General features: G+C 45.2%; 7 protein-coding genes and 9 pseudogenes across 10 annotated transcripts; 2 read left to right on the forward strand and 14 right to left on the reverse strand.

Annotated features, from left to right (window-relative positions):
• The first annotated feature begins 2,677 nt into the window (after positions 1 to 2,677).
• On the forward strand, positions 2,678 to 3,814 carry LOC125510348 (chlorophyll a-b binding protein 2, chloroplastic). Its single transcript, XM_048675501.2, has one exon. The coding sequence runs from the start codon at positions 2,779 to 2,781 to the stop codon at positions 3,574 to 3,576; it is 798 nt and encodes a 265-aa protein (XP_048531458.1). The 5' UTR covers positions 2,678 to 2,778; the 3' UTR covers positions 3,577 to 3,814.
• Positions 3,590 to 8,297, reverse strand: LOC125510349 (G-type lectin S-receptor-like serine/threonine-protein kinase B120). Its single transcript, XM_087521547.1, has 7 exons — positions 6,871 to 8,297; positions 6,656 to 6,784; positions 6,369 to 6,547; positions 6,027 to 6,237; positions 5,690 to 5,927; positions 5,305 to 5,455; positions 3,590 to 5,163 (listed from the first exon to the last, which is right to left on the reverse strand). Exons 1-7 carry the CDS (start codon positions 8,162 to 8,164, stop codon positions 4,849 to 4,851), a joined length of 2,517 nt encoding a protein of 838 aa, XP_087377673.1. The 5' UTR covers positions 8,165 to 8,297; the 3' UTR covers positions 3,590 to 4,848.
• Positions 8,298 to 11,764: 3,467 nt separating this feature from the next.
• LOC147972599 (uncharacterized) lies at positions 11,765 to 30,092 on the forward strand (annotated as a pseudogene).
• A 12,622-nt stretch (positions 30,093 to 42,714) lies between these two features.
• LOC125530169 (G-type lectin S-receptor-like serine/threonine-protein kinase B120) lies at positions 42,715 to 49,952 on the reverse strand. The gene is made up of 7 exons (XM_048694574.2): positions 48,525 to 49,952; positions 48,287 to 48,388; positions 47,996 to 48,201; positions 47,404 to 47,614; positions 47,089 to 47,326; positions 46,824 to 46,974; positions 42,715 to 43,248 (listed from the first exon to the last, which is right to left on the reverse strand). Exons 1-7 carry the CDS (start codon positions 49,843 to 49,845, stop codon positions 42,943 to 42,945), a joined length of 2,535 nt encoding a protein of 844 aa, XP_048550531.2. The 5' UTR covers positions 49,846 to 49,952; the 3' UTR covers positions 42,715 to 42,942.
• Positions 49,953 to 65,145: 15,193 nt separating this feature from the next.
• Positions 65,146 to 68,956, reverse strand: LOC125530166 (G-type lectin S-receptor-like serine/threonine-protein kinase At1g11300). The gene is made up of 7 exons (XM_048694572.2): positions 67,534 to 68,956; positions 67,334 to 67,435; positions 66,609 to 66,802; positions 66,305 to 66,512; positions 65,990 to 66,227; positions 65,755 to 65,905; positions 65,146 to 65,669 (listed from the first exon to the last, which is right to left on the reverse strand). Exons 1-7 carry the CDS (start codon positions 68,876 to 68,878, stop codon positions 65,367 to 65,369), a joined length of 2,541 nt encoding a protein of 846 aa, XP_048550529.1. The 5' UTR covers positions 68,879 to 68,956; the 3' UTR covers positions 65,146 to 65,366.
• Positions 68,957 to 71,288: 2,332 nt separating this feature from the next.
• LOC125530168 (G-type lectin S-receptor-like serine/threonine-protein kinase At1g11300) lies at positions 71,289 to 76,018 on the reverse strand (annotated as a pseudogene). The gene is made up of 7 exons (XR_015602608.1): positions 74,549 to 76,018; positions 74,366 to 74,467; positions 72,665 to 72,858; positions 72,359 to 72,566; positions 72,042 to 72,279; positions 71,804 to 71,954; positions 71,289 to 71,684 (listed from the first exon to the last, which is right to left on the reverse strand). The product of XR_015602608.1 is annotated as a G-type lectin S-receptor-like serine/threonine-protein kinase At1g11300 (transcript).
• Positions 76,019 to 97,066: 21,048 nt separating this feature from the next.
• On the reverse strand, positions 97,067 to 105,808 carry LOC125528854 (uncharacterized; annotated as a pseudogene).
• A 1,092-nt stretch (positions 105,809 to 106,900) lies between these two features.
• LOC125528855 (G-type lectin S-receptor-like serine/threonine-protein kinase At1g11300) lies at positions 106,901 to 113,555 on the reverse strand (annotated as a pseudogene).
• A 4,573-nt stretch (positions 113,556 to 118,128) lies between these two features.
• LOC125556565 (putative G-type lectin S-receptor-like serine/threonine-protein kinase At1g61610) lies at positions 118,129 to 134,825 on the reverse strand (annotated as a pseudogene).
• A 1,339-nt stretch (positions 134,826 to 136,164) lies between these two features.
• LOC125556564 (putative G-type lectin S-receptor-like serine/threonine-protein kinase At1g61610) lies at positions 136,165 to 141,369 on the reverse strand. Of its 2 annotated transcripts, none has more exons than XM_048719271.2 (7): positions 139,964 to 141,369; positions 139,713 to 139,808; positions 137,602 to 137,789; positions 137,290 to 137,497; positions 136,974 to 137,211; positions 136,732 to 136,882; positions 136,165 to 136,618 (listed from the first exon to the last, which is right to left on the reverse strand). In XM_048719271.2, the coding sequence occupies exons 1-7, from the start codon at positions 141,297 to 141,299 to the stop codon at positions 136,316 to 136,318; spliced, it is 2,520 nt and encodes an 839-aa protein (XP_048575228.2). In that variant the 5' UTR covers positions 141,300 to 141,369; the 3' UTR covers positions 136,165 to 136,315. The 2 variants fall into 2 exon arrangements, with proteins under 2 accessions (XP_048575228.2, XP_087377674.1); XM_087521548.1 differs by having other exon boundaries at positions 137,602 to 137,818; positions 139,709 to 139,808.
• A 366-nt stretch (positions 141,370 to 141,735) lies between these two features.
• Positions 141,736 to 148,241, reverse strand: LOC125507291 (G-type lectin S-receptor-like serine/threonine-protein kinase SRK; annotated as a pseudogene). The gene is made up of 9 exons (XR_015603555.1): positions 148,209 to 148,241; positions 147,506 to 148,042; positions 147,429 to 147,468; positions 147,245 to 147,346; positions 143,175 to 143,368; positions 142,873 to 143,084; positions 142,556 to 142,793; positions 142,317 to 142,467; positions 141,736 to 142,227 (listed from the first exon to the last, which is right to left on the reverse strand). The product of XR_015603555.1 is annotated as a G-type lectin S-receptor-like serine/threonine-protein kinase SRK (transcript).
• Positions 148,242 to 160,276: 12,035 nt separating this feature from the next.
• On the reverse strand, positions 160,277 to 170,944 carry LOC125510350 (G-type lectin S-receptor-like serine/threonine-protein kinase B120; annotated as a pseudogene).
• Positions 170,945 to 173,277: 2,333 nt separating this feature from the next.
• On the reverse strand, positions 173,278 to 177,458 carry LOC125510352 (G-type lectin S-receptor-like serine/threonine-protein kinase At1g11300). The gene is made up of 7 exons (XM_048675504.2): positions 176,131 to 177,458; positions 175,881 to 175,982; positions 174,624 to 174,817; positions 174,325 to 174,532; positions 174,008 to 174,245; positions 173,775 to 173,925; positions 173,278 to 173,658 (listed from the first exon to the last, which is right to left on the reverse strand). Exons 1-7 carry the CDS (start codon positions 177,449 to 177,451, stop codon positions 173,359 to 173,361), a joined length of 2,514 nt encoding a protein of 837 aa, XP_048531461.1. The 5' UTR covers positions 177,452 to 177,458; the 3' UTR covers positions 173,278 to 173,358.
• A 16,407-nt stretch (positions 177,459 to 193,865) lies between these two features.
• Positions 193,866 to 194,821, reverse strand: LOC147972600 (1-aminocyclopropane-1-carboxylate oxidase homolog 1-like; annotated as a pseudogene).
• A 263-nt stretch (positions 194,822 to 195,084) lies between these two features.
• On the reverse strand, positions 195,085 to 198,694 carry LOC125510351 (receptor-like serine/threonine-protein kinase SD1-8; annotated as a pseudogene).
• A 3,098-nt stretch (positions 198,695 to 201,792) lies between these two features.
• Positions 201,793 to 216,535, reverse strand: LOC125507292 (putative G-type lectin S-receptor-like serine/threonine-protein kinase At1g61610). The gene is made up of 11 exons (XM_087524404.1): positions 216,213 to 216,535; positions 214,923 to 215,236; positions 213,594 to 213,606; positions 209,358 to 210,064; positions 209,140 to 209,226; positions 203,778 to 203,806; positions 203,005 to 203,169; positions 202,707 to 202,914; positions 202,391 to 202,628; positions 202,158 to 202,308; positions 201,793 to 202,041 (listed from the first exon to the last, which is right to left on the reverse strand). The coding sequence occupies exons 1-11, from the start codon at positions 216,533 to 216,535 to the stop codon at positions 201,793 to 201,795; spliced, it is 2,484 nt and encodes an 827-aa protein (XP_087380530.1).
• Between the last annotated feature and the right edge of the window lie 35,412 nt (positions 216,536 to 251,947).

Below are 251,947 nucleotides of genomic sequence, written 5' to 3' on the forward strand. Positions count from 1 at the left end.
GCTTCGAAAGAATCGACGGATTGCTAGAGATCAACTGAGGTATTCTTGGCTCGCTTATGTATTTGGCGAGTGCCACGAGGCCTGACATCTCTTTTGCTGTGAGCAAGCTGAGTCGGTTTGTGTCAAAACCGGGAGATGATCATTGGCATGCGCTTGAGAGAGTTATGCGCTATTTGAAAGGCACCACGAGCTATGAGATTCACTACACCGGGTATCCAATGGTACTGGAGGGTTATAGTGACTCAAACTGGATATCTGATGCTGATGAGATTAAGGCCACAAGTGGTTATTTTTTTTCACTTGGTAGTGGCGCTGTTTCCTGGAAGTCTTGCAAGCAGACCATCTTAACGAGGTCAACTATGGAAGCAGAACTCACACCACTAGACACTGCCACTGTTGAAGCAGAGTGGCTTCGTGAACTCTTGATGGACTTACCTATGGTTGAAAAACCAATACCCCCTATCCTGATGAACTGTGATAATCAAACTGTGATCGTCAAGATAAACAGTTCTAAGGACAATATGAAGTCCTGAAGGCATGTGAAGAGGAGACTAAAATCTGTCAGAAAATTGAGGAACTCCGGAGTTATTACGTTGGATTATATCCAAACGTCGAAAAACTTGGCAGATCCCTTCACAAAGGGTCTATCACGTAATGTGATAGATAATGCATCGATGGAGATGGGTTTGAGACCCACCGCATGAGTTGTCCATAGTGGTAAACCACTCTATGTGATCGGAGATCCCGTGAAGTAGAAGTGGGAGACAAGATGTTGGTCAGCTGGAAGGAGAGTATCCCTATATTAATTATCCCACTCCGTGAAGATGCAATACTCTCCTGATCTGCATGGCAGGTTGATACTTATCTTAATGTGTCCCAAGTGGCTTATTCGGGTAAGCAGAGATGTTGTCCTGCAGAACATCTTCTGAGGAACACATCTATATGAATTTGACTGTTAACGTCGCAGTCTGTGAGAATTGGGTGTTCTCTAATAAATTCATGAAAGGCCCTGGAGTATGACGTATACGCTCAACCCGCGGGGATGCCTTGCGGCAGCCCAGTATCGGTCAAGAATTTGTGTGAAACTAGTTTCACAGAAAACTTGTAGTTCAAGGCATAGTCCACTATTCAAGTTGTGATCTAGTGTAGCATAAATTTCTAAGTGGAAGTTGAACTTCACAGTCTCCACTAAGCACCGATATATAAAACAATGTTTTGGAACTAAATGATGAGATGTGCCAATGAGACTTTGTGGGGGATTGTTGGAATTTTGCTAGTAGGCCTTTGGCCCAAAGCCCAACTAAAATTCTGAAATTCTCTTGGCCCATTCATGCACACATGTGAGCGGAGTGAGTGAGGCTAAAGTTTAGTCCCACCCCGGAAGTTGAGAGAGAGTTGCACCTCTTTATAAGGTGAGCTCTTCTACCACTTGTATGAGCATGAGAAGAGGAGACCTACACGCGCGCTCCTCCTCCTCGCTCGCCTCGCCACGCCACGCCACGCCACGCCTCGACGCGACGCGGGTTGCGGGATTGAGCCGAGCCGAGGACAGAGCTATGCACGTTGTCTATAATTTTGCTGCATGGGAAAATTAATGAGTCATTAATTAATAATTAACGGACGCGTTAATTACTGAACCGTTTCCGATTCTTTTGGATCGTGACGACTCGAACGTGGGGTTTACTCCCACGACCTACCCGGCCCGCACTATATAGTCAGGCAGAAGCGATGACTTCTTCCCCGACCTCGGCAACCTCGTCCTCGACGACATGGGCGACAACGTCAACGTCGGCGGTGCTGCACCCGCTGCACCGTATGTGATTCTATCCTTCCTGTTCGAGATTGTGGTAGAATTCATGCTTCTAGTATGCGCCCTAGATGTGATATGTTCATCTGTTATGCTAGTTCGCATGATTAGTTTAATCTCTGCTGTTGTGGTCATGATTTATCTTCTGTTTATTCGGATTAAATCTCGTAGTAATTTGCTCATATTTCCAACAGGATAAGGAAGGGATAGATTTAATTGTCTAGATATGCTGTCTATGTTGATCAATTTTTGCTAACTAAACAAGAAAATTTCCTAATATAATCAGTGATGATTTGCCATTCAAACCTATGTAAAGGCAAACTAAAAGACAACCATTTGCTAATACAAGATTATTCTAGCTAGTTCGTAGATCTCAAATTTTCATGTGACAATATTTTCTAGCATTGGCATTTCATATCGTATTTCAAATTGGTTGATTGTTAACTTCGTTTTCTTGGCGTGTATGTGGAATTGTTGACCAATGTTAGCCATGCTCCAGCTGCAAGAATTTCTTTTTTTGTGTGTCTAGGCAAAGCTAAATGCGAATGATACTTCAATATAAAACTATAAGGTATACTCTGGAGCAGAAGATACCACCAGTAGCAATTGGCCACATTACCCCGTCGCCCTCGTCGCCCTCGCGGCTCATCTCCACCGCGCGAAATCCACCCCGTCGCCCTCGCGGCTCATCTCCACCGCGCGAAATCCACCCGAACACTGCAAAAATCCCAAGCTCCCCCAGCCCCGTGGCCAGCGCGCGGCCACCTCAGCCACCCCATCCGCCCGCCTCGCGCCCCGCGCGCCAATGGCGACTCGGCATAAGATTCCCCGGGATAAGGACCCGATCGCGCCCTCCCCCTACTTAAACGCCGCGAGCTCCCGCTTCACTCCACAGCACCAACGACCACCAGCGCCTCCCACTGCCAGCCTCAGCTCACCCGAAGCAAAAGCCAGCTAGCACGCAGCGCGCGATGGCGGCCGCGACCATGGCGCTCTCCTCCCCGGCGATGGCCGGCACCCCGGTGAAGGCCTCCAGGGCGGCGCCCTTCGGCGAGGGCCGCATCACCATGCGCAAGACGGCGGGCAAGCCCAAGGTGGCGGCGTCCAGCAGCCCGTGGTACGGCTCCGACCGCGTGCTCTACCTCGGCCCGCTCTCCGGCGACCCCCCGAGCTACCTCACCGGCGAGTTCCCCGGTGACTACGGCTGGGACACCGCGGGGCTGTCCGCCGACCCCGAGACCTTCGCCAAGAACCGGGAGCTGGAGGTCATCCACTGCCGCTGGGCCATGCTCGGCGCGCTCGGCTGCGTCTTCCCCGAGCTGCTCGCCCGCAACGGCGTCAAGTTCGGCGAGGCCGTCTGGTTCAAGGCCGGCTCCCAGATCTTCAGCGAGGGCGGCCTCGACTACCTCGGCAACCCCAGCCTGGTGCACGCGCAGAGCATCCTCGCCATCTGGGCCTGCCAGGTGGTGCTCATGGGCGCCGTGGAGGGCTACCGCGTCGCCGGCGGCCCGCTCGGCGAGATCGTGGACCCGCTCTACCCCGGCGGCAGCTTCGACCCCCTGGGCCTCGCCGAGGACCCCGAGGCCTTCGCGGAGCTCAAGGTGAAGGAGATCAAGAACGGCCGCCTCGCCATGTTCTCCATGTTCGGCTTCTTCGTGCAGGCCATCGTCACCGGCAAGGGCCCCCTGGAGAACCTCGCCGACCACCTCGCCGACCCCGTCAACAACAACGCCTGGGCCTTCGCCACCAACTTCGTCCCCGGCAAGTGAGCGCAGTCAGCTCAAGCTCTAGGCCGACAACTTCATGGCTGATGGATGCTGCTGCATGTGTGTCGTCGTCGATCTCTGCTTCTTCCCGTTCTGAGATTGAGTAGTCCGGACTGATAGATGTTGCATGTGAGGGCGAGTCGAGATGAGGAGTTGGTGTGTGTACACTACAAGATGGTGTTTGTGTAATGTATCTGGTTATTTTTCAGATCAATCAAGGCATCTCTGTTCTTCTGCTTAACTACTTGTCTCTCTGAAACTCTGAATGTCAAACACTGAAGTTGTCTGAATAATTTTCTGAAAGTCCTAGCAGCCAAAGTATTCAAATTCAGAAAGACATCTCATACTATCCATTTCAAGACTGATCAGCTCAGCAATCCTGTAAATACAATTCCATTTGTATATGTAACAAATACTCTACAGATCTGGGGTTTCCTGCGGTAAAAAAAAAGTAAAACGGAAAGCTAGGACTAGTGCAACTTCCTTCTGAAGAAGAAAGTTACTGTTACTACGTACTGTGCTACCGGCCTTGCAGAACAGTCATGGCAATGGTGTTCCTGCTGTTCGTTCTCGCGATCTTCTCTTCCATCTTTCCGAGGTACCCTGGTTGGTTAGGCGCCGGGAGAGACGCTGATGCCACCACTGACGCGCTTCCGTTCTCCAAGATGGACGCGGTGGGTCTTTTTGATACCCAAACTCTTCTTCGGCGCCGGCGCCAGCGCGTGGGTGATTTCCCGCGGTAAAAGCCTGCGCCTGTCGGTCATCGGTGAGGTGAGGGAAGGGGCCGGGCTATCCATTCCGGCCGGCCGGTCGGTCATCGGTGGCAGCGGCGGGGCGTGGTGGCTGCGTCAGCGAGACACAGTGCGGCGCGGGAAGTGCGAGAGGGAGAGGCGCCAGACTTACTCGGCCGCGTCGGGAGGGAGTAAATTTAGGGAGATTTAAGGAGAAATAGGGAGGTGGCGTAAGATTTTTACTCCACTAAGACTTTTAAGGATTTGTACTCTCTTATGGCCTCTTAGGGGATCGATTAGAAATGCCCTAACATGGTAAAGATTTCAATTCAGCAAGACATTCTTATGGTCCATTTCAAGGCTGATCAACTCAGCACTCCTGTAAATACGTCTTTCATTTCTCTCTGTGATAAATGCTCTACAAATCTGGGGTTTTCCCCAGTAAAAATAAATAAATGGAACACTAGGACGAGTGCTGCTTCCTTCTGAAGAAACGCCGATGCCACCACTGGCGCGCTTCCGTTCCCTGAAAAGGACTGCTGTACTACCGTCCCTGAAGAGCGGTCATGGTCATGGCGTTGCTGGTGTTCTCGAGATCGCTACTCTGGCTCTTGTCTCCCATCATTTTAAGGTACCCTGGCTGGTTCGGCGCCGGAAGAGACGCCGATGCCACCACCGGCACGCTTCCATTCTCCAAGATGGACACGACGGAGGACATGAGCGGCCTCCTGCTCGGGTCGTCCTCGACGCAGAGGAGCCCGACGTGGATGCAGAGCATGGCCTCGTCCTGTGAACAGCTCTCTGCCATGGATGGATCCACCAGCTTGCCTGCCTTCCCTTCCCTCCACAGGCTCCATGCCTACATGAAGCAATCAAATCAACCATCTGTGTATGCCTTTTGTAAAGATGAATATGGATTTGACCATGACAGTGTGCTGCAAAAGGAAAGTTAACTGCAAGTATATGGTTTGGCACTGTCAGTTTTTGTTCAGGTGCTTACATAGACTGTCAGGCTAGGACACTCCATGATGCCGTCGATTGCGCGTATCCTGATGCCGCTCACGATCTCAAGCAGCAGCACGCCGAAGCTGTACACGTCGGACTTGACCGAGAAGATGCCCTCCATCGAGTACTCGGGAGCAATGTAGCCACTGTCCACACATTACTTTTTTGTCAGAAGAGGTTCCACATTTTTCTTAAAACAAAAATGTACTACTCCCTCCGTTCCGAATTACTTGTCACAGGTATGGATGTATCTAGATGTATTTTAATTCTAGATACATCCATTTCTGCGACGAATAATTTGGAACGGAGGGAGTATTTGTTAAAAAAAACCTCAAAACAAAAATAATTTCTTTTTCTTTCCGGGTGTTGAGATAACTCACTATGTTCCGACGACTTTCCGGGTGTTGGCTTTCACCTGGTTGTCGCCGAAGATCTTGGCCATGCCGAAGTCGGCGATCTTGGGGCGCATCTCGGCGTCCAGCAATACATTGCTGGCCTTGAGGTCCCTGTGTATCACCGTTAGCCTCGAGTCCTGGTGCAGGTAGAGCAGCCCCCTCGCCACCCCCTTGATGATCCCCAGCCGCGTCGGCCAGTCCAGCACCGCTTTCTTCGCACTGTCTGCAGCAAACATGCCATATGAAACTTGAGCAAAAACAATGCAGTAACCTCAGTTGTGATGAGATGATTTGAGCCCTGAAGACTGAACATTATATGTACCAAAGAGGATGGCATTGAGGCCCTTGTTAGGGAGGTACTCGTAGATGAGCAACTTCTCGGCCCCCTCAGTGCAGCAGCCGAGGAGGCGCACCAGGTTCCGGTGCTGCAGCTTGGCGATTAGAATGGCCTCGTTCTTGAACTCCTCTGCTCCCTGATCCGAGTCCTTGCTCAGCCTCTTGACCGCGACGACCTCACCGCCATCTAATGTTCCCTTCCCAATGGTAAAAGACACAAGTGAGATTTTGAACTGCTTTTTAGCTGTTGAAATTGTTTGACTGTATTTTTGTAGCTAAAAAGGATGAAAAGAAACTTAGCAAAAGTGGATAAAACGTGTAGTACTACCTTGTAGACCATGCCGAACCCTCCGCGTCCGACCATGAGTGTTTTGGAGAAGTTGTCCGTGGCGGCAACAATGTCGGCGAACCGTATGGACGGGAACTCAAGGTCTCCGTTGTGATCTGCTCTGATTTTGCTCGACGTGTTCGTGTTCTCATATTGGCTCTCGGCTTTTCTTCCCTTGACTGTGAAATTGGTGTTGTGAGCATTTTTTTGGTGAAAGTATGATCGAGCATCACATGTTCAGAGTTAAGACTGAAAAAAAAAAACGGAAGAAAACACAACTGTACTACCTCTGAATCTCCAGAACCATACAAAGAAAATGCATGTGAGCAGCAGGACGGATGCTGACACCGGCACTGCTATCATCACCGTATTTCTGCCGGATGGATGCCCAGTGTTGGGCAGGGCTAACACCGGCACTGGCAAAGTTGTTTGGTTTGAGTTCGGTAAAGATTCATCAGATAGAAGTTCGGCAAAAGAACTGAAACATATGTTTCTGCTGTACCTGTGGAGGCAGCAGCAACGGGCATGCGGAGGTAGAGCGTCTCGCCGCCCCACCGCGCGTCCATCATCTGTGCGTCGACGAGCTCCTCTGCCCACACCACACACTTGATCAGTTGGTCATCTGTGCTGCTGCTCTGCACGTTGGCATACGCGTACGCCACGCAGGAGCAGGTTGCGGCGCACCTGGCCGCGCACTCCCCCGCGCTCCGGTTGGTGGAGTCGATCGAGAACTTGTCCGGCACCTTCATGTCCGGCATCGCCACGAAACCTACCCCGATGCCGCCGCATGGCGGCAGCGCCTGCTTTCGCCGGCACCCCTGCTCGAACCTGCCGGCGCTCCACTCCGCCGCGCTCGCCGGCTCGAAGCCGTCCAGGCACCTGCACGCCGCCGTGACGTCGCAGTACCCGTAGGCGCCGCAGCCACTGTATGCGCTGCACCCGCTCGACGGCCACGACTGGAGCGTGGCCCACGCCGACACGGTGCCGTTCCAGCTGAGGAGTTGGAACCTGCCGGAGCTTGTCACCACACACCTTGTTGGCGCCGCGCCGTCGGAGATGGTGATGGCCATGGAGATCTCCTCGTCCGTGCGGACGATCGCCGTGTAGATTACTGTGCCGGTGCTGACGTACATGCTGATCACGGCGTAACTCCTCCAGATGGGAGTTCGCCAGTAGGGGCGCGTCCCGTTCCACATGAGCAGCTGCTGTGACGTGCTGGGGTCCAGGCCGTAGGAAAAGCGCCCCGGCGCCGGGTCGCCGGGGGATCTCCAGGACACGATGCGGTCGCCCTTGCCCGTCCGGTAGCTCAGCCGCATCTTCATCCCCGGCACGAACGTGTCCGTCGGGTGATCGAAGCTCTGCCACACAACCGTGCCGTCCAAGAGCTGGATGAGCAGGTTGCCGTCGTTCGCGAGCTCGGCTGGCGCCGTCTGCGAGGACGAGCTGCCCACGCCGGTCGTGTTCCAGAGCACGAGGCCGTCGGCGTCGGACAGGACGAGGCGGGAGTCGCTGGCCAGCGCGAGCGTCGGGGCGCCGGCCGCCGGGGCGTCCCGGTTGGCAACCCAGATGACGGTGCGAGGCCCGGGAATGCCGTTGTACCATATCCCGAGATACCGTCTCGCCGGACCGGCTGCGTCGTCTGGGGAGAAGTAGCCGAGAGCGAAGGCGCCACCGTCGGACACGAGGGACTGCCCGGCCAGGAGCTTCTCCCCCACGGCAAGCTGGTCCTTGGCCGACGCGCACAGCCGGAAGACGGCGACGACGAGGACGAGGACGGCAGAACGTGACAGGTCCATGGAGGATCAACTTCAAGGTGCCCTGCTCGAACCTTCGGCGACGGGGGGTAACGAGATCATCACTTCAGCAGGAGACTTGATTTTCTACTCCCGGCCGAGGGCACCTAAACAAAGAGAGCTAGCTAGCTACCGCCTTGACGTTTCTCTGGGCGGCACGTACGTACGAGATCATTCTTGTCCGCAAGGCGATGTCGCCGTTGTACGTAGCTAACCTGTCGCCATTGTAGCTAACCACACGGTGACGCTACTTTGCGAGTTCATATTGACTAGTTTCAGCATGCTAGTCTTATAGTCTTATTCTGATATTCTTTGTGCGCGCGTTTTACCTGCGCTAGTGCATAACTCGACCTACCTTGCCCAGCAACGACAGTTTTATTTTTAACACATTAGAGCATCTCCAACGGCTGCGTAAGGCGAGGCGCTCTAAAAAGGCGTTTACAATGTCAGAATCGTGAGTTTTTGCGCCGACGAGCGCTTGCTCCAGCGGTCATTGCAAAGTATAGCGCGCTCGAGCTGCTCCAGCAGCAGCCGTAAAAAAACTGCACGCACGCTTATCACAAACAATATATGCACTCCAAACACAACCAAGAAGATCAAACACAAACAAAGTAAATCAACAATAATAGTTTAATTTTATTATTACAACTCAAACAAATAGTTTATCTTGCAATACAACAAATAGTTCAACAATACAACATCAATTTTCGGAAAAAAAAAACAATACAACATCAAACATACAAATCATGATGCTCTTTGTCGGTCATTCCATGCCCAGGGGCGGATCTGGGCCCCAGGCCCCCAGGGCCCAGGCCCGGGGCGTGGCAATTTTTTTTAGTTATTATATAGCCATTTTTTCGAACGGGCCCGGGGCTTAGCCCAACACACAGCCAAGGCCCAGGCCAGCTTCTCCATCTCCACATTCGGACAGCCCAGGAGCGACCGAGCAAGAACGGCAGGAGCCACAGCACACCCCGACGCTCTACACACACGCCCTATGGAGCGAGGTAGCGAGCCAGCCGCCGCCGCTGGCCCTCCGGTCCGGCGCTCCCCTGCTTCGTCACCCGGCCGCGCCCCCCGGCCTCCGCCGCTCGCCGCCTCAGCCGTCCCCGCGCTCCGTCGCTCGCCCAGCCTGGCCCCGGTCCCCTTCTGCTCCGGTGCTCGCCACCTCGCGCCCTCGCCCGCTCTGCTTCTTCCAGGCTCCGGCCTCTCCTGCTCTCCGCCACGCATCCCCGGATTCAGGGGGGAAATTGGTAATGGCTGCTGCTGAGCCTGAGTGCTGACCTGCTGTAGATAGAAACTTTAAAGATTCAACATTTTTTATCTACTATAATGTTTGCATTTGCTACTTATGCTTATGGTTGCTGCTGGTGTCAAACATTCAATTTCACGTATGTACTGTTCCTAGTTTTTGTCATCTTTTTTATCTATTTTGCTGTATCTCTAAGTATGGAGTAAATTCTAAATTTTTGGTCAAATTGAGTCATATCTGAGGTATTCTTTTGAGGTACCTATAGCTTGATGGACATTAAGTTTTTTTCTCACGACGAAAAAAAATTTAGGCCCGGGGCTTGCTCCAATCCTGGATCTGCCACTGTCCATGCCCACCATTCCTCGATGAAATCCTTATGAAGATCATCATGCATTTCAACATATCGAATGGCATGATAGGAGGCAACAAATCGGGCCACCCTCTGCCGCACTCGCACGAGATGTCCCAAGAGCTCATACTAAGAGTACTCTAAATTTTGGCCACGCTCATTCTCGATGATCATAGTGTGCATGATCACACAAGCATGGATGATGTACCAAAGCATCTTTTGATCCCAAAATCTAGCCGGTCCTCTCACAACGACAAATCGGGCTTCCAAAATCCCAAAAGCTCTCTCCACATCTTTCCTAGCCGCTGCCTGAGCACTGTGAAAATCAAGATTTTTCTTACCATCCGGTTTTTTCAACGGCTTCACAAATGTTTGTCACTCTGGGTAGATGCCATCCGCAAGATAGTAGTCATAGTTGTATGTATGGCCATTTTCTACAAACTGCACTGGTGGCAGTTCACCATTTGCAATCTTATTCATGAGTGGTGACCGATTAACAATTTTGATGTCATTCAAAGATCCAGGCAGTCCAAAAAAGCATGCCAAATCCAAGTCTCTTGATCGGCCACCACTTCAAGGATTATAATGGAACCCTTTTTTTGGCCGTGTAATTGCCCATGCCATGCCTTAGGACAATTCTTCCAACTCCAATGCATGCAATCTATTGAGCCAAGCATACCTGGGAATCCGCAAGCTTTGTTCATCTCCAAAAGCCTTGCGGCGTCTTCAGCATTGGGAGATCTCAAATACTCCTGGCCAAACACTTGCACAATTCCGACTGCGAAGCGCTTGACACACATGATGGCTTGACTCTCACCCATGGCCAAGTGGTCATCAACTAGATCAATCGAAATACCGTATGCCAACATACGCAAAGCGGCTGTCACCTTCTGAAAGGTGCTATGCCCGAGCTCTCCGGTGGCATTCCTCCTTTGTTGAAAAGACCGATCATGGCTCGTCAGTTTCTCTGCAGTGCGCCTGAACAACTCGGTGCTCATCCTAAACAGTCGCCGGAAGTACGACTCAGGGTACACGGGATTATCCACAAAATAGTTCCCCATCAATCTGTTGTCGGCATCGATTTAATCCCTCCAAATTTTCTTCCGACCCATAACCGAACCACCGTGCTTCGATTTTTTTATTGATGTGCATAGCTAGGATCATTGCAAGATGGGTTAATTATCTTTTTGCCCTCAGTGGTGTCCATGTGCTCAGTTTTGCCCTCAGATGCGAATTATGCTCAGTTTTGCCCCTAGTCCATGCACAGCTACTATGACGAGGCCAAACGGCCATATTTGAGTCCATTCCGTCCACCGCCTTTAGTGGTTGTGGGTCCGGAGCTTACACGTGGGACCGTGTGGACGTAGGTCCGGAGTTGACATGTAGGCCCATGCAACTAAATCCCCAAATCATTCGTAGGATTCTAGCTCACTCTGCCCATCCGTCGGCCGGCTGTCCTGCGCCGCCGCCACCGCCACCTGCGTCGCGGCCAGCACCTGCCCCGCCACCAGCTGCACGGCCTGCTCCGCCGCTACCGTCCTACGCCTACGCTCCATGGCTACCTGCGACGCCCTCCACCTTCCTGTGACGCCACGGGTGGGGCGCCCGCCACCTGCTGGACCCGCAGCGCGGCCTCCTTCCGTGCGCCCGGCCGGAGCGCTCAAAGGTGGGGGGCTGCTGGAGCTGTTTGAACTAGGAGGAAGAACCCTAGGGCGAAATGGCGAGCAGCGGCGACCCCGGAGCATTTGGCGAGGCATGCATCGGGCTGGAGATCCGCCGCGTCCACGACTGGGTTCCCGAGGGGTAAGTCTCGCCTCCTGTTTAGATTGAGCTTAGTTGTGCATTTGAACACTTGATTCGAGTAGGTTTGCCCAATTAGTGTGCTGGTTGCGTCTCTGTTTTTCGTCGGTTAGGATGGAGTTGCGGTTTGCTTTCTTGGTGCACATTAGAAGGGACCGGTACATATTCAATGCAAAGGATAAGAAGAAATTATCGGTTGCCAATGGCTAGTAATTGGAGTTTCAGACAATTTGGGGAGGTAATTTGTAGCCAATATCCTTGGGGTTTGCTTGATGAAGTGGTATACAAATACTATGATGGGGAAAATAAATGGGTGACAGTTAGTAATGATGAAAAGCTGGCTACCATGTTTGTTAGGCATAAAGAGAAAGATAATTTTCATGTGAGGCTGCAAGTTGATGTGCTTGAGCAGGAATTTGGACCTAGGATGACGGTGAAGGAAATATGCCCTAGAGGCAATAATAAAGTTATTATTTATTTTCTTATATCATGATAAATGTTTATTATTCATGCTAGAATTGTATTATCCAGAAACATAATACTTGTGTGAATACATAGACAAACTAAACGTCACTAGTGTGCCTCTACTTGACTAGCTCGTTAATCAAAGATGGATATGTTTCCTAACCATAGACATGTGTTGTCATTTGATTAACGGGATCACATCATTAGGAGAATGATGTGATTGACATGACCCATTCCATTAGCTTAGCACCCGATCGTTTAGTATGTTGCTATTTCTTTCTTCATGACTTATACATGTTCCTATGACTATGAGATTATGCAACTCCCGTTTGCCGGAGGAACACTTTGTGTGCTACCAAACGTCACAACATAACTGGGTGATTATAAAGGAGCTCTACAGGTGTCTCCAAAGGTACATGTTGGGTTGGCGTATTTCAAGATTAGGATTTGTCACTCCGATTGTCGGAGAGGTATCTCTGGGCCCTCTCGGTAATGCACATCACATAAGCCTTGCAAGCATTGCAACTAATGAGTTAGTTGCAAGATGATGTATTACGAAACGAGTAAAGAGACTTGCCGGTAACGAGATTGAACTAGGTATTGAGATACCTGTTGGGTTTCGTAGTAATTTCAAAAAATTTCCTACGCACACGCAAGATCATGTGATGCATAGCAACGAGGGGGAGAGTGTTGTCTACGTACCCAACGCAGACCGACTGCGGAAGCGATGACACGACGTAGAGGAAGTAGTCGTACGTCTTCACGATCCAACCGATCAAGTACCGAAACTACGGCACCTCCGAGTTCGAGCACACGTTCAGCTCGATGACGATCCCCGGACTCCGATCCAGCAAAGTGTCGGGGAAGAGTTCCGTCAGCACGACGGCGTGGTGACGATCTTGATGTACTACAGCAGCAGGGCTTCGCCTAAACTCCGCTACAGTATTATCGAGGTATATGGTGGCAGGGGGCACCGCACACGGCTAAGGAATAGATCACGTGGATCAACTTGTGTGTCTAGAGGTGCCCCCTGCCTCCGTATATAAAGGAGTAGAGGGGGGAGGCTGGCCGGCCAAGGAGGAGGGCGCAGGAGAGTCCTACTCCCTCTAGGAGTAGGATTCCCCCCCCCCCCCAATCCTAGTCGGAATAGGATTCGCGGAGGGGGAAAAGAGGAGGAGGGGGCCGGCCACCTCTCCTAGTCCTAATAGGACTAGGAGAAGGGGGAGGCGCACAGCCCATCTAGGGCAGCCTCTTCTCTTTTCCACCAAGGCCCACTATGGCCCATATAGCTCCCGGGGGGTTCCGGTAACCCTCCCGGTATTCCGGTAAAATCCCGATTTCACCCGGAACACATCCGATATCCAAACATAGGCTTCCAATATATCAATCTTTACATCTCAACCATTTCGAGACTCCTCTTCATGTCCATGATCTCATCCGGGACTCCAAACAACCTTCGGTACATCAAAATGCATAAACTCATAATATAACTGTCATCGTAACCTTAAGCGTGCGGACCCTACGGGTTCGAGAACAATGTAGACATGACCAAGACACGTCTCCGGTCAATAACCAATAGCGGGACCTGGATGCCCATATTGGCTCCTACATATTCTACGAAGATCTTTATCGGTCAGACCGCATAACAACATCTCACAACTAACATATTAGTTGTAATGCTTGCAAGGCTTATGTGATGTGTATTACCGAGAGGGCCCAGAGATACCTCTCCGACAATCGGAGTGACAAATCCTAATCTCTATATACGCCAACCCAACATCTACCTTCGGAGACACCTGTAATGCTCCTTTATAATCACCCAGTTACGTTGTGACGTTTGGTAGCACCCAAAGTGTTCCTCCGGCAAACGGGAGTTGCATAATCTCATAGTCATAGGAACATGTATAAGTCATGAAGAAAGCAATAGCAACATACTAAACGATCGTGTGCTAAGCTAATGGAATGGGTCATTTCAATCAGATCATTCAACTAATGATGTGACCTCGTTAATCAAATAACAACTCATTGTTCATGGTTAGGAAACATAACCATCTTTGATTGACGAGCTAGTCAAGTAGAGGCATACTAGTGACACTTTGTTTGTCTATGTATTCACACATGTATTATGTTTCCGGTTAATACAATTCTAGCATGAATAATAAACATTTATCATGATTATAAGGAAATAAATAATAACTTTATTATTTCCTCTAGGGCATATTTCCTTCAGTCTCCCACTTGCACTAGAGTCAATAATCTAGATTACACTGTAATGATTCTAACACCCATGGAGCTTTGGTGCTGATCATGTTTTGCTCGTGGAAGAGGCTTAGTCAACGGGTCTGCAACATTCAGATCCGTATGTATCTTGCAAATCTCTATGTCTCCCACCTGGACTAGATCCCGGATGGAGTTGAAGCGTCTCTTGATGTGTTTGGTCCTTTTGTGAAATCTGGATTCCTTTGCCAAGGCAATTGCACCAGTATTGTCACAAAAGATTTTCATTGGACCCGATGCATTAGGTATGACACCTAGATCGGATATGAACTCCTTCATCCAGACTCCTTCGTTCGCTGCTTCCGAAGCAGCTATGTACTCCGCTTCACATGTAGATCCCGCTACGACGCTTTGTTTAGAACTGCACCAACTGACAGCTCCACCGTTTAATGAAAACACGTATCCGGTTTGCGATTTAGAATCGTCCGGATCAGTGTCAAAGCTTGCATCAACGTAACCTTTTACGGTGAGCTCTTTGTCACCTCCATATACGATAAACATATCCTTAGTCCTTTTCAGGTATTTCAGGATGTTCTTGACCGCTGTCCAGTGATCCATTCCTGGATTACTTTGGTACCTCCCTGCTAAACTTATAGCAAGGCACACATCAGGTCTGGTACACAGCATTGCATACATGATAGATCCTATGGCTGATGCATAGGGAACATCTTTCATATTCTCTCTACCTTCTGCAGTGGTCGGGCATTGAGTCTTACTCAATTTCACACCTTGTAACACAGGCAAGAACCCTTTCTTTGCTTGATCCATTTTGAACTTCTTCAAAATTTTGTCAAGGTATGTGCTTTGTGAAAGTCCAATTAAGCGTCTTAATCTATCTCTATAGATCTTAATGCCTAATATGTAAGCAGCTTCACCGAGGTCTTTCATTGAAAAACTTTTATTCAAGTATCCCTTTATGCTATCCAGAAATTCTATATCATTTCCAATTAGCAATATGTCATCCACATATAATATCAGAAATTCTACAGAGCTCCCACTCACTTTCTTGTAAATACAGGCTTCTCCGAAAGTCTGTATAAAACCAAATGCTTTGATCACACTATCAAAACATTTATTCCAACTCCGAGAGGCTTGCACCAGTCCATAAATGGATCGCTGGAGCTTGCACACTTTGTTAGCTCCCTTTGGATCGACAAAACCTTCCGGTTGCATCATATACAACTCTTCTTCCAGAAATCCATTCATGAATGCAGTTTTGACATCCATCTGCCAAATTTCATAATCATAAAATGCGGCAATCGCTAACATGATTCGGACGGACTTAAGCATCGCTATGGGTGAGAAGGTCTCATCGTAGTCAATCCCTTGAACTTGTCAAAAACCTTTCGCGACAAGTCGAGCTTTGTAGACAGTAACATTACCATCAGCGTCAGTCTTCTTCTTGAAGATCCATTTATTCTCAATTGCTTGCCGATCATCGGGCAAGTCAACCAAAGTCCATACTTTGTTCTCATACATGGATCCCATCTCAGATTTCATGGCTTCAAGCCACTTTGCGGAATCTGGGTTCACCATCACTTCTTCATAGTTCGTAGGTTCATCATGATCTAGTAGCATGACTTCCAGAACTGGATTACCGTACCACTCTGGTGCGGATCTTACTCTGGTTGATCTACGAGGTTCAGTAGTATCTTGTTCTGAAGTTTCATGATCATTATCATTAATTTCCTCACTTATTGGTGTAGGTGTCGCAGAAACAATTTTCTGTGATGTACTACTTTCCAACAAGGGAGTAGGTACAGTTACCTCGTCAAGTTCTACTTTCCTCCCACTCACTTCTTTCGAGAGAAACTCCTTCTCAAGAAAGTTTCCGAATTTAGCAACAAAAGTCTTGCCTTCGGATCTGTGATAGAAGGTGTATCCAATAGTTTCCTTTGGATATCCTATGAAGACACATTTCTCCGATTTGGGTTCGAGCTTATCAGGTTGAAGCTTTTTCACATAAGCATCGCAGCCCCAAACTTTAAGAAACGACAACTTTGGTTTCTTGCCAAACCACAGTTCATAAGGCGTCGTCTCAACGGATTTTGATGGTGCCCTATTTAACGTGAATGCGGCCGTCTCTAGAGCATAACCCCAAAATGATAGCGGTAAATCAGTAAGAGACATCATAGATCGCACCATATCCAGTAAAGTACGATTACGACGTTCGGACACACCATTACGCTGTGGTGTTCCGGGTGGCGTGAGTTGCGAAACTATTCCACAGTTTTTCAAATGTACACCAAACTCGTAACTCAAATATTCTCCTCCACGATCAGATCGTAGAAACTTTATTTTCTTGTTACGATGATTTTCAACTTCACTCTGAAATTCTTTGAACTTTTCAAATGTTTCAGACTTATGTTTCATTAAGTAGATATACCCATATCTGCTTAAATCATCTGTGAAGGTGAGAAAATAACGATATCCGCCACGAGCCTCAATATTCATCGGACCACATACATCGGTATGTATGATTTCCAACAAATCTGTTGCTCTCTCCATAGTACCGGAGAACGGTGTTTTAGTCATCTTGCCCATGAGGCACGGTTCGCAAGTACCAAGTGATTCATAATCAAGTGGTTCCAAAAGTCCATCAGTATGGAGTTTCTTCATGCGCTTTATACCGATATGACCTAAACGACAGTGCCACAAATAAGTTGCACTTTCATTATCAACTCTGCATCTTTTGGTTTCAACATTATGAATATGTGTATTACTACTATCGAGATTTAATAAGAATAGACCACTCTTCAAGGGTGCATGACCATAAAAGATATTACTCATATAAATAGAACAACCATTATTCTCTGATTTAAATGAATAACCGTCTCGCATTAAACAAGATCCAGATATAATGTTCATGCTCAACGCTGGCACCAAATAACAATTATTTAGGTCTAATATTAATCCCGAAGGTAGATGTAGAGGTAGCGTGCCGACCGCGATCACATCGACTTTGGAATCGTTTCCCACGCGCATCATCACCTCGTCCTTAGCCAATCTTCTCTTAATCCGTAGCCCCTGTTTCGAGTTGCAAATATTAGCAACAGAACCAGTATCAAATACCCAGGTGCTACTGCGAGCATTAGTAAGGTACACATCAATAACATGTATATCACATATACCTTTGTTCACTTTGCCATCCTTCTTATCCGGCAAATACTTGGGGCAGTTCCGCTTCCAGTGACCAGTCTGCTTGCAGTAGAAGCAATCATTTTCAGGCTTAGGTCCAGACTTGGGTTTCTTCTCTTGAGCAGCAACTGGCTTGCTGTTCTTCTTGAAGTTCCCCTTCTTCTTTCCTTTGCCCTTTTTCTTGAAACTAGTGGTCTTGTTGACCATCAACACTTGATGCTCTTTCTTGATTTCTACCTCCGCACCTTTCAGCATCGCGAAGAGCTCGGGAATAGTCTTGTTCATCCCTTGCATATTATAGTTCATCACGAAGCTCTTGTAGCTTGGTGGCAGTGATTGGAGAATTCTGTCAATGACGCAATCATCTGGAAGATTAACTCCCAATTGAATCAAGTGATTATTATACCCAGACATTTTGAGTATATGCTCACTGACAGAACTGTTCTCCTCCATCTTGCAGCTATAGAACTTATTGGAGACTTCATATCTCTCAATCCGGGCATTTGCTTGAAATATCAACTTCAACTCCTGGAACATCTCATATGCTCCATGACGTTCAAAACGTCGTTGAAGTCCCGATTCTAAGCCGTAAAGCATGGCACACTGAACTATCGAGTAGTCATCAGCTTTGCTCTGCCAGACGTTCATAACATCTGGCGTTGCTCCAGCAGCAGGCCTGGCACCCAGCGGTGCTTCCAGGACGTAATTCTTCTGTGCAGCAATGAGGATAATCCTCAAGTTACGGACCCAGTCCGTGTAATTGCTACCATCATCTTTCAACTTTGCTTTCTCAAGGAACGCATTAAAATTCAACGGAACAACAGCACGAGCCATCTATCTACAATCAACATAAACAAGCAAGATACTATCAGGTACTAAGTTCATGATAAATTTAAGTTCAATTAATCATATTACTTAAGAACTCCCACTTAGATAGACATCCCTCTAATCCTCTAAGTGATCACGTGATCCAAATCAACTAAACCATGTCCGATCATCACGTGAGATGGAGTAGTTTCATCGGTGAACATCATTATGTTGATCATATCTACTATATGATTCACGCTCGACCTTTCGGTCTCCGTGTTCCGAGGCCATATCTGTATATGCTTGGCTCGTCAAGTATAACCTGAGTATTCTCCGTGCGCAACTGTTTTGCACCCGTTGTATTTGAACGTAGAGCCTATCACACCCGATCATCACGTGGTGTCTCAGCACGAAGAACTTTCGCAACGGTGCATACTCAGGGAGAACACTTCTTGATAATTTAGTGAGAGATCATCTTATAATGCTACCGTCAATCAAAGCAAGATAAGATGCATAAAAGATAAACATCACATGCAATCAATATAAGTGATATGATATGGCCATCATCATTTTGTGCCTGTGATCTCCATCTCCGAAGCACCGTCATGATCACCATCGTCACCGGTGCGACACCTTGATCTCCATCGTAGCATCGTTGTCGTCTCGCCAATCTTATGCTTCCACGACTATTACTACCGTTTAGTAATAAAGTAAAGCATTACATCGCGATTGCATTGCATACAATAAAGCGACAACCATATGGCTCCTGCCAGTTGCCGATAACTCGGTTACAAAACATGATCATCTCATACAATAAAATTCAGCATCATGCCTTGACCATATCACATCACAACATGCCCTGCAAAAACAAGTTAGACGTCCTCTACTTTGTTGTTGCATGTTTTACGTGGCTGCTACGGGCTTAAGTAAGAACCAATCTCACCTACGCATCAAAACCACAACGATAGTTTGTCAAATAGACTCCGTTTTAACCTTCGCAAGGACCGGGCGTAGCCATACTTGGTTCAACTAAAGTTGGAGAGACAGTCGCCCGCAAGCCATCTCTGTGCAAAGCACGTCGAGGGAACCGGTCTCGCGTAAGCGTACGCGTAAGGTTGGTCCGGGTCGTCTCGTCCAACAATACCACCGAACCAAAGTATGACATGCTGGTAGGCAATATGACTTGTATCGTCCACAACTCACTTGTGTTCTACTCGTGCATATAACATCAACATAAATAACCTAGGCTCGGATGCCACTGTTGGGTTTCGTAGTAATTTCAAAAAATTTCCTACGCACACGCAAGATCATGTGATGCATAGCAACGAGGGGGAGAGTGTTGTCTACGTACCCAACGCAGACCGACTGCGGAAGCGATGACACGACGTAGAGGAAGTAGTCATACGTCTTCACGATCCAACCGATCAAGTACCGAAACTACGGCACCTCCGAGTTCGAGCACACGTTCAGCTCGATGACGATCCCCGGACTCCGATCCAGCAAAGTGTCGGGGAAGAGTTCCGTCAGCACGTCGGCGTGGTGACGATCTTGATGTACTACAGCAGCAGGGCTTCGCCTAAACTCTGCTACAGTATTATCGAGGTATATGGTGGCAGGGGGCACCGCACATGGCTAAGGAATAGATCACGTGGATCAACTTGTGTGTCTAGAGGTTCCCCCTGCCTCCGTATATAAAGGAGTAGAGGGGGGAGGCTGGTCGGCCAAGGAGGAGGGCGCAGGAGAGTCCTACTCCCTCTAGGAGTAGGATTCCCCCCCCCCCAATCCTAGTCGGAATAGGATTCGCGGAGGGGGAAAAGAGGAGGAGGGGGCCGGCCACCTCTCCTAATCCTAATAGGACTAGGAGAAGGGGGAGGCGCACAGCCCATCTAGGGCAGCCTCTTCTCTTTTCCACCAAGGCCCACTATGGCCCATATAGCTCCCGGGGGGTTCCGGTAACCCTCCCGGTATTCCGGTAAAATCCCGATTTCACCCGGAACACATCCGATATCCAAACATAGGCTTCCAATATATCAATCTTTACGTCTCAACCATTTCGAGACTCCTCGTCATGTCCATGATCTCATCCGGGACTCCAAACAACCTTCGGTACATCAAAATGCATAAACTCATAATATAACTGTCATCGTAACCTTAAGCGTGCGGACCCTACGGGTTCGAGAACAATGTAGACATGACCAAGACACGTCTCCGGTCAATAACCAATAGCGGGACCTGGATGCCCATATTGGCTCCTACATATTCTACGAAGATCTTTATCGGTCAGACCGCATAACAACATACGTTGTTCCCTTTGTCATCGGTATGTTACTTGCCCGAGATTCGATCGTCGGTATCCAATACCTAGTTCAATCTCGTTACCGGCAAGTCTCTTTACTCGTTCCATAATACATCATCTCACAACTAACATATTAGTTGTAATGCTTGCAAGGCTTATGTGATGTGTATTACCGAGAGGGCCCAGAGATACCTCTCCGACAATCGGAGTGACAAATCCTAATCTCTATATACGCCAACCCAACATCTACCTTCGGAGACACCTGTAATGCTCCTTTATAATCACCCAGTTACGTTGTGACGTTTGGTAGCACCCAAAGTGTTCCTCCGGCAAACGGGAGTTGCATAATCTCATAGTCATAGGAACATGTATAAGTCATGAAGAAAGCAATAGCAACATACTAAACGATCGTGTGCTAAGCTAATGGAATGGGTCATTTCAATCAGATCATTCAACTAATGATGTGACCTCGTTAATCAAATAACAACTCATTGTTCATGGTTAGGAAACATAACCATCTTTGATTAACGAGCTAGTCAAGTAGAGGCATACTAGTGACACTTTGTTTGTCTATGTATTCACACATGTATTATGTTTCCGGTTAATACAATTCTAGCATGAATAATAAACATTTATCATGATTATAAGGAAATAAATAATAACTTTATTATTGCCTCTAGGGCATATTTCCTTCAATACCGACGATCGAATCTCGGGCAAGTAACATAAAGATGACAAAGGGAACAACGTATGTTGTTATGCGGTCTGACCGATAAAGATCTTCATAGAATATGTAGGAGCCAATATGAGCATCCAGGTTCCGCTATTGGTTATTGACCGGAGACATGTCTCGGTCATGTCTACATTGTTCTCGAACCCGTAGGGTCCGCACGCTTAACGTTACGATGACAGTTTCATTATGAGTTTATATATTTTGATGTACCGAAGTTTGTTCGGAGTCCCGGATGTGATCATGGACATGACGAGGAGTCTCGAAATGGTCGAGACATAAAGATTGATATATTGGAAGCCTATGTTTGGACATCGGAAGTGTTCCGGGTGAAATCGGCATTTTACCGGAGTACCGGGAGGTTACCGGAACCCCCCGGTAACCTAATGGGCCTAGTGGAGGAAGAGGAGAGGAGGCCTAGGGGCTGCCGCGCGCCCCTTCCCCCCCCCCCAAGTCCGAATTGGACAAGGAGGGGGCGGCGCCCCCCCCCCTTTTCCTTTCTTCCCTCTCCTCCTTCCCCCCAAGTCCTAATCCAACTAGGGAAAGGGGGGAGTCCTACTCCCGGTAGGAGTAGGACTCCTCCTGCGCGCCTCCTCCTAGGGCCGGCCGCACCCCCCCCCCCCTTGCTCCTTTATATACGGGGGCAGGAGGGCACCTCTAGACACACAAGTTGATCTTCAAGATCGTTCTCTTAGCCGTGTGCGGTGCCCCCCTCCACCATAGTCCTCGATAATATTGTAGTGCTGCTTAGGCGAAGCCCTGCAACAGTAGAACATCAAGATCGTCACCACGCCGTCGTGCTGACGGAACTCTAACCCGACACTTTGCTGGATCGGAGTCCGGGGATCGTCATCGAGCTGAACGTGTGCTAGAACTCGGAGGTTTCGTAGTTTCGGTGCTTGATCGGTCGGGCCATGAAGACATACGACTACATCAACCGCGCTGTCATAACGCTTCCGCTGTCGGTCTACGAGGGTACGTAGACAACACTGTCCCCTCTCGTTGCTATACATCACCATGATCTTGCGTGTGCGTAGGAAAATTTTGAAATTACTACGTTCCCCAACAGTGGCATCGGAGCCAGGTTTTATATGTTGATGTTGTATGCACGAGTAGAACACAAGTGAGTTGTGGGCGATATAAGTCATACTGCTTACCAGCATGTCATACTTTGGTTCGGCGGTATTGTTGGATGAAGCGGCCCGGACCGACATTACGCGTACGCTTACGCGAGACTGGTTCTACCGACGTGCTTTGCACACAGGTGGCTGGCGGGTGTCAGTTTCTCCAACTTTAGTTGAACCAAGTGTGGCTATGCCCGGTCCTTGCGAAGGTTAAAACAGCACCAACTTGACAAACTATCGTTGTGGTTTTGATGCGTAGGTAAGATTGGTTTTTGCTTAAGCCCGTAGCAGCCACGTAAAACTTGCAACAACAAACTAGAGGACGTCTAACTTGTTTTTGCAGGGCATGTTGTGATGTGATATGGTCAAGACATGATGCTAAATTTTATTGTATGAGATGATCATGTTTTGTAACCGAGTTATCGGCATTTGGCAGGAGCCATATGGTTGTCTCTTTATTGTATGCAATGCAATTTCGCTGTAATGCTTTACTTTATCACTAAGCGGTAGCGATAGTCGTGGAAGCATAAGATTGGCGAGACGACAACGATGCTACGATGGTGATCAAGGTGTCGCGCCGGTGACGATGGTGATCATGACGATACTTCGAAGATGGAGATCACAAGCACAAGATGATGATGGCCATATCATAACACTTATATTGATTGCATGTGATGTTTATCTTTTATGCATCTTATCTTGCTTTGATTGACGTTAGCATTTTAAGATGATCTCTCACTAATTATCAAGAAGTGTTCTCCCTGAGTATGCACCGTTGCAAAAGTTCTTCGTGCTGAGACACCACGTGATGATCGGGTGTGATAGGCTCTACGTTCAAATACAACGGGTGCAAAACAGTTGCACACGCGGAATACTCAGGTTATACTTGACGAGCCAAGCATATACAGATATGGCCTCGGAACACGGAGACCGAAAGGTCGAGCGTGAATCATATAGTAGATATGATCAACATAGTGATGTTCACCAATGAAACTACTCCATCTCATGTGATGATCGGACATGGTTTAGTTGATTTGGATCACGTGATCACTTAGAGGATTAGAGGGATGTCTATCTAAGTGGGAGTTCTTTAGTAATATGATTAATTGAACTAAATTTATCATGAACTTAGTACCTGATAGTATCTTGCTTGTTTATGTTTGATTGTAGATAGATGGCCCGTGCTGTTGTTCCGTTGAATTTTAATGCGTTCCTTAACTTGAGGATTATCCTCATTGCTGCACAGAAGAATTACGTCCTGGAAGCACCGCTGGGTGCCAGGCCTGCTGCTGGAGCAACCCCAGAAGTTATGAACGTCTGGCAGAGCAAAGCTGATGACTAATCGATAGTTCAGTGTGCTATGCTTTACGGCTTAGAATCGGGACTTCAACGATGTTTTGAACGTCATGGAGCATATGAGATGTTCCAAGAGTTGAAGTTAATATTTCAAGCAAATGCCCGGATTGAGAGATATGAAGTCTCCAATAAGTTCTATAGCTGCAAGATGGATGAGAACAGTTTTGTCAGTGAGCATATACTCAAAATGTCTGGGTATAATAATCACTTCATTCAATTGGGAGTTAATCTTCCAGATGATTGCGTCATTGACAGAATTCTCCAATCACTTACACCTAGCTACAAGAGCTTCGTGATGAACTATAATATGCAAGGGATGAATAAGACAATTCCCGAGCTCTTCGCAATGCTGAAAGCTGCGGAGGTAGAAATCAAAAAGGAGCATTAAGTGTTGATGGTCAACAAGATCACTAGTTTCAAGAAAAAGGGCAAAGGGAAGAAGAAGGGGAACTTCAAAAAGAACAGCAAGCAAGTTGCTGCTCAGGAGAAGAAACCCAAATCTGGACCTAAGCCTGAAACTGAGTGCTTCTACTTCAAGCAGACTGGTCACTGGAAGCGGAACTGTCCCAAGTATTTGGCGGATAAGAAGGATGGCAAGGTGAACAAAGGTATATGTGATATACATGTTATTGATGTGTACCTTACTAATGCTCGCAGTAGCACCTGGGTATTTGATACTGGTTCTGTTGCTAATATTTGCAACTCGAGACAGGGACTATAGATTAAGCGAAGATTGGCTAAGGACGAGGTGACGATGCGCGTGGGAAATGGTTCTAAAGTCGATGTGATCGCGGTCCGCACGCTACCTCTACATCTACCTTCGGGATTAGTATTAGACCTAAATAATTGTTATTTGGTGCCAGCGTTAAGCATGAACATTATATCTGGATCTTGTTTGATGCGAGACGGTTATTCATTTAAATCAGAGAATAATGGTTGTTCTATTTATATGAGTAATATCTTTTATAGTCATGCACCCTTGAAGAGTGGTCTATTCTTATTAAATCTCGATAGTAGTGACACACATATTCATAATGTTGAAGGCAAAAGATGCAGAGTTGATAATGATAGTGCAACTTATTTGTGGCACTGCCGTTTAGGTCATATCGGTGTAAAGCGCATGAAGAAACTCCATACTGATGGACTTTTGGAACCACTTGATTATGAATCACTTGATACTTGTGAACCGTGCCTTATGGGCAAGATGACCAAAACACCGTTCTCCGGTACTATGGAGAGAGCAACAGATTTGATGGAAATCATACATACAGATGTATGTGGCCCAATGAATGTTGAGGCTCGTGGCGGATATCGTTATTTTCTCACCTTCACAGATGACTTAAGCAGATATGGGTATATCTACTTAATGAAACATAAATCTGAAACATTTGAAAAGTTCAAAGAATTTCAAAGTGAAGTTGAAAATCATCGTAACAAGAAAATAAAATTCCTACAATCTGATCGTGGATGAGAATATTTGAGTTACAAGTTTGGTGTACATTTGAAACAATGCGGAATAGTTTCACAACTCACGCCACCCGGAACACCACAGCGTAATGGTGTGTCCGAACGTCGTAATCGTACTTTACTAGATATGGTGCGATCTATGATGTCTCTTACTGATTTACCGCTATCATTTTGGGGTTATGCTTTAGAGACGACCGCATTCACATTAAATAGGGCACCATCAAAATCCGTTGAGACGACGCCTTATGAACTGTGGTTTGGCAAGAAACCAAAGTTGTCGTTTCTGAAAGTTTGGGGCTGTGATGCTTATGTGAAAAAGCTTCAACCTGATAAGCTCGAACCCAAATCGGAGAAATGTGTCTTCATAGGATATCCAAAAAAACTATTGGATACACCTTCTATCACAGATCCGAAGGCAAGACTTTTGTTGCTAAATTCGGAAACTTTCTAGAGAAGGAGTTTCTCTCAAAAGAAGTGAGTGGGAGGAAAGTAGAACTTGATGAGGTAACTGTACCTGCTCCCTTATTGGAAAGTAGTACATCACAGAAACCAGTTTCTGTGACACCTACACCAATTAGTGAGGAAGCTAATGATGATGATTATGAAACTTCAGAACAAGATACTACTGAACCTCGTAGATCAACCAGAGTAAGATCCGCACCAAAGTGGTATGGTAATCCTGTTCTGGAAGTCATGCTACTAGATCATGATGAACCTACGAACTATGGAGAAGCGATGGTGAGCCCAGATTCCGCAAAATGGCTTGAAGCCATGAAATCTGAGATGGGATCCATGTATGAGAACAAAGTGTGGATGTTGGTTGACTTGCCCAATGATCGGCAAGCAATTGAGAATAAATGGATCTTCAAGAAGAAAACTGACGCTGACGGTAATGTTACTGTCTACAAAGCTCGACTGGTCGCAAAAGGTTTTCGACAAGTTCAAGGGATTGACTACGATGAGACCTTCTCACCCGTAGCGATGCTTAAGTCTGTCCGAATCATGTTAGCAATTGCCGCATTTTATGATTATGAAATTTGGCGGATGGATGTCAAAACTGCATTCCTGAATGGATTTCTGGAAGAAGAGTTGTATATGATGCAACCAGAAGGTTTTGTCGATCCAAAGGGAGCTAACAAAGTGTGCAAGCTCCAGCGATCCATTTATGGACTGGTGCAAGCCTCTCGGAGTTGGAATAAACGCTTTGATAATGTGATCAAAGCATTTGGTTTTGTATAGACTTTTGGAGAAGCCTGTATTTACAAGAAAGTGAGTGGGAGCTCTGTAGCATTTCTGATATTATATGTAGATGACATATTACTAATCAGAAATGATATATAATTTCTGGATAGCATAAAGGGATACTTGAATAAGAGTTTTTCAATGAAAGACCTCGGTGAAGCTGCTTACATATTGGGCAGTAAGATCTACAGAGATAGATCAAGACGCTTAATTGGACTTTCACAAAGCACATACCTTGACAAAGTTTTGAAGAAGTTCAAAATGGATCAAGCAAAGAAAGGATTCTTGCCTGTGTTACAAGGTGTGAAATTGAGTAAGACTCAATGCCCGACCACCGCAGAAGATAGAGAGAAAATGAAAGATATTCCCTATGCTTCAGCCATAGGCTCTATCATGTATGCAATGCTGTGTACCAGACCTGATGTGTGTCTTGCTATAAGTCTAGCAGGGAGGTACCAAAGTAATCCAGGAGTGGATCACTGGACAGCGGTCAAGAACATCCTGAAATACCTGAAAAGGACTAAGGATATGTTTCTCGTATATAGAGGTGACAAAGAGCTCATCGTAAATGGTTAGTTGATGCAAGCTTTGACACTGATCCGGACGATTCTAAATCGCAAACCGAATACGTGTTTACATTAAATGGTGGAGCTGTCAGTTGGTGCAGTTCTAAACAAAGCGTTGTGGCGGGATCTACATGTGAAGCGGAGTACATAGCTGCTTCAGAAGCAGCAAACGAAGGAGTCTGGATGAAGGAGTTCATATCCGATCTAGGTGTCATACCTAGTGCATCGGGTCCAATGAAAATCTTTTGTGACAATACTGGTGCAATTGCCTTGGCAAAGGAATCCAGATTTCACAAGAGAACCAAGCACATCAAGAGACACTTCAATTCCATCTGGGATCTAGTCTAGGTGGGAGACATAGAGATTTACAAGATACATACGGATCTGAATGTAGCAGACCCGTTGACTAAGCCTCTTCCATGAGCAAAACATGATCAGCACCAAAGCTCCATGGGTGTTAGAATCATTACTGTGTAATCTAGATTATCGACTCTAGTGCAAGTGGGAGACTGAAGGAAATATGCCCTAGAGGCAATAATAAAGTTATTATTTATTTCCTTATATCATGATAAATGTTTATTATTCATGCTAGAATTGTATTATCTGGAAACATAATACTTGTGTGAATACATAGACAAACTAAACGTCACTAGTGTGCCTCTACTTGACTAGCTCATTAATCAAAGATGGATATGTTTCCTAACCATAGACATGTGTTGTCATTTGATTAATGGGATCACATCATTAGGAGAATGATGTGATTGACATGACCCATTCCATTAGCTTAGCACCCGATCGTTTAGTATGTTGCTATTGCTTTCTTCATGACTTATACATGTTCCTATGACTATGAGATTATGCAACTCCCGTTTGCCGGAGGAACACTTTGTGTGCTACCAAACGTCACAACGTAACTGGGTGATTATAAAGGAGCTCTACAGGTGTCTCCAAAGGTACATGTTGGGTTGGCGTATTTCGAGATTAGGATTTGTCACTCCGATTGTCGGAGAGGTATCTCTGGGCCCTCTCGATAATGCAAATCACATAAGCCTTGCAAGCATTGCAACTAATGAGTTAGTTGCAAGATGGTGTATTATGAAACGAGTAAATAGACTTGCCGGTAACGAGATTGAACTAGGTATTGAGATACCGACGATCGAATCTCGGGCAAGTAACATAAAGATGACAAAGGGAACAACGTATGTTGTTATGCGGTCTGACTGATAAAGATCTTCGTAGAATATGTAGGAGCCAATATGAGCATCCAGGTTCCGCTATTGGTTATTGACCGGAGACATGTCTCGGTCATGTCTACATTGTTCTCGAACCCGTAGGGTCCGCACGCTTAACGTTACGATGACAGTTTCATTATGAGTTTATATATTTTGATGTACCGAAGTTTGTTCGGAGTCCCGGATGTGATCATGGACATGACGAGGAGTCTCGAAATGGTCGAGACATAAAGATTGATATATTGGAAGCCTATGTTTGGACATCGGAAGTGTTCCGGGTGAAATCGGCATTTTACCGGAGTACCGGGAGGTTACCGGAACCCCCCGGTAACCTAATGGGCCTAGTGGAGGAAGAGGAGAGGAGGCCTAGGGGCTGCCGCGCGCCCCTTCCCCCCCCCCCCCAAGTTCGAATTGGACAAGGAGGGGGCGGCGCCCCCCCCCCCCTTTTCCTTTCTTCCCTCTCCTCCTTCCCCCCAAGTCCTAATCCAACTAGGGAAAGGGGGGAGTCCTACTCCCGGTAGGAGTAGGACTCCTCCTGCGCGCCTCCTCCTAGGGCCGGCCGCACCCCCCCCCTTGCTCCTTTATATATGGGGGCAGGAGGGCACCTCTAGACACACAAGTTGATCTTCAAGATCGATCTCTTAGCCGTGTGCGGTGCCCCCCTCCACCATAGTCCTCGATAATATTGTAGTGCTGCTTAGGCGAAGCCCTGCGACAGGAGAACATCAAGATCGTCACCACGCCGTCGTGCTGACGGAACTCTTCCCCGACACTTTGCTGGATCGGAGTCCGGGGATCGTCATCGAGCTGAACGTGTGCTAGAACTCGGAGGTTTCGTAGTTTCGGTGCTTGATCGGTCGGGCCGTGAAGACATACGACTACATCAACCGCGCTGTCATAACGCTTTCGCTGTCGGTCTACGAGGGTACGTAGACAACACTCTCCCCTCTCGTTGCTATACATCACCATGATCTTGCGTGTGCGTAGGAAGATTTTGAAATTACTATGTTCCCCAACAGACGGGTGCAGCATCTCGTGGAGAACCAAGTCGTCGTAATGGCGTCTCTAGCCAGAACAGTTCAGTTGGTGCACGACGACGTGGTGGCTCGACAAGTGTGGGCAACGGCAGTAGGGTCCCCCGTGAAGTGGAGCCTGATGACTACAATTCTGGGGTTGATGAAGAGAAGCTATATTCTGATGTTATTCAGAATTTACGACGGGCACCTCGGGCTGAAAACCAAGATGAGGCTCACAATGCAGTCCATGTGGATGATGACGCGGTGGGTGAGGACGAAGACCTTGCAGTTATTGAATGGGACCCTTTGAACCCTCATATGGAAGAAGGTACAATTTTTGCATCCATGAATGAGTGTAGAAATGCACTTGTGGCATACTGCATCAAGGTAGAACGTACTTTCAAAGTTGACAAGAGCGATCAAGTATGTTACAAAGTGCACTGTCCGACTGAGGGTTGTCCATGGAGGCTGATCGCATCTAAAATGCGAAATAGCACTAATGTTCAGGTCAAAGTGAACCCTTTTAAGCACACATGCCAGGAATCAACACTTAGGAAGGATATAATCAGTAGAGCCAAGTCAAGATGGGTGGCAGAAGAAGTAAAGAAGTGGGTGAAAGAAAACCAGCAAGTGGGTCAAAAGGAATTGCAGAAGAACATCAAAGATAAGTTCAAGATAGATTTACCATACATGAGGTTGTTCAATGGTAAACAACATGCTATGGATTCTATTTATGGTAAATGGCAGGAAAGTTTTCAATTGTTGTATTCATTCAAAGGTGAAGTGGAGAGGACAAGCCCAGGTAGTATTGTAGATATTGATCACCACACCATGGAGTACACATTCAGGGGAGTGACAAAGACCAAGGAATGCTTTAGGAGGGTTTTGTCTGCTTTGAGGCTTGTCGTCGGGGTTTTTTTGGCAGGCTGCATGCCTTACTTGGCTATTGATGCCACTTTTCTCACAGGGAGGTTTAAAGGACAGTTAGTAGCAGCTTGTGCAGTTGATGCACACAGTTTTGTATTTCCAGTTGCCTACGGCGTGCTGGAGACAGAGTCTGAGAAGAGCTGGACTTGGTTTTTGTATAATCTGCGCCGGGCTATTGTTGGTCATTCATACAGATGCATGCAAAGGTTTAGAAGTGGTCGTGGACAATGTGTTCCCTGGAGTAGAGCATAGGGAATGCATGTGTCACCTTGTTGCAAATTTCATGAAGAAATTCAAAGGAAAGGTGTATACCGGCAATTTATGGCTAGCATCTTTGACTTGTAGTGTGAAGAAGCACAACTACCACTTGAGGCAGTTATGCATGAATCCCAAAGTGAAAGAATAATTGGAAACACACCACTCCAAGTTATGGGCCAGAAGCCAATTCAGTGAACTGAGCAAAGTTGACTATGTGCACAATAATCTAGCAGAGTCTTTCTACTCAATGATCAGGAAACTAAAGGGTCATTATGTGGTGGATTTGCTTGACAGGATAAGGGTGGAATACATGCAGAAATTTCATTATCGTGCAGGAATAGCCGAGACAAAATTCATGGGCCACATTATCATCCCTGCTGTGATGAATGAACTGAAGCAGAAAACAACGGGCTTGGAAATGAACATGACTCTTTGCTCGGGTACCACAACAGAGATATCATATTTGGATAAAGAGAAGAGGGAATGGAGATATCCAGTGGATTGAGAAGCTAGAACTTGCAGTTGTAGGCAATGGCAGATAGGTTGCCATGCATTCATGCCTTGTTTTTCATCACTTCTCTCCCAGGTCCAGTAGGGAACATACATCAGTATGTGCATGATTACTACTCTGTTGCAAGGTTCAAAGCCACATATGCTTATGCCTTGCCTGATATGGAGGGAAAACAACAATGGGACATGGTGGACCCTGGATTCAAGCTTTGCGCTCCAGTTCTGAAGAGAGTAGCAGGTAGACCAAGGAAGAGTCGAATCAGACCTCGCAGCGAAGGAGCTGGACTTGGAGCGAGGAAGCGTAAGTGCACAAGGTGTGGTGGGTCTGGTCATTTCGGTAAGTATTGTGATAACACAGTAGATCCAGCGTTCGGAGAGAGTTTCGATGAAGGCTTCGATGAAAATGTTGGTCAGCAGCCGGTTGCCTCAATAGATGATGAAAATGATGGTCAACAGCCGGTTGCATCAAATAAGGATTTTGACGAGGTTCCAAATGATGATGGTCAACAACCGCATGATTTTGACGATGATCCAAAATATCCTCCAAATAATGATTCAAGTGAGGCTCAAAATGGGGATCCAAGTGAGGCTCCAAATGGTGATCATGGTGATCCAAGTGAGGCTCCAAATGATGATCCAAGTGAGGCTCCAAATGGTGGCCAACCTTCTATTGTTGTGAGTTCTTCTAGGTATGTAAATCTTGCAAGGGTCAAATACTACTGTACATTTATCACTTGACATGATCTCATTACCCTTTATGTTTTGCACAGCTCTATGATAGGTTTGAAGAAGACGCGCAAGGTACCGACAACCAAGAGGAGAAGAGAAGAAGCAATGAGCATAAGGTGCGCGAGGAGCAAAGTGATGGCAAGAAGCTCAAGGAACAGACAGAAGCCCCAACGCTATTTATGAATAATTATGAAACATTATGAATAATGTTGTATTTCTGTTGGATGATGTTGGACCTATGTTAGAACTATGTTTGACGTGATGTTTAAATCTGTTGGATGACGTTTAAATGAGCACATGGTTTTTCCTTTTTTTGATTTTTTTGAATTTTGTTTTGCTCATTTGAATTCTGGTCAAACCTAACTTTTGACCAAGATTTAAACAAGTCTAAAACATCAAAATGAAAAGCTAAGCCTGGATCCTTCTTAGTCAATCCAAAATGAAGCTGTGGTGAGGTTTTTGAAATTTTCATGAAAAATGTGCTAAAAAGAGGGGTCCAAAGGTAGGGTAAACGGCCTCATTTCTAAGCAAGGTTTTTTTTTGACCTTGTCTAAATCAGCCAAATAACTTTCCTACACATATATTCTATATATACAAACTATGTGCGCTGGTTTTTCCATTTTTTGATTTTTTTTAATTTGTGTTGCTCATTTGAATTCTAGTCAAACTTAACTTTGACCAAGATTTAAACAAGTGTAAAACATCAAATAAAAAACTGAGCCTGTATCCTTCTTAGTCACTCCAAAATGAAGTTGTGGTGACTTTTTTGAAATTTTCATGTTCATTTCCCCAAAACACTTCTCTTCACTTCATATAAGAGAGTTTGAGATACTCGAGATATCACACAATACATATGAACTTATCGTTTAAATGTATGTAAACCTTGTTTATTGCTACCTCTTGAGCACTGCGTTGGTTTTCCCCGAAGAGGAAGGGATGATGCAGCAAAGTAGCGTAAGTATTTCCCTCAGTTTTTGAGAACTAAGGTATCAATCCAGTAGGAGGCTACGCGCGAGTCCCTCGTACCTTCACAAAACAAATAAATCCTCGCAACCAACGCGAATAGGGGTTGTCAATCCCTACACGGCCACTTACGAGAGTGAGATCTGATAGATATGATAAGATAATATTTTTGGTATTTTTGTGATAAAGATGCAAAGTAAAATAAAGACAAAGTAAAAAGCAAAGGAAATAACTAAGTAGTAGGAGATTAATATGATGAAGATAGACCCGGGGGCCATAGGTTTCACTAGTGGCTTCTCTCGAGAGCATAAGTATTCTACGGTGGGTGAACAAATTACTATTGAGCAATTGAAAGAATTGAGCATAGTTATGAGAATATCTAGGTATGATCATGTATATAGGCATCACGTCCGAGAAAAGTAGACCGACTCCTGCCTGCATCTGCTACTATTACTCCACTCATCGACCGCTATCCAGCATGCATCTAGAGTATTAAGTTAAAAACAGAGTAACGCCTTAAGCAAGATGACATGATGTAGAGGGATAGACTCATGCAATATGATTAAAACCCCATCTTGTTATCCTCGATGGCAACAATACAATACGTGCCTTGCTGCCCCTACTGTCACTGGGAAAGGACACCGCAAGACTGAACCCAAAGCTAAGCACTTCTCCCATTGCAAGAAAGATCAATCTAGTAGGCCAAACCAAACTGATAATTCGAAGAGACTTGCAAAGATAACCAATCATACATAAAAGAATTCAGAGAAGATTCAAATATTGTTCATAGATAGACTTGATCATAAACCCACAATTCATCGTTCTCAACAAAACACACCGCAAAAAGAAGATTACATTGAATAGTTCTCCACAAGAGAGGGGGAGAACATTGTATTGAGATCCAAAAAGATATAAGAAGCCATCTAGCTAATAACTATGGACCCGTAGGTCTGAGGTGAACTACTCACACTTCATCGGAGAGGCTATGGTGTTGATGTAGAGGCCCTCCGTGATCGATGCCCCCTCCGACGGAGCTTCGGAACAGGCCCCAAGATGGGATCTCATGGATACAGAAAGTTGCGGCGGTGGAATTAGGTTTTTGGCTCTGTATCTAAACGTTTGGGGGTACGTAGGTATATATAGGAGGAAGGAGTACGTCGGTGGAGCAACATGGAGCCCACGAGGGTGGAGGGCGCGCCTGGGGGGGGGGGTAGGCGCGCCCCCTACCTCATGGCCTCCTCTTTTGTGTCTTGACGTAGGGTCCAAGTCTCCTAGGTCTTGTTCGTTGAGAAAATCACGTTCCCGAAGATTTCATTCCGTTTGGACTCCGTTTGATATTTCTTTTCTTCGAAACCCTAAAACAGGCAAAAAATAGCAATTCTGGGCTGGGCCTCTGGTTAATAGGTTAGTCCCAAAAATAATATAAAAGTGGATAATAAAGCACAATAATGTCCAAAATAGTAGATAATATAGCATGGAGCAATCAAAAATTATAGATACGTTGGAGACGTATCATTTATCAACTTAAATCGTTGGTATATGACATAAGAAGATTATGTGCGCAGGTTTTTTATTTTTCCGATTTTTATTTAATTTATTATGCTCATTTGAAATCTGGTCAAACATAGCTTTGACCGCTCCAAACCCCGCTAACCCTAGCGCTGAACAAGGACCGTCCATCTAACCCTAGCGGCGATCAAGGGTCATCGATCTAACCCTTCTAGAAGGAATCTGCGGGGAGGAGGGGGGCGATCCGCGAGATGCAATCTGATTGGCTGGGAGATTGTTTTTTTAACAAATACCGGGTGCGCTGGATGGACCGTTGGGCCCTCTCGTTGTCTGGGCCTGAGACCGCAGTAAATAGCCTGTCTTAGCCTTTCCAGGCCTTGCATGCATGTGAGGCGGCGACGTGGGTTTGCATGCGTGGGAGGCGGACGTGCATTCATGCGAGCGAGGCCAGCGAGGCGCGCTAGGCGAGCTAGGCTAGTGAGGCGAGCTAGGTGGCCATGCACGTATTGATTCAGAGTTAGGCATTACGGCAATGGTTCAGGGCAGCGAGTCAGATGCACCGCCCGGTCAAAGAGCTATGCAGTGATTCAGATGCACGCATGCACCTTATGCATCGTTTTCTTGCAAAAATTAAAGAGTGCAAAAGGTAACGGATACACACACGCGTCCGGATTCACACATGCACCGTTCTCATCCTTTCTCTCTTCCTCTCCCACCCACAGGCCTATAAATGGGGTGCCTCTCTTCCTCTCCCACCCACAAGACAGATCCGATCCATTCTCTCCAACTTCAAACACCCAAGCAACCGAGTCCTCCCCAAGCGAGACCAAGTAAAGATGCAGTTCAACGGGCCGACCTTCAACCGTCCGCCTGTCATGCCGGAGCGGCGCTACCCACCGGGCGTGCTTGTGGAGAGGGAGCTCCGTGTGTGGGCTATTTCAAGGTGGAGGGGTTCCGTCGAACTCACTCGCGCCTTCCTCAGAGCCGGCTATGCCCACCTCCCACGGGGCTCGCCTAGGATGTTCACCCTCAACGAGGTACGTGACTGCGGCGGCATCCTCCTATTGCTCACGGTCACCTTCACCAACCCGTTTGACGCGCGCAAGCTCCTCAGCCAAGTCTTTTGGTGAAGCTGCGAGGCCATCTTCTTCACCGTGTACAACATCTACACCAACTACGAGAGCATCTTCCCCACTTCAGGCCAGATGCACTCCCTTCCCTACGACGAGGAGGAGGTGTGAAGATGAAGACGGTGTTGAAGGGGCACGCGGCCAAGGTGGAAGAAGGAGGTCAAGATGAAGATGTTCAAGCCCGGAGTTAAGCTCGTCATGTTTCGTTTTTATTTTGTTGCTTTTCTATGTCGTATCGTGCCATGTTTCGTCATGTGTCCGTGAACTTATTATTATTCCTTAATGTAAGGGTACGGTGTGTTGCATCTTATCTAAGTTATTAGGGTTTATTATGTGTGTTAAAAAAATGTCCGTGCACAAACATATCATTTCTTTCCTAAACTAAGTCATGAAGTTCGAGAACTTGTGGTTTTCATTAATGAAAATCGGAGGGGGTGAGAAGCCCTCTCTTCCATTCAGGAAAAAACAAGTCATGAACTAACATGCAAATTTATTCCCTTTAAATCCTAAACCAGGTGCCACTCTAACCCTAAACCAAGTGCCACTCTAACCAAAATCATGTGGCAGTGCAAACATACGTTTTCAACCTTCCAACCCTCCAAAATTTCAGTGCAAAACAAAGGAAAACCACTCTCACGCGTGTCCAAACATTCACGACCTCACTATGTATACTGCAAACATTCACGGTCTCACTATGTATACCTTCATTCCCTACCCATGTCAAAGTCTTTCCATCTGTCCTAGCGGTTACCAGCGCAGCCCTAAACGCCACAAACCCATGCGGTCCTGGGTCCGAGTCCCCAGCTGCACCAATTTTTTGTGCATTTTCCACCCTTTATTTTTTAGACAAATTATTTTTTCTCAATGTAATGCCTTTAAAAAATGTTCATTTATTTTGGCACCAGCACTACTAGAAAAAGGGCTGCTAGTGGCGCACCTGTTTTCGCTACTAATGGCGCACTACAGGTGCGCCACTAGCATCACGCCATTAGATTTTTTACTAATGGCGCACCACGCAGGAGTGCGCCATTAGTAGCAATTTTTTTCAAATCTTTTTTTATTTTTTCTTAATCTCAAGTCACTATGGCTTAATCTCGGGTCAAACCACACTCTGTGGTCAAACTTCCCGGAAGGTCACCCATCCTCACACTACTCCAGCCCAAGCACGCTTAACTTCATAGTTCTATCCAACCCCGGCACCACCTCACTTCACAGGCACTTGTTGATATATCTATCATATCAATCCTATTAAACATTGCTGATGTCTAGGACTTAGTTCATGACTATGATGAAATTTTGAAAAAATATTTCAAACTTACCGGTCATATTACGTATCATATTTTGAAAAATAATTCAATTTCTTTTAAACCAATTTTTTTCTGTTACTAGTGGCGCACCTAGCATACGGTGCGCCACTAGTAAGTTTGAAATTTTTTAAAAAAATTTGCCTCCGGATCTTAAAAGCCCCGTAACTTTTTTTTTCTGTTAGGTTTTTGGGGATTTTGAAAATGTTTAACGGGATTCCCCGAGTTAAATTTGGATGTAACTTTTCGAGTAGATGATTTTTCATATAGAAAAACTTTTTAATCCGAGTTCGTATGCAAAAGTTATGCCCATTTTATAAATTCCAGAGAGATTTTGCAAATAAATTCACAATTCATATCTGTAAATTTTCCCAACAACTAGACCACATATCACATGGGAAACTTATTTTCTTTTATTTTTTTGACATTTCCATCAATTTCTTTTATTTTTTTAAACTGAAAAGGCGGTCCGGGGGGGTGCATTCGGTGGAAGTTTTGGGCCAAGTTAGTAATGGCGCACCGTGGGATAGTAATGGCGCACCACACCCACGGTGCGCCATTACTAGTTTTGAAAAAAAACAAATTCTGAAGTTTTTTTGAAAAAAACTTAGTAATGACGCACCAGTTGACAGTGCGCCACGCACCAATTGACAGTGCGTCATTACTAGTTTTAACTAGTAATGGCGCACTGTCCACTGGTGAGCCATTACTAGTTTTAAAAAAAAAAAAATTGAAAACTTTTTTACTAGTGGCGCACCGGGGATGTGGTGCACCATTATTAGTTTAACTAGCAATGGCGCACTATTTACTGGTGCGCCATTACTAATTTTGAAAAAAATGAAAAAAAAATTGTTACTAATGGCGCACCGTGGATGTGGTGCGCCATTAGTATTTGGACACTAATGGCGCACCTACACATGGTGCGCCATTAGTATATACTAATGGCGCACCACATGTCTGGTGCGCCATTAGTGGCCATATCATCTATAGCCCTTTTCCTAATAGTGCAGGTGTAAACCTCTACCAGAGCTGAGGCACATTTTCCATGACATTTTGGTCTTTGATTTAAATCAGGGTGTATTTGAATTGGAGTAATTAAATTGCTATTAAATATTTAACAGCTCCAAAAAAATTATAACCTTAATTGTTAGGCTCTGGAATAACTCAATTAGCTTTCACAAAAAGTTTTAGCATTATGATTTACTGCCTAAATTAAATCAGAACAGAAAACAGAAAACACGCAAGAGAAACCCTGAATGGGCCTAATTGGATAAAGTTGGCCCATTAGTCTAGCATGCACTTGGCTCTACGCTCTGATTTTGGCCCAAGAGCAACCTTTTTTTTATAGAAAGGCAGAGCAGAGAGCTGCATTTCATTGATCAAAAGTTTCTGAATTCCTCATTTCTTCTCTTTTTTTCAACATATTTAAATGTTGGTCACTTCTTCTCTTTTTTTCAACATTTAAACAACTTTGACCAACATTTAAACTAGGTGAATTTCTCATACAATTTCAAGATTACAAATTCCTCCACAATTCATGCCTTTCCATACATTTTTAACATTACAACCAGTGCGATTACCATACCTACAAATGCCCAAAAGTATTTGCAAATGGGTATTGGTAGTGCTTGATCTTCAAGCTTCCTAACCTTCGTCTTCAACATCCTAAGCTCAACAGCTAGCTCTCTGTTAGTGCGTGCTTCGCCCTCCATCTCTTTTTCCGGAGCTCGTGCTGCGGCCACTGCCGTTCGTGGCAGCATGCACAACCATTCTTCATGCTCTTCTTGCAGTTCATTCATCAGAGTCTTGGCCAGAACATCGACCCAAAGAAAGAAGCATGTCACATGCATGAACACAAAACAGATCAACCCATTGCTCAAAGATCTCGACCACGAAAATGGTGCAATTGCCCTGATTCTTACCCCATTCTCGCTGCACACGTAGAATGAACGAAAATGGTGCGTGAGAAACCCTCCGAACAACGCCCGCCCGGCACCGCGGATAGACGAAGACAGGCATGTCCACACGCGCCTGGCTCTACATCCGTGAGGTGGCGCGGGAGCTTGAGGAAGACATGGAGCTCGGAGCCGAAGGGGATCTCAACGCCGCCGCGCCCTCCACAACTAGCTTCCCACCGCCGTGCTCTCTCTCTCTCTCTCTCGCCGTGGTCACCGCCGTGCTCTCTGTCACCATGGTCACCGCCTCCGTGTGTCGCCCGCTTATATAGCACACCCGCAACGGCTCTCTGCTGGGTCCCACAAGCCACGCGTGCAACGGTCTGAATAGAATTGGCCGTCTCTGCCGCCTGGTCCCACCTGTAAGGACTGAGTCAAAACGTTGACCTAACGGAGACGGCAGAGTTTACGGAACGAGTCGGTGCGCACGGACTATGGGCAAAACTGAGCACAACTCGCATCTGAGGGTAAAACTGAGCACACAGACACCATTGAGGGCAAAAGGATAATTAACCCTTGCAAGATCCTCCTCCTTTTCAATCAAATTCTTCTTCGAAAGAATCATATGACGAACTCATCTACAGTGTTCAATTTAACCTAGGCTATAAAACTACAAACAACATGCAACAAATTCATGTAAAAAATGTTCAATTTAACGCAAATTTTCCAGCGCGGCGCCTATATAGCACGGTTGTTGAAGATGTTCTTATAATCGCAAGTGCTGACAAATATGCACATTACACCCTTTTTGCAGTGGGATTAGAAAGATCTATTTGACGAAACGTATTATCTCGACAGTCGGCCAAGAAGCCACTAAACAGAAATCTAGGAGGTTCGATCTCTCGGTCACATTCAATGTGCAAGAAACTTGGCACGATGATGAGGTGAAACTTGACCGCGGAAAATTTGCACTCACATTCTAATTAAACTAGGGAACACCCCGCGCATTGATGTGGGAATTGGTTGATAACATTAGAACCAAAATGTTCGACGAGATTTTGTCGCGCGAAGTATCTATGAGCGTGGAAAGTTTTTTTATAATGTTTTGAGAAAAGTATACTTTTCGTCCCTCAACTCTTGGTGAAGTCTAGATTTGGTTTCTCAACTTCAAAACCGGACAACTTGCACCCCCAACTACCGAAACCGGACAAGGTTCGTCCCTGGACTCGGTTTTGACCGGTTTTTGGTGTTGACTCACCCCGGTTTTGACCGGTGCTCATTCATATTCCTGTAATTTTTTTTATATCCGTGAACTTTTTGAAATTCACATACACTTTTCAACTCCGCGTAGTTTTTTCAAGGTCGCGTATTTTAAAAAAAATAAACATACCTTTTTTCAAATCAGCGAACTATTCTGAAATTCGCGTACTTTTTACAAATCCATGATTTTTTAACATTTACGTACTTTTTCCAAATCCCCGTATTTTCCCAAGTTTGTGTAATTTTATCAAATCCAAGTATTTTTTCAAAGCCATGAATTGTTTCTGAAATTCGCATACTTATTTCAAATCCACATGCTTTCCGAAGTCTGCATTTTTTTTAAATCCGTGTTGCTTTTATAATCCATGAACTTTGTATGAAATTCACGTACTTGTTTCAAGTTGAAATAATTTTTGAAATCCACATATTTTTGCGCAAAAGAAGTGCATATCCGCGTACTCTTTTCAAGTTCGCATAAAATTTTCAAATTCATGAACTCTTTCAGAAAAAATGTACTCGAATATGAAAGGTGCATCAATTTTAAAAAATTAGATGAACTTAAAAAATAAATGAACTTTAAAAAATATGCATATTTGAAAAAGTACATGAACTTGGAAAAAATTACACCGATTTAAAAAAAGTACACACATTTTAAAAAGGTTCACGTATTTAAAAAAAGTAACCGAATTTGAAAACAGTACGTGGACTTGGAAAAGGTAGGCAAATTTGAGTCGGAACGGTCAAAACCAGGGTGGGACAGCACCAAAACCGGTCAAAACCGTGACCACGGATGAATCTTGTCCGGTTTGAGAAGTTAAGGGTGCAAATTGTCTGATTTTGGAATTGAGGGACCAAATCTAGACTCCGCCAAAAATTGAGGAATGAAAAGTATACTTTTCTCTAATGTTTTTCCTAACTTTTCTCTTAGAATCACAGGAGGAACAAATACGATAGTGTTTTGCATATGCACGTGAATGGGAAAGCTTCTCCATACCTACGTGTATCTAGCTAAAGCTCACAAGATGGCCATTACTGATTCACTAACTTTTTTTTTCTAGTGTGGACTAAAGATTCAGAAACGGATGCATGCATACATTGCATGTTAACTAGCAGGCTTAATCATGGATATATAATTAAATATTCCGGCAAGCTCTAACCGCAGGATATTTAAGTGTATTAGAGGATCGGTTGCGGATATTTAAGTGTGTCAGTTTATTTTACACTGATGCCGGTCTTCCCAAACCGTTACTCCCGCAAGGCGTAGCCCCTTGAACACCCCGATGAAGCAACATGTCATCAAGATGTCTGAGCCGACCGCGACCCATGCTAGCCCAACACCAACTACTCCAACGCCGCAAAAACCGACGAGGCACGACGGCAAGGGAGGGCGTGGCCACCGCAAAGGCCACACTACCTGCGGCGCGTGTACCGACGAGGACACGGGCTCTGCCGCCGCCGCCCACACACGCATCATCATCATCATGCATGGAGAACGCGAAGCGAAGACGACAAAGATGACCACACAGCTTAATCAGAGGTATCCCGCGGAGCAACCCGCGGGAGTAATTAACCGGGAGCCTCCCGAGGCCTCGGGAACCAGGAGACCGCAATCGCCACAGTCAGGCTGGCCGCGCTAGTAGGCCACGGAGCGCATTTGTTTTCTTTACGGGATCTTGTAATTTTGTTTCTCCGATGAGATTAATGAAGTACTCGTTTCCCGTATCTTTTTCTTGGTGTACTACGGTACACTGGCACGTCCGCATATTTACATTTCCCTTTCCCGGCGCAAGAGAGAAATACACTCCCCTTCCTTTCCCAACGGAGTCTGTAGATATTTTTCTCGTGTCAAACACAAAATTAAACATACATATGACTTAATATATTTTATTATGCATAGTTGTAATTTTTTTATTGAATATAAAGTAGAATAATACAACGGAAAACATTTCCCCATGGTTGAATGTTGTGTTGTGGTGGATCTTTTCCCATGCATTTTTAAAACATAGCAAACATTTTTCTGAATGTACGAAACAATTTATTTAAATTACGCAATGTTTTTTAACATTGTATAAACAGTTTTTTTAGATGTCACACATATTATTTTTAAATGCGTGACCTTTTTTAAATGTCAAGAACATACTAATTCATACAGAGGAGTAACATTATTTATACATGTTAAACATTTTCAAAATTATGATTAACATTTTTATAATTTTACATGAAATGTTTTTGTAATATATATTTAGAATGTTTCAAAATATGAACAATGGTTAAAATATGAAGAGAAAACAAGAATATAGTTTTTGAGTGAAACGAAAATATAAATGTGAAGGAAAAACATGGATGGCGCCAACATGAAGTGACCACGTGGTTACTGGGCCAACAACGGAACCCAGCATGCGACCCTGTACTAGAGTTGCTGCGGGCGGCACATAGACGCGCCTGTACCTCTGAGTCTTAATTTGGTCCGAGACACCTGTCAGTTTGGACCGTTCAGATGACTCTAACCACATACCCTCGCTGGTAAGTACGCTCTGCTGGTGGATACTCTCGTCCAGAGATTCCGACTCTCCAATGTCTTCGTAGAAGGTTGGAGGTGAGCGGAATCAACATCCAGTATGCCGGGACCTTAGAGGCGATGAAAGTCCCTTGATCCTGACCCACACTTACGACCTACCTCTAGCTACCTCGACCTCCGGGACAGATCTCTCTCGAAGTGACTATCGGCGACACCCAAAATCTACTGGACTGAAACCGTCACATTTGAGGTCGTCGACTTCGAACGCATCTATATTCTTCTGCTTTTTTTTAAAGGGTGGATTTTATTAACTCAAAATGAAGCTTCAAGAGGATACAAACACGATGAGCACACACCCGGTCTCTGTATAGTTAGGATGCACACAATCACTATGTTCTTGTGCTTATCTACTCGTTTGACTGAACCTTTGAATGTCTAATGCACAACTTTTCTGAATAATTTTTCAGTCTAACATGATAAATATCTCAATTTCAGCAAGACATTCTTACCATCTATTTCAAGGCTGATCAACTGAACACTCCTCTAAATACATCTTTCATTTATATCTGTAACAAATGCTCTACAAATCTGGAGTTTCCACCAATAAAAATACTAGTACTAGTGCAGCTTCCTTCTGAAGAAAGTTGCGGTTACTACTGTGCTACCGGCCTTGCAGAACTGTCATGGCCATGGTGTTCCTGGTGTTCTCGAGATCGCTTCTCTGGCTCTTGTCTCCCATCATTTCGATAAAAGCAGGCTGCACCGGCGTCGGGAGGGACAGCGACGACGCGCTTCCATTTTCCAAAATGGACACGACGGACGACATGAGCGGCCTCCGGCTTGGGTCGTCCTCGACGCACAGGAGCCCCACGTGGACGCAGAGCAATGCCTCATCCTGTGAACAGCTCCCTGCCATGGATGGATCCACCAGCTTACCTGCCTTCCCTTCTCTCCACAGGCTCCATGCCTACATAAAAATAATAATAAAAGAATTTGTTAATACCTGTCGAGACAATCCCCACCCCATGTTAATCGGGGGATTTTAATATCCTTCGATATCAGTAGGAAAAAACAATGTCCGGTTTGATACAAGGTGGCCTTTCCTCTTTAATGCTGTTATCGACAGTCTGGATCTGAGGGAGATCACGATGTCTGATCGTCAGTATACCTGGGCCAATAACCGATCGATGCCAACCTTTGAAAAACTTGACCGGGTGCTAGTTACCACCGACTGGGAATATAAATATCCCCTAGCCTCGGTTCGGGCATTAGAAAGAATTGAGACCTTATCGGATCACGCTCCATTGCTCATCGATTTTCGACAACCAATCCTAAGTTCTAACCGTCACCAATTTAAATTTGAATTGGGATGGCTCACTAGAGAGGGATTTCATGACCTGGTTAAGAAAGTGTGGGCGCGTCTGCCTCGCGGTAACACACCCATTCAACGATGGAATAATCGAATTCGCGCATTGCGTCGATTCCTTTGTTGATGAGCCAAGCATACTGCTGGCATCTACAAAAAAGAAAAACTGCGACTATCTACCTTAATTGATTCCCTTGATAAAATAGCGGAGGTGAGGCCTCTGTCCGCAGTTGAGATTGAGCAAAAAAGCAATCTAAAAGAGCAGATAGCCCGCCTACTACGCGAGGAATAGATGAAATGGTACCAACGTTGCAAGGCGGATTCGCTTGTGCAAGGTGATGATAATACGAAATACTTTCAAATGCTTGCCAATGGCAGACATAGAAAAGAAACGCATATTCACCCTTGACCAGGAGGAAGGCCAAATTGAGGAGGACGTACCACTTAGAACTTTTAGTACTAAGTATTACAAAGAGCTTTTTGGACCTTCGGCTTAATCAAATTTTCAGCTGGATGAATACATTACTCATGACATTCCTCAAGTTACGGAAGCGGAAAATGAATTCCTAACCTCCCCCTTCTCTGAGGAGGAAATTCGAACCGCGGTGTTTCAAATGGAACACAACAAGGCTTTGGGTCCGGATGGCTTTCCCGCAGAGTTCTATCAATATTTTTGGGACGTCATTAAGGCAGTCTTGGTTCAGTTGTTTAACCAACTGCATGCTGAAGACCTTGACATTTCTCGTTTAAACTTTGGGGAAATTATCCTATTGCCTAAGATTAAGGAGGCTAGTATCGACCGATTTTCCTTCTAAATGTAAGTTTTAAAATCTTTACGAAGGTCTAATCGGTTGAACGGGGTGGCTGACCATGTCGTAAAACCCACTCAGACAACATTTATGCAAGGTCGCAACATATTAGATGGAGTGGTCGTCTTGCACGAAACTGTACATGAGCTTCACAAAAAAATTTAAATGATGTCATTCTTAAAATAGATTTTGAAAAGGCCTACGATAAGGTTAAGTGGCCCTTTCTGTTCCAAACTTTGCGCATGAAGGGGTTTTCACAAAAATAATGTCGTTGGATAGAGAGCTTTGTCTCTGGAGGCAGTGTGGCCATAAAAGTTAATGATGACGTTGGCAACTATTTTCAGACAAGGAAGGGGCTTCACCAAGGGGACCCCGCTTCTCCTATTTTGTTTAACATTGTGGCCGACATGCTAGCTACCCTTGTTGAGCGGACTAAGATGTACGGTCAAATTAGTGGTGTCATTCCACACTTGGTAGAAGATGGTCTATCTATTCTACAACATGCGGATGACACTATTCTATTCATGGATCATGATCTAGATAAGGCAAGAAATCTCAAGTTGCTCTTATGTGCTTTTGAGGAACTTTCTGGTCTCAAAATTAATTTTCATAAGAGCGAACTTTTTTGCTTTGGCGATGCTGCAGAATTAGCACCTGAGTACGCTGACATTTTTGGATGCCGGCTCCGGCAGTTTCCGATTCGATATCTGGGTATTCCCATACACCATCGGCGCTTAACTGTCGCTGAGTGGAAGCATGTGGAAGAGAGACTTGAGAAACACTTAGCTAGTTGGAAGGCCAAGCTCTTATCTTACGGGGGACGATTGATCTTGATCAATTCAGTTCTAAGCAACATGGTTTTATATATGTTGTCATTCTTCCACTTACCGAAAGGGGTTCTCCAGCGACTAGACTACTTTAGATCCAGATTTCTTTGGCAATGCGATAACGAATCCAAGAAATATCGACTGACTAGGTGGAGCGTATTATGCAGACCTAAAAGTCAAGGGGGGCTGGGAATCCAAGACCTTGAGATTAAAAACATTGCTCTTCTCAGCGAGTGGGTTTACAAACTACTCACTGAGAATGGAGTATGGAAGGAAATCATTCGCAACAAATATGCGGGATCCAATGCCATTTCTCAAGTTCATTGGAAACCTGGGGATTCGCATTTCTGAAGTGGTGTGATGAAGGCCAAGGAATTCTTTTTCCAATTTGAGACCTTCTCAGTTAGGGATGGTTCTCAGGTTCGATTCAGGGAAGATATCTGGCTAGGGAATAACCCACTAATGGTGCAATATCCGAGCTTGTACAGGATTGTTAGACATAAATTCGTCACAATCAAACAAGTCAATGACAAGAAAACCCTGATATTTCTTTCCGTATGGATCTTTTTGGCCCTTGCCTGGCAGCATGGAATGAATTACTCACTCGCCTGGAGGACATTCAACTGTCAGGTGAGCCGGACATTTTTCGATCGAACTTGCATTAGAATGGTAAATTTTCAGTCAAATCCATGTATAATGCAATGGTTCATTGTGATGTTTCAGTTGATAACAGGAAATTGTGGAAGCTCAAAATCCCTCTAAGAGTGAAGATTTTCCTCTGGTTTCTTAACAGAGGAGTCATCCTAACTAGAGATAAGCTGGCACGACGAAACTGACATGGTTTAAAGACATGTGTCTTTCCCCAACATGATGAGTCTATTAAACACTTATTTTTTGAGTGCAAGTTCGCTCGGGAAGTTTGGGCCATAGTTCAAGTAGCTTCGAATCTATACAAACCACGTAGTGCACGGAACATGTTCGGCAACTGGTTGCGCGGTATTGATTAACATTTTTCTACACATATTCTTGTGGAAGCGGCGGCCTTATGCTGGGCACCGTGGCTTACCAGGAATGATGTAATTTTTAATAACAAATGTGTCTCATCTCCTATGCTGGTTATTCATGTGTGTACATGATGACTCCGTACTTGGTCTATCCTGCAGAGGCCGGAGGACAGAGACCTTTTTATAATGGCGTCTACACGGCTGGAGCGTACGGTCAGGGAGGTTTTCTATCCCATGGATGGCGGTGTGACCTACGGATAGGATCTGCCACTCCTTAGGCTAGACATGTTTTTTATTGGCATTGTATCGAATTATTTTTTACTTTTAGGGTACTCTGAACTTTTTTTGGCTGTGTGCATCTAGCTATGCAGAGGCCGGGCTTTCTTTCGATGTGATTATATCATCTCGATATATCTATTCAATAAAATATCCTTTATCAAAAAAAATTGTGTGTATGTTTTAAAGATGAATATGCATTTAGACATGACATGGACTGAAATGAAAAAGGCATTAGCAGTTTTAGTTCAGGTACTTACATAGACTATGAGGCTGGGGAACTCCATGATGCCCTCGGTTGCGCTTACCCTGATGCCGCTCACGATCTCCAGCAGCAGCACACCGAAGCTGTACACGTCGGACTTGACCGAGAAGACGCCCTCCGTCGAGTACTCTGGAGCAATGTAGCCACTGTCCACACATAGTATTTGTTTCGTCAGAAGAGGTGCCACATTTATCTGTTAATGCCCACTGTATTTTTCTTATCATTTTCTGTAAATTCAGTCAAGTGTTGAGATAACTCACTATGTTCCCACGATTTTCCGGGTGTTGGCTTTCACCTGGTTGTCACCAAAGATCTTTGCCATGCCAAAGTCGGCGATCTTGGGTCTCATCTCTGCATCCAGCAGCACGTTGCTGGCCTTGAGGTCCCTGTGTATCACCGTCAGCCTGGAGTCCTGGTGAAGGTAGAGCAACCCCCTCGCCACGCCCTTGATGATCCCCAACCGTGTCGGCCAGTCCAGCACCAGTTTTCTCTCACTGTCTGCAACATCTAAACTTCAGCAACCATGGCAAGAAACCTTCATTTATATACTTGAGTTCTCTGAACATTGTATGTACCGAAGAGGATGGCGTCGAGGCCCTTGTTGGGCAAATACTCGTAGATGAGCAGCTTCTCTGCCCCCTCGGTGCAGCAGCCAAGGAGACGGACCAGGTTCCGGTGCTGCAGCTTGGCGATAAGAATCGCCTCGTTCTTGAACTCCTCTGCTCCCTGCTCTGAATCCTTGCCTAGCCTCTTCACAGCGACCACCTGACCGCCGTCTAGTTTTGCCTTCCCAATGGTAAACAGAAACAAGCAGTGGAGTGAGACCATGATTTTATTTATTTACTTGGCCACTGAATGGACCCCGATAAATTCCCGAACGTTCGGAATTTAAGCATTTCATCCCAAACATTTTTTTCATGACAACTTTAGTTGACGCGAGGTGGCAACTTTAGTTATTAAGACATGACAACTGTGTCCCAGTTTGTTTTTTCTCAGAAAACTGCCATGTTTGCCAACCTCGCGTGAACTAAAGTTGCCATGAAAAACGTTCGAATTGCCATGCTTAAAGTCTGAATATTCGGCATTTATCATTTCCGCTGAATTTTGTGCTAAACTGACAGAACATCGAAGTTCGTGTGACTGAAAGACAGGTGAAAGGTAGTATACCTTGTAAACCTTGCCGAAGCCTCCGCGCCCGATCATGAGGGTCTTGGAGAAGTTGCCCGTGGCGGCGACAATGTCGGCGAACCGTATGGACGGGAACTCGAGGTCTCCGGTGTGATCTCCTTCCCCGATTTCGCTCGATGTGTTTGTGGTCCCGGTTCTGATCCCGGGCATTAGCGTCTTCTGGCTCTCGGTTTTTCTTTTCTTTTCTGTAAAATTGTTGCGATGAGCATCTTTTCTAAGAATGAAATGGTTGGGCCTGGCATGTTTAGAGGTAAGGAAATGTAACTGTACCTCTGAATCTGCAGAACCATACAAAGAAAATGCATGTCAGCAGCAGGACAGCTGCTGACACCGGCACTGCTATTTTCACGGCATTTCTGTTGGCCTTTCCACCTGCACATGCAAATACACGGCAAAAGTTTGATGAAACAACAGTAAACTTTTTGTTTGAATTCAGTAAAATCCAGCGGAACTCTGGAAAAGTTTTTTTGAAAAAGCTCTGAAAAGTTTGGTTAACTTGTTTCTATACCTGGGGAAGTGGAAGCAGCAGCGACGGGGACGCGGAGGTAGAGCGTCTCGCCGCCCCAGCGCGGGCCGATCATCTGCGCGTCGACAAGCTCCCCTGCCCACACGATGCACCGGCTCAGTTCGCCCTTGGCGCTGCTGCTCTGCAGGTTGGCGTACGCGTACGCCTCGCACGAGCAGTTGGCGGCGCACCTGGCCGCGCACTCCTCCGCGCTCCGGTTGCCGGCGTCGAGCGAGAACTTGTCCGGCACCTTCATGGTCGGCATCGGCACGAAACCCACCCTCATGCCGCCGCCGCCGCACGGCGGCAGAGCCTCCTTCCGCCGGCACCCCTGCTCGAACACGCCCGCGCTCCACTCCGACGCGCTCGCCGGCTCGAACCCGTCGAGGCACCTGCACGCGGCCGGCGCCGCCGTGACGTCGCAGTACCCGTACGCGCCGCAACGCTTGTATGTGCTGCACCCGCTCGACGGCCAGGACTGGATCGTGGCCCACGCCGACACGGTGCCGTTCCAGCTGAGGAGCTGAAACCTGCCGGAGCTGGTCACCACGTACCGCGTGGGCGCCGCGCCGCCGGAGAGGGTGAAGGCGATGGAGATCTCCTCCTCGGTGTCGACGATCGCCGTGTAGAGCACCGTGCCGGCGCTGAGGTACATGCTGGCGACGGCGTACCCCTTCCAGACGGGCGTGCGCCAGTAGGGCCGCGTGCCGTTCCACATGAGCAGCTGCAGCGACGTGCCGGGGTCCAGGCCGTAGGAGAAGCTCCCCGCCGCCGGGTCGCCGGGGGATTTCCAGGACACGATCCGGTTGCCCTCTCCCGTTAGGTGGCTCAGCCGCACCTTCATCCCCGGGACGAACGTGTCCGTCGGGTGGTCGAAGCTCTGCCACACCACCGTGCCGTTCGGCGACCGGACGACCAGGTTGCCCTCGTTCGTCAGCAGGGCCGGCGGCGAGGAAGACGAGGAGGACGTGCTGCCCGCGCCGGGAGTACTCCAGAGCACGCGGCCATCGGCGTCGGACACGACGAGGCTGGAGTCGTTGGCCAGCGCGAGCGTCGGGGAGCCGGCGGCCGGGGCCTCCCGGTTGGCCACCCAGACAACGGTGCGGGGGGCAGGGATGCCGTTGTACCATATGCCAAGATACCGTCTCGCCGGACCGGCGGCGTCGTCCGGAGAGAAGAAGCCGAGAGCGAAGGCGCCGCCGTCCGACACGAGGGTTTGCTCCACAAGGAGCCTCTCGCCGACGGCCAGCTGATCCTCAGCCGACGCGCACAGGAGGCAGACGGCGACGGCGAGGACGAGGACGACAGAACGTGACAGGTCCATCGATCAAGTTCAAGCTAGCTACCGCCTTGACATTTCGTCTGGGCATGCAGTACATGATCCTTCTTGTTCTTGGCCTGCAAGGCCCGCGATGTAGCCTAGCTAGCCACACGGTGACGCGAGCTTGTGAGTTCATATTGACTAGTTTGAGCATGCACCAGGGTCCAGGGAAGTGCAGTGCACATGGGCGCAGGTGAAGTGGTCTGGTCTCCTGTGTGTGCGCGTGACGCGCAAGTGCATAATGCGACCTACCATGTCCAACAACGACAGTTGATTCTGTGGTGTTTTGGCACGAGGGCGCGACCGATCAGGTTGACACAGTGGATTGTTGACAATGTGGGCGAATCTCGAGGTTCTCGCCGGGGGCCGGATCTCGCTGTTCTCGCCGCCGGCAGGGTGGCAGGGTTTCACCGACCATGATGGGCTCCTCGTGTCGTTCCCGTTCCTGGTCCAGATCTGTTGTAGCCGGGTGGGGACCTTTCCCACATTTGGTTCATCGGCGGAACCGACAGGCGTGCCGGATTATGTGGCAGCCGCAAGGCTGTCTAGGGTGCTAGGGTTTCAACCTTCCCATTTAGCGTCATCAGGGATGGATGACGGAGTCGATCAGTGGCGGATCCAGGATTTGAACTTACCCGGGACGGACTTATAAAGAAAACGAAAAATCAAACACGATGCAATCAAAGAAGAAAATAAAGAAAATTAAATGGCCTAGTAGTATGATTCAAGCAGGATGATCCACATAATTAATTGTTCAAATTAGTTTCATTCTAAGAACTAGGAGAAAAATATATGACTCACCACAAAATTTATATAAATTCTAACTCTGACTTCTACTTTATCCAAAAATCTCTAATCATGCAATTGGTAACTAAAACATGTAAAAGAAGTATTAATATTAAGATAAATATTTTAGCATACTCTTGAATTTATTTTTGAAGGCCCGGGGTAGGTTCAATGTTCAATGTATGCTTGATTAAATATTCAAGGAACATTAGCTCGCAAATTGTACGTATCAGTTTATTAACTTAATAATTCAGGAATATTATCTAACTCTTGAAGGGTTATTCGTAGTTCTGACTCTAGAATTTTTTTTGAGTTGATTTGCCCTTAGATGGGGGAACATGGGAGCATGGGAGAGGGCTCCCGATCAATAGCGTGATGGGGAACGAAGAAGGCTGCGTACAGAAAATAAATGGGCTCTTCTTGTTTTCTATTGGGCCTTACTTATTGCCCATCTCCTTAGGACCTTAGCGAATCGTTTTCTTTCCACAATTCCTCTTCTTATCTTCCTCTCGACCTCGCCATCAACGGAACACACAGGCAGAGCTTCTCTCGCCTCCCATGGTGGTCACTGGCCTGCCCAAAGCAGCAGGGTACACTAGGTGTAAAAAATTTACCCGGGGCGGCCGCCCCTACATGACCCCACACTGGCGCCGCCCCTGGAGTCGATTGCAGCAGATCTCACGTAGGGGGTTCAGAGCTCATAGTTTAGACGCGATGGTAACAGAGTAAGAGATTTTGCCCAGGTTCAGGCTCTCCGAGGAGATAAAATCATATGTGATATGTCATGCTTTGAATTGATTTCGGATGGAGTACAAAGTATAGGTTGATTTGCCACGAGATCGTTGATCTGTCTAGATCTGATGATTTAAGTTGTCATATCTACCGACTAGCCCGACCTAGGATTACAAGAGTCCTAGTCGATTACGTCAGTGCACAGGAGTCCTCCACGAATAGGACTCCTTGTCTTGAACGGGAAGCCTTCTTGATTCTTCTAGTAGATTCCGCCCAAAGTGGCCTGCGACGGAACCAAGAAGAAAGCCCTCAGTCTGGCTCGCCTGACTGAGAGTTGACATGGTGAGAGGTTCCATATCTTAGAAACCGTTAAAAGCCCCTGAACTGGTCTTCAAGTTTGGCCACACCTTGAGCTGCTCGTCGTCTTCAGCCGCCTACCTTAAAACTGGTTCAACGAAAATTTTCCCCGATCAATGTCTTCTTGCAGACGAGTTTCAATGCCGGACATCATCCGATGTGTAGTAGACCACCTCGGTCTTGAAAAGTTAAAGTTTAGACGAGTTGCACTCTGAAAAAGTTTCCTGCGCAGCCAGCTGCTCGCAGCCGACATCCATGTCGGACTGCTTCCGAAGTGGTGTGTACCACCTCCGTCTTGAGTTGTCTATGTAGATGGCCAGCCTCCGTAGAAAAAAGTTTTCCGCCAAGCCGGTATCCGCCAGCCGATTTTATTCAGATTTTTTTTCGATTAGTGTAATTTATTCACTTCTGAGATATGTAGGAGTAGCCCAAAAGATGTGTGCCGGCCTAAAGCCCATGATGCACCCGATGTATAAAATAAAACCACTAATCCCAATAGACCCCGGGACTGAGGTCAATTCACTAAATCGCCGCGAGGATCTTATTCTTGCTTGGTAGCATACTTTTAGGAAAACTGTCGTGCGCGCCCATGCGGCCATGACGGAAGCCGCCCAATGACGATGGCCCCTGACTGGCACACATTCGATCTGTCATAGACATTCCAGCCGGGTCGTACAGTTCAGAGCCGTCTGGGAAGATCATCCTCATCCTCGTGGGACGAACACATCGATAGGTGGCAGTGACTGGACTATCATGCGCGGGCCAGCGTGAGCAAGATGAGTGCGGGCGCACCTGACACCGCGCAATGACAGTCGCCCCGAGCTAACCCCACGGTCCACCCGTCATGGACCTTCCACCCAGGTCACCCTGGTCTGAGCCGTCCAGGCAGATCGGACGGCTCGGAGCCGTCCTGAGAGGCTCTCATCGCAAGCCAACCAAGAACAATAGCCAGGAGCCTCTCTTCGCCCTCGACGAGCCCAGAAAGGCGGGTACTCCTACATCCTTTATAGGAGTAATTAGAAGGGAGATTGAAGTGCAAAGAGATTTTCAACATTGCGGTGAGGTTCTCCGTGAGGAACGAAGAAGACAAGGAATACTGGCTAGTGAAATGGCTTAATAAAACTCCACTCTATGCCAAGTACCCAGACCTACACTTGATTGCTTCTGAATATGAAATTTTGCTAAATATGTCTTCCAAGGAAACCTCATCAATTGTTGCCTTCCTCGGGAACCTCTCTAGGGTAGAGAATGCCTCATACGAAGCTCTCCTAATTGACCTCACCCCGATCCGTTCTCTTTGTGGAGCGAGATGTCATCGGCTAGGACCTTGAAGCGCCAGGTAGCTTCACAGTTTTTTTTTGAGTTGAAGGTATCTTCACAGTGAAGTCTGTGTAAATGAAACTGGTCCATGGGCCTCCAATCAGGTATTCCAAGGCCCTTTGCTCCTCTTTGGTCCAACTAAGAATCAAAATCTTTCTAGCAAGCGGCCAGAGATATATTCCCCTTGGCTACCAACCTCCAAAAACAACACGAGCAGGGAATGGTCTCTGTGTCCTTTGCGCCGATCCTGAAGACCCCAACCACATTGTTTTTCTTTGCTTGCTGGCGAAATTTCTTTGGTGTTGTATCTGACAAAGTTTTTGGTGGTCTTGGGACCCTTCTTCTTTTCCAGACATGTTCTCACTTCTTTTGGTCATTCACAGCCAATAACATAGGCTTGCGTGGAAGGCCTCCGCCGCCTTAGCTTGGGTGCTTTGGACGTGTCGTGACAACCTAGCCATCTAGGCTACCATCCCTAACCGTCACGTTGACTACATTTTTAAACAACATATCTTTTTTCAATAGTGAAGCCCTCTGGGAAAGAGGAACAACTGCGAGGAGGCCAGAGTGGTGCTTATAGTAAGATCAAAGCGATCCACACCATCAATAGACAAACCTCCTAATCGGAGGGCCTAGCTAGTTTAGTTGATTTCATGTTATAGTCCTTTTATTTGGCTGCTCCATGTTGAGTCCAACATGTAACCATATACTATGTTTGTTTAGGTGAACCATATACTATGTTTTGTTGTTGTTCCTGTCGTGGTGTGACCTTGATCTTTTGGCTTTATTTTTTACAATTTATAAACCGGGCGCTACTAGCGCCTCCGTTTTAAAAGAACAGCTAGCAAACCACTCCTTGACATTTCGTCTGGGCCGGCCGTTTTAAAAGAAGAGCTAGCAAGCCACACGTACTTTTTGAAGCCATATTGACCGGCTTCAGCATGCATCCAGACTCCAGAGTCGCGGAGAAGGACGGATCGATCGACATTTGTTTGGCCTGCATGCGATCGATGCGTGCGTGAGTGCTGACGTGGTGTAGTGCATGGCGCCAGGTGGACGATCGAGCTAGCATGGTGAGTTGGTGACCTGTTTCACATTTCGTCTGGGCAGTACGTACGTGAGTGACCCTTCTTGTTCTTGGTCTGCAAGGTGATGTGCTCACGCAGTGACGCGACTTCCTTCTTGTGAAACCATCAGTCGATTTTCATTAGGCCTTGTTCAGTTTGGCAGGGTTTAAAGAGGTTTGAAAGGGATTGAAGGGCCCCTTCAATCCCTGTGGCAAAGGGATTAACCAAACATAACCTTAAGGAAATCGCCAAAGGTCTTACAATAAAGAGAGCAAAGGGCAACCTGTAAAAAAAAAAGAGCGCAAAAGGCAAAAAATCAGGAAGACTAAAAATCTGATGTTAGATTTTTAGACATGGTAAATCAAACGTTTTTCATGACAATTTCTATTGACGTGATAGTTTTTTTGATTAAAAAAATGGACAGAGACAAATATGCTATGTTGGCTAACTAAATTTGCCATCCTCAACGAATACAATTATATATAAAAAAATCCGATTTGCCATCTCTAAAATTCTGACATTCCTGTAATATCCGACTCCAAAAGAATCTAATAAAAAAACATTCCTGGAATTTCTGTCGGCCACGCAGGGCTCCTCATGTCGTTCACGTTCCCGATCCGGATCTGCTGTAGCCGGGTGGGGACCTTTCCTGCATTCGGTTCATCGGCGGAACCGACATGCTCATCAAATTTGGTGGCAGCCGTGAGGCAGTCTGGGGTGCTAGGGTTTCACCATTCCCATTTAGAGTCATCAGCGATGGATGACGAAGTCTTTTCTGGCAGATCTCGCGTAGGGGGTTCCGAGCTAGTAGTTTAGACGTGATGGTAACATAGACGAGAGATTTTACCCAGGTTCAAGCTCTCTGAGGAGATAAAACCATGTCATGCTTGTTGTGGATTGCTTTGGATGAAGTACAAAGTAGTGGTTTATTTGCCACGAGATCATTGATCTGTCTAGATTTGATGATCTAAGTTGTCATATCTATCGACTAGCCCGACCTACGATTACAAGAAGCCTAGTTGATTACATCAGCGCGGAGGAGTTGTCCATGAATTGGAGTCCTTGACTTGAACGGTAATACTTCCTGATTCTTCTAGTAGATTGCCATGGGCCGCCCCAGGTGACCTAGGATGGAACCGACAAGGAGCTCCTCAGCCCGGCTCGCCTGGGAGGGAGTTGACATGGTGAGAGGTTCTATATCCGAGACACTCTCAGTGGCTTCTGAATCGGTCTTCAAGTCTGGCCACACCTCGTCTTTTCCGAGCTACTCGTCATCTTCGGCAACCTGTCTTGAAACTGGTTCAACATAAACTTTCCCCAGTCAGTGTCTTCTTGCAGCCGAGTTTCGATGCCGGCCAACATCCGAAGTAATGTAGACCACCTCAATCTTGAAAAGTTGAAGGAGATTAGCCGAGTTGCATGTCGGAAAAGTTTCCTACGTAACCAGTTGCGTGCAGCCGAACTCCATGTTGGTCCGCTTCCGAAGTGGTGTGCACTCGGTCTTGAGTTGTCTATATGTAAATAAATGTCTGGCTTCCCTGGATTTTTTTCCGCCAAGCCGCTATCCGCAAGCCAATTTTTTGCAGATTTTTTTTCGATTCGTACAATTTATTCTTTGCCCAGATATGTAGCCAGTAACCCAAAAGGCGTGTGCCGGCCTAAAACCGAGGATGCTCTTGAAGTATAAAATAAAACAGCTAATCCCAATAGACCCTGAGACTCAAGTCAATTCACAAAATTGTCCCGAGGATTGTACTCTTGCTTGGTAGCATACATTTAGGAAAAGCACAGTGTGCGCGCGTGTGGGCGTGACGGACACCGCCCAATGATGGTGGCCCTAGGCTGGCACACGGTCCATCCGTCATAGACCTTCCAGCCGGGTCGTCCAGGTCCGAGCAGTCCGGGCGAAGACGCTGATAGTTGGGCCCAATTGGACTGTCACACGCGGGCCAGTGCGAGCAAGGCGCCCCACAGGCCTACCTGACGCCGCCCAATGATGGTGGCCACCGGGCGAGTCCTACGGCTTGCCCGTCATGGACCTTCCAAGCAGGTCACACGGGCCCGAGCCATCCAGGCAGATCGGACATCTCGGAGCCATCCTAAGAGGCTCCCACCGCAAGCCAACCGACAACAGATCACCAGGAGCCTCTCTTCACCTTCGACGATCCCTAAAAGGCCGGTACTCTAGCATCCTTTATATGAGTAATAAGAAGGGATCTCAGATTTTGAATGGGATCCTAGAGTGCAAAGAGAATTGTAACATTGGGGTGAGGTTCTCCGTGGGCAACGAAGAAGATACGAAATTATGGCTAGTCAAATGGCTTAATCAAACTCCACCCTATGCCAAGTACGCAGACTTGTTCATGATTGCTTTTGAATATGATTTTTTGTCAAAGATGTCTTCCAAGCCAAGACAACCTCATCAATCATTTCTTTCCTCAGGAACCTTCCCGGGGTAGAGAATGCCTCCTAAGAAGCTCTCTTAATCGACCTTGCCCCGATCAGTCTCTCTGTGAGAGAGATGTCATGGACTGGGACCTTGAAGCGCCAGGTAGCTTCACAGTTAACTCTTATGTACGCGAAACTGCTCCATGGGCCTCCAATCAGGTATTCCAAGGCCCTTTTGTCCTCTTTGGTCCAACTAACAATCAAAATCTTTCTAGCAAGTGGCCAGAGATATATTCCCCTCGGCTATCAACCCCCAAAGACAACACGTGCCAGGGAATGCTCTTCGTGCTCTTTGCGCCGTTCTTGAAGACCCCAACCACATTGTTTTTCTTTGCTTGCTGGCCAAATTTGGTGTTGTGTCTGCCAAAGTTTTGGGTGCTCTTGGGACCCTTCTTCTTTTCCAGACATGTTCTCACTTTTTTTGGGCATTCAGGCCAATAACATAGGCTTGTGTGGAGGTCCTCCGCGGCCTTAGCTTGGGTGCTTTGGACGTGTCGTGACAACTTAGCCATCAAGGCTTCCATCCCTAATCGTCACGTTGACTACATTTTTAGACAACATATCTTTTTTGAACAATGAAGCCCTTTGGGAAAGAGGAAGAACTGCTAGGAAGCCAGAGTGGTGCTTATAGTAAGGTAAAGGAGATCCATGCAATCAACACACGAACCTCCTAATCGCAGGGCCGGCCTGGGTTTGGTTGCTTTCATGTTGTAGTCATTTTATTAGGCTGCTCCCTGTTGAGTCCAACATGTAACTATATACTATGTTTTGTTAGGCCAACCATACTATGTTTCTTTTTTGTCATGGCATGATCTTGTGGCTTTACTATTTAAACCGGTAGTTGCTTACGCCTTTGTTTGAAAAGAACAGCCAGCAAACCACTCCTTGACATTTCGTCTGGGCCGGCCGTGTGATCCTTCTTGGTCTCCAAGGCGGCCGGTCTAGCCACAGGTATGAGTTTCTGAAATCATATTGACCAGCTTCAGCATGCATCCAGACTCCAGGGTCGCGGAGAACGACGGATTGATTGACATTTTATGGCCTGCATGCGATGCGTGCGTGGGTGCTGGCGGCAGGTGGACGATCGAGGTAACCTGGTGACCTCCTTGGCATTTCGTACGTCTGGGCAGTACGTACGTGATCCTTCTTGTTCCTGGCCTGCAAGGCGACGTGGCCACAGTGACGCGACTTTTTTCTTTTCTTTCTGAAACAACCAGTCGATTTTCATTAAAGAAACTGCCAAATGTCAATGCAAAGGAAGCAGAAGGCAAATAAAACTTAATAAAAAAACTTGAACAGCGTAGTTTTGGCGAGGCTGGGAGAATATGCAATTTCCCATTAAGTTTTTCATTCCATACTAATGTTTAGCTTCATCCAGGGCATCAAGCAAGTCTAGTTACGTGCCAGGAGCAAAGCAGGAATAGCCTCACAAAAGCACGGCATGCATGCGCTTGGTGACTAGGAGAAGATCATCGAGCAGAAGCGTCGGCGACAGCACGTACGCAACCAGGGGAGTGCAGCCTGCAGCGCACCCCTGCCCCTGGCCACTGGCGAACTGGTCCGGTCACTCACGCGCAAACGGCGACGAGGACTATCGTGACGGCGACGGCGCACACAGCAGAGCGCGACATGTCCGTCCATGAAGGTCGTGCACGTATGCACGCGTTTCTTGAGCGACAGCTGACAAGCGAAACGACGATAGGAGTTGAGCTAGCTGCTGGAATTTAGTCTATTTTGGGCAGCTCAATAACTATTTCAGAAATTCTTAATAAATTCTAAAGGCCCACTTAACCCATTTGTGCAAGTCAAAGGATACTACTAAAGTTTAGTCCCACATTGCTAGTTTAGTGGGAGTTGGATCTCCTTATAAAGGAGGTTATTTCTCCACTTGTACGAGCATTAGTACAAGAAGGATATCCACACGCGCTCCTCCACCGCCGCCCGCCCCGCCACGCCTCGACGCGCCGCGCCGCGCCACGCCGTGGGTTGCGGAGTGGACACTGAATTCGAACAACGCGCCTCTTCGGCCGCTGCCTGTTCGCTTCGTCTCCCTTCGTTACTTCACCTCCTGCCGCAGCCTCTTCGCGTCCTTCTCCTGTGCCTATATAAGAGAGGTCGTGTCCTTCTCCTCTTCCTGTCAGAACGCATGACTTGTTTTATCTTTACTATATTAGTCATGTTTTATCTAGTATTTCTGTTAATAAAATTATTTGGTAAATTGCTCATATTTCCAACAATCCAAAAACCTTATTATAGGCAATTTACCCCAAGTGGTTTTGCTGCTTCCATGAGACCTCCTATGTTTGAGGGTATTCACTATAAGAGGTGGCGCGTGAGAGCAGTCTTATGGTTTCAAACCATGAGTTGCTATGACGCCACTCTCGAAAAACCTGAAGGAGAGCTTGATGCTCAACAGGCACAAGCTTTTCAGAAAATGGATATTCTGTTTAAGCCTGCTCTCTTGAGTGTTCTTGGTGAGAACATAGTTGATGCTTATGCGTCAATTGATAATGGAAAAGATATGTGGGATGCACTCGAGGCCAAGTTTGGGGTCTCGGATGCTGGCACTGAGCTGTACATTATGGAGCAATTCTATGATTACAGGATGACTGAAGAGCGCTCCGTGGTTGAACAAGCTCATGAGATACAGTCATTTGCTAGAAAACTTGAGCACTTCAGTTGTATGCTACCGGACAAGTTTGTTGCCGGAGGTATCATCACTAAGCTTCCTCCTTCATGGAGGAACTTTGCTACCTTGCTGAAGCATAAGAGGCAGGAGTTTTCCGTCCCGGATCTCATTGGCACTCTTGATGTGGAAGAAAAGGCGAGAGCAAAGGACACACGTGCTCGAGGTATTGAGGGAGGATCTAGTGCCAATATGGTACAGAAGCAGAACTTTCAGCCCCACAAGTTCAAGAACAAGGACAAGTTTGATGGAAAAGCAAAGTTTGATGGGAAGAACAAGGCTGTGCAACACACGAATTTCAAGAAGAAGAATGGCAAGAAGAAAGGTGATTGTCATGTGTGTGGGGATCCTGATCATTGGGCTCCTAGTTGCCCTAATCGCTATGACAAGCGTCATCCTAGGAAAGGCGGCAAGACCGCTAATGTTATCATTGGAGACACTGACATGAAGGATGTTGGGTATGGTATATTTCCCACTATTCTTTCAGTATATCATTCTCCTGACTGGTTGATTGACACGGTTGCTAATATGCATGTATGCGATGATATTTCCATGTTTTCGTCTTATCAGACCGCAGGGACTTCAACCGTGCTGATGGGCAACGGTTCAAGTGCTTCTGTTCGTGGTGTTGGCACGGTCGATCTGAAGTTTACTTCGGGAAAGATCATGCGGCTGAAGAACGTGCATTATGTCCCCTCCGTTAATAAAAATCTTGTTAGCGGATCTCTTCCGTGTAGAGATGGCTACAAGCTTGTCTTTGAGTCGAATAGATTTGTAATATCCAAGTATGGAGCCTTTGTTGGTAAAGGCTATGAGTCAGGAGGCTTGTTTCGTTTATCCTTATCAGACGTTTGCAATAAAGTTGTTAATCATATTTGCAACAATAGTGAATCCAATGTGTGGCATTCACGTCTTTGTCATGTTAATTTTGGTTGCATGTCGCGACTAGCAAAGTTGAACTTAATCCCTAATTTCACCACCGTCAAGGGATCTAAGTGTCAAGTGTGTGTGCAAGCTAAGCAACCTCGTAAGTCTCACACGACTGCGGAAATAAGAAATCTTGCACCACTAGAGCTCATACATTCAGATCTATATGAAATGAATGGTGTGTTGACAAAAGGTGGAAAGAAATATTTCATGACGTTAATTGATGACTCCACTAGATACTGCCGTGTTTATCTTCTGAAATCTAAGGATGAGGCTTTGAACTTTTTCAAGATCTATAAAGCTGAAGTGGAAAATCAACTTGATCGGAAAATCAAGAGGCTTAGGTCCGACCGTGGTGGAGAGTATTTTTCCAATGAGTTTGATGGTTTTTGTGCGGAACATGGTATAATCCATGAGAGGACGCCTCCCTACTCACCTTAGTCAAATAGGGTGGCCGAAAGAAAGAACCGTACTCTAACTGATTTGGTTAACGCCATGTTAGACACATCGGGTCTCTCCAAGGCATGGTGGGGGGAGGCGATATTGACAGCATGTCATGTCCTGAACCGAGTCCCCACAAAGAACAAAGAGATAACTCCATTCAAGGAATGGGAGAAGAAAAGGTTAAAAATCTCTTATCTGCGTACATGGGGTTGTTTGGCGAAAGTCAATGCTCCAATTTCAAAGAAGCGGAAGCTTGGACCAAAGACTGTGGATTGTGTTTTCCTGGGATATGCTTTTCATAGCATTGGCTATAGATTCTTGGTTGTAAAATCTGAGGTACCTGACATGCATGTCGATACGATCATGGAGTCGAATGATGCGACTTTCTTTGAAGATATCTTTCCCATGAAGAATATGGCTACCTCATCTAATCAGGAGATGCCTAGTTCATCGAATCAGTAACCAGTTACAATTACCGAACCTACAATTTCGATGGAACACTTTGAAAGTCCCGTGGAGGAAAACAATGAAGTTCCTATTAGGAGCAAGAGACAGAGGACTGCAAAGTCCTTTGGTGATGATTTTCTTGTGTACCTCATAGATGACACTCCTAGTTCTATTTCAGAGGTCTATGCATCTGAAGATGCTGACTACTGGAAGGAAGCGGTTCGTAGCGAGATGGATTCCATCTTGGCGAATGAAACTTGGGAGATAACTGATCGTCCTTATGGGTGCAAACCTATAGGATGCAAATGGGTATTCAAGAAGAAGCTTAGGCCTGATGGTACTATTGAAAAGTATAAGGCTCGGCTCGTGGCTAAGGGTTATACCCAAAAGAAAGGTGAAGACTTCTTTGATACTTACTCACATGTGGCTCGACTGACCACTATTCGAGTTCTACTTTCACTAACTGCCTCGCATGGTCTTCTCGTTCATCAAATGGATGTTAAGACTGCTTTCCTAAATGGAGAGTTGGACGAGGAAATTTATATGGAACAACCAGATGGGTTTGTACTAGATGGTCAGGAAGGAAAAATGTGCAAATTGCTGAAGTCTTTGTACGGACTTAAGCAAGCACCCAAACAGTGGCATGAGAAGTTTGAAAGAACTTTAACAGCTGCAGGCTTTGTTGTGAATGAAGCTGACAAATGTGTGTACTATCGCCATGGTGGGGGCGAGGGAGTTATCCTGTGCTTGTATGTTGATGACATACTGATTTTCGGAACCAATCTGAATGTTATTAAGGAGGTCAAGGATTTCCTATCTCGTTGTTTTGAGATGATGGATTTAGGAATGGCTGATGTCATTCTGAACATCAAGTTATTGAGAGACGATGATGGTGGGATTACATTGCTTCAATCTCACTATGTGGAAAAGATCTTGAGTCGCTTTGGCTATAGTGACTGCAAGTCCTCTCCAACACCATATAATGCTAGTGTGTTTCTTTGAAAGAATCGAAGAATTGCTAGAGACCAATTGAAGTATTCTCAGATTATTGGCTCGCTTATGTACTTAGCCAGTGCTACAAGACCTGACATCTCTTTTGCTGTTAGCAAATTGAGTCGGTTTGTTTCAAAACCAGAAGATGTGCATTGGAAAGCTTTAGAAAGAGTTTTGCGTTATTTGAAAGGCACTGTAAATTATGGAATTCACTACACCGGACATCCAAAGGTGCTTGAAGGGTATAGTGACTCAAACTGGATCTCAGATGCTGATGAGATAAAGGCCATGAGCGGTTATGTATTCACTCATGGAGGTGGCACTGTTTCTTGGAAGTCTTGCAAGCAGACCATCTTAGCGAGGTCAACAATGGAAGCAGAACTCACAACACTAGATACAACTACGGTTGAAGTAGATTGGCTTCGCCGGCTCTTGAATGACTTGCCGGTTGTTGAGAAACCTGTACCGAGTGTCCTTATGAACTGCGACAATCAAACTGTGATCACGAAAGTGAGCAACTCAAAGGATAACATGAAGTCATCAAGACACGTTCAGAGAAGGTTAAAGTCTGTCAGGAAAATGAAAAACTCCGGAGTTATTGTGTTGGATTATATCCAAATGGCTAAAAATGTGGCAGATCCTTTTACCAAGGGTCTATCACGTAATGTGATAGATAATTCATCGAGTGAGATGGGTATGAGACCCACAATATGAGTTGTTCACAGTGGTAACCTATTCTTTGTGATCGGAGATCCCGTGAATTAGATGTGGAAGACAAGCTATTGGTCAACTGAGAGGAGAGTATCCTTACTATTCACAATACCACTCCATGAAAATGCAATACTCTCCTAATCTGCATGGCATGTTGATGTATATCTTAATGTGTTCTAAGTGGCTTATTTAAGCAGAGATGTTATCCTGCAGAACATCTTTTGAAGAACACACCTATATGAGTCTGATTGTCAAACGTCGCAATCTATGAGAGTAGGGTTCTCTCTAGTAAACTCATGAAAGGTCACGGAGTATGACGCATAAGCTCCACCCGCGAGGAAGATCCACGGTAGCCACGTATCGGTCAAGGCTTTATGTGAAGCTAGATTCGCAGAAAACTTGCAGTTCAAGGCCTAATCCACTGTTCAAGTTGCTTACTAGTGTAGCATAGAGTTCTAGGTGGAAGTTCAACTTAACAGTCTCCACTGCAGTACTGGTATATAAAATAGTGTTTTGTAATCAAAGGCAAATTTCTGTGTGCCTCTAGGATCTAATGGGGGATGGCTGGAATTTAGTCTATTTTGGGCAGCCCAATAACTATTTCAGAAATTCCTAATAAATCCTACAGGTCCACTTAGCCCATTTGTGCAAGGCAAGGGATACTACTAAAGTTTAGTCTCACATTGCTAGTTTAGTGGGAGTTGGACCTCCTTATAAGGGAGGTTCTTTCCCCACTTGTACGAGCATGAGTACAAGAGGGATATCCACGCGCGCTCCGCCGCCCGCTTCGCCACGCCACGCCTTGTCACGACGCGCCGCGGGTTGCGTGAATGAGCCGAGCCGATATCTAAATTTTTACCATGCACGACGGGTATACGAAAAGTCATGTGGGAGTTGAAACATTTTCTGTAGTGGACACTGAATTCGAATGATGCGCCTCTTCGGTCGCTGCCTGTTCGCTTCGTCTCCCTTCGTTGCTTCACCTCCTGCCGCAGCCTCTTCGCGTCCTTCTCCTGTGCCTATATAAGATAGGTCGCTCCTCTCCAAAGAGACACAACAGAAACTCCTCTTCCTCTCGCCACAAAGTTCCGACCACTGCGCTGCTGCTACGTTCTTCCTGATCCCGTCTTGCGGCGTGCACCGCAAGTCGGGATAGTAGACCTCCGAAACCGCACCTTTTGAGTCCTGTGCGGGAGAAGGGTGATAAGATTTTTGGGGAGCGCTCAGCGCGATTACTGGCTGCTTCATCACGGACGATCCGGTCGCCGACGACTACTTCCCTGACGACGACTTCTTCCCCGACGTCCACGACCTCCTCGACGACATGCAGGCGAGGACACCGACCCCAAGTCCAGCGCTTCTCCTGCTACTGTCCCGTACGTGTTCTTGTCTTTCGTACTAAAGGTTCTGCTGCAGTTCCTTATTCTAATCCTTGTCTCTACACATGATAGGTTCTACTTCATATATGCTACTTGCTATACTGTCTGCTTTAGATATAATAGGCTACGGTTCATATATGCAGAAACTATTTACCTTCTCTCTGTCAGAACGCATGACTTGTTTTATCTCTACTATATTAGTCATGTATTATCTAGTATTTCTATTAATAAAATCATTTGATAAATTGCTCATATTTCCAACACTAGCTGGCTAGCCAACACCCTGACATTTCTTCTCAAGTCCTTGTCGAGCTCCACACGAGTGCCCTATTGGCTAGTTTCAGCACATCCACGGTCGCCGAGAGCGACGGTCCGGTCCGACATTTTTTGGGGTGCTGGCGTAGTGCGGGCGCACATGTCCGCTGACGCGCTGAGTGAACAACTGCAGTTGATTTCTGGCTTTTGGCACGAGCTTGCGACACACGAGGGTGGCAGGTGATTGAAAAGCCCCCGCTTGGAACGACGCTGAATATATATTCTCTTGCTCACAATGTTCCCACGAGAAACAACACTCCCTTTGATTAAAGTTTGCCTCAATTAATATGGACTGCAGTCTGCAGGGAGTATCTTCTTCGCAAAAGGAGGGTGCGTATACTCCCGGCCTTTGCACGAGTTGATGCACACAACAAAGTATAGGTTATATATATAGCTTGTATATCCCGGCGTAAATCTGGTGATTCATCATTTTTTTACGTTCTCTTTCAGAAACCATTCATAGATCTGACCAGATTAAATCACCTTGTAGTCACAGAGAGTCGCCCACAATGCTTGGATGAAAATTCACCAGATGGCGATGCCGATGCCGATGCTGATGCCAATGACTTGCGGTTTAGACTTCAGAGCTTCCTATGAATGCATGCACTCCACGACAGTCAACATACTCATCTTACGTACACGGGGTGGATCGATGTCGCAGAAAACCCATTGCAACAACGGGTGACAAGTACACCACCACCTGCTCCATCACTTGTGTCTATTGTGATTTCACTTTCATCGACTTGTTTTTTCAAGAAATTTTTGTGTGCACCTTGATATCTTCCTTTCTTTTCCAAACCGAGGCTGTCATGAAGAAAAAAGAAGGAACATAAAACAAAAGACAACCAGAGATAGCGGCTTTCAAACAACACATGAAGTCTTCCCGCAAAAAAAAAACATGAAGTCGGAATATCATCTCCCCTCTATCTCGGTAAGAGTAACACTGTTCACGGAAGTCTGAATATCATCTCCAATTTGCACCGCTTCAACGCTCCGTCGCACAAAGTATGCAGGGCGATCTGGGGCTGGAAGTGTGGTGCTTCCGTTCTCTAGGACGAAGACAACTGATGACATGAGGGGCCTATCATCCAGGTTGTCTTGGACACACAATAGCGCTACATGGATGCAAAGCAAAACTTCGTCTAGTGAACAAGTGTCCTTGATCGACGAGTCTGGCAGTTTCTCTGTCTCCCCTTCCTTCCACATATTCCAAGACTGAAATAACCAAGAACACCGTATTATTTTTGTTTCGTTTGTTGATGAAAATAGAACTTGAGAGAACTCTTGTGTAGATACTCACATAGAGTATGAGGCTGGGGAAGCCCATCGTTTGACTGTTGGAGTTCCTCCTAATGCCGGTTACAACCTCCAATAGCACCACACCGAAGCTATAGACATCAGTCTTGGTAGAGAAGACACCTTCCATTGCGTACTCAGGAGCCATGTAACCACTGCTTGATTATTTTGATTTCAAAAATTAATGTATTAGAGCACAATTGATTCAAAATTTAAATGATGTTTCAAAGGATACTCACTATGTTCCCACAATATGTTGGGTATTTGCATTTTGTTGGTTATCTCCAAAGATCCTTGTCATTCCAAAATCTGCTATCTTTGGTTTCATCTCTGCATCTAGCAAAACATTTCCAACTTTAAGATCTCTATGAATTATGGTTAATCTTGAATCTCGGTGTAGGTAAAGAAGTCCCCTTGCAACTCCTTTGATTATACTAAACCGTGTTTCCCAATCTAGCAACATTTTTCTTGAATCATCTGTATACAGAAGGAAAGGTGAGCATGATTTTTTGAGTAGTTTTTAGGGAATCATGGTGTGTTTTTATAATATGTACCGAAAAGGGTGGCATCTAAGCTCTTGTTTGGTAGATACTCATAAATTAGAAGTTTTTCATCTCCCTCCGCACAACACCCGAGCAGTTGAACCAAGTTCCTATGCTGCAATTTGGCAATTAGAATTACTTCATTCTTGAACTCCTTTGTTCCTTGTTTAGAATCCCTACTCAGCCTCTTGACGGCAACTTCTTGATCTCCTAACAATCCCTGTAGAATTTAAAGGTAAAACCTAGCTGTCGATTAGATTAGCTTTCAAATCTCTTGATTATAGAACGAATGATCGATTATTACCAAGTGTGTTACCTTGAAAACTTTGCCAAAGCCTCCTTGTCCTATCACACATGTTTCAGAGAAATTGTGTGTTGCTAGTGCAATTTCCTCAAATGTTACAAATGGGAATTCATGATTGTGTTCAGGGTGTACTTCACCAAGTTCATGTGAGGTACTCATTGGATCCAGCAATACATTCTTGTGGTTTCTCCCAGTTTTTTTCTTGCCTGCATTCAGAATGTATAACAATTTCACCTCAAAAATGTTTATGATAGACATAGAAAAAACAAGTTGCTTTACCCCTAAATTCAGTTGTGTCAGTCTATTATATCTGTTATGAACTAAGAAAATTTAGAGAAAATAATCTATGGTCTACTTCTCTCCTTGTGGAAACCATCGAGTTAACAATATGCTCATCGCTTGACATATAAGATAAATTACACATGTTAGAAGAAACATAAATGCTCCCTTGATTAAACACGTCAATTTTCAAGTCCATAATATTGTGGCCACCATCACACTTGTTTTCTGAACCATCTCCATGTTGAGTAGGTTTCTCTAGCATACACTTGTACTTTTTCAATCTTACACTTGAGTCCAAGGTTAAAAACAGCGCTAGGCTTAGAGGAGGACGTTATTCGCTCTAGTTTTATGCGTGGATGTCAATATTTGTATGCCAAACGTACATTACAATAGTAAGCGCGAAACTTAGGAAGCAAACGTGAACTACCTTTGTAGTGGAAAAACACTAAGCGTACCTTTGAATTTGAACCATGCCAACGAAATGCATATGAGCACTATAACACTGCTTCCTAAAACTGGTAGCACAATCTTCACTGCATTACTCTTTCTTCTTTTACCTGTGCAAGACATGAGTCGATACATGTCATATAAAAACAATAGTGACAGTTTTCTAGTGTAAGAGAAATAAATTTCCAGAGGTGGAGGGGTTTGGCACCAGATGTTGCATTCAGTCCTGCAAGTCGGAGATAGAGCGTGTCACTCCCCAACTCTTCACCTATTTTCCCTGTGTCAAGCAACTCCCCGGACCAGACCAAGCACCTCGTCATGTTTCTCTTGGACCCGCTGCTGCTTAAGTTGGCATGTGAGTATGCAACACAGGAGCAGTTGCGGTTGCATTCTGTTGCACACTCCTCAAATGTACTCCTACCGCCACCGACAAGCGAATACTTGTCGGGCGACTTCATCCCTGGCAAGGCCAAGAAGCCATCATTGCACCCTCGTAGTGGCTCCATTCGTTGGCACCCTGCTGAAAATTTTCCACCTGTCCACTCCACCGTGTTTGCTGGCTCGAAGCCGTGGAGGCACTTGCATGTCGCGACGGGCACTGATGTCTCATCGCAGTACCCGTACATGCCGCAATAGCCGTAGTGGTTGCATTCGAGGGACAACCATTTCCCAAGAACTACCCATGCCGATGTATTACTACTCCAGCTCTGGATTTGGAACTCGCCAAAGTAGGTCAGCACGTACCTAGTGTGTGGGGCACCATCAGGGACGCTGTAGGTAGTATAGATCTCATCGTCGCCATCGACTACCGCCAAGTAGATGATAACATCTGCACTGCCATTTGCCTGCTGGTATCGAAGCTCGCTCTTCACCAGGTACCCCGTCCATGGAGCGCTACGGGACACCGGACGCTCCCCGTCCCATAAGAATATTTGAGGGAATGTGCTTGTGTCGCCACCATAGGAGAAGCGCCCCGGCGAAGGGTCACTAGGACCCTTCCAGGATACCAGGCGGTCGCTAGTTCCATTTTGCATGTACTTGAACCGGAGCTTCATGCCAGGAAGGAATGTGTCGGTGTGGTGCTCGAAGCTCTGCCACAACGTGGTGCCGTTTAGCGAGCGGATGACGAGGTCGCCGGTGTTTAGAAGCACTGCCACAGGGGTAGACGAGCCCATGGCGGCACCCATGTTGGTCGTTGTCCAAATGACACGGCCACCGCCATCACCATCTGATAGAACAAGATTTGAGGAGTTGGTGAGGGAGAGCATCGGTGAAGTCGTGTTGCTGGCCGGGTTTTCTCGGTTGGCAACCCACACCACGGTGAGCTCAGGGATGTTGTTGTACCAGATGCCGAGGTACATCTGTGTCGGGATGCTGGATTTGGACAGAGAGAAAAAGCCTAATGCAAAGGTACCTCCGTCGGAGATGATGGTGGCGCCAGGGGACAGTGTTTTGCCGGGTACAAGCCGGTCTTCGGACGTTCTCAATGGCAGGAAGATCAGAAGTATCAACAGTCCTGTCCTAGTGAAGCATGGGAAAGCCGGCCAATCCATCGGTAGTTGAGGCCAGAATTGATACTGCTAAGTGGGTGTCTTGTATTGAGGTTTGATCACAAGCAAGAAAATGGTTCGAAGAAGGAGAACGACAAGTTCCAGCATCTATTATCTATCTATACATGTTCGATTCCGGAAGCAGATGCTTCAATAATTCAAAGTCTTTTGGACAGGAGCAGTTGAGAGTGTGTTGGATGGAGTTGACATCTCAGCTGTCCACGTCGGAGTTGGGATGCCACTGTCACTGCTGACTAGTCAGGCTAGTGACTGAAATAGTAAGCAATACCGGCCTGGCTGCTCCGGCTAGTAGACCTTGTTAGAAAATAAAACAACACGGTTAAATTATAAAGCATGATTATTATGCCATAGTAAATCTTGAAATTTATCATTTGTTATTTTTATTTCTGAGATCGTTCGCGGGTGAACCATAGTAAATCACCTTGAAGACCTGTTCCTGATAATTGGCGGGAAATCCACCACGTTTCCAATATTGAATCGACCTGATGCTGAAGGCATGTCTTGGTCCCTGTGTGATGTTGTACGCCTTGCGCTTAGTCAGGTTTTTTTAAACTTTTTTGTTCACGGAATGCTGTAGCACTAGGATCGACTATTAATTTGTATTGATTCCGGTCAGATACCGAGAAAAGGATCAAACTGTACAATGATGGCGGCAGCGCCCTCTTTCAGTTCATCGTTTGTTTGTTCGCCATGGCTTTTGCTGTCAGTTGTCTATTTTCGTTGAGGACAACCACACACATTACATTAACCAAATAACAGAGTACATACATGTCAGATTTCGAAATCGATACATATTTGAAAGATCAAAATGCCGTTAAGAATCAAAGTCTTCATGTTGTTTGTTCATAAAGAGGTGATTTTGACTAAGGATAGCTTGGCAAAGCGTAATTGGGAGGGGAGTCAACGATGTTGCTTTTGTGATCAAGATGAAACTATTAAATAACTCTTTCTCGATTGTCCGCTGGCAAAACTATTATGGCGTTCAATTCATATAGCCTTTAATATCACCCCTCGAAATAGTATTCACACGTTATTTGGGACGTGGCTAAATGGAGTAGAGCTAAATACTATGAGACATATTCGGATAGGAGTATGCACATTACTTTAGAATATATGGAACTGCAAAAATGATATGGTTTTTAACAGACAAACTTGTATATTTTTTTTTGCAAATTATCTACAGGGCCACTGCTCGGATCCGTATGTGATCATTAGTCAATCCTGCGGAAGCCAGGGAGCCTTTGATTACTGGGTCTACCCGATGAGAGATGGTAGCACGAGATATCTACAACCGGTTTAGATGACGGTCCAGTAGGCTAGTTATTTGAGAGCAGTGTTTCGGTGCCTAGACTCATCTACAACTTGTCAGAAAAAAGTCAAAAAATACTAGAAAATTCAAAAAATTCCATTTATTTTGCATGATAGAAAATTTCTTGCATGAGTTGTTCCGCTCCAATTTTTAGATCATTTGGACATCTTAATAGCTCTCAGCAAAAAAGATAAATCGGGTCAGAATAGCGCATGAACAGTAAACTTTTTACATTTTCCAAATTTGTCTTTTTTGCTGAGAGCTTCTCAGATATCCAAATGATTTGAAAATTGGAGCGAACCTCACGCATCAAATTATCTACCATGCAAAAAAATGATTTTTTTTAATTTTTTTAGTATTTGTTTTGATTTTTTTTCCTCAGCGTGGGTGCAGATGAGTCTGGGCTCAGAAGTGGATTATTGTACATGTTTAGTCATCTCATCCTATTTTCGCCGGTACCTTTTTTATTACTTTTTCAGCTCTGAGCGAGCTTGTACTGGACCGCAGACCTTTCGGATACTTTGCTTAATAAAGGGGCTGCATGTATCACTCTGACGTAGAAGCCGGGGGTAATCCTCCTTTTCTAAAGAAAAAACAGAGTACGGACACCAGGATAGAACATGTGTCCTGGATACTATGCAGAAAGAACCCCATTTGTATCAGCTGGTGAGACTCGTGTAGCTTATGCTTAGAGCTGTTTTGGGAACTGATGGTGGTTACTAGCTGGAAGCCTACGGTCCTGTACTCCTGTTATTTATTTCCGGGACCTGTCTTGGTTGTAGTTTTCTTGAGAGATGAAATTAGGAGCAGGAAGTGTTAAAGACACAAATTAGCAAGAGGATGCTCTCTCGCTGAAAACAGAATCAAATTGTACGAATAAAAGCCAAAGCAAATCAACCAAAGGGACAAGAGAAATGACAGCACGTTCAACCAAATAGTCACTGAATCTATCACTTGTATCGGTGTGAAATCACTTTCATCAATATGCTTTTGCTGAAATTTTGTATGCACCTTGATAACATGTTTTTTGGTCTTCCAAACTGAGGCTGCGATTTATCAAGGCCAAAAGTGGAAAGTAATGACTACTAAACAACAGATGTGTTATATAGCCATTTTGTTTAGCCTGACATCTTTTGATAATATATTCAATACATATAGGACAGAAGAACCATCATTTCATCGCGCCTCTATCTCAGTCAGAGTAAAACCATTCACAGAGTTCTGAATATCATCTCCAATTTGCAGCGTTTCAATGCTTCGCCGCTCAAAGTAGGCAGGGCGACTGGGGGCTGGAAGTGTGGTGCTTCCATTCTCTAGGATAAACACGACTAATGACATGAGGGGTCTGTCATCTGGGTTCTCTTGGACACATAACAGTGCTATGTGGATACAAAGCAAAACTTCATCTAGTGAACAAGTATGCATGATAGATGAGTCTGGCAGTTCCTCTGTCTTCCCTTCCTTCCACATATTCCATGACTGAAACAACCAAGAACATCATATTATTTTTCATTTTGTATGTCAAACTAAAAATTGTTTCAGAAACTCATGCACCTACAAAATGGAACTCGAGGGAAGTCTTATATATATGTACTTACATAGACTATGAGGCTAGGGAAGCCCATGGTTTGATTACTGGAATTTCTCCTTATACCGGTTACGACCTCCAATACTAACACTCCAAAGCTATAGACGTCGGACTTCGTAGAGAAGACACCCTCCATTGCATACTCAGGAGCCATGTAACCACTGCTTGTCATTTCAATTGCAGCAGTTACCGAGTGGGAGTTGAATTGATTGAAAACTCAGTATGAGTGTTTCACAATGCATACTTACTAGGTTCCGACAACACGTTGGGTATTCGCATTTTGTTGGTTATCTCCGAAGATCCTTGCCATACCAAAATCCGCTATCTTGGGTTTCATCTCTGCATCTAGCAAAACATTTCCAGCTTTAAGATCCCTATGAATTATGGTCAGTCTTGAATCTTGGTGTCGGTAAAGAAGACCCCTTGCGACCCCTTTGATTATATTAAATCGTGTCACCCAATCTAGCAACATTTTTCTCGAACCATCTGTAAACATAGCTATAAAAATGTGAGCAAACTTGTTTTTGAGTTGTTTTATGAAATAGTGTGTTGTTAGAATTTGTACCAAAAAGTGTAGCATCTAAGCTTTTGTTAGGGAGGTACTCATAAATCAACAACATTTCATCTCCTTCTGCACAACACCCGAGAAGTTGAACCAAGTTTCTGTGTTGTAGTTTGGCAATTAGAATTACTTCATTCTTGAACTCCTTTGTTCCTTGTTGAGAATCCCTACTTAGCCTCTTGACAGCAACTTCTTTCCCGCCTAACAATCCCTGGAAAATTTTAAGTTAAGATCATGATTTATGTTTGTTATGTGAACCACTCAATTTTGTTGATTTATAAGAATATTAGAAAACTACTAAAGATTTACCTTGTAAACTTTTCAAAAGCCTCCTTGTCCAATCACACATGCTTCAGAGAAATTGTGTGTTGCGAAGGCAATTTCCTCAAATCTTACAAATGGGAAATCATGGTCATGAGAAAAGTTTCCTTCACTAAGTTCGTAAGAGGTACTCATACCATCCAATGATACATTCCTCCGTTTTCTCCATTTTTCTCTCTTGCCTGCTTCCACAATGTTATAACCCCTAATAAGTATCTTAGATGCAAAAATAATACTCATAAATAGTTGTTTTGACCCCTCAAATTGCTGATGTTTGTCTACTATTCACTTTACAGACTCACAAAATTAGATCAAACAACCCATGGGGCACTTCTATCAATGTGGAAAACTATAGACTTAATATGACCATGACTTGACATTTTAGATAATGTACGCACGGTAGAAGAAACACAATTTCTCTCTGGTTGTTGCCCTTACCCCCATTTTTGCCTGATATGCTTGTGTACGCACACAATAAAATACATTAATTTTTTAATCCATAATATAGTGACCAATCATTCCTCTTGTTTCCTGAACCATGTCCATGTTGAGTATGATTTCTGGCATGTGGACTCCCATCTTATGGCATGTTCTTGTTTAATACAGTAAAAGAACCGATTCTTAGAATATCACTACCCCTTACCCTGAAAGTTAACTCCATATACCATACCTCCAAACTTAACTCCTCAAAAGTTGAGGGGTTCAATTTTTGTGCACAGTCCTTCCCTGAATATAACTCACTTTTTGGTGGGATAGGGCTAGGATTGGGAGGGAGCAACTTTTTCTCAAATATAGGCGGAATTTGCTCCTCCCTAAACTTATCTCGTCATATTTGAAGGAGTTACACATTTTATAGGAAGTTTTAGATAGTGTAACTCTCTAAAAATATTTGTTTTTAGGGAGTAACAGTTGTATATAGATATTTGAGGCCTGGATATGCTCCAAGGGCAGCCTTTTTATGGTGGAGGTGAGCCTAACCATTGGAAGGTAGGAGTCTTATAGCTTTTATCCTAGAACCAGTTCAAGTTGAAGACTCAAGTCCCATGCTGAGTAAAATAATCTAACGGGCCAATATGTCAGTTATGAGAAGTCGTAGCAGTCCAGAGAAACTGAGGAAATTGCAGGCGGAAAGAAATCGATGGCCACTTTATATTCTGTACAAGGTGGAAGGAGCCAAACCTTTAGAGGCAACCAGGAAACTTAGTCGCCATTTGCTTAGAAAACTTAGCTCATAACATGCCCCTAGTTGCTACTTCCTCTATTCCATATTTATTGAAGTTATATTTTTGTCCTTAGTCCAAATTTGAAGTTTGATCAAATCTATAGAAAATATATTAACATGAAAGTGCCATTTAGTTTCATAATAAAATTTATTTTTATACTATGCATATTTAATGTTGCAGATGTTAGCATATTTTCATACAGACTTGATCATATTTAAAGGCTTGACTGAGCACAAAAGTTGAACTTCATTTAATCTGGAATGGAGGAAATAGCTTGAATATTGTCCATTGCCATCACATCGTTTGCAATGGATGTCGGTTAAACCAATCATTAACTCACCTAAGTGTTTTTTCGCTCTACTTTGTGTGGGTTCAATGATTTTTAGTTGAAGGACACAATATAGAAGTAGACACCAAATTGTGGTAAGTAAATATGGATTATCACATAGCGGAATAGCAAGTTTACCTTTGAGTTTTAACCATGCCAATGAAGTGCATACAAATAGCAGAAAACTGCTTCCTAAAACTGGCAGCACAATCTTCAGAACATTCCTCTTTGTTCCTTTACCTGCAAAATACATAAATTCATACATAGCATAAAAAATAACAATCATAGCTAGTATAGAGGGAGGGATTTGGCAGGTGGCACCAGATGATGTTGCGTCCAAGCCTGCAAGTCGGAGATAGAGTGTGTCGCTATGCTCTTCGCCTATTTTCCCAGTGTCAACCAATTCCCCAGACCACACCAAGCACCTCGTCACGTTTCCCCTGGACCTGCCGCTGCCAAGGTTGGCATACGCGTATGCCACACACGAGCAGTTGCGCTTGCACTCAGCCGCACACTCCTCGAACGTACTCGTGCCCCCGCCGACAATTGAAAATCTGTCAGGCGACTTCATCCTTGACAGGGCCAAGAAGCCGTCGGTGCACCCTTGCAGTGGCTCTTTTCGCCGGCACCCTGCTGAAAAACTACCATTGGTCCAGTCCACCATGTTTGCCGGCTCGAAGCCATCAAAGCACTTGCACGTCGGGATTGGCGCTGCTGTCTCATCGCAGTAGCCATATGTGCCACAATAACCATACCGGTTGCATTCGGGGGATGGCCACTTCCCGAGGACTAACCACGTCAATGTTTTGCTATTCCAACTCTGGACTAGGTACTCTCCGGAGTAGGTCAACACGTACCTGGTGTGTGGGGCGCCGTCGGAGAGGCTGTAGGTGATGTAGATCTCCTCGTCGCTGTCCACGACGGCTAGGTAGATGATGATGTCCGCGCTGGTGTTCGCCTGCTGGTATCGACGCTCGCTCTTCACCAGGTACGCTGTCCATGGCCCGCTGCGTGAAATCGGGCGATCCCCATCCCAAAGAATTACTTGGAGGAACGTGATTGGATCGCCGCCGTAGGAGAAGCGCCCCGACGAAGGGTCGCCAGGGCCCTTCCAAGAAACCAGACGGTCACTAGTGCCAGGCTTGTTGTACCGGATCCGGAGCTTCATGCCAGGGAGGAACGTGTCGGTTGGATGGTCAAAGCTCTGCCATAACGTGGTGCCGTTCGATGACCGGATGACGAGGTTGCCGTTGTTCAGAAGCACTGCCACAGGGGGAGACGATCCCATGGGAGTAGTCACGTTAGTCGTCATCCAAACGGCACGGCCACTGCCATCACCGTCGGATAGAACAAGATTGGAGGTGTTGGTGAGGGAGAGCATCAGTGTAGTCGTGTTGGTGGCCGGAGTTTCTCGGTTGGCGACCCACACGGTGGTGAGCTCAGGAACATCGTTGTACCATATGCCGAGGTACAGTCGGGCTGGAGTGCTGGAGTTGGAAGGCGAGAAGAAACCTAAGGCGAAAGCACCGCCGTCGGAGACGATGGTGGAGTTTGGGGAGAGCGGCTTACCGGGGACAAGCCGGTCGTCGGAAGCACTCAACGGCAAGAGGATGAGAAGGATCAGAACTGTAGTGCTGGTGCAGCATGGGGGAGCCGGCCAATTCATCGGTAGCTAGTAGGCCATTCTATTGGTGGTGCTAAGATGGTTGGCTTGCATCGAGCCTTGCTCACAAAGTCACAAGCAAAAAACAAAAAAATAACGAGAGAACGACTTGTCATAACAGACATCTCGGCTGAGGATTGAATAATGCAAAGCTTGTGGAATTTTGGTAGATTGGCTTGGGGTAGTTGAATGTGCGTTGGATGGAGTTGACATCTGAGCTGTTCACGTCCGAGTTGGGATGCCATCGTCACTTGCTTACCAGTCAGACTAGCGACTGAAATATAAGTTATACCGGCCCGGCTGCTATATCCTGGATGCAGTTTGGAGCCTGCTTTTTATTCTCATCCCTAATTGTCTTAAAGTATCTTAATATGTACTCCCTCTGTAAACTAAATATAAGATCTTTTAGATCACTACTTTACAGAGGGGTATCTTGTTTCTGCTACAGATTATGTTGCCGATGTCAGAAACAGAATAGAGAACACATTCAAAGATAACAACTTCTAAACAACACAAGATGCCTGGAAATTATGGTGAGCCCGGCATTGTTTCTTTTTTTATACTATTTGTGATACATTTTGTTGCAAAATAAGAAATGATGTGTTATACATACAGTTTCCAAGAGCATTTCGATATATTATCTAAAAATGAAAATAAAATCATCTCCCCTCCATCTCGGTAATAGTAACACCATTCATGGAAGTTTGAATATCATTTTTTATTTGCTCCATCTGGGCAGCTTGTCGCGCAAAATAGGCCGGGCTATTTGGGGGCAGGAAGTGTAGTGCTTCCTGTTGGGGAACGTCGCGGAATTTTAAAATTTTCTACGCATCACCAAGATCAATCTATGGAGTCATCTAGCAACGAGGGAGAGGGGAGTGCATCTACATACCCTTGTAGATCGCGAGCGGAAGCGTTCAAGAGAACAGGGTTGATGGAGTCGTACTCGTCGTGATCCAAATCACCGATGACTTAGCGCCGAACGGACGGCACCTCCGCGTTCAACACACGTACGGTTGGGAAGACGTCTCCTCCTTCTTGATCCAGCAAGGGGAAGGAGAGGTTGATGGAGATCCAGCAGCACGACGGCGTGATGGTGGAAGCAACGGTGGCCCTTCGCCAAGCTCAGCGAGAGGGAGAGGTGTCACGGGAGGGAGAGGGAGGCGCCAGGGGCTAGGGTGCGGCTGCCCTCCCTCCCCCCACTATATATATGGCTCCTAGGGGGGGCGCCGGCCCTAGAGATTGAATCTCAAGGGGGAGGCGGCGGCCAAGGGGGGTGGCTTGCCCCCCAAGCCAAGTGGGGCGCCCCCCACCCCTAGGGTTTCCAACCCTAGGCGCAGGGGGAGGCCCAAGGTGGGCGCACCAGCCCACCAGGGGCAGGTTCCCTTCCCCACTTCAGCCCATGGGCCCCTCCGGGATAGGTGGCCCCACCCGGTGGACCTCCGGGACCCTTCCGGTGGTCCCGGTACAATACTGGTGACCTCCGAAACTTTCTCGATGGCCGAAACTTGACTTCCTATATATAATTCTTCACCTCCGGACCAGTCCGGAACTCCTCGTGACGTCCAGGATCTCATCCGGGACTCCGAACAACTTTCGGGTTACCGCATACTAATATCTTTACAACCCTAGCGTCACCGAACCTTAAGTGTGTAGACCCTACGGGTTCGGGAGACACGCAGACATGACCGAGACGACTCTCCGGTCAATAACCAACAGCTGGATCTGGATACCCATGTTGGCTCCCACATGCTCCTCGATGATCTCATCGGATGAACCACGATGTCGAGGATTCAATCAATCCCGTATACAATTCCCGTTGTCAATCGGTACGTTACTCGCCCGAGACTCGATCGTCGGTATCCCAATACCTCGTTCAATCTCGTTACCGGCAAGTCACTTTACTCATACCGTAATGCATGATCCCGAGATCAACCACTTGGTCACATTGAGCTCATTATGATGATGCATTACCGAGTGGGCCCAGAGATACCTCTTCGTCATACGGAGTGACAAATCCGAGTCTCGATTCGTGCCAACCCAACAGACACTTTTGGAGATACCCGTAGTGCACCTTTATAGTCGCCCAGTTACATTGTGACGTTTGGCACACTCAAAGCACTCCTACGGTATCCGGGAGTTGCACAATCTCATGGTCTAAGGAAATGATACTTGGCATTCGGAAAAGCTCTAGCAAACGAACTACACGATCTTTGAGCTATGCTTAGGATTGGGTCTTGTCCATCACATCATTCTCCTAATGATGTGATCCCGTTATTAATGACATATAATGTCCATAGTCAGGAAACCATGACTATCTTTTGATCAACAAGCTAGTCAATTAGAGGCTCACTAAGGACGTGTTGTGGTCTATGTATTCACACATGTATTACGATTTCTGGATAACACAATTATAGCATGAACAATAGACAATTATCATGAATAAGGAAATATAATAATAACCATTTTATTATTGCCTCTAGGGCATATTTCCAATAGTCTTCCACTTACACTAGAGTCAATAATCTAGTTACGTTGTGATGAATCGAACACCCATAGAGTTCTAGTGTTGATCATGTTTTGCTCTAGGGAGATGTTTAGTCAACGGATCTGCTACATTTAGGTCCGTATGTACTTTACAAATATCTATGTCTCCATTTTGAACACTTTCACGAATGGAATTGAAGCGACGCTTGATATGCCTGGTCTTCCTGTGAAACCTGGGCTCCTTGGCAAGGGCAATAGCTCCAGTATTGTCATAGAAGAGACTCATCGGGCCCGACGCATTGGGAATGACTCCTAGGTCGGTAACGAACTCCTTCACCCAGATTGCTTCTTGTGCTGCCTCCGAGGCTGCCATGTACTCCGCTTCACATGTAGATCCCGTCACAACGCTTTGCTTGCAACTGCACCAGCTTACTGCCCCACCATTCAAAATGTACATGTATCTGGTTTCTGACTTAGAGTCATCCAGATCTGTGTTGAAGCTAGCATCGACGTAACCCTTTACGACGAGCTCTTCGTCACCTCCATAAACGAGAAACATATCCTTAGTCCTCTTAAGGTACTTCAAGATATTCTTGACCGCTGTCCAGTGTTCCATGCCGGGATTATTTTGGTACCTTCCTACCAAATTTACGGCAAGGTTTACATCAGGTCTGGTACACAGCATAGCATTCATGATAGGCCCTATGGCCGAGACATAGGGGACGACACTCATCTTTTCTCTATCTTCTGCCGTGGTCGGGCATTGAGCCGTGCTCAATCTCGTACCTTGCAACACAGGCAAGAACCCCTTCTTTGACTGATCCATATTGAACTTCTTCAATATCTTGTCAAGTTACGTACTCTGTGAATGACCAATGAGGCGTCTTGATCTATCTCTATAGATTTTGATGCCTAATATATAAGCAACTTCTCCAAGGCCCTTCATTGAAAAACACTTGTTCAAGTAGGCCTTTATGCTTTCCAAGAATTCTATATCATTTCCCATCAACAGTATGTCATCCACATATAATATGAGAAATTCTACGGAGCTCCCACTCACTTTCTTGTAAACACAGGCTTCTTCATAAGTCTGTGTAAACTCAAACGCTTTGATCATCTCATCAAATCGAATGTTCCAACTCCGAGATGCTTGCACCAGCCCATAGATTGAGCGTTGGAGCTTGCACACCTTGTTAGCATTCTTAGGATCGACAAAACCTTCCGGCTGCATCATATACAATTCTTCCTTAAGAAAGCTGTTAAGGAATGTCGTTTTGACGTCCATTTGCCATATCTCATAATCATAGAATGCGGCAATTGCTAACATGATTCGGACGGACTTTAGCTTTGCTACGGGTGAGAAAGTCTCATCGTAGTCAACCCCTTGAACTTGTCGATAACCCTTAGCAACGAGTCGAGCCTTGTAGATAGTCACATTACCATCTGCGTCTGTCTTCCTTTTAAAGATTCATTTATTTTCTATGGCTCGCCGATCATCGGGCAAGTCAGTCAAAGTCCATACTTCGTTTTCATACATGGATCCTATCTCGGATTTCATGGCTTCTAGCCATTTGTCGGAATCTAGGCCCGCCATCACTTCCTCATAGTTCGAAGGTTCACCGTTGTCTAACAACATGATTTCCAAGACAGGGTTGCCGTACCACTCGGGTGCGGAACGTGTCCTTGTGGACCTACGAAGTTCAGTAGAAACTTGATCTGAAGTTTCATGATCATCATCATTAACTTCCTCTCTAGTCGGTGCAGGCACCTCAGGAACATTTTCTTGAGCTGCGCCACTCTCCGGTTCAAGAGGCAATACTTCATCAAGTTCTACTTTCCTCCCACTTACTTCTTTCGAGAGAAACTCTTTCTCTAGAAACGATCCATTCTTGGCAACAAAGATCTTGCCTTCGGATCTGAGGTAGAAGGTATACCCAATAGTTTCTTTAGGGTATCCTATGAAGACGCATTTTTCGGACTTGGGTTTGAGCTTTTCAGGTTGAAGTTTCTTGACATAAGCATCGCATCCCCAAACTTTTAGAAACGACAGATTAGGTTTCTTCCCAAACCATAATTCATACGGTGTCGTCTCAACGGATTTCGACGGAGCCCTATTTAAGGTGAATGCGGCAGTCTCTAAAGTATAGCCCCAAAATGACAGCGGTAGATCGGTAAGAGACATCATAGATCACACCATATCAAATAGAGTGCGATTACGACGTTCGGACACACCATTACGCTGAGGTGTTTCAGGCGGCGTGAGTTGTGAAACAATTCCACATTTCCTTAAGTGCATGACAAATTCATGACTCAAGTATTCTCCCCCACGATCTGATCGCAAGAACTTGATTTTCCTGTCACGTTAATTCTCAACCTCACTCTGAAATTCCTTGAACTTTTCAAAGGTCTCAGACTTGTGCTTCATTAAGTAGACATACCCATATCTAATCAAGTCATCAATGAGGGTGAGAACATAACGATAGCCACCGCGAGCCTCACCGCTCATTGGACCGCACACATTAGTATGCATGATTTCCAATAAGTTGGTTGCTCGCTCCATTGTTCCTGAGAACAGAGTCTTGGTCATTTTACCCATAAGGCATGGTTCGCACGTGTCAAATGATTCGTAATCAAGAGACTCCAAAAGTCCATCTGAATGGAGCTTCTTCATGCGTTTGACACCTATGTGACCAAGGCGGCAGTGCCACAAGTATGTGGGACTATCATTATCAACCTTACATCTTTTGGTATTCACACTATGAATATGTGTAACATTACGCTCGAGATTCATTGAGAATAAACCATTCACTAGCGGGGCATGACCATAAAACATATCTCTCATATAAATAGAACAACCATTATTCTCGGATTTAAATGAGTAGACATCTCGAATTAAACGAGATCCTAATACAATATTCATGCTCAAAGCTGGCACTAAATAACAATTATTGAGGTTTAAAACTAATCCCGTAGGTAAATGTAGAGGTAGCGTGCCGACGGCGATCACATCGACCTTGGAACCATTCCTGACGCGCATCGTCACCTCGTCCTTCGCCAGTCTCCGCTTATTCCGCAGCTCCTGCTTTGAGTTACAAATGTGAGCAACCGCACAGGTATAAAATACCCAGGAGCTACTACGAGTACTGGTAAGGTACACATCAATTACATGTATATCACATATACCTTTAGTGTTGCCGGCCTTCTTGTCCGCTATGTATTTGGGGCAGTTCCGCTTCCAGTGACCACTTCCCTTGCAATAAAAACACTCAGTCTCGGGCTTGGGCCCATTCTTTGGCTTCTTCCCGACAGCTTGCTTACCGGGCGTGGCAACCCCCTTGCCGTCCTTTTTGAATTTCTTCTTACCCTTGCCTTTCTTAAACTTAGTGATTTTATTCACCATCAACACTTGATGTTCCTCAGGAATGGTCTTTTCCATCCCCTGCATATTGAAGTTCATCACAAAGCTCTTGTAGCTCGGTGGAAGCGACTGAAGGATTCTGTCAGTGACCGCGTCATCCGGGAGATTAACTCCCAGCTGAGTCAAGCGGTTGTGCAACCCAGACATTTTGAGTATGTGCTCACTGACAGAACTATTTTCCTCCATCTTACAACTGAAGAACTTGTCGGAAACTTCATATCCCTCGACCCGGGCATGAGTTTGGAAAACCATTTTCATCTCTTCGAACATCTAATATGCTCCGTGTTGCTCAAAACGCTTTTGGAGCCCCGGTTCTAAACTGTAAAGCATGCCGCACTGAACGAGGGAGTAATCATCAGCATGTGACTGCCAAGCATTCATAACGTCTTGGTTCTCTGGGATGGGTGCGTCACCTAGCGGTGCTTCTAGGACATAATCTTTCTTGGCAGCTATGAGGATGATCCTCAGGTTCCGGACCCAGTCCGTATAGTTGCTGCCATCATCTTTCAGCTTGGTTTTCTCTAGGAACGCGTTGAAGTTGAGGGCAACATTAGCGTGGGCCATTTGATCTACAAGACATAATGTAAATATTTTAGACCAAGTTCATGATAATTAAGTTCATCTAATCAAATTATTCAATGAACTCCCACTCAGATAGACATCCCTCTAGTCATCTAAGTGAACCATGATCCGAGTCAACTAGGCCGTGTCCGATCATCACGTGAGATGGACTAGTCAACATCAGTGAACATCTTCATGTTGATCGTATCTTCTATACGACTCATACTCGACCTTTCGGTCTTCCGTGTTCCGAGGCCATGTCTGTACATGCTAGGCTCGTCAAGTCAACCTAAGTGTATTGTGTGTGTAAATCTGGCTTACACCCGTTGTATTCGAACGTTAGAATCTATCACACCCGATCATCACGTGGTGCTTCGAAACAACGAACCTTCGCAATGGTGCACAATTAGGGGGAACACTTTCTTGAAATTATTGCGAGGGATCATCTTATGTAAGCTACCGTCGTTCTAAGCAAATAAGATGTAAAACATGATAAACATCACATGCAATCAAATAGTGACATGATATGGAAAATATCATTTAGCTCCTTATGATCTCCATTTTCGGGGCGCCATGATCATCGTCGTCACCGGCATGACACCATGATCTCCATCATCATGATCTCCATCATCGTGTCTTCATGAAGTTGTCTCGTCATCTATTACTTCTACTACTATGGCTAACGGTTTAGCAATAAAGTAAAGTAATTACACGATGTTATATGTTGACACGCAGGTCATAAATAAATTAAGACAACTTCTATGGCTCCTGCCGGTTGTCATACTCATCGACATGCAAGTCATGATTCCTATTACAAGAACATGATCAATCTCATACATCACATATATCATTCATCACATCTTTTTGGCCATATCACATCACACGGCATATGCTGCAAAAACAAGTTAGACGTCCTCTAATTGTTGTTGCAAGTTTTTACGTGGCTGCTATAGGTTTCATAGCAAGAACGTTCCTTACCTACGCCAAAAACCACAACGTGATATGCCAATTTCTATTTACCCTTCATAAGGACCCTTTTTTATCGAATCCGATCCGACTAAAGTGGGAGAGACAGACACCCGCTAGCCACCTTATGCAACTAGTGCATGTTAGTCGGTGGAACTAGTCTCACGTAAGCGTACATATAAGGTCGGTCCGGGCCGCTTCATCCCACGATGCCGCCGAATCAAGATAAGACTAGTAACGGCAAGTAAATTGACAATATCGACGCCCACAACTACTTTGTGTTCTACTCGTGCATAGAAACTACGCATAGACCTAGCTCATGATGCCACTTTCGGGGAGATTCTCCTTTGGCGGTGATACAAGCACACTCCTCCAGGTATTCATCTGGGATGGGGCACGGCCGGTAGTCCGTACCCCTCCATGGACGGGGTACCAGGTGTTGGAAATATGCCCTAGAGGCAATAATAAATAAGTTATTATTATATTTCCTTGTTCATGATAATCGTTTATTATCCATGCTAGAATTGTATTGATAGGAAACTCAGATACATGTGTGGATACATAGACAACACCATGTCCCTAGTAAGCCTCTAGTTGACTAGCTCGTTGATCAATAGATGGTTACCGTTTCCTGACCATGGACATTGGATGTCGTTGATAACGGGATCACATCATTAGGAGAATGATGTGATGGACAAGACCCAATCCTAAGCATAGCACTAGATCGTGTAGTTCGTATGCTAAAGCTTTTCTAATGTCAAGTATCATTTCCTTAGACTATGAGATTGTGCAACTCCCGGATACCGTAGGAGTGCTTTGGGTGTGCCAAACGTCAGAACGTAACTGGGTGGCTATAAAGGTACACTACAGGTATCTCCGAAAGTGTCTGTTGGGTTGGCACGAATCGAGACTGGGATTTGTCACTCCGTGTAAACGGAGAGGTATCTCTGGGCCCACTCGGTAGGACATCATCATAATGTGCACAATGTGATCAAGGAGTTGATCACGGGATGATGTGTTACGGAACGAGTAAAGAGACTTGCCGGTAACGAGATTGAACAAGGTATCGGGATACCGACGATCGAATCTCGGGCAAGTATCATACCGCTAGACAAAGGGAATTGTATACGGGATTGATTAAGTCCTTGACATCGTGGTTCATCCGATGAGATCATCGTGGAACATGTGGGAGCCAACATGGGTATCCAGATCCCGCTGTTGGTTATTGACCGGAGAGTCATCTCGGTCATGTCTGCATGTCTCCCGAACCCGTAGGGTCTACACACTTAAGGTTCGGTGACGCCGGGGTTATAGAGATATTAGTATGCGGTAACCCGAAAGTTGTTCGGAGTCCTGGATGAGATCATGGACGTCACGAGGAGTTCCGGAATGGTCCGGAGGTAAAGAATTATATATAGGAAGTGCTATTTCGGCCATCGGAACAAGTTTCGGGGTCACCGGTATTGTACCGGGACCACCGGAAGGGTCCCGGGGGTCCACCGGGTGGGGCCACCTGCCCCGGGGGGCACATGGGCTGTAGGGGGTGTGCCTTGGCCTACATGGGACAAGGGCACCAGCCCCAAGAGGCCCATGCGCCAAAGGGACAAGAGGAGGGAAGAGTCCTAAAGGGGGAAGGCACCTCCGAGGTGCCTTGGGGAGGATGGACTCCTCCCCCCCTTGGCCGCACCCTTCCTTGGAGGAAGGGCAAGGCTGCGCCCTCCCCCTCTCCCTTGGCCCTATATATAGTGGGGGAAGGGAGGGCAGCACCAACCCTGAGCCCTGGCGCCTCCCTCTCCCTCCCATGACACATCTCCCTCCTCCCGCAGCGCTTGGCGAAGCCCTGTTGGAATCCCGCTACTTCCACCACCACGCCGTCATGCTGTTGGATCTCCATCAACCTCTCCCCCCCTTGCTGGATCAAGAAGGAGGAGACGTCGCTGCTCCGTACGTGTGTTGAACGCGGAGGTGCCGTCCGTTCGGCGCTAGGATCATCGGTGATTTGGATCACGACGAGTACGACTCCATCAACCCCGTTCTCTTGAACGCTTCCGCGCGCGATCTAAAAGGGTATGTAGATCCACTCCTCCCTCGTTGCTAGATGACTCCATAGATTGATCTTGGTGATGCGTAGAAAATTTTGAATTTCTGCTACGTTCCCCAACAGTGGCATCATGAGCTAGGTCTATGCGTAGTTACTATGCACGAGTAGAACACAAAGTAGTTGTGGGCGTTGATTTTGTTCAATATGCTTGCCGTTACTAGTCTTATCTTGATTCGGCGGCATCGTGGGATGAAGCGGCCCGGACCGACCTTACACGTACTCTTACGTGAGACTGGTTCCACCGACTGACATGCACTAGTTGCATAAGGTGGCTAGCGGGTGTCTGTCTCTCCCACTTTAGTCGGATCGGATTCGATGAAAAGGGTCCTTATGAAGGGTAAATAGCAATTGGCATATCACATTGTGGTCTTTGCGTAGGTAAGAAACGTTCTTGCTAGAAACCCATAGCAGCCACGTAAAACATGCAAACAACAATTAGAGGACGTCTAACTTGTTTTTGCAGGGTATGCTATGTGATGTGATATGGCCAAAGGATGTGATGAATGATATATGTGATGTATGAGATTGATCATGTTCTTGTAATAGGAATCACGACTTGCATGTCGATGAGTATGACAACCGGCAGGAGCCATAGGAGTTGTCTTAATTTATTTATGGCCTGCGTGTCTACATAAACGTCATGTAATTACTTTACTTTATTGCTAACCGTTAGCTATAGTAGTAGAAGTAATAGTTGACGAGACAACTTCATGAAGACACGATGATAGAGATCATGATGATGGAGATCATGGTTTCATGCCGGTGACAAGATGATCATGGAGCCCCAAGATGGAGATCAAAGGAGCTATATGATATTGGCCATATCATGTCACTATTATTTGATTGCATGTGATGTTTATCATGTTTTTGCATCTTGTTTACTTAGAACGACGATAGTAAATAAGATGATCCCTCACTAAAATTTCAAGAAGGTGTTCCCCCTAACCGTGCACCGTTGCGAAAGTTCATCGTTTCGAAGCACCACGTGATGATCGGGTGTGATAGATTCTTACGTTCACATACAACGGGTGTAAGACAGATTTACACACGCGAAACACTTAGGTTGACTTGACGAGCCTAGCATGTGTACAGACATGGCCTCGGAACACAAGAGACCGAAAGGTCGAGCATGAGTCGTATGGTAGATACGATCAACATGAAGATGTTCACCGATGTTGACTAGTCCGTCTCACGTGATGATCGGACACGGCCTAGTTGACTCGGATCATGTAATCACTTAGATGATTGGAGGGATGTCTATCTGAGTGGGAGTTCATAAGATGAACTTGTTTATCCTGAACATAGTCAAAAAGGATTTTGCAAATTATGTCGTAGCTCGCGCTTCAGTTCTACTGTTTAGTTATGTTCCTAGAGAAAATTTAGTTGAAAGTTGATAGTAGTAATTATGCGGACTAGGTCCGTAAACTGAGGTTTGTCCTCATTGCTTCATAGAAGGCTTATGTCCTTAATGCACCGCTCAGTGTGCTGAACCTCGAACGTTGTCTATGGATGTTGCGAACATCTGACATACACATTTTGATAACTACGTGATAGTTCATTTAAACGGCTTAGAGTTGAGGCACCGAAAACGTTTTGAAACGTCGCGAAACATATGAGATGTTTCGAGGGCTGAAATTGGGATTTCAGGCTCGTGCCCACGTCAAGAGGTATAAGACCTCCGACGATTTTTTAGCCTGCAAACTAAGGGAGAAAAGCTCAATTGTTGAGCTTGTGCTCAGATTGTCTGAGTACAACAATCGCTTGAATCGAGTGGGAGTTGATCTTCCAGATGAAATAGTGATGGTTCTCCGAAGTCATTACCACCAAGCTGCTTGAGCTTCGTGATGAACTATAATATATCAAGGACATATATGATGATCCTTGAGATATTCGCGATGTTTGACACCACAAAAGTAGAAATCAAGAAGGAGCATCAATTGTTGATGGTTGGTCAAACCACTAGTTTCAAGAAGGGCAAGGGCAAAAAGGGATGCTTCATGAAACGGCAAATCAGCTGCTGCTCTAGTGAAGAAACCCAAGGTTGAACCCAAACCCGAGACTAAGTGCTTCTGTAATAAGGGGAACAACCACTGGAGCAGAATTACCCTAGATACTTGGTAGATTAGAAGGCTGGCAAGGTTGATAGAAGTATATTGGATATACATTGTGTTGATGTGTAGTTTACTAGTACTCCTAGTAGCACCAGGGTATTAGATACCGGTTCGGTTGCTAAGTGTTAGTAACTCGAAATAAAAGCTACGGAATAAACGGAGACTAGCTAAAGGTGAGCTGACGATATGTGTTGGAAGTGTTTCCAATGTTGATATGATCAAGCATCGCACGCTCCCTCTACCATCGAGATTGGTATTAAAACCTAAATAATTGTTATTTGGTGTTTGCGTTGAGCATAGACATGATTGGATTATGTCTATCGTGATACGGTTATTCATTTAAGGAGAATAATGGTTACTCTGTTTATTTGAATAATACCTTCAATGGTCTTGCACCTGAAATGAATGGTTCATTGAATCTCGATCGTAGTGATACACATGTTCATGCCAAAAGATATAAGATAGTAATGATAGTACCACCTACTTGTGGCACTGCCACGTAAGTCATATCGGTATAAAACGCATGAAGAAGCTCCATGTTGATGGATCTTTGGGCTCACTCATTTTTTGAAAAGTTTGAGACATGCGAACCATATCTATTGGTGTATATGCATGAAGAAACTCCATGCAAATGGACCGTTTGGACTCACTTGATTTTGAATCACTTGAGACATGCAAATCATACCACATGGGCAAGATGACTGAAAGCCCCGTTTTCAGTAAAATGGAACTAGAAAGCAACTTGTTGGAAGTAATACATTTTGATGTGTGCAATCCAATGAGTGCTGAGGCATGTAGTGGATATCGTTATGTTCTTACTTCACAGATGATTTGAGTAGATGTTGAGTATATTTACTTGATGAATCACGAGTCTGAATTATTGAAAGGTTCAAGTAATTTCAGGGTGAAGTTGAAAGATCGTCGTGACAAGAGTATAAAATATCTATGATATGATCATAGAGATGAATATCTGAATTATGAGTTTGGCACAGAAGTAAGACATTGTGGAAATTGTTTCACAACTAATACAGCCTGGAACACCATAGTGTGATGGTGTGTCCGAACATCATAACTGCACCCTATTGGATATGATGCATACCATGATGTCTCTTATCGAATTGCCACGATAGTTTATGGGTTAGGCATTAAAGACAACCACATTCACTTTAAATAGGGCACCACGTAATTCCGATGAGATGACACCGTATGAACTATGGTTTGGAGAAACCTAAGCTGTCATTTCTTAGAAGTTTGGGGCTGCGACGCTTATGTGAAAAAGTTTCAGGCTGATAAGCTCGAACCCAAAGCGGATAAATGCATCTTCATAGGACACCCAAAACAGTTGGGTATACCTCCTGTCTCAGATCCGAAAGCAATAAGGGATTGTTTCTAGAATCGGGTCCTTTCTCGAGGAAAAGTTTCTCTCGAAAGAATTGAGTGGGAGGATGGTGGAGACTTGATGAGGTTATTGAACCGTCTCTTCAACTAGTGTGTGGCAGGGCACAGGAAGTTGTTCCTGTGGCACCTACAACAATTGAACTGGAAGCTTATGATAGTGATCATGAAACTTCAGATCAAGTCACTACCAAACCTCGTGGGATGACAAGGATGCGTACTACTTCAGAGTGGTACGTGATCCTGTCTTGGAAGTCATGTTGCTAGACAACAATGAACCTACGAGCCATGGAGAAGCGATGGTGGGCCCGGATTCCGATAAATGGCTCGAGGCCATAAAATCCGAGATAGGATCCATGTATGAAAACAAAGTGTAGACTTTGGAAGAACTACTTGATGGTCGTAAGGCTGTTGAGTACAGATGGATTTTAAAAGGAAGACGGACAATGATGGTAAATGTCACCATTAAGAAAGCTCGACTTGTCGTTAAGATGTTTCCCGACAAGTTCAAGGAGTTGACTACGATGAGACTTTCTGACTCGTAGCGATGCTAAGAGTCTGTTGGAATTATATTAGCGATTACTGCATTATTTATGAAATCTTGCAGATAGGATGTCAAAACATTGTTTCCTCGACGTTTTTTTGAGGAAAGGTTGTATGTGATACAAAACGGAAGGTTTTGTCAAATCCTGAAAGATGCTAATAAGTATGCAAAGCTCCAGCAATCCTTCTGGGGACTGGAGTAAGCATCTCGGAGTTGGAATGTATGCTTTGATGATGATCAAAGATTTTGGGTTTATACAAAGTTTATGAGAAACTTGTATTTCCAAAGAAGTGAGTGGGAGCACTATAGAATTTTTGATGAGTATATGTTGTTGACATATTATGGATCAGAAATGACGTAGAATTTCTGGAAAGCATATAGGGTTATTTGGAAAGTGTTTTTCAATGGAAAGCCTGGATCAAGCTACTTGAACATTGAGCATCAAGATCTATAAGGATAGATCAAAACGCTTAATGGTATTTTCAAATGAGCACATACCTTGACATGATCTTGAAGGTGTTCAAGATGGATCAGTCAAAGAAGGAGTTCTTGCCTGAGTTGTAAGGTATGAAGTTATGATTTAAAGCTCGACCACGACAGAAGAAAGAGGAAGGACGAAGGTCGTCCCCTATGCTTTAGACGTAGGCTCTATAGTATGCTATGCTGTGTACCGCACCTGAAGTGTGCCTTGCCATGAGTCAGTCAAGGGGTACAAGAGTGATCCAAGAATGGATCACAGGACAGCGGTCAAAGTTATCCTTAGTAACTAGTGGACTAAGGAATTTTCTCGATTATGGAGGTGATAAAGAGTTCGACGTAAAGAGTTACGTCGATGCAAGCTTAACACCTATCCGGATAGCTCTGAGTAGAGATGCCGGATACGTATAATGGAGCAACAAATTAGAATAGCTCCAAGTAGAACAGTTATTTGGAATAGCTCCAAATAGAACGTGGTAGCTACATCTAGGAGATGACATATAGATTTGTAAAGCACACACGGATCTGAAAGGTTCAGACCCGTTGACTAAAACCTCTCTCACAAGCAACATGATCAAACCCAGAACTCATTGAGTGTTAATCACATAGTGATGTGAACTAGATTATTGACTCTAGTAAACTCTTTGGATGTTGGTCACATGGAGATGTGACCTGTGAGTGTTAATCACATGGCGATGTGAACTAGATTATTGACTCTAGCGCAAGTGGGAGATTGTTGGAAATATGCCCTAGAGGCAATAATAAATAAGTTATTATTATATTTCCTTGTTCATGATAATCGTTTATTATCCATGCTAGAATTGTATTGATAGGAAACTCAGATACATGTGTGGATACATAGACAACACCATGTCCCTAGTAAGCCTCTAGTTGACTAGCTCGTTGATCAATAGATGGTTACCGTTTCCTGACCATGGACATTGGATGTCGTTGATAACGGGATCACATCATTAGGAGAATGATGTGATGGACAAGACCCAATCCTAAGCATAGCACTAGATCGTGTAGTTCGTATGCTAAAGCTTTTCTAATGTCAAGTATCATTTCCTTAGACTATGAGATTGTGCAACTCCCGGATACCGTAGGAGTGCTTTGGGTGTGCCAAACGTCACAACGTAACTGGGTGGCTATAAAGGTACACTACAGGTATCTCCGAAAGTGTCTGTTGGGTTGGCACGAATCGAGACTGGGATTTGTCACTCCGTGTAAACGGAGAGGTATCTCTGGGCCCACTCGGTAGGACATCATCATAATGTGCACAATGTGATCAAGGAGTTGATCACGGGATGATGTGTTACGGAACGAGTAAAGAGACTTGCCGGTAACGAGATTGAACAAGGTATCGGGATACCGACGATCGAATCTCGGGCAAGTATCATACCGCTAGACAAAGGGAATTGTATACGGGATTGATTAATTCCTTGACATCGTGGTTCATCCGATGAGATCATCGTGGAACATGTGGGAGCCAACATGGGTATCCATATCCCGCTGTTGGTTATTGACCGGAGAGTCATCTCGGTCATGTATGCATGTCTCCCGAACCCGTAGGGTCTACACACTTAAGGTTCGGTGACGCTGGGGTTATAGAGATATTAGTATGCGGTAACCCGAAAGTTGTTCGGAGTCCCGGATGAGATCCCGGACGTCACGAGGAGTTCCGGAATGGTCCGGAGGTAAAGAGTTATATATAGGAAGTGCTATTTCGGCCATCGGGACAAGTTTCGGCCGGAAGGGTCCCGGGGGTCCACCGGGTGGGGCCACCTGCCCCGGGGGGCCACATGGGCTGTAGGGGGTGCGCCTTGGCCTACATGGGCCAAGGGCACCAGCCCCAAGAGGCCCATGCGCCAAAGGGACAAGAGGAGGGGAGAGTCCTAAAGGGGGAAGGCACCTCCGAGGTGCCTTGGGGAGGATGGACTCCTCCCCCCCTTGGCCGCACCCTTCCTTGGAGGAAGGGGCAAGGCTGCGCCCTCCCCCTCTCCCTTGGCCCTATATATAGTGGGGGAAGGGAGGGCAGCACCAACCCTGAGCCCTGGCGCCTCCCTCTCCCTCCTCCCGCAGCGCTTGGCGAAGCCCTGTTGGAATCCCGCTACTTCCACCACCACGCCGTCGTGCTGTTGGATCTCCATCAACCTCTCCTCCCCCCTTGCTGGATCAAGAAGGAGGAGACGTCGCTGCTTCGTACGTGTGTTGAACGCGGAGGTGCCGTCCGTTCGGCGCTAGGATCATCGGTGATTTGGATCACGACGAGTACGACTCCATCAACCCCGTTCTCTTGAACGCTTCCGCGCGCGATCTACAAGGGTATGTAGATCCACTCCTCCCTCGTTGCTAGATGACTCCATAGATTGATCTTGGTGATGCGTAGAAAATTTTGAATTTCTGCTACGTTCCCCAACACCAGGTGACAAGCGAACCTCAATACCAGCTGGGGAATAATGCCAGCGCAGATGTCATAACCTACTTGGCCGTCGTGGACAACAAAGAGGAGATCTATTTCACCTACACTTTCTCCGACGAGCTCTTTTATGGTACCCTGTAGTGAATATGGACCGTTAATCCGCGAAATCCAATGCCCATGACCGATCTGTACCGCTGCGAGCAGACCAACAACATCGCGAGCAGTATAGGTAGCACTGGTCCTTCTCGACCAACAGTATATATGTTATGAGGGCATTTTTGGACTTCTTCAATTCAGCCGCCCCCAAGTCCCCAACCCACCCCGCGCGCTGTTCTCGTCCACCTATGCTGGTAGAGTTCCGACGGCCATCGCAGTGCATCGTCCTATTCTCCATCCTGTCTTCCCTCCCTCGACAAGCCTGAATCCTGTTCTTTCCCTGTGCGTGGATCCAGCACTCGACAGCTTGGCGTAGGCCTCGGCCCGGACCATGCTCTTCTTCTCCAATAGGCCATGAGGCGTTGGCCTGCGCCCCTCCCAGACCATGCTCATTTTGTCCTGGTTCACAACGGTGGCAACCAAACCACTTTGTGTCGTTGTCCGTTGATGTAGAAGCATGCCGTGTACAGAAGTTCGTGGTCTGGCCATGCTGTCCGGGCAGGACGGAGGAGGGCGCTGACGGAGCCGTGGCCACCATGTCTTGTTCCCACCGAGAAATAGCGACGTGACCCCAAGGTAGACTAGCGCGTCGGGTCGCAGTACACGGCAGGCGGCAGCAAGGTCAGCTAGAGCATGGCGGCCATGGGAGCGAGCAAGCTATGTCAAGTCCCAGCTATTACTCCGAAATAGGCTGGCATCTTGCCCCAACAACATTCACGTTTAGGCCTTCGCGTACTGAAAAATTGTCCATATTGCCCACACAAAATCAACGGTGATATTTAGTTATACTGGCCCACCTCGCCCGGAGCAGTATAGGGTACCGTAATAAAGCTCCCCTCCGACGGCGCCCCGCACACCTAACATACTTCGGCGAGTATCAACTCCAAAGCTGGAGCAGCAAGACATCAGAGTGGTCCGTCCTCTGGAAGTGGCCATTTCCGGGGTGCAACATCTACGCCTATTGCGGTCCAAACGGCTACTGCGATGCGACGGAGGAAGCAAAGACACGGCTACCGACGTCCACCGTCGCTGCTCCACGCCTCCATGCCCTGGACTCGATCCGCGTTAAGTCTTCATTGGAGCACTATATATCCCCGATGACCAGGAGACGTAGCTCTACACTTGCAGGATGAGGGCACCGGACATGGCACTGAAGTGGCGGTGACGTGCCAGTCAAACCCAGACGACGTGTCAAGTTTTAGTCAAAACCAGTCCACATCGAACGAAAACCACCTGAAGTGGTATGAGGGACCAAACGTGTCCGGTTTCAAGAGTTAAGGGTGTGTTTGGTTGTGGAACAAAGTGGAATGGAATGTCATGGTTCCATTGTTGGAAATATGCCCTAGAGGCAATAATAAATTGGTTATTATTATATTTCCTTGTTCATGATAATCGTTTATTATCCATGCTAGAATTGTATTGATAGGAAACTCAGATACATGTGTGGATACATAGACAACACCATGTCCCTAGTAAGCCTCTAGTTGACTAGCTCGTTGATCAATAGATGGTTACGGTTTCCTGACCATGGACATTGGATGTCATTGATAACGGGATCACATCATTAGGAGAATGATGTGATGGACAAAGACCCAATCCTAAGCCTAGCACAAGATCATGTAGTTCGTATGCTAAAGCTTTTCTAATGTCAAGTATCATTTCCTTAGACCATGAGATTGTGCAACTCCCGGATACCGTAGGAGTGCTTTGGGTGTACCAAACATCACAACGTAACTGGGTGGCTATAAAGGTACACTACAGGTATCTCCGAAAGTGTCTGTTGGGTTGGCACGAATCAAGACTGGGATTTGTCACTCCGTGTGACGGAGAGGTATCTCTGGGCCCACTCAGTAGGACATCATCATAATGTGCACAATGTGATCAAGGAGTTGATCACGGGATGATGTGTTACGAAACGAGTAAAGAGACTTGCCGGTAACGAGATTGAACAAGGTATCGGGATATCGACGATCGAATCTCGGGCAAGTATCGTACCGCTAGACAAAGGGAATTGTATACGGGATTGATTAAGTCCTTGACATCGTGGTTCATCCGATGAGATCATCGTGGAACATGTGGGAGCCAACATGGGTATCCAGATCCCGCTGTTGGTTATTGACCGGAGAGTCATCTCAGTCATGTCTGCATGTCTCCCGAACCCGTAGGGTCTACACACTTAACGTTCGGTGATGCTAGGGTTATAGAGATATCAGTATGCGGTAACCCGAAAGTTTTTCGGAGTCCCGGATGAGATCCCGGACGTCACGAGGAGTTCCGGAATGGTCCAGAGGTAAAGAATTATATATAGGAAGTGCTATTTCGGCCATCGGGACAAGTTTCGGGGTCACCGGTATTGTACCGGGACCACCGGAAGGGTCCCGGGGGTCCATCGGGTGGGGCCACCTGCCCTGGGGGGCCACATGGGCTGTAGGGGGTGCGCCTTGGCCTATATGGGCCAAGGGCACCAGCCCCAAGAGGCCCATGCGCCAAGAATCAAGGGAAAGGAAGAGTCCTAAAAGTGGAAGGCACCTCCGAGGTGCCTTGGGGAGGAGGGACTCCTCCCTGGCCGCACCCTTCCTTGGAGGAAGGGCCAAGGCTGCGCCTCCCCCCTCTCCCTTGTCCCTATATATAGTGGGGGGAAGGGAGGGCAGCCCAATCTAAGCCCTGGCGCCTCCCTCTCCCTCCCATGACACATCTACCTCCTCCCGCAGCGCTTGGCAAAGCCCTGTTGGAATCCCGCTACTTCCACCACCATGCCGTCGTGCTGCTGGATCTCCATCAACCTCTCCTTCCCCCTTGCTGGATCAAGAAGGAGGAGACGTCGCTGCTCCGTACGTGTGTTGAACACGGAGGTGCCGTCCGTTCGGCGCTAGGATCATCGGTGATTTGGATCACGACGAGTACGACTCCATCAACCCCGTTCTCTTGAACGCTTCCGCGCGCGATCTACAAGGGTATGTAGATCCACTCCTCCCTCGTTGCCAGATGACTCCATAGATTGATCTTGGTGATGCGTAGAAAATTTTGAATTTCTGCTACGTTCCCCAACATCCATCACATTCAATTCCACTAGAATGGGTCGGTTCCATTCTTATGTTTGGTTGAGGCAATAAATGAAATGGAATGGTTACATTCGAGTGTTTGGTTGGTGAGACACAATAAAACGAATTTGGTCATTTTGATAACATTTATACACAAGCATGACAGATACTGAGATACATGAGATCAAACATATCATACGACTATTCTCTTGCACCAATACATTTCTACAAACAAAAAGAAGCAATTTACACAGAAGAACCAAGAATATATGGAAGCTATGATCTGCTACCGCGATGCATATCATTGCTAACTCAAGAAGAAGCAAATCTACACAGAAGATGCTAGGCAGCCCCCAGCACACTAGGCCGCCGGTGCCACCGCCCCTCCCCCCCTCCCGCGCGCAGATCAGGCCGACGCGCACCAGCAGATCAGGTCGCCGGTGCTGCGCCCCAGCAGATCAGGCCGCCGCCGCTGCCGGAACTGGTCCTAGGAACGCCGCCACCGCTGCCGGAACAGGCCATCGGCCTCCAGTGGCTCGGCCGCCGCACCTGCTCCTCTTCAGATCGAGACGTGAAGGGACCAGGGAGGGAGAGGAGACGAAAGATGAAGAGGCGAGGATTTGTCAGGAGTGACGGGCTAGAGCGAGACCCAGGACCGGTTCCGCGTGATTCCTTCGATTTGGAGGTATCGGCGTGTTCCGGATATGGGCCGAATATTCCATCCGCGGGAATGAGTTGGTTCCTGGTCCGCTTACGTACCAAACGCAGGAACGAGGCCTCGGAATAGGTCCGACCCATGACATTCTAGTTGATGACTGCAACCAAACACACCCTAAGGGACTAAGGTTTGCCGGTTTTTGAAGTTGAGGGACTAAATCGAGACTTTCAAAAGAGTTGAGGGATGAAAAATATACTTTTCCCTTTCTTGTAATGCTTCTATCGTGGTTGTCCATGTTTTGTACTCTTTATTGATGCTTAGGTTCGTTGCCTTACATCAACTTTAAAAGAAAATGGATATGGCATCTCTTTGATGCAGAGGCCGGGGGTTCAACTCCTTTTTGAGAAAAAGTGGCCACCCCGCAACTTTTATGTTGTATGTATTCTGTTGAGCCAGCCAAACCACAGTAGGTCAATTTCTATGTTTCTTTTGTGAGTAAAACAATATAGTGAGCTGAGATCCCAACGCCAATGAAAGGTTGGGATAGCTAGGCCTCGGGTGTTGGCATGGTCTCGTGGGGAGGCCGTCGGAGGCATGTCCCTCCTCTGGCGCATCGTCATTGGCATCTTCGTGGCACTTTTGGTGGCGACGGCTAGGCATTGTCATGGTGCGCACGTCAACCATCGGCAACAGAACAGTGCGATAGTGTTCGGAAGTGATACAATGGCATCACTCCTTCGGCGTCGTCTCCTTTGACCGAAAGAGTGGTGAATAGGGATCATGTCGGCACACAATATGGATGCACTGGGTGAAACTCATGACCTAGCCTTATGGATGGATCAGGCAGAAGCGACGTTCACACGGTTGGCGATCCAAATGATGGTAAGCTCGGGGATGCCGTCGTACCAGATGCCGAGGTACACTGTGGCCGTAGCAATGGAGTTGAAAGGAGAGAAGAATCCCAAGGCGAACTCACCGCTGTCGGAGACGATGGTGGCGCCAGGAGAGAGCGGCTTGCCGGGAACAATCGGGTCAACGGAGGCATACAATGGCAGAAAGACCGGCCAGAGACCAAAATATTTGTGCTACCCAGGTGTTTTAGGATTTAGGAAGACTTACACTGAGCCAGGATCTATAAGCAAAAAAGGGCGTTGACGAATCACTCGTGCTTGCATCCACGGAAGCAGATGATCGATGGAGAGTTTTGGAATTTGGGTGGACTCGTATCGGAGCTGAGAGTGCGTTAGAGGGTTGACATCTCACATGTCCATGTCACAGTGAGGATGACGGCCGTGACCAGTCAGAAGTTCAGACTTGGTGACCGAGAGATTCAAAAGGTCGACGGGCACGGCGAGGACAACATGCTTTCACATGCAAATAGCAAATTTCCAAGTGTCAATAAATTACCGGACAAAATTTGGGAATGTAAATATCCAAGTTCTTGTTAAAATAAATCCGAGGCGCTCCGTCGATCTACCGAGGACCAAGCAATCACACAAGCACGACACCGAGATTTGTTAACGAGGTTCACCATCATGGCTACATCCCCGGGGCATGACTACGGGCACTTCTCCCCATGACACTGCTACAATACCGCACTCCGGCCACCCGGAAGCCGGCACACGCCGCCGGCTCCCCCGCGTGCCCGTGCCATTATGTTGGCATAGGTTACATCGTGTGTCTAGCTCCGCTATATATGAGAGGCTAGGATACAAGTCTCCTACTTGGACACAACTCCATATCCTATCTAAACACAATACAACTACAAGTCCAACTGTAACCTACCTTGTACACAATATTCGACACAACTCTAACAAACTCCATCTTGGCGAATATTCTCCACCACCTTGAATTCGTCAATGCGTCAAACTTTTATGTACATTGGACTTGAGCTTATCCCATGAGTACCGCTGCTACTCCAAAGACTTCATATGACTCCACCTGCAACTGTAGTCCCTTCTCGTCTTCTTCACAGTCAACACTCGAGCAAAAATTAAGTTCCTCGTTATTCTACTTTGTGCTCCCAACTTTCGGAGTATCCGCTCAACGCCATCACACACTGATCATTAATCTGCGTAAAAATGAACAACTCACATATTGGGTGTCATATATAAGAGTTACCTGAACTCAACATCACCACTCTTTCATGACCGTCTGTCTGAAATTTGAAGGAATTTCACCGTTGCCCTGTGTCACTTCGAGTCAAATTCACAGTTGTCTCACCCTTTTCCCCGGATATTCTCTGACATGTCCCACAGCTATAGCACTCAACCTCCTTCTGTACTTGTCACCCGCACTTTGCCATGTGCACCGAACACCACAGAATATACGGCCATGTACTCTCTCCGCTTTTGACAATTTCAGACTTTCCGTCACTTTCACAGATTCTCTATAGTCAACTCCTGTCCATCTTCCGGCACCGATAGACCCAGTCACCAACTTGATTCCGGTACTCGTCAACACTGCTTCAGCACGCCCTGCACACTTTGTCTGACCACATGTCTCACCATTAGTGCATTGGCATGTCGCTTTGTCCTGTGCTTACCGCACGCCTCGTTGCTATCACTGCGTCGAGCCTCTGCTGTCCTGGTCGAGTCTCCCGGGTAGCTAGCCCCCACTGCCTCAACCCCTACTGCAGAGAACCACCGATCATCACCGACCGATGCCGAGTATCACGTCTCCATCAGACCACTGGTACCCAGTCTGAAACCACGTGTCTCTCGCTACCCCGCTGAAATAGGCTTCGACTCTCCGTTAACTTACGCCGTAGCTCCTCCATCAGCACAGAGTGTAGTCATCCGTCAGACTCCAGCTCCACCTTCAGCATGACTCCATGGTGGTTGTACATGCCACCCTCCCGCGCCCTGTCGACTCCAAACTCTCATGTGCACCGTCTTGAGTCAACCCTACGCAATAGTCTGTCGAAGCCGCACAAGCCCTCAAGCCTGCACCAGGTGTTTCCACGCCCCAGAAGTCGGCCACCATCAGCATCACGCTCCTATGTCGTCGTCGCTGAAATCACCGCCGTCTTCTGCTTTGACCAACATCCCCGTCGATCCGTCAGACAGTCCAGTCTGACCCAGCCGTGTATGTTCGACTGCAACCATGCTCCACCTTGCGTCGTCTCCGCCCCGCACATCTGTGCATTGATTGACGCCCTGTGTTTGCATGATCCTGTCACGGCGCGCTCCAGACTACTCCAAGCCTTATACGCACGTCGCCATCCTTGCCTCACAATGTCCATCTTGATCAACTTGGCATCCTGCTACTCCATCAAGCATATCCGTCGCACAAACAATTCTTGCAACACTTGAATTCAGACAGCCTGTCAATGTAAGCATTAACCCAAAATACCAACTTCCGTCGACCTGTACTGGACCCGCGACTCCTGCGCCTCGATTACCATCCGGCCACGGCCGAAACAATACCTACACGCTGCCATCTCCATACAAGACCATGTACCAAGCAAAAGAGCCAATAAAATCCCACACAGCTTAGCTTTTCCTGTGTCCATGCAAAAACCATCTTGACGTACACCACACCACACCAAGCTTAGACTTTATTCCTTTACTCTCTTGCTCCTGATTGCAATGTGTTGGCTCGTGATGCTCCTTTTTCCTTAACAAATCTCTCATAGCTCTCTACAGCATACAGACATATGCTTCGTAGCCTCCAGCACACACACGCGCTTGCGGCAGTCACCCATGGACTAGCTACCATGTGCTCTCACGGCCCAACCTGCCCACCGAGCCATGATGACTCCGTTGGCGCCCCGTGGGCCTCCGCCCACGCATGGCCTGGCTCGGCCAGCCCCTCCTGGGCCAGCCTACCAGCACCGGCTGTAGTATGCCTAGTCGATCGCTTCGAATCCGATCTGGCCGAGACTTCCGACGCTAGGATTCCGCCGCTGCCTCTGTCAATCTACGAATCGATCTCGCCGACGCCACTCGCTGCTGACTTCTGTTCTGATCCGCCGGAACCAATATGCCACCGTGTGCTTCTTGATTCGCTTCTTGTACTCATCCGCTGAAAGATCGGTTTCTCATCCGCCTATGGCACTCCCTCGATGACATCTTTCCTGCGAACAACCGATCAGAGCTGAATTTTCCTCCTCCTCTAAATCAACACCACGGCCTCAACTCGAACCTTGCTCATGATACCACTTGTTAGAATAAATCCGAGGCGCTCCGTCGATCTACCGAGGACCAAGCAATCACACAAGCACGGCACTGCATTTGTTAACGAGGTTCACCATCATGGCTACATCCCCGGGGCATGACTACGGGCACTCCTCCCCATGACACCGTTACAATACCGCACTCCGGCCGCCCGGGCGCCGGCACATGCCGCCGGCTCCCCCGCGTGTCCGTGCTATTATGTTGGCATAGGTTACATCGTGTGTCTAGCCCCGCTATATATGAGAGGCCTAGACTACAAGTGTCTTACTTGGACACGACGCCATATCCTATCTAAACACAATACAACAACAAGTCCAACTGTAACCTACCTTGTATACAATATTCGACACAACTCTAACACTTCATGTAGTTCGCAAAATTCCATGAAAAATACATTGTGTGTGGTGTACAAAAACAACTGTTTTAGCGCCCAAAATCTTGCTTTTTTAATATCTGAACTTTTTTCTATTACACGAAAGTATTATTTTGTTCATGAAAATATGCAAGTATATGCAGAAGATATGAAGTAGGCATAATTTGTTCCGTGATATTTGAAACTTTAAAATACTCCCTCCAATCCTTATTAATTGCCGTTGATTTAGTACTACAATTTTATATTAAATCAGTGAAAATTAATATGAATAAGAGGGAGTAACTATTTTATTATATTGATTGTTTGTCCCATAGCATAGCATCCCGGCCTTTGTGATTCCGTGAGCCATTTCAGTCAAATTTGTTTCTTTTTAACGGTTCGGCATGTACTGGTGAAGCATCCGCTACTCATTACCATATTGAGATTCATGTAAACTTTACATATATAATTTGAGAAAACTATTGATGTGCAATACAGAAGGTTTAATAGTGGAATACAAATGCTATTGTCAGGTGTGTTAGCTTTGTGCCAGGAGAGAGCGTGAGACTGTGAAGAGGGCCGTTACATGCATTGTCTCTCCCATACAAAACACATAGTTTAATCTCATTGTCATTTTTTGAATGATCGATATCTTATAATATTTGTTTTTGAAACTTTAATATATTTGAAATTGTATTGAGAAGAGCTTCAGAACTCTTAGGCATATTTAGATGTTTTTTTTTCATATTTCAACTATTTTTGAAATATATTTCATAAAACATTAGATGGACCCAAGTGAAATGTTTCAACACATTGTTTAGTGACACTCGGCTTATAGTCAAAGGCTTTATGATGCCGAGCAGCCCTGTTCAACACTCAGCTTATAGTTAAGTCGAGTAGTGGACGAAAAGCACTTGACCTGCATCTAGTTGCCGATGTGACATAAGCGAGAGAAGTGCATATATCAACCTTCAACTCTTTGGTCGGTCTAATATACACCCCTCATCTATTATACCGTCTAAGTTGCACCCTCCAACTATAAAAACCAGACGAATTACCCCCCTGTCTCGCCTTGACCCTGGTTTTGGTCCAGTCAGCACATGTTGACCAGGTCAACTCGTGCAGTCAGCATGCCATGTCAACAATGAAATGAATATATAATGCATAAATCGATAATTTGAAAAATATCTAATCTGTTGGTCAAAATTTGGCAGCATTTTGGTGCCATTTGGTACCATTTGAGCATCATATGAACAAATAAAAAGGCTTGAACATAAGTGGTCACATATACATATATATAGGTCTGAAACACACATACATAGGTCTCACATACACATAGATAGGTCTGATACACACAAAGGTCTCACAAATAGGTCTGACACATATGTCTCACATAGATAGGTCTGATCGACACACAAACCTCACAAGCACACAAATAACTCTCAATTTTCAAATCCCAGCAAGCTTCGAAACCGAGCATATTTGGCCTTGCCAGTCCCCTTGCCTTTGTTACTGCCATTGCTACTGCTCCTCTCTTTGGTAACTTTGCTGCTAGTTGTCGCGCGAGAAGTACCAGTGCAAACATTGACATTCACATTCGAGCTTCCATGTACATTGAAGGTATTTCCAGAGAAATTATTTGACCTACTGTTGTTATTAGTTGGCGCCCTTCTCTTTGCTTGTCTTGGTGGTGCCATCTCCATGGTGGCCCTTCTTTTGTGTGAAGTGCTTTGTTGTGAACTCTGTAATAGAACAATTAGATGTACTACATTATATCAGCAGTGGTAAAAAAAGAAAGTACGGCGGAAAAATATGGTGAACGAGCTTACCAGAACAGGTGCTTCACTTGGTGGACGAGCACTTCCCCTAGGAGCACTAGGCGTAGCAGAAAGTGGAGCAGTACCACTAGGAGCAGAAGCAGATGGAGCACTAGCACTAGGCACTCCATTTCTTTGTTTGCAAGTTGTTTTGTTGTGTCCACTTTGCTTGCACAAGCTACACTTGATCACTGTGCCAACCTTGCTAACTTTGCTAGTCTTTGGTTTTTCTTCCTCTTCTCTTGTTCTACACTTCTTTTTCCTGCCAGGCATATTGATGTGCCCAGGTGCTTTTGGTTTTGGTCTCTGAGACACAGGCCATGCAGCTCTTCCCTCAAGAGGTTGCAGACAATAAGCATAAGTTTTTTTTGAAATTATCCACTCTGTAGCAATCAGCAATGTAATCGTCCAATTTGTTTGTAGTGCAGTGTATGCAGCTGATGGCATGAGAGCAAGGAAGGCCTGACAACTGTCAATACCTACAACTACATTTCCTGTCATGCAATCTGACAGTGTTCCTATGTACTCTTGTCTTCACTTGATATGCATCATTGCCATTAAAAATTGCATGACAATAAGCAGAAGAGAGAAGTACATATTTCAACCCCGAACTCTTGCCCTAGTCTAATTTACAACCCCGAACTTCAATACCGTCTAAATTACAACCCCCAACTCTCAATACCGGTCAGGATTCAATCCTTCACTACCTCTTGACCGGTTTTGACCAAGTTGACCGGTTTTGACCCGTTGACTAGGTGAACAGTAAATTAAAAAAAATCTATTTCTTATTTTTTTCACATGGTGAATAGTATTTTTTTAAGTTACAATTTTTTAGCTTGTTTGGACATTTGAGTAGCTCTCAGAAAAAAGACAAATGTGGAGTCCGTGAAACAGTTAACTGTCGTCCACTGTTCGGGCTGATTTTGTTTTTTTGGCTGAGAGCTACTTAGATGTCCGAACACGATGAAAATTGGCATGGACCTCACACATTGATACATCTTCCATGCAAAAAATATTATTTTTTTTAATATCTTTTGTTTTTTGAATTTACTGTTCAGACGGTGAAAAAATCAAAATTATTTTTTGAATTTTTTTACTTTTTAAAATTTACTATTCACCTTGTGAAAAAAATAAATTATTTGTGATTTTTATATTTTTTATTTTTTAAAATTTACTGTTGACTAGTCAACGGGTCAAAACCCGGTCAACTAGGTCAAAACTGGTCAACAGGGAGAGAAGGGTTGAATTCTGACCGGTTTTAAGAGTTGGGGGTTGTAATTTAGATGGTTTTCGAGTTCAGGGTTGTAAATTAGACTAGGGCAAGAGTTCGGGGTTGAAATATGCACTTCTCTCATAAGCAGAATAATCTATGCTTTTCTGTAGCTTCTTCAGTACTTTTGGACAGATGATGCCAGTCCAACTTTCCATTTCACTTCTCATTTCTTGTATCCTGATCATAATTTGTTGCCTAATTGTTTCGAACATTGTTATCACAGGATATAATCTAGCCTCAACTATCCATTTGTTAAAAGTTTCAGAAATGTTGTTGTCCACAGAATCACAACAACTTCCTAACCTGAACCAAGCCCTGCTCCAGTGTTGTGGGTCTGTGTTCGTAACATCCCTTGCTCCATCAGGTGTGCATTGTGCTAACTTGGCCCTTGCAAGATTGAACAACATTGTGCAAGGTGCTTTTGCACAAGCCCAGAATAGCTTTTGCCAGTCCTTTTCCCTATATTTTTTCCTCCAGTTAGCATATATGTGCCTAGCACAATTCCTATGCTCTGCCATTGGAGCCCAGTGGTGAACAACATTCAATATTCCTTTTTGCTGATTAGAAATTATAACCCAGCCATCACCATCTCCAACTTTCAGATCATTAAACAACAAGCTACAAAACCAGTCCCAAGATTCATTGGTCTCCTTATCCACAAGTGCCCATGCTATTGGATACATCTGATGATTTTCATCTCTACCAACGGCACTTAATATCTCTCCTGCTCTCCCTTTCAAAAAGCATCCATCTAAGGATATAACTTTCCTACACCCAGCTAAGAAGCCCTTCTTACAAGCATCAAAGCACACATAAAAGTGGTGGAATGTTGGTTCTTCAAAATCTGGGTGAAGCTTGACCACACAAGTAGTCCCAGGGTTGCTTCTAAGTAACTCAAGTTGGTAATCAAACACTTGGCTGTACTCTCCCTCTTTAGCCGCAAGCATTTTTCCAATGACAAGTGCTTTTGCTCTCTTGATTTTGGATATTGACACATTTGCAAACATTTTTTCCTGCACGGTTGACTTCAATTGCTGGATTGACCATTCTGGACTTGACATTATCAAACTCTCAAACTTTTCTGCAATCCGTCTACTTGTAACTAGTGCACTATCTTTCCTTTTTGGACAAGTGTGTTCCTCCATAAATGAAGTAATCTGCCAACTTTCAAACTTTGATGTTTTCCTCAACAAACACACCCAAGGACAATGAGGCCATGTGCACTTTGCCCTTACTCTGACTCCCTCATCTTTTAAGAACTTGATTTCTTTCCTTTCCTTCAGTGCATAACGAATGATTGCATCTTTGAACTCCTTCTTCCCACTAAATGTCATACCCAAGGTGAACTTGATCACTTCTGCTTTCTTATTAAACCTAGCATATTCAGACTCACGCTTGATAAGTTCACCATCACTATCCTCGTCATAAGATTCATCCTCTTCGGCACTTGAGTCATCTTCATAATTGCCTTCAGGTTTAACTACATTCAATGCTTCAAACTCATACTCAAGTGCAAGTTTTTCAGCTGCCATCTTCTTGCTCCTTTTGAATTTCTTGTAATGTTGCTTAATAGCATCTGCCTCATCGTCATCCGATGAACAATCTGGTGGCACAAAGTCACTATCATCGGAGCTGCTTTCTACATCAATTGGCTTTTCCTTTGCGGACTTCTTCTCATCAGCAGTAGCTACATAATCGTCTTCAGCCCAATCATCTTCCTCACTAACTTCTTCATCTTGCACGGCCGGATCCTCCACATACACATCAGCCACACCTGCATCTGTTGTACATGCTGACAGTGTTTCACCAGACTTGTCCTCAGACAACATCAACAATCCATCAAATAAATCCTTCCCAGGGAAGAGCCAGTGCAATTGCTGTCCATCCACTGTGACATAATGCTCACTCAAACATTGTTGAATTCTCTGTAAGCTCAAGGTTGCTCGATCTAAAGAGGACATTGCTTCTTTGCCCCCCACATACTGTATTGTCTTCCCGTCATTGATAAATTCCCCATTGAAATGAAAACGGACAGCAATACAATCTGCTGGATCCATAACCTATGATTACAAAAAAATAAATGAGATAAAATCACTTTGTTGCAGAGGACCCAAATCATCCCTAAGTGAGCCTTATGAACTATTTTGTGAAAGACGAAGAAGATGGCAGAAGTGGGCGGGGGAATATTGCTCACCTAATTCTTCGCGTCCTCAACCTCGTGTCCGAGCACTGGAAGAACTTGGCAAGCTATGGCGGCGACGATACTTCACCATCGAGATCAGTCTAGGGGCTGCGGGCTCTGCTTGGAGTTGGGGTAGGAGCTCTGCCCGTGGAGGGGATAACTGGAGGAGGCGGCGACAGCTTTAGATCGGCCGGTGGCGGGAGCAACTCAGGCGGCGGTGAGGAGAGACCGGGGCGGCGGCGCTGGTCTCCTCGGGAGAGATCAGGGCGGCGGCGCTGGTCTCCTCGGGAGAGACCGGGGCGGCGGTGGGGGGGAGAGGGGCGGCGGTGGGGAGAGATCGGGGCGCCGGTGGGGAGAGATCAGGGCGGCGGCGTTGGTTTCCTCAGCACCAGGCGGCGGTGGGGAAATCTGAGAGAGAGATCGAACGAGAGAAAGGGGGTGCTCGGGCTGTGTAGGTTAAGTCAGATGTGGCATGCTGACTGGACGAGTTAACCTGGTTAACATGTGCTGACTGGACCAAAACCAGGGTCAAGGCGAGACAGGGGGGTAATTCGTCTGGTTTTGATAGTTGGAGGGTGCAACTTAGACGGTATAATAGATGAGGGGTGTATATTAGACCGACCAAAGAGTTGAAGGTTGATATATGCACTTCTCTCGACATAAGCCGAGTCATGGAAGCCAAGTGTTACACTCAGCGTATAGTTAGCCAGGTAAATTTTTGGACCTTAGCCAAGTATATTGTGTACTCTGCTTCAACTGTTATTCATGTAGTGAATTTTGTATGTTTTACAAAATCACGTTACTATTTTGTGAGCCGTACAATTTGCAATGGCATTAGGTACATCAAAAGCTGAAGACTTCCAAAATTATTTCATCGTCCCTCTATCTCAGTAAGAGTAAAACTATTGACGGAAGTTTGAATATCTTGTCTTATTTGATCCACTTCAGTACTTCGTCGCGAAAAGTAGGCGGGGCGATTGGGGGATGTAAGTGTGTTGCTTCCATTCTCTAGGACGAACACAACAGATGACATGAGTGGCCTGTCGTCTGGGTTATCCTGCACACACAAGAGTGCTACATGGACGCAAAGCAGAACTTCGTCTGGTGAAGTATCTATGATAGACGAGTCTGGCAGTTCCTCGGTCTTCTCTTCATTCCACTTATTCCATGACTAAAACAAGCAAGAACATCATATCAATATTCATGTTATCTCTAAAAAATGCTTCACAAATTTGACCCATTTTTAGAAATGGAACTTGATAGATGTCTTGTATGTACTCACATGAAGAGCGAGGCTGGAAAATCCCATGGTTTCACAATTGGAATTTCTCCTTATACCAGTTATAACCTCCAATAGTAATACGCCGAAGCTGTAGACATCAGATTTGGTAGAGAAGACACCTTCCATTGCATACTCAGGAGCCATGTAGCCACTGCTCGATCATACCCAAAGAATGGAATTATCTAACGTGATATGAACTTAGTAATATGCATTTTTTAATGAATACTCGCTATGTTCCAACTACGCGTTGAGTATTTTCATTTTGCTGGTTATCACCAAAGATCCTCGCCATACCAAAATCTGCTATCTTGGGTTTCATATATGCATCCAACAAAATATTTCCAGCTTTTAGATCCCTATGAATTATGGTGAACCTTGAGTCTTCGTGAAGATATAGAAGCCCGGCCCCCTTGCAACTCCTTTGATTATATTAAACCGTGTTGTCCAATCCAATAACAATTTTCTTGAGTCATCTAAAAAGAAACAAATGTAAGCAGCAAAAGGTTGAGTTGTGTTAGGAAAATATGTTTGTCATTGGAATATGTACTAAATAGGGTAGCATCTAAGCTCTTGTTAGGCAGATACTCATATATCAAGAGCTTTTCATCTCCTTCACCACAACACCCAAGAAGTCGAACCAAATTTCTATGTTGCAATTTTGCAATTAGAATTACTTCGTTCTTTAATTCTTTTGTTCCTTGTTGAGAATCTCTACTTAGCCTTTTGACTGCGACTTCTTGACCACCCAATAGTCCCTGGAGAAATATAGACTCGAGATTTATGTATGAACAAAACAATTCTCCCAATTTTGAAGGAATAACATGAACTAGATATAGAACAAGCTAACCTTGTAGACTTTGCCAAATCCTCCTTGTCCAATCTTAGATTCTTCGGAGAAATTGTGGGTTGCAAGGACAATTTTTTCTAATCTTACGAATGGAAAATCTTGATCATGAGGAGGGGTTTCTTCCCCAAGTTCATCAGAGGCACTCATACCACCCAATCTTATGTTCTTGTGCATACTCCATTTTTTGTTCTTGCCTGCTCGCACAATGTTATATCATTACCCTTCCAATAAGTAAACCGTAGGCATAAGAAATAAACTGTTATAGCTAATCCCTCAAATTTTTATATCGTTGTTATGCCCTTTTTGATATCAGATAACGAAGAGTAAAACACCATTAAGGCAAGTTGTTACCATGTCAAAATCACACACCGGAGAATACGGGTATGACTTAACAAAGAAAACGGGTCCGTATGTTTGAAAAACACACTTAGAGAGAGAGAGAGAGAGAGAGAGAGAGAGAGAGACAGAGACGGTAATCTGAGATATTAGTTGCTACTTACTAGTTGCTCCATTATCTGAGATATTGGTATCAGGGCGGTAAACTGCCCATAAATTAAGACACGTCTAAAAGACGTATCTGCTCTAGTTTACATATACATGCGGAATGGGGGATATTTAAAGCTAGGAGTACATTGTGATAGTGGACGATGAATTCCAAGTTTATGTAGTTAAACATGCATTCTCATAAGGCTGTAAAATAAAACATTATGGCAAGGAGATTTAACTAAACATACCTTTGCATTTTAACCATGCAAGAGATATGCATATGAGTATGAGAAGACCACCGCTTAGAACTGGCAGCACAATCCTGAATGCATTGCTCTTTCTCTTTTTACCTGCGCCGTACGTACATAGACCATAAGAAAAGTGCCAGATACAACTATAAGCACGTTAGCAAAGACAAAATCAACAGTAGAAATGACAAAACTAGTACTACTAGTTTGTACCTGCTGCATTTGTATCTGCAAGTCGGAGATAGAGTGTCTCTGCTCCGAGCTCTGCGCCTATCTTTCCGGTGTCAATCAAATCTCCAGCCCACACCAAACACATAGTCGTGTCTCCTCCGGGCCTGCCGCTACTGATGTTGCGATACACATACCCCACGCAGGAGCAGTTGCGGTTGCACTCTGCGACACACTCCTCAGATGTACTTCTACCCCCTCCGACGAGCACAAATTTAGCTGGTGACTTCATCGCCAAGATGCCCAAGTAGCTACCGCTCCACGCGTGCAATAACTCCTTCCGCCGGCACCCTGCCATGAACCTGCCACTAGTCCACTCCTTCGTGTTTGCTGGCTCGAAGCCGTCTAGGCACTTGCAGGTTGGGACTGGCACCGCTGTCTCGTCACAGTAGCCATACGGGCCACAGTAACCCTAGAAATTGCATTCAGTAGGCGGCCACTTCGAAACGACAGTCCACACCGACGACCTGCTACTCCAGATCTCAATCCGAAGCTCACCAGAATAGGTTAGCACTGACCTTGTGGGCGGGGCACCATAGAGGCTATATGTGACGTAGATCTCACCGCCGTTGTCGATGACGGATACATACATGATAAGGCCACTAATGTTCATGGTCACCGCTAATTCTTGCTGGCCTACGCTCTTCACTTGGTACCCCGTCCATGGCGCAGTACGGAACACCAAGTTTCACCATCCCACAAGAATGTTTGGAAGGGTGTGTTTGGGTCGCCACCGTAGGAGAAGCGCCCGAGCGAGGGGTCTCCGGGTCCCTTCCACGATACCAGACGATCGCCAATACCGCCCGTGCTGTATTTTATCCGGATCTTCATCCCTGGGAGGAGCGTGTCTGTGTGGTGGTCGAAGCTCTGCCACACCGTGGAGCCATTTGACAACCGGATGACGAGGTTGCCAGTGTTTAGAAGCACTGCCGTCAGGGTTGTTAGAATTAACCTGAGGCGCTTCATAGATCTACCGAGAATCAAGCAATCACACAAGCACGACACTGAGATTTGTTAACGAGGTTCACCGATATGGCTACATCCCGGGGCCTGACTACGGGCGCTCCTCCCCGTGACACCTTCACAATACCGCACCCCGGCCGCCCGGACGCCGACACACGCCGGCGGCTCCCCCGCGTGCCCGTGCTATTATGTTGGCATAGGTTACATCGTGTGTCTACGCCCGCTATATAAGAGAGGCCTAGGATACAAGTATCCTACTAGGACACAACTCCATATCCTATCTAAACACAATACAACTACAAGTCCAACTGTAACCTACCTTGTACACTATATTCGACACAACTCCAACAAACTCCACCTTGGCGAATATTCTCCACCATCTTGGATTCGTCTATGCGTCAAATTTTCATGTACATTGGACTTGAGATACGACATGAGCACCGCTGCTATTCCCAGACTCCATATGACTCCACCTGCAACTGTAGTCCCTTCTCGTCTTATTCACAGTCAACACTCGAGCAAAATTAAGTTTCTCGTTACTCTACTTTGTGCTCCCAACTTCCGGAGTATCTGTCCAACACCATCACACATCGATCATTGTCTGGGTGAAAGTGAACAACTCACGTATTGGACGCCACAAATAAGAGTTACCTGAACTCAGCATCACCGCTCTTTCTTGCCCATCTGTCTGAAACTTGAAAGAATTTCACCGTCGCCCTGTGTCACCCCGAGTCAAGTTCGCAGTTGTCTCACCCTTCTTCCGGATAGTCTCTGACATGTCCCATCTCTATAGCACTTCGCCTCCTTCTGCCCTGCCATCCGCACTTTGCCATGTGCACTGAACACCACAGAATAACCTGCCATGTACTCTCTCAGCTTTTGACAATTTTAGACTTTCCACCACTTTCTCAGATTCTCCACGGTCAACTCTTGTCCATCAACTAGCACCGATAGACCCAGTCACCAACTTGAATCTGGTACTCGTCAACACTGCTTCAGCACCCTTGCACACTTTGTCTAACCACATGTCTGACCACCAGTGCCTTGGCATGTCGCTGTGTCCCGTGCTTACCGCACGCCTCGCCGCTATCACCGCGTCGAGCCTCTGCTGTCCTGGTCGAGTCTCCCGGGTAGCTAGCCCCCACTGTCTCAACTCCCACTGCAGAGAATCATCGATCATCACCGACCGATGCCGAGTATCACGTCTCCATCAGACCACTGGTACCCAGTCCGATCCACGTGTCTCTCGCTATCCCGCTGAAATAAGCTTCGACTCTCCGTTAACTTATGCCGTAGCCCCTCCATCAGCTCAGAGTGAAGTCATCCATCAGACTCCTACTCCACCTTCGACATGACTCCATGGTGGTTGTACGTGCCACCCTCCCAGGCCCTGTCAACTCCAAGCTCTCATGTGCACCGTCTTGAATCAACCCTGCGACATAGTCTGTCGAAGCCGCACAAGCCCTCGGGCCTGCACCACATGTTTCCACGCCCCAGAAGTCGGCCACCATCAGCATCACGCTCTTATGTCATCGTCGCTGAAATCACCGCCGTCTTCTGCTTTGACCGACATCCCCGTCGATCTGTCAGATAGTCCACTCCGACCCAGCCGAAAATATCTAACTGCAACCATGCTCCACCCTGCGTCGTGTCCGCCAGCACATATCCGTGCATTGCTTGACGCCCTATGTATGCATGATCCCGCATGATGCGCTCCAGACTCATGCTTCGAGCCTTATATGCACGTCGCTAACCTCGCCACGCACCACAAACCCTCACGCTATCATCCCAATACACATCATGTGTACAAAGAAATAAAGCCAAAATCCACCACGTAAGCCTTCCTGTACGCACTTAACCGTGAAGATCAAAAGATCAAAAATCTCCAACTCTACCATATGCTCCTGTAGGCTGAAGGTCCATTAGGCTTCCTATCTCTTCCTCCCGATGACTAGCCTTAGCCTGTTACGTAGCTTTCCTTTTTTTCATCCAACAAATCTCTTGCTTTGCCGTTTCCACGTGTCTCTGGACTGCCTCGATTCCTTCGGAACCAACAACACAACGCAGCAACACCATGCCACGTCTTGGTCGGCTTGCACAGCTCCTTGCCCACGATGCCACAACCTGCACAACCGGCCCCAGCGCCTATCACGCTTGCCTGCAGCGCCGCCAGCCCACCAGCCGGCCTTGCTCGTCCTGCTAGCTGGGCCGAAGCAGCCTCATCCGTGCGTTGCATGCCCTGGTGTCTGCCTTGCCTTCGAATCGATCTGGATCGATTGAGACGCCGCCACCCCTGCACGCTTGCACAATTCCGAGACACGCCTTGCTCCGCCCGCTGCCCGGGTTGCATACGCACCTGCATCGCTGCCCTAACATGTCACGCCATGTGTGTGCGATCCGCTGAATCGATCCGCTGCAGCCACCTGATCCGATCCGACCAGCTGCCTCGCCCTGCGCTGCTTGCACGCGTCCCCATCGGATTCAACCGATCTCGCCGAAAGCCTTCGCACAGAACACGCCGCCGGCTGCATGCAAAACACATCTCGCCTAGAGCCACATGTTTCTGATTGCTTCTAATCCGTTGCAGAATTTCCTCGCCGAGCATCGACCGACCGACGTTCAGTAACGATCCTCTCAACGAATTCTGCTCCACCTCTAAATCAACAACCGCAACCTCCGAACAACCTGGCTCATGATACCACTTGTTAGAATTAACCCGAGGCGCTTCATAGATCTACCGAGGATCAAGCAATCACACAAGCATGACACTGAGATTTGTTAACGAGGTTCACCGATATGGCTACATCCCCGGGGCCTGACTACGAGCGCTCCTTCCCGTGACACCTTCACAATACCGCACCCCGGCCGCCCGGACGCCGACACACGCCGGCGGCTCCCCCGCGTGCCCGTGCTATTATGTTGGCATAGGTTACATCGTGTGTCTACGCCCGCTATATAAGAGAGGCCTAGGATACAAGTATCCTACTAGGACACAACTCCATATCCTATCTAAACACAATACAACTACAAGTCCAACTGTAACCTACCTTGTACACTATATTCGACACAACTCCAACAAGGGTAGACGGACCCGCCGGCGTAGTGGTCATGTTGGCCGTCGTCCAAAGGACACGACCACTTTTATTACCTTCGGAAATAATGAGGTTGGAGGCGTTGGTGAGGAAAAGCATCGGTGCGGAGGAATTGTTGTTGGTGATTGGGGTTTCACGGTTAGCAACCCACACAACTGTGAGCTTGGGGATGTTGTTGTACCATATGCCAAGGTACAGCTAGCTTGTCTGGAGGAGTTGGAGGGGTTGAAGAAGCCCAAGGCGAACATGCCACCGTCAGAGATGATGGTTGTGCCAGGGGAAAGCGCCTTGCCGGGGACAAGGCGGTCATCGGAAGCACTCAACGGCAGGAAGATAATAATCAGGGCCGTGGTGTAGCAGAGGAGAGCTGGCGAATCCATTGATCGGTCACGCCAAAATCGTAATCACTAAGCTGTAAGTCTATAACTATCATGTAACTAGATATAGATCCTGCTAAATGTAGATATCACTGGCGTAGAACCTTGCTGGTCTTACAAAGGACAAAATGCTCGCAGGAACGCAGCATCCACGAATGTCCGACCGCGGAGGCACATGATTGACTAATGCAAAGTTGCCCAGTTTTAGAAGAGTTGGTTTTCCAAGTCGGCATGTGTTGGGATTTATAATTCAGCTGCCCACGTCGGAGTTAGGCTGCCAACATCACAGGCACTGCTAACTACTACTCCCTCCGTTTCTAAATATTTGTTTTTCTAGACATTTCAAATTACTACTACATACGGATGTATGTAGACATATTTTAGAGTGTAGATTTACTCATTTTGCTTCGTATGTAGTCACTTGTTGAAATGCCTAGAAAGACAAGTATTTAGGAACGAAGGGAGTATATAGCTAGATTTGTTTATCATTGTTCTTTAAGTCACCATGATGTCGAGCACATTGTGGGAAGGCAAAATCTGTCTTAGCAAGACACACAGATCTAACTCAAGACTATATAGTGACCAAAACATTCAATTATACTGACCCGGCCTGGACCATATGGCAATGCGGTTGAATCCCAGTATTTCAATTGTTGGGCAAACTGGGTTTACAAGAAACGGCTTGCCGGGGGGGGGGGTTGATTGTTAGAATACAAACAATCACACGAGTACGACACTGAGATTTGTTTCATCGATATGGCTACATCCCCGAGGCCTGACTACGGACGCTCCTCCCCGTGACACCGTCATAAAACCGCACACCGGCCACCCGGGCGCTGGCACACGCCGCCGGCTCCCCCTTGCGTGCCTGTGCTATTATGTTGGCATATGCTACATCGTGTGTCTAGCCCCGCTATATATAAGAGGCCTAGGATATAAGTGTCTTACTAGAACACGACTCCATATCCTATCTAAACACAATACTACTCAGAGTCCAACCGTAACCTACCTTGTACACAATATTCGACACAACTCTAACAAACTCCACCTTGACAAATATTCTCCACCACCTTGAATTCGTCAATGCGTCAAACTTCCATGTACATTGGACTTGAGCTTATCCCGTGAGTACCTCTGCTGCTCCAAAGACTCCATATGACTCCACCTGCAACTTGTAGTTCGTTCTTTTCTTGACCACTGTCAACACTCGAGCAAAATTAAGTTTCATAATACTCTAGTTTGCGCTCCTAACTTCCAGAGTATCCGTCCAACGTTATCACACACTGATCACTGACCTGCATGAAAATGAACAACTCACATATTAGGTGTCACACATACGAGTTACCTGAATTCAACATCACCGCTCCTTTCTTAACCGCCTGTCTAAAACTTGAAGAAATTTCACCGCTGCTTGTAATCATTCCGAGTCAAATTCGCAGTTGTCTCACCACATGTATGACCACCAGAGTCCTGGCCGTCTCCATGTTCATGCATACCGCACGCCTTGCCGCTATTACCGTGTCGAGCCTCCACTGTCCCGGTCGAGTCTCAAGGGTCGCGGACCCACACCACTCAACCCCCACTGTAGAGTACCACCAATCATCACCGACCGATGGCGAGTTTCACGTTTCCATCAGACCACTGGGCTCCAGTCCGAACTGCATGTCACTCGCTTTTCCCCGCTGAATAGGCTTCGATTCTTTGGATCCTTACACCGTAGACCCTCAATCCAGCTTCACCTTCAACATGACTCCATGGTAGATGATCAGTCCGCCCTCGCGCCCCATCGACTTCAAGCTCTCATGTGCACCGTCTTGAATCAACCCCGGTCATAGTCTTGTCGAAGCCACACAAGCCCTCGGGGCCCGCGTCACGTGTTTCCACGCCCAGAAGTCGGTCACCATCAGCATCACGCTCCTATGTCGTCGTCGTCGATCCCACCACCGTCTTCTGTACCAACCGACTCGCGTCGATCCGTCAGACTGCCTAGTCCAACCCAGCCGAACTTGTCCGACTGCAACGACACGCTCCAGACTCCTCAAGCCTTCACCGTAACCAACGCCATCCATACACAAAAGTGTACCAGCAAAGAAAACCCAAAGCACAATCCTTCATAGCCTTCCCGCGTGAACACCAAAGGAGATTAACAAAGCAAGCCCAGCTCCTAATTGACCACACGTACATAGCTGTTGAACGAGCTTCTCTATTTCTTTCATGATAGCATCCCGGTCTTGACTAGTCTTCGTGTCTTTTTTCTTGTCAAACAAATCTCACTATCCATATTCCAGAGCTTCAGCTGTCTCAACACCATGTGTGCACTTACCTTATGCATGGCTGTTCGGCACACCAGCACTTCAAGCCTATTCACGCCTAGCAACCACAACCCATGGCGTACATGGGCCCAGGTCTCCGGACATTACGGCCCAGCCGCTGGCCGCTACTCCGATCGAGCAGTCGCTCGTGCCGCTGTTTGCCCAACCACCGTTTGCACGCGTCTCACGCCGAGCCACGCCCACCGCTGAGGTTGTACACATCTATATTCGTCACACGCTTCCAAGACTTTCGCCAAACTCGCCGAGATCAGTCTGGATCACTGCCTGCTGATAGCTGAAACAATCCGCCGCCGACTTGAATCCCTTGTATTGTCGCTTCCTATCTCCCGAGTCCCGACTCTCCGTCTGCTTTCGCCAGCTCTATTGTCGGGTGCGAAGCCATTGATAATCACGATCCAACGCAACACTTAGATTCATCCTCCAGACCAACGAGTCTGCCTCCTAACCTAGCTCTGATACCACTTGTTCGAACAAATCCGAGGCATACCGTCAATCATCCGAGGACCAAACAATCACACGAGTACGACACCGAGATTTGTTAACAAGGTTCACCGATATGGCTACATCCCCGAGGCCTGACTACGGGCGCTCCTTTCTGTGACACCGTCACAATACCGCACACCGGCCACCCGGGCGCCGGCACACGCCGCCGGCTCCCCCTTGCCTGTCTGTGCTATTATGTTGGCATAAGTTACATCGTGTGTCCAGCCCCGCTATATATGAGAGGCCTAGGATACAGGTGTCCTACTAGGACACAATTTCATATCCTATCTAAACACAATACTACTCAGAGTCCAACTGTAACCAACCTTGTACACGATATTCGACACAACTCTAACAATGATGATGGTTCCACTAGAGATTGGCTTGCCAGGGACAAGCCAGTCGTAGGGCATGTTCAATGGCCAATCAATCTCTAGCCAGTAGGCTATTGATGCCGCACCATGATTAGCTTGCATCGAGCCTTGGGTCACAAGCAAAAAAAATAAAAATGCTCTGACGACTTGTTCCAGCATCTATCCACATGTCGAATAAGATGATTTAATGATGCAAAGTTTTTTGGAGTTATATGTGGTAGATTAACATGGAGTGGTTAAGTTTGCGTTGGATGGAGTCGACATCTCAGCTGTTCAAGTCGGAGTTGGGATGCCATCGTCACTTGCTTACCAGTCAGGCTAGCGACTGAAATATTAAGCGATACCGGCCCGGCTGCTATGGGCTATGGCCCCGATGCGTTGGATCTTGCTAGAAATAAAATCATTTTCTTAAATTGCAAACTGTGATATGTATACCCTCTAAATCTAGCTAGTACTTAAACGAGTAAGAGGAATTTGATCTTTAAACCCAGCTTTGGTGTGGCCTTGACGATTTGCTCTCTCTATCATTGTATCTGCTTTTTGGACAGTGTGCTGGCGTATTGGGAGATGGAAACATATGCAGTCCTCTCTGTATGTGATCTTGTTGGCCGACAACTATAGTTGATTTTCTGCTTCTGGCACGAGGATGTGACCGAGAGTTGACACGCCAGAGTGGCAGGTAAACTTACCACGCCAAAACCAAAGTGAACCTCTAATCAATGATCAAAATCTGTCATGTTAAGTGCGTGTTTGCGATGAAGATTTGTGCTCGCGATCTTCGAATTTCCGTAGAAGCATCAATCTACTGTGGTTTAACAATTGTAGTTAATCTGTGTACATCACCATTTTATTACTGTGTCCCCTTTGTGAATTCGAATGAAGTGTTCGAACCAGGCTTTGTGTTACCTTTTCAGAGTTGCTTCTGATGATCAGATGGAAATTCACTGGATGTTCATTCTGAATGGCTCGCAGACTCCAAAGCTGCATGCGAACACATGCACTTACGGCAGTCAACATGCTTGCCTTACTTCTACAGGATGGTGCACCTTGATTTTGTGTGTGTGTGTCAGTGCCTGAGCACCTTTGTTTGGAGCACCACAAAATTACGTATATCCGATGTATAGTCACTCTCATTGAATTTCTTTTTCTTCACATATTGAATTGTACTTTTGGTACATCTTACTATCTTGTTTTTCCTACCGAGACTGCTGTCGATGCCAAAACCAGAATAGAAACACATTCATTGGTAATGACTTCTAAACAAAGCATAATCCTTTTGATAGTGTGCAATACATTTTTTTTCCAAAATGTGTATGGTGTGCACTACATATGAAGTTGATGTTCCAAGAATATTTCAATATATCTAGAAATAAAACAAATATTATCTCATCGCCCCTCTATCTCCGTAAGTGTAAACCTATTCACAGAAGTTTGAAAATAATTTCTGATTTGCTCAATATGAGAACTTTGTCGTGCAAAGTAGGCGGGGCGATTCGGGGTTGGAAGTGTGGTGCTTCCATTCTCTAGGACGAACACAACATATGACATACGTGGTCTGTCAGCTGGGTTCTCCTGGACACACAAGAGTCCTACATGGACACAAAGCAAAACTTCATCCGGTGAACAAGTATCCATAATAGCTGAGTCCACTAGTAGAAAACAGGGCTTTGGTCCAGGCCGGGTCAGCCCATTAGTCCCGGTTCAGTCCAGAACCGGGACCAATGTGGGCATTGGTCCCGGTTCGTGAGCCCAGGGGGCCGGCCGGGCCACGTGGGCCACTGGTCCCGGTTCATCTGGACCTTTTGGTCCCGGTTGGTGGGATGAACCGGGACCAATGGGCCTCGCTCCTGGCCCACCACCATTGGTCCCGGTTGGTGTCTTGAACCGGGACCAAAGGCTCCCCTTTAGTCCCGGCTCATGTCACCAACCGGGACCAATGAGGTGCCTATATATACCCCTCGCTCGCGAGCAGAGCACCCCAGTGCTCTGTTTTTCTCTGGCCGAGGGGGAGATGGTTTGGTGGTGCTCTAGCTCACCTCCTATGCACACAAGGTGTTCGATGGAATGCCCGAGCCACACTACTTAAGCTTTCTCCTCTCCAAACTCGACCTCCAAGCTCCATTTTCCATAATATTTGTCTAGGTTTAGCGGTCCGTCACGCCCCGTCCCTGTCTTCACCGCCGTCGATCACCCGCGCCGAGCTCATCGCCGGCACCACCGTGGTGAGCCTCTTGTTCTTATCTTCTTTCTGAAAGAAAAAATATTCTTACTTGTATGTTTACATAGATACTTGTATTATTTTCTTACTTTTATTATTGCATCTTATATAGTGCGATGGTTTTGGTATCCGCCCCCGTCGGCCCTCGTCCTGTCTATGATTCGGATGTGGTATATATATATTATCTTTATAACTATTGGTTCATTTATTGTTTATGAAAATTATGCCGACCAACGTGACATAGATTTTATTTATATAGGATGTATGTGAATCGAAAATGCCAACCGACCCTATTGTCGAGAGGTTAAATTTAGTTGAAAAAGAAAACAATTTGTTGAAGGAAAAAATAAAAAAAATTGAGGAGGAGAAGATGATATTGGTGTTGCATGTTGCGGATGTCATCGATGATCACAAGATCTAGATGGATGCAATGCGCTTGAAAATTAGAAAGATTAGAAAATATGACATTCATACCGAGGCTTGGTATCATTATGCCGTTGGATCAATTGTTACCTTGGTTGCGATGATGATCGCATTTGTTTTTGCATTGAAATGTTTTACATAGTTTCAATGTATGGTTTAATTAATTAGATGCTCTGGAGAGCTATATGTTGTTAGATGAGAACTATGTATGCACTTTGGTTTTAATATGATGATGAACTTCTATTAATTTGGACACTTAATTATATATAATGCACGCAGATGAACCGGCAATAGATGTACGGTGACAGACACACCTGCGAGTACATTAAGGGCGTGCATGAGTTTCTCGATGCGGCTGAGGCAAACAAGCAGAATGGTTTTATGTGTTGTCCATGCACTGAATGTGGGAATACGAGGTCTTACTCTAACCGGAAAATCCTTCACTCCCACCTGCTTTACAAGGGTTTCATGCCACACTATAATGTTTGGACGAGGTACGGAGAAATAGGGGTTATGATGGAAGACGGCAAAGAAGAAGAGTACGATGACAACTATGTGCCCCCTCAATACGGTGATGCTGCAACGGGGGGAGCTGGTGAAGATCAAGAGGAACCAGACGATGTGCCCAATGATGCTGCAACGGGTGAAGCTGCTGAAGATCAAGAGGAACCAGACGATGTGCCCGATGATGATGATCTCCGCCGGGTCATTGTCGATGCAAGGACGCAATGCAAAAGTCAAAAGGAGAAGCTGAAGTTCGATCGCGTGTTAGAGGATCACAAAAAAGGGTTATACCCCAATTGCGAAGATGGCAACACAAAGCTCGGTACCGTACTGGAATTGCTGCAGTGGAAGGCAGAGAATGTTGTGGCGAACAAAGGATTTGAGAAGCTACTGAAAATATTGAAGAAGAAGCTTCCAAAGGATAACGAATTGCCCGACAGTACATACACAGCAAAGAAGGTCGTATGCCCTCTAGGATTGGAGGTGGAGAAGATACATGCATGCCCTAATGACTGCATCCTCTACCACGGTGCATACAAGGATCTGAACGAATGCCCGGTATGCGGTGCATTGCGGTATAAGATCAGACGAGATGACCCTGGTGATGTTGACGGCGAGCCCCCCAGGAAGAGGGTTCCTGCGAAGGTGATGTGGTATGCTCCTATAATACCACAGTTGAAACGTCTATTCAGAAACGAAGAGCATGCCAAGTTGATGCGATGGCACAGTGAGAACCAAAAGAAAGATGGGAAGTTGAGAGCACCCGCTGACGGGTCGCAGTGGAGAAAAATCAAGAGAAAGTACTGGGATGAGTTTGCAAAGGACCCAAGGAATATATGGTTTGCTTTAAGCGCGGATGGCATTAATCCTTTCGGGGAGCAGAGCAGCAATCACAGCACCTGGCCCGTGACTCTATGTATGTATAACCTTCCTCCTTGGATGTGCATGAAGCGGAAGTTCATTATGATGCCAGTTCTCATCCAAGGCCCTAAGCAACCCGGCAACGAAATTGATGTGTACCTAAGGCCATTAGTTGAAGAACTTTTACAGCTGTGGAATGGAAATGGTGTACGTACGTGGGATGAGCACAGACAGGAGGAATTTAATCTTAAGGCGTTGCTGTTCGTGACCATCAACGATTGGCCCGCTCTCAGTAACCTTTCAGGACAGACAAACAAAGGATACCACGCATGCACGCACTGTTTAGATGACACTGAAAGTATATACCTGGACAAATGCAGGAAGAATGTGTACCTGGGCCATCGTCGATTTCTTCCGACCAACCATCAATATCGAAAGAAAGGCAAGCATTTCAAAGGCGAGGCAGGTCACCGGAAGAAGCCCGCCATGCGTACCGGTGATCACGTACTTGCTATGGTCAATGATTTACACTACGTAATCTTTGGAAAGGGTCCCAGTGGACTAGCTGTTCCGAATGACGCTGAGGGACACACACCCATGTGGAAGAAGAAATCTATATTTTGGGACCTACCCTACTGGAAATACCTAGAGGTCCGCTCTTCAATCGACGTGATGCACGTGACGAAGAACCTTTGCGTGAACCTGCTAGGCTTCTTGGGCGTGTATGGGAAGACAAAAGATACACCTGAGGCATGGGAGGGACCTGCAACGTTTGCACGAAAAAGATGGCATGCCTCTGAAGCAGTATAAAGGTCCTGCCAGCTACGCTCTTACGAAAGAAGAGAAAGAAATCTTCTTTGAATGCCTGCTCAGTATGAAGGTCACGACTGGCTTCTTGTCGAATATAAAGGGAATAATAAATATGCCAGAGAAAAAGTTTCAGAACCTAAAGTCTCATGACTGCCACGTGATTATGACGCAACTGCTTCCGGTTGCATTGAGGGGGCTTCTACCGAAAAACGTCCGATTAGCCATTGTGAAGCTATGTGCATTCCTCAATGCAATCTCTCAGAAGGTGATCGATCCAGAAATCGTACCAAGGCTAAGGAGTGATGTGGCACAATGTCTTGTCACTTTTGAGCTGGTGTTCCCACCATCCTTCTTCAATATCATTACGCACGTCCTAGTTCATCTAGTCGACGAGATTGTCATCCTGGGGCCCGTATTTCTACACAATATGTTCCCCTTTGAGAGGTTCATGGGAGTCCTAAAGAAATATGTCCGTAACCGCGCTAGGCCAGAAGGAAGCATCTCCATGGGCCATCAAACAGAGGATGTTATCGGGTTTTGTGTTGACTTCATTCCTGGCCTTAAGAAGATAGGTCTCCCTAAATCGCGGTATGAGGGGAGAATGACTGGAAAAGGCACTCTTGGAAGAGACTCAATAATATGCAGGGACGGATATTCTTGGTCTCAAGCACACTACACAGTTCTACAGAACTCTACCTTGGTGACCCCGTATATCGATGAACACAAGAACAGTCTGCGCTCCAAACACCCGGAGCAGTGCGACGACTGGATTACATGTGAACACATCAGGACTTTCAGAAGTTGGTTGGAAACACGTCTCAGAGGTGACAACACTGTTTGTGATGAGTTGTACTTGTTGTCCAGGGGACCATCTTTGACTGTATTGACTTACAAAGGATACGAGATAAATGGGAATACATTTTACACGATCGCCCAAGATCAAAAGAGCACCAATCAAAACAGCGGTGTCCGCTTTGATGCAGCAACCGAGAGAGGAAAGGACACGTATTATGGTTACATAGTGGACATATGGGAACTTGACTACGGACCTGATTTTAAGGTCCCTTTGTTTAAGTGCAAATGGGTCAATCTGTCAGGCGACGGGGTACAGGTAGACCCACAGTACGGAATGACAACAATGGATCTGAAAAATCTTGGGTACACTGACGAACCGTTCGTCCTAGCCAATGATGTGGCACATGTTATCTATGTGAAGGACATGTCTACCAAACCAAGAAAAAGAAAAGATAAGGAAGCGAATACATCATATGATGAGCCAAAGCGCCACATAGTTCTTTCAGGGAAAAGGGACATCCTGGGAGTGGATGGCAAAACAGACATGTCTGAAGATTATGAAAAGTTTCATGAAATTCCTCCCTTCAATGTCAAGGCTGACCCAAGCATCCTGATAAACAATAAAGATTATCCATGGTTACGGCGCAATAAGCAAATGACACAAGCGAAGAAAAAGTGAAGACTTTCTCCCGCAACTATTATGATGATACCATGCCAACTTTGTAACACACGAACATGCTACCATTGTCCATTTTGTACATGCACATGCTATGTGGGTGAAATTATGATACCATGCCAACTTTCAACTTTTTCAGAGTTCATTTGAAATGCTTTCATGTCTTATGGTTCGGCCCTCGTAATACCATGACCATTAGTCCCTGGCCCATGCCAAATTTCAACTTTCAACTTTCTAAAACTAATGGCACTAACAGAAAGTTTATAATTTTGCTCCTTGCCCCTGGCCCATGACCATTAGTCCCGGTTTGTGCCACAAACCGGGACTAAAGGGTTGGTCCTCGTTGCGGGCAGAGTTTAGTCCCACGTCGCCAACCGAAGGGGGCTCACACCGATTTATAAGCCCTTCCCTCTCTGCCTTGTTGAGCTCCTCTCAAAGTGAAAATAGATGCCCTAATAGAGAAAAGTTTAACCTAAATTCATAGTGAATTTCTCTGAAATTCATAGAAATTTACTAGGATTTAGGTTGAATTTTCTCTATAAGCGCATCTATTCTCATTTTTTAGTAAGTTAATCACAAACTTGTGATTCAAACAATTTTCAAAGAATTCAAATTTTAACTATTCAAATTTGAAAACTAATGGTACTAACAGAAAATTTATAATTTTTCTAAAACTAATGGCACTAACAGAAAGTTTATAATTTTGCTAACCTAAAAGCAAACAGAATTAAAAATTAAAACAAAAAACAAAAGAAAATAAATAATGCAAAAAACAAATAAAAAAACAGGAAAAAAACTATTTTTATAGTAAAGTTAATCACAAAATAAAATGGCACTATCAGAAAGTTTATAATTTTTCTAAAACTAAAAGCAAAAAAGAATAAAAAAATAAAGCAAAAAACAAAAGAAAATAAATAATGCAGAAAACAAAACAAAAAACTGGAAAAAAATAGCAACAATAAGTATTTTGTTGTAAGTAGAAACAAAATAAAATAAATAAAGCAACAAAGAAAACAAAAAACAAAAAAGTGTTTTTAAATTTGAAAACTAATGGCATTAACAAAAAGTTTATAATTTTTCTAAAACTAAAAGCATAAAGAATTAAAAAAAAGCAAAAAACAAAAGAAAATAAAATAAATAAAGCAACAAAAAAACAAAAAAATGCCACCTACTGGGCCCCCACGGCCTGAATACGACTAGAAACCCATCAAAGGGCCAGGATTCAGGCCCGCAGGAGGCCCAGTAGGCCCACAGGCATAGCAGTGACAGTTAGGCCCATAAGCCTGCAATGGAGAGAAGCTCGACAGGGGTGCGGCAGTGGGGCTTATAAACCACTGCGCACCCCTCTGAACTAGCGAGGTGTGACTAAACTTTCGACGCGGCAGTCGCACAAGGCCTTTGGTCCCGGTTGGTGGCACCAACCGGGACTAAAGGGGGCCATTGGTCACGGTTCGTGGCACAAACCGTGACCAATGCCCCCCTTTAGTCCCGGTTGGTGCCACCAACCGAGACCAAAGGCCGCCGCTTCCCGCCCTTTGGGCTGCTGAAAAGAGGCCTTTGGTCTCGGTTGGTGGCACCAACCGGGACTAAAGGGGGGCGTTGGTCACGGTTTGTGCCACGAACGGTGACCAATGCCTTTGCTATATAAGCCAGCACCTAGGAAAATTTCACATTTCCCTCGCAGTTGCCCCCCGACGACGCCGAGCACATCGACGCCGCCAGGCTGCCCCAACGCCGCCCGCCGCCCCAACGCCGCCCGCCGCCCCAGTCGTCGCCGTTGCCCGCGCCCCGAGTTGCCGTTGCCCGCGCCATCGCCCGACGCCGTCGCCCGCGCCCTCGGCCGACACCGTCGCCGCGCGCCGCCGTCCCCTGCCCCGACGCGCGCCGCCCCTGCCCCGTCGCCGTCGCCGTGCCGCCGTCCCCTGCCCCGAACGTCGCCGCCTCTGTGAGCACCGCACGTCTGCCGCCCCCGCCACCGCCGTGCATTTTTTATTATACATGCTATTTTTTACATGTTTTTTAGATTTTCATATATATATGTATGTATGTATTTTTTACATGTTTTTTGTATGTATGTATGTATTTTTTCAATTGTAATGATGTTTTAAAAATACATATATGCAAAAGTTAGATTTTTAATTAGAAAATTTTTATCTATATATGTTCTCTGATTTAGTACATTTTAGGTTAGTTTCATTTAAAAAAAAGTTTTATATATTTAGGAAGAAGGAACAGAAGGAAAAAAATGTTTTGTATATGAGGGTCGAGAGGGGGTCGACGGTCGAGAGGGGGTCGAGAGGGGGTCATCGAACATGAGAGGAGGAAAAGGATAAAAAAAGAAGAGGAAGAAGAAAAAAAAGAGGAGAAGAAAGAATAGAGGAGATCTTCTCCTCTATTCTTTCTTCTTCTTTTTTCTTCTTCTTCCTATATGTATTAGTTTTTTTATTTAGGTTGTTAATTAGTAGATATTAATTTTGTTCATATATGTATCTATGTATGTATCGGGTATGTCGTTGTCGATATACCCCCTACCCGATAACTTCGACATGAGGGGGTCGAGAGGGGGTCTAGGGTCGCCGAGGTGTCGAGGGTCGTCGAACATGAGAGGAAGAAGAGGATAAAAAAAGAAGAGGAAGAAAAAAAAGAGGAGAAGAAAGAATAGTCTCCTCTATTCTTTCTTCTCCTCTTTTTTTTTCTTCTTCTTCCTCTTTATTTTATCGGGAACGAGGGTCGTCAAGGGTCGCGGAGCGGTAGAGGAGAAACCCTAAATAGAAAGTATCGTCGGTGTGAGATACATGTACCGTAGGTGTCGGACACTACATCCACGTCCCACAAGTGGCGCGGGCTTCGACGCCCACGTCACTTGTGGCACGTGGATGTAGTGTCTGATACCGACGGCCACATATATCTCACACCCACGATACTTGCTATTTAGGGTTTCCTCTACCGTTCGGCGACCCTGACCCTCGACGACCCTCGTTTCCGATAAAATAAAGAGGAAGAAGAAGAAAAAAAAAGAGAAGAAGAAGAAAAAAAGAGGAGAAGAAAGATTCTCCTCTTTTTTTTTCTTCCTCTTCTTCTCTTTTTTTTTCTTCTTTCTCTTTATTTTATCGGGAACGAGGATCGTCGAGGGTCAGGGTCGCCGAGCGGTAGAGGAAACCCTAAATAGAAAGTATCGTCGGTGTGAGATACATGTGGCCGTCGGTGTCGGACACTACATCCACGTCCCACAAGTGGCGCGGGCTTCGACGCCCACGTCACTTGTGGGACGTGGATGTAGTGTCCAACACCGACGGCCACATGTATCTCACACCCACGATACTTTCTATTTAGGGTTTCCTCTACTGCTCGGTGACCCTCGACGACCCTCGTTCCCGATAAAAAAAGAAGAGGAAGAAGAAAAAAAAGAGGAGAAGAAAGAATAGAGGAGTAAGAAACTCCTCTATTCTTTCTTCTAACTCCTCTATTCTTTCTTCTCCTCTTTTTTTTCTTCTTCCTCTTCTTTTTTTATCCTTGAAGCGTTGTTGAGGCCACCTCAAACCCTAGAGAAGCAGCGTCGAGGCCACCCAAAACCCTAGAGAAGCAGCGTCGAGGCCACTAATTAATATTAGTTCTACGTTTGCCACTAATATATCCATCTGTCATGTTTGAATAATAATTGCCATGTTGTAAATATTTGTAGAAACTATGGACACCGCCGGAGACGAAGTACAAGAAGAGTTGTTGGGGGACATAATCGCACGAGGAAGTGATGTTGTCTGCTCGTTGTTTCTCAATGACACCGATGGTCTGGAAGTAGCTGGCTATGATTATGATGGCTCCGGTGACCTAATGCCGGTGCAAGAAGGAGACCGTGAGGACGGCTGTGGTGACCCAATGCCGGTGCAAGAAGGAGACCGTGATGACGTCTCCGGTGACCGAACCGAGTCCGGCCAGGTATATATATTAGTTAAGCTTCTGTTGACTAGCTAATTGATGCATTCATTGTTTTGGTATGTACACATATTAATTAAGTCTTTGTTCTTTTTTCTAGCCCTCCGGATCGAGCACAACTTCGGTAAAGAGACGAGGCCCGAAGAAAAAGTTGAGCTCGGATGAAAAGTTTGAGATCATAGCAATCGCGCCCGACGGCCAACCGATTGAACCCTCCGGACAAAGAGCGCATTTGTTGCTCAGTGCGGGGTTTTGGTTAGGGACAAGATCCCGATCAGCATCCAGCAATGGTTAAAGCCGGCTACAGAAGACCCTGAGGTGTCTTATGTCAATGATATGCAGAAAAATGATCTTTGGAGTGAGCTGAAGTCAAATTTCACCCTACCGCGAGAGGATGATCCAGAGAGGCCAGTTAAAGAGCAATTAATCAAGTCTTTTGCTCTTAAGAGGATGATAGAACTATTCAGGAGGTGGAAGAAAGAGCTGAATAAGTTTGTCGAAAATAAAGAGACACCGGAATTCAAGGGCAGATATGAGAAGATCAGAGATCACTGGCCCGCATTTGTGGCCCACAAGACATCGGAAAAGAGTAAGAAGATATCGGCGACAAACAAGCAAAATGCTGCGAAGAAGAAGCATCACCATCGCACGGGGTCAGGTGGCTACCTCGTAGCCCGGCCTAAGTGGTCCAAGACTGAGAATGATCTGGTTGATAAAGGGATCGAACCAGAGACAATTAACTGGCCACACCATTGCCGGACTTGGTTCTTCGGGGCTGGCGGAACCTTGGACCCTGTAACAGGGAAGTGCATTTGGACGAACGATCAAATGGACATACCAGTCAGGAAGCTTAAGCAGTATATCGAAGCAGCGCAGCAAGGGAAGTTCTTTCCAAACAGAGAGAACGACGAGCTCACAATGGCCCTCGGGAATCCTGAGCACCCAGGACGGACACGAGGCATGCCAGGCTCCATTCCGTGGAAGGTTGGGTTTCTGGACGCAGGCGGTTACAAATCCCATGAGAGGAGAAAAAAGTGTAGCAGACCCAAATGCAGGCGCTGCAAGCAAGGTAGACGCGATAGAGGAACGAGAAGCAAATCGCAGCAAACGTACTGCCGAAGCTTCCCCCGAAGCTACCCCGCCATCTCAGCGCAGAAGCAGCGTGGCTTCCACCGAGCTGCTTCAGCCGGAGCATGCCTTGACGGCTCCTACCAGCTATCCCGTGGATGCTATCACGAAGTCTCAAAATTGCCACCTTATGACGCAATGGATGAATTTGAAGGTCAAGGCGGCTGTTGGCTCTGTTTATCCTACTGAACCCGGCGCAACTTTTCACTGCCGGCCGATTCCAGAAGGATATGCTAGAGTGATGGTGGATGAAATAATGGAGGGATTTGAGGACCTCCAGCTTGACCACCCTACCGGTGAAGGGGAGACTAGGCTAGGGTCTGCTCTGAAGACTCCATGCCTATGGCGGACGGAGCTCATCAACCTTCCGAACTGGACGCCTCCGCCTCCTCCTCCTCCTCCTCCGGCAAGTCAGGGCACTCCGCCTCCTCCACCGCCTCCTCCTCCGGCGAGCCAGGGCACTCCGCCTCCTCCACCACCACCTCCTCCGGCGAGTGACGATCAGGGCACTCGACCGGCTCCTTCTCCGGCGCGTGGCGGCACTCCGCCTCCTTCTCCGCCTGCGCCGACGCGCCCGAGCAGCCAGCCTCCTCCTTCTCCGCCTCGTCAGCAAGGGCGGAAGAGACCTGCCGCCGCTCCGGTTGCTCCGGCGCGTCGTAGTCCTTCTCCTCCGCCTCGTAAGCAAGTAAAGAAGACAGTCGCTCCGTCTGCTCGGCCGGCGTCTAGCAGTACAGCCAGAGGCGGGAGGACATACAGATTCGGTCCTTCTCTGAAGACTCCAGAGAAGTTACCATATGAGAGGACCCCGGAGGAGAACGCGAAGATCGCGTGAACCGAAGTGGATGACTGGTTTCAAGGGTTGAAAGCAAAGATACATCCACCTCTGGAGGAGAAGGTAGATCTGGTGAAAGCGAAGCGCACTCTGACTGCCCTGACAAAACCACTCAAGTCTCCGCCGAAAGGAAACTATGAGCGCATTATTGGAAAGGAATTTGCCGAAGCGGAGCGGTCGGGAAGTACTGTCAGTGATCAAAGGCTGAAAGAACGACGAGTTGGGAAACAAATTGCCCAGCTTGGCGAACAAGCGAAGCAATCGTGCCCCCCGCTCAAGGTGCCTAGCGACAACGTCGCTAATGATCTGAGGATGGTGCCCGGTTATAGCAATCTTGCCGATTACCTGCCCGACGATGTACATTATGAACCCATGAAGGTGAGGATACAAAGATACGAGTACGGGAAGCCTCTCGTCAAAGATGAAAGATCTCAATCAACGATGACGCGAAGATTGCATGATTGGTACTTGAAAATCTGCAGAGACTCTGGGGGAGGAGTACTTTGTATGTGAAAGTTAAAAAGGAGCATGACCTCGTTGGAATTGAACTGTTGCCTATTCCATTTGAGGAGTTCTTTTAGTTTTTCAATCAATTGGCCCTCGATAAAACAATGGTCACCTGCTACTGTCTGTAAGTACTACTACTTCTGTCATTAAGTCTCTCTATATAGCTCAGCTCTTTCATTGCATGTATTTATAATCATCCTCACTATATTATGCAGATTGAAGATCGCCGAATTGAAGAAAAGACAAGTCGGTGATATTGGGTTCATTAACACATATCTCATAGATGCAACTCAGATTAAATTTCATGCCGCGGATACCGAGGCCAACTTGCTACGATCGTCGGTAATAAATGAAAACAAAGATATAATACTCTTTCCTTACAACTTCAAGTGAGTGTTACTGTCTTGTGCGTATTCTGTTTCCCTTATATATATATATATTAGTCAAGGTTATAGTAATGTAATTGATGAGTTATGCATGTGTGTGCAGTTACCACTATATTCTTCTAGAGATTAAGCTTGAGCAGGGACTAGTAACTGTCTTAGACTCAAAACGAAAAGATCCCCAGGACTATGCGGACATGACTCAAATGCTCGAGAAGTAAGTTAAATCCACCATATCAGCAACTTTGTTCATTTCCTGATATATCAAGTAATTGTTTTCTTTGTCTGGCAGAGTTTGGAAAAAATTCTCCAAAAAAGCTCCAGGACTCCCGAAGAAGCTGCAATTTAGACACCCGAAAGTAAGTACTATAGTAGCATGTTCCGCGCATCTCTTATTGATTTGGCATTCTTGCTTATCAGTTTGATTGACCTCTATTTCTTGTAAAGTGGTTGTGGCAGGAAAAAGGGAATGATTTCTGTGGATACTACGTTTGCGAGTCCATCCGCCACACGACCTGTGAGCAGGGCTACACTGACGAACAATATGAAGTACGTAAATAACAACATTCACAATTTTATTTTATTACCATCATTTGTGTTGAGTTTCATTCATTCATATATATATGTATTGACCCCCTTCTTCAAATTAGGTGTTTCGGAAGCGGAATGAACTCCTAGCACCAGCTCGCATGCGAGCAATTCAAGAGGAATTGGCGGCATTCTTTCTTGACCACGTGATCGCTGAAGACGGAGAATACTATGTGGACCATGAGTCCGTATGATTATATTTGTAAAAGATAATTATTGTATATATGTAGCCGGTAGTGTCGGATAGATATACTAGAACTTGTTGTTCGACCAATCTCTCAGAGAAGGAGAGGTGGTCGATATCACTTCTCTCTGTATGCATATATGTTCATGACGATCTTCTGTTTCCTTCGTTTGCTTACTAGCTAGCTAGCGTGTCTAGTCCTCTCTATACGTATGTATAGTACGTAGCGTCGACCAAGCACGGACATAAGAGAGGACACTTCTCTCTATTAATTATAGCTAGCTAACACAATATATGAAACACCTAAATTAACCCCCCAAAACCCCCAAAACCCCCAACCCCCCCCCCCCCTTTCAAAAAAAACCCCAGCCACAGAAATGCTGACGCGTGGATGCCTATTGGTCCCGGTTGGTGCCACCAACCGGGACCAAAGGGTCTCCTGCCTGGGCTCCGCGCACAGGCCACGTGGAGGCCCATCAATCCCGGTTCTGGATTGAACCAGAACTAAAGGGCAGGGCATTAGTACCGACCCTTTAGTCCCGGTTCAGAAACCGGGACAAAAGGCCCTTATGAACCGGGACAACAGACCCTTTTTCTACCAGTGGTCCAACAAATCATCGGTCTTCCCTTCCTTCCACAGATTCCATGACTGGAAAAACCAAGAACATATAACTATTAATTTGTTTGCCAAACTAAAAACACTTCAAAAATTGGTCCACTTGCATTAAATAATAGAACACGAGATAAGCCTTGCGCATACTCACATAGACAGTGAGACTAGGGAAGCCCATGGTTTCACTATAGGAGCTTCTTCGTATTCCAGTGACAACCTCCAGCAGTAACACGCCAAAGCTGTAGACGTCAGACTGGTAGAGAAAACACCTTCCATTGCATACTCATGAGCCATGTAACCACTGTTGATCAATTATATTAGTTATTAAATGGGAGGTTAATTATTCAGAATTAACATTAGTTTTCCATTGTACTCACTATGTTCCGACAACGCGTTGAGTATTTGCATTTTGTTGATTATCACCAAAGATCCCCGCCATACCAAAATCTGCTACTTTAGGTTTCATATCCACATCTAGGAAAACATTTCCAGCTTTGAGATCTCGGTGAATTATAGATAGTCTTGAATCCTAGTGGAGGTAGAGAAGTCCCCTAGCGACCCCTTTAATGATATTAAATCGTGTTGCCCAATCCAACAACATTTTACTTGAATCATCTGTAAGGAGAAGCAGACGTAAGAAAAATAAAACAAATTTTTAGCTGTTTAAGGGAATTATGTTGTGTTTCCGTAATATGCACCAAAAAGGGTAGCATCTAGGCTCTTGTTAGGTAGATACTCATAAATCAGCAACTTTTCATCCCGCTCCCCACAACACCCAAGAAGTCGTACCAAGTTTCTATGCTGTAATTTGGCAATTAGAATAACTTCATTCTTAAACTCCTCTGTTCCTTGTTGAGAATCCTTACTTAGCCTCTTGATAGCAACTTCTTGACCACCCAACATTCCCTAGAGAATTTTAAGGTAAAATATTGATTTAATTTTGTTAGACAAACCAAAAAATTCTAACGATTTTAGAATACATAATAGGTAGTTGACAAACGAGTTACCTTGTATACTTTGCCAAAACCTCCTTGTCCAATCATACATGTTTTAGAGAAATTGTCTGTCGCTTGGGGAATTGTCTGGCAAATGGAAATTCATGTTCATGGAGAGTGTTTCCTTCCCAAAGTTCGTGAAAGGTACTCATACCGTTGAATGTTACATTCGTGTATTTTCTCCATTTTTTGTTCTGGCTTGCTCCCACAATATTATAGTCATTTTTATCTAATAAACATATGAACATGGCAAAAATAAAAAGTTCTATAAGAGTCGGACAAGGAAGTGCCAAACTTCCCGTACATGTCAAATCAGGGGGGGGGGGGGGGGGTGTCGGCCTCTTATACGCAACTTTTACCTATTGAGCAATTGCCCATGCTCTTGGCACCGTTGATCACTAAGGCAGAATTTTGTCTTTGCTTGACAGGTGACTATTGCACTCAAGGCCCCATCTGCCTTTGCGTTCGATGAGTAGTATCCCATCCTTACTCTTTTGGGAGGCCAAATCCCGTAGAAATTGTATACGACTGTCCCTTGGCTCAAATGTTTCATAAAAGGATAGAATCCAAGCTCTTTTGGAGTGGTGTCTGGTTATCGTTTGACCACCAATATCTTTGATGTTCGTTTACTATTGCATGTATAAGCTCACAAAAAACAAGAGTAAACAACCCATGGGGCACTTTTTTCACAAGGAAAAAGAGAGATCTAACAATATGGCGACGGCTTGGCACATGAGATGTAAATCATCTAGCCTTCCCTCTTCACCCCTCATTAATCCCACCATGTGAGCACAGATATAATCAGAGACATATGTCCTTTAGTGCATAACGTATTGATCATCTATCGCTCTTGTTTCGTGTAGCCAGTCGAAGCCGAGTCTAGTTTCTCTAGCATGTGGACTCCAAGCAAGCTTAAACTCACCTAAGGGTTTATTTGCTCTAGCTTTTGTAGATTCAAGATTTTGAAGCCCAAGGATAAAGTACAATAATACATACTCCCTCTATCCGGAAATACTTGTCATCAAAATGAATAAAATGGGATGTATCTAGATGTATTTTAGTTCTAAATACACCCATTTTTGTCCATTTTGATGACAAATATTTTCGGACGGAGGGAGTACATTGTAAGATGATGTATTCAAATGTATTATCTAGCTAGGGAGAGGGGGTGAATTTACCTTTGAGTATTCTCCATGCGAAGCAAATGCTAAGTACCAAAACACCACTTCCTAGAACTGGCAACACAATCCTCACAATATTGCTCTTTGCCCTCATCCCTGTGTAGTACATACTTAGCATAAAAAAGACAAACCATGAAAGTGAAGTATTTGAGAGAACTAGTGCATGGATAGATTTGGTACCATTTGCTCCATCCAAGCCTGCAAGTCGGAGATAGAGTGTATCACTGGCAACCGAAAGTGTCGTGCCAAACTTGCCAGTGTCAACCAACTCCCCCACCCATAGCAAGCACCTTGTCACGTCTCTCCCATACCTACTACTGCTCAGGTTGGCATATTTATATGCCACACAGGAGCAGTTGCGGCTGCACTCTAATTTACACTCCCCGAGTGTGCTTTTATTCCCTCCAACAACCATGAACCTATCTGGTGACTTCATCCCTGGCAAGGCTAGGAAGCTATCACTGCACCCACGCAATGGCTCCTTCCGTTGGCATCCCGCCAAGAACTTGCCACTATTCCACTCCTCTATGCTTACTGGCTCAAAGCCGTTGAGGCATTTACAACTCGGGATGGGCGCGGCCGTCTCATCGCACTAGCCATTTGGGCCGCAGTAGCCATAGTAGTTGCATTCGGTGGATGGCCACTTCCAGAGTATGTTAGCATATACCTAGTGTGTGGGCCGCCATCAGAGACAAGGTAGGTGAAGTAGATCTCCTCGTTGTTGTCTACTACAGTCGGGTAGGTGATGATATCTGTGCTGGTATTCGCCTGTTGGTATAGATGTTCGCACCTCACTTGGTACCCGATCCATGGAGGGATACGGACCACCGGGCATGCTCCATCCGAGAGGAATACCTGGAGGGAATGTGTTCGTTTCACCGCCGAAGGAGAATCGGCCTGGTGAGGGGTCATCGGTGGCCTTCCGAGACACAAGTCGCTGGTAGTCGCCAGGATTGTACCTGATCCGAACCTTCATGCCCGAGAGGAGCGTGTCGGTGAGGTCGCCAAAGCTCTGCCCCAGTGTGGTGCCATTCGACGACCGAATGACGAGGTTGCCGGTGTTCATAAGCACCGAGACCGGGAGACGAGCTCGGGCCAGCGCCATAATCGTTTCTCGTCATCCAAAGGACACGGCCGCCACCATGAGACAAAATAAGATTGGATGTGTTGGTGAGTGAGAGCATTGGTATTGTGCTGTTGGTGTCCGGGATTTCTCGGTTGGCAACCCACACCACAGTGTGCTCGGGAATATCGTTGTACCATAAGCCAAGCTACAACTTGGCTGGAGTTGGAAGGGGCGAAGAAGCCTAAGGCAAAGCCATCATCGTCGGAGACGATGGTCTTGCCGGGAGAGACCGGCTCGCCAGAAACAAGCTAGTCTTCCGACGCAGACAACGGCAGGATCAGAAGGATCAGCACCGCCGTGCAGCAGGTGAGAGCTGACCGATCCATCGACTGAGCAGTCTTTTCCGCAAAAAAAAAAAAGACTGAGCGGTCTGAAAAATCTAGTGTAGTAACCACATAGGCAGACTATTTAAGCTGCTAAGCGGGCAAGTACTTGCATGGAACCTTGGTCTACACGCAAAAAATGCTTTGACGAGCACAGCATCCTGGTATGTTCTACGGAGTATCGTCGAAGAAGATAACTGAATAATGCAGGTTCTTGGAATGGAAGTCTACCACGTACGTGGAGTGTGTTGACATTTCGGCTGTCTACGTGGTAGTGGAGTTGGGAGGCTACCGTCACCGAGAGTCTGAGACTAGTGACTGAAATATTAAGATGTATGATTGGAGAACAGTCGCAGGGCAAATCCATGTCCGGTGGCCATCTGGACGCAGCGCTGTAGTTTGGGATCTCTATTCCTGCCAAGTACTGTAATTTACATCATAAATAGTTAGAAAAGAAATGTTTGCAGCGTATACGGATAATGGAGCTGCAAATGGACTGCATCATAAAAGTTTGAAATTAGATGACTTCTAGAAAGCATACGGTCAAGCTTTTATAGTTTTGACTACTGACAGATACAATGATAATTCAGATTGTTGTAGACCAAAGTAGTACTATTAGATTTTTCATGAAAATACTTTCACTACATAAAAAACAATCATGATTTCTAATAACACATGCATAAAATAGGATTAGAGATGCCAACCATCTCAAGTCGACCAGTCACTACCGCAATTTGCCCAAATCCCGATGGCACCTATGGAGGTGCCCCGACGGCCTAGGGCAAGCCGCCAGCATAGAAAAGCTGTTGGCATACCTCAACATATGCCGATGGAGGCTGTCGGCATTACTGGCGCTGTGCCTACAGTGTTCGTCGGCATTACTGGCGCCGAGTCCAAGTTGGTTTTTCTACTCTTCACCACAAGTGATAATTCCACTGTAGTCACTCTCGTAAGGCACGGCCCAATAGCACTAGCTTCTTTTCTTCATTATCTGTTTCTATTTCTTTTATCCCTTTTTTTATTTTTCTGTCTTCTTTTTCCTTTTTATTCCATTTTCGTTTCCTTTCTTATTTCTCTTCTTATTATTTATAGTTATTCTTCATCTTAGACCCAGAGTTGCAATGATTGCGTGCTCTCCAGTCTTCTAATTAGGCAATGTGCTTGGCTTGACTCTTAACGCTTAATGTCACACGCACATTTTATCTGCATGATTCTATAATTAGGTAAATATATATTTTCATTCTGAGAACGGGAAAACAGCATCACCACTAAATCAATTCGTCCAGAACTTTTGCTCTCTATATGTCGGTTAAATATCATGACGACTAGTACTTCCCTTTGGCAAACTACGGCTGCTAATAACACTGAAAGAGAAGGATAAAAGAAATCATTAGTACATAATGACCCCAAACCAACTGATGCATGACCATTTTGTTTCTTCACCTGGCAATATAATAGTTTTCCAGTACATATAATATTAAATCAAAATTACTTCACCGCCCTTGTATCTCTGAAAGAGTAAAACTATTCACAGAGTTTTGAATATCGACCCTGATTTGCTCTATTTCCGCGCTTCGTCGTGCAAAGTAGGCAGGGATGTTGGGGGTTGGAAGTGTTGTGCTTCCATTCTCCAAGGCAAACACAACATTTGACATGAGTGGCCTGTCATCTGGGTTTTCTTGGACACACATGAGTCCCACATGGATGCAGAGCAAAACTTCATCTGGTGAATAGTTATCCAGCAGAGTCGAGTCTGCGAATTCCTCCGTCTTCCCTTCCTTCCACATATTCCATGCCTACAACAATAAAAATAACACATCGATTTTTATTTAGTTTGGTGAATCAAAAAATTCAATACTATCGATATAATTACAAATTTAAACTAGAGAGTAATCTTGTCTATACTCACATAAACTGTTAGACTAGGGAAACTCATCGTGTGACCATTAGAGTTTCTCCTTATACCGGTTACAACTTCTAGTAGTAACACGCCGAAGCTATAGACATCAGACTTCATAGAGATAATGCCTTCCAGTCCATACTCAGGGGCCATGTACCCACTGATTGAGCGTTTCAAGCAAAAGAGTTAGCAAATGGGAGATGAATTTGGTCACAAGGTAACATGAAATGACGTTATACAAAGTTACTCACTATGTTCCGACAACACGTTGGGTGTTTGCATTTTGTTGGTTATCACCAAAGAGCCTCGCCATACCAAAATCTGCTATCTTAGGTTTCAGATCTGCATCTAGCAAAACATTTCCAGCCTTGAGATCCCTGTGAATTATGGTTAACCTGGAATCTTCATGAAGATAGAGAAGACCCCTTGCAACCCCTTTGATTATACTAAACCGTGTTCGCCAGTTCAACAACAATTTTTTGGACTCATCTGTAGAAATAATAAATGTTAGATAGGATTGTTTTCATTTGTCTTATGAAATCATAGTTTTTCTAATCGTATATATACCGAAGAGGTTGGCATCTAAGCTTCCATTAGGAAGATATTCATATATTAGGATCTTTTCATTTCCCTCGCCACAACATCCAAGAAGGCGAACCAAGTTTCTATGTTGCAATTTGGCAATTAAAATTACTTCGTTCTTGAATTCGTGTGTTCCTTGATGAGAATCTTTGCTTAGCCTCTTGACTGCAACTTCTTGACCACCTAAAATTCCCTAGAAAAATATAATGGAAGTCATACAATAAACTTTGACATATGAACATATCAAATCTTCTAATATAGAACGAATAACAAGAAATTGTATATTGATCAAGTTACCTTATAAACTTTCCCGAAGCCTCCCTTTCCAATAATACATGTTTCAGAGAAATCATGAGTTGCAAGGGCAATTTCTTCTAATCTTACAAAAGGAATTTCTTGATCATGATATTCTTCCCCAAGTTCGTCAGAGGTACTCATACCATTCAATCTTATATTCTTGTGCTTTCTCCTTATTATTTTCTTTCCTGCTCCCACAATGTAACAGTCATTTCCCCTCCAACAGCATAATATTATAAACATAAGAAATAAATTTTACCATTTGAACCACTGATGTTCATTAGTCTTCCCCTTGTCAACCTCACAAAACAAGAGAAAATAAACCACAAGGCATGTCTACCACCATAGAGTGGCTGACCTGATAAAATGGATATCGCTCAAAGTCCGCTTATTGGAACAACGCTCTTAAGCCCATTCTTCCCCTACTACATATCCCACGAAAATCATACAAACAAACCCTCGAGTCCATTTTGCATAGTGTCCACACATTTCTGTTGTTTCCTAGACCCCTTCAACATCGAGTATTTTCTAGAACATTGATTGGATTGAGCATGGGAAGTAGCAACCACAAAAATCAATCCACACATAGAAACTCTAACATCTGGACTCTACTTTCTAGTAGATTGTCTATTATCATTACATCGCTCTCTTGGTGGCCAAACCTAAAACCACCTAAAGATTATTTGTTGTAATTATACTTATTCAAGAGGTTTAGAAGATTTTTGAAGCTGATCGTGGTATATTACGCTAGCTTTTTTTAAGGGCGGTATATTATGCTAGCCTGTACATGTCGAACTCCATGTTCAGGTTTTTTATAATCTAACTCGATGTTCAGGTACCACTGGTGGAGCTTCTGCAAGGCCTAGTGGGCCGTGGCCCGCCCAGGTCTGGAGCAAAATAAAAAGAGTAAAATGCACCATAGATCCCATAACTATCCGAGGTGTGTCACTTTAGTCCTATAACTATCAAAGTGGAAATTTGGGTCCCAAAACTATTTCGAGTCATTCACTGCAGGTCCTATGGTCGCCCAAACAGTGATTGTTGGCTGACGTGTCACTTGGACCAGTGCCACAACGATCCAGGGTGCGTGGTGGAAGATTTCCCACCATTGATGGTTGATACATTTTGCAATTTGGTTCATTAAACAGTTTGCTCTCTCCAGCCGCAGCCCTCCTCCCTGCAATCTCATCTCTCTTTCATCAGTTCTACCTTGTCTGAAACAAGCTCGACGACAGCAGGAATAAGCCGTCATGGAAAAATAGTGCAGCCACCGGGCACTGGCCATAGGACCTGCAGTGAATGACTCGACATAGTTTTGGGACCCAAATCTGCACTTTGAAAGTTATAGGATTAAAGTGACACACCTCAGATAGTTATAGGACCTATTATGCATTTTACTCGAATAAAAATTTATATGAAGACCAGCCCACGACGACGGATATACGAATACAGAAATACGACATGCATCCGGCATCATCCCTAAAAAAACGCATCCAGCATCAGCCTCGCATATCGCTTGCCCCTCGGGAAAAAAAGTCATGCAGCGGAGGTGCTCAAGTGCAGCCACCGGGCACCGGCCGCCGCGTCATAGTGCAGCCGCCGGCCTCACATCAGTGCCTCCCACGTCCACTCCAGACGGCCCATCGGCGACCGGCACACAACTTCCAGCCTGTCCAGGCAGCCACGCACTGGCGACGGCGGCGAGGCGGCTGCCCAGCTGGCCAAACTCTTTCTATGAAGTCATCTGAATCCTTGCAAGCTTCTCAGGTAAATCGATTTGAATCGTTACTAATTTTATTCCCCTAAATTCCACCTAGGTCGTCATTCATTAAATAATCCCCCAAATCCCCAATTGGCTAAATGTGCAAGGCATTGTTGTTTTGTTTCAAAAGCGTAAATGATCGGAAAGCTGATTTGTACTCCCTCCCTCCCATAATATAAGATCATTCTTCCAACTAACATAGCTTGAAAAACGATATTATTTTATGGGACGAAGGGTCGGAGGGAGTAGTATGTAACACCACGCGACTTGCCTGAATCAGGTTGTCAATTGGAAATTCTTTTAAGTTGGTCAAATGCATCTTTTTCGTAAGGATGTCAAGTGAACATACCTTTTAATTTTAACCATGCCAGGAAGATGAGTACGAGAACACTGCTGCCTAAAACTGGCAGTACAATTCTCACTGCATTGCCCTTTATCCTTTTACCTATGTATGTAATACATACCACAAGAGAAAGAAACATATAAACATAGATCTAGAAATATGTTGACAAAACCAGTAATAGAAAGAGGAAACCATTAGGAGAAACAGAGAAATGCCAAAACCAATAGGAAAAAGAGCGAGAAATTAGTATTTGGTACCAGCAGTTACGTCCATGCCTGCAAGCCGGAGATAGGGCGTCTCTCCACCGAGCTCCGTGCCTAACTTTCCAGTGTCAATCAACCCCCCTGCCCACATCAAGCACCTTGCCACGTCTCCCCGTGACCTGCTGCTGCTCATTTTGACGTATGCGTACCCCACACAGGAGCAGTTGCGGTTGCACTCAGCTGCGCACTCCTCGGACGTACTCCTACTACCGCAGATGCGCGCAAACCCATCTGGTGACTTCATCCCTGGCAAGGCCAAGAAGCCGTCACCGCACCCACCCAATGGCTGTTTCCGCCGGCACCCTGACAAGAACCTGCCGCTGGTCCACTCCTCCATTTTTGCCGGCTCAAAACCATCTAGGCACTTGCACGTTGGGACTGGTGCTGTTGTCTCGTCGCAATAGCCATATGGGCCACAGTAGTCGTAGCTGCTACATTCGGTGGACGGCCACTGCCCAAGGACCTCCCACGTCAACGACCTATTGCTCCAACTGTGGTGTTGATAATGGCCGGAGTGAGTTAGCACAAACCTGGTGCGTGGGGCACCGTCGGAGAGGCTGTAGGTCATGTAGATTTCCTTGTCGCTGTCGACGGCAGCAAGGTAGACGATGACTTCCGTGCTGGTGTTCACCTGCTGGTACCGCCGCTCGGTCTTCACAAGGTAGCCCGTCCACGGGGCGCTGCGGGCCACCGGTCGCGCCCCGTCCCAAAGGAAGAACTGGAGCAAAGTGTTTGTGTCACCACCGTAGGAGAAATGTCCTGGTGAGGGGTCGTCGGAGCCCTTCCAAGACACCAGGCGCTCTTCTTCGCCATGTATCCCATATCTAAACCGGATCTTCATCCCTGGAAGGAGCGTGTCTGTCAGGTGTTCGAAGCTCTGCCACAACATGGTGCCGTTTGGCGAGCGAATAACGAAGTTGCCGTTATTCAAGAGCACTGCCGTCGAGGTAGACGAGGCCGGGGTAGTGGCAACCTGGGTAGTCCAGACGACACGGCCGCCACCAACACCATCAGAGAGAATGAGATTGGAGGTGTTGGTGAGCGAGAGCATCGGTGAAGAGGAAGTGTTGTTAATGAGCTGGGTTTCTCGGTTGGCGACCCACACCACAGTGAGCTCGGGAATGTCGTTGTACCATATACCAAGGTACAACTTGGCTGGAGTAGAGTTGGAAGGGGCGAAGAACCCCAAAGCAAAGGCACCACCATCGGAGATGATGATGGCGTCCAACAAGAGCGGCTTGCCGAGGACAAGCCGGTCGTCGGATGCACTCAACGGCAGGAAGAGAAGGATCATGACCGCGGTGCAGCAGGTGAGAGCCGGCCAATCCATCGTGCTCTCAGGGGCCAAAATCCTGGTAGTAGGATCTAACTAGCTATGCTAAGTTTATAGCAAAAAGAGCTTTGACGGACGCAAGCATATGATTGAACAATGCAAAGTTTTTGGAATTCTGTTAGCAGTAGGTTGGCTTTGGAGTTGACATTTCAGCAGTCCATGTCCGAGTTGGGATGCCACAGTCACTACTGACTAGGCAGACTAGTGACTGAAACATTATGCTACACACGGACTAGTGAGTAAAACGATAAACTAGTCAGGCCTGTACACAAATGTACGAGCACGCTAGTCATACCTTACCAAGTTGATCACATGAATAGTTTTAAAAATATGAGCAGAAAAACTTAGCAGCATAGATTGATGGAGCTAGAATTGAAACGTACTCTTCATGGAGGCTAATTCGTCGGCCTAATTTAGTATGGAAATGTGGATATTGCATACCGCTAAAAGTCTAGTACTTACGTACACAGATGATGCACCCTAATTTTGTCCAGCCGTCCTGCTATTGTTTTACAGGTACACACAGAACGAATGTAAGAACGGCAAATAAGAACACCACAACCTAATCACCTGTGGCCAGGTCACCTCCATAGTGTCTGATACAAAATAACAAACGATTGTTACTTCATCGCCCCTCTATCTCAGAAAGAGTAAGACTGTTTGCGGAAGTCTGCATATTATTTCCCATTTGATCCATTTCAGCTCTTCGTCGTGCAAAGTAGGCGGGCCGGCTCGGAGCTGCAAGTGTGGTGCTTCCATTCTTTAGGACGAACACAATAGATGACATGAGGGGTCTATCATCTGGGTTCTCCTGGACACACAAGAGTGCTACCTGGACGCAAAGCAAAACTTCGTCTGGTGAAGTATCTATGATACATGAGTCTGGCAGTTCATCGGTCTTCTCTTCCTTCCACATATGACATGACTAAAACAACCAAAAACATCATGTCAGTATTCATTTAGAATTTGATCCGGTTTTAAAAATCAAACCGCAAAAGTCTTGTGTGTACTCACATAGACTATGAGGCTAGGGAAACCCATGGTTTGACTATTGGAGTTTCTCTTAATACCAGTTACAACCTCAAGTAGCAGCACACCAAAACTGTAGACGTCAGACTTGGTAGAGAATACGCCTTCCATTGCATACTCAGGAGCCATGTACCCACTATTTGATTAATTCAATTGTAAGAGTTATCTAGTGGGAATTGAAATTATGAAGATGTTAATATGAGTTATTTTCAATGTATACTCACTATGTTCCAACTACACGTTGGGTATTTGCATTTTGCTGGTTGTCACCAAAGATTCTAGCCATACCAAAATCCGCTATCTTGGGTTTCATATCTTCATCCAACAAAACATTTCCAGCTTTGAGGTCTCTATGAATTATGGTGAACCTTGAGTCTTCATGAAGATATAGAAGCCCCCTGGCAACCCCTTTGATTATACTAAACCGTCTTATCCAATCCAGTGATTGTTTTCTTGAGTCATGTAAAAGGAAACAGATGTAAGTAAAAAATGTTTTTGAATTATCTTGCGAAATCATGGTTTGTTATATTAGAATACGTACCAAAGAGGTTAGCATCTAAGCTCTTGTTAGGAAGATACTCATATATCAAGAGCTTTTCATCTCCCTTACTACAACATCCAAGAAGTCGAACCAAGTTTCTATATATGTTGCAATTTTGCAATTAGAATTACTTCATTCCTGAATTCTTTTGTTCCTTGTTGAGAATCTCTACTAAGCCTCTTGACTGCGACTTCTTGACCACTTAACAGTCCCTAGAGAAATATAGATTTGAGATCTACATACGAGAATATCACTTACAAAATCTGGAAGCAATAGCAGGAGCTGCATATTAAACAAGCTACCTTGTAAACTTTTCCAAAGCCTCCTTGTCCAATCATGCATCCTTCCGAAAAATTGTGGGTAGCGAGGACAATTTCTTCTAATTTCACGAATGGCAATGCTTGATCATGAGAAGTGATTTCGTTCCCAAATTCATCGAAGGTATTTATACCATCCAATCTTAGATTCTTGTGCTTTCTCCATCTTCTGTTCTTGCCTGCACCTACACAATGGTATAGTCATTTCCCCTCTATAAGATGCATACCATTGGCACAAGAAAAAAAGTTGTATTTGATCCCGGGAATTGTTGATTTCATTGTTGTTCCCTTCATGAACATGCATAACAAGAGGAAATAACCGATGAGGCAAGTGCCACCATGTCAAAATTGTGGGACGGACAATATGGCTATCACTTATTTTTTTTTCTCTTAATGATATCAGATCATATAGAGCTTTAACCAGACCAAATTGCCATGTGGTTATTCTGACGAATTTCAGTTTGGACTTTAAAGTTGTGTGTGAACACATGCACCGCACCAGTCAACTTGTGTAGGTTGTTTAGGTGACTTTCCCATTCTTGTGACAACCATCCTGCCATTTTTATAAAATATACGTACAACTCCCACTACAAGAACACATAAAAGAATGCCACCACTGAATGGCTTATATCTAATGTGAAATCATTTTCTTGGACAAAGCTCTTCTATGAATCATGAATTCTTTGTAACTACAAAATCTTATTAACAAAGACTACCATCAAATCCAAATACAAGAACATAAAACACATTCAAATATAAATATATAATGACTTTTAAACAACAAGTGATGAATCACTATTTCGTTGAGCCAAACATTATTTCGACAGTGTTCAGTGCAGTTATTAAAAAAATTCAAGAGTGTCTGGATACATCTGAAACTAAAGAATTATTGTTTCGTCGCTCCACTATCTCAGAAAGTGTAGAACTATTCCCGGAAGCTTGAATATCATTTCAGAATTGCTCCATTTCAACACTTCGTTGTGCAATGTATGCCGGGCGATTTGGGGCCGGAAGGGTTGTGCTTCCATTCTCTAGGTCAAACACAACATATGACTTCATTGGCCTATCATCTGGATTCTCTTGGAGACACAAGAGTGCTACTACCTCCGTCCTGGTTTATTGGTCCCCTTTACAATTTGTGCCAAATTTTGACCAAATATTTAACTAACAAAATGTTAATGCATGTTAACAAAAATTATATCGTTGGGTTCGTATTTGAACATAGTTTCCGCCGACATAATTTGTGGTTACATGTATGAACATTTTGTTAGTGAAATTTATGATCAAAGTTTGGCACAAAATACAATAGGGACCAGTAAACCAGGACGGAGGTAGTACATGGACACAAAGCGAAACTTCATCTAGTGAACAAGTATCTATTATAGATGAGTCTACCAATTTCTTTGTCTTCTATTCCTTCCACATATTGCATGACTGAAACAACAAAGAATCATATTGCTATTCATGTATTTGTCAAACTTTAAAATGATCCCCAAATTTGACCTACTTTAGTAAATGAAATATGAGGGAAGTCTTGTGCACTCACATAGATAGTAAGGCAATGGAAGCCCATGGTTTGACAACCAGAGCTTCTCCTTATACCTTTTACAACCTCCAGTAGTAAAAAACCGAAGCTGTAAATGTCAGACTTGGTAGAGAAGGCGCCTTCCATTGCATTCTCATGAGCCATGTAACCACTGTTTAATCATGTCAAATGTATGATTGACCAAAAGGGCACTAGATTTATTCAAAAACTAATACGAATTTTTCCAACTGATAGTCACTATTTTCCAATGACATGTGGGGTATTTTCACTTTGTTCGTTGTCTCCGAAGATTCTTACCATCCCAAAATCAACTATCTTGGTCTTCATCTCTCCATCTAGCAAAACATTTCCAGCTTTGAGATCTCTATGAATTATATCCAGTCTTCAATCTTGGTGGAGATAAAGAAGTCCCTTGGCAACCCCTTTGATTATATTAGGTTGTGTGGCCTAATCCAATAACAATTTTCTTGAATTATCTATAAAAATATGAGTAGATGCAAAAAAAGTCATCCAGCTGTTTAAGATAAGTATGTTGTTCTCTTAGAAGATGTACCAAAAAGGGTAGCATCGAAGCTCTTTTTAGGTAGATACTCATAAATCAACATCTTTTCATCTTCCTCCCCACAACATACAAGAAGTCGAACCAAGTTTCGGTGCTGCAATTTTGCAATTAATATAACTTCATTCTTGAATTCCTTTGTTCCTTGTTGATAATCCTTACTTAGCCTCTTGATAGCAACTTCTTGACCACCTAACGTCCCCTAGAGAATTAAATGTCATAATCTTCAGTTATGTTTTTCACACAAACCACTCAGTTCTTTTTTTTGATAACTGAATTGTCTGGAGAAAGTTAAAATTTTTCTTTGGAGAACCTTGCATGGAACGCTGCCATGCAATGTGGTTCTTGCTAACAGACATATTCCAGTCCAGCCGACGTGTCCTGCATGTAAGCAAGGAGCAGAAGATGTGTTTCATGCATGTGCCATAAGGCCAGAGAGGTTTGGCGGCAGTTGGGGCTCGAGGATGTTATACGCCATGCATGTGAGGTAGACTAAGAAGGGAAGGAGATTCTATCATACTTACTTAATATACCAACACAAGAACCGGCCGTGTTGGGAGTGAAAAACTTCCATGACTTGATGTCCATTTGCTGCTGGTACCTTTGGTGGGAGAGGAGAAAGCTTGTGCACAATGAGCAGGTGCAAGATGTGAAGAGAGTTGCGCAAGCGATGTGTTCTTTAGTAGCTAAACTATGCTATTGCATGTGATCCAAAGGCCTCATTGAAGAGGGGAGGTTGGTGCAAACCCCCTAGTGGACATGTCAAGTTAAATGTTGATGCGCCCTTTGATTGGGATTTGCTTCAGGGGGAGATGGGAGTAGTCATCCAAGATGATAGAGGACATATGGTTGTAGCCGAAACAAGCTTATTGATTCGTGTTATGATGTACTAACTGCTGAGGCAATGGCTTTGAAGTTTGGGTTGAATATTGCGCTGACAGCTGGGTGCAATAGACTGATCGTCAACTCGGATAATCTGGAACTCATGGAAATAATGAATAAGGATGGCCAATATGCTGGAAATGCAGCGACCATTGTTGATGATTGTTATCATCTAGCTTGTGAGTTTAGCTCTATTGTCTTTGAATTTTGCCCCAGAGAGTCGAATGTAGTTGCACATGAATTAGCTAGGATTGCTAGAAGTTCGCTTTGTAATGATTGGTTAGATAATGCTCATTTGAAGATGCGAGCCACTCAGTTCTAATTATTTTAGAATGAACAGTACATAATTATTAAATGAATTGCCTTGTAAACTTTCCCAAAGCCTCCCTGTCCTACCATACACGTTTCAGAGAAACTGTTTGTTGCTAGGGCAATTTCCTCAAATCTCATAAATGGAAATTCATCATTGTGGGGATGGTTTCCTTCCCCAAATTTGATAGACGTACTCATACAATATATTGTTGCATTTTTGAGTTTTCTCCATTTATTGCACGTGCCCGCACATATAATAGTTTCTTGGGCATTTTATACATAGAAAAAGGTTCTAGTGGTCTTGTTTTGTAATAGGTTCTAGCGTTCTTCCTTTGTAATAGGTATACCATGGCGCTCTTGTCAAGGTGAAAAATAGTAGTCATAACAATATATCGACACTTGACATATAAGAAAGATGTGTCTGCTTCTCCCTACCCCCCTGCTCCGACCTTCATGCACGCGCGCACACCAACACACACTGGAACATTGACCAGGCATCGTTCTTGATTTCAGGAGCCTATCGAAGCTAAATATGGCTTCTCTTGCATGTGGACTCCATTCTCATTAGATTGCTCGCCATGCATGCTGGTTAAACAAAGCTTAAACTCACCGAGTGGGTTGTCTCCCTGTTTTACTTCGGTTTCAATATTTTGTTGCCCAAGACTATATAGTACAGTAGTCAAGAAATTCCAAGTACAATATACTAGAGTAGTAAGAGAATAATATACAACATGTTGATATCACCGAATGTAGTACCTTTGAACTTCAACAATATCATGGAAATGCATATGAGAAGCAGAGTACAACTTCCAAAAACTGGTAGGAGAATCCTTAAAGTGTTTATCTTAGTCATTTTACCTGTGCAATAATAAATAGCACAATAAACGCAAACCCATGTAGTACTTCGGTCACAAATCAGTAGATGAAAGAGATTTTTTACCAGCTGCTTCATCCAAGCCAGCAAGCCGGAGATAGAGCGTCTCGGCATTCCTAATTTTCCAGCGTCAACAAACTCACCCGTCCACAGTGTACCTCGTCTTGTCTCCACACAATGGACCTCGTCTTGTCTCCACCAGACCTGCCGCTGCTTAGGTTGGTGTACGCGTCAGCGACGCAGGAGCAGTTGCGGCTGCACTCGGCAGTGCACTCCTCGAACATGCTCTTATCCCCACCGACAAGTATGAATTTATCAGGTGACTTCATCCCTGGGACGACCAAGAAGCCATCGCCGCACCCTCGTAGTGGCTCTTTCCACCTACACCCTTTCGAGAACATGCAGCTGTACCACTCCTGGCTAGTTGGCTCGAAGCCATCGAGGCACTTGCAACTCGGCTTGGGCACCACAGTCTTATTGTAGTAGCTATTCGGGCCGCAATAGCCGTAGAGGGTGCATTCGGAGGATTGCGAGTTCGAGAGAACTGCCCATGATGATGACCTGGCGCTACAGCTTTGGAGTTGGATCTCGCCAAAGTAGGTCAAGACGTACCTGGTGTGGGGCAAATAGCTCCCATGCGACGTCGTTGGTGTGAATTGTCTCTCATGCGACGTCGTTGGCTGTAATAGCTCTCATGCGACATCTGCGTTGGAAAAATAGCTCCCATGCGACACACCATTTACGCGGCTAGTTGGCTGTTAGTTAGGCTGAGGTTTGTTTAGGACACTGGGGGTTATGTGCTCTGACTGGTGGGGTCCACCTATGGCCACGTAGTCAAGAGTCAACCGTCCACGACTCGACCGGTGACTGTGTGACCATGCTCGACTCGCCCGTGCTGGACGGGCCCGTGCTGGACTGGGCGAGCGGCGTCGCCGTAAGCATCTTCTCCGGCAGCGGTTTCTTCTCCGCGGTGGTGGAGCACATTTCTCGGCAACGGCAGAGCTATTGCGAGGTGAGCCCGAAACCCTAGTCCCACTCCCCAGAATTTTGGGGGATCTGTGGCCTCATGCTGCCCTTTGTTTCTTGGCGATTTAGAATCGGGCTCCATTGGATCCGGGGGTTGTTTCTTCTCCACGGCCCGGTGGTGGAGCGCCTTTCTCTGCAGCGGCTATTGCGAGTGAGTATTTTCCAAACACTACTCCCATTCCACTGAATTTTGGATAAATCTGTGGCCTCATGCTGCCCCTGTTTCTTGGCGTTTTAGAATCTCGATTGGATAGGAGATGGAGCGAGGGCTGGATGAGATGGAGCGAGGAGACAGTGCTTCAAATCGGTAATGCCACCCTCTTTTCTTGGCGATTTAGAATCAAACTCGATTTGGTAGTGACTACCGCCGCTGCTTGCCATTGACAAAACAGGGGAGGTTTAGGTTCTGCTACCACATTCGCAATTATAGTGGAATTTTTTCCCTGTAAAGCCAAGCTCAGTGATGGCAGTGTCCAAGACATTGATAGAGATACCACCATGAGGTTGGATGTCGAATTTGCAGATGTTGATCCCCAGGAATTGGAGAGCATGAAGGAGAAGGCCGTGGTCAATTTGGTGGAGAGAATTGGGGAGAGTATTGTTTGGGGTCCAGAACAAGAGGTATCTCTGCAACGTTTCGATAACTATAATGGTGAATATGTGAGAATTGAAGATGGAGAATCCATGGTTGCTGAAATTGATCAGCAAGAAGGGTGGGCAAGCAAACAAGTAACATTTTATGCAGAGCTAATTGATCTGCAAACTCATTCCAGAGTTGGTTATGTGCCATCAAAGATGGCTGCACAGATGGAAGATGATGAGTGGGTTTCACAAAAGAAGATGTTGGCATTGTTGACTGAACCGACTGTAGTAGCTGAAGATACATGGATTGATGCAGATGGAGAGGAGGGAACCCATGGTGCTAGGAAGATTGTTGTTGACTGGAATGTAGTAGAGTTGAATTAAAACACAGATTTGGTCATTACACCAATATCTGACATTGATATGGCCGAAATGTTTGGCATTCAAGTTGATGACAAAGATAAGGAGAAGGATGACAGTTCTTTGCCTGCTGAAGGTAACACAGGACCTAGAAATGCAAATGAGGATGAAGAACAGCTGATGAGAGAGGCTGCAGATGATGTGGATGATGCAGATGATAATGAGATGGTTTGTTTGTATGACAAAGAGAACCCAGTTATTGAGGTGGGAAAGTTGTGCCCAAGCATGAAGGAGTTTAGGATGTCTTTCAGGACCTATGCAGTGAAAAAAGAGTTTGATGCCAAGACTATGTGGACTGATCGAAAGAAATTTTATGCTCGGTGCAAAGGTTATGATGGTGGTGGCAATCCTTGCAAATGGTACATGTCTGCCAGACTACAACCTGATGGAAGTACAGTAAGGGTAAATCAAATACCACACCAGCATACATGTATTACCACTTCACAGAGAGTTTCAAAGATGACATCACAATTTTGGGTTACAGAGAAGATTACTCCTATTTTAGCCAAGACTCCAAACACTACTGCAAAGAGGCTTAAAGTTGACTTGGAGAAGCTGTACCCCATCCAGCTGCAATATACCATAGTGTGGAAAGCAAAACAAAGGGCCATGAAATCATTGTATGGTGACTGGGCAAATACATTTAGGATGTTGTATAGTTTTAAAGCAGAGGTGGAGAAGAGGTCACCTGGGAGTGTGGTGGAGATAGATACAGAGGTAACAGAGGATGGTAAGGTTTTATTCAGCAAGTTTTTATGTGTTTGAAGCCTTGCATAGATGGATTCAAAGCAGGTTGTCGTCCATATTTGAGCATAGACTCATCTTTTTTGACTGGAAAGTGGAATGGTCAGTTGGCTGCATGCAATGCTCTAGATGGACACAACTAGATGTTCCCAATTGCAATAGGAATGTTTCAATCAGAGACAGAGGCATCATGGATATTGTTCATGATGCAACTGAAAAGATGCATAGGGCCAGTTTCTCCTTTGGCCATCCACACAGATGCATGTAAAGGGTTGGAAAATGCAGTAAAAAATGTTTCCCCCCATGCTGAGCAGAGGGAGTGCTTTAGACATATGTGGATGAATCTGATAAAAAAATTCAAAGGAGATGAATTTGGGCGCATGTGGCCAGCAGCAAGATCCTACACCAGACAGACACATTCCTATCACCTTGGTAAGATATTGGCATCATGTAGTGATAATGAATTTGCTTCATGGTTGAACACCCACCATTCTCTGTTGTGGTATAGATCAGGTTTTAATACTGCCATAAAATGTGATCATATCAATAACAACTTGGCAGAAAGTTTTAATAACAAAGTGAAGGATTTGAAAGACTTGCCTGTGCATGACATGGTGGACCAAATAAGGATCATGATCATGCGTTTGTGGGAGTTGAGAGGAAAAATTGCTAATATTTTGGAAGGGGACAAGCTTCCAGCAGTGGTACAACAGGTGGTCAACAGGAGTAGAAATCTTTCACATCTATCTGTTGAGAAATCTTCCTTGTGGGGTGCTGAAGTTAGAGATACAAAGAGTGGCAAGAGGCATGTGGTAAATACTGAGTTGCATGAGTGCACTTGCCAAGAGTGGCAACACACAGGAAAACCATGTGAGCATTCCATACCTTTTTTGGCATCTAAACCCAGGTTAAATATGCACCCATATTTGCATGAGTATTATTTAGTACAAAAATTCAAAACTGCATATGCAAGTCCAATTCCTGCACTGACTGACCAATCTCAGTGGCCTGAGGTGGAAATAGAATTTACCTTGTGTCCCCCTGTCACTAGAAGAAAGGCTGGGAGGCCTAAACAGAGCAGATTCAAAGCTTGGTTTGAGAAAGGTGGTTGTAGTAAGAAGGGGAAAAAGAAAAAGGAAAAGAATGATAAGCCCAAAAGGGCTCAAAAAGGTAACAAAAATAGGTGCAAGTTGTGTGAGGTACTTGGGCACAGAATTGGTTCATCCAAGTGCATCTACACTCCTCAGAGGCCAAAGTATGTTTATGTTACTATTTTTGCAAGTTTTTGATTTTGCTACTTGTTCTAGTATCTAACCAAGTCAAATGCTTTATTTTTTAGGAGGAAGCATGCAGAAAAAGCCCCACCTCTTGTTGTTGAACAATGCTGGCCAGTGAAAAAAGCAAGACTCAACGGCTTTAGAAGGAAGAGCACTAAGCAGATAATGTTTGGTGACAAAGATATGGAGCTAACTGAAACTGTTACTGCTGAACATGAGCTAAGTGTTTCTGTTTTGGACGATGTGATGCATACTGAATCTGTTTTGCAGGCGCTAGGGCAATCTGAAACTGTTGCAGACGAAGCAACTATTGTGCTGCCATGCGAATCTGCTTTGACAACTGTGTTGCCATGTTTGGAGGTTGTGCTGCCAAGTGTTGAGTTGCAAACTGAAGTAGTTGAACAATGTGTGCCATCTACTCAATCTGCAAAAGTGCAAACTGAAGAAGTGGGACATGGTCAGGTGCAAAAGTTGAGGGGGCCTAGTGGAGTTGGCAAGAAAACCAAGGGGCCAAAAAGCAAGAGCATCAGCATCAACAAACTATGCGCCGTGGAACCAAACGGTGGAAAAAAGGAGAAGAAATCGAGTGGTAGAAAGAAGCACAAGAAATAGAGTCGAAATCATTCAAATTTGATGTGAAAACTTAAGTTTGTTGTCATTTGATGTGAAAACTTATGTTCTTTCATGTGAAAACTTATGTGCTATGATGTTGATTTGACTTGAAATAAAATTCAAATTTGAACCGACATTCAAATTTGAACCTATCTCCAATATTTTTTGAGTTCATTTGTTTATTCTGTGATGTTGCATCGTTTTATGTACTACTATGCACTTTAGTTCATAAATCCAACCCTTTTTGTGAAGTCCAACTCATAGTCACTGAAAATGTTGTCCAAACAGGCTCCAAAGTAAGGGAAAACAGCCCCATTTCTAAGCAAGTTTTTTTCGACCTTCTCAAAATCACCCCAAAAAGATTTTCTTAGCTTATATTATACCTATATAGGATCAATACGAAGTCTCACCTTTTTTGAATAAGTATTCATATTATTTAATTTATTTTTGAAAAAACACCCTTTAATACAAAGTCAGCAATAAAACAAGTTAAAAAATTTAAAAATGCAAAAATAACTTCAGATCCTCCTTAGTCACTCTAAAATGAAGCTAAGGTGATGTTTTTGATTTTTTTGCATTTTGAAAACCTCAAACCCTCTTCTCACTCCTTTGAACTCTATGCAACCTCAGTCGAGATAGTCCAATTTGTGAAGGTTTTTTCATGCAAAGATCATTAGATCAAGGTTATCATTTTATATCATAACTATGTAACATAAAAAGGCTATATGCGCAGGTTTTTCATTTTTTAGATTTTTTTTGAATTAGTTATACACATTTGAATGTCCGGTCAAACCTTTCAAAACCCCGTTGACTGCCTCCAAAACCCATGTAACCCTAGCGCCAAACGTCCACCGTCGATCTAACCCTAACGCCAAACTGCGACCGTCGGATAGGCCTTCTAGAAGGATTCCGCGGGGGCGATCCGTGGGAGCCCTGATTCTCCAATCTGATTGGCCACCGTTTTTTCTCTCTGACGAACAGATAACATTGAGCGGGGGAGCATCTAAGTGACCGTTGGGCTGAGCGGATCGGGCCCGGCAGAGCCTGGCGTGCGTGCGCACGGCCGTCGAGAGGGGGGGATGGGCTGCATGCGAGAGGGTCAATGACATGTGGGCCATCCCTGTCCCATGCATGCCATGCAACGTCGCAGCCTAGCTATTCTGTGCTCGTGTGACACAGCCTAGCCATTTGCATGCGGGCTTGCATGCACGCATCGACGCAGTAAAGCACGGCAGGGGCGCAGCGTATAGGTACGTCGCATCTAAGCTATTTTAACAAATGCATGCTTGAACGAGACGGACGCGTCGGTGGTGCAGCTCCTTTTTCAGTGTCACGCGCGGATGAACGGGCCTGTGCCTCTTTGGATGCTCTGCCCACCGTTTTTTGAATTAATGCCCGCAATTACTTATGCCAGTGCGAACGGAGAAGAGAAAACGATCGAGAAGGCACCGTGTACACATTGACCACGGCTGCAACGCGGCTATAAAAGGGCACCATTTCCTCATCCTCTCACACTCATCTCTCAAGCCTCCTCCCCTTCTTCTTTTCGAGCCAAATCCACCACTCGAGCCACCATGCAGTTCAACGGCCCTACCTACCATCGCCCTCCCACTGTGCCGGAGAGGCAGTACCCAGCCGGAGTCGTCGTCGAGAATAGCCTGAGGATGTGGGCCATCTCAAGGTGGAGGGGCCCTAGAGAGTTGGCTCGCTTCTTCCTCCAAGCCAGCTACCGCCACCTCCCTCCGGGCACTCCTTCCATGTTCCACCTCCATGAGCCGTACGATGGCAATGCCAAAGGCTTCGTCATCGGCCTCTACGTCACCTTCACCAACCCCTACAATGCTCACCACCTCCTCGGCGAGGTGTTCTGGTGTGGATGCGAGTTTATCGCGTTCACGACCTACAACATCGTCACCAATTTCCACCACATCTTCCCTCACCCCAACGGCATGCACACCCTCCCTACTAGATGCCGGAGAACAACGAGTGAGGGGCGCCGGCTAAGGAGGAGGGGCCCAAGGAGGAGGGGCCAAGGAGTTGTTCAAGTGCGAGTCTTCTATCTATCTAGTTTGTGTTTGTGTTGGTTCGGGCATGTGTGCCCGTGTCTTCTATCTATCTAGTTTTAATTATTTTCCTTTCATGTTTTATGAACTATATGTAGTGGGGGGATGCCCCTCTATATGTTCTATCTATCTATGCTACTAGGGTACCCGATGCCCCTCTATCTATCTATATGTTTTTTCGGTCCTAAAGTTTCTCCATTGCATTTTATTTATGTGCCCATGTGTACTAAAAAATTCACTAAGACATGATCCAATCATATAAGTTGTTGTTAGCACGTGTCTAGTTAATTATCTTCCTTTTATGTTTTATGCACTATATGTTGTAAGGGGATGCCCCTCTATGTTGTAAGGAGATGCTACTAGGGGCACACTAGATGTCTTCTTTTTTTGAGAGGGGCACAACCTTTTTCGTTTGGAACACACGAGTAAAAACTTTAAAAACACCATAGCACAAGTAAAAAAAAGTAAAAAATGGTGCTTGGTTGAAATAAACTAGAACCAAACAGTTGCAACTTTTTTGGTTCACAAAGACTGCAAGTTAGACTGCTAACTAGAACCAACCTTTTGTTTTAGCCGAAACAACACGGGACCCTACCATCGGACACGATAGCTTATGCATAAAAATAGCTCAAATAATTATCAGATGAGTTATCTCAAAAAAGGTGACTACAGGAAACTTAAAATTTGTGAAATAACCTAAAGCCGAAAAGATATATCGATGTCAATGACCATGTGCACTTGTTTTTGCACTAGCTACACTTCTTTTATCAATGGGCCTGGATATGTTCTATTCGGCCCTGCCTAACTTCTATATGGGCCTGGCCTTTTCGGGCAACTGTGGACGAACCTTTTTTTTTCCTTTTCTCCCTCTATCACTGAAACTAAAACTGATGACGAACTGAAGAACTAAAAAAACGGAGCCGAAACAGAGTGGAGAGGACATGCTGAATTCGTACAGCGCAACACTTTTATTCAAATATACATATCATTACGATTACAAATGATGCCCAATCTATTCACTTACGACTAATTATCATCACATAAACAAATGCGAGAGCAATTACACAAACACAAAAAAGTCCGGCCATCAGCCCCATCAAATTGCCCTGCTTCTGCAATTCGATAAGTTTCTTCATCTGCTTGTTCAGCTTCTTCAGCTCTGCCGTCACTAGTGCATCCCCCACAGTAGCCCCAATGGAATGGGCAGATCTAGGGGCCCTAGATCCATACGCGCCTGATCCAAACTTGCCCAACTTCTCCGCCTCCAACGGTAAATCGAGCTCCCCTGATGCACCCTCTAGTTGAATCCGCTCTATGTACTCATCTAGCCACTCAAAATGGGTGCATTGCTTCAATTTCTGAAATTGGAAAGATGAACCCTAAATCCCAAATCCGATGAAAAATGGGGATAATTGGGCAAATATGAAATTGGGAGACAAAAACCAAAATTGGCATATTGAGAAGTAAAATCTCACCTTTCCCTGCTCTGGTTTGCTCTCGCATTTCACGAATTCCCGCCCAAGGTTGCCATTCTTGTCGGTCGTTGTGACTAGCCGCTTCAGGGGTGCTATACGTGGGCATGCAGGGCACCTTGTCATGGGCACTGCGCCATAGCGCGGCCATGAGCGGCGGGAGGCTGAAGCGGAGCTCGACATTGCTAGGTCGCGGCCCGGAACGGCGTTGCTGCGCGTCGTCGCCGGAGAAGAAGAAGAACAACGGTCGGGGAGGGGGGGGGAGGATGGGCTCGGGTGCTGCACGGCTCGGGGCACGGCTCGGTGTCCTCTTGTACCAATGCTGACCTAGATAAGTTAGTGGGTCCCACGCTGTGGGTCCCGCTCACCTGACCAATGCTGAGTTGGATAAGTTAGTGGGTCTCACGCTATGGGCCCCACGCTGTGGGTCCCGCTCACCTGATTCGAGTTTTAAACATGTGTCTTTGGATTAGGCAGCAGTGTCGCATGGGAGCTATTTTTTTCAACGCAGATGTCACATAAGAGCTATTATAGCCAACGACGTCGCATAAGAGACAATTCACACCAACGACGTCGCATGGGAGCTATTTGCCCCCTGGTTTGTGGGGTGTTGGGAGTAAACCACGCCTCCATGCGATGACTGGCGTGCGCGCGCGGGTATGCGCTCCAGATCCGGCTCGTAAGGCAGCGGCCGTTGGCGAGAGTGGAGGGCTGCTGCGTTGGTTCGTTAGCTAGCCCGCATGGCCGAGTCTCCTGTGTACGCGCATGCACCGTAGTTAGCAGCTGGTTAGTTGGTTAGTGCATGCATGCATCATGGATATGGACGCCGTGCATGTAGCTGGCTTAGTGAGTTTGTTAGCTAGACTAGTGCGTGCGTGCGTGGAGTTAGTGGCCGGTGTGGTGGCCGGATGCTGTGTGTGCAGCCGGGTATAAAAGGCCCCTTGATGTATTGATCGAGGGGAGTCGGTGTTGTAGCGATGTAGCCAGTGTAAAGAGGAAAAGATTTGGGCGTTCGTGCGCCCGTGGCGGTGTTTGTGTGCCGGCCGGAAAATCTCTCATGTCCATCTTCTTTTGCCTCCGTTTTTGAGTGAGAGGAGAGGTAGCCAGGCCCTAACGGCAACAACATGGGGCTCCGTCAGAGAGGCTGTAGGTCGGACAAGTTTTTTGGGACGGAGGAAGTTGATAATAACTTCTATGCTGGCATTCTCCGTGAAGTAGTTGCAATTCACTAGGCACCTCTTCCATGGGGCACTTTGGGACACCGTTGGTGCCACATCCTAGAGGGAATAATTGCACGAATGTAGTCTGGCCGACACGCCGTAGGAGAAGTGTGCCGGCGAGGGGTCGCAGGGGCCCTTAGGACACCAGCCACTCCCTGGTGCCTGTCTTGTACCTGATCCGAATTTTCATGCCAGGCAGAGTGGCTTGCCGAGGACAAGCCGGTCATCAGACACGTTCACCGGAAGGAAGACCAGAGGATGAACACCGCCGTGCCTCTGCAGCAGGGGAGAGCAGGCCTATCCATCGGCCGATCAAGACAAAATGTTAGTACTAACTACTCCCTCCGCAAAGAAATATAAGAGCGTTTTGAAAGTAGTAACAAGCAAAGCCTATTGGTGCTGCTAATTGTGAGCACTTCCATTGCCAAACCTTGGTCTACAAGCAAAAACATGCTTTTTGACGAACGACTCGTTGCAGAATCCACACATATATTTGATCTCGTAACCAGATGATTAACTACTGTAGTTTCTGCCTTTCTGGAATCCTGGTATAGTTTTTTGTCTTTTATTAAACGGAAATCCTGGTACATTGCATTGGCTTGGTTCCGAGTATTTGAGAGTTGTGTGGGTTGAAATGGCAGCTGTCAAGTAGCAGTCGGAATGACTGGATAGACTTATAGTAAGTAAAAGCATTAAGCTACACCGGTGAAGCCGTGATTTGCCCGTCAACTCACGGCGACTTCCCGGGTCACAGGCCACCATTCTTGCACCCGCCCCCACGTCCTGCGAGGGAAGGATAATTCATCTGGAGACCTTTTGGAGCTTCGGGGAGGCCACCGGAGTCACGAGAAGCGACCCTTCAGCCCCATAATGTGTTGCCTGTGTGGAAAATAAATGGTTTGCTTGGCCTGTCTTTTAAGTGCTTGTATATTGTATATTGATCTTCCCCAATATCTACGTTTGATATTTCTGCTCTGGACACAATGGTTTCTCGTTCCGGCATGCGCTTGGTTAGATCAGAGATGCTTGTGATGTTATTTGTACATCTTCGAGCTGTATCGGGTGATTTTACAAAACAATTACACAATCTTAGTTGAAGTCTAGATTTCTACCTCTGTTCGTAAAAAGATGACTCTTAGCAAGCATTGTACTACTAATAAATACTAAAATATTGATTGATAATGACAGCACCATATGATTTTCAGGGAAAACATTCTTTTGGTCCAAATTTGTAATTTTATACTAAAATATATGACTACAACAATAATTGTCAAAGGTATAGGTTAGAGGACGTACCACTGTCGTCTAAAATATCATTTATTTATGAACAGAGGAAATATACGTGGTGAAGCAAAAAAGTGGACATATATCCTCGATTTCGGTTACTCAATGACGCTTCCAATCTCTATACAGAATCGTTGAGTGACTGTGCTTGTTCCCCAGCCCACCATTCTGGCGGGAGTTGGTGAATTACCTTTCGGTGGGTAAATCTACATTGTTTGGTTTCTCTGTGAAAATCATTCTACCCAAATTTGCATTATCATTTTGTTATGGTTCCTGAAACTAGCTGCGACTCCCTACATGAACATATAGTTTGAACTAGAATGTGTAACCTCGCTAGGAGGCTTCCCTTTTGAGTTTTGAAAGAAGGTGTACGGAATTACTTGCTAAATATGACAGTGGGCTTCGTTTGATGCAGAGGGGTAAACCCTCCTTTTCAAGAAAAAGCAAACATTGCTTTCTCGAACACAGTGTACCGCTAAAATTGTAGTTATTTCCTCTGTCAGGAATTAACTGTCGCTGAAATGAGTCAATTTACACATACACTCATTTCAGCGACAGTTAATTCTGGATGGAGGTACTTAGTCATTTTGATGTGTTCCCTTTCTGAAATCATTCAAAGGTGAACCATACTATAAATCACCTTGTTGATTCAGTTACTCATCATGGTTATCCGATGAAAATCCACCGTGTATTGTTGCCCATTCTCGTGACTTGCAGTTGGTCAGTTTAGACACCAAAGCTTCTTAAGGGCATGTACTACATGCCAGCATGAACAGCTGCCCCATATATCCACGTGGGAGGAAAGAATAGTGTGGACGAGAGATGGTTGCCTTTAGGCCAAGATGGGATCTTGCAAAGGAGCGTGCCCTAAGAAAGCATGCTGTTTGCAACATTGATAGTCCGGCGGGAGGGCTCTGTTTTAAGGTAAAGCATGCTCCTCACAACATTGATGATCCGGCGGGAGGGATCCATTTCAGTTTTCTTAGGCTTTGTGTCTTGCTCTAGAAGGTGAGATGGCGGCGGTTTTCTGAAGATGGAATAAGTTTCTCCCCACCTTGCCCCCATCCCGGTGGTGTGCCTAGCATTCTTAGAGGGCGGGTGGAAATGTGTCTTCGGCATATCTCGCAGGATTTTGTTGGTGGTTGTCTTTGGTGGATCTGCTCTGATCCGGTCTTCGTTTGTCTATGTTCCTGTGTCTTTAGGTTGGATCCTTCTGATCTACCGTTCTCTTCATCGGTGGCGGTTGTTGTTCTGGTGCATTAGTCCTATAGGACCTTAGCACGACGACTTCCTGACTGTCTAGTATAATAAGTTTTGTCTGGCTTCGACGGGGATGGGGCGATGATGGCGGCCGCCGGGGAGGGGAGGCGGAGAAGGCAGACCTGCTTCGTAACGTGGCGCACTTAGATTTTACTCGATGAGGTGGCACATTGATTGACGTGGAAGGTTGCATGTTGATGTTGATGTGGATAGTCTACATGTTAAGAGAAATCATCTAATGGGGAGCTCCTATTTATATATAGAAGACTAGAAATAGTTGTGTCTGGTTTGGACTCATTGGTGGCGTTTGCAAAGCACGTACTAGTTTTGGTAAGGTTGGAGTTTGTATCCGATTACGTTGGTTAGCTTGATCGTTAGGCCGGCAGCTTCGGGTGTGTATATACACAGGGAAGGCTGTGAAATATTGGATCATACCGAGAAAAGGAGAAAGAAATAAAAAGAAAAGCAGGCACGACACATGCCTTTGGCTAAAAAAAATTTGTGCACGTGTTCATCGTCTAGTTTGATGTGATCTATCTTGTAGGAGAATTTCCAATATACTTCGTCAAATCAGCCTCTCAACCAAGAGGTTGCAGATTCCCATCAGTTAAATGTTTGTCTTACATGTCAAAACTCTGTTTTTCTGCATCTTGGACTAACCAAGAAGATCACCGATTCCTAACGAAATCGATGTAGTGGCCTGATGGAAGCCTAGAGTCTTTAGTTGATTTAGTATATTGGGTGTATATCCCATTCCAAAATGAACTCTTAATATGCTAATAAGTCGTTTCACATCAGTTCCGTCTATCTCTTTACTATGGAAGACCAGATTGGCCCATTCCGCCATACCTAAGTACCCCCCCCCCCCTTTCGGCTTCCAAACAAACTGAAGCGCAACATATATGTTTCACAGGGAAATGTTATTTCCCATGTCTAAGAAAACTTGTATGCATTTCACCTCCCCTCAATCTCGGTTAGAGTAAAGCTATTCCTAGAGTTTAGGATACCATCTCCGATTTGCTCAAGTTCCACGCTTCGCTGCGTAAAGAAGGCAGGGCATATTGGGCATGGAAGTGTGGTGCTTCCATTCTCGAGGACGAACACCACTGATGAAATGAGTGGCCTATCACCTGGGTTCTCTTGGACACACAACAGTGCTACATGGATGCAAAGTGAAGCTTCATCCAATGAACAAGTATCCATGATAGATGAGTCCGCCAATTCATTTATCGTTCCTTCCTTCCACATATTCCATGACTGAAACAATGACGATTATTAGAAAACATCATCAATAACTTGATATATTCCTATATTTAGAACTTCACAAAATTCTTCTGTGTATACTTACATATACAATGAGGCTAGGGAAGCCCATGGTGTGACAATTTGAGATTCTCTTCATATCAGTAATAATCTCAAGTACTAGCACACCAAAGCTGTAGACATCAAACTTGGTAGAGAAGACACCTTTCATGGCCTATTATGGAGACATGTAGCCACTGTATGACATTGCACTCACATAGATTAGTAAACATGAATTTAACATGCTTTCAAATTTACATGGTTTATACTTTTGAAATTTTTACTCACTATGTTCCCACAACACGCTGGGTGCTTGCATTCTGTTGGTTGTCGCCAAAGATCCTCGCCATACCAAAGTCGGCTATCTTGGGTTTCATCTCTACATCAAGCAATACATTTCCAGCTTTGAGATCCCTATGAATTATGGTCACCCTTCTATTATATTAAACCGTATTGTCCAGTCCAGTATTAATCTTCTTGAATCAGCTTTACAATAAACACATGTTAGAAAATGTTGTGGTTTGTTTTCGGGAACTATTGATTGTTTCTGGAATATGTACCAAAAAGGACATCATCTAAGCTTTTGTTCGGCAGATACTCATAGACCAATAATTTTTCATCCCCTGCACCACAACATCCAAGAAGTCGAACTAAGTTTCTATATTGCAATTTGGCAATTAGAATTACTTCATTCTTGAATTCCTTTGTTCCTTGTTGAGAAGCACTACTTAGCCTCTTGACAGCAACTTCTTGGCCACCTAATAATCCCTGGAGAGTTTTAAGGGGGACTTAGACTCAAACTTTTCAATGAACAATTTAATTATACTAATTTTAGAATGAACTTCAGGAATTTGCTGATCTATCAAGATACCTTGTAGACCCTGCCAAATCCTCCCTGTCCAATCATACATGTCTCGGAGAAACTGTTTGTTGCTAGAGAAATTTCCTCAAAGCTTACAAATGGAAATTCATGGTCATGTGGAGGGTCTCCTTCCCCAAGTTCATCAGAGGTACAAATACCATTCAATGCAGTATTCTTGTATTTTATCATTTTTTTTGTTCTTGCCTGAATGCACAATGTTATAATTATTCCTCGTTTGATGAGTGTATGATTAACATAAAAATAAAGTGTTACTTCCTCCCTCCCATAAATGAATCTAATAAGATCTTAAATTATGGGATGGAGGGAGTATATTTCACCACTAGAACTGTCCATGTATGTCTACTATTCTCTCATGGACTAAAAAACCAAAGCAAATATAACCTTTATGCCATGGTGGGAAATGGTTGACCTGACAAAATGGTGACCCCCAATCATGTAAATTAAGTTACAACTTACATGTGTTACGAAAAACTACCTCTTCCTCCTAGCCTCATCCTCCCAGGTAAAGAGATGGTTTGGTTTCTCTAGCATGCACTAGTGCAGAACCGGGCAATAGCACCGGTTTGTAAGGCCCTTTAGTGCCGGTTCGGTAACCGGCACTAAATTGTAGGCACTAAAGCCCCCCCTTTAGTACCGGTTCAGCATGAACCGGTGCTAAAGGGCAACCACGTGGCACGAGCCAGCTCCGTGGGCGCGTAGGACATTAGTACCGGTTGGTAACACCAACCGGTACTAAATGTTTGGGTGTGTTTTGGTTTTATTTTTTATTTTTACTTTAATTTTGTGTTTTCAATTTAATTTAGTGATTGTTTTACATTATAATGAGTTGTTGAATCATTAGGTGAATGTACCATAGATTAGTTTGACTGGATGCGTGGATCCTAGCTAAGTCATCAAGTATATATCATATCCATATTATATATACTTGATCACCTACTTAAGTGATCAAGGTAATATGGATATGGCATGTACTTGATCACTTATCTAGAATCCATCCAGTTGAAACTAATATGCAATTTCTTTCATAAATGATATAATAACTCATCATCATCATCATCATATTAATATAAAAACTCTTGCATCATATATATCATCACCAACGGTTTTCATAGAAAAGATATCATCGAGTTCAACATGGTAATGATATTATAAGCGTTCATAACACCACAAAAGCAAATCACTCTTTGAGATTAGGTTCAGGACGAAGAACACGGACATAAGAGGACAAGTACTAAGAGCATGAACTAGCTAATTAATCACTCCTGCTGCTCTTTCTCAGGTAAAATAGTATAGAACATGTATAGCTTTGCTGATTCATCATATTGGAGCATGCAGATGAACCTGTCTCCTAATCATGGGTTGCGCTTCTGATTGCTGCCCCCTAGTATTTCTCTGTGATCGTTCACAATTTTGCTCCAGTCTTTTACTATTAAGCATTCCTCGCTATTAGAAATCCTGAATGCACTAAAGTGCATTGTAGGATATCTTGGCCGTAAGCTAACAATATTCATGGTACCTTTAGTGTCGATCCAATCAGGCACAACATTCATCGGGAGTCCCTGTTGAAGAACATCGTATAGTAACATACTTAGCAATGAAGTTTAGCTTAAAAAAATAATGTATGCAAAAGATGCACTGAGGAGAAATAGTAGAAATCTTACCATCTTTCCTAAATATATGTGACCGTAGTTCAGTACAAACACTATTGGTCACACATTTTGAGTACTAACATTTCTAAATGCAGCAAAGAAATTTGTCTTGATAGCATCAATATCCTCAAGCCATGAAACATAATGACTTGTCTCCTCGCAGTTTAGTTCAGCCCCGGGACAGTGGACGGTCCTGTCTACCAAGCCCCAGGACAGTGGAAGTAAGCTTTCAATATAAATTGAAATCTATTAATTATTCAACTGGTTCAAATAATCTCATATCGAAGACATAAATATGGTTGAGAAACTCACATAATGGTAAAACTGGAGGCGTCTGCACATCGACCCAGATGTCTCTATTACCTTCAATATCATCTTCCGGACGAATATCAAAGGTGATAACCATATCAGGCTCAAATGCATAAGCCTTGCATAGTGCTTGCCAAGTTTTGCTTTCAAAATAGGTGTATGTGTCTGCATTGTATAATTTGACGTTGAAGGTATAACCATGCTCGGTCTTCAAGTAAACTCCTTTTACCTCCATAGTTTCGTTAGTACTGAAACCTATCTTATCCAAGACAAAAATTCTTGCATGGCAGGGGATACGCTACTAGAATAGTGAAAAATTAAAATTAAAAGTTGAAGTAAATGAAGCATAAGTCATGCTTAATTACGAAAAAAGACTTGTCGTTGTGACTTACTGTATCCACTTCGAAGTTCTCATCCAGCTTGATGCTGAAGCATCTACCATCAACTAGAAAATTTCTGCCGCACAGGCCGCGCTGGTCTTCGCAGTATTCGCACATAATGAAATTGTGTTCGTCGTCAGACGACATTTCTATGTTCATAGGTGAAACATTAAACGCTTATTAGTTCTATTAACTCAACTAGTTCAACTAATTAATTGAACTAATTCAACTAAGCACTTACGAAAAATATACCTAATTAATTGAACTAATTCAACTAACTAGTTCAACTAATTAATTCAACTAATTCAACTAAACTAGTTCTATTAATTTTCTTACTAAAAATAAGGTAGCTAGTTCTATATAACAAAATGTTAATTAGTTAATGAAATCTCATATAACTAAATTAAATATATATCTAACATATAATTTATATCTAATTCATCTAACATTTGACATTAATATCTAACATATGTTCATATATAGGTGAAACATTAAACACTTACTAGTTCTATCAATTCAACTAAATAAACTAGTTCTATTAATTCAACTAAGCATTTACTAAAAATAAACTAGTTCTATTAATTATTTCTAAAATAAAGTAGGTAGTTCTATATAGTAATATTTTGATTAGATCATCAAATCTCATATACCTAAATTTTCTTACTAAAAATAAACTTGTTCTATTAATTTTCATACTAAAAATAAACTAGCTATATTAATTCAACTACTTCAAATCTCATATATATACCTAATTAATATCTAGCTATACTAATTCAACTAGTTCAACTTGTTCTAATTCATGTAAAATATATTTGACATTAATATTTAACATCTTTTTTCTATATAATTCATCTAACATTAACATTCTAACATTATTATCTACGTAATTTATCTAATATTAATCTAAACAACAGAAAATACAAAATAAGTAAAAACAATGTGTGTGTGTGTCTACGAGCGGGGGCGGCGGCGTACGGGCGGCGGCGGGCGACGACGGGGACGGGCCGCAGGCGAGAGGCGGCGGCGACGGGTGCGGCGGGGGCGACGGCGGTGACAGCGACGACAGGTGGCGGGGGCGACGGCGGTGACGGCGACGACGGGTGGCGGGGGCGACGGCGGTGACGGCAACGACGGGCGGCGGGGGCAGCGAGGGCGGCGCGCAATGGGCGACGGGCGCAGCGAAGAAGTTGGATCGAGAAGAAGTGGTGGTCGATAAAACTGATTTTTTCGTAAGTGCCATATATATAGGAGGGGTCTTTAGTACCGGTTGGAGCCACCAACCGGCACTAAAGGCCAATTTTCGCCAGGCCAAGGGGCGGGAAACGACCCCTTTAGTACCGGTACTAAAGGCCCAATCATTAGTACCGGTTGGAGCCACCAACCGGTACTAATGGTTGTGCGCTGCCACCGGTGGTGCACAATATTTAGTCCCACCTCGCCGAGCGAAGAGCAGCTGCACTGGTTTATAAATCCATCTGCGGCTGCTCCTTCGAGCTTCTCTATATAGTAGGCTTCTGGGCCTAACTAGGGCGCGCTGCCCTGTGAGTCTGCTGGCCCTTCTGGGCCTGCATTTGCACACCCTAGGTCTGGCAGGCTCACTGGGCAGCGCCCCAACAAATTTTTTATATAGTTTTTTCTTTTTTGCATTATTTAGTTTCTTCTATTTATTTTTGAGTAATTTTATATAGTTTTTTTCTTTTCTGCATTATTTATTTTTTTCTATTTATTTTTGAGTAATTTTTTTCTATAGTTTTATTTCTTTTCTGCTTTATTTATTTTCTTCTATTTATTTCTGAGTAGGCTTTTTATGACCCTCTCTACTCTGATACTCCGAAATGATAATACCATTGCAAGTTTCAACATTTTCAGAGTTTATTCTGTAGTGATTTTCAATTTCACAGTCATTTAGCTCCCTAAACAATTAGGTAAATGATCGAAAAACAACAAATGATGTGAGAACATGTTGAAATTGATGACGTCGCTTTGAATATTGCATACTGAACACAAAAGAAGTCCGGAGTTCAAATAAGTTTAAAAAACATTGAAGTGCTCGTGTAACAGATGAGTTCTCGTTCGAAACCCCGATACTCCGAAAGAGTTTGTCCAGTTTGTACACGAAGTGCGTCCAGTTTTTGCCGTGACCCTCTCTACTCTTTCGCACATGCTATGCGGGTGAAATGATGATACCATGCCAAGTTTCAACATTTTCAGAGTTCATTTTGTAGTGGTTTTCAATTTCACGGTCATTTAGCTCTCTAAACAATTAGGTAAATGACCGAAAAACAACAAATGATGTCAGAATATGTTGGAAATTGATGGCGTCGCTTTGAATGCTGCATACTGAACACAAAAAAAGTCCGGAGTTCAAATAAGTTTAAAAACATTGAAGTGCCCGTGTAACAGATGAGTTCTCGTCCGAAACCGTGATACTCCGAAAGAGTTTGTCCAGTTTATACACGAAGTGCGTCCAGTTTTTTTCGTGACCCTCTCTATTCTTTTGCACATGCTATGCGGGTGAAATGATGATACCATGCCAAGTTTCAACATTTTCAGAGTTCATTTTGTAGTGATTTTTAATTTCACGGTTATTTAGCTCTCTAAACAATTAGGTAAATGACCGAAAAACAACAAATGATGTTATAACATGTTGGAAATTGATGACGTCGCTTTGAATGCTGCATACTGAACAAAAAAGAAGTTCGGAGTTCAAATAAGTTTAAAAAACATTCAAGTGCCCGTGTAACAGATGAGTTCTCGTCCGAAACCCTGATACTCCGAAAGAGTTTGTCCAGTTTGTACACGAAGTGCGTCCAGTTTTTGCCGTGACCCTCTCTACACTTTCGCACATGCTATGCGGGTGAAATGATGATAACATGCCAAGTTTCAACATTTTCAGAATTAATTTTGTAGTGATTTTCCATTTCACGGTCATTTATCTCTCTAAACAATTAGGTAAATGACCGGAAAACAATAAATAATGTGAGAACATGTTGGAAATTTATGACGTCGCTTTGAATGCTGCATACTGAACACAAAAGAAGTCCGGAGTTCAAATAACTTTAAAAAACATTGAAGTGCCCGTGTAACAGATGAGTTCTCGTCTGAAACCCTGATACTCCGAAAGAGTTTGTTCAGTTTGTACACGAAGTGCGTCCAGTTTTTGCCGTGACCCTCTCTACTCTTTCGCACATGCTATGCTGGTGAAATGATGATACCATGCCAAATTTTAACATTTTCAGAATTCATTTTGTAGTGATTTTCAATTTCATGGTCATTTAGCTCTCTAAACAATTAGGTAAATTACCGAAAAACAAAAATGATGTCAGAACATGTTGGAAATTGATGACGTCGCTTTGAATGCTGCATATTGAACACAAAAGAAGTTCGGAGTTCAAATAAGTTTAAAAAACATTCAAGTGCCCGTGTAACAGATGAGTTCTCGTCCGAAACCCTGATACTCCGAAAGAGTTTGTCCAGTTTGTACACGAAGTGCGTCCAGTTTTTGCCGTGACCCTCTCTACTCTTTCGCACATACTATGCGGGTGAAATGATGATACCATGTCAAGTTTCAACATTTTCAGAATTCATTTTGTAGTGATTTTCAATTTCACGGTCATTTAGCTCTCTAAACAATTAGGTAAATGACCGGAAAACAATAAATAATGTGAGAACATGTTGGAAATTGATGACGTCGCTTTGAATGCTGCATACTGAACACAAAAGAAGTCCGGAGTTCAAATAACTTTAAAAAACATTGAAGTGCCCGTGTAACAGATGAGTTCTCGTCTGAAACCCTGATACTCCGAAAGAGTTTGTTCAGTTTGTACACGAAGTGCGTCCAGTTTTTGCCGTGACCCTCTCTACTCTTTCGCACATGCTATGCTGGTGAAATGATAATACCATGCCAAATTTTAACATTTTCAGAATTCATTTTGTAGTGATTTTCAATTTCATTGTCATTTAGCTCTCTAAACAATTAGGTAAATGATCGAAAAACAAAAATGATGTCAGAACATGTTGGAAATTGATGACGTCGCTTTGAATGTTGCATATTGAACACAAAAGAAGTTCGGAGTTCAAATAAGTTTAAAAAACATTCAAGTGCCCGTGTAACAGATGAGTTCTCGTCCGAAACCCTGATACTCCGAAAGAGTTTGTCCAGTTTGTACACGAAGTGCGTCCAGTTTTTGCCGTGACCCTCTCTACTCTTTCGCACATACTATGCGGGTGAAATGATGATACCATGTCAAGTTTCAACATTTTCAGAATTCATTTTGTAGTGATTTTCAATTTCACGGTCATTTAGCTCTCTAAACAATTAGGTAAATGACCGAAAAACAAAAATGATGTCAGAACATGTTGGAAATTGATGACGTCGCTTTGAATGCTGCATACTGAACACAAAAGAAGTTCAGAGTTCAAATAAGTTATTAAAAATAAAAAAGAGGTGCAATGCTGGTTAATTTGCTTCAAGCCTTTCGGAATAGTGTAGACTGCACTGCAGATAGCTCAGTGCAATCTATGCTATTCCGAAAGGTTTGAAGCTAATCAACGTGCAAGTGAGCATTGCGCCTCTTCGTCATTGTCTCTGCACTCACGGCTTATAAACCGCTCATACTGCCTCTCTCTTGGCGAGGTGGGACTAAAAATCAGCTTACTAAGAAACTCTAGTACCGGTTCATGCCATGAACCGGTACTAAAGGTTTTCGTGGGGCCCCAGCCTGACCACAGCCGCACTGGCCTCATTAGTATCGGTTCATGGCATGAACCGGTACTAATGAGGCCAGTGCGGCTGTGGTCAGGATGGGGCCTGAACCGGTACTAATGATGCCCGCCCGCCTAGCCGTTGGAACCGGCACTAATGGTCATATTAGTGCCGGCTCAAATTCAAACCGGTACTAATGTGCTTCACATTTGATCTTTTTTCTACTAGTGATGTGTGGTCCATCTTATTTCTAGTACATCGCCAATATTGATTAAGTCATTTGCAACACTGGCTAATTTCATGCTCAAAACCATGTGAGGGGTTATTTCTATTGTTTCACGTATTTATTTATTTTGTAAATTTATATGGTTCACATTAGGAGAAACACTATAATACCTTTGAATTTTAGCCATGCGAGGAAAAATGCATAGGACTGCAACAACACCGGTTCCTAAAATTGCCAGGACAGTCCTCGCCACGGTGCTCTTTGTCCTTTCACCTGTGGAATGTACAAATACCATAGAATGGGCAATGACTGATGTAATCATGAAAGTATGTTTGTAAATACAAGGTAACTAGAAGGAGGGAGAAAATTGGCACCAGCTGCTACTTCTAAGCCTGCAAGCCGGAGATATAGCGTGACGCTGCCAAGCCCTTCGCCGAACTTCCCGGTGTCGATCAACTCCCCCGTCCAAATTAAGCACCTCGTCGCTTCTCCTCCAGACCTGCTGCTGCCTAGGTTGATGAATGAATACGCCACGCAGGAGCAATTGCTGCTGCACTCCATCGCACACTCCTACAACGAGCTCATGTTCGCGCCGGCAATCATGAACCTGTCCAGCGCCTTCATCTCCGTCAAGGCCAAGAAGCCGTCACCACATCCCTGCATTGCCTCCTTTCGTCGGCACCCGGCTGAAAACCTACCAGCTTCCCACTCATGCGTCCTTACTGGCTCGAAGCCATCGAGGCACTTGCACATTGGTATGGGTGCTACCGTCTCGTCGCAGTAGCCGTATGTACCATAAAAGCCGTACCGACTGCATTCCGATGATGGCCAGTTTTCTAGGACTACCCATGCTGAGGAGGTGGTACTCCAGCTCTGGAGCTGGAAATCTCCGGAGTAGGTCGCCACATACCTAGTGTGTGGGGCGCCGACAGAGACGGTGTAAGTGACATAGATCTCCTTGTCCTCGTTGACGACGGCCTGGTAGATGATGACGGTCGCACTGCGGTTATCCTGCTGGTATGGTGCTCACTCTTCACGACATTTTTAAAGCTTGGGCTCATGAACACCTCCTATTCTTACCCTTCAATATAGCTTTTAGATCCGTGCTAGACAACTAACTTACTACATGAAACTTTCTCTTTTTTGTTCCATCCAAATAAAACAACATATGAACATCAGACTTTGCAAGATAGCAAAACATTCTTACTACAATGTTAGAAAAAAACTTATAGATTTTTTTGACCGACGTACATATACAAAATGAGATATTCTTTATTAAAAATGTTATTTTTAGTATTTATGATGCACGAAAAAATTGAAAGTTTTTTCCCACATTCTAGTTAGAATGTTTTGTTGTGCTGCAAAGTCTGAAGTTCATATGTTGTTTTATTTGAAAGAAATAAAAAAGACAAATATCCTTGCACGAATCGCGAGGTAGAGATGGATGGTTAGATAAGGAGATGCATCTAAACCTATGCTCTACAGAATATTTTCCCACGGGCCACTGCGGGCCACTGGGCGAGTCCCGTCCCACAAGAATAACTGGATGAGAGTGTCTGGGTCGACTCCATAGGAGAAGCGCCCGGGTGATGGGTCTCCAGGGTCCTTCCAGGACACCACACGGCTGGTGCCGTGTGTGACATAGCTGAGCCGTATCTTCATTTCTGGAAGCACCGTGTCGGTGAGGTGGTCAAAACTCTGCCATAATATAGTCCCATTCGGCGATCGGACAACGAGGTTGCCGGTGTTCTCGAGCACCGCTACCGGCGAAGAGGAGCTCGAGGTGGCTGTAACATCTGTCGTCCAAACGACATGGCCGCCACCACCGTCTGAGAGAACGAGGTTGGAGGTGTTGGTGAAGGATAGCCTCGGCAGCGAGGAAGTGTTGCTGGTGACCGGGGTCTCCCTGTTGGCTACCCACACGACGGTGAGCTCCGGTATGCTGCTGTACCATACGCCCAGGGACAGGCTGGCCGGACCGCCGGAGTGGAGTCGGAGAGACTGAAGAAGCCCAAGGCGAAGGCACCGTCGTCCGAGATGATGGTTGCGCCCGGTGGGAGCGGCTTGCCGGGGACAAGCCGGTCCTCGGCTGCCCGCAACGGCAGGAACAGAAGGATTAGAGCCGCGGTGTAGCAGGTGAGAGCCGGCCAATCCATTGATCGATCAGGCCGAAGTGTTCTGCAGTAAATTCCTACGTGCTCTGGCAATGAATCTACTAATCGTGCCCTGTTCCGTTGCTGATGCTGACATGCTGTTAGTTATTAAGGTGCAAAGTCCCGATCGATATATGATGCTTGGTCTTGCAAGCAGCAAAGGACTAGTGCTAATATCTTGACAAATTAGTGACCGGTTCCAGCACTCACGTAGTGTTGATAAGGAATTCGGCGATTGAAAAATGCAAAGCTTTTGGATTATTGTTCGAGTTGAGAGTTGACATTTCAGCCGTCCACGTCGAAGCAGCGTTACCGTAGTTACCAGCTTACCAGGGCAACGTCGCCAGTGTGAGCCCAAACAGTATTTTTCGAAACGGTTTTACCATTTCAAAGGCGACTGAACGCTCAAAAACTCCGGCCATATGACAGATTCGTGCTATTCAAACAAGAAAAAGGATTTTTTTTAATCTAAAGGCTAGCGATTGTTGATTGAGAATTAACCATTTTCATGTCTACTACGACACTCACAGAACATGAAATACATTTTGTGCCCACGCGCTCTGAAAGCCCGGGGCGAAGCACACCACTGCAACGTGAGTAGGAGGACAAGGAACACAACGAAGATGAATATGTCATGACAGCTTCATGAGACCATTTTAGACTTGGTTTTGTGTAGAGGAGAGAGACAATAAAAGAGAAACAAGAGGGAGTAGATATACAAGAATCCATCTCTATATGTGTTTCTAGATAAATACTATGAAGAAAGAGAGAAGGTAAAAAAAGATTAGTCCAATAGCAAGTGTTATATCTAACCTCATTATATGTGTGACGTGGGAGCAGCGTGGCTATACTATTAACCATGCTCTTAGATCACACAAGTTGTAGAGTTCGTCTTCACAACAGTGAAATACTTGTTTTATATCAAATGTCACTATTTATATACATTTGGTAAGAACAGCTATGAATCTAAAAAATTATTCTTATGGTATCAACTACCACCTCTGTACTGGTTTATTGGTTCCCATATTATTTTGTGTCAAATTTTGGCCATAGATTTAAGTAAGCAAAATAATAATACATGCCACCAAAAATTATATCTTTCGATTTGTATTCGAACATAGTTTTCAGTGATATTATTTTTGGTTACATGCACTAACATTTATGATTGCGAATGCGATAGAATAGCAGTACATACCAAAATCTTGGGTAACATTAAAGATACTGCTCCACTTTTGGGTTGTGCTCGCAGCAGCACGACTTACACGTACTTCACATAGTAGTCCTACTGTTCACCAGATAGTTTACTTTTGTTTTGCGTTTGTGAATCACTAGATAGGTAACTTTGCCTATACGCTGTGGTTTACCCATGTTGGGTGCACCCACCGTTCGCTGCTATCGTCATGTGCAGGAAAAAGCTTTCATGTTGAGTGCACCAAGGTCTATTGGTCGACGCGCACAACTTGAGTCGTAGCTCAGTTCGATGGAATTCCTGCATGACCGTTGGTTTTGCACAAGTTGCAAAATGATGAGGTAACTTGGTCGTGACACCTCCCTGTTTGTCATACTTTTTGCACAATTTTCATTGTCTAGTCCATCAGACCTTACCAATCAAGTGGATGCGCCCTTGTATATGTAGTCAGAATACAGAAAATGTACTCAACAATGCACACGATGGTTGTTGGGGGGACAAATACAATAGAATCTGGGCTTGTCGTAGAAAAATAGGAAAAATGAATCTGGACCATCAGATGTGAGATTGATGGCCCGGATTGGAGTGGAGTGATTTGTGCACACAATTTGCAGGAAGGTCCCTCCCTGCAAGCTAATTTGGTAGCGTTATCCTCGTCGTTCAAGCCCAAGTCCCTTATGCAGCGACATCACAGATCCATCCGACTGTGGTTGCGGCGGCCTAGATGCCTCCTCCAAGCTAGGCAAGTATGCAGGGTGGAGGCGCTGTACGATCTCTCCGGTGGCTCCTGGCCGTTGTCGCACTGGAGGCACTGTTTGAGGTAGATCAGATCCCTCCACTATAATCTGTATCATGCATGTTCAATCTGATAGTTCAGAATCATTTTTTTCTATTTTTCTACCACAAACCCAGATTCTACTATAGTTGCCCTCGATGAAGCACCCTAACTTTGTGTGACCATCCTACTATTTCTGACAAGTATAAACACAACAAATGAAAGAACGGCAGACAAGAATATCACTTGCTTTCAATGTAGAGGTCGCCTTCATTGTATCTTAATTTTCATAAACTGAGAGTGATATACTAGGCCAGAAACGGAATATCATTCAAAGATCATGCCTTCTGAACAACACATGATAGATAATTATTGTGTCTTATTTAGAAAATGCTGTCACTATTTTGTGAGCCACAGGATTTACAACGATGTTATGTGCACAGAAATCTAAATAATTAAAAAAAATCACCGCCCCTCTATCTCGGTATGAGTCAAATTATTCATGGAAGTGTGAATATCTTTTCTTAACTCATCCACTTCAACATTCCGCCGTGCGAAGTAGGCAGGGCGATTGGGGGTTGTAAGTGTGGTGCTTCCATTCTCTAGGACGAACACAACCGATGACATGAGTGGCCTGTCGTCTGGGTTCTCCTGGACACACAAGAGTGCTAGATGGACACAAATCAAAACTTCTTCTGGTGAAGCATTTATGATAGATGAGTCAGGAAGTTCCTCGGTCTCTTCTTCATTCCACATATTCCATGACTAAAACAAGAAAGAACATCATATCAGTACTGAATTTATCCCTCAAACAAAAAATTACTTCGGACTTTGATCTATTTCTAGAAATGGAACTTAATATAAATATTCTGTCTACTCACATATACTGTGAGGCTAGGGAATCCCATGGTTTGGCTATTGGAGTTTCTCCTTATACCAGTTACAATCTCCAGTATTAATACGCCAAAGCTGTAGACATCGGACTTGGTAGAGAAGAAACCTTGCATTGCATACTCAGGAGCCATGTAGCCACTGCTTGGTTATACTAAAACTGTTAGAATTTATCTAACATGAATTTAACTTACTAATATGAGTTTCTTTTATGAATGCTCACTATGTTCCAACTACACGTTGGGTATTTTCATTTTGCTGGTTATCACCAATGATCCTTGCCATACCAAAGTCAGCTATCTTGGGTTTCATGTATGCATCTAGCAAAACATTTCCAGCTTTTAGGTCCCTATGAATTATGGTGAACCTTGAATCTTCATGAAGATATAGAAGCCCCCTTGCAACCCCTTTGATTATACTAAACCGTTTTTCCCAATCCAACAACAATTTTCTTGAGTCATCTACAAAGAAACAAATATGACAAAAATGTAAATTTTTGGGTTATCTTAGGAAATTATGGATTGTTGTTAGAATATGTACCAAAAAGGGTAGCATCCAAGCTCTTGTTAGGAAGATACTCATATATCAAGAGCTTTTCACCTCCTTCATCACAACACCCAAGAAGTCGAACCAAGTTTCTATGTTGCAATTTTGCAATTAGAATTACTTCGTTCCTGAATTCTTTTGTTCCTTGTTGAGAATCTCTACTTAGCCTCTTGATTGCGACTTCTTGACCACCTAATAGTCCCTAGGGAAACATAAAGTTGAGTTTTACATATGAATAAATCAGTTCTCCTAATTTAGAAGGAATAACGTGAACTACATAGTCAACAAGCTACCTTGTATACTTTGCCAAATCCTCCTTGTCCAATCTTACATGCTTCAGAGAAATTGTGGGTCACAAGAAAAATTTCCTCTAATCTTACGAATGGAAAATCTTGATCATGAGGAGCCTCATCTCTACCAAGTTCTTCGGAGGTACTCATACCATCCAATCTTATATTCTTGTGCCTTCTGCAATTTTTGTTCTTGCCTGCGACCACAATGTAACATTCATTTACAATTAGCATACCATGGATATAAGAAATAAAAAGTTATACGTGACCCCACAAATTTTCTATATTGTTGTTATTCCCTTTATGAACTCACATAACAAGATGAAATAACCCATCAGGCAAAAAAAACATTCACCAAAAAAATGTATTTGCTCTAGTTCACTATTCAACGCAGCGGTAAAGCTGTTGCCTTGTGACCATGAGGTCACGGGTTCAAATCCTGAAAATAGTCTCTTGTAGAAATATAGGGAAAGGTTGTGTACTATCTATACTACTTAAAAAGAATGTAAGGTTTTCATTTCATCTCTTTTTCGTCCAACCTTTCATATATACGTCCCACTCTTTCCTTATCCTTTTTGATTTCTTCCTCCCATATTTGATTTTTCTCCCATTCATTCAATTGTCTCATGTTTATTATACTACTTAAAAAGAACATAAGGTTTCCATTTCACCTCTCTTTCGTCCAACCTTCCATATATACGACCCACTCTTTCCTTATCCTTTTTGATTTCTTCCTCCCATATTTGATTTTTCTCCCATCCATTCAATTGTCTCATGTTTATTAACTTACCAAAATAAACACATATTTTGTTGGCAAGTCATTAAATTCTTACCAAATAAGTGCTTAACAATAAAATGGCAGATAAATCATGGCAATTGCATACAAATATTTGGTAAGATTTTAGCGTATCAATATAATAATATACGTGGATTCTCAAAAACAATAATACAATAATAGACGTGCAGTCAGGGGCTAATCTATTAGAATGTTTATACTCCCGTCGCAACGCACGGGCAATTGTCTAGTAGACCCAAAATGGTCGGACCCTTTCCTAGACCCTGCGCAAGCGGGAGCTACGTGCATCGGGCTGCCCCTTTTTTTTATTAATTCACTATTTAAGTGGCTTAGAGCCTTAGACGATACCGGAAACTGAGGGCATATTGTGGTAGTAGATGATGAATTCCAAGTTATGTTATTAAACTGGCATTCTCATAAAGTTTTCACATAAAACTTGTTTAAGTAGATTCGGCGAAACATACCTTTGCACTTTAACCATGCAAGAGAGATGCATATGACTGCGAAAAAACTACTGATTAGAACTGGCAGCATAATCCTAACTGCATTACTTTTTCGCCTTTTACCTGCGCCATACATATATATAACATAAGAGAAAAAGAAGATGACTGATACAACTTAACTATATTAGCAAAGATAAAACAGCAGTAAAAATGAGAGTGACAAAACTGGTAGTAGAAAGAGACAAAATGAAAGTTTGTTGCCACCGGCTACCTGCTAGTCGTAGATAGAGCGTCTCTCCACCAGGCTCGCGTAATTTTCCAGTGTCAATCAAATCCCCAGCCCATAACAAGCACATTGTCGCGGCTCCTCCGAAACTGCCACTGCTGACGTTGCGATGCACATACCCCACACAGGAGCAGTTGCGGTTGCACTCCGCCAAACACTCCTCAGACGTACTTCTGCCCCCTCCGACAAGCGCAAATTTATCTGGAGACTTCATCCCCAACATGGCCAAGTAATTACTTGTGCACCCGTGCAACAGCTCCTTCCGCCGGCACCCCGCCAAGAACTTGCCACTAGTCCACTCCTCCTTGTTTGCTGGCTCGAAGCCATCTAGACACTTGCAAGTTGGGATAGGCACGACTGTCTCGTCGCAGTAGCCATATGGGCCACAATGACCATAGCGATTGCATTCAGCAGACCACATCGAAACGACAACCCACACCGACAACCTGCTACTCCAGATCGCAATGTGATACTGACCAGAATAGGTCAACACTGTCCTTGTGGGTGGGGCGCCATCAGAGAGGCTATATGTGACATAGATGTCATCGCCGTTGCCGATGATGGCCATGTAGATGAGAACATCACTAACGTTCATGGCCCCTACCAGCTGTTGTTGGCTAAAGCTAAACACTTGGATCCCCGTCCATGGGTTGCTACGGGTCACCAAGCTCTGCCCGTCCCTCAGAAATATTTGGAGGGGTGTGTCCAGGTCGCCACCTAAGGAGAAGCGTCCTGGAGAAGGGTCGCCGGGGCCCTTCCAGGATACCAGATGATCGCGAGTGTCACGCGAGCTGTATTTGATCCGCATCTTCATCCCAGGGAGGAGCGTGTCCGTGGGGTGGTCGAAGCTCTGCCACAGCGTGGTACCGTTTGCCGATCGGATGACGAAGTTGCCAGTGTTCAGAAGCACCGCTGTTGGGGTAGACGAGCCAATGGTAGTGGTTATGTTGGCCGTTGTCCAAAGGACACGGTCGCCACTATTATCTTCGGAGATAATGAGATTGGAGGTGTTGGTGAGGGAGAGCATCGGTGCAGAGGAAGTGTTATTGGAGATTGGGGTTTCACGGTTGGCAACCCACACAACTGTGAGCTCAGGGATATTGTTGTACCATATGCCAAGGTACAGCTTGGCTGGAGTGGAGTTGGAGGGGTTGAAGAAGCCTAAGGCGAACGCTCCGCCATCAGAGATGATGGTGTTGCCAAGGGCCAGCGGCTTGCCAGGGACAAGCCGGTCGTCGGAGGCACTCAAAGGAAGGAATAGAATGATGAGGGCCGCGGTGCAGCAAGCCAGAGCCACTGAATCCATCAATTGGTTAGGCTAAAATCTTACTTACTAAGCTGTACCTAAGCTATAGGCTATATATCAGTGCTGCTCAATGGAGAAAAGCACTTGCATCGAACCTTCGTCTACAAAGTAAAAAAAGATAGTTTGACCAACGATCCACGACTGTTCTATCACGGAAGCAGATGATTGATAATGCAAAGAGAATGCTACAATGAGCTGGTTTCATAATATGCGCTGGAGTTTATATTTCAGCCATCCACGTCGGAGTTGGGATGCCACCATCACTGCTGACTACTCCCTCTGTTCCAAATTACTCGTCGGAGAAATGGATGTATCTAGAATTAAAATACATCTAGATACATCCATAACTGCGACAAGTAATTCAAAATAAAGGGAGTAGGTAGCTAGTTCTTTTTTCGTCATCATTAACCACATCGCTTCTCACTAAAAGGAAAAATCCGTAATAGCAAGACACAGCGATCAGCGAATGACCGCGGTGGGTGAGATCTTAATATTGAGATACTGACCGGGCCCAGATCATACGGTCCAGCTCCGGCGCGGTTGGATCACAGGATTTCAAAGTCGTTGGTCAAACCTATGAATGTACGTACCGACGGAAAAGGTGCTTCCATTCTCAGACATAATTGCCGAAAAAGGCTTTCGCCCCGCTTTATAAATAAAGCAACCACCAAGCATTCAACAAGGTAGCACCCAGCACACACACACACAACGCCACCGCAACAAGGTCCAACACAAACAATACAAAGTCTGCTGTGGGCACAGCTCAACAAGCCCAAACACCACAAAGGTGGCACACCCAACACACGGCGGCGGCGTCAAAGACGTAGAATAGCTAATCTGGCTCAGGTGGTGGAGGGGGAAGCTGCGGAGCCATACGGAGAGCCATCGCGCGAAGCTGGGTGATGATGGAGGTGATGGCGTCTCTCTCCCTGGGGCGGCTAAGCGGCCGCCAAAACTGCAAGTAACCAGACCATTTGAACAAAGCATCAGTAGCGCGTCGAAGAGGAGAAACAAGCCAAACATAGACTTGTTTCTCAGACATAATTTCCTAACGTCCTAATGTGCAAACTGAATATTCTCTTACTCGTCATGTCACAGCTGAAAACATTTAACACTAGAAAAAGGTATGGTAGCTCTCGGGTGCCCCTCTAAACAACACTGACCCGGCCTGGGTTATATTCTCATACGGCCGCGCGGTTGAACCCCAGTGTTTCAATTCTTGGACAAACTGGTCTACACGCCGATGTACGACCAACGGCTTGGCAGTGGAGACCAGCTTGCCGGAGACCAGCCTGTCGTGGGACATGCTCAATGGCTGGAGGATTAGAAGGATCAGAACTGCAGTGCGGGTGAAGAATGGGTGAGCCGGCCAATCCATCGGTAGCCACTAGTCTATTGGTGCTGCTACATTGTTAAGCTTTCATCGAGCATCGGTCACAAGCAAATAAATAAATAAAAATGCTCCGATGAATCGTTCAGTATCTGTCCACATGTCTAATAAGATGATTCAACGATGCAAAGTTTTTTGGATTTATGGTCGATTGGCTTGGAGTCGCTGAGAGTGCGTTGGATGGAGTTGACATCTCAGCTGTTCACGTCGGAGTTAGGATGCCATCATCACTTGCTTATCAGTCAGGCTAGTGACTGAAATATTAGCCTATACCGCCCCGGCTGCTATGGCCCCGATGCATTGGATCTTGTTAGAAATAAAATCATTTTATTAAATTGCAAACTGTGGTATGTATACCGTGTAAATCTAGCTAGTACTTAAACCATCTGTTATGTCATTCAGAGTAAGGATAATTTGATCTTTAAACCCAGCTTTGGTGTGGCCTTGACGATGTGCTCTCTCTATCATTAGAACTGTTTTTTTGTCAGCGTGCTGGCGTATTGGGAGATGGAAAAAATATGTACCAAAAAGGTTATCATCCAAGATCTTGGTAGGTAGATAATCATATATGGGAAGCTTCTCATTTCCCTCATATCCAATAAGTTGAACCAATTTTGTATGCTGCGTTTTGGTAATTACAATTACTTCATTCCTATATTTTTGTGTGTTGTTGAGATTTTCTACGTAGTCTTTTCACTGCAACTTCTTGACCACCTACCATTCCCTACAGAATTATAATGGTAATCACGTATTTGAGTTTTGTTGGAAATAAGAATGATGTTTGCAGAGAACATTTTGCTTAGTGACAAAATTCAACAAATGCAACAATAGTCCTTCGCCCACTCACATTAGCTAGTTATTAAGAGTGGAAAAGGTTTAAGCTTAGCCTATGCTACTACTTTCCCAGTAAAACAACTACAGTTTTCGCACAGCGCAACGACCTCAACATGATGATATGACAAGTGACAGTAATTAGGTAGTTAGGGTATCTCCAACGCCGACCCGTAAACCTCCTGCAACCGTCCGGACCGCGGAAGCCATCCAACGCCGATCTGTATCGGTCCGGGGAGCAGTCCCGATGCGATTTCTCCCGCAAACCAGAGACAAGCGTGGGGGAGGCTTACGGGAGTCCGGACACGTGAAAAGTCGCTCCCCGCCCCCTGCCCCCCTCCCCCCCAAGGAAGACCGAGCCCGCGCTTTTGAAGCATCCCACACTATTTCCGCGCCAAAATTGCCCACTCTCTTCTTCCACTCCAAGCCGCTCTCCACCCAATTCCGCTCTTTTCTCCCACCCCCTCCTTCCCTCTGCCACCGACGCATGCAACCGTCGAAGAACCTGTTGGAGATGGAGGCGGCGGAGGTGATGGAGGTGCCAGAGGATCCGAGCGTCACGCTCACCCGGAAGATCAACAAAGAGAAGCGGCAAAATCGTCGCGTCAAAGCGAAGGCGCAAAGGAGGAGACGAGGAGCAGGTGTCCGGCCACCGGTGGGCCTGGTGGTGGCGATGGTCGTGGAAGACGGGGCGGTCGGCAAGGCCATGGCAGATGCCACCAGACGGGCGCTCCCACATTACTGACGTCATCGTGGCCGAAGCCTTACAAGCCTTCGTACTACTACGCTGCCAAGCAGCTCGCAAACCCAGCTGGTACCGTTGTTTACATCGTCGATGTTAACGCGGCGCCGATCTTCCTCGAGTATTCTTCGTCGTCGCTCGTCGGGGCGAGAACAGCAGGCGGAGAGCAGATGGGTGCCGGCGCGCTATTTGCTGCAATGCCGAAAGCGAGGGAGCCGGCGTACAACGCGTGACCGTGAGTTGCTCGATGTCACCCACAACGGAGGCGAGGGAGGAGGAGGGGGCAACAAGGAGGAGCAGGTGGATGACTCGGATCCCACCTAGTCTGGCAACTACCAGCAGCAGTGGTCCTACACCTAGTCCGGCGATGGCACACGGCAATAACAACATTAGACTGACGGAGAGCAGCATCCAGAGGGGGAATGAGGGGGAGAAGGAGGAGGAGGAGGAGGAGGGAGACGACGATGATCTGGATGATACAGCCGGACATCCGAAGAAGAAAGGTAGAGGAGAAAGCTTCAACATGCGGGAGGACGAGCTGCTGTGCGACACATGGTTGCCCACTAGCCTCGATCCTATCCATGGCACGGAGCAAAAAGGCACAACCTTTTCGAGGCACATTCACATAGGGTTCCATGAGCACAAGCATTTCGCTCCCTACTCTAATGCGTTGATACGCAATCATGAGTAGAAGTCCCTCAACCATTGATGGTATACCATAGAAGAGGCCGTCTCCAAGTATTGCGGGCACTTGAAGCATCTCATTGTATGATGGCCTAGCGGTGCACAAATCACCGAGCAAGTAAGTTGATCACTAGCCAGATATGCTTTAGTTTTATTGATCACCAACTGGATATGCTCTAGTTTTGTTGATCACTAGCGAGGTGTGCTCTAATTTTGTTGATCACTAGCCGGATATGCTGTAGTTTTGTTAATCACTAGCCGGATATGCTCTAGTTTTGTTGATCACTAGCTGGACATGTATTGTTTTGTTGCTCACTAGATGAAATTACATTGTTTCCCATTTGTAGCCTACTCGTGTTTGTGTGGTATACAAGAAGTTGGAGAAGAATCCTTCACCGCATGCATTGTTGGTTTAAGTTGAATGGGCAGCTGAAGTGGAACCTTTTCGTTGCCGAGACTGCCGCCCAAGCCAATGAGGAAGAAACCGGTGACCCTACCAACTCAGCCCAAGAATCGCAGAAGAAGGTTAGAAGAAATCTACGGGGCAAGAAATGGGAGGAGGAGAGGGCGAAGCGAGAAGGTGCGGCGGCCAAGGTGACATGGAGGTTCGAGGAGATCTTGGCGAAGAAGGAAGAGGCATGCGTGAGGCGCTCGGACATCTAGGGGGAGTGGAACGCAGAGAGGTTCAAGCAGTTGATGGATGTGAGGGAGAAGAAGATCAAGCTCGAAGATAGGAGGACCATGATCGAGAAGAGGAAGGCGACCCTCGAAGAGAAGAAGGCCGCCCTCAATGAAAAGATGAGGAAGATCGCAACCAATGCAGATGATGCCAAGATGTTGACCTTGAATATTGGCTCTTTGGATGATGAATCTAGAATTATCATGCAATCCATCCGCTATCAGATGCTAGAGCGGCAGAAAAATCAATTGGTGGCGGCGCAAGATGAGTACGTGGTGGAGGCGGAGGTGGACGCGGAGGCTGCCTACGCGGCGGCTACTGCACCTCCTTGATTGGCAAGCATCTTGCTGGGATGGCTGGTCCGGTAGGGAAGTAATGCACGGACTGCCGGACTGATGTTCTTTTGGAGTCGAGTATGTAAAAACTAAGCATATTTGCCTCCTTTTGGTTCTGATCGGGGATGCGATTCGGCGCGTGTGTGATCCGGCGCGTTGTTTGGATCAACAAGATTTGAGTCTGAATTTGCCGGTAGACAGAATCGGACTACGCTTGGATGGCTGCCTTCCATATGTGTCCGCGGTCTAGTAACCCCTGTCCGTGGACGGAAGCAAGAGGTTTTTTACGGGTTGCCGTTGGAGGTGCCCTTATTAAGAGTGAAAAAAAATTAAGCTTAACCTGTAGTGCTACTATCCCAGGAAAACAACTACAATTTTCTCACAGCGCAACAACCTCGATATGATGATATGACAAGTGACAGTAATTTGGCAGTTATATATTAAGAGTGAAAAAGGTATAAACTTAGCCCGTGCTGCCACTTTCATAGGAAAACAACTACAGTTTTCGCATAGCTCAACGACCTGAACATGATGATCTAACAAGTGATAGTAATTAGGCAATTATTAAGAGTGCAAAAGGTTTAAGCTTAGCCTCGGCTGCTACTTTCCCAGAAGAACAACTACAATTTTCACAGAGCTCAATGATGAACATGATGATCAGACAAGTGGAAGTTATTAGGTAGTTATTAAGAGTGGAAAAGGTTTAAGCTTAGCCTGTGCTGCTACTTTCCCAGGAAAACAACTACAGTTTTCGCACAACTCAACGACCTGAACATGATGATATGATAAGTGACAATTAGGCAGTTATTAAGAGTGCAAAAGGTTTAAGCTTAGCCTGTGCTGCTACTTTCACATGAAAACAACTATAGTTTTCGCATAGCTCAACGACCTGAACATGATGATCTAACAAGTGATAGTAATTAGGCAGTTATTAAGAGTGCACAAGGTTTAAGCTTAGCCTGTGCTCCTACTTTCCCAGAAGAACAACTACAATTTTCACACAGCTCAATGATGAACATGATGATCTAACAACTGGAAGTTATTAGGCAGTTATTAAGAGTGGAAAAGGTTTAAGCTTAGCCTGTGCTGCTACTTTCCCAGGAAAACAACTACAGTTTTCACACACCTCAACGACCTGAACATGATGATATGACAAGTGACCATAATTAGGCAGTTATTAAGAGTGCAAAAGGTTTAAGCTTAGCCTGTGCTGCTACTTTCCCAAAAGAACAACTACAATTTTCGCACAGCTCAATGATGAACATGATGATCAGACAAGTGGAAGTTATTAGGCAGTTATTAAGAGTGGAAAAGGTTTAAGCTTAGCATGTGCTGCTACTTTCCCAGAAAAACAACTACAGTTTTCGCACAGCTCAATGACCTGAACATAATGATCTGACAAGTGATAGTAATTAGGCAGTTATTAAGAGTGCAAAAGGTTTAAGCTTAGCCTGTGCTGCTACTTTCCCGGAAGAACAACTACAATTTTCGCACAGTTCAATGATGAACATGATGATCTGACAAGTGACAGTAATTAGGGAGTAATTAAGAGTGGAAAAGGTTTAAGCTTAGCATGTGCTGCTACTTTCCCAGAAAAACAACTACAGTTTTCGCACAGCTCAACGACTTGAACATGTTGATCTGATAAGTGATAGTAATTAGGCAGTTATTAAGAGTATAAAAGGTTTAAGATTAGCCTGCGCTGCTGCTACTTTCCCAGAAGAACAACTACAATTTTCGTGCAACTCAATAATGACATGATGATCTGACAAGTGGAAGTTATTAGGCAGTTATTAAGAGTGAAAAATGTTTACGCTTAGCATCTGCTGCTACTTTCCCATGAAAACAGCTACAGTTTTCGCACAATGCAACGGCATAAACATGATGATCTGACAAGTGACAGCTAGTAGGCAGTTACTAAGAGTGAAAAACAGACATCTCCAATGGAGAGGCGCTTGTACAGCCGCTTGAGGAGAAAAAAATAACAATTTACCAGTTAGCACCGATGTAATAGTCTCATCCTCCAACGCTCGTATCAATCTGCGGACGCTTAGGCAAATTTTAAAAAAGTGCAAGCGCCTGTAACCTCCAACGCTACAAACGAAGCGTCCGGCGAAGTTCACCGCAAGATGCGTACATACCTAGTGGATTTTTGTTCCTTTCTTTGCGTCCTTTATAGCGCCCGACTCCCGTTATATCCGCTTGTGAGACTTTTTTTACTGGAGCGCCCGGCGCCACCTCACACGTCGATGCCAAGGAAAATCCCAGGATTGGCAGGGAATGAAGCGTAACGGCAAGGAAATCCATCCTAGCGCTCGCTTATAGCGCCTGCATTGGACATGCCCTAAGCTCAGCGATGCGCAATCAGGTGCTAAAAGAGCGGCAGTTCCTAACGGAACAGAATCTGCATCCCCATATAAATTAACGGAAACAGTAACGCCCACACGTCTGGGCGTTTGCATCTCGCCCACATGCATGGATCCGCGTCCATTTGTGGGTGCACGAATCTTAGTATGTTTGTGGTGCAACGTAGGACATGGTTGGTGTGTGAGCATTCACCCGGCCGTCCACACGTTCGTTTCACCACACGGAAGGGGCCGGTGTGTGGACGTTTAGCAGTACGTCCACACGCTAGTTTTCACTCACGCACAAGGGCTGATGTGTGGGCATTTGCCATCTCGCCCACATGTTCGTCTCCTCTCCCACACCCAAGCTGCCAGTTGCCATGCGTCTTGCAGTGTACATAACAACTGGCCTAGTGTGCTTGTAAGCAGATGGCAACTCTCTATTTTTTGCCCAAACATGTCAGTTGCTATGTGTTTTGCAGGGTACACGGCAACTTCCGTAGTGTTCTTGTAAGCAGATAGAAACTCTATTTTACCTGAATATGTTGTTTTGCCATGTCTCTTTGTAGCGCTACATGACAATTGCCTAATGTTAGTAGGTGGCAACTCCTATGGTTTTCAAATCATGGCAACTATAGTAAACCAGACCATACATGACAACTGCTTAGTCTTAGTAGATGGCAACCTCTAAAGTCTTCAAATTATGGCAACTATAGTAAACCAAACCATACATGGCAACAGATGCAGTTGTCCAAAATGGCATCTGGCACTTGATATGGCAACTATAGTTGTCCGACATGGCAACTGCAGTTAAACGGACATTGAAGAGGGTCCGGACCATCGCAACTACGGGGACACGTGGTGACTGTCAAGCGGGGCGTGCGGGACCGTTAGGTAGGTGGCTGAGAGAGGTCGTGTGGGCGTTATGCATTTTCCCACACGTAGGCGTGTGAGAGGGACCGCAAAAAAAAGATGCGTGTGGGCGCTAGTTGTTTTGGCCACACGTAGACGTGTGGACTGATCCTCTTAGACACCACACAAAACGTGTGGGCAGACCCCTTAACTGCCACACGTGTGGCAGTTATCGTCTTCCTAAATGAATTGAACAATCAAGAATTCTGCAGGCATTTGGATAATTTTAACATTGTGAATGCGATAGAATAGCAGTGCATATAAAAATCTTGGAGAAGAACGGAACTCGGACCTCCCAGTATCTCTAGATCGAGTCGCCGCGCGACATCTTGTTCGCGCCGCGCCGCGTGACATCTTGTTCCCGCCGCGCCGCGCGAGGGGGCAGACGAGGACCGTTCCCGCCGGAGTTCACCATGGTAGTCCGCGGCGAGATGGATGCCGAGGCCGAGCTGAGTACAGATGCTGGGATCTTGCTAGGAGAGCTCGGTCTACGCGCAGGCAGTGCGGAGGAGGTCCTCGTCGAGCGACAACGTATAGCAACAGAACGCTTCGGTGGCAGAAACGGACAATGGCGGCGGACGAAACACTTCGGTTCGTGACGGGAAAAGAATACCCAGAAAAACGGTCCGAAAAATATCGGAAGCCCACTGAAAACCAGCCTCCTGCTGCCGCTAGAAAAAGCGGCCCGTTTGGAACGAGACAGGCGTCCGGTTTGGTTCCCAGCCGCCGCCGCCTCCCATAGTCCATCCGCCGCCGCTCCCTTCGCACCAATGCCTAAAAAACCAGATCCCACCACCGTCGCAAGTCTCTGGCTCCATCATCCCCCTCTCCACTGCTGCTTGGATGGACTTCCTCCCCTCGCCTCCCAAGAGCAGCTCGCCCACAACTCATTCAGTTCCTCCCGCGGCTCCACATGAAATTGTAACTCTTAATTTCTCCATGTCATTGTCCGCGAGGAAACTTTTTTCTTTTCGCGGGAAATCGTCTGCAAGGAAATTGAAACTGCGCTCTTCTTCGGTCCAAGACGAGCGGAGCAGCAGATCAGAGGAAGAAGCAGCAACTCGATGAATTGCCTTACGGCCCTAGGATTTGTTAGACAATATAGACGTAGCCTCTGTACACATATTGTAACATTGTATTGTACCTATTGGTACCTCTATATAATGAGATAGCCACACCCCATTTAGGGTGTCGAGCAGTTTCCCAAATCATATGTTTTACATGGTATCAGTTTAGGTTACGATGTCTTCCGCTGCCCCCGCCGCCGCCAGGGTCCTTGATTGGATCGGGCACCTCGGGGGATCCTGCCTCGACCGAGATCGCCACGCCGCCGCCCTACGGCGTTGTTGCGCCGCCGTCCTATGGCGTTGCCGCGGTGCCGCCTTACGACGTCGCCCCTACCTTGTACGACGCCTCTTCGGTGCCCCATGGCTCACTGCCGCCGCTGTCATCTTCATGGCCGGTAGCGTCCTACGGGGCGCCGCCCCCTCATCAACCCTACGCGGCACCGTCGCGGCATCCCTACGGGCCGCCGCCGGCGCAGCCCTACTCTGCGCCGGCACTGCAACCCTATGAGGCGCTACCGCGCCAACCCTACCCCGTACCGACCGGGTCCACGGCCCCTTTGCCACAGCAACCCTACGGGGCTGCGGCCTATGGCGCCCCAGCCGCGGGTCCTCCCGGCTTCTACTCGGCGGTTGCTGCTCATCCCAAGACGGCCCTGTTTTACTTCTCGCACCTGCTACCGGTGAAGCTCGCGCCGGACAACTACTTGTCCTGGCGTGCTCAGGTGCTGCCTCTTCTGCGGAGCCGCTACTTGGAGGGCTATGTTGACGGATCCATCCCGTGTCCGCCCCCTAATCATCCAGCGTATCACACACGTGGGTGGCCCAGGATCAGGCCATCCTCTCCGCCATCCAGTCTTCGCTCACTCCGAGCGTCTCGTCGATGGTCATCTTCGCCGCTACGTCCCGGGAGGCGTGGGCCGCGCTTCACACTAGCTTCGCCTCCCAGTCTCAGACGCGTGCTCATTCCATATGCACCGAGCTGGGTGAGACCAAGCTTGGTGACCCCAGCATCACGGACTACTTCAACAAGATGACTGGTCTCAGTGACACGTTGGCTTCCGTTGGCCAGCCGCTGCAGGATGAGGAGTTCACCACCTACGTGCTTAACGGGCTTGATGATGACTATGAAAATCTCATTAAGAACGTCCATGGCCGCGATGATCCGCTCCCACCTCGTGAGCTTTATGCACGACTCCTTGGTCGTGAACAGCGCATCAAGGCGCGCCGTGTCTCCCCGGGCTTCGCCTCTGCCAATGCCGCCACTCGCGGCAAACCTCCAAAGTCGTCACCATCGGGTGGCAAACCGGCGCCCTCCTCACAACCGGCCTCGCGGGGCAATGCGCCAACCATCACGGGTGGTAGCCGGCCCGTTGCTTGATGTCCTTGTTGTGGTTCTTAGCAGGCCTGCCAGCTGTGTGGCCTTGAGCGCCACATTGCCTCTCGCTGTCATCGTCGCTACAAGCAAGACTTTCTGGGCCTGGGCAACAATGGCAAAGGGAATGATAAGCAGGTCGCCGCCGCGGTGATGAGTCATGAGTATGGCCGCACTCGGTCCTACTCCATCGATCCTACGTGGTATATGGATACCGGAGCTACCAACCACCTCACCGGCAAGATGGGCAACCTTTCTACTCAGGAGCCGTATCGTGGTCATGATCAGGTGCACACCGCCAGTGGAGCAGGTATGCACATCTCCCATGTTGGTCAGGCCTCTCTCCTTACACACAATTTTCGCAAACTGCATCTTTCCAATGCCCTTCGTGTTCTCTCTGCTACGCGTAGTTTGTTGTTCATTCCTCAACTTACGCGTGATAATAATGTCCTTGCCGAGTTTCATCCTTTTCATTTCTTTATCAAGGATCGGGACACGAGGGCCGTTCTGCTTAGCGGTCGTCTTTGTCATGGCATGTATGCACTTGATGCGCCACGCACACCTTCCATGCAGTCTTCTCCTCAGGCGTTCAGTGGTGTTCGTGTGTCGCCTACACACTGGCATGCGCGCCTTGGTCATCCTGCGGCTCCTATAGTTCGTCATGTGTTGCATCGTCATGAACTACCAGTTGTGTCCAATAAAACTGCTGAAACTATCTGTGATGCCTGTCAGTAGGGCAAGAGTCATCAACTCCCGTTTTCAGAGTCTAGTCGTGTTGTGAAACAACCTCTTGAACTTGTGTTTTCTGATGTATGGGGTCATACCCAGACGTTCGTTAGTGATCACAACTATTATGTCAGTTTTATTGATGCTTATAGTCGGTTTACTTGGCTATATCTTATTAAGCGCAAGTCTGATGTGTTCGATGTTTTCAGTCAGTTTCAAGCACACGTTGAGCGTCTCCTTAAGCAGAAAATCATCCATGTTCAATCCGACTAGGGGGGTGAATACCACAACCTCAACTCGTTTTTTAACAAACTTGGGATTTCGCATCGTGTATCATGTCTTCATACACATCGGCAGAATGGAACTGCCGAATGTAAGCATCGTCATCTTGTTGAAACAGAACCTTGCTCGCTCATGCATCCGTTCCTTTTCGGTTCTCGAGTGATGCTTTCTCCACAGCCTGTTTTTCTGATAAATAGGCTTCCCTCACGACTTCTGAAAATGCAAACCCCGCTTGAACTCTTGCTCAATGAAACTCCAGACTACACATTCTTCAGAGTGTTCGGGTGTGCGTGTTGGCCTCACCTACGTCCGTATAACAAGCGTAAGCTAGAGTTTCGGTCTAAGAAGAGCGTTTTTCTCGGGTATAGTTCCCTTCACAAAGGGTACAAGTGCCTACATGTTCCTACAAATCGCGTCTACATCTCTCGTGACGTTGTGTTTGATGAAAATGTGTTCCCTTTTCGTGCACTTCCGACTAACTCTACCATTCCCACACCACCAGTGCCCGTGTCTATACCTTTGCCTGATCAATTTGTGGATGTTGCATATGCCCCTGCGTTGCTTCCTAATCATGCTACACGTATTGGACGCGGCGCTCGCCTTGAGCTCCTTGATGAACAGGCTGATCGGGACGTGCATGCGCCATGCATGTCGGGTGGCACCTGCCAACCCGTCACCGCCTCGCCCGTGGAAGCTGCCCCGCGGGAGCCGGCCTCACCCGGCCCGACGCTGGCCTCGCTCGGCCAGATGCCGGCCTCACTCGGCTCGACACTGGCGTCGCCCAGCTCGACGCTGGCCTCGCCCGGTATGGTGCCGGCATCGCCCGACCTGCTGGTCCCGTCGCCTGGGCCGGCTGTTGCCTCGACTGGCCCAGGGGCGTAGTCGCCTGCCTTGGCCAGCCCCGTCTCGGCCTCCAGTGAGCCGGTCGCCCCTGTCTCGGCCTCCCGTGGGCTGGACTCGCCTGGCTCAACGTCGTCAGTTTCTCTAGCATCGGCCTCATCACCATCACCTGCTGCATCGGTGTTGCCAGCGCAGCCTTCTGTCAACCTTCGTCTTCACACACGGAGCCAATCCGGTATTTTTCGTCTGCAGGAACGCAAGGATGGGACTGTTGCCTGGCTTGCTGCGTGCATGGCTCATACTGCTGCTGATCCCACTACAGAGCCTCGTCACTTTCAGGCTACACTGAGCATTCCTCACTGGCGTGCTGCAATGGAACAGGAGTTTCAGGCTCTACAAAAGAATGACACTTGGCAACTTGTTCCTTCAGTGTCTGGCGTCAATGTCATTGATTCCAAGTGGGTTTTTAAAGTCAAGAGACATGCTGATGGTTCTATCAAACGCTACAAGGCACGGCTAGTTGCCAAGGGTTTCAAACAGAGGTATGTTCTTGATTATGAAGACACGTTCAGTCCAGTCATCAAGCCTACTACCATTCGTTTGCTACTGTTACTCGCGGATGGTTTCTTCGTCAGCTCGATGTGCAGAATGCCTTCCTATATGGAATTCTGGAGGAGGAGGTTTATATGCGTCAGCCGCCTGGTTTTGTTGATCCTGCCCGTCCTCATCATCTCTGTCGTCTGTTTAAGGCGTTGTATGGACTCAAACAGGCTCCTCGTGCATGGCATGCTCGCCTTGGATCTGTCCTTCATGCTCTTGGGTTTACTCCCTCCACTGCTGACACGTCACTATTTCTTCTACAGCGTCGTGAGGTTACGATGTATCTCCTGGTTTATGTTGATGACATCATTCTTATCAGTTCCTCCAATGTTGTTGCTGATCGTCTTGTGACTGCACTCAGTGGTGACTTTGATGTGAAGGATTTAGGTGCTCTGCATTTTTTCCTTGGTCTGGAGGTTTCACGGTCTTCAGCTGGGTTGACTCTTACTCAGAAGAAGTACTCCTTGGACTTGTTGCGGCATGCTGGAATGCTCAAGTGCAAACATGCTATCACTCCGATGTCTGCTACTGATCGGTTGTCTGCTCTTGATGGAGACTCTCTCTCGTATGATGATGCTACTGAGTATCACAGTCTCGTTGATGGTCTGCAATACCTTACTATTACCACGCCTGATATCTCCTATGCAGTCAACTGTGTGTGTCAATTCCTGCATGCACTCAGGACATCTCATTGGTCAGCTATGAAGCGTATTTTGCGTTATGTCTGTCTTACTGCCTCCTATGGTTTGCTTCTTCAGCCTGCACCGTCGTATGAGCTCTTAGCTTTTTCAGATGCAGATTGGGCTGGTAGTCCCGATGACAGGCGATCCACGGGAGGTTATGCGGTATTCCTGGGTTCTAACTTGATCGCCTGGAATGCTCGCAAGAAAGCAACAGTGTCTCGCAGTAGTACTGAAGCTGAATACAAAGCAGTTGCTGATGCGACTGCTGAGATCATATGGGTACAGTCTTTATTGAGAGAGTTGAGAGTCCCTCAAGCTCGCCCTCCAGTTCTGTGGTGTGACAACATCGGTGCTACATATCTTTCATCTAATCCGGTGTTTCATACTCGAACAAAGCATATTGAGGTTGACTATCATTTTGTTCGGGAACGTGTTGCACAGAAGCTACTTTATATCAAGTTCATCTCGTCAAAGGATCAACTTGCTGACATTTTCATGAAGCCTCTTGCACAACCACAGTTTGTAGGCTGTAGGCGCAATCTTAACTTGCTTTGTACTTTAGGCCATAGTTAAGATTGAGGAAGGGTGTTAGACAGTATATACGTAGCCTCTGTACACATATTGTAACATTGTATTGTACCTCTTGATACCTCTATATAATGAAGTAGCCACACCCCGTTTATGGTGTCGAGCAGTTTCCCAAATCATATGTTTTACAGGATTTTGAGATCCCGTAGTTACCAATTGTTTTCCTAGGATGATACTCTATTGCCGGGTGTGTACTGAATGATTCAGAGCGTACTTTAAAGGTACTGCTCCACTTTTGGGTTGTGCTTGCAGCAAGAAGGGAGCACCACGTACACGTAGTTCACTAGTACATAGTACTCCTACTGTTCACTAGATAGTTTACTTTGCCTATATGATGGTTTACCCATGTTGAGTGCACCCACCGTTCGTTGTTATCGTCATGTGCAGGAAAAAGCTTTCATGATGGAAAAGGCTTTGCCCAAGGTCTATTTTGTTGGAGACACACAATTTGAGCTTTCAGACAGGGAATCGTAGCTCAATCAAGCTGCAGGTTTGGTGGAATGCCTGCATGACCGTTGATTTTCCACAAGTTGCAAAATGATGAGGTAACTTGATCGTGACACCTCCCTGTTTGTCTTACTTTTTGCACAATTTTCATTGTTCAGTCCATCAGAACTTACCAGTCAAGTGGATAACAACCGGCTGGGAACTAGAAACCCATGGAGTCACATGCATGAGCACAAGAACTGAGATGCTGTTACTCCTTGGCTCCTTGCTCCCTGTTTTGTAGCTGTGGTACGTAGCGCTATGTAGAAAATCTAGCAAACCGGTGTACAAAATGTAGTAATTATGAAAGGGTTAATTGGATTTATGCCACTACAACTTTCACTAGTTGGAAAAATGCCATTACAATTCTGCACATTGGAAAAATACCATCACAATTCTTTCATCCTCCTCTATATGCCATTATGTTAAATTCGAGACAAAAATACCCTTGTCTTCCTCCTTTCACTCTTCCCTCGTGTTCTTCTACCAAACTGACATGCCATTAACTCCAGCGAGCATGGGGCCGTGCAAAAAACAACTTTCAACACCGACCATGCATACTGTATGGGGTCGTGTGACTTCATGGACGGCACTGGATGGGTTGTGCAACCACTGCAGCCGTCTCCACGTGCCAGAGCATCAGCTTCTAGGGAAGTCATCACAGGAGTAGCGGGTGCCGTTGCTAGTGCTGGAAGCACCCGGCGTGGTTGTTTGAGCAGCGTAGGAGGACACGTAGGGACGAGCAGCACCGGCCACGGCCCAGCACCGCGTAGCTTTGCTGGGTAGGCGTGCATGGGCGCCGGCGTCAACGGCGGCGACACGAGCACGGGGTCCAACATGTTCGGGCCGCCGGAGAGCAACGACATGTTCCGACCGCTCGACCCGGTGATGCTCTATGCGGACCAGTCGCCGTCTGTGAGGACGTACTACGTCAACAGCCGCAGCCTTGGGACATGGTGGAGCTCCATGTCCCGCCATCCTCCAAGAGCCGCACTCCTTAGAGCCAGCCCGCCGTGGCTCAGCTGGTTGACACAGGTGAACGCATGCAGGGTGCTCGACAAAATGTCGAGGCCGCTGCAGACCATGCGGAGAGGAGGTCTGCGGCCCTTGTGTGCGTGTGCTCGGGATCCTTGAGCTCTTGGATACGGCAATGTTGAAGAGGCTAGAGCTCCACCTCATGTGTTCGCCGAACTTGGCCGAATCCTGCTTGTTCTGCACGTGCAGACGACGCCGGAGCTCACCGGACAGACGTTGGGCTAGGCCTGTGCGGGCGTAGGCGCATGCGGCGTGCAGCGCGCCATGGGGCGCGACCAGGGAGCATGCGGGCGGGGAAAACAGGATCTCGCTGAGCTCCATGGCGACCATTGTGTCCGGTGGTGACGACGAGATCAGGGAAGAGGCTAGAGGCGTGGGTTGGGACGTGTAAGAAGGGGCCAGGGGTTACGCTGTTGCCGGTGGCAACGGTGGCAGCGACAGCATGGCGACGGCGAGCTATAGTTCGCTGGACGCTGTTAATGGCATGGTTGTCAGTTTGTTAGAAGAGAAAATATGAAAGGAGGGTGAAAGGAGAAAGACAAGGGTATTGGTGTCTCAAATTTAACATAATGGCATATAGAGGAGAATGAAAGAGTTGTAATGGTATTTTTCCAATGTGCAGAATTGTAATGGCATTTTTTCAACTCCTGAAAGTTGTAGTGGCATATATCCAATCAACCCATTATGAAAATACTTTTCGTATTATCTAAGTTTGAAATTTACTATATTTTTAAAATATTAATATATTTTGTGTGTAGCTAGCATTACTGAGGTGTAGACTGCTCATGCTTAGTTTAGTGTTATACATATATTGGATTCAAAACAAACACAATCGGAACATCTTGCCTTGTTTGGATGGATACGATTGGAGTGCTGAGCGAGGAACTAGCTTGTACTTTTGATCGGATGGATGGCCTCGGGTGCTTGAGCAGAGAGCTGCCATGGAGCCGTTCGCCCTGTAGTGCTGGACCAGCTTCGCTATTGTGGTGCTCCTGTACCGCGCCTCACCATCGGCCACAATTGGCCATAGCACTCTCGTGGATGTGGCTGCGCCCTGCCGCCAGAAGAAGCAGGCCACGGAGACACGAGGCTTGACGCTCTTGGCCACCACGCGGTGGGGTCGGAGTAGGTGGTGGTGCCCATCGTTAGGTGTGGCTCTAGGCAGGACGGGATGTAGTGGCCGGAGAGCCCCTCCACGCATGCGGCGTCCTCCTCCAGGTGCCCACTGCGGAGGCCCAGCCCCTCCAATAGTAGCTTGAGCAGGCTGCGGCCTAGCTTTGCACCAGCCTCATGTACTCCGACGCGATGGTGTTGCATGAGGGCGGGATCTCCTCGGGCGGCAACGGTTCCGGCGCCGTCGCCATGAACAAGGTGTTGTGCCAGTTAGCCACCGGCGATTGGAAAAGTTGCTCTGATACCTCACGCGCCGGCAAGAGTCCCGGCTGTAGTAGGGCGCCTTGGTCTCCGCTGGCTCCTCCTGAAAGCCCCGCAACGCTATGAGCATCTCTGACATGATCGCCTTGGGGATGCCGTCGTTCACCACCTGGAAGAAGCCCACTGTCTCCGCGGCCGCCTTCAACGCGGTGACCAGCTCAGCTTACTCAGATGGTGTAAGGGGCAACAGGATGACACATCAATATTTAGTACTCCCTCTATAAACTAATATAATACCTTTTAGATAGTTTACAGAGGGAGTACTGAAGTGTGGATTATGACCTCTAAATATCCACTACTTATCCTGTGCACCCTAATTTTGTCCGACCATGCTGCCATATTTTTCAAGTAAACACAGAATTTATAGAAGGATGGCACACCAGAACGCAACTTCAAAGATCGTGAGACTGCTATATTCATATTTTTTAAACTGAGACTGCTATTTTTTTTAAACTAAGACTGTTATATTGAGGCAGAAACGGAATAGAAAGCACATTCAAAGATCGTGACATCTGAACAACACATGATACAACACTATTTTGTCTTTTTTTTTAAATCTGACATCACTATTTTGTGAGCCAGACAATTTACAGTGTTGAGTGCATAAAAAATACAGAATTATTATTTCATCGCCCCTCTATCTCGGTAAAAGTAGAACAGTTGACTGAAGGCTGAATATTTCTTATTTGAATCAGTTCAGTACTTCGTCGAGTAAAGTAGGCAGGGCGATTGGGAGTTGTAAGTGTGGTGCTTCCATTCTCTAGGACAAAGACAACGGATGACATGCATGGCCTGTTATCTGGGTTCTCCTGGACGCATAGGAGTGCTACATGGACGCAAAGCAAAACTTCGTCTGGTGAAGTATCTATAATGGATGCGTCTGGCAGTTCGTTGGTCTTCTCTTCCTTCCACATATTCCATGACTAAAATAACCAAAAATGTTATCAATATTCATTTAGTCACTCAAAGAAAAAAATGCTTCAAAATTTTGATCCAACTTTAGTAAACAAACTTGAGAGAAGTTTCGTGTGCACTCACATAGACTGTGAGGCTGGGGTATCCCATCATTTGACTAATGGAGTTTCTCCTTATACCAGTTACAACCTCCAACAGTAACACACCGAAGCTATAGACATCGGACTTGGTAGAGAAGACGCCTTCCATTGCATACTCAGGAGCCATATAGCCACTGCTTGATCATTTAAATTATCTGAATTATCTAATGGGAGTTGAAATTATAAAACCATTAATATGAGTTTTTATCAAATGGATACTCACTATGTGCCAACTACGCGTTGGGTATTTGCATTTTGCTGGTTGTCACCAAAAATTCTCGCCATACCAAAATCCGATATCTTGGGTTTCATATCCGCATCCAACAAGATATTTCCAACTTTGAGGTCCCTATGAATTATGGTGAACCGCGAGTCTTCGTGAAGATATAGAAGCCCCCTAGCAACCCCTTTGATGATATTAAACCGTGTCGCCCAATCCAATGACAATTTTCTTGAGTCATCTAAAAAAGAGACGAATGTAAATATATTTTTAGCTATTTTAGGAAATCATGCTTTATTATTAGAATGTGTACCGAAAAGGCTAGAATCTAAGCTCTTGTTAGGTAGATACTCATATATCAAGAGCTTTTCATTTCCCTCATCACAACATCCAAGAAGTCGAACCAAGTTTCTGTGTTGCAGTTTTTCAATTAGAATTACTTCATTCCTGAATTCTTTTGTTCCTTGTTGAGAATCTGTACTTAGCCTCTTGACTGCGACTTGCTGACCACCTAACAATCCCTAGAGAAAGATATATTTGAGATTTACATATGAGCAAAGACTTGTTCTAATTTAGAAGTAATAAGAGGAATTGTGTATTGAACAAATTACCTTGTAAACTTTTCCAAAGCCTCCTTGTCCGATCATGCATGCTTCAGAGAAATTGTGTGTTGCGAGGGCAATTTCTTCTAGTCTTACAGATGGAAATTCTTGATCATGAGGAGGATTTTCTTCCCCAAGTTCATGAGACGTACTCATGAAAAACAAACTTATAATCTTGTGCTTTCTCCATTTTTTATTCTTTCCTGCTCCCGCACGGTTAATGTCATGTTCCCTCTAATAAGCATACTATAGGCATTAGAAAGAAAAAGTTAATTTGATCCCTTAAATTAAAGGTGTTCATTTCCATTCCTTTAGGAACTTGCATAGCAAGAGGAAATAACCGACAAGGCAAGTTGCCACCACGTCAAAATTCCCACACAAGACAATATGTCTATCAGTTTACATAGAAAACACAGACCGCATGTTTGACACACACGTGCGCACGCGCGCACATACATGCTTTCCTTGAGTCCATGGCATGGTGACTTGACATTGCTTTTTATTTCCAAACCCGACTAAGCATGAAACCACTATGATCCACGTGTAGAGATTTTAGCTCGTGGACTACATCTTAGTTGCTAGTAGATTTCCCATTATCGTTACAATCGATGGTACGATGGCTAATCCGCACACAAAACTGAAATTCTTTTGCATATTCAAGGGGCTTAGAGGGTATATTGTGGTAGTACATGACGAATTCCAAGTTGATATAGTGAAACTGACATTCTCATAAGGTTGTCAAATAGCTTTTTTGCAAGGAGATTTAAGTAAGCATACCTTGGCATTTTAACCATGCAAAAGAGATGCATATGAATATGAGAACAGCACTTCCTAAAACTGACAGCACAATCTTGACTGCATTAATCTTTCTCCTTTTATCTGCACCATACATAAATATAGGATAAGTAATAGGGCTATGACTCATAGAACTAGAAGTATGTTAGAACTGATAAAATCAACAGTAAAAATGACAAACTAGAGTAAAAGGCGTGCAACTTTGAAATTTGTTACCACCTGTTGCAACTCGGAGATAGATTGTCTCGCCACCTACGCCTACTTTTCCTGTGTCAACCAACTCACCGGTCCATACCATGCACGTCATGTCTCCTCTGAACCTGCGGCTACTCACATTGCGGTACACGTACCCCAGACAGGAGCAGTTGCGATTGCACTTCACTGCGCACTCCTCAAACGTACTCATGCCCCCTCCGATGAGCTCAAGCTTGTCTGGTGACTTCATCCCCGGCAAGGCCAAGAAGCTACCGCCACACCCGTGTAGCTGCTCCTTCCGTAGGCACCCCGCCATGAACCGGCCCCCAGTCCACTCCTCCTTGTTTGCTGGCTCAAACCCGTCTAGGCATTTGCACGTTGGGACTGGTGTTGCTGTCTCGTCGCAGTAACCATACGGGCCACAGTAACCGTAGCGGTTGCATTCAGTGGAAGGCATCTTCCAGAGGACAGCCCATGCCGACGAGCTGCTGCTCCAGCTCTCGAGGTGATACTCACCAAAGTACGTCAGCACCAGCCTAGTGAGCGGGGCACCGTCAGCGAGGCTATATGTGACGTAGATCTCATCGCCATTGTCGACGAAGGCTATGTACACGATAAGATCACTGACGTTCATGGTTGCCGCTAGCTGTTGTTGGTCTACACTCATTACTTGGAATCCGGTCCATGGGATGCTACGGGACACCAAGTTCTCTCCATCCCACAGGAATACTTGGAAGGCTGTGTCCGGGTCGAAACCATAGGAGAAGCGCCCCGGCAAGGGGTTGCCAGGGCCCTTCCACGACACCAGACGCTCCACAGTGTTGGGCGTGTTGGATTTGATTCGGAGCTTCATCCCAGGGAGGAATGAGTCTGTTTGATGGTCAAAGCTCTGCCACAGCGTGGTGCCGTTTGACAACCGGATAACAAGGTTCCCGGTGTTCAGAAGCACCGCCGTTGGGGTAGACGAGCCCACAGTAGTTGTCACGTTAGGCGTCATCCAAAGGACACGGCCGCCACTATTACCTTCAGAGATGATAAGATTTGAGCTGTTGGTGAGGGAGAGCATTGGTGGAGAGGAAGTGTTGTTGTTGGCTGGGGTTTCACGGTTAGCAACCCACACAACTGTGAACTCAGGGATGTCGTTGTACCATATGCCAAGGTAAAGCTTGGATGGAGTGGAGTTGGAGGGGTTGAAGAAGCCCAAGGCGAACGTGCCGCCATCGGAGACGATGATGTTGCCGGGAGACAGCGGCTTGCCAGGGACAAGCCGGTCATCTGAAGCACTAAACGGCAGAAACAAAACGATCAGAGCTACGGTGGACCAGAGGAGAGCCTTTGAATCCATCGATCCGTCAGACAAAAATCTTTGTTACTAAGCCCTAACTAGCTATAGGCTATATATAGATGCTGTCAAATGCGAGAAAGCAGTTGCATTGAAACTTGGTCTACAAGTAGAAACTGTTTCCACGAGGGAAGCACCCACGAATGTTCAATCACGGAAGCGGATAATTGAATAATGCAAAATTTTGAAATTCTAGAAGTGTTGGCGTCGTGAGTCAAGAGTCAGTTGGAGTTAACATTTCAGTTGTCCATGTCAGAGTTGGGATGCCACCATCACTGCAAGAACGTCACCTCCCACCGAAAAAAAAAAATCTAGATTAGTGATACATGGGTGAGCATCAAACCTAGATTTCGATCCACTTATGCATCTTTTGTTATCCATGCGTTCCTTTCACAGAAAGCCTTTTCTTGTACGGAATCAGTCTCATCCTTGAGCTATTGAGTTTTGACCATTAGAGGTTTTACTACCCTATATTTTACCTGCTTATTTTGATCTCAGCCAACAACTACAGTTGATTTCTGCTCTAGGCACGACAATTTCTCGTTCAGACATGTGCTTGCTGTGTGAACTTGCAGAGGAATGCATGCTCTTCGGTCTTCACATCGATCAACGTGCTTATGGAAACTCAAAACGTTGAATGTCACACCCTAGTTTTGTCTGACTCATTCTGTCCTCACACTACCAGAATAACTGGCGATGCCGACGGCCGAACCTATGCCGACGGGCCCCATCGGCATAGATTGGCCTATCCCGAAGGCCCAGCCCAGGCCGTCGGCATAGATCAAAAAGCTTGATCAAGCTTTTTCTTCAAGTGAACAAGAATTTCCATTCTGAGAGCGAGAATGAAGATTCAATTCATTGGAATGTAATGATGGTTTTGTGATGTTTTATTTTTACTTTTTGAAAAAGGAATAAACCTGGCCTCTACATATTGCGATGCACACAACCATTTTATTAACATAATAAGTCAAAGTCACTGAGTACCAAAAGGTTTACATAAAGAGAGGACTACACCGGACGGTTATGTTATTCTTGGTTCCAGTGTTTATAGTTGTTGTTATATGGCCTACAGATCTAGATGTAATTATTATTATTATTAGTGTTTACTATATTATTATGATTAATGATGAATAGATTAAAAAAATCATAAATGAAGCTTTGTTTTGCAAAGTGACGTGGCTAGCAGCCTATCACTGCCTCTCACGAAAGAGAATAAAGCCATCGGAATATAACGACTTCCAACCAACTGATGCATGCCGTTTTGTTTCTCCAAGAGCACGATGATCTCACAAGTTACAGCTATTAGGCAGTTATTAAAGGCATCTTCAACATTGGCCCGCAAATTTGCTACAGAATCTGTCCGCGGATCGGCAGACTAGTCCATGGACATGAATGCGGGAGGCGGCCATTCAACGTTTTCCGCGTACATTTCGAACCAAGTTTAAATTAATCGGACGAACTTCATGCAAACACGACCAATTTTCATATAAACCGGAGCACATTCATTATAGTTTGGACATTTTTCATATAAACCGGACAAAATTCATTACATTTTGGTTAATTTTATACTAAACCCTACTCTAAACACAATCTAAATGACCGCCGCCGCCCGTTCCTCATGTCCGGCCGTGAGCCCTGAGAACCGAAGCTCCGGCTCTTGCCTTTGTCTTCTCCAGTTCCGCCTCGGTGCTCTCCAGCTTCGACTCCGCAGTCTGGGTGGCTAATAGGCCGTCGATTTTCATCCCGCCAAGCTTGGCTTCATTGGGAGGGGAAGAGCGGTGGCCTTCCTAGGTGCTGAGGGGCCGCAACCTACCATGCACTACTCTTTCCTCGGTACCGGCGGCACCCTTCGACCTGTCGGGTTCATGGTCGTTGCGGTGGGGCACGGCCTTGGCGGAGCCGGCGATGTCCTCCTCGTCGCTTTTGCCGAACAACTCATCTGACGCTTCATCAGTCTCCTTGTAGGCGGCCTGTAATTCCGTCTGATATTGGCGGTACTGCCAGCGGTCACGGCGGATGTCACAAGTAGAGTGGTAGGAGTTGAGCAGTCCCGCCTGCTCTGCCACGTGCGCGTCTAGCGCAATGGTCATGCTAGCAGCGAGTTGCTCCTCCGCCTGCCGGTGCTCGTCGAGGAGCTGGAGGTAGTAGGTTTGGTCGGCCTGCGCATCGTGGAACTTGGCCTCTCGCGGCATGTTCATATAGTGGGCACAGGCCTCGCCGATGATGGTGCTGCCGGCATGCACTAGCGTGGAGGGTGGCATCGGCTCATCTTCAGCATCGTCCTCCGTTGGGACGTCATCGACCTCTGTCTGTCTGCCGTCCTGGCAGTCGGCAGCAATTGCAGCCATCTTCTTCTCGTCAGACAAGAGGCTGTCCCAAAGGGCTTTGGAGCACGAGGAGGCTGTAGTGGGCATTATGCAGAGAGGAGAAAGAGACCGGAGGAGAATGACTGCGACTATAGCTGGGGATGAAGTTTATATAGCGGCCGGATGGCAATGGTGGGCGGCAGACAGATGGACGGGTGGCGTCAGAGTAGGTTCCTCGGCAACCGTGTATCATAAATGTAGGGCGACGGACCGCTGTGGTGTCGAGCAGTCGCGTGCACTGGGAAGCGGCAGAGGCAGCGATTTCTCGGCATGGCGCACCACTTTACTGTCAGCAACAGTGAGAGGTCGCATCCGCTCTGGCCGGGCATGAATTCGGCACTGATGGTCTGGAGCGGCGATGACTGTTTCGCGTAGGCGAGGAAGGGGGTAGGAGGGTTATTTGGTGGGCTAGGGCAGTCAGAAGCGGACGTGACAGCGGTCCGAACGCCCGCAAACCCTCCTTGTTTATCTATTGTTTACAAGAAAAATGCGTCCGGACCGCCGAGCGGACCGATATAGGCCGCGTGGTCCGAATCGTGTGCGGGTGGTTTGAGAGTTCATAATGGAGATGCCCTAAGAGTGAAAAAAAGATAGCTCAGCGATGCACAATTAGGTGCTAAAAGAGTGGCAGTTCCTAACAGAACCAATTCTGCATCCCCAGAAATTTAGATAATTTTATCATTGCGAATGCGATAGAATTGCAGTATATCTGCAAATCTTGGGGAAGAACGGAACTCAGACATCCCAGTTTCTTTGGATCGAGTTGCAGCTGTGCCGCGCGATGTCTTGTTTCCGCCATGCCACACGAGGGGGCACAAGAGGACTGTTCCCGCCACCGTTCACCATGCTAGTAGTTGGCGAGATGGATGTCGAGGCCGAGCTGGGCGGGGACGACGGGGTCTTGCTAGGAGAGCTCGGTCTACGCACAGGCGCGCGGTGCGGGAGCAGTTCCTCGGTCTTCTCTTCGTTCCACATATTCCATGACTAAAACAAGAAAGAACACCATATCATTACTAATTTTATCTCTCAAACAAAAAATTACTTCACACTTTGATCTATTTTTAGAAATGAAACTTGATAGAAATCTTGTGCGTACTCACATATACAGTGAGGCTAGGGAATCCCATGGTTTGACTATTGCAGTTTCTCCTTATACCAGTTACAACCTCCAGTAGTAACACGCCAAAGCTATAGACATCGGACTTGGTAGAGAAGAAACCTTCCATTGCATACTCAGGAGCCATGTAGCCACTGCATGATCACACTAAAATTGTTTCAATTTATCTAACAAGAATTGAACTTACTAATATGAGTTTTCGCAATTAATACTTACTATGTTCCAACTACGCGTTGGGTGTTTGCATCTTGCTGGTTATCACTAATGATCCTCGCCATACCAAAATCTGCTATCTTGGGTTTCATATATGCATCTAGCAAAATATTTTCAGCTTTTAGATCCCTATGAATTATGGTGAACCTTGAGTCTTCATGAAGATATAGAAGCCCCGTTGCAACCCCTTTGATTATATTGAACCGTGTTGCCCAATCCAACAACAATTTTCTTGAGTCATCTACAAAGAAACAAACATAAGAAAACTGTAACTTTTGGGTTATCTTAGGAAATTATGGCTTGTTATTAGAATATGTACCAAAAAGGGTATCATCTAAGCTCTTGTTAGGAAGATACTCGTATATCAAGAGCTTTTCATCTCCTTCAACACAACACCCAAGAAGTCGAACCAAGTTTCTATGTTGCAATTTTGCAATTAGAACTACTTCGTTCCTGAATTCTGTTGTTCCTTGTTGAGAATCTCTACTTAGCCTTTTGATTGCGACTTCTTGAGCACCTAATAGTTCCTAGGTGAACATAGAGTAGAGTTTTACATGTGAATAAGCCAGTCTCCCAATTTAGAAAGAAGAACACGCACTACATATTGAACAAGCTACCTTGTAAACTTTGCCAAATCCTCCATGTCCAATCTTACATGCTTCAGAGAAACTGTGGGTCGCAAGAACAATTTCTTCTAGTCTTACGAATCGAAAATGTTGATCATGAGGAGGGCCTTCTCCGCCATGTTCTTCGGAGGTACTTAGACCATCCAATCTTACTCCCTCCGTCCAAAAATATTTGTCGGAGAAATGGATGTATCTAGACACATTTTAGTTCTAGATACATTCATTTTTACACACTTCTTCAACAAGTATTTCCGGACGGATGGAGTATATTCTTGTGCTTTATCCAATTTTTGTTCTTGCCTGCTCCCACAATGTAGTAGTCATTTCCCTTCCAATAAGCATACACTACAAGAAATATGTCAACTTGCGACCATCACTATTGGTCACTGAAAGGTCATTGTTTTTTATTTGCGACCTTTTTTGACCAAAAACAGATAGTCAAAAGTTGGCGGTCGTAAACTGAAATTAACGACCTTCTTCGGGATAAGGTCGTAAACGTTTACGACCAAAACAAAAGGTCGTTGAACCAATAACCTTATGTTTTGGTCACTCGCTGTCTGCCCAGGCCACGTCGGATCCGACATGGCAAGCTAACATGGCAAAATTGCGACCAAATGAAAAGGTCATTCATAAGAATCAGCCCGGTCCAGTTGGAGGTTTTACATGGGCCGAGCCCACTAATTCAACAAATTTATGTCTTTTTCATGGTCAACTAAATGGGCCAAGCCCAATTTTACAACCATTTTCTTTTTTGGGCCCTTTACTTTTTCTAGTAAATTTCTTTTTTGTTTTCCTTTTCATTTTGTTTTTTATAACTTGTGGCAGGATTATTATTATTTTCGTTATTTAAAATAAAATAAACAATTCCACAACAACATCTTCAGTTAGGATGTAGCCTTTAATGTGCAGTACAACTTTAAGCATAGAAAATTGGAAAACATATATTTAACCCATATATATTGTTGAGAAATTTTCATAATTTTGCTGTCAAAGCAGGATGTACACAGGAATACAATTTTGCTGTCAAAGCAGCATTCCAAACGTACATCTTCATGACATCATACATAAAAACAACAATAAAATGTTTACAATATGCCATATGGCTCAGATCACACAACACATGACATCCATGTTCAAATGATCCCAGCAACGAAAAAACATCACCAGCACAGCATACTATCTGCACAATCAAAGAGAACAAACTATATGTCAAAAGAGAACTGAGCAGAAAATAGCCACTAAAAGAAAGCAAATAGTGTACTCGGTAATTACTACAGATTTGCTCACTAGACACACACAAACACTTTGGCATATACTTTTGAAAAGAAGTGCATATTCAAGTAAACTGTAGAGTTATATCAAGACTAAGATACTTGACGGTAAACAACAACAGGTAAACCTAGATAGAAACTAATAAACCTAGATAGAAAGCAACAAACTTGTACCCCTGATACAAACCAGTAATCAACCCAAATAATCAGTACATTCTAAAATGTTAAGTGGCTACCATTCCAATCATAATTGTACCATGCCATAGGAAAAAAATGTGTGACATGACTGCTACAAATTAAACTGATGCTCTTCTACTACTAGACCATTCAAGCTCATGGTCAGGATCAACAATACAAATAACCTGTAGGTACAATGGCACAGCAGCAAGCAAATAGTGCAATAATCCCACCACAGCGCATGAAGAAAAACACTGTCCTACTGCCACTCTCATCCCTTCAGCTGACAACATCTATTTCATGGAGGGAGGGAAGGGAATAGATAGGCTAGTACTAGTTAATAATGGCGTCGATGATGATATGGATGAGGTTGGCGTCGGTGAGCAGGGATCCACCTCCCGTCAGTTCCATCGACATTCCGGTGAGGCATTTTCCTCATAACCAGGTTATATCACCACGAAAACAGAACAGAGTCAGGGAACAGTAAGAACCTCCTCACGATCGACCAGAACAAGAACAAGATAAATCTGGTCAAATGCATGACTTTTGACTTTTGTTCACCTCACATACCAGAACAAGAACAGTAAGAACCAGAACCTAATTGTATAAACACACACAAAATAAACCTTTACCTCTTGACTCTAGAGATTATCAAACTTCTACTCTGAAGTTGTCGTTCTATCCACCTCTGCATGCATCCACTCCTCCAGCTCTAAGCAACTTCCGAGACACAGTAGCCGCTCGAACATGCACACAAACAAACACAACAAACAAATTAATCGAGATTTTGAGATTTTGCATAAGCCAGAGTCAAGCACGAGTTATTCAAGGGCAAACGGTGTGAAGAGCTTGATGATTATATTTGACATAGGCAGTTACACGGGAGAGTTAGTCACATGTACAAATTTTAGCTTTTTCTACCTAAGTACAAATAGCAAAATGGAACATAGGCAGGTTGATTATATTTGACAGAGCTAACTGAACAAAAAAGAGAACATAGCGCCGCGACTTGTTGAGGACAGAAATAATAATGTTTGATACATAAATTAGTAATGTGAGGCTCAGTAAGGTCCTATCTTAGTGCTATGGGGATTAAGAGCATGCACACAGAAAGCTAATTGGCAAACAAAACTTACTGGTCATAGTTCCCAACACAGATCAAACTGGCAAATGATAATGTTTGTTAAAGCAATTAACAGGGCAGTAGCTCAACCTAAAGAAAGGCAACAGAACATATATGAAAGAAACTGAGTTGCAAGTGTCTAAAGAGTGATTGATGATCCACTCCAGAGACATGGTAGTTTCTTCTAACATATTGTATTATCAAGTAAACTCTTACAAGAAAGATGCCCCAGTAAGTAAGCTGAATGGGTGACAAACTGAATAGTGAAACAAGTTGATAGTTGTACACTATAGTGTTTACGCACAGTGGAACTGAATGAATTTCAGATTATGTTGCATGCAAGAAGAGGAGCGACAGTGCTCTCTAGCTAGTAGTACGCCAGGATAAGAGCGCGTGGTGTGACAACAAGAGCAGCAGGGTGGACTGTACTGGAATCTAGATCCGTCCGAGTAAAATAATGGCAGACCATAGAGAGCGTCGGTTTAGGCGGTTGCAGACTTGGAGTGCGCTGAGTTTCACTATTCGGTTGTGACAGTTTTACACTTTCAGTCAACACTGTAGAGAAAATACAGTTCGGCATGTTCTGAATATCTTCACCAAGCTCCGTTTTCGATAGTACTTACAGAGTTTACTGGTTGCAGAGTCATCTGTGCGTAGACCTCGTCAGTGTCCTTGTTAGCCTGTGCAAAACAAGCAGCATTCATCAGGATTAATTCATGGAGTAAGAAGAAATACAGAGACAGCATCATCATCTGATGATGCGCTAACCAATCAACGGCTTCGTTCATCCAGATCACAGGCGGCGTGACAGAAGAAGAGACTACATGGACATCCTTGACGGCGGCACGGAGGTCGGGCGAGTCCTTGACGGCCTTGATGTGGTCAATGACGTTCATCCTGTGGACGATGCGCTCGAGCAGGTGGACCAAGCGCTCCCACGCAGGCTCCACGCCCTTCTCAAGCTCCTCCAGCTCGCCCTCCTGCATATAGAGAAACTTCAGATGAGCTAGACTGAAACTCAACTTGTCAGTTGTCACCTACATAAAATAGTCAAGACTAGAGTCTAACTCAAATCAGGTATGCATTCTTTGGACGTTAAATGGAAGCTTTATATATATATGGCTATAAGGTATGATGCGAACCAACCAAAGTTATCATCTCCATTCTGAACAAATTACACTGCAATGGAGTTGCTTAATACTTATAGCATGATTGGTTTTCCGTTCTGAAACTATAGACATGTTGTGCTTGGCTCATGCTTCAGATATGATCGGTCTACAGAGATTCAGACTGCGCCACAAAGGCACAGTAACAGCTGATGGATATACAAGTACAAAGACAATACTCCCTCGGTGTCAAAGAAACCCGTCTTACACTATTAAGTTACAGAGATAGTATGAGATCAGTGATCTCCAACAGTTTCCAGGAACGCCTAGCGCACCGGATCAGATCAAGAACACTGAAAATATAAACAATGACAGTACCTCCAGCTCAGCCATCTCCTGGCCGAACTATGCTCAATCATGAATTAGCGGCCAAGTGTTTGATTAGCGATACGGGAAATGCACGTGGCCAATGGGCGTGAGTTTTGGCTGAGGATGATCATCTACTAAGAAGACTGTCTTCAAAAAAATTTAGCTCAAAAGGAGGATCCTAGGTGGTACTTGCTTGGCAAAGTACCACACTGGACAGAAATATGAATATTGAAGCTGAGCTCAAAATAATGAATGAATTGAGATGAAATTTGGTGGGGGTGGTTATTTGGGCATAGGAAAGCACTGTAGAAAATTGATACCATTTGGACATGCTAAAGTGGTACTTCCTTCACAATGCTATTCCCTGGACAGAAACTTGGGAAAATTAGCGAGAGAAATTGGATAAATGAAATGAGCTCAAATTTCATGTAGGTAAGTAACACAGGTATGGTCATGCCCTAGTAAATTTTCAGATCATTTGGGGAAGCCTAGCTAGTACTTACTTCACAAAGCTTCTCTCGAGATAGAAACTTTGTAAATTTCCTAGAAAGATTTACCAGGAAAATGGAGCTGAATATTTTCATATGGCAATTATTTGGATATGGAAGAGTGCCCAAAAAGTTTGAGGGTAATAGGAGGGATTTGGATAACACTTGCTTTGCAATGTGCCAATCTGACAATAAAATATAAATTGAACCTGGGCTCACATAGATGATTTGACTGAGCTGCAATTTGGAGGAGGGTGATAATTTGGGCATATGAAGGAACTGTATAAATTTCATGTCATTTGGATATATAAAAATGGTACTTCATTCACAATGCTTCTAGGTGGAAAAAGACTTTGGAAATTTGCCGAGGAAGATTTACTAGGAAAATGGAGCTGAATTTTGTTACGAGGCAATGATTTGAATAGGAAAGAGTGTCCAAAAAATTTGAGGGCAATCAAGAATATATAAATAGCACTTCCTTCACAAAGTATTGTTGTGAACAGAATAGGAAAATGAATATTGTTGAATTATTTTCGAACTAGGCAAGGAAGGATTTTTACATATTTGACGAAGATATGACCCAAAGAATTTATGAGATTTTTTGGGGAATTTGGGGAATGACAGAAATATAGGTTGCCTCACAACCTAGGGCAAACATTGACACATGGACATGACACATAGGCAAAACTGATTAGGTGGCGCCTAGTCATAGCAATCCACCACAATTTACAAGGTAATGACCATATATATTGGTCGTGATCAGCTAGAAATAAGGCAGCAGACCAGTGAAGTCTGCTTTATGACCATTTCGTGTAAGGAAATTACGACCTTTCTGACCAAAATGGTAGATATAGTTGAGGGTTTGGAGCCCCCCGAACAACTTTTGACCAATTGATCTCAAATGGTCGTAGATCTATGACCAATTCTTTCAGGGTCACTGACAAAAGATCACTAGTTGACATATTTCTTGTAGTGATACCGCAGACATAAGAAACAAAAAGTTATATGTGACACCTTGAATTTTTTTATTGTTGTTATACCCTTTATGAACTCACATAAATTACCCATGAGGTAAGTTACCGCCATGTTAAAATCATAGAACATAAAGTATCTCTATCACTTGACCTAGAAAATGAGGTCCAAATGTTTGAAAAAACACACTTAGGACCCCCTGGAGAAGAAAACAAACCTTTATGTGTGCGCACACATACAACCCATTATTCCATAGCACCGTGACCTAACCTCACTCTATTTTTTCGAACTCCATGCATTGACAAAAAGTATTTCTAAAGCAAAATTGCTTGAGAATGGGAAGCAACAATCACTATGATCGACGTGTGGAAAATCTTGGAGTTGTTAGTAGGTTGCCAATTACTGTTACATTGATCCCATGTGATGGCTAAGCCACACACAAAAAAAACAACCTTGAAATATTATTTGCTCTAGTTCACTATTCAAGTGGCTTAGAGGATACTTGAACCTGAGGGCATATTGTGGTAGTCGACGACGAATTCCAATTTCATGTAGTTAAAACTGGCTTTCTCATAAGGACGTCAAGTAAAACAAGTTTAAGTAGATTCAACTAAACGTACCTTTGCATTTTAACCATGCAAGAGAGATGCATACAAGTACGAGAAAACTACTGCTTAGAACTGGCAACATAATCCTAACTGCATTGCCTTTTGGTCTTTTACTTGTGTCATACATACATATACCATAAAAGAAAAGGATAATAATTGATACAACTAGAAGTTTATTAGAAAAGACAAAAACAGCAGTAAAAATGGAAAAACTAGTAGTAGAAAGAGACAAAATGAAAGTTTTTTGCCACCTGCTGCATCTATACCCGCAAGTCGAAGATAGAGCGTCTCCCCACCGTTCTCGAGTAATTTTCCCGTGTCAATGAAATCCCCAGCCCACAGCAAGCACATTGTCGCAGCTCCTCCGGATATGCTGCTACTGACATTGCAATGCACATACCCCACACAGGAGCGGTTACGGTTGCACTCCGCCAGACACTCCTCAGATGTACTTCTGCCGCCTCCAATGAGCGCAAATTTATTTGGTGACCTCATCCCCAACACGGCCAAGTAGCGACTGCTGCACCTGTGCAGCAGCTCCTTCCGCCGGCACCCCGCCAAGAACCTGCCATTGGTCCACTCCAACTTGTTTGCTGGCTCGAAGCCATCTAGGCACTTGCAAGCTGGGATCGGCACCACTGTCTCGTCACGGTAGCCATACGGGCCACAGTATCCATAGCAATTGCATTCAACAGACCAGATCGAAATGACAACCCAGATCCACGACCTGCTGCTCCAGATCTCAATCCGATACTGACCAGAATAGGTCAACACTATCCTTGTGGGTTGGGCGCCATCAGAGAGGCTATATGTGACATAGATCTCATCACTGTTGTCGATGATGGTCATGTACATGATAAGATCACTAACGTTTATTGCCCCTACTAGCTGTTGTTTGCTAAAGCTAAACACTTGGTTCCTCGTCCATGGGTTGCTACTGGTCACCAATGTTAAACCGTATGTTGTTAGGATAAGAAGGTTGTTAGTATCTAGGGTTATGTATATCCTCTGTAACAATTTTTGTGTATATCCGGCACCGTCGGAGCCCTAGATGGCTGAGTATATAATGAACTCAAAGGCCGCCGTTCCAGGGGAGCCAATCTAATCTACATCTCCCTAGTTTCACATGGTATCAGGCCCCCTCGCATAACTGCTCGATGAGTTCTCCTTCCGCTCGCACCATGACTTCCTCGGCCATGACCTCCTTCGCTCTGCCGGCTTCCCTCTCGGCGACGTCCACTTCTTCCGTTACTTCTCCCTCTACCAGTCTCATCACGGCCAAACTCACCACTTCCAACTACCTTCTGTGGAAACCACGATTCTCCCTCCTCTCCGCATCGCCAATGTCACCGGCTACGTCGATGGCACTTCTCCCACTCCCCCTTGGCTCCTTCCACCCGATGACAAGGGGGAACGTGCGCTCAATCCCGAGTATGCTATCTGACCAAATTGTTCTTATCTTCCTGCTCGCCTCCCTCACTGATGATGTTCTCCAGCAGGTTATTCTCTTTGACACCTCTCGCGCCATCTAGGCGCATCTTGAGGAGATATATTCTGCCCATTGTCGTGCTAGTGTTGTGTAGATCAAGCTTGACATGGCCAACTTCCGCAAGGCCAACCTATCCATGGTGGAATAATTCGCCAAGATCCGCTCCTACACCGACCAGCTAGCGGCTGCTGGGCGTCCCATGCGGGATGATGACATCATCACCACCGTCATCATCGGTCTTGAAAACGACTATAAGCCTCTCATTACCGCTGTTACGACCTGGATTGATGAGATGACCCTGGGGGGAGCTCTACTCTCATGCTCTCTCCTTCGAGTGTCGCCGCGAGTACCATGCTGCTCGCCTTCATCTTCATGTTGGTGGCTCTTCTGTCAACTACGTCGCCCGCGACAAGAACGGCAACAACAACAACCGCGGTGGCAACCATGGCAACTACCGTAGCAAGGGCCACGACAATCAAGGTGACCGCGGCGACTACAGCAACAACAACCGCAGTGGTAATCATGGTGACTGCGGTGGCAATCGCCAGCAGGGTGACTACATCGGTAACCGCTGTGGTGGTGACCGTGGCGACTATGGGGGTGGTGCTGACACTCGCGTCCAATGCCAACTCTACCGTGGCCCTGGGCATTATGCCGGGGAATGTGGTCAGCACTACAATCATACTTTTCAACCCCAACACTCCAAGATGGCCAGCCTCGCGGCTACTTCCCCGCCGTCCATCCTCGGTGACCTGACCTGGTTCACTGACACGGGGGCGTCCGACCACATCACATCAGATCTGGATCGCCTCACTATAAGGTAGAAGTATCCGGGGAGGGACCGCATCCACACCGCCGACGGCTCAGGTTTGCACATAGCTCGTCATAGTCATGCAATCCTTCCTACCCCTTCTGCCAACCTTAAACTTCGCAACATCTTACATGTCCCCGATGCAGATAAAAATCTTCTCTCTGTTAATCGCCTTTCCATTGATAATCATGCTTATCTAAAATATTATCCAACCCATTTTCTTATGAAGGATTTGATCACCAAGAGGGTCCTTCTTCAAAGAAGATGTGAGAATGGACTTTACCCTATTCGGCCTTCACCTTTTGGTGCCCTATCTTCGGTTCGCCTCTCTGTCGAAGATTGGCATGCTAGGCTCGGCCACCAATCCACACAAGTCGTTCAACATGTTTTGGTGTCCAATAAATTGCCTTATTCTAGGAGGTCTATGATGCATGTGTGTAATGCTTGTCAACAAGCCAAAGCACATCAGTTACCTTTTCCTAGATCTTCAAGTGTTTCCTCGTTCCCGTTAGAACTTGTTTTTCGGATGTGTGGGGACCTGCCAAGACTTCTTCTGGTCGGTTCCAGTACTATGTATCGTTTATTGATGATTATAGTAAGTTTGTGTGGATCTATCTCCTTAAAAGAAAATGTGATGTGTTTCATGTTTTTCGTGATTTTCATGCCCATGTTAAACATTTACTGTCTCGCAAACTCATATGCGTTCAATCTGACTAGGGTGGAGAATACGAGAAACTTAACAATACTTTTTTCGCCAACTTGGCATTACACATCACATATCTTTCCAACACACACACACACCAGCAAAATGGTTCCCCCCAACGGAAACATCGTCACATTGTTGACATGGGTCTTTCCCTCTTATCACATGCGTCTATGCCTTTGCGGTTCTGGGATGAGGCGTATATTTCTGCATGTTATCTCATTAGCCTCCCTAGCCTTGTCATAGGCAACATGAGCCCTATGGAAAAAATATTCAATACTAAACCCGACTACAACTCTCTCCGCACATTTGGTTATGCCTGTTGGCCCAACTTAAGGTCATACAACAATCAAAAACTTGCTTTTCGGTCTCAACAATGTGTGTTTGTCGGCTATAGTATTCGCTACAAGGGCTACAAGTGTCTTCACTTGCCCACGGCCTGTGTTTACATTTCACGTGATGTAATCTTTGACAAGAATATGTTTCCGTTTGCCACTGCCCAAACTACCCCTGTTTCAACTCGCATTGCTAAAAATGCCATTCTCCTATTTCCGCATGACCACCTAAGTTATGGCACGTCTATTTCGCGAACTAACCTGGATGCAGGATCATCATCGCCACAGAAAATCCCAACTACGGGATCCCAGCAGGATCCGGGTGCTGGATCCGGAGCAGATCCTTCCTCGGATCACGCGTTATCAGGCGACAGTGACGCGCCCTCCCGCGCGACAGGAAATAGCGACCGGGGCGAGCCCAGTCTCCAGTGGGCCGCGTGGCGTCTGCGGATGGGAGGCACACCTCCTCGCCAGCATCGCCTGCCTCCCATGCACGCTCGTCCCCCGACCTGGCGGGACCCGCCTCTAGGCTGACCATCTCACGGATGGGCCGGTCCAGGTGCCCTCTGCAGGGCGAGAGTCTGCTGTGGGGTCGCCTACTGATCCCACCTGTAGCTCGGGATCCGAGACAGATCTGTCGGCCGCCCCTACACCAGCTCACGACGCGGGATCCCAGGTGGATTTTCCTACACGTATGGCTGCATGCGCCCCTCCTGGATCGTCTTTGGCATCTGGATCCGCTGCTCCAGCTCATGCAATGGTGATGCGCACCCGCAACAACACTCGTACTCTTCTGCAGCGCAAGGATGGTACGGTCACATATGACCCGTCTCGCCATGCGTTCTTGGCGACCTGGGAGCCTACTGATCACTGTGAGGCGGTGACATCTCAGGAGTGGCATCGCGCCATGCAACTTGAGCTTGACGCTCTACATCAGAATGGTACCTGGACTTTTGTTCCTCCTCCATCTCGTGCTAATGTCATTGATTGCAAATGGGTTTTCAAGCTCAAGCATAAACCCGATGGCTTTGTGGATCTTCGCAAGGCACGTCTTGTCGCCAAGGGGTTAAAACATGGCTATGGTTTGGACTATGATGATACATTCAGCCCGGTTGTCAAACCTGTCACCGTTCGACTGGTTCTATCCATTGCAATCTCACATTGTTGGTGTTTGCGTCAGATGGATGTTCAAAATGCATTCCTTCATTGCATTCTTCAAGAGGAAGTATACATACGGCAGCCCTGGTTTTGTTGATCCCTCCGCTCCTCAACACCTATGAAAATTCCACAAGGCTATTAATGGTCTCAAACAGGCCCCTCAAGCGTGGTATTCTTGGTTGAGTTCTCGGCTGCAGCAACTTGGTTTTTCAGTGTCAAAGGCTGACACTCACTTTTTGTCTTCAATCGTGCTGGTGTTACTATCTTCATGCTCGTTTATGTGGATGGCAACCACCAAGATGCTTGCTGATATTTAGGCTTCTTTCGCTCTTAAAGATCTTGGCCCGTTGCACTATTTTCTTGGCGTCCATGTGTAATCTTCAAGTGAGAAACTAGACAAAGGCAGCGGAACACCTCTCTCTCTAGAAGACAACACAAAATACCGTAGTTTGGTTGGAGCTCTTCAGTACCTGATACTCACGAGGCCGGGCATCTCATTTCCAGTAAATCATGTTTTTCAGTTCCTTCATGCACCAACAACTACGCATTTATCGGCTGCTAAGAGGATCTTGAGATACTTGAAGTACACGTACCATGGGACTTTCTATCATGAAGTCTCCTTCGATGCTACTGAGTTGTTTCTCAGATGCAGATTGGGCAGGGTGTTGTGATGATCGTCGATCTACAGGAGGTTTTGCTGTTTTCCTTGGTCCCAACCTTGTATCTTGGAGTTCAAGGAAGAAAGCTATGGTCTCTCGGTGAAGCATGGAGTCTGAGTACAAGGCCCTTGCCAATGGAACGCCGGAATTAATCTGGATACAATCAGTCCTTGGTGAGCTTGGTGTTTTTTTGCCACGCCCTCCTGTTTGTGGTGTGACAATCTCGGAGCCACATATCTATCTGCAAATCCGGTGTTTCATGCCAGGACAAAGCATATAGAAGTGGACTTTCATTTTGTTCGAGAACGCGTTGCTGCCAAGGCACTTGATGTTCGGTGCATATCCTCCAAGAAACAAGTGGTTGATATTTTCACAAAGCCGCTAGCCGAGACTTCATTTGTTTCAAATCGGTAGAATCTGAATCTTCTTGTAGGAAGTTCAGATTGAGGGGGGTGTTAAACCGTATGTTGTTAGGATAAGAAGGTTGTTAGTATCTAGGTTTATGTATATCCTCTGTAACAACTTCTGTATATATCCGGCACCGCCGCGGCCCTAGATGGCTGAGTATATAATGAACTCAAAGGCCGTCGTTCCAGGGGAGCCAATTCTAATCTACATCTCCATAGTTTCACAACCAAGCTCTCCCCGTCCCTCAGGAATACTTGGAGGGATGTGTGTGGGTTGCCACCGAAGGAAAAGCGCCCTGGCGAAGGGTCGCCGGGGCCCTTCCAGGATACCAAACGATCGCCAGTGTTGCGCAAGCTGTATTTGATCTGTATCTCCATCCCCGGGAGATGCATATCCGTGGGGTGGTCAAAACTCTGCCACCACGTGGTACCGTTTGCCGACCGGACGACGAGGTTGCCGCTGTTCAAAAGCACCGCCGTTGAGGTAGACGAGCCAATTGTAGTGGTTATGTTGGCCGTTGTCCAAAGGACACGGCCGTCACCAGAGGCGGAGGATGAAAAAAAATTAAGGTGTGGCAAACTGTCAACTAGACAAAATTGATGCCCCCTCAAAAAAAAAATTTGATGCAAAAATATAATAGCCAATTCAAACTGCACTGCACATAATCTTTTAATGATGTCTAGAGAAGACGCATGCAGTGGTGGGGATAGGTCGTGGGGTCGCGATGGAGTTCGGGATGGATGGACAGGGTGCAGCGGCGGCGTTTTCGAGCACAAATCGCCGGCGGCGGAGGCGGGCAGTCATCAGCATAGCAGACTCAAATCGACGGGTCGGCCACGGCTACGATGCTGCTGCCGGCGGTGGGGTCGGGGATGGGCCGACAGGTGACGGCGACGCATTTCAGGGCAAAAATCACCGGCGGGCGGGCTGGCGGAAGTGCAATGAAGTCGGTTGGGCGGTTGACGCATTGCCGTTCCTTTTACATCTTCTAAAGGTGTAGATGCAAATTTGCACCGTGAGATGTTGTAGTTTGCATCTCCGGGAGACGGAAATGTATTATTATTATTATTATTATTATTATTATTATTATTATTATTATTATTATTATTATTATTATTATTATTATTATTATTATTATTTGCATTTACACTATCTGTTGGGGAGGTATTTTTGGCCTCAGAGATGCAAAAGATAGTTATTTTGCATACGTCTACATAGTGAGATGGGTATGTGCAGTGAAAGCGAGCTGGTTCGCGTACGTCTACATAGTGAGATGGGCATGTGCTGGGCAACACATCAATCAAGCTGCCAGTTTGTGTGCTTTTGATCTAACTTATGTGTTTCATCTAGCTTTGTTTGGATGAATCAATCTAGCGTGGTCTAAAACTAATGAGTAGTATATGTTTGCATTTCTAAAAAGAAAAGTATATGCTTATATATATAAAAAGTTGGTGCCAAATCAAGGTGTGGCGGCTGCCACACCTTGCCCACTGGGCTCCTCCGCCAGTGGCCGTCACTATTACCTTCGGAGATAATGAGATTGGAGGTGTTGGCGAGGGAGAGAATCGGTGCAGAGGAGGTGTTATTAGATATTGGAGTTTCACGGTTGGCAACCCAAGCAACTGTGAGCTCAGATATGTTGTTGTACCATATGCCCAGGTACAGCTTGGCTGGAGTGGAGTTGGAGGGGTTGAAGAAGCCCAAGGCGAACATGCCACCGTCAGAGACGATGGTTGTGCCAGGGGATAGCGGCTTACCGGAGACAAGGCGATCGTCGGAGGCACTCGATGGCAGGAATATAATGATCAGGGCCGTGGTGTAGCAGAGAAGAGCTGGCGAATCCATTGATTGTTCAGCCAAAATCTTAATCACTGAGCTGTAAGCCTATGACTAGCTGTAGGCTATATATAGATCCTGCTAAATGTAGAAAGCACTGGCATGGAACCTTGGCCTTACAAAGGACAAAATGCTCGGAGGCACGCATCATTCACGAATGTCGGACCACGGAGGCAGGTGCCGCAAACCGTAGCCGCCCCTCCTCCTCCCTCCTCCTCCTCCCTAGCCGCCCCTCTTCCGCTTCCCTTCCTCACCGCCGTCTGAGGCAGCCGCCGGGCAAGCCCGGCGTGCCAAGGATGGTGGCGGCGGGGCCTCGGTTGCCCTGTCTCTGCGTGGGGAACCCCGAATCTGGAGCGGCGGCTTCATTGACAAGGCACGGCCGGCTAGCAGCCATGCGGGCGGTGGATCTGGCGTCCCGGCCGCGCTGGCGACGGGATCCGGTGGTTGTTGGCGGATGGCGGCGGTTTCTGCGGTGACCGGTGCGCGTGATCTGGCGCCTCCCCTCCTCTCCTGTCCGGCATGCGGGCCAGCCTCGTCGGGCCGCGCTCCCTTGGATCGCCGGTTCTGTCCAGGAGGCGCTGCTGGTGGCGGGGATCTAGTTCGGGCGAAATCCCTGGTCGGCCATGGCGGGCCGCGTCGACGGTGACGCCTGAGGGCATCGTTCTCCTCCTTGGAGGCGTCGGTATGGATTGATCCCCTCACTTCCCCTTCCGCTAGGTCTCCTCGGCAAAAGCCCTAACTTTGTTGGGCGGCGACGGCGCTCATGGCGTCGTTCCCTTCTTGAAGGCGCCGCTTTAGGAACCTTGGGGCTAGATGGCGCTTGGCGGTGGTGGGCGACGGCGGTGGTGCGGCCCTATCCTAGCATGGATCTGCGTCCGTTGCTTGGAGATGGACTCGCGTAGGTGGAGGTCGTCGTTTGGCGTCATGATGGCGTCGATGGTGGAGGCACCTGCCAAGGTTGGCACCTCAATCTGCTCTGAAGATGGACCAGTTGGAGATGGCGGTGACGACACATGTGAGTGCATCGGACCGGTTTGTGCCCCGGACCCGGTATGTGGTTCGGTCGGGGCCTCCGGCTTTAGATGTTAGGCTTAGGTGGGAGGTCTGAGTATTTGGCCCAGCTTGCATCCCTTCATCATATGGATTGGAGTAGCGGGAGATATTGCCAAGATGATGGATTCAGACATATTGTTGTACTACTTTGTAAGGTCCTCAAGAATAATAATCAATAAAACAGCCACATGCACCTCCTAGATGTAGAGGCCGAGGGTCATCCTCTTTTTCTAAAAAAAAGAGACAGATGATTAACTAATGCAAAGTTGCCCAGTTTTAGAAGAGTTAGTTTTCGAAGTCTGCGTGTGTTGGGATCTATAATTCAGCTGCACACGTCGGAGTTAGGCTGCCAACATCACCGCTAACTACTATATAGCTAGATTTATTTATCATTCTTCCCACAAAAAGGCGAGATCTGCATTGGCGAGACACACAGATCGAGCCCAAAATTATATTCGGAACGTCGTGGGTGTGAGTACAATAATCTTTCTAAGTTGTAACCATCTAACCAATGATCTATTTTCGACTAGCGAGTTAGTGACTGAGACATTAAACAATACTGACCCGACCTGGGTCATATACTCATATGGCCGCGCGGTTAAACCCCAGTATTTCAATTGTTGGACAAACTGGTCTACACGCCGATGTACGTTGGTGTTGGTGTTGCCAGTCGAGAGCGGCTTGTCGGGGACCAGCCGGTCGTCGGACATGCTCAATGGTTGGAGGATTAGAAGGATCAGAACTGCAGCGCAGGTGAAGCATGGGTGAGCCGGCTAATATTCATCCGTAGCCAGTAGGTTATTGGTGCTGCTAGCCTGCTACAATGGTAAGCTTTCATCGAGCATCGGTCACAAGGAAAAAAAAATGCTCCGATGAAGCGTTCAGCATGTATCCACATGTCGAATAAGATGATTCAATGATGCAAAGTCTTTTGGATTTATGGTAGATTGGCTTGGAGTGGGGTTGAGCGTGCGTTGGATGGAGTTGACATCTCAGAGGTTCATTTTGGAGTTGGGATGCCATCGTCACTTGCTTACCAGCCAGGCTAGGGACCGAAATACTCCCTCGGTTTCAAAATAAATGACTCAACTTTGTATTAGAGTTAGTACAAAGTTGAGTCATCTATTTTGAAACGGAGGGAGTACTAATTAAGTGATACCGGCCCGGCTGCTATGGCCCCGATGCGTTGGATCTTGTTACAAATAAAATCATTCTATTAAATTGCAAACTGTGATATGTATACCCAGTAGATCTAGCTAGTACTTAAACAATTTCTTATGTTTCTTTGTGAAGTCATTCAGAGTAAGGGGAATTTGAACTTTAAACCCAGCTTTGGTGTGGCCTTGACGATTTGCTCTCTCTATCATTGTAACTGCTTTTTGGTCAGCGTGCTGGCGTATTGGGAGATGGAAAAATATGCTGTCCTCTCTGTATGTGATGTTGTTGGCCGACAACTGCAGTTGATTTTCTGCTTTTGGCACGAGGATGCAACTGAGTCAACAAGCCAGATTGGCAGGTAAACTTACCACGCCAAAGCCAAAGTAAACTTGTAATCAATGATCAAAATCTGTCGTGCTAAGTGCGCGTTTGCGATGCAGATTTGTGCTCGTGATCTTCGAATTTCCGGAGAAGCATCAATCTACCATGGTTTAACAATCGTAGTTAATCTGTGTACATCATCATTTTTACTATGTCCCCTTTCTGAATTCGAATGACGTGTTCAAACCAGGCTTTGTGTTACCTTTAAGAGTTGCTTTTGATGATCAGATGGAACTTCACTGCATGGTCATTCTGAATGGCTTGCAGACTCCAAAGCTGCGTGCGAACACATGCACTACACGGCAGTCAACATGCTTGCCTTATACAGGATGGTGCCCCTTGATTTTTTTTGTCTCACTGCCTGAGCACCTTTGTTTGGAGCACCACAAAATCACTTATGTCTGATGTACAATCACTCTCATGGAATTGCTTTTTCTTCACATATTGAATTGTGTTTTAGGTACATCTTACTATATCTTGTTTTTGCTACCAAGACTGCTATCGATGCCAAAAACAGAATAGGAACACATTCATTGGTAATGAGTTCTAAACAAAACATAATCATTTTGATAGTGTGCAGTGCATTATTTCCAAAATGTGTATGGCGTGCGATACATATGAAGTTGCTATTCCAAGAATATTTCAATATATCTAGAAACAAGACAAATATTATCTCATCGCCCCTCTATCTCTGTAAGTGTAAACCTATTCACAGAAGTTTGAATATAATTTCTGATTTGCTCAATATGGGAACCTTGTCGTGCAAAGTAGGCAGGGCGATTCGGGGTTGGAAGTGTGGTGCTTCCATTCTCTAGGGCGAACACAACATATGACATATGTGGTCTGTTATCTGGGTTCTCCTGGACACACAAGAGTCCTACATGGACACAAAGCGAAACTTCATCCGGTGAACAAGTATCCATGATAGCTGAGTCCAACAAATCCTCGGTCTTCCCTTCCTTCCACATATTTCATGACTGAAAAAACCAAGAACATACCAATATTAATTTGTTTGTAAAACTAAAAACACTTCAAAAATTGGTCCACTTGCATTAAATAGAACTCGAGATAAGCCTTGCGCATACTCACATAGACAGTGAGACTAGGGAAGCCCATGGTTTGACTATAGGAGCTTCTCCGTATTCCAGTGACAACCTCTAGTAGTAACACGCCAAACCTGTAGACATCAGACTTGGTAGAGAAGACACCTTCCATTGCATACTCAGGAGCCATGTAACCACTGTTGATCAATTATATTAGTTATTGAATGGGAGATTAAATATTCAGAACTATCATTAGGTTTCCATTGTACTGTAGGAGATATGCCCTAGAGGCAATAATAAATGCTATTACTTATCTCCATGTTCATAATTATGTTTATGTTCCACGCTATAACTGTTATGGTTCTTGAGTCTGCAATAACACGAGGCTCGAAGGAACACTCATATGCACGTTTGGAATAATTAATGGTAAGAAGTATTCCTAGTCTGGCCTCTAAGACTAGCTCAAGTGTTGCATGATGATTCTGTTTTCCTGGTCAGTGGCATGTCTATGCCAGCAACTTTGAGGGCACAATGTTAAGAGAACATTTGTGTTGAATCGACCCGGATTGATGTTATGTTATGAGATTCGTTCGTCACAAGTTAATGGTACATAACACAGAGATGGTTAACGTTTGCATAATTCCTTAGACCATGAGAGTATCGAGTTTCTTCATACTTGCTTCATGAACTTTGGGGTTTGTTAAACGTCATCCGTAAATGGGTGGCTATTACGGTGGCTTACGGGTTCATGGAAAAGTGTGTCAAGTAACTTGATAGCTCAAGATTGGGATTTGCTCCTCCGACGATGCAGAGATATTCTCGGGCCCTCTCGGTGTGACGGTATCCATCATCGTCTAGCCAGACACAGTGTGATTTGATCACAGGGATGCTGCAACATGGAAACGAGAAAAGAGAACAAAACCGGTAACGAGGTAACTAGCATAGTGGACAAGTCGTTGATCCACGGGGATGCAAGTAAATCTCACCTCGGGTATTTGTAACATATCACGAAGCAATAGGAATAGCACACAGCAACTGGAGGTTCACTCGAATATTCATTCGTGTGGGTATAGGGGTCAATATGGGTGTCCACGGCTCCGATGTTGATCATTGATCGAAAGGGGTTACATGGCATGTCTATACTTCACCGAACCTATAGGGTCACACGCTTAAGGGTCATCTATCTGCTGAATACTAGAGAGGGAGTCTGAGAGAAAGTCACCGGAAAAGTTTCAGAGACAACGGAAGAGTTCCGGAGAGAGAACACCGAAAGAGTTTCGGTAAAACCAAAAAGTTGTTTTGGAATATATTATTAGGTCAAAATGGTTTCGGCACTCACCTTGAAATTCTTAGAGGGCCCCAGAATTGGTCTGGGAACTTTTGGGAATTTTAGGAGAGAAAAACCGAAAATGTTCCGGAGCTGCCATAACCGCCGTTGTTGCTTTTCACTGATAAAAAACACCACACCGGGAATGTTTCGGGTCATGCCCAGAAGAATTTTAGAGGGTGCCGGAAATGTTCTGGGACCTTCCGGAATTTTTCAGAAAAAATGTTTCGCAGAAAACATCTTGTCTCAGCACGAGGGGACAAGATACCACGAATCGGGGGTTACATGTTTGGTGGCTTTTTGTCTAGGGAGCACCCATGTTTCTAGGAGACATGTTGGTGGCTTGTTGGGGGGGGGCATGGTAGGGGGCAAGGTTGTGGCTGGCTAAGGGGGTGCCTCCATGGTGTCCCCTTGGTGCCCCACTTGAGTTACCATTTCACCCTTCATGTGGGACATGTAGCATGGGTGTTTTGGTATTTCCTCCACCACCCCACCCCTTGCCTTGGCCTATAAAAGGAGGAGAAGGGGCTGCCATTCTCCTCATCCCTTCTCACATACAAATGCCATGCAATGATCTGGCTTCTCTCTCCCTCCCCGCGAAATAGTTTCGTAGAGTCGAAAGGCTGTCTAGGTTCCGGCAAGAACTAGTTCTGTACGGCGAAGCCCTGCCGGATAGATGACATCGTATGTGTGCAACTCTGTAGAGAGATCGTAGTTTCGGTCTTAGTTCATGAGTGCCTCCCGAAGGGCTGTCCGTGTGACCGTCCGAGTTTCGAAGGTCCTCCCGAAGGGCTGTCCGAGTGACCGTTCGAGTTTCGAAGGTCCCCCCGAAGGGCTGTCCGCGACACCGTCCGGGGGGCTATTCGACCACCTCCCGGAGGGCTGTCTGAGGAGCAGATGAGGGTATGCATCCTTGCGGTTGGGAGGTTGTAAATCCTAACTGCGGGGATCTGCACCGCCGATCGTCATCGACTCTACTTCCCGCTATGGTACGAGTCGGTAACGAAAAAGATCAAACCATGTATGCAGTCTCCATAGTGGTCCTGGGCTGGTGAGTAGGTCGGAAAATTTTTGTTTTCTGCTGCGTTACCTTACAGTGGCATCAAGAGCCGTGCTATGCGTAGATGCAGGTTTCGATCTAGAATACATGGAGATGTATGGGTATTGCATAATATAATTGGGTAGTAGATGAGATCGATTGCGGAAAATTATTTATGCGGGTGACAGATGAAATCTGTTACCCGACGTTCTTGTTGCTTCCCTAGAATTTGCGTTTGCTCAATCTCGAGACAACATGGTGGAATTTTGACAAAGTTCTGGCAATCCGTGATCCTAATTGATCTTGGAAGTGCTATCAGTTCTTTGGGTTCTGTCGTAGTCAAAAGAAAGATGAAATTCGCAGATGAAAGGGCATTGCAGATATGATCTACACGGGGGTCATGCGTATGACGAAGTTTAGTATGGGGCTCGAGATTTAATTATCTCGTGTTTCATACACCCCGAGATGTTAATCTAGCAACTTGAATAATCATACTTGATGATAAAACGTTGATAGCTGCGGTTTAAGTCAAAACCTTAGAAGCCACGTAAAATAAAATTTTGCATAAACCGATTAGAGGCGTCTAACTTGGTTTTGCAGGATGTGCATGTGATGTGGTATAGCAATGCTCATATTCAATTTGATTGTGTATGAGATGACTATATGATGTAATTAACATGACCGGTGTGTCATGATTCGGCATGATGGTTGGAGCCATATGATTGTCACTTTAATGACCTGCGTGTCAACCTTAAGTAATGCACTTATTTTATTAGCTATAGAGATAGCAATATTATCCGGTGCATCGACAAGGTGGTGGCAATCTTCGTGAAGGTGAACACCGACGCGTATGCCGAAGACGAAGAAATGAAAGACTTCTCCGTCAGAAAGGGTTATACCATATCATGCTATTATGAATTGCCTGAGATGTTTATCCCTTATGATGCACCCTTCTTGATTGCGCGGTAGTCACTTTTTATTAGGGTGATCTCTCACTAAAATATCAAGTAGTTAGTGTTCTCCCAAGTGTAGCACCGTCACGGCACCTATCTTTTCGGGGTGCGCCATGGATGCATGGGTACGAACGATTAGAGAAGTGTGAGGCGGGTGAGGTCAGACCTCGCAGCAAGATCACTTGGTTGTCTTGACTTTCATGGTAGGATCGTCCTGAGCTCGGAACACGCACATCGAAAGATGAGCAAGAGTCACATAGAGATGTGATCGGCAAGTTGGCCTACCGACTAAAATTCCCGTTATGAGATGATGATTCTATGGCGATGAATTGAAGTCTGGATCTTGTATCACTCAAAATTAATTATGAGGGATATTGATTTGAGTGGGAGCGCATTGTTGAATTAACATGTTTAATTCTCAGTGCAATTAATTATGAACAATGTCTAGTTTTTCTTGCAAAATAGTTGTAGAATAATGGCTCGCGTTTCCACCTTCCCTGTTAAAATTGAATAACTATTAAATATCTAGTTAAAACTTTACGATTGGCAACGTAATGTGAGGATTGTCCTCAAAAGTGCCGAGAAGGACTTTGTCCTATCATATGCTTTCCGTATCCTCCCGCTAATGCTATGGATCATGTGACACTCGTCCCTCGATCCAAAAGCTAGAATTCTGTTACGGTCAAGTGGAATATGTTTGCTTCCATGAAACCCAAACTTCGAAAGTTGGCATAGTTATATGATATTCATGGAACTGAAAAAGATACAAACAAAGCAATGTTTGTTTGCAAGTATTAGTAAAAGTGTTTACTATGCATTTGACTGTTGGGAAAGGGTGTCAGGACCCCGATTCCAAGTCACATCGATCTAGCCGATAACACCTCATATCACTTTGCGGCCTCACGCACGGTATTCCCACGGGTGTCGCCTTACCATGGCCCGGGACCGTTTGCGCCTTTCGGCTCACGTATATGATAGTGTCGCTAGGATCCATATGACAGAGAATCCGGGCCGACATGACTAGTCGTGAACCCAAAGTGGCACTCACTTACGGGGACATGCATACATGAATCAACATCGAGCATGTCGGCCAGCAGCGTGCGAATCCGGGTTGTAGCACTGGGCTAACAGGACTCCGGTGAGTCGGGCTGTAGCAGGCTAGGCAGGACTCCGGATGTCACCGCGTGATATTTCCCCGAAGGGACAGACACAGGAACAAAGTGAATCACATGCCGGCCAGTCAAGTGTTCCGAAGCAGTAGTGCTGGGCTAGCAGGACTCCGGTGAACCAGGCTGTAGCGGACTACTATGGCTCATGGAAGCGCAAGACTACATTTCCCCATAAGAGAGGCTACCAAGGATAAACAACTAGGTTGTCGGATCCCACACATACCAAGCATTTCAATCATACACACAATATGCTTAATATGTGCAATACAACATGGCATCACAACAAGACTCTACGACTCAGAGTATTTATTCATTAGGCTCTGAAGAGCCAGATAAAACAAACATGGGTCTCATGACCCAACATTCAGAGCATACAAGTCAAAGCACATGCAGAAGCTTAACATGTCTGAGTACAGACAACTACAAAAGAAGAAGGCTGAGAAGCCTGACTATCTACTAGATCCTGCCGAGGGCACAAGATCGTAGCTGAGGTATCAAGCTAAACGTCGAAGTCCACATGGAACTACTAGCGAGACTGAAGTCTCTCTGCAAAAACATAAATTAAGCAAACGTGATTACAAATGTACCCATCAAGACTTACATCAGAACTATCTACATATGCATCGGTATCAACAAAGGGGTGGTGGAGTTTAACTGCAGCAAGCCAGCTTTGACTCGGTGGCTATCCTGAACTACGACTGCAAGTAACTCTTTTGAGGTGGCGCACACGAGTCGACATATTCACCATACCAATACACCACTATGGATCCGCTCCCGTATCCCTGCGAGAACGCCATCCATAGCACTCACACTTATCTTGCGCATTTTAGAGTATCCACTTTCACTTGTCTATGAACTATGCAAGGGGTCCAAGTTTCCATATCCGAGGAATCCGGCTATTCGAATAGATAATGATAACCCTGCAGGGGTGTACTTCTTCACACACGCTCTTGCCACTTAGCACCATGTACACATCGTGTATCTTGGCAACCTTCAAGCGGAAGCCTGGCGAGGGAGTCGGCCATGACCTGACTAACCAACAAGTCTCTAATCCAGGTTTATCGCCTATTCGGGTTCCATCCGCAAGGAGATCCGGCCGGGGTGTCGCTCACGGCCCCAAACGATGTGAGCAGGGTTCCCAAGCCCACCATCCGGGTGCCACTTGGTACATCGGGCCACTGTGCCTAGTCTGTCCCAAGCCCACCTGTACCGGGTGCCACCTGGTAGACTACTAACACTACCTACAAACACCAGAAACTAGTTGCAACTCCTGGACAGAGATCAGGTTGATTAATAAGTCGAGAGAGCTTGGAGCGCCCGGAGCCCAATGTGTGGTAGTAACTGTTCATGGATCACAAACACAGAACTCAGTTTCTGAGGACGGCTGCAATGAGACAACCCACCATGTACTCCTACATGGCCTCTCACCACTACCTTTATCAAATCGTGTTCACACACTTAGCTCTCAACAGTAGGACATGTTCACCACGTTCCAATTCATTCCCGATGAATCAGACCTGACTCAACTCTAAGCATTAGCAGGCATTACAACAAGCATGAATGAGTAGGCACATCAGGGCTCAAACAATTCCTACTCATGCTAGTGGGTTTCATCTATTTACTGTGGCAATGACAGGTCATGCAGAGGAAAGGGGTTCAACTACCGCAACATGTAACAGTTGAATCGTTGTTGTCCTAATGCAGTAAAAGAGAGCAGGAGCGAAAGAGTGGAATTGTATCGGAATGAACAAGGGGTTTTTGCTTGCCTGGCACTTCTGAAGATAGTATAGTTCTTCATCAGTGTCATCGATCACATCATCGAAACCACGTCTATCGAGAGGGGACAAACACCGGCAAACAAGGAAGAACACAATCAGTGCAATGAAACAATTATTATGCATGATTATGACATGGCAATATGATGTGATTTGGCCTAATGCAACTAGCAACACAATTAAGTGTAGTTGGTTTGAACCCAAGGTTCAAATTCAAACTCCACATGTGAGGATTTAAATGCCATTTAATTGATTTGACCTGATCAGTAGGTATAAGTTGTTCTAACATGCATGAAAATGGTACGGATGGATAGATTGGATTTTTCTAATCATTTTTCATATATAAATTATTTCATTCTGAGCTACGATTGATGTTATATGATTTTTAGAAGTTTTGGGCATTTTCTGAAAATAATAAATCATTTAAGATTTATTTAAATTCTAGAAAGGAATTATTGTGTCAACATGACCTCACAGTGACGTCAGTAGGTCAACGGCTCGGTCCAGGTCAAACCTGACGTGTGGGGTCCATACGTCAGTGACACGGTTAACTAACACAGTTAAATAAAATTAAACTAAACCTAATCTAGATTAATTAGGGCCTAGGCCCACTGGTCAGTGGCTATTAGGGTTGCTTAGGTGGCGGGGTTAGCGTCTAATGACGGCCACGTCGACACTCGCCGGAGCATGGCCGGCGACGACCACAGCCGACGGCGGAGGCACGCTGGAATCGCGGCTCCGGCGTCCATTCGACGCGTGGATGGGTGCTGAGGGTGGCTGGCACTCGCGCGCATCTAACGGAGCAGGTGGGAGGCCGTGGGGTGGACGGAGCTCACCGGAAGTGAGCTCGCGGCGGCGCCGAAGTTCGGGTATCGACCGAGTCGACGCCTCAGAGCACGTTAGGAGCAGCGGTTGGGTGTTTTGAGCTCCTGGAGACGCGCAGATCACGTTGCTATGCTCGACCATGAGGGGAAGAGCTCAGGAGTACGGGCCTGACAGCCATGGCGGACGGCGGCGCGGGAGATCGCGGGGTACTGCGCTGCGACACGAGGACAACGAGGGGAGAAGGGGGGAAAGGGACCAGGGCTCACGGCGAGGTGAAGGGTGCGGACGGCGGGGCTGGGGACGACCCGGGTGGCGCGAATCGGCGCCGGCGATCTCGGTGGCCCGTGGTAGAAGACGGCAATGTCGAGGGCGTTGCAGTGCTTCCCAGCTCATGTGGCTCGGTGGAGTTGACGGGGGCGGCGTGGAGGATCTTTGGAGCATGTTGGATGGGCGAGGGAGGGCCGGTGGCCGTGGCAACAACGAGCGGCGGCGACGACAGTGCTCGGCCATCGGGAGGGGAAGCAGAGGAGCGAGGGGAGAGAGAACTAGAGAGCGAGGGGCTTCGTGGCCGTCTCCGTGGCGTGAGGACAGGACGAAGGGGAAGCAGGAGGTGGAGCTCGGTTGCGCGCGCGTCGACACGGCGTCGTCCTCCTGGTAGAAGCAAGGAGACGACTGGCAGGGTAGGTTGGTGGGCTGGGCCAACTGGGCCAGCTCCAGGTAAGTGGCCGGGCTTCTCTTACTCTGTCCTTTTCTATTTTTTCTTTCTATTTTTTTATTTCTGTCTGCCACTGTTTTCAAATTCAAAACAGAATCCAAACAGTGCCAATAAACCTTTGAGTATTTTTATGTTGCTAACTGGATTGTTCCTGATGCACATAAAATATTTCAAAGTTATTTGAATATATATATATTCTATATATATTAAGAATATAGATCCAAATTCAAATACAATATGATTTAAATTCAATGTCCCAAAATATTCCGTAAAAATGTTCCAGAATTTTGGTTTGATGTATAGCTCTTTCCAAAATTACCAAAACTAATTTTAGGGCATTTTTGCTTCACAGAATGCATTTTCAGGGTTCTTGCCCTTTATTTAAAATTTCGAGGCTTCCACTTTCCTCAATTCAAGTTTCATATATTAGACATGATGCATGAGTGCTCTATCATGCAACTAATACAAGCAATATTCTGGGGCTGTGACAAAGGGATCCAAAAGAACGCCTGTCATATAATGAAAGGTGAATAAAACAACAACTTAAAGAGAAAGGAAGTGTCCAAAGGGTTTTAGTATGACTTACACGCCTAGGAAGTCCGGGGCTAACGCCACTCTTAAGTTGGGTGCTTCTTTTGCGAGTAGGAGAAATACTAAAAGTTAAACTGTTAGAAGTATAAAGGCAGTAAGAAAGATGACTGGAATATCCAGCTCATGTATGAATGTCATACAAGTTTTTGATATATAGTAGGCTCGTCAAAGATATAGTTCTTGGGAATTATGGTTAAACATGTTAATCACTAATTCTTGGGTATTGTGAGTTAATCAGAAAGATACCCGCTCGATTGCATTCTGTTGCGAATCAATGTAAGAGCTACTATGGCCTAAAAAGACTAGCCAGAAATGAGGTTAAGGTATACACAGGGAACATGAAGGAAATATGCCCTAGAGGCAATAATAAAGTTATTATTTATTTCCTTATATCATGATAAATGTTTATTATTCATGCTAGAATTGTATTAACCGGAAACATAATACTTGTGTGAATACATAGACAAACAAAGTGTCACTAGTATGCCTCTACTTGACTAGCTCGTTAATCGAAGATGGTTATGTTTCCTAACCATAAACAAAAAGAGTTGTTATTTGATTAACGGGATCACATCATTAGGAGAATGATGTGATTGACATGACCCATTCCATTAGCTTAGCACCCGATCGTTTAGTATGTTGCTATTGCTTTCTTCATGACTTATACATGTTCCTATGACTATGAGATTATGCAACCCCCGTTTGCCGGAGGAACACTTTGTGTGCTACCAAACGTCACAACATAACTGGGTGATTATAAAGGAGCACTACAGGTGTCTCCAAAGGTACATGTTGGGTTGGTGTATTTCGAGATTAGGATTTGTCACTCCGATTGTCGGAGAGGTATCTCTGGGCCCTCTTGGTAATGCACATCACATAAGCCTTGCAAGCATTGCAACTAATGAGTTAGTTGTGAGATGATGTATTACGGAACGAGTAAAGAGACTTGCCGGTAACGAGATTGAACTAGGTATTAAGATACCGACGATCGAATCTCGGGCAAGTAACATACCGATGACAAAGGGAACAACGTATGTTGTTATGCGGTCTGACCGATAAAGATCTTCATAGAATATGTAGGAGCCAATATGGGCATCCAGGTCCCGCTATTGGTTATTGACCGGAGACGTGTCTCGGTCATGTCTACATTGTTCTCGAACCGCAGGGTCCGCACGCTTAAGGTTTCGATGACAGTTATATTATGAGTTTATGAGTTTTGATGTACCGAAGGAGTTCGGAGTCCCGGATGAGATCGGGGACATGACGAGGAGTCTCGAAATGGTCGAGACGTAAAGATCGATATATTGGACGACTATATTCGGACATCGGAAAGGTTCCAAGTGATTCAGGTATTTTTCGGAGTACCGGGTAGTTATGGGAGAAACAATGGGCCTTGATGGGCTTTAGTGGGAAGAGGAGAAAGGGCCAAGGGGCTGCTGCGCCCCCCCTCCCCTCTAGTCCGAATTGGACTAGGGAAAAGGGGGCCGGCCACCTTTCCTTCTCCTCCACTTCCTTCTCCCTTCCTCCCCTCTTGGTGGACTCCTACTAGGACTTGGAGTCCTAGTAGGACTCCACATCCTGGCCGCACCAAGCCTTGGCCGGCCTCCTCCTCCTCCATCCTTTATATACTGAGGCAAGGGGCACCCCATGGACACACAAGTTGATCTTCGTGATCGTTCCTTAGCCGTGTGCGGTGCCCCCCTCCACCATATTCCACCTCGGTCATATTGTAGCGGTGCTTAGGCGAAGCCCTGCGACGGTAGAACATCAAGATCGTCACCACGCAGTCGTGCTGACGGAACTCCTCCCCGACGCTTTGCTGGATCGGAGCCCGGGGATCGTCATCGAGCTGAACGTGTGCCAAGAACTCGGAGGTGCCGGAGTAACGGTGCTTGGATCGGTCGGACCGTGAAGACGTACGACTACATCAACCAAACGCTTCCGTTGTCGATCTACAAAGGGTACATAGATCACACTCTCCTCTCGTTGCTATGCATCATCATGATCTTGCGTGTGCGTAGGAAATTTTTTGAAATTACTACGTTCCCCAACAGTGGCATCCGAGCCTAGGTTTTTATGGTTTGATGTTATATGCACGAGTATAACACAAGTGAGTTGTGGGCGATATAAGTCATACTGCTTACCAGCATGTCATACTTTGGTTCGGCGGTATTGTTGGATGAAGCGGCCCGGACCGACATTACGCGTACGCTTACGTGAGACTGGTTCTACCGACGTGCTTTGCACACAGGTGGCTGGCGGGTGTCAGTTTCTCCAACTTTAGTTGAACCGAGTGTGGCTACGCCCGGTCCTTGCGAAGGTTAAAACAGCACCAACTTGACAAACTATCGTTGTGGTTTTGATGCGTAGGTAAGATTGGTTCTTGCTTAAGCCCGTAGCAGCCACGTAAAACTTGAAACAACAAAGTAGAGGACGTCTAACTTGTTTTTGCAGAGCATGTTGTGATGTGATATGGTCAAAACGTGATGAGATATAAGTTGTTGTATGAGATGATCATGTTTTGTTAAAGTTATCGGCAACTGGCAAAAGCCTTATGGTTGTCTCTTTATTGCATAAGATGCAAGCGCCAAATAATTGCTTTACTTTATCGCTATGCGATAGCAATAGTTGCAAGAGGAATAGTTGGCGAGACGACCGTGTGACGACACATTGATATAGATCAAGATGATGGAGATCATGGTGTCATGCCGGTGACGATAGAGATCATGACAGTACTTTGGAGATGGAGATCAAAGGCGCAAGATGATGATGGCCATATCATGTCACATATTTTGATTGCATATGATGTTTATCTTTTATACATCTTATTTTGCTTAGTTTGACGGTAGCATTTTAAGATGATCTCTCACTAATTATCAAGAAGTGTTCTCCCTGAGTATGCACCATTGCGAAAGTTCTTCGTGCTGAGACACCACGTGATGATCGGGTGTGATAGGCTCTACGTTCAAATACAATGGGTGCAAAACAGTTGCACACGCGGAATACGCAGGTTATACTTGACGAGCCAAGCATATACAGATATGGCCTCGGAACACAGAGACCGAAAGGTCGAGTGTGAATCATATAGCAGATATGATCAACATAGTGATGTTCACCAATGAAACTACTCCATCTCACGTGATGATCGGACATGGTTTAGTTGATTTGGATCACGTAATCACTTAGAGGATTAGAGGGATGTCTATCTAAGTGGGAGTTCTTAAGTAATATGATTAATTGAACTTAAATTTATCATGAACTTAGTCCTGGTAGTATTTTGCAAATCATGTTGTAGATCAATAGCTCGCGTTGTTGCTTCCCTGTGTTTATTTTGATATATTCCTAGAGAAAAATTGTGTTGAAAGATGTTAGTAGCAAAGATGCGGATTGGATCCGTGATCTGAGGTTTATCCTCATTGCTGCACAGAAGAATTATGTCCTTGATGCACCGCTAGGTGACAGACCTATTGCAGGAGCAGATGCAGACATTATGAATGTTTGGCTAGCTCAATATGATGACTACTTGATAGTTTAGTGCACCATGCTTAATGGCTTAGAATCTGGACTTCAAAGACATTTTGAACGTCATGGACCATATGAGATGTTCCAGGAGTTGAAGTTAATATTTCAAGCAAATACCCGAGTTGAGAAATATGAAGTCTCCAACAAGTTCTATAGCTAAAAGATGGAGGAGAATCGCTCAACTAGTGAGCATGTGCCCAGATTGTCTGAGTACTACAATCGCTTGAATCAAGTGGGAGTTAATCTTCCAGATAAGATAGTGATTGACAGAATTCTCTAGTCACCATCACCAAGTTAGTAGAACTTCGTGATGAACTATTATATGCAAGGGATAACGGAAACGATTCCCAAGCTCTTCGTAATGCGGAAATTGATGAAGGTAGAAATCGAGAAAAACATCAAGTGTTGATGGTAGACAAGACCACTAGTTTCAAGAAAAGGGCAGAGGGAAGAAGGGGAACTTCAAAAAGAACAGCAAGCAAGTTGCTGCTCAAGTGAAGAAGCCCAAGTATGATCCTAAGCCTGAGACTAAGTGCTTCTACTGCAAAGGGACTGGTCACTAGAAGCGGAACTACCCCAAGTGATTGGCGGATAAGAAGGATGGCAAAGTGAACATAAGTATATTTGATATACATGTTATTGATGTGTACTTTACTAGTGTTTATAGCAACCCCTCAGTATTTGATACTGGATCAGTTGCTAAGATTAGTAACTCGAAACGGGAGTTGCAGAATAAACAGAGACTAGTTAAGGGTGAAGTGACGATGTGTGTTGGAAGTGGTTCTAAGATTGATATGATCATCATCGCACACTCCCTATACTTTCGGGATTAGTGTTGAACCTGAATAAGTGTTATTTGGTGTTTGCGTTGAGCATGAATATGATTTGATCATGTTTATTGTAATACGGTTATTCATTTAAGTAAGAGAATAAATTGTTGTTCTGTTTACATGAATAAAACCTTATATGGTTACACACCCAATGAAAATAGTTCATTGGATCTCGGTCTTAATGATACACATATTCATAATATTGAAACCAAAAGATGCGAAGTTAATAATGATAGTGCAACTTATTTGTGGCACTGCCGTTTAGGTCATATTGGTGTAAAGTGCATGAAGAAACTCCATGCTGATGGGATTTTGGAATCACTTGATTATGAATCACTTGATGCTTGCGAACCATGCCTTATGGGCAAGATGACTAAAACGCTGTTCTTCGGAACAATGGAGCGAGCAACAGATTTGTTGGAAATCATACATACAGATGTATGTGGTCCGATGAATATTGAGGCTCGCGATAGGTATCATTATTTTCTGATCTTCACAGATGATTTGAGCAGATATGAGTATATCTACTTGATGAAACAAAGGTCTAAAACATTTGAAAAGTTCAAAGAATTTCAGAGTGAAGTGGAGAATCATCGTAACAAAAATGAAAGTTTCTACGATATGATCGCAGAAGTAAAATATTTGAGTTACGAGTTTGGTCTTCAATTAAAACAATGTGGAATAGTTTCACAAACTCATGCCACCTGGAACACCACAGCGTAATGGTGAGTCCGAATGTCATAACCGTACTTTATTAGATATGGTGCGATCTATGATGTCTCTTACCGATCTACCACTATTGTTCTGAGGTTATGCATTAGAGACAGCTGCATTCACGTTAAATAGGGCACCATCTAAGTCCGTTGAGACGACACAATCTGAACTGTGGTTTGGCAAGAAACCAAAGTTGTCGTTTCTTAAAGTTTGGGGTTGTGATGCTTATATGAAAAAGTTTCATCCTAATAAGCTCAAACCCAAATCGGAGAAATATGTCTTCATAGGATACCCAAAGGAGACTGTTGGGTACACCTTCTATCACAAATCCGAAGGCAAGACTTTTGTTGCTAAATTCGGAGTTTTTCTAGAGAAGGAGTTTCTCTCGAAAGAAGTGAGTGGGAGGAAAATAGAGAACTTGATGAGGTAACTGTACCTGCTCCCTTATTGGAAAGTAATTCATCACAGAAATCTGTTCCTGTGACTACTACACCAATTAGTGAGGAAGCTAATGATGATGATCATGTAACTTCAGATCAAGTTACTACCAAATCTCATAGGTAAACCAGAGTGAGATCCGCACCAGAGTGGTACGGTAATCCTATTCTGGAAGTCATGTTACTAGACCATGACGAACTTGCGAACTATGAGGAAGCGATGATCAGCCCAGATTCCGCGAAATGGTTTGAGGCCATGAAATCTGAGATATGATCCATGTATGAGAACAAAGTATGGACTTTGATGGATTTGCCCGATGATCGGCAAGCCATAGAAAATAAATGGATCTTCAAGAGGAAGACGGACGCTGATAGTAGTGTTACTATCTACAAAGCTAGAATTGTCGCAAAAGGTTTTCGACAAGTTCAAGGTGTTGACTACGATGAGAGTTTCTCACTCGTATCTATGCTTAAGTCTGTCCGAATCATGTTAGCAATTGCCGCATTTTATGAAATCTGGCAAATGGATAAACAAAACTGCATTCCTTAATAGATTTATTAAAGAAGAGTTGTATGTGATGCAACAAGAAGATTTTGTCAAACCTAAAGGTGCTAACAAAATATACAAGCTCCAGCGATCCATTTATGGACTGGTGCAAGCATCTCGGAGTTGGAATATACGCTTTGATAAGTTGATCAAAGCATATAGTTTTATACAGACTTGCGGTGAAGCCTGTATTTACTAGAAAGTGAGTGGGAGCACTACAGCATTTCTGATAAGTATATGTGAATGACATATTGTTGATCAGAGACAATGTAGAATTATTCTGCAAAGCATAAAGGAGTGTTTGAAAGGAGTTTTTCAAAGAAAGACTTCGGTGAAGCTGCTTACATATTGAACATCAAGATCTATAGAGATAGATCAAGACGCTTGATAAGTTTTTCAATGAGTACATACCTTGACAAGATTTTGAAGTAGTTCAAAATGGAACAGTCAAAGAAAAAGTTTCTTACCTTTGTTACAAGGTGTGAAGTTGAGTAAGACTCAAAGCCCGACCACGGCAAAAGATAGAAAGAGAATGAAAGTCATTCCCTATGCCTCAGTCATAGGTTCTATAAAGTATGCCATGCTGTGTACCAGATCTATTGTATACCATACACTGTGTTTAGAGAGGGAGTACAATAGTGATCTAAGAGTAGATCAATGGACAGCGGTCAAAATTATCCTTAGTGGAATAAGGATATGTTTCTCGATTATGGAGGTGACAAAAGGTTCGTCGTAAAAAGTTACGTCGATGCAAGTTTTGACACAGATCTGGATGACTCTAAGTCTCGATCTAGATACATATTGAAAGTGGGAGCAATAATCTAGAGTAGCTCCGTGCAGAGCATTGTTGACATAGAAATTCGCAAAATACTTACGGATCTGAATGTAACAGACCCGTTGACTAAAATTATCTCACAAGCAAAACATGATCACACCTTAGTACTCTTTGGGTGTTAATCACATAGCGATGTGAACTAGATTACTGACTCTAGTAAACCCTTTGGGTGTTGATCACATATCGATGTGAACTATGGGTGTTAATCACATGGTGATGTGAACTATTGCTGTTAAATCACATGGCGATGTGAACTAGATTATTGACTCTAGTGCAAGTGGGAGACTGAAGGAAATATGCCCTAGAGGCAATAATAAAGTTATTATTTATTTCCTTATATCATGATAAATGTTTATTATTCATGCTAGAATTGTATTAACCGGAAACATAATACTTGTGTGAATACATAGACAAACAAAGTGTCACTAGTATGCCTCTACTTGACTAGCTCGTTAATCGAAGATGGTTATGTTTCCTAACCATAAAAAAAAGAGTTGTTATTTGATTAACAGGATCACATCATTAGGAGAATGATGTGATTGACATGACCCATTCCATTAGCTTAGCACCCGATCGTTTAGTACGTTGCTATTGCTTTCTTCATGACATATACATGTTCCTATGACTATGAGATTATGCAACCCCCGTTTGCCGGAGGAACACTTTGTGTGCTACCAAATGTCACAACGTAACTGGGTGATTATAAAGGAGCACTACAGGTGTCTCCAAAGGTACATGTTGGGTTGGCGTATTTCGAGATTAGGATTTGTCACTCCGATTGTCGGAGAGGTATCTCTGGGCCCTCTTGGTAATGCACATCACATAAGCCTTGCAAGCATTGCAACTAATGAGTTAGTTGTGAGATGATGTATTACGGAACGAGTAAAGAGACTTGCCGGTAACGAGATTGAACTAGGTATTAAGATACCGACGATCGAATCTCGGGCAAGTAACATACCGATGACAAAGGGAACAACGTATGTTGTTATGCGGTCTGACCGATAAAGATCTTCATAGAATATGTAGGAGCCAATATGGGCATCCAGGTCCCGCTATTGGTTATTGACCGGAGACGTGTCTCGGTCATGTCTACATTGTTCTCGAACCGTAGGGTCCGCACGCTTAAGGTTTCGATGACAGTTATATTATGAGTTTATGAGTTTTGATGTACCGAAGGAGTTCGGAGTCCCGGATGAGATCGGGGACATGACGAGGAGTCTCGAAATGGTCGAGACGTAAAGATTGATATATTGGACGACTATATTCGAACATCGGAAAGGTTCCGAGTGATTCGGGTATTTTTCGGAGTACCGGGTAGTTACGGGAGAAGCAATGGGCCTTGATGGGCTTTAGTGGGAAGAGGAGAAAGGGCCAAGGGGCTGCTGCGCCCCCCCTCCCCTCTAGTCCGAATTGGACTAGGGAAAAGGGGGCCGGCCACCTTTCCTTCTCCTCCACTTCCTTCTCCCTTCCTCCCCTCTTGGTGGACTCCTACTAGGACTTGGAGTCCTAGTAGGACTCCACATCCTGGCCGCACCAAGCCTTGGCCGGCCTCCTCCTCCTCCATCCTTTATATACTGAGGCAAGGGGCACCCCATGGACACACAAGTTGATCTTCGTGATCGTTCCTTAGCCGTGTGCGGTGCCCCCCTCCACCATATTCCACCTCGGTCATATTGTAGCGGTGCTTAGGCAAAGCCCTGCGACGGTAGAACATCAAGATCGTCACCACGCAGTCGTGCTGACGGAACTCCTCCCCGACGCTTTGCTGGATCGGAGCCCGGGGATCGTCATCGAGCTGAACGTGTGCCAAGAACTGGGAGGTGCCGGAGTAACGGTGCTTGGATCGGTCGGACCGTGAAGACGTACGACTACATCAACCAAACGCTTCCGTTGTCGATCTACAAAGGGTACGTAGATCACACTCTCCTCTCGTTGCTATGCATCACCATGATCTTGCGTGTGCGTAGGAATTTTTTTGAAATTACTACGTTCCCCAACAGAACATTGTAAATGTTACTATACCTTCCATCGGTGTATTGCCGTCTGTATTTATTTTCATAATTCATTTAGAGTTTTACAAACTCTAGCCCATTGCATAAGGTATCTTGCAAGAAGGTTGTTCATAAGAGAACTTTTTATGTTTGATGTTATGAATAACACAAGGGCCATACTTTCATTATGAATGAGATGTATGTTATGAATATTGATAATAATACAATACCTCTAGGTTTACTTTCATAATTCATTTTAGAGTTTCATACACTCTAGCCCATTGCACAATGTTTGTTGCAAATGAGTTGTTCATAAAACCAAAAATTGTTGTTAAGTATTATGAATAACATGAAGTGTCATGCTTCCATCCAAGATGGGATGTATGCTATGAATATTGATGGTAATATGATACATCCATAACGCTGATGCTAAATGTCGCGAGACTATGAGAATACCACACATGTGTGGCACTGCATTTGGTCACATTGGAGAGACCCGCATGGAAAAATTCCATTATGATGGATTTTGAAGTCGTTTGATTTTGAATCATCTGACACTTGCAACTTTCCTCCGAAAAGTGAAGTGACTGAAATACCGTTCACAGGCCATAAGGAACGAGCAACAAACTTATTGGTGATCATACATTTTCATATGTGTGGTTCAATAAATGTTGTTGCAAGTGGTGGATTTATTTATCTTTGGAAATGACTCAAGTAGATATATGGATATTTACTTGATGAGACGTAAATCTGGATCTTTTGAAATGATTCGAAAGGTTTTCAAAAATGAAGTAGAAGTTATTGTAACAAGAAAATTATGTTTCTGCAATTTGATTGCACAAAGGAATATTTGAGTTACAGGTTTAGCATATGTTTGATGAGTTGTGAAAGGGGTTTCATAACTTGCACCTCCCGGAACACCACTGCAAGTGGAAAGTCCGTGGAGATGTAATCTAACCATTTATGACATGATAAGGTCAAAGATGACATAAATAAATTTGCCATTATCCCTTTTAAAGTGATGCTCTAGAGACTGCGGCTTTTACACTGAAAAGAGCTACATCAGGTCTGTTGAAATGAAGCCATGGTATGGTACGCCCAACCATGTTATATATTTTCTTAACATTTGGAATATGGAGCTTGTGTAAAAGGTTACAAACCTAACCCAAATCAGACAAGTGCTACTTTGTAGGTTATACCAAAATGTTGGGTATTACTCCCTCACTATACCGAGGCAAATAGTTTTGCCGCGAAACGGTGTGCTTTTAAAGAGAATGGTTCTTTTAAAAAGGTGAGTGGGAGAATAGCGCAACTCGACGAGATAAACAGTATCTTCGTCATCAGATCAAAGGAAAGAGACCTTGGAAGTAATTCCAGAGTTTCCTACTGCGACTGATACGGAAGTCTCTACAATATTGTATGAACTTCAGTCGAACTTGCAGCTGAACCACGTAGGCAAGGCTCGTGCAAACCTCTCAGGTGCGCAAACGAGATATTGTTGTTATACAACATTATACCTACAATACAAAAGGAAGCATTGATGGGCCCTGACTCCGGAATTGGCTAAATGCCAATACAACCCGAGTTAGTTTCCATATGAGTGATTCAAGATTAAAACCTTGATACACCTTTCGGAAGACATAGAGTCTAACGAATATTTATGGAACTTAAAACTGATACGGATAAAAATGTTTTATCCATAAAGCTCGACTTGTTGAAATAACAAGTTCAAGAGTTGACTGCAATGAGGTTGTTTTCATCGTAGCGATGCTTAAAGTCAGTTCGGGTTGAACTAGCAATTAATACATATTTCAATCATGAGATACGAAACATGGATGACAATAGGATTTCCATCTGATGGAAATGAAACCAAGGACTTGCATGTGTTAGAGTCCAAGGCATTTTGTCTATCCAGAGGATGCTAGTAAGGGTGCAAACTTCAGAGTTCCAGCGATGGACATAAGAGAGAAAAATGGAATTTGAATCTTCGTGCTTTGATGAAATGGTCAAAGGGTTCTGACTTCATCAATGGGTAACGAAGATGCTTGAATTCAAGAAAGTAAGTGGGAGCATAATAATATTTCTAAAAACCTTGTGTCCTTGACACATTGTTAATTGGAAATAAATTTCTTAACACAAATTAGGACTTCATTTGAAAATAGTTTTTTTGATGAAGTGCTTAGGCTAAATAGCCTCAATATTAGGCATAATGATCTATGTCAATTAGATTTACCTAATAGGGCTAAGCAATGAATACATATTGACAAGGTGCTAAAACCTTTTAGCATTTAAAACCGCCAAGGAGTGATTCTTGCCAGAGTCACATGGAAGAGTTTTTTGCAAGACTCGGTGTCCCAAAACACTGATGAGCAAAATACATGATGCAGATTCCACGCACTTTTGTGTTTGGATTAATCATGTACTCCATGGTATGTAAAACAACCAGATATGTCTGATACTCCCAAGGTGTTGCGAGTATGGATACTAAAGTGATCAAAGTACTGATCATGGGACAACAGTGAAATATGTCATTGAGTACTAGAGTAAGTACTGATGATATGTTTTCTCGCAAGGGGAGATCATGAAGAGTTCGTTGTAAAATGTTACATCGATACAGTCTTCATCTTTTCTCCATGCGATTTTTGATTTAAGTTAAGGGTTTTGTGTAATACACAATATGGTGGCACGGTAGTTGCAAATTGTTCCCAACAGGATACTGTGGCGAATTCTATAACAAATAACTAAGTATGTTGACGCTTTAGAAGCGACAAACAAGATGTTGAATCATATAGTTCATTCATGAACTTAGTATGGTTCCAGGATGGCTTTTGTCAATGGGACACTACTGCAGGTAGTTTCTCCATAACTCAGTCTGAGGAATCCAGGTTCGACCTATGATTCACATACATAAAAGCCAAGTCCGCACAAAATATGAATTTTATGAAAGCGTGAAAACGCGAGGATATGCAGAGATAGACACGGAACTGAAGTTGTCAGATCCGATGAAAATCAGGCTATACCACATGCGAAGCAACTTTTACACCGGTATGCCATAGGTGTAAAGTGCATTAGCATTAACTAGATTATTGATTCTAGTGCAAGTGGGAGTCTGTAGGAGATATGCCCTAGAGGCAATAATAAATGCTATTACTTATCTCCATGTTCATAATTATGTTTATCTTCCATGCTATAATTGCTATGGTTCTTGAGTCTGCAATAACACGAGGCTCGGAGGAAGACTCATATGCACGTGTGGAATAATAAACGGTAAGAAGTATTCCTAGTCTAGCCTCTAAGACTAGCTCAAGTGTTGCATGATGATTCTGTTTTCCTGGTCATGGGCATGTCTATGCCAGCAAGTTTGAGGGCACAATGTTAAGAGAACGTTTGTGTTGAATCGACCCGGATTGATGTTATGCTATGAGATTCGGTCGTCACAAGTTAATGGTACATAACACAGAGATGGTTAACGTTTGCATAATTCCTTAGACCATGAGAGTTTCGAGTTTCTTCATACTTGCTTCATGAACTTTGGGGTTTGTTAAACGTCATCCCTAAATGGGTGGCTATTACGGCGGCTTACGGGTTCATGGAAAAGTGTGTCAAGTAACTTGATAGCTCAAGATTGGGATTTGCTCCTCCGACGATGGAGAGATATTCTCAGGCCCTCTTGGTGTTACGATATCCATCATCGTCTGGCCAGACACAGTGTGATTTGATCACAGGGATGTCGCAACACAGAAACGAGAAAATATAACAAAACCGGTAACGAGGTAACTAGCATAGTGGACAAGTCATTGATCCACGGGGATGCAAGTAAATCTCACCTTGGGTATTTGTAACATATCACAAAGCAACAGGAATAGCACACGGCAACTGGAGGTTCACTCGAATATTCATTCATGTGGGTATAGGGGTCAATATGGGTGTCCACGGCTCCGATGTTGATCATTGATCGGAAGGGGTTCCAGGTCATGTCTATACTTCACCGAACATATAGGCTCACACTCTTAAGGGTCATCTATCTGTTGAATACTAGACAGGGAGTCTGAGAGAAAGTCACCGGAAAAGTTTCGGAGATAACAGAAGAGTTCCAGAGAGAGAACACCGAAAGAGTTTCGGTAAAACCGAAAAGTTGTTTCGGTAAAACCGAAAAGTTGTTTCGGAATATATTATTAGGTCAAAATAGTTTTGGCACTCGCCTGGAAATTCTTAGAGGGCCCCAGAATTGGTCTGGGAACTTTTGGGATTTTCGGAGAGAAAAACCGAAAATGTTCCGGAGCTGCCGTTACCGCCGTTGTTGCTTTTTGCTGATAAAAATAACCACACCGGAAATGTTTCGGATCATGCCCAGAAGAATTTTAGAGGGTGCCGGAAATGTTCTGGGACCTTCCGGAATTTTTCAGAAAAAATGTTTCGCGGAAAACATCTTGTCTCAGCACGAGGGGACAAGATACCACGAATCGGGGGTTACATGTTTGGTGGTTTTTTGTCTAGGGAGCACCCATGTTTCTAGGAGACATGTTGGTGGCTTGTTGGGGGGGGGGCATGGGGGGCGGCAAGGTTGTGGCTGGCTAAGGGGGTGCCTCCATGGTGTCCCCTTGGTTCCCCACTTGAGTTACCATTTCACCCTTCATGTGGGACATGTAGCATGGATGTTTTGATATTTCCTCCACCACCCCACCCCTTGCCTTGGCCTATAAAAGGAGGAGAAGGGGCTGCCATTCTCCTCATCCCTTCTCACATACAAATGCCATGCAATGATCTGGCTTCTCTCTCCCTCCCCGCGAAATAGTTTCTTAGAGCCGAAAGGCTGTTTGGGTTCCGGCAAGAACTAGTTCTGGACGGTGAAGCCCTGCCGGATAGATGACATCGTATGTGTGCAACTCTGTAGAGAGAACATAGTTTCGGTCTTAGTTCGTGAGTGCCTCCCGAAGGGTTTTCCGTGTGACCATCCGAGTTTCGAAGGTCCTCCCGAAGGGCTGTCCGAGTGACCGTTCGAGTTTCGAAGGTCCTCCCAAAGGGCTGTCCGCGACACCGTCCGGGGGGCTATTCGACCGCCTCCCGGAGGGCTGTCTGAGGAGCAGATGAGGGTATACATCCTCGCGGTTGGGAGGTTGTAAATCCTAGCTGCGGGGATCTGTACCGCCGATCGTCATCGACTCTACTTCACGCTCCGCTACGAGTCGGTAATGAAAAAGATCAAACTATGTATGCAGTCTCCATAGTGGTCCTTGGCTGGTGCGTAGGTCGGAAACTTTTTGTTTTCTGCTGCGTTACCCTACGTGTACTCACTAAGTTCCGACAACGCGTTGAGTATTTGCATTTTGTTGGTTATCACCAAAGATCCTCGCCATACCAAAATCTGTAACTTTAGGTTTCATATCCGCATCTAGCAAAACGTTAACAGCTTTGAGATATCTGTGAACTATAGTTAGTCTTGAATCCTGGTGGGGGTAGAGAATTCCCTAGCGACCCCTTTAATTATATTAAATCATGTCGCCCAGTCCAACAACATTTTGCTAGAATCATGTGTAAAGAGAAGCAACCGTAAGAAAAATAAAACAAATTTTTAGTTTTTAAGCGAATTATGTTGTGTTTCCGCAATATGTACCAAAAAGGGTAGAGTCTAAGCTCTTGTTAGGTAGATACTCATAAATCAACATCGTTTAATCCTGCTCCCCACAGCATCCAAGAAGTTGTACTTAGCCTCTTCATTCTTGAATTCCTTTGTTCCTTGTTGAGAATCCTTACTTAGCCTCTTGATAGCAACTTCTTGTCCACCCAACATTCCCTAGAGAATTTTAAGGTAAAATATTGATTTAATTTTGTAACACAAACCACAAAATTCTAACGATTTTTAGAATATATAATAGGGTGTTAGGAAACGGGTTACCTTGTAAACTTTGCCAAAACCTCCTTGTCCAATCATACATGTTTCAGAGAAATTTTTCATCGCTTGGGGAATTTCTTCAAATCTGGCAAATGGAAATTCATGATCATGGGGATGGTTTCCTTCCCGAAGTTTGTAAGAGGTACTCATACCGTCGAATGCAAAGTTGCAGAATGCTACAAGGAGTTGGTTTCATAATATGTGCTGGAGTTTATATTTCAGCCTTCCACGTCGGAGTTGGGATGCCACCAACACTGCTGACTAGATAGCTACTCCCTCCGTTTTTCATAATATGTGCTGGAGTTTATATTTCAGCCTTCCACGTCGGAGTTGGGATGCCACCAACACTGCTGACTAGATAGCTACTCCCTCCGTTCGAAATTACTTGTCTCAAAAGTGGATGTGTATAGAACTAAAATACGTCTAGATACATTCATTTGTTTGACAAGTAATTCCGAATGGAGGGAGTAGTTCTCTTTTCGTCACCATTACCCACATCGCCTCCCACTAAAAGGAAAAATCCGTAATAGCAAGACACAGCGAATGACCGCGGTGGGTGAGATCTTAACATTAAGATACTGACCGGGCCCAGATCATACGGTCCAGCTCCGGCGCGGTTGGATCACAGGATTTCAAAGTCGTTGGTCAAACCTATAAATGTACGTACCAACGGAAAAGGTGCTTCCATTCTCCCGACTGAATTTCCTAACGTCTTAATCTGCAAACTGAATATTTTCTTACTTGTCATGTCACAGCTGAAAACATTAAACACTAAAGAAAGGTGTGATAGCTTCCGGGTGCACCTCTAAACACTATGAATAGTTTTTTTTCCCAAGGTAAACACTAATACACTATGAATAGTTTCAAGAAAAACTTGCTGCATGAACGATCGATGGCTACAAATGGAGTGTAACTAACACAGACGTATGCATCTTTTTGTTGAGCTAATCCATGCGTATTTATTATTAAAAAATGTTCTTTGACCGAATATATTTTGTTGTACGGAGGATGGATATAACTGACCTATCTTCCCTGTAGAACTGTAAGAATCAAGTCTGTCCATTGAGTTTTGAGTTTGACTGTTACATGTTATGCTTCCCAATCTTTTTACCTGCTTTTTTTATCATGGCCAACGACCGCAGTTGATTTCTTCTCTGGGCATGATGGTTTCTCGTTCCGACATGCACTTGCTGCTGGGAAGCGTGTCATGGTGTTTATGCTTAATTTATTAGCATCTTAGACTAGCAGCTAGCTGCAGAAGAACCCATGCTCTTCAGTGTTCAGAAAAGTCAGCGTGCTTATCTGTACTCAATACGTGGAATGTCACGCCCTAATTTTATCCCACACTGTGGCATAATATCATAAAGCCTTTTCTTCAAGAAAATATAAAATATAAAGTTTCATTCTAATACTAGTCACAGTGGGAGTAACGTATATTAGTAACATGCATATGTTACTAGTCTATGTTACTACCTCTATAGTGAGGAGTAACATATGTGTGGTGTCATGCCACACATCATTTATCAGGTTACAGACTCATCTTGCCTTGTTATGTGTGATGTTGCTCATACTACTAGTAATTAGCTATGTTACCACATGCATGCCTCTCTTTCTTCATTAATTGCTTATCACATCATCTATTTTATCTAAATATATGTAATGTTATCATGTATGTTACTCCCACTGTGGGTAGTCTAAGAGGAAAGTACATCACCACTTAGACTAGTCACAGTGGGTAGTAACTTAGAGTAGTAACATGTGTATATTACTACTCTATGTTACTATCTCCACAGTGGGTAGTAACATATGTGTTGTGTCATGCATCATTTCATTTATTAGGTAATAGACTTATCTTTTCTTGATATGTGTGATGTTACAGTAACTAGCTATGTTACTATATGTCTCTCTTTCTTTATTAATTACATGCCACATCATCTATTTTGCCTAGATAAGTGTGATGTTACCATCTATGTTACTCCCACTGTGAGTAGTCTTACTCAACTCACTAGATCATTGATGGCGCGCGTTGCTGCGCCAGTCCACTTTACACTTTAATGTTAGGGATTGATGCAATTATATGGACCCAAATCAAATACTCATCAAGTTAAATTAAGTTAATAGGGCTGCTTGCATGGCGTAGCTTTACAATGCCAAATTCAAAGTTGTAATGCTATATACAGAGAACTTTCCCTTGAGTTGAAGATAGAATAGACCAATCGATTCAGGAAAGAAAATCACTTATCAATATGAGTATTTACTCGATTAACAAACTTGACAGCATTACTTGAGATACAATTTGCAATGGCCAGAAATCAAATGCCTAACTCAAACAGAAATTTCTCATGCCCTAGATCATACATTGATAGCTTTATGTCACACATGAGCATATTTTCCACAACTACATGATACGCAGGGAAGCAGATTTATTAGTGGAAATTCCCTGTGTTGGGACCCAATGTATATGCATGCATGTATATGTGCCTGTAATGATAATGATATATTTTCATATGTTAATGGTGGAGTGATATTAGCTACTTGGGCAAAGAATTGCAGTTCAACAGTTATGGTGAGCGTTGGGTAAACACAAGGTACATGTGCATATATATATTTCCGGCAACAGATGTATGTTGTAGGTATATAAATTATATTTGAAAACCAAGACTATTACCTCTAGCGACTCCATGTTTGAACATAGATATGATAATAGCCCTCTCAGTGGGTTGTTTCTTAGCATCTCAACCAACATGGGAGTAAGTATGTCTCTTCTTGCATTGAAAGCTAGATCATTTGAATTAGGGAAATTTTAACATGCCAATGTGGCCATTATGTATACTAATGTGTTGGAAGAAGATATGGATTTATAATGAAATTTAAATCATCATAAGCATTCCTGTCTCCAATATTAAAATATCTAAACTCGCATGCTTAAAAGCTAAAGAGAACAAATGGGAGACATGACCTACCAATATAACATTTTTTTTCTTTTGCAAAATACTATTGGAGAAATGAAAAAGCACACGTATTCTAAATGTCCTTGAATAAACCGACAAATGAGATGAATTACTGACATGTAGACACAAAATTTACAATTTTCTGAAAGCAATAGTAGAAACATTCAAGAGGCAGTCAAAAAAATTAAAGGTATATTCTCTGTGTAACTAATTCATGATGTGCAATGTGTGCCATCATGATGATCAGATGATAAGTAAAAAAATAACATGAATGTGAGGACCTGCACAAGAGTGGGTCATTCAGAATCTTGCGCAGAGGAGCAAGTCGCTGATAAGTTAGCATGAAGAAAATGAGAGTCTAACATGGAGATAAAGGAAATCAGTTGACGAAAAGTAAGAGACCTACTTTGTCGAGAAATAAAGAACTAAATTCAAAGCCTTCATCTTACTTTTTTGAAATTATAGGAAAAGTTGAACCAATTGATCTATTGATAGTAATAGTGCAATTATGTAATGACAGAGGAGAATACCAAAAACATATCCTCTCTTTTTCTGTGAACATAATATCGTCTTATAAATTATAATCTCTTCAATGAAAAAGACCATCCTCACTACTCATGATATATTGACAGATCCACTTTAGTACTTGGACCTAATAATTTTCCTATAAAGAACACGTGTCTGTGACTTTGTGCTCAAAATTCCTATCAAATGGTTGACATTCTGATTGTTGTGGAATGCTAATCCTAGGCACTCGGAAAAGACAAATCCAACGTTCCAAACCAGTAGAGAACACTGATTATATCCAAGATAAAGGGAAGAGAATGATCTGTACCAGCGGACTCCATCGAATGTTGGCATGCACCCCCGTTTCCTTGCCGATTTATGCTTGTAGAGGCAAACCTAGGTCGCTCAAAACGATCTTTCCTTAAGGCTCGAGCCCCATGCTGCCACAAAGTGGAGACCAACCCTGCTACACTGGTCTGAAAGCCGAGTAGTGGACCCCCACGCCGCTAGATCTAGGAGAATTCAGATGCTAAACTAAACATTATCAACTTTACTACAGGATTACGCCTCAAGGAGACAAGGAAGAACATACTATTTATTATCTGAACAATGCTGATTGCTGAAGTATCTCTACGTACCCTTAAGCGATAGAACCAGGAGAGGATGGATTCGCTGAACTGGTCGGCGTTGGCGTGGGAGCCGCAGCCGCCCCACCGCTCCTGCACTGCCACCTGCAGCGCGGTCCACTGCCCGAACACCAACCTGATGGCCTCTCCAAGTGTCGGCCTCGCATCGGTGGAGATCGGAGCCATGGCACCGTCGGATGTGGCAATGGTGTCGTGCCTCACTGGTCTGAGAGTGGAGCCCCTCTCTGCTGCTGCTGGTGGAGGAAGGCAACGGTGGCTGGTCAACATCATGGGAGGCGTGAAGATTCATCGGCGGCTGCGAGGAGAATGGAAGGATTTGCTACCCCTTCGATGTCCTTAACCTAAACTGAAGCGACGTCGCACACCAGCTAATTGGTGGGCTATTCTTTCACCAACCACTAAATGGGATGCCTGGCCCAATCAACCAGAGGCCATCGATTTTTCCATCGGAATAGCCTCCCTAGGACACCTGGCCCATTAATTACGGGATTAGATAATCATCTGACGGCCAGCGGCGACCCAAAACACACATCCGACGGCCAGAAACTTGATGGTCTGGGAGGGCAGGGATTGTGCTCAGTTTTAATATATCTAAATTGGGATCTGTCGATGGTTATATTCTTGGTTAAAGATCATACTTACTACTAAATTGACATAGTAAGCAACGCCGACCATAAAAGGAATAAAAAGATTGGAACATAAAGACCTCGAACCAAATGATGCATGGCCTTTTTGTTTCTTAAAGAAAAAAGGTTTTCATTATATATATATATATATATATATATATGACTTACCACAATTTTTTATTGCCCTAGTATCTACGTAAGAATAAGGCTGTTGACGGAGTTTTGAATATCGCCTCCAATTTCTCTATTTATGTGATTCCTTGTATAAAGTTGGCAGGGCGGTTGGGAGGTGGAAGTGCAGTGCTTTTTCCATTCTCCCAGACAAACATGACCATTCACATGGCTGGTATGTCATCTGGGTTTTCTTGGACACACATGAATGCGCCTGGTGAACAAGTATCTATGATAGATGAGTCGGCCAATTCTTCTGCCTTTTCTTCTTTCCACATATACCTTGTTTGGGACAATCAAAAACATGAAAGGTATGGTTTTTTGATAAGTTGCCAAAAGGAAAAATTTGTCGAAATCTTGATATTATTATAAATTGAAAGTTAAGAGAAACCTTGAATGAACTCACATAAATTGAGAGGCTAGGAACACTCAAGGTTTGATTGTTGGAGTTTCTCCTTATACCAATTACGATCTCTAGTAGTAACACGCCAAAGCTGTAGACGTCAGACTTAGTAGAGAAGGCGCCTTCCTTTCCATTCTCAGGGGCCATATAGACACTAGTTGAAAATTCATATATAAAGAGTTAGCAAATAGAGTTAAATTTGGTGACAAGTTAGAATGAGCTAGTTGTTCACGAGGTTATTCATTATGTTCCACAACGCGTTGGGTATTTGCATTTTACAGGTTTCACCAAAGGTTCTCGCCATATCGAAATCAGCTATCTTGGGTTTCATATTTGCGTCTAACAAAATATTTCTGGCTTTGAGATTCCTATCGGTTATGGCCATGATTCTTTGTGAAGATACAAAAGTCACCGCGACCACTTTAATTATCCTAAACCTTTTTAGCCCATCCAACAATATATTTTTTTGATATACAAAAACGAATATAAGCAAAAATGTTTTTGAGTTTCTTCAAAAACCATGGTGCGTTATAAGAATATGTACCCCAAAAACATAGCATACAAGCTCTTTTTAGCCATATACTTCATATATCAAGAGTTTCCTCCCCACAACACCCAACAAGTCGAATCAGATTTCTATGTTGCAATTTGGCAAGTACAATTACTTCATTCTATTGTGCCTTGTTGAGATTCTGCACTTAGTCTCTTCTCGACAACTTCTTGACCACCTAGTATTTCATATAAGAACATAATGGTACTAATATTTGAGTTTATTACATAAACAAATTATTTTGCCCTATTTAGAAGAAACTAAATATGTTTACATTGGATGATTCCGAGCCTACCCAATCATGCATGTTTCGGAGAAATTGCGGGTTACAAAGGCTGAAAGGCAATTTCTTCTAATATAACAAATATGAATTCTTGACCGGGGGATGGTTTTTATCCAACATACACATGTCATCCAATCTAACATTTTTGTGCTTCCTCCATTTTATGTTCTTGCCTGCTCCCACATTGTTAGTAATTTCCCCTCCATTTTATGTTCTATGGTGGATTTTAATGACACAAAATGAAGTATCAAGGGGATACAAATACAATGAGCACACACACCCAACCTCTTCATAATTAAGATGCACACAATCAACACTAACGTAAACACACAAAATCACGCCGGAAAAGAGCAAAGACATAAAAGACCGAAGCTCTGTCGACGCAGAGGAAAAAGAGCAGGGGAAAAACTCTGAAGCGGTCAAAACAACGATCGACGAATTAGAACAATGACCCTCCTTACCAACCCTCTTCTGAAATCATAAAGACAACGAGAAAGGTTCTCAAGTAGCAATGCCTCTAGGAAAGGAATAACTATCAAGCGTTATTTTCGCCGGATCCAACCACCAAAGGTCAAATCATGGGTTTTCACCTTGAAGATAAGGTTCGAGCAAATCCAACCGTTGCCTTCAACAAGGAAATGACGAAAAAACAACGCCATTGCCATGTTTAACCAATCAGCGTCAGACCTTGGGTTTTCACCCAGGAGCTCTAGATCGGTTACTCGAGAAGCATCACCAAAACCGAAGTCATCATGTGTTATCGCCACCTCTTTCTGCGGTACCAGCAGCTACATGTGTAGCATGGTCCTAACATGAGGTGCCACACAAGTGAAGACCATGCCCGCATAAGAAGGCAATCAAACTGCAACAAGTTCCAGTTGCCACCAAAGCTCCGAAACGACGAAGGTCGTCGTTGCACATGCGACAAAAGATGGCAACGAAGGAAGGTCATCGGCACCACCAAAATTCCAACTGGGGACACTCGGACAGTCCCACACTATCCTCATGCTCTACTGCCCCATCTGTGGTGGCAGAATTGGTCGGCAAATCATACTTGTCATTGCAGTCGAATCTGAAGGTCGAAGACTCCAGCCAGTTGCGACAACTGCCTAGCAGCATAGGACAATGACACCATCCTGCGCCCAAGCGGAGGACCGCCTCATTGGGATGCAGATGGTTGTCGTTGCTGCTCGGTTACCTGTAGATGGGATTGCGGCCACTGGTACCTCACCACTGAATATTCTCGGCTCAGTCAAAAACGCCACCGCCACCGCTGCGCAGCCATACCCTCTACCTCAAGTCATTGCTTATAGATAGCATCTCGCTGCCGAAGGCTACCAGAGTAGAGATCCCTCCACCGTTTCCTTCATCAACTAGTGTCGGGATTTAGCAGCGAGGTGAAGGGAGGACGGAGAGGTAGGAGATTGTGGCTGTGGGGAAGATAAGAAAGAAAAAGTTCCATTTGAACCCTATAAATGTTGCACGTCTGTCACCATGGCAATAATTGGCAATTGATTGAGAATGGGAAGTTGCAACTACTACGATTGATGAAACATACCTTTGAGTTCCAAGGAATATGCATATGAGTATCAGAAAAGTGCCTCCTAAAATTGGCAACATTATCCTCGTTGCATTGCTCTTTGTCCTTTTACCTTTTTAAATTGGGAGCACTTGCATCAAGCCTCGGTGGTTTACATTCCAAAAATGCTTTGACGAATGAGGCCTACTCGTTTTTGGAATAATGGAAAATTGCTTCAGAGTATAGTTGAGTCTTGAGACAACTTGAGAGTGTATCGGAGTTGACATTGTGGCTGTCCGTGTCAGAGTTGGGATGCCACAGTAACTGTTGACTAGGCTGGCTAGTGACTGAAACATTAAGCTATACATGGAGTAGTCAGACCTAGATACAATTTACGAGTAAACGGCAATGTGTGCTTCCGCTGTAAATGTCACTATGCGTAGTTTGGTACTCCCTCCGTCCTAAAAACAGTGTCGCTGACTTAGTACTAAAGTTGTATCGAATCAGCAACGCTTATATTGGACACAGGAAGTATTTATCTTCCTCATCTAACCACCTAATCACTTGTATCCAATGTAAAGGTCACCTTCATTGAAGTGTTTTTCTTCAAAGTCCCTCCTCATTTAAGCAGTATCTTAATATATATTTTTTGTAAATGAGACTATCAAGGTCTCTTCAGTTGGGGTAGTGGCGGGGCTTGGGTGACTTGGTGTCAAGGTCTTGGATACCGGGGCGGCGGCCCTGGTGGTAGTGGCACGACGCTCATGGGCAGAGCCCCTGCCTCGGTGCTGCCCAGTTGCGACGGCCATGTGGGCGGCGTGCTAGCCTGGGTGTGGCGCTCGGTGGTGGTGACTGTTGGCCGGGATGAAAATCTGCTCTATCTTCGGACGGACCTTTTTGAAGGCGTCATCGCGGCTCTCATTACCCGTCGTGTTGCTCCAGGGGAAACTCTTATCCTCGGATCGG

Source organism: Triticum urartu, chromosome 5A (genome assembly GCF_056163025.1).
Source record: "Triticum urartu cultivar PI428250 chromosome 5A, HENAU_Tu73, whole genome shotgun sequence".
Lineage (NCBI taxonomy): Eukaryota > Viridiplantae > Streptophyta > Magnoliopsida > Poales > Poaceae > Triticum > Triticum urartu.

Coding starts and splice junctions, on each gene's coding strand:
- LOC125510349 (XM_087521547.1), bottom strand. CDS start 8,164: ATGGACCTGTCACGTTCTGCCGTCCTCGTCCTCGTCGTCGCCGTCTTC. Junction 6,238..6,368: donor GGTTCGGCATGGTCTACAAG/GTAGTACTACAC, acceptor ACCATTGGGAAG/GGAACATTAGATGGCGGTGA. Junction 5,928..6,026: donor CCTCAATGCCATCCTCTTTG/GTACATATAATG, acceptor TGTTTGCTGCAG/ACAGTGCGAAGAAAGCGGTG.
- LOC125530169 (XM_048694574.2), bottom strand. CDS start 49,845: ATGGACCTGTCACGTTCTGTCGTCCTCGTCCTCGCCGTCGCCGTCTGC. Junction 48,202..48,286: donor ATGGTTCTGCAGATTCAGAG/GTACAGTTACAT, acceptor ACAATTTTACAG/AAAAGAAAAGAAAAACCGAG. Junction 46,975..47,088: donor CGGAAAATCGTGGGAACATA/GTGAGTTATCTC, acceptor ATGTGTGGACAG/TGGCTACATTGCTCCAGAGT.
- LOC125510352 (XM_048675504.2), bottom strand. CDS start 177,451: ATGGATTCAGTGGCTCTGGCTTGCTGCACCGCGGCCCTCATCATTCTA. Junction 174,818..175,880: donor TGCATGGTTAAAGTGCAAAG/GTATGTTTCGCC, acceptor TTGTGGTCGCAG/GCAAGAACAAAAATTGCAGA. Junction 173,926..174,007: donor CAACGTGTAGTTGGAACATA/GTGAGCATTCAT, acceptor ATAACCAAGCAG/TGGCTACATGGCTCCTGAGT.
- LOC125530166 (XM_048694572.2), bottom strand. CDS start 68,878: ATGGATTGGCCGGCTTTCCCATGCTTCACTAGGACAGGACTGTTGATA. Junction 66,803..67,333: donor GGCATGGTTCAAATTCAAAG/GTACGCTTAGTG, acceptor TTCTGAATGCAG/GCAAGAAAAAAACTGGGAGA. Junction 66,513..66,608: donor GCTTTGGCAAAGTTTTCAAG/GTAACACACTTG, acceptor TAAATTCTACAG/GGATTGTTAGGAGATCAAGA.
- LOC125507292 (XM_087524404.1), bottom strand. CDS start 216,535: ATGGATTCGCCAGCTCTTCTCTGCTACACCACGGCCCTGATCATTATA. Junction 202,915..203,004: donor GATTTGGCAAAGTTTACAAG/GTAGCTTGTTCA, acceptor ATGTTCACCTAG/GAACTATTAGGTGCTCAAGA. Junction 202,309..202,390: donor CAACGCGTAGTTGGAACATA/GTAAGTATTAAT, acceptor GTGATCATGCAG/TGGCTACATGGCTCCTGAGT.
- LOC125510348 (XM_048675501.2), top strand. CDS start 2,779: ATGGCGGCCGCGACCATGGCGCTCTCCTCCCCGGCGATGGCCGGCACC.
- LOC125556564 (XM_087521548.1), bottom strand. CDS start 141,299: ATGGATTGGCCGGCTCTCACCTGCTGCACCGCGGTCATGATCCTTCTC. Junction 137,498..137,601: donor GCTTCGGGAAAGTTTATAAG/GTAACTTGATCA, acceptor ATATTTTTCTAG/GGAATTTTAGGTGGTCAAGA. Junction 136,883..136,973: donor CAACGTGTTGTCGGAACATA/GTGAGTAACTTT, acceptor ACGCTCAATCAG/TGGGTACATGGCCCCTGAGT.